General features: G+C 39.7%; 15 protein-coding genes, 1 long non-coding RNA gene and 1 pseudogene across 19 annotated transcripts; 9 read left to right on the forward strand and 8 right to left on the reverse strand.

Annotated features, from left to right (window-relative positions):
* Nucleotides 1-4,808: 4,808 nt before the first annotated feature.
* LOC129775040 (protein kinase C and casein kinase substrate in neurons protein 3) lies at nucleotides 4,809-120,924 on the reverse strand. Of its 2 annotated transcripts, XM_055779214.1 has the most exons (11): nucleotides 119,897-120,923; nucleotides 44,250-44,345; nucleotides 36,207-36,516; nucleotides 33,441-33,550; nucleotides 26,626-26,774; nucleotides 26,380-26,568; nucleotides 25,967-26,314; nucleotides 22,454-22,564; nucleotides 21,703-21,932; nucleotides 21,442-21,623; nucleotides 4,809-6,451 (listed from the first exon to the last, which is right to left on the reverse strand). In XM_055779214.1, the coding sequence occupies exons 3-11, from the start codon at nucleotides 36,308-36,310 to the stop codon at nucleotides 6,339-6,341; spliced, it is 1,536 nt and encodes a 511-aa protein (XP_055635189.1). In that variant the 5' UTR covers nucleotides 36,311-36,516; nucleotides 44,250-44,345; nucleotides 119,897-120,923; the 3' UTR covers nucleotides 4,809-6,338. The 2 variants fall into 2 exon arrangements, with proteins under 2 accessions (XP_055635189.1, XP_055635190.1); XM_055779215.1 differs by lacking the exon at nucleotides 22,454-22,564 and having other exon boundaries at nucleotides 119,897-120,924.
* LOC129775042 (filamin A-interacting protein 1-like) lies at nucleotides 70,263-72,548 on the forward strand. Its single transcript, XM_055779216.1, has 6 exons — nucleotides 70,263-70,496; nucleotides 70,565-70,823; nucleotides 70,895-71,250; nucleotides 71,719-71,885; nucleotides 71,949-72,085; nucleotides 72,150-72,548. Exons 1-6 carry the CDS (start codon nucleotides 70,394-70,396, stop codon nucleotides 72,490-72,492), a joined length of 1,365 nt encoding a protein of 454 aa, XP_055635191.1. The 5' UTR covers nucleotides 70,263-70,393; the 3' UTR covers nucleotides 72,493-72,548.
* Nucleotides 120,925-128,011: 7,087 nt separating the features above from the next.
* Nucleotides 128,012-128,728, reverse strand: LOC129779775 (uncharacterized). The gene has a single exon (XM_055787469.1). It carries the CDS (start codon nucleotides 128,689-128,691, stop codon nucleotides 128,101-128,103), a length of 591 nt encoding a protein of 196 aa, XP_055643444.1. The 5' UTR covers nucleotides 128,692-128,728; the 3' UTR covers nucleotides 128,012-128,100.
* Nucleotides 128,729-131,222: 2,494 nt separating this feature from the next.
* LOC129773185 (uncharacterized) lies at nucleotides 131,223-136,580 on the forward strand. The gene has a single exon (XM_055776762.1). The coding sequence runs from the start codon at nucleotides 131,223-131,225 to the stop codon at nucleotides 136,578-136,580; it is 5,358 nt and encodes a 1,785-aa protein (XP_055632737.1).
* Nucleotides 136,581-154,688: 18,108 nt separating this feature from the next.
* On the forward strand, nucleotides 154,689-157,545 carry LOC129775664 (apoptosis-inducing factor 1, mitochondrial). 2 transcript variants are annotated; one of them, XM_055780655.1, is made up of 4 exons: nucleotides 154,689-154,961; nucleotides 155,035-155,081; nucleotides 155,560-156,838; nucleotides 156,899-157,545. In XM_055780655.1, the coding sequence occupies exons 1-4, from the start codon at nucleotides 154,874-154,876 to the stop codon at nucleotides 157,369-157,371; spliced, it is 1,887 nt and encodes a 628-aa protein (XP_055636630.1). In that variant the 5' UTR covers nucleotides 154,689-154,873; the 3' UTR covers nucleotides 157,372-157,545. The 2 variants fall into 2 exon arrangements, with proteins under 2 accessions (XP_055636630.1, XP_055636629.1); XM_055780654.1 differs by lacking the exons at nucleotides 154,689-154,961; nucleotides 155,035-155,081 and adding exons at nucleotides 155,088-155,336; nucleotides 155,400-155,477.
* A 1,452-nt stretch (nucleotides 157,546-158,997) lies between these two features.
* On the reverse strand, nucleotides 158,998-160,459 carry LOC129775971 (pyridine nucleotide-disulfide oxidoreductase domain-containing protein 1). Its single transcript, XM_055781273.1, has one exon. It carries the CDS (start codon nucleotides 160,457-160,459, stop codon nucleotides 159,065-159,067), a length of 1,395 nt encoding a protein of 464 aa, XP_055637248.1. The 3' UTR covers nucleotides 158,998-159,064.
* Nucleotides 160,460-160,537: 78 nt separating this feature from the next.
* LOC129775972 (28S ribosomal protein S18b, mitochondrial) lies at nucleotides 160,538-161,420 on the reverse strand. The gene is made up of 2 exons (XM_055781274.1): nucleotides 161,320-161,420; nucleotides 160,538-161,204 (listed from the first exon to the last, which is right to left on the reverse strand). The coding sequence occupies exon 2, from the start codon at nucleotides 161,147-161,149 to the stop codon at nucleotides 160,538-160,540; it is 612 nt and encodes a 203-aa protein (XP_055637249.1). The 5' UTR covers nucleotides 161,150-161,204; nucleotides 161,320-161,420.
* A 4,417-nt stretch (nucleotides 161,421-165,837) lies between these two features.
* On the reverse strand, nucleotides 165,838-170,407 carry LOC129773186 (uncharacterized). Its single transcript, XM_055776763.1, has 3 exons — nucleotides 169,768-170,407; nucleotides 168,970-169,666; nucleotides 165,838-168,901 (listed from the first exon to the last, which is right to left on the reverse strand). The coding sequence occupies exons 1-3, from the start codon at nucleotides 170,405-170,407 to the stop codon at nucleotides 165,838-165,840; spliced, it is 4,401 nt and encodes a 1,466-aa protein (XP_055632738.1).
* A 948-nt stretch (nucleotides 170,408-171,355) lies between these two features.
* On the forward strand, nucleotides 171,356-173,266 carry LOC129779871 (replication factor C subunit 3-like; annotated as a pseudogene).
* A 1,273-nt stretch (nucleotides 173,267-174,539) lies between these two features.
* On the forward strand, nucleotides 174,540-184,219 carry LOC129779870 (uncharacterized). The gene is made up of 5 exons (XM_055787613.1): nucleotides 174,540-174,892; nucleotides 174,957-175,707; nucleotides 175,772-177,564; nucleotides 183,470-183,672; nucleotides 183,731-184,219. Exons 1-5 carry the CDS (start codon nucleotides 174,756-174,758, stop codon nucleotides 183,844-183,846), a joined length of 3,000 nt encoding a protein of 999 aa, XP_055643588.1. The 5' UTR covers nucleotides 174,540-174,755; the 3' UTR covers nucleotides 183,847-184,219.
* Nucleotides 184,220-215,961: 31,742 nt separating this feature from the next.
* On the forward strand, nucleotides 215,962-235,846 carry LOC129774633 (uncharacterized). The gene is made up of 3 exons (XM_055778420.1): nucleotides 215,962-216,280; nucleotides 223,602-235,377; nucleotides 235,715-235,846. Exon 2 carries the CDS (start codon nucleotides 226,547-226,549, stop codon nucleotides 231,827-231,829), a length of 5,283 nt encoding a protein of 1,760 aa, XP_055634395.1. The 5' UTR covers nucleotides 215,962-216,280; nucleotides 223,602-226,546; the 3' UTR covers nucleotides 231,830-235,377; nucleotides 235,715-235,846.
* Nucleotides 235,847-265,999: 30,153 nt separating this feature from the next.
* On the forward strand, nucleotides 266,000-272,637 carry LOC129774638 (protein nessun dorma). Of its 2 annotated transcripts, XM_055778454.1 has the most exons (4): nucleotides 266,005-267,675; nucleotides 267,737-268,796; nucleotides 268,853-269,262; nucleotides 269,811-272,637. In XM_055778454.1, the coding sequence occupies exons 1-4, from the start codon at nucleotides 267,406-267,408 to the stop codon at nucleotides 269,823-269,825; spliced, it is 1,755 nt and encodes a 584-aa protein (XP_055634429.1). In that variant the 5' UTR covers nucleotides 266,005-267,405; the 3' UTR covers nucleotides 269,826-272,637. The 2 variants fall into 2 exon arrangements, with proteins under 2 accessions (XP_055634428.1, XP_055634429.1); XM_055778453.1 differs by lacking the exon at nucleotides 269,811-272,637 and having other exon boundaries at nucleotides 266,000-267,675; nucleotides 268,853-269,727.
* A 2,069-nt stretch (nucleotides 272,638-274,706) lies between these two features.
* On the reverse strand, nucleotides 274,707-275,470 carry LOC129774650 (uncharacterized). Its single transcript, XR_008742744.1, has 3 exons — nucleotides 275,214-275,470; nucleotides 274,880-275,148; nucleotides 274,707-274,815 (listed from the first exon to the last, which is right to left on the reverse strand). It is a non-coding gene; the product is annotated as an uncharacterized LOC129774650 (long non-coding RNA).
* Nucleotides 275,471-276,089: 619 nt separating this feature from the next.
* LOC129774648 (transcription initiation factor TFIID subunit 13) lies at nucleotides 276,090-276,808 on the forward strand. Its single transcript, XM_055778468.1, has 3 exons — nucleotides 276,090-276,289; nucleotides 276,345-276,523; nucleotides 276,583-276,808. The coding sequence occupies exons 1-3, from the start codon at nucleotides 276,248-276,250 to the stop codon at nucleotides 276,761-276,763; spliced, it is 402 nt and encodes a 133-aa protein (XP_055634443.1). The 5' UTR covers nucleotides 276,090-276,247; the 3' UTR covers nucleotides 276,764-276,808.
* LOC129774639 (protein O-glucosyltransferase 2-like) lies at nucleotides 276,751-278,640 on the reverse strand. The gene is made up of 3 exons (XM_055778455.1): nucleotides 278,321-278,640; nucleotides 277,054-278,260; nucleotides 276,751-276,995 (listed from the first exon to the last, which is right to left on the reverse strand). Exons 1-3 carry the CDS (start codon nucleotides 278,497-278,499, stop codon nucleotides 276,876-276,878), a joined length of 1,506 nt encoding a protein of 501 aa, XP_055634430.1. The 5' UTR covers nucleotides 278,500-278,640; the 3' UTR covers nucleotides 276,751-276,875.
* Nucleotides 278,641-279,447: 807 nt separating this feature from the next.
* LOC129774643 (cAMP-dependent protein kinase catalytic subunit beta-like) lies at nucleotides 279,448-281,211 on the forward strand. Its single transcript, XM_055778460.1, has 3 exons — nucleotides 279,448-279,688; nucleotides 279,746-280,141; nucleotides 280,197-281,211. The coding sequence occupies exons 1-3, from the start codon at nucleotides 279,461-279,463 to the stop codon at nucleotides 280,686-280,688; spliced, it is 1,116 nt and encodes a 371-aa protein (XP_055634435.1). The 5' UTR covers nucleotides 279,448-279,460; the 3' UTR covers nucleotides 280,689-281,211.
* Nucleotides 280,663-282,029, reverse strand: LOC129774646 (uncharacterized). The gene is made up of 4 exons (XM_055778466.1): nucleotides 281,966-282,029; nucleotides 281,551-281,791; nucleotides 281,327-281,497; nucleotides 280,663-281,265 (listed from the first exon to the last, which is right to left on the reverse strand). Exons 2-4 carry the CDS (start codon nucleotides 281,776-281,778, stop codon nucleotides 280,831-280,833), a joined length of 834 nt encoding a protein of 277 aa, XP_055634441.1. The 5' UTR covers nucleotides 281,779-281,791; nucleotides 281,966-282,029; the 3' UTR covers nucleotides 280,663-280,830.
* Nucleotides 282,030-288,358: the final 6,329 nt, after the last annotated feature.

Genomic DNA, 288,358 nt, shown 5'->3' on the forward strand with positions numbered 1-288,358 from the left:
TGGCTTCTATTGATTTGTTTCAAAAGAACCTTCCTCGAGGTGCACGAACTTTCTCAACACTTGAGATGCCTTATGCTAGACATAAGATAGGCATGTGGATGGGTCGTATTCGACTGTAACACGGTGCGTGAGCGATGATAGGTATGGGTGGACATATCATTCGCGTGTAGGATAGTAGATGCTGAGCAAATCATAAACTTTTGAAACAGCCCAATATGTATCGTGTATATTTGAAATCGCATAAAATGTTAAAACTCGATTTTATATACCATTATCAAATTAAGTCGCAATTCGGTATAATAAACATCAATTTTATGATGTACATTGTCGTAAAATATATTTAATCCGCATCATATGCGTATATTACGCTGATGCAGTGTGTGTGTCGTATAAGCGTATAATTTAAATCGATTCAGTACTGTAGTAAATCGTGTTGTATGCTGAAGAAAATCATGAAACAGTAAATCATATTAGATCCTAATAAAGAACATATTACATCATATTGAAATGTCAATGAAATGCTGATGCACTCGGAAGTTTTAACCGCTGTTGAATTAAATTTCAGATAGCCGCGCGAGATAGCTGGTGGATGATGATCCAGACGACCGGAGTTCGAACCCACATCGGAGCAGTTTTCACCAAACATCAATCTGTGCAATTTTAAACATTTATATTCCACTCCAAACACAAGTCAATCAAACAATTATTATTTCTACAAACATAAATACTCATATATAAAAACAGCGATTCGTGAGGCTATAATAAACATTTCACGAAAATATTTTGCGCCATTTGTTTTTTTTCTATGTATGTAATAAATCATATACGAGTAGGTCAAAAGTCGTATTTGGTGCTTTCACAATTCATGAATATATTCATATTAGATCGTAATTCAATTTCAACATAATCGCTATCATAACCGGTCAAAGTTGCATATTCATCCAAACAAATTCGGTATCGGTAAGCATTTGCCATGTATGTATATGGCCTCCACTTTTGCATGCATATGCCAGTTAGGCGCATTATATGCCAACCAAATTTTAGGGCATATGATGTTATATATACGCTTGTTATGCGATTTAATGTTTGCTGGGAATCGACCGATTGCTGTCAAATTTTGACACGTATCCATTGAAAGATGGAGCTTTGTGATAATTTAGTAGATTTTTGCAAGAGACCTTAACCTTATGAACTTTTCAGCCGAACTGTTAGCTCCGGACTGACCGTGAACGGATCGGATCTGGCATCGGCCTACTATCGGATCTGGCATCGGCCTACTATTCTATGTATGTAATAAATCATATACGAGTAGGTCAAAAGTCGTATTTGGTGCTTTCACAATTCATGAATATATTCATATTAGATCGTAATTCAATTTCAACATAATCGCTATCATAACCGGTCAAAGTTGCATATTCATCCAAACAAATTCGGTATCGGTAAGCATTTGCCATGTATGTATATGGCCTCCACTTTTGCATGCATATGCCAGTTAGGCGCATTATATGCCAACCAAATTTTAGGGCATATGATGTTATATATACGCTTGTTATGCGATTTAATGTTTGCTGGGAATCGACCGATTGCTGTCAAATTTTTACACGTATCCATTGAAAGATGGACCTTTGTGATAATTTAGTAGATTTTTGCAAGAGACCTTAACCTTATGAACTTTTCAGCCGAACTGTTAGCTCCGGACTGACCGTGAACGGATCGGATCTGGCATCGGCCTACTACTCGAAGCGATCGTTAGGAGATGAAGCGGCTGAATATCGATGTGGTACCCAAATCGGCGAACCCGCCCAACGCCCCCCACCTGCGTTCCATCAAGAATTTCTGGACAAACCTGAACTGTATGATCCACTCCTACAATTTTGTCGTGAAAACTGAGAAGGAGAATATATTTCTGCGATTGGACTCATGAACTTGCGCTTAGGAAGAAAACGTGAACGTTTGAAGGTATTGATAACAAAAAACTAATTTTGGGCGGGACGAAATTTGCCGGGTCGGCTAGTTCATAAATAAAATGAAGAAAGAACTCAAAAACATGTCTACACGCATGTCACGCATGTTTTCATCCGCCATGGCGAATGTTCCGGTTAACTGCCGGAAGGCCGCTCGCATGAGCGTAGATTTTTTTTTTGCAAGTAAGCTAATATATTTAGCTTCCATGGCGAATTTATCAAACTCAATTATCTGTCTTAGTTTTTGTTTTCATCGCCATCCGAAAAAAAGTCAATTTTGTAATGCAAACGTTATGCATGTATTTCCATTAACAATTTTACAATAAAGTAGTCTAGTTTTTTTTCACATTCATAGCAATAAACTTCCAACCATTTAGATACGACGGATGAAACGGATTGATGTAGAATGTAAATCAGTAGAAAAAAACATAGGCTTATCAAAATTGAGTTTTGAATTATTCATTTTCGTTCAATATGATCTGGAGAGACTTTTCGTGCCGTGTTAATCAAAACAGTCATATGGCATCCCTGGATATGAGTTCAATGAGTTACATTCGATTGTGTCGTTTGGAAAAGGCCTATTTGAAAATCTGTAAAATTTTACAATTACTGAGTTGCAGTTGTAAACATACATTACTTATGCAACGCTAGTTTAGTCGTGAAACAATTTTTGAAGATAAAGGCGGAACAGAAGAATATCGAAAACTCGACTGACTTCTCGGTGAGCGCGGCCAAACGGTCGTCGATCCAGACGAGCTACTAATCTGTTTTCAGTCGAGCTCGGCTTCTGGAATATGAAAACCAAGGCGCCTAGAAGCATATCCTAAGGTGAGGCCGTTTCGTCACTAAGTTGGTTAGGGGAGCGGTATATGAAAACAGTACGGAAGAAAGTAGAAGGGGAATTACTTGCTTGAAGTGTGAAAGAGACAGACTGATCACGAGCGAGCTTGGGCACAAGCGTATTGTGTTTTGTTTACAAACAAAACACAGTAGACTTCCAATATGGCTGAAGAGTGGTGTTAGCAAGTTGGCCCACCTTAGGATATACTTCTAGGCGCCTTGATAAAAACAAACGAGACGAACGCTCGTCTGCTCGTCTCGTTTTCTGGAATAGGGCTCTATATGTTTTGGGTGTAATAAGGCGTCGTGCACAAATTACGTAACGCTAAAAATTCGTATTTTGGACCCCTTTCCCCCCTACGTAACGCAATTTCTTATCTCTAATACACATACACTCCCTCCCCTCTCTTCTCGCGTTACGTAATTTGTGCACGACACCTAACCGAATCTGATACCTACAAATAGAAGGGCCAGGTCAAAATTTTGAGAAAAACAGTTTTTTTTGTCATTTTCTCGCAAGTGCGTCAAATGGACTCATGGAACGATTCAAATGTACAAACTACTAATTTGTAAATCATCCTTTTTCCCGATCCAAGATACCCAAGATTGCACAAAAAATGAATCGAGGAAGAAAAATTGCACCTCGTTCGATTATCCATCGCCCAGCGGATAAAATATCGCAATTACTGATTAGTAACCAGAAGACTCCTGATCCATATATATCCGCCTATCATACCTCGTTTCTACCAGCTGACACAGAAACATACCGTTCGGGCGGTGCACGGCCCACCACCGGTAGATATTATACCCAAGTAAAAGGTGTTATAGAGCAGGAAAACATCCCAAAACCTTCCCGGGTGAGCGGATCAATCAATAACGTTGGAACGAGTAGCCATCGTGTGAGAAAAACTGAAGATATCGGCCAGCAACGAGATCTAGGAACAGTTCAAAGTGTTCACAAAACAAAAAGGTTAACGCACGGGATCGTAACGTCGTCTGTGTTGGATATGCAAAAATTACTGTTCCCAGGCTATAAGGATGAGCCTAAGGAAAGGAGGAACGAGGAAATCGAAAATTTGAAACGAAAAACACATGGTTCTAGATCAAATAGTGATCCTTCGGGAGGTAACACTCAGAAGGCTCTTAGATATCAGTCATGCAGTGGAGATGGATACTTTGAGAATAATGTTTTGGTAACTAAAAACCTTTCCACCCTTTCGTTGTGTTCAAAAGAACCTGGTAAACCTGCGCTCAAAACATCGGATCTTATAACCAATCAGGATATAAACGAGCAATATCCAAATGTACACGATGCGATAAAGTATCTTTACCATCTGCGCACCGCTCTGACCGGGTCCGCGGTGGAGCTTTGTAGAAAGGGTCATACTGAATACAAAAATCTTGAAGAAGCTGTCAATTTCTTGAGTACCACCTCTAACATACCAATTCAGTTCTCCAAACTGCAAGAGTTATTTCAAATCCTTACAATTGAAACGTATGATAAGGAAGCTATGTTCCGTTTTTGGGATCTATTTGATAAAAATGTGCCATTATCGGAATTCAAATTTGGGCGATACATCAAGCAATATGATGTAGACTCAATAGTTGATGGGTCTGACCTATTGGAAGCAAAGCAAGATGACGATAAACAAGGCCAGTTGGAAGCCCGTTGGAAGGAAATAAAGTTCCGAAAGTTCGACACGGCTGCTGATCTCATCTCACCGAAGCCTGGAACCGTCTATGGACTTGGACACGTCGATTATTTTGTGCCCCGGAATAAAGAAGAGATTAAAACCATTTTCCGCAACTTTGACCAATCCGAGAAGGACTTTGAAGACTGCTGGAAAAAAGCGAGAAAGCTGGAGAGCTGCGAAATGAACAAGGTATCAGCGGAGAACTTCAAGAAAATCCTGAACGAAAAAGATATCAAACTGCATGCTGTATAGAATCAATCGAAAATAACCATTCTGTGGAATTTCTCTAGCAATAAAGAGTTTCTATCCGTTCAACTTTACTAATTATAAATAACTTGAATCTTTTATCATCTACTTATACCTAACATTTTGCGTTTCGTCATATAATATTTCATCAAACGTAATATGTTACACAACATACTCGATTCAACTGACAATTCTCTGCATTGTATTGTAACGGTTAACCATATCGCTAAATCGTTCACATTCGGATTTCACTCATTTTGCTAAAAACTGTGGATGTTCCTCGGATTCCGGGTGTGCCAAAAATAAGTTTGTTTTTCCTATTTCGAGTGCTGTCTAACAGTTTTAGGAAACAATATTAATTTAGGTCAAGCCTATGGTTTAGGTCATCGCGAATAGCTCATATCAATTTAAAATTATCCACGGACAAATATTCAAACCGCCGTTTTCTTCTTATGTTTGCTTATGCTTCGATGATATGGGTAGAATTGTAAAAATGTTTTTTCCCTACAGCTGTACCTGCTATCATTTTGTTTTTTGATATACGACATCGATTCGATGGTGGTTCAGTTACTTGTGTTTGTAAAGATTAGTTATTTATCATAACATATGTTTAGTCCCATAACGTTTTTGGCAAATTTTCTAATGAGTGACCTTGTTTCCAATTTTATGATTTACAAATTGATTGTTGGCGCTAGTGTTATCTTTTATCAACATGGTTTTACATCTTTGCGATAGCTACTGTCTGGACAAAGATTTTGCTATGTATGGATGTGAGTGAGTGTTCTAGAGGCTTTTATATATTTCACCCTATTCTTGTATGGATCTTTGTTATGAGTAAATGCAGCGTGATAACAAACGTTTTGTTTTGACTTTATCTTTTTTTTTACTGCAAATGTATAAATCTACTACTCAATGAACGTAACTACACAAAATTTGTCCATACCTTGGCGCATGTCAATTTTCAAAATCTATCCGCATACATGCAAAGGTTCAGTCATTACCCAACGCTTTTATAAAAATACATATGACAAGATGAGCAAAATATTACCCGAAATCAGCCAGTTTCACGTTTCAATCGGACACATACAACTATTCCAACAGACACGGGATAAAAAATTATAATGTGGAAATTACAAGCACTTACTTGGTATCCTAACAAACGTGTATGACTCCAAGCTACGACAAAAAAGGTTCCAACTGACTTGCATAGTTTTTATTTTTAGTTTTATTTTAGGTATAAAATATTCCAACAAAAGCTTACCTAACCTACCACAAAATCTTCCTCATTTTAGCTTAGACATCAAATCGAAATAATAACTTCCAGTGATCCGAAAATAGCTGCGAAGTAAAAATATATCTCGCTTCTCGTATTTTATTTCTACTCAACAAAAACGAATAACATGACTGAACGATACGCTGTGGCTCAAACGAAGAGGGGTGTGTTCCGATACAAAAATATGGTAAAGTTTAATTTAAAACAACGTGTACGCAGCAGGTTCGTGCGCACTTCTGCTATCGCCGATCGCAGCAATATCTTACAACATTCTCACTTCCTTCAATATTTCTTCCGAATAATGCAGCTGGGTGCCGTTTTTTACGTTGCTATCACCTCGACATAATTGGCAGGGTACAAGCCAACGCGTCCGTCCTTTCGGCCCTTACACCATCCCTGTTCGTCTTCGTCCTCCAGCTTCTCGAAAACGTCACCTGTGAAGAGAAAAATTGTGTGAATGTAAGGTATTCACTACATCAATAGAAATGGCAATTCTATAATAGGTTCGCCAAATCAATAATACGACCTTGTACATCCGACAGGCAGTAATCGGATTTTCAAAACTGTATCAGTTTAGGCAATCATTAATCATTGTAATATTAATAATCAGAGACAAAATGGAAAACCCAAAAATATCTGTTAAAGGTCGTACTGGATCATCCAACGGAACAAATCAATGATTGGGCTGAATGAGATCGTCTCTGAAGTTATAAAAGCCTTGAGAAACAAAAAAAAACTATCTTTTATCTCCCCGATATATTTTTCCTTTACACATTATGAAATAAGAAAAAAGAAATAAAAAAACAGGAAGTGGGTTATATCTATGGTATAACTGCAATGGTGACGTAGGACTATCGTTGATTCAGTGATCATTTGTTTGAAGTTGAATCTGAATCCATTCTGAATGAATGACCAAATGAATATTTGAGGCACTTCGAAAACGAGAGCTCTTTCGCTTGCATGTTATTTTCAATGCCAAGAGGAACTGTCAGATTATTTTGCAGCAACGATATCTTTCCGGATTCTTCTCGAAGTCCACCACCAGTGGTTAATGCTAACCCGATAACCATCTGTTAATTGCACATGATTGAAAAACCACAAAATCAATTGTATTTGGTCGCAGTATTATATGGAGAGAAAACGTTAAAATAAACTCTTTCGCTTGAATGTAATTTTCAATTCCCAAGGGATCTGGCAGATTATTTTTCAGCAACGATAATATCTTTCCGGAATCTTCTCGATGCTGGATGGCAACCAAACAAAAATAGTTCCGCGCGTGTATGTGTGTGTGGTGGCTGCTCCGATGTCTCAATCGGAACCGTTTTTCGGTGCTGATACTCTCTTGGTCACCTTCTCTTCTTCTCCTGCCTCCTGCCTCCTGGCTTTTCTGCCCTCCCTCACAGTTCCAAACGAACTGCATGTCTTTCAGGTCAGGTCAGGCTAGGTAATGAATCCCTCGATCCCTTGATTCCTCGCCGAAAAAGAATAATTTTCAGAAGCTTTCCTGTTAATTGCGATCAATTGAAAAATCACAAAACCAAATGTATTTGGTTGCATTGTTATATGGATAGAAAACATTAGAATAAACTCTTTCTCATCAATGTATTTTTAAATTCCCAGGGGAACTGACAGAGTATTTTTCAGCAACGATTAGTTCTTTCCTGATTTTCCTCGATACTCGAAGCCCACCAGTGGTTAATGCTAACTCAATAACCACCTGTTAATAGCACTTAATTGAAAAATATTTGGTCGCAGTGTTACATGGATAGAAAACATTAAAATGAACTCTTTCGCATGAATGTATTTTTCAGTTCTCAGGGGAACTGGCAGATTATTTTTCAACAACGATTGCATCTTTCCTGAAATTTCTCGATGCTGAATGGCATCCAAACGAAAATAGTTCCGCGCGTGTATGTGTGTGTGTTGGCTGCTCCGATGTTTCAAGCGGAACCGTTTGTGGCATCACTCTCCACCTGATGGATTCCCTTTCGGCCTAAGGTGCACAAACAGGCTCTTGGTGACACCGTTCATCCGCGCTTTCATGATAAACGAAGAGCTTCACCACAACAGCGACAACATGCTCCAATCGCTGTTCAATTAGAACTGAGTGGATTTCCGAGCGGCGCTCGCTTTTATACCGATTGGTGATTTCAATAGCCTGTTTTGAAAGCAATTTTAGGACTATTGAAACAAGTTTTTGTATCAAAAAGTAACAAGTATATAACGCGTAGACATTTTATCTTTCGAATGAAGTGTTAATCATACCATTTCGTTCAGCTGTTTAGGAGCTATTAACGCTCAAAATCTCGGTCTCCGGCGTAACGCTTTCGTTTTCGAAACTTTGATTTTACACCCCGGTATAGAAATGAAAGACGTAGTCCTACGTCAAAAAGGAACAAGAAAAAAAGAAAACAAGTCAACCCAACTTTGATATAATACAAATGCTGTCCATCTATCGATTTTTTCCGAACATTGTCGATACTCGGTTGGATCACTGATGCCGATGACAGTTCGGTGTCTGTCCAGCTTGACGCGGTCAACAGCTTCGTCATGATGTCGGCCTAAATGCGCTCGGTTGTTATGCCAGGTTAACGAATTCAACTTAACTTTCACGCAGCTCTCGGAAGAGTTTTTAGTCAGCAATGATATGTCGCGATGCATTCAATTGGAAATTAGCATTTAAAGCTTGACAGTTATTCTCTAGACAAAAATCGTCTTATACAAAGTTGTTACTCATGATAAAACGCTCGTTTTTATGTTGTCAAAAATAGGGTGACCAAAATTGTCGATGAAATAAAAAATCTAACCTTCTTATCTTTATAGATAGAGGTAAATATAGTTCGACAATGTTGTAGTTCCAATTATTTGAGACATCTTTGTAGAACAAAGTTTTTCTCTATCTCTTGAAATAACCGATAAAGCGCCTTTTTTTCTAAGTCACGTTAGGGTCACCATGAAAAAAACAGTTTTTTGCTCTAACTTTTATATTTCAAATTTTACATGCAAACTGTCTTCGAAAGACTTTTAGAGCTTACTAATACAAACATTTTTCGATGCAGAACTTGTCAATATCTCAACTTCACTCAAAGTTATTGATATTTCTTCCCAAAAAACACGCTCTTTTCAATTGTTTGTCATTCTTTCTGGGGCAAACATAAAAAATGTTTGTTGACAGAATTTGAAAGAACAGATTTCACTCTATATAATATGTGATTTTCAAAACTATGTTATTTTTGAGTGCATCGCAAAATGTTGGTATCGATAAGCTCTAAAAGTCGTACGAAGACAGTTTTGATGTAGAATTTAAAATATAAAAGTTAAAGCAGAAAATAACACGTTTTTTCATGGTCACCCTGATGCAACTTATAAAAAAGCATTGAATCGATTATTTGAAAAGATAGAAAAACGCATTGTTCTGCAAAGTAGTTTAAAATAACTGGGGCTACAACATTATTGAACTATGTTTATGTTTATCTATAAAGATAAGAAAGTTAGATTTTTCATTTCATCGACAATTTTGGTCGCCCTATTTTTGATAATATAAAAATGAGCGCTCTATCATATGTGACAACTTTGTCTAAGACAGTTTTAAAAATTCTACATCAAAATGGCCTTCGCACGACTTTTAGAGCTTATCAACACCAACATTTTGCGATACAGAACATGTCAATATCTTAATCCTGCTCAAAGTTATTGATGGGTTTTCATCCAAAAACTCATGATTTCAATTTTAATTTACTCAAACACAAAAAATAACATAGTTTTGAAAATCACACACCATGTAGAGTGAAACATGCTTTTTCAAATGCCGCCAATAAACTTTGTTTACGTTTGCCCCAGAATGAATGACAAACAAATGAAAAGAGCATGTTTTTTGGGAAGAAATATCAATAACTTTGAGTAAAGTTGAGATATTGACAAGTTCTGCATCAGAAAATGTTTGTATTAGTAAACTCTAAAAGTCTTTCGAAGACAGTTTGCATGTAAAATTTGAAACATAAAAAGAGCAAAAAAAAAACAGTTTTTTTCATGGTGACCCTAACGTAACTTAGAAAAAAGGCGCTATATCGGTTATTTCAAGAGAAAAACTTTGTTCTACAAAGATGTCTCAAATAATTGGAGCTACAACATTGTCGAACTATGTTTACCTCTAACCATAAAGATAAGAAAGTTAGATTTTTTATTTCATTGACAATTTTGGTCACCCTATTTTTGATAACATAAAAGCGAGCGCTCTATCATGAGTCACAACTTTGTCTAAGACAGTTTTTGTCTAGAGAATAACTGTCGAGCTCTAAATGCTAATTTCCACTTAAATGCATCTCCTGGACCATTGTGCAATGGTATATGTCGCGTTGCACTGGAATTCACAATCAATGGTTTAGTGCTACTCCTCCTGCAGCTGAGAAGAAGGGCACTGATTTCTCCGTGTTGGAAGGTTTCTCAGCTGGTTTGGATCCCTTCTTCGAGTCACGAGCCTCCTTCCGGCATTCGCTGTGCCTGCTTCTTGCAGTAGTGATACACGATTGGTTGCTACTTTTGATCGTCGTAGCTGACTTGAACCGCTGAACTGGAACCCTGCGGTTTCGACGCTTCGTTAAGGAACTTTCGCTTGCTCAACTGCAACATGAGTTCGTCGGCGGAAGGACTGTGTTTAAAATGTCGAACTCCCTCCTTAGGATCGTTGCAATCGTAAGGTTTTCCGTCAGTTCCTGGCCAACGTTGGCCAGACGGGAGAATAACTTCTTCATTCCGCCTCATCCTCGCTGTCGAAGAAACATCTGTCGCAAATACGTTTTAAGAGACACACCTTCGACGTACAATCGGTTTTCTGGTGTTGGTTTTGGAGCGCCATCCAAGCGGCTTTGGTCGTCACCTAGTCTTCGACCAGCAGTCTGATGGTGGCCTTAGCCTTGGCGTTTGTACTACCGTTTCCGGTTCCACTCCCAGCTCCACGTAGCACCAAATTTCCTCTCGTACGGGCAGCAACTCGACCGTGAAGTGCTAGGTCGAATAAAGGTTGTAATCGAAAAAAATACAACATTTTCTTTGGTGTATAACTTTTCATTGTATGGATATAAATTGATGAAATGTTGGGTAAAACTAGTTTAGAGTTTAATATTTACATGTGCAAAATTTCGTCACGTTATGTCAGGTGTTTATCGAAATTTCTACCAAACAAGAAATGCTTCGACAAAAAAATATGGGCGCAGGCGTGTAAAATCCAGGCCTGTCAAACAGATTATTCGCGCCCCAACATGTCCAGACATGTTTGCTTTCCGAGCTAAGCGGAAAGTTTTGTGAATATGACGCGAGCAAAGCAGAAACGCATGCCCCGCCCGCTCGACATCACCACCAGCCAATGCAACGGGAGAGAAAGAGAAGAAAACTCCTTGTATATAGAGAATGTGTGTACATATTATCCTTTAATTTAATTTAATTCTCACTCCATTTCCAACCATCATTGAATAAAGACCATCCGTGTATTTTAACCATGTGAATAAAACTGTAAAAAGCCAAAACAATTAGCTAGTTTTTAATCAGCAGAACATCATCCTGATTCCACCGTAGATCCAGCAACCATCCAGAAGGAAGTGCCAGTGATACAGTCCACTTGTGATCGAGGTGGTTCTGTTAACGTGCTTGTGGAACCAATCCGTCCTTTCAAAGGACATGAAAGTGTGCTAGTGTCCTTCCACAAGTGCTTAAGCGGAACGCTCGCTCGCCCACCATCATCTGGCACGGCCTTCACACAGATGGATTGCGAAACAGTTGGGAATCGACCATTCTACCGTGTCCCGTGCGGTTAAATCGTCTAAGTAGTCCCAAACAACCCAGCGGCGAGCTGGCAGCGAAAGAAAAGCGAGAACGACCAACCACTTGAAGGCAAGGAATATGAGGGATTACTTCAAGCGCAATCCGAACCTTCCGATGCTGGACGTGGCCAAGAAGATCATCCTTCCATCTGGTTCGGCCAGGAGATAATGAAGCGGGCCGGACTTCATGTTTTCAAGGTAAGGAATGCGTTTAGAAGAACCGATAAACATAATACGGAGGGCAAATTCCGCGCCAAGCAGCTGTGCTGCGAGAGGTAGGTGCAACCGGATTGCGTCGTAACAGACGACGAGACGTGCATTGAAGCAAATGTCAAGCAGATATCCGGCCTGAAGTTTTTCGTCGGAGAATCTCGCCTGGATATTCTAAAACAAGAAGGTCTACAAATGTTCCAAGAAGTACTTGGTGTGGCAGGCGATCTGGGGGTGCGGTAAATTCAGCAAGCCGGACATAACGACCGGCACTATCAAATATATGCAGAAGAGTGGCTCCAGAACTCAGACACTCTGTTTTGGCGGGACTCGCCATCGTGCCATTACGCGAAACCGGTTATGGAGTAGTGTGAAGCCAGTGATTAAGTTCAAGGTACGGACATTTAGCCTGGAAGAGGAGGTTGAGTAAATCAACTTTGCAAAAATATAGGTAATATGTGTTTATTTATTCCCTGAGAGTTTCAAAAATATCCGAGTAAAAATGAATTTTTGGTGATCTTTATTTTGTCTGTTGCATTCTTTTTCGAGTACGGTCTTCAGTTTCTATTATTCAGTTTTTGCAACGAAAATTGGTTCTCTTCCATCACTTCTCACGATAATCGTTCGAGAAACGCGTGTTTACTACGGTTTCCACGAGGATTTTTCACGGGGACAAAAATAATTGTTGTTTGGTAAAATGGCGTAACTTTTACTCCGCTGCTAGACGTGGTTCATGGTTCTTCTCTTAGTAACAATTGTATAATAATAATAACAGCTTCATTTACTGATCGTATCGATGGCAATGGGCATGTGTGTATATGTGTGTGTGGGTGTTTCCTACAAATACGAATGAGAGAAATGTAATGCACTGGGGTAAATCGTTAGGGTCAAAGGGCCTGGCTGGGTGAGGAAGTAAAAAGTGTCCCCAAACCAAATCACCCGTTCTATAGAAAATATTGTAAAGGGAGCCAAATAATCTATGGTAAAAATCGTTCTTTACAATTTTCTGCACGCTATTGTCGAGGCAAAAATTTTAAAAAAATACTGAAAGTGCGTCTTACTATGGGGTATCAAGAAATCTTATCAAAAAAATTTTCATCAAAAATTATAGTACTAAAAATCATGAAATATTGAATATTTTTATTGGAGGACTTAGAGATTCAGTACTCCTCTAAGTCGTATTTGACACTTAGCGAACGAATACCGCCATACTCGCGACTAGACTTTCCGAGATCTCGCACAGCACGCAAAAGAAACAGTGTGCTTTGCGTTATTCAGTCTCGCATATCACAAAGTCACTGGGAGCTGTCTTCAACAAATGAGCGTGGTAGAAAGCTGCCGAGCGAGCAGACTTCCTGTGCGCGTTAAAATTCTACGTGTCATATTACGAAGATTAAAATTTTAAGCACCAGAAGCACAACTTCCCCCGACTGCACCAAATGTCACTTTGAGGCAGGCACACGAGAAAGTCTAGCGAGCACCAACACATGTGCATCACTCATGTTGAGGTGCAACGAAGTATTCACATCTCAATATTTTACGAAAGAGAAAAGAAGGAGACGAACCCAGGCTCGTGTGCTAAAGCCCGGTTGCTCATGAAGGGGTTGTGAGGAGGAGAAAATCAATACTCGTCTCTCGGAATTTAGCCGCGCGCGCACAGGAAGTCTAAAAACCTCTCAATATTTTACGAAAGAAAAGAGAAAGAGCCAATCCAAAGCTCGCGTGTTAAAGCCCGATCTCATCGCTTGCACATGGGAGGGTTGTGAGGAAGAGAAAATCGATATTCGTCTCTCGAAAATAAAGCGCGCGCGCACAGGAAGTCTGCTCGCGACATTGCAAATATTAAAAAATTATAGGAGGTTGTGTCCAAGATACGACCGCATTGTTGACGTAGAACTAAGCTGTTTTTTTCATATAAGTCGCTCGTTTATACCTTCGGATGTTATTCAATAATGCTGTGAAATTTTAGAAACAACTGCATAGTAGAATAATCTCTGAATGGTTTTTCCGTTGTAGAATCAGTTGACGATAATTGATTGATGATTCATTCTTGCCCTCACAGGACAATACACTAGCTGATCGTATGTCGCAATTTGTTTCATGTCAATGCATTAAAAATTTACCTCGAACGCTATTCCGGTGGCCTTTTTCGCAATTGACATAGACTCGGCTACAGTCGATTATATACATGTTGCACCAGCACCGTCTCATAACTACATCAATATATCTTTGACACCACATGGAAACAACAACAATGACAACACTTGCAAGTATCAAATATCATGCTACATGTTATTTGAGGGGCTTATAATGAAAGGGGTGTGAGTGATTTCATCGATTTCTCTACAGCGACTCTCTCTTTTGGTCATAACTTAGCTGCAAATACATTCCCAGCTGTATTTGAAAATGCGGAAGACAGGTCAGAGCCTCATCTATCGTATTCTATAGCAAACTCAAATTGGAACGTTTTTGCAATAGAATTATTAACTGAATAAAAAGTTGATGAAGAGAAATCGATCAAGTCACTCACACCCCTTGCATTCTAAGCTCCTCATTTAGTATTGCCTCAGTGGAATCGCACCTCTAGGCATCGTTCGTATATCGTAAACTTGAAACTAGTAGGAATATAAACACTTCTCATCATTTTGCGCTATTCTCAAAAGAAACGCTTCTGTTAATATTACTGGCCACTACCACTGGTGGGGTCCAATCTTAGATCGAAACGCAGCGAAAGCAAAGTGATCTGGATTGCTCAACAGTCCGATGCCGAATGAAAGTTTGCCTCAGCAAGATCCACTGTTTATACTCTAGGCAAGTATTCCCCTTCATTCTTCTTCTTTTCCTTTGTTCACAGAGACTACGATTTCCCCTTCGTTGCTTGTTATTGACAGCTCTGTTCGGGAAAGCACACAAATGGACAGAACAAATGTATGGGAAAATGGAAACGCTTAAAGTTTTCATTATTATTATTATTCACTTTTATTCATCGGACTGTTGTCTACATGAAATGACCTAATACTATAAATTTCTAATGTTTCTAATTCGTGCGAGGAATTTAGCAGAAGATTCTTCAAATTGAAACAAATCTTCGACAGTCGTAAACATACGGATCATAGCTGTGAGTGGTTCATTATACCCGAAGGTCGTTCGATGATATCTTGGTTGAAGCAGCGTTCTAGCTCGTAATGCCCTCGGTGGCACTCGGATATCCAACAACGAGAGTAGCCTTGGGCAATCGACCTCAGCATTCAGAAGCTTTGCAACAAAAACCGCTTGCTGATTTTTTCGTCGACGTTCTAAGGTTTCCAACCTCAGCAAATTGCAGCGATCAGAATATGGTGGGAGATTTTGCGGATCGCGCCATGGTAGATTTCGCAACGCAATCCTGATGAACTTGCGCTGAACACGTTCGATCCTCAAACTCCATGTTAGCTGATGAGGAAACCAAACCGTCGAAGCATTTTCCAGGATTGGGCGTACCAGAGAGCAATAGAGGGCTTTCAGGCAATGAGGATCAGAGAAATCTTTTGAGATTTTTGACACAAATCCAAGCTGACGATTTGCCTTAGTGATCAGAGCAGAGCGATGGAGGTTGAATGTTAGCTTCTGGTCCATATGAACACCTAGATCACTGAATTCATCGATTCTATGAAGTATTTCTCCGTTTATGGTATAGTCGTAAGTGATTGGTTGCTCGACGCGATAATATGACATTGCCAAGCATTTGGGAATACTGACCGTAAGCTTATTTCGACGGCACCAGTCAGTAAATATATTCAATAACGACTGAAAACGCATACAATCCTCAACAGTCCGCACGATGAAATACAACTTCAGATCATCCGCATATGCTAGCTTACATCCATCTCCAAGTGCAAGCAATACATCGTTGAAGTACAAATTGAACAGCAAGGGGCCAAGATTGCTACCCTGCGGCACACCTGACATATTTGTAAAACTCGAAGAAGTAGTAGAATCCAATTTTACACGCAAACACCTATCAGTCAAATATGAGCGAAGCCACGACGTTAACCTTTCAGACACGCCAAGTTTTGAAAGTTTTCCCAACAGGATATCATGGTTGATGGTATCGAAGGCTGCTTTGAGGTCGGTGTAGATGACATCTACTTGGGCTCCATTTTCCAATTGCTCGAAACAGATCGTTGTAAAACTAAGCAAATTAGTGGTAACCGAACGTCCAGGCATGAAGCCATGTTGATCACTGGAGATGTAGCATTTGGTGCTCTCGAGAATGATGCTGCTCACAACTATTTCAAACAGTTTCGAGGCAGATGAAAGATTAGTTATCCCTCTATAGTTTTTAACATCTCGTTTGTCACCTTTCTTGTGAACCGGTACCATAAAAGACTGCTTCCAGATTGTTGGAAATTTCGACTCAACGAGAGATTTGTTAAATATTTTACACAGCGGCTCAACGAGAACTCCATTCGTACGGCAATACACAGCAGATGGAATGCCATCTGGTCCAGGTGCGAAGGTACATTTGATTCTCTTGACTGCATTATTTACCATATTGGGCGTGATTTCAAAGGCATCAATGTTGACTAGATCCACCGGAACATCCGCAACAGCTGAGATAAGGTCCTCCGAATTAACTGATTCCGAGGTAAACACTGAAGAAAAATGAGTGGCAAAAAGTTCACATTTCTGCTCGCCGAACGATGATTCAACATCATTTAAAAATATGCTGGGAGGTATAGTCGAGTTCTTCCGTTTAGAGTTTACATAGCTCCAAAAGCTCTTTGGGTTTCGCCTGAGATTAGTTTGGACTCGCAATACGTACGATTTGTAGAGCGATGAGTTTAGATTACGGTACTCGTTGCACGCCAAGTGGAAAATACGTTTATTTGCCAAGCAACGGTTACGTCGAAGTCTGCGTTGCGAGGCATTACGTTTCCGTTTCAATTTTCGTAACAGCAAGGTGCTCCAGGCAGGAGAAACAGCAGGTCGACGAGTTGGGACATTCGAATTCATCCAATTATTTAGCACGGAACACAACGTTTCAGCCATTTCATCAACATTCAGTCCATCAAGAAGATCACTAACGCCAGTCAGGAAGTCATCTAGAGCAAGGAAATCAATCTTCCTGTAATCTAACGCAAGCTCAACATTCTCATTCATATTATGCGACTGCGCACAATCATCGACCAAAGGTGGAGAGGAGATGACAAGAGGCGGATGGTGAAGGTCAGCTGGTAGAAGTGGTGAAACCGATCTCGAGATTTCCACAAGCAAATCAGAGGAACAGAAAAACAAGTCGAGAATTCGCCCTAAGTGGTTGTACTCAAGATTCCTTTGGAGCAGATTAAGGAAATCCATGCTATCAATCAATAGGGAGCTAGCCATTGATAAAGGAACATAATTCACGGGTTGGATGAGACCATCAAAACAACTCCAGGAAATTCCAGGTTGATTATAGTCACCGCATACTAGCAAGCGATCGTCATCGGAGCCAATGTTCCCTAGTTCGTGGATGGACGCAATATGCCCATTTAGTACGTTGAGGTCTTTGCTCTTGTCTGGCGGAATGTAAATTGCACACAGCAGTAGTCGCTTGGAGCCAATCGTAATAGATGCACACACCTGCTCTAAAGTTTCGCCGCTGGATACAATTATCTTGTTACTGACGAATCGATGGTGTACGGCAATTAGAACTCCTCCAAAACTCGATTTGTTGCTATTTTTACAGCTTCGGTCGCATCGGTGCACAGTATAGTTGCTACCAAAAAGCTGCGTCGAATTGATGGCGTCGTTGAGCCCCGTCTCGGTTAAAATGATGACATCAAAATTACAATCCAGGGTGTTGCAGTAGAAATCGTCGATCTTGGTCCGCAGTCCTCGAACGTTTTGGTAGTAAATCCATAAACGACTAGCTTCGCTGGTTGAGTTCTGCAACAAGCAATCATCAGGCGCGGGAACAGTTGGTGAATGGTACAGATACCCATCTCTGGTGGAAACCCTAGGCTTCTCACCATTCACAGAATGTCGTCGCGATAGATGATTATTGGTAATGGTGTCAACCCTAGGATTTCCACCGTCCAGAAGACAGAACCTTAAGTAGTTGCTTGAGCATTGCCGTTGGATGCACGCTGGTTTTTTGGATAGCCGATGAATTCGCGGAATAGTAATCCATCGGGCCAAGTGGATGCGTCGAGAGCGAGGCCTTTCAATGATAGATCCAATCCGATTTTGAATGAAACGAAAGTCAGCTTCGTAGTATCTGCCTCCTTAGGAACAAGACGTACCACGTCAGCAGGACTGGTCAAATTCAGACAACGAGAAGTAATTTTTTGAACATCGTCAACAGTTACTAACGGGTGCAATCCGGATAGGTATAGCCAGAACTTAGGAGCGGGGATAGATGGTGTCAGGCATGGCAGAGACAAGTCACTGAGATCAATTTTGTTGGTTCCGCGGACAGAAGAAGTACCAATCGGTTCGCCTTCATTACCGCGACGACGTTTAACACCAAGTCGGGGCCAGGTATTTTCCATCCTTGGTCGAGTCGGTGGACGCCCGGCAGAGTTGTCGATAGAGATGCATTTGTCCACTTTATCACTCATCGATTTCACCAATTTGGTTAACTGTTGGACCTGAGCGGGTAACCCATCAGTTGACGAAGCAGTGCCATTCGTGATCTCGTCGTGTAGATAGGTTTTCACACTTCTACCTCCCAATTTATCTCGGCAAGTCGCACATACGAATACTGCCTTTCCTTGGGAGAACAGATCTTTGCTTGCACGACTGAGGTTGAAACCACAACATTGCGTGCTGATGTGGAAGTAAACCTCACAAAAGCCACAACGCAGTGGCTCGATTTCATTTATCTCCAGCTGGCATTCTCCGCATTGTTTTCTCTCCATCTCCCAACAAACAAAACAGACGGTGAAATGACGGAGATACGGTTTCGAGTTATATCCTTCGGGTCGTTAAAACAGTAAAACACAAATGAACTTCACAATACTGCGATGTAGACAGGTCCAATTAAACAGTCAACGATGAAAACAGATTAAAATATTACAGTCAAACTAGTAAAAAAACAAACTTCCAGCAGGCGAAATACTAAGATGCTATTTACGACGAATTGACATGACATTCGATTCATGAATTTTAACCATTTACAAACCAGGGGATTCGAATGTATAGCACATTGAACAAATCTTAGGGAATTTCCGATTCGTTTAGTATGTAAATCGCCAAAATCCGTTCGCGGCAAAAATAGTTATTAACGTTAACTTTATTTCATAAAAACGTGACCTGTTTTCTGATTTGACACCCTTAATGAAAGACGTAGTTCTACGTCAAAAAAAAAAAACGAATGCCGCCATACCTGCGGAATTTGGAGTCTCCGTAGCCACACTGGTTGCGCGTTCGCTTAGTAAGCGATCGATCATGAGTTCAAAAAAACTCAGGGCCCTAATTGACCATCTTTGTGTTGTTACAGAATAACTACGTCCACGCAACAATCATCAGCGATGGAGATCGATCCACGGTCGAAATAAGATCGATTCATCCATACAACTGCTCTGCGTTGCAAGACACATCGGGCTGCTGTTCTATAAATAACTCAACAATGATCAATCAACTGTCTCCGCTGCCCGGTCTAACTGGATAATGGAAGAACAGAAGGAAAAAACTCTTACGCCTAAATGGCTACTGTGTAAATGTGTACCATATGCAATGGTATAGAAGGGAATACTCTAACGCCGAAAAATGGCAACTGTGTAATGTGCTAATTATAGATATGATAAGCATGTGACATGTACACGATTAAAAATTCGGCTCTGTTACAGCTAAAATGCTAATGAGCCTAAAATAAACAAAAAAGGGATTTAAAAAATACCTGCAGAGTTCCGTTTTATTTCAGGAATTCTGTTTGGTTATGCCTATTTTTGTGCATGCAACGTTATCTGGAGCACCCTTCCTTGCTCTGGAAATAAAGCACTCAATTTCTTAAATATCTGGCGACCAACTGATCATCGTTCTAGAAAAATGCACTCGTTCGTTAAAGGTTAAATGCGTTTCTACGCTTTGTCTAGATGTGTGATTTTTTCAGAATATTAACAGTGTTACGAGATACAAAAAAATATCTATTTACTAGCTGACCCGGCAAACGTTGTTTTGCCATATAAATTATTTCTGGTGAATATTTTGGTTGTGTGTCGCAGTTATTTTAGGAATTTTCCGGATCCGAATTCGAATACAACTGTACCGTGTCGGTAACATCAAGTACAAAAACAGTGGACACAACTAATACACCATTGAGGATAGGTTCCAGGTGGATATCGAGCAAATGCGTAGAAGTTTAACCGTATATGGCGTTGTATCGTGGTATCTCTTAAAAGTTAAAATCTTAAAAATCTAACGTAAAAAAAACTAATATATTGTTGCCACAAAGTAGTCTCAAACATGCTCCAAAGTATTCTATCGTTCTAATATTGGTGAAGACAAACTCACAAAAAAATAGAAGATGATTAATAAAATCGTGGATTTAAATTCATAAGACTAAACATATCAACATCTGATCTATTTAAAGAAATATCCAATATTGTATGAAAAAATTTCGAAATTCAAAAAAAAAATATTTAAATTTTCGATGATAATTTTATCATAGTAGGATGCACTATGAGTGTTTTCTCCGTATTTTCTTTTCCAAGCTATTAAGAATGTCGTGAAAAAGAAAAAAACAATTTTTTTACGAATTAAATTTTAAACGAATTAAAATTAAAAATTATATTTTTTTATATTTTTAAAAAAATATATTTTTTGTACCGCGCAACACTTCGCTTGGATGGAGCCACCAATTTGGGCTGGTTAAATTTTTCAACCGTTGAAAACAATAACATAACGACAGAAATCAACTGCTTCTTCAATTCATTTTATTCCTATACAAGAAAATTCTGTTAAAAATAAGCGATTTTCCAGTTTAGAAATGTATTTACTTAATAAAAGACAGTACTTCTTTATTTTTGTTTTTAATAAGCTTTTAAATTCTCAGTTTATTCGACTCTAAGCTAGCCCTTTCTTATTGGTTTCAGGGCAAATCGGGGTTTGACAGACAAACGATGACGAAACGATTTGCACGCTCAAACCACAATTGTTGGAAAATCTAGTTCCCAGGTTACATTAAGTTATATATATTGAGCAAAGCACATAATTATCACGAGTAACTAAAGATATTTTTATTCTAAGTAATCCCCGTTCGAACTATTAGTCCACTTATTTTTCCACATCTTTATATCCGGCGAAGTGCTCTGGGGTTAGATCTGGAGAATACGGCGAGTGCGATAACGTTTCGTGCTACAATTTCGTCGAGGTAATCTGTTACAGCGTAGACACTGTTGATCTGTTGAAAAAAAACAATTGCGGCAACTTACCCATCTTGAACGTGAGCTCATCACTTTCCGCTCCCTCGTAATCGTACAGTGCCTTCACTGGCACTCCAGGTTCACCGTTATCCACCAGGATATTATCGTTGCCGTCGCCCTCATCCCATTCTTCCTCCTCGTCGAATGGATTCTGGGAATCGTTTGCCTTTCCGTTACTACCAGTCCCATTGCTGAAAAAGGAGAACGGGGTCACACGTTTGAGCTACCATAATTGTTGCTACTCCACATGCTACTGTGAGCTATTCTTACGTAACAACCGGAGCGGCAGCGCTGGCACGAACAGGTGAACTTCTCGGTGGTGTCGTCACGGAGTCATTGTTCTTCATCGACGCGCTCTCCGATCTGGGCGATTCCTGGCTCGGTGTTGTTGCCCGTTGTGAACTGTTGTTCGCATTGCTAGTCGAATTGCTAATACTGAGCGATGCCGAAGTGCGGTTTAGGCTGTTTTTACTGTTGTTGCTTGCCGGTGGTGGATATTCCTATGTTTCATCAGTGAGAACGGAAATAAAAGAATACGGATTAATTTCGGTGAATGATTGACGACACAATCGAGAGTGCGAGCTGGCAGTTGGCTATCTCTACTGGAATGCGACAAACTAAATCAACGCAACACTAAGAAAGGCATTACTACACTACACTCGAGGATTCAAGAAAGGTTAGAACCACGTTGTTAAACTTTGCTGCATCGATGTTTTTTCTTGAACCAATCTTCCGCTGAAATCTCTTTTAAAAAACAGAAAAAACGCATGCAAATAACAGACTATTTTGAATTGCTAATCTACTGATTGAAAAATGAAGAAGATTTCAAAAAGAGGAAATACTGTCATCAAACTACGACACTAATAATAATTCTGAATACACTATCATACAGAAAACTGCGAAACCGGTATGGATACTCTACGAAAATTGGAACTGATCTTTTTCTTCTATCAAAAAAACATATTCTATTTCTGTGTATGTGCAGATATATGAGAAAATAAAAGGGAAAAACTCAAATTACATGCAAATCTTCGGCAACAGGTCGCTGATGTATGAGCGTGATCGGCGCAGCGGGTAAAGCTTCTTTCGATTTGATTCCTTTTGCAATGTCGCGGAATTCTTCGGTGTACTCCTGCAAGAATAGATTCGTGTTTTGTTTGTTTTGATCGTCTTTTGTTTTTGTATTTGGGCTGAAGCACTTTTTTGTTGGTTTTGCAATACGTATGTTTTACCTTTGTCTTGGAATTTTGTGTGTTTCATACGTATGTTTTAACTTTGTCTTGGAATTTTGTGTGTTTCATACGAAAGTTCTGATTACAGGAGAAAATTTAGGCCTGATTAGGTGGCATATAGGGGAAGGTTGTCCTAATCCGACCGGTGGCCCTGAACCGACCGCCCCTTGCATCTCAGGAATGGCGCTATCTATCGAATTTTTAGTAGTGTCAAATGAAAGGCGTCTTAATGCTTAGAATTTGGTTATATGGTTTTTTCCTGCTCCTTTCATTCTAGCGTTTTACCGCCATTTTGTCTTATCAGTGCTTCAAAGAAGGAAAAAATAGATTTTTGACTGGTATGGAAAATGAGTTACACGTTCTTTTAGATGGCGAAAAATTACAAAACCAGGCAATCCCGATAGCTTATGGTCTGAAAAACAAAATAAGCTATATACATTGAATCTACCGCTTGCCTTCAGTACACGACATTCGATTATTTGAAAAATGTCGGGTTGGTCCTGAACCGACTCCCAAAAGGTGTTCCTAAACCGACCCCTAAATAGTGTTCCTTAACCGACTCCCTGTTTTACTGGCTTATACCAACGATATACAAACTAAGGCGATACACTCCCGATAGCTAGCAACAAGTTTCACCAGCTTGATAATGATGACGTCACTATAACCTAGCTCCATTAATTCAAACATAACAGAGGAAAAACATTATTTCCAGAATAACATGAGTGCGTAGAATGAATCAGAAAATGTCGAATTAGGCCATTTACTATGATCATATAAAGCTCTATTTAACGGCGTAAACTTATCGTTTACGTGATCGTGACGAGATCGATAACAATAACATCATATCCGGAGTGTATCACCTCACGTTTGCGTGTACCGTGATTATAAAGAATTGCCAAACAGTAAAAGAGTTTTGCAACATCATAAGTAAACATCCTGTGATTCAGCTTTTTGACAGAGAAAAAGTAATTTAAAGTGAGTAAACATCATTTTCTAACGACGATTGACCGTATATTTTTTAGATATGGGACGAACATTCAAGTCAAAAATCCCAAAACGAAATCCGGCGGTACTTCGTTCGGCGGTTAAAGCAATGAAATCCGGATGGTCACTTCGCGCAGCCGGACGTGAGTTTGGAATTCCTCGACCAACTTTATTATTACATCGAAAAAATAATGAACATGGAACGCCGAACGAGGAGGAAAGAGCCGTGGGACAGTCGAACGATCAGGTGGACAATATTAAAATTGTGGAGAGGCCACAGAATGGTAAATACTATCATACTAGAAATCTAGAAATTTATTTCGGATTGAAATCGGTTCATGTGCGAGCCTTGGCCTATGAATTTGCCAGACAACTGGATGTTGACTATCCGCCCTCTTAGAATCGGGATGAATTGGCCGGTTCAGAGAGGTTTCGCTTTTTCATGTCCCGATATCCAAAATTGTCGCTGAGAAAACCTGAAGCTTATCTCCCGAATGTAAACCCGCCATAATTGCTGATCCAACAACTGTTGATGAAGATAAAAATGAAAATGAAGAGAAAAGATATGAACCATCACACCAAGCAGAAGAAAAAGAAACCGTCGGCCGATCGCTACTTCTTAGTTCGAAAATTGAATCGCTTTCGCCATTCCCGGAAGCTTCATCATGCATCCAGGACGGATGATGATTTTGACAGATGTTAAAGAAATTGAAAAACTCGAAGAAGAAAGACAACGTTTTATCAGTGAGATATCCAAGCAGGATAAACTCCAACAGCAAAAATAGAAACGTTCATTTAGAAAATGTAAAAATGGAAAATAAAAAGCAACAAGAAGAAAACAAGAATTGAAAAAGAAGCATAAAGAAGAAATAAATAAACTACAAGAAATAAAGAAGAAGCAACGAGAAGAAATGATGCTAGTAAAACAAGAGAAGAACACAAAACAGTGAGATTACTGTAATGAGTAATAAAAAAAGTAATGTTAAATAAACCACAGAGGAAAACGTCAACTAATTTTCTTACTGATTGATATTTCGAATAAAGGGAACCCTGAAATCGTTCAAGAAAATAGGGAATAGGATTGATTGTAGGCGGTTCTCTCATTGTTTATATCGTTTGAACTATCTTGGGATACCATATCCGTTTATCTCTATTATTATCTCAATTTCACTCCAACATTACAATCTCTATTTCACTCTAACACCATCTGCTCTTTTTTCATTCTTCTTTACGTACTCAAGAGCTATCATTCTCGATCATATTGTGTACATTCATTTCATTTCTGGTCTTTTAAGGGCGTTTTCAATGAACCGAAAGTTACCATCATCGATTCCAAAATGACATCAGTAGAGGATATTCGCTTTCCGTTGTTAAAGTTATCGTTAAATATATCGCATGGGTGTTTCATAATTGGTGGTAATTTAGAGTAATTATTAGCAAATCGGAAGTCAAAGCAAGATTATATTCGACTTCCTTTCGTCATTTTCCCCGATTACCTATATAATTGGGGGTGTATGTCATTTCCGGCTAATTGGCAGTAGATTCGCTGCAAAAATAGGGAGTCGGTTCAGGACCATGAGGGGGTCGGTTTAGGACCCATTACCTATATAATTGGGGGTGTATGTCATTTCCGGCTAATTGGCAGTAGATTCGCTGCAAAAATAGGGAGTCGGGTCAGGACCATGAGGGGGTCGGTTTAGGACCATTATTTTCGAACATGTCGAAAAAAGGCACTTCCGATTTGGACTCTGTTTTCCCCTTTTTCACACTCAAGAACCATTTCGACTGGTAGAAAACATAGTTAAAGAGTTATACTATACATTTCAATGTCGACGTCGCCAAAAAATAATATTTTTTTATGATGAATTGCCATTGCAATTTAGGGGGTCGGATCAGGGCCACCTTCCCCTATGTACAAAGAGGAAAATTTATAAACTTTACAGTGAGTATAATTCGGGAATGTTCCGGGTCGGACTCGTATATCAAGGCATTTCGTTTTGTAGTGGATCATTTGTGTACAACTGTGGTCAACACCACAGCAGTATGAGTGATGATGATTGGTGATATGAAATTCATGCAGTACTGTGAAATAAAAACAACAGTAAGGATAAAATTCAAAATCACCACCAATGCGACGATGAATCGTGCAATTTTTTTTCATCACCTAGCATGCATGCTAGAGTAGAAACTTAAACTTCAAAACGGAAACGCCTCATCAAAAACGTATATATTAAAGGGATGTTAGAAGGCATAGTAAACGTTAGATTCAGCATGCGAAAGCACAGACCGTTTCCTTTTTTTGGAATACTGGGACTCACCACAAACGTAGGCCAACTCATACCCATATTGACGCCGTGGTTATTAGACCACCACTTAAGGTCCTTCTGATGGTCAGCGTTGTTGATAGTGTGGTGGAATTCCTTGTAAATCTGCGGCAGGCTGGTGTCCTCGGAAATGTTCAAGCATGTGTGTATCGAGAAAAGAACATTTTTGAAGAAGCGCAATCGGGTCTCCTCCATTTCTTGGCACTTGATGAATACCGAGGTCATGTCCTCGATATAGATGGGATTGTATTTGTTGATATCCTGCAGCGCCTGATCGTACCGATCTCGGCACTTGGACACCTCCTCCTTAGTACGCATCGTTCGATCTTGCATTTTCTTCATCTACAAGGAGTAGGAGTACTCACAGTTAATTTCCAGACCTGTTGCTAAACAACCAGTAACCTAACCTGATCGTTGGATAACGACGAATCACTGCTTGCGTTTCGTTCCTGATTGGCGGCGGATCGTTCCGTCTTGCAGGCGGCGTGGTAATCGGCTTTGCACTTTTCCACCTTCGCCAGGTGTTTCGCCCATGGTTTCTGAGCCTTCTTGAACTGGTCCTCCATCTCTTTGCGTTCCTTGATTTGCATCATAGTCTAACAAGAAAGAACACTCATTGAGATTGTTACAAATAAGGTCACGCGGATTGTTACCTTGTGATAGTTATCTTTCTGCCATCCTTTGATCTGGTGCATCACGTCGGTGCAGAGGTTTTCCTTGATTTTGAGATGCACATCCGATAGTCGATCGGCTTCAGTCAGAATTCCCTTCCAAGCCGCCTCGGTGGTGCCATACTCGGGCCCTGTAGGAACGAAGCCAGTTGAATTGATGGTGTGAGTTTGCATTCATTTAAGTTTGAGAGGGGGTAATATAGTAATATAGTTTAAGTAAGCTACTTTAACGAATCGAATAAAATTGAGTTGAATTGTTTTGTGATTAAATTTTTACAAAAAAAATTACGGTACTACGGTTTTCGGTAATTAAGATGTCCACCGAGTGGTGAGACGGTAATCAACTTTGCAAATAAACAATTCGAAGATGGTTTTTTTGATGAAAACTCTTCAGGCACAACATAGGAATGGATGCATCATGGAAGGGAACATTGTTTAAAAAAAAGTCTAAAATGCATTGTGTGAAACAGCCCATTATTTTGCGATCACTACAAACTAGAGATGGGCGAGCGCTCACGAGCCGCTCATTTGAGCCGGTTTACCGGAACGAGCGTACGATCCACGGTTCTTTACAAATGAACCGCGGTTCAAAAAAGAGCCGCTTTTCGAAAGAGTTTCGGCTGAAAAGAACCACGGTTCAAAGAGTCTCGGCTCAAAAAAGCCGCGGTTCGAAAAGAGCCGCTTTTTGAAAGAGTCTCGGCTTAAAAAAGTGTCGCGGTTCAAAAGAGTCTCGGCTCAAAAGAGCCGGTTCGTTCCAATAAACGAGCGGCTCTGAGCCGCTCACTGAAATAAACCGTTTTGCCCGCCTCTACTACAAACGACCTATCCACAAAGACTGTTATATGCCAGTTTTACGCTGCAGTTCTAATTTTTTTCCACTTGTTATGATCGAGGACATACATGGATTTGTTCGGAATAATTCGCCTCCCAATTGCCCTCCCATTTCCAATACGCTGACAGCTGTATATTGATTTTCGAGGATTATATTGTGAAGACTTCGTTCTTAGTACAAACAATAAAAAAATTAAGACCGATTTTAGAGCTTTGTGGAATGGATCTCATATTTTCATAAACCGATGAGCTAGCAAATCAATTTTTTTTCGAAAGGTGTGTCTAGGTTTATCCTATTCATATCCACGAAAACCCATGTCTGAAAATATCTCAATGTGCCGAAATTCAAACTTATCCGGTAAGTTGGTGGTTCAAATCTTATTTGCCGAACGTAGAAGAACAAAAGAATGCTCTTCTGGTTGAGTGCTCTAGAGATCTATGGACTCTATTCTTTATAATGAGATAAATAATTCGTCGCGACTCCAGTCAAATTCGAGTCGAGCAAAATATTATAATCCAGAAATCGACGAGCGTCATTCAAATGTTCCACCATCCACCATCGATCTGTAGACCGTAGACCGGGAGACTTCTGTTAATTTCATGAACTGGGATGTCAGTTGTGAAGACAAGTTTTTATGTTGAGAAAAAAGTGTCAAAATCTCGAAAACGTAGCAAAAAGGAATGTGTATATACATATATTTTTTGTGTTAAGGATATTCTCCCCAGAAGATGCGTGCATCACTCAGACTAGGATTGGGCGATCTATAGAAAAAGATCGATCTTGACGTATCGATTTTCTAAACGGCGTAGAGATCGATTTACTGATTAAATCAGTACCAAAGTATCGATCTCTGCTGAATCGATCTTTGAAAAATCGAATGCTTTTGACGTAGGACTACGTCTAACCGGAAGATATAGGGGGTGAAATGGAAATCTAGGCACTGAACAAGTAGGAAAAAATGCAAGATTTGGAACGCTTATAACTCGAGCATTTCTCAATAGATCGCAAAGGTTTTTGCATCAATTGATAGGAAATATATCTACGCATCTATCATTACTAATAACATTTCATTTTTCTTGAGATAAATAATTGAATAATTGTGAAATATCAAGCATTGTCAAAATGCACTATGTGCCCATTTTTGATTGGTCCATTTTGTGCTCCTCAAATCGTACCGACCAAAACGGGCAACCAGAGCAGTAGCGAAATAAAATGAAGCACGATTGGAAAAAGAAAAAATGAACGAAACATTGGTCGCAGTCTCACACATGCGTAATTCTCGAGCCAGCCAGTCAGCTTAAAAATCCCCGCTCCGCTGCCGTAACGATAATTATTTGTGTGGACACCGACTGGACAACATCGTTGCTGGACGAGCTGGACGGCGAGGGATCGAGTGCCTTTCTCAAGGCAAGAGGGCGGAGGTGGTAGCGCTGGAGTAGAGTAGAGTAGAGTTTTCAAAGGACCTTTCTCAAGGCTAGAGACGAATGAACTGCAAAAGTTTAAAGTCTCTATAATACAATACCTTCCTTCCTTCCGTAACGATCATTCTCATTCAAACCGTACACCACATCGGTTCGCATCACAACACATCAACAAACCAACCCAAGCAGCCATGTCTGGACATGGTAAAGGAGGAAAAGTGAAGGGAAAGGCAAAATCCCGCTCGAACCGTGTTGATCTGGAGTTCCCCGCAAGGGTAGCTAGGCCGAGCGCGTTAGTACCAGTGCACCAGTGCACCAGTCCACCTAGCCGGCGTTATATAGTTTCGGCCGCTGAAGTCATCGAGTTAGCTGGCAAAGCTGCTCGCGACGATAAGAAAACCCGCATTCGGAACAGAACACATTCGGTTCGGTGGACATCAAGACAACAGGCAGTTGCAGCGAGTGGCGAGTGGCAAACGCAATCGCAAAACGGCATCAGGTAGCAGAAGAAAAAAGTTTGTTCTTTATACAAACTGCTTTGGTGGCAAATCCAGAACAAGGCGGCATCGAGGGCGTTCGAAATGGTTTTTTTCAAAACCACGAGTACTAAGTTTTCTAAATTGGAACCATTCCATAAAACAAGGCGCTTCCAAAAAAGAGTTTAGGAAATACAGTTCAATGCTTTCTAAAACATTATCCAAAATAATAATAAAACACAAATTGATTTTTTCATAATTTGTTTGCCAGGATATGATGAGTATGTGAATTTGGCAGTTGTTCTGAGCTTATTGATTTTCACCAATTCTTAAATTGCGCTAGAGTATAAAACACGCGGACCCCAAAAAAATATCTTATTTTCTTTCAAACCGTAAACCCGTGTGGTTGTACGGCATCGGCATCGTGGACGTAACAAAGGAGGACAAGTTAAGGGAAAGGCAAAGTCTCACTCGAACCGTGCAGATCTCCAGTTCCCTGTTGGCCGCATTCACTGATTGCTCCGCAAGGGTAACTAGGCCGAACGGATTGGTGCCGGAGCACCAGTATACCTAACAGCGATTATAGAGTTTCGGCCGTCGGAGTGCTCGAGTTGGCTTGCAAAGCTGCTCATGACAATCAGAAAACACGCATCAAGAACAGAGCAGCTTCGGTTCGGCAAGGCAACAATTAGTTTCAGTGAGTGGCAAAGTCGCATTAAATGTAATTTACTGAACAATATGTCACAAGCTGGATGGGAAGAAATGTTCGAACTGTGAAAGCTGTGGCGAGTGGCAAACGCAATAGCTAAACAGGAAGGTTTAACCGAACAAGATGGGAATATCGAGTGATAACAAAAACACAACACCAAAGGTTCTTTTCAGAACCATCAACATATTCATGAAGAGTAGACAGTAAACTAATCCATTTTTCAGGTAGATAGGTAGGTATTCACGTAGGAGAAGAAAATAAAACAATATATTTAAAATATATATTTAACAAAAGCTGTCCCCTTTGTATAGTCCTACGTCACTCCGGTTATGTCCCCGACATTACCCACCCGTCTTTTTTTCCAATTTACTTGCTTGTTCCATACAAGTGTTGTATTTTCTTTCAACATGGTATTAACATCCACATTTGTATTCAAACGTAAAAAGCATTTTATTTTGATTCTCAGCATGAAAGCTACAATAAAAAAAACTCAAAAGTAAACTCAAATTGTATTTTTCAGGCATGGTGCTCCCGTGGCCGAGTGGTTAGCGTCATAACTAACATGCCGGGTGTTCGGGTTCGATTCCCGTTCTGGTCGGGGGAATTTTTCGTCAAAGAAATTTCCTCCGACTTGCACTGTGATCACGCGTATTCTAGAGCTTGCCACTCAGAATGCATTGCAAGGCGTGTTATTTGGCATAGAAATCTCAACTAAGTACTAATAAAAATGACGCAAGTAATACTACGTCGAGACGGCGAAGTTCCTCTAGGAACGTTAGTGCCATTGAAGAAGAACAAGAAGGGCATTCATCTTGTACCGTCATGGAATTATTTTATCAAATAAATTAAAGATCGAAAAGAAAAGATCGATTTTCGTGATTTTTCGGAATATAAAAAATCGATGAAAATGGTAATGTTATGAAAAATCTCTATCGTCATGGCTTGTACGCAACACGAGGATGACTGTTGGTAATTGCGTCGCTTGCATGAAAGACGTTATTGTAACATTACCATTACAATAACATAATATGGTTACAATTCAACAATATAAAAATGGTCATAAAGTTGCTTTGAAGCCAAAATCGAATACGAATACGAACAGGTTCTGATTTTATTTAGATTTATATTTCTTCAACACCGACGTAGGTTCGTGTGGTTTCTTCAGATGCTGTTAGAATCTCCAAAATCTTTCGGTCGTAGTTAAGCTTCTCTAGGTTGCGTTTAATGACAGATTTCAGTAAGAGCCATCTAGAGTATCATTTTTGTGATTGTGATAATCATTCGTTAAAACGTTAAAACGTATCGACGATTCTTTTAGTTATTCTCAATCCTTGAAACAAGAACAGAATGCAGAATGGATATCACGAAAGTACGAGCGCACTTTCGAAATCCATATTTACTGTGCATTACCATGAAAAAAATAAACAGGGTTATTTACTTATTGTAAAGCTAGTCGATGACACAAACTAAAAACTGTTAGTTTGAAATATAACGGTTAATTTTATCCACGCGTATTCTAAAATGAAGGAGTTCTCTTGGGTGTTTTCCCAGGTTATTTACTCAGATGAGTTCTCCGTCTTAGTTTATGAATTCTTCAATATTAAGTGTTGATCCGAAGTTTAAGTGTTGATCCGAAGTTTGAAATATATGATTTGATACGTCTGTTAACCGAAATAATCGATTTAATTAGATTTTTACTAATGCTACACATCAAGCCAGTTAATCCTCATCTCGAAGATATATTATCTATCTTGAAGCTTTTTGCAGGGATGAGATATAATCATGTATAATCACTATTTTTTTCATATAATCACTATACGAAGGTCGTTCAAAAAATAAGTTTCAGTGCCTCAGAAATCGCGCAAATAAAGTTAGGACAAACAACAAGGTGATAACATTCAAGAAATTCATGACGCAGTTACATCGTACTTCAAAAAGTTGGACACTATGCACTTTGCGCTCGGAATAGAAAAACTCGTGCCGCGCTATGAAAAATACCTCGAACGTAACGGCGATTATGTAGAAAAATAGAAAATAAAACGTAGATTACGAAAATCACCTTGTTTTTGTCCTAACTTTATTTTTCCGCGATTTCTGAGGCACTGAAACTTATTTTTTGAACGACCCTCGTATTTTAATTCTGCAAATTTAATTTTTTAAATGTTAATTCCAGTGAATCGAATGATGTTCTTCCGATGAATCTAGGAGACACATTCAAAAGCATTCAATGGTGACTAAAATGGATAACCAATGACACTGGGAAACAGTTGATCGTGCGTCATTTGCAAAACCTAATATCCCTTCCCTCACTGTTCAATGATCTCGAGTGTGCCAGAGGCTCACCATTGCGGCGGACAATGACACACGCCCGCACTTGTTTTGCTACCGTGAAGCGCACTTTCGTATCAAATGTCTGCAAAGGAAATGATAAATTATAATTGTTCTGGTGAACGAATGAAGCGCGCTGAGTTTAGGTATATCTGTTTACGTCCGTCGTGCGCAATGGTATCAAACTGTGAGCTGTTTATATAATGATACATTCGGTCAAACATTCAACATCTTAATGCCCCTGCCTGGGGCACAATCGGATTCTAGAGGACATACTATTTACTTTCCACGGTAGGCGATTTCATCATTTTGCTTCAACTTCATTTGATTCGGTTGTTCTGAACGCAGTTGAAAAACGTAACTCTAATGGGATGTTCCTATAAAGAGAGTAGCACTTCTTAGATGCAATCCCATTAGGTGCAAACTAATTAGCATGAGCATTATTATTGTGGTTAGCACTGGTATCTGATATATCGTTTTTAACGCTTGTTATCAAACAAATGATGTCATCCATAGCACAAACATTCCGCCGTGATTCGTATGTCTTCTTTTCTCATTAGAAAAAACAGACGAACAATATCATGAGGTAGAAGGGAGGTTCAAACCTTTCATACTAATGAAAAGTGTTTGAAACAATACAGGGGAACACAAACACGATAGTTACAGTTACACTCTAGCAGTAGTACCAACATATTGATAAATATTGAAAGTATATAGGAGCCGTTGGTCGGTGCTTTGATACGCTTCTGACAGTTTCCATATTCCCTCCGGGCAAATGCGAATGACCGTGACATTGATTAGGTCATATTCGTTACGAGAGGTCGGTCGGTGACGGTATTTGTTGCAACCGAGCTCAACGCTTATATGGTTTGACAAGTATTTTGTCAAGCTCGCTATCGCTGCTAAGAGCCACAAATATTTCCAATCGATATCGTTGACATAAACCACAGCTTACAGTGAAATTGTTTATCTTTTGCGCGCCTGTAATCTTTTTTTTCGTAAGAATTCATTGAACATCAAAAAGTACTCACCTTTTTCGATCAGTTCGCCCCATTTCTTCGACCAGGTTTTTAAGCTCTTTGCGTATCCTTTCTCGATTTCCGCTCGTTCCTGAATTAGAGTTTGCAGGTCTGTGCACAATCTGGGAGATAGAAGTGGAAAAAACACCGATTAAACATAACACATAACGTGTCCCATCGGCCGATCATCAATCATTCACGTGTTACACATCGCTATCTGATGGTGGGACATTGATAAGTTGCGGTTTGTCTTACGATTGTAGGTTTTCAAAAAAAAAATCAAAATTTAGCTTCATCTATTAGAGGTGAACGCGATGTGGTAGAAGGTAAATTTGGACAATCGCATCGTATAAATATTGCACGATAAGATAACGGTTATTGTCTCAATGAGCAGTGAGTATGAAAAGCACATAGCATCTAAATTGTGTTTTCAAAGGTTATACTTTTGTAACCAGATAGTAGTATCTGGATACAGCACTCATGCACAATGTAGACCATTTCATAATATAGCTGAAGAATGCGGTGAATCGTTTTTTTCAAGGAGCTTTGAATGATCTGAATCATTTACTGTTCTTTTATTCTATGTTACAGATTTCGGATTTTTTATCTACGCAATTGATAAATTCCGGAATTGAACTGCATCAATAGAGCAGTTCCAAGTGAAATCGTCCTAAATCGTCGTTTGGGTTGGAGGAAATATGAGTTTTCCACAGTGGTTGGGAATTTTTTGACTCGAGTGTAACTTTTGAAAAGGGCATATCGATTTTAGTAAGAGAAATTATTGATAATTTATGTCTCAAAAACTATGAGTCGTACCGAAATAGTGTCTATTGATGTACATTGATGTAGTACTGATGATGAAACGTGAAAAAATATACACTGAGAAAAAAATGATAGAGGAACTGGTACAAATTCGGTACCCCATTTTGTTTTTTTGGACTTAGCTCTTGGCCAATGCTCGGAATTTCTTCATATTACGACAGCTTATGAAAGGATCTATTGCGGACATTTCCCCGCAAACCGATTTTAAAAATCTTGATTTGGCTCGGAGCTTTGAACATAGAAGTGAAACAACTCAAATTCGAGTACCCAAGATGCCTGGGTATAAATTTGGCACCCCATTTTTTTATTTTTTCAAATTAAATGAATCGTCCTGAAATCACTGAAAAATGTATTTTTTGACATTTTCATACAAAATAGAAGTGAAGTACACTGTCTTACGTAAATTAACTCAACTTTGACAAAAAAGCATGCAATTTTACAAAACAAAGAGGAACAAAAAAAGCATGCTGCATGGCATACAATACTTAGCATAGTGTACCATCAACACTATGTTTACATTGGGGTGCCAAATTACCCGCATACTGAATTTTCACTTTGGAATTTTTGAAATTTGTGATTGAAATCTCGATACACTTACTCGAATTCGTTGAAGAACATCATTTTCTTGATCCAAATCAGCTTTAATATTTAAAATCGGCTCACTATTCGATTTTCAATGATTTTTTAAAAAAACGCACATGAAAAATTTTCGAGATTTCAAAAACAACAAAACTTGATTTTTTTTTTAAAAAAACATAGATATTTTGGGTTTTTGACATCTTACTTTTTTTACTACATTTCTAGAACACTTTTTTTATTCACCACCAGAGTGCGATCATTACCGCTGGATATCCGGGTGGGTACCAAATTACCCACGGGGTACCGAATTTGTACCAGTTCCGTTTTTATTTACAAAAATAAACCTTAATTTTCAATATCTAAATGTATTTTTTAATTTTTTTTTATTTTATATATAAAATAGAAGTTATGTAAAAAAAATTAAAAAATGAGTCCAAGATGATAAAACTTTTTTTGAAGAACTTTGTGGAACATCGAGTTCTTATGAATTTCCGAAACTTCGAATTTTTGTATGTTAACAATAACTTTTAGCAACAAATTATGAATCCTGATGTGATTTAAAACAAAAAAGCTCTTTATCAATCTCCTTCTAAATGCAGCCATTCTCGAGATATTTTTAAAAAACGTAACTCCTAAGCATATATTTTTACCATAATGATGTATTTGGAAAAGTTGTTGGAAATTAGAAGCAAATTCATAAAATTTCATGAACATGATGGCATAACACGACAAACGTATTAAAAGAGCATATTTACAATAAAAAAGACAATAAACTATAAAAAAAAAAATTTTGAAATATCTCGAGAATGGCTGTATTTAAAAGGAGATTAATAAAGAACTTTTTTATTTGAAATCACATCAGGATTCATAATTTGTAGCTAAAAATGATTGTTAACATACAAAAACTCGAAGTTTCGAAAATTCATAAAAATTCGTTGTTCCACAGAGTTTGTCAGAAATAGTTGCACAATCATGCACTCATTTTTTAAATTTTCTACATGGCTTCTATTTTATATGAAAAATTTTTGATGAAATAAAAAAATATATATTTTAGGTATTGCAAATTAAAGTTTTTGACATGTGCATTTTCGCTGCCACCCTAGTGTACAATGTACCGTTGATGGGGGTGAGAGTGGATCATGGGGTGAGATTGACAAATACACCCAGGATTTTACGCGGTTTTTACGAGGTTTTTTTACGCGGATTTTCCAGTTAACGCGATTTTTTACGCGGTTTTTCTTACGAGGTACGTATCCCCCGCGTGAAAAAAACCTGGGTGTATTGCGAACATTTTCACAACATGCAACGTATAACAATTAACTGTGATTATCCTGATTGGAAACGCCCTCTTGCGAGTTCATAACGTATCCCACTCACTTGTATCCATCTTCTATCCGTTTGGTGGTCCGTTTGTAGTTGCCCGGTTCCCAGAAAGAATCACTACCAGCCTGCAGCAGCTGATCGTCGCTATGATGTGACATTTTCTGTGGTGTTTGGATGTTTGTGTGTGTGTATGTCTGGATTCTGTAGGTCAGCTGCGTACAGGACTCCTCCGATTATGGCTTTTCAATTCGCCAGCCGTTGGGCGAATACTAACTTCTTGGAGGGGATGATTTTGTGCATCCAAAGGCGGATGCTTCTAGCCAGAGACTTCTCTGACCGTGACGACGGATTTGTTCGGCCTCTGCTGGAATGAAATCAAGAATGAGAGCATAATGTAAGAAAACATTTACAAAAGCACTAATATTGAATGTTTATCGCGAATTGTACTGTATTGCTTCATTACACCGTTGATAATTTGAAATTTTTACTACTCCAATGGATTGCTTGGATTGATGCATAACGGAACATATCACCGGGACGATTGTTTCTAGAGTTCCCTCAGATATCTTCTTAAATTTCTTCTGTCGCGATTGAAGTTCGATACAGAGTACGTGCCATGAATAACGGAACATATTGCCGAGATGATTGATTTCAGAGGAATCTCTCGATTACTTTCTCTGGTTTCCAAAGATAACTCTCTACCATCGCGATTGGAGTTCTAAAAAGCGTACGCTAGATGAATAACCGAATATGACGCCGAGTTGATGGATTTTAGAGGAGTTCTCTCGTTTACCTATTCAGGTTTCCCAAAAATAAGCGTTTACATAATCACATCACTTATCTCAATGAATCCAGATTCTTAACCCTCCCAACTAACAACTATTCTTTCCATGATTATCGGAATAGAGACCCTTCTAACCTTCGGGCGGCGAATATCATACTAACATTCCTTCCCTTCCTCTGCTGACTAGGACGTGGCCGGCATCGTTATTGACTATTTCAAATTCCAATTGCCGAAACTTGCGCTATGGTTTGATTAAAAATGTTGATTCCCTATGCAAAATATCAGCTCAATCGGACTTCATTTACTAGTGTCGCACAGCGGTTAAAATTCGAGTTTTTTGAAAACCGAAAAATCACCCAAGGGGGGAGTATAGCTAATCGGGGTTTTCGAAATTTTTATTTTGGAGCCAAATGTCTTCAAATTGTATGAAACGTCGAGATCTAGTGTCATCTAGAAAAAAAATTTTGGACTTGGACACTAAGTGGATGAACACATTAGCGACTGAACTGCAAAAAATAATGTTTTTGACGGAAGCCATTGGTGTAATTCTTATTATTGGCGTTCAAGCGGTCGAGAGTCTTCCATTTCTCGGGTAAGTTTACATTATAAGGTTTTGGTTATGCTATGGACACACCTTCCGCTTTGAGTCGAATGTATTGCCAATAAAGATATACAAAATTCAATAAAATTTATGGTAAATTGTAACCATATTGTTGCTTTCCAAAGAGATGAAAAATTATAAAAGTTGTTCGATTTTTCGGTAATTTCGATAATGGAATAGGGCGAAGCGTTATATGGAAAAAGGATGGGATAAAGCGGAAGGGCGATTGTTTATCTGTAGCAACACAGGGAGAGAAAAAACAGAGAAGGAAAGAGATAAAAAAAGAAAGAGGGAGGGAAAGAAAGAGAAAGAGAAAGAAAGAGAGAGAGAGAAAAAAAAGAGAAAAAAAGAGAGAAAGAGAGAGAGAGGTAAAAAGAGAAAAAGAAGTAGAGAGTGAAAAGTATAAAGAGAGAGAGAAGTAGAATGTGAGAGATATAAAGAGAGAAAAGTAGAGAGTGAGAGGTATGAAAATAAAGAGAAAGTAGATAGTGAGAGGTAAAGAGAGAAGCAGAGTGTGAGAGAGAAAGAGAGTAGTAGAGAGAGGTAAAAAGAGCAAGAGAGTGAAAGAGAAGTAAAAAGAGAGAGAAAGAGATGTAAAGATAGAGAGATAGCTATAGAAAAAGTGTAATATAAATAGATAGAGTGTGATAGAGAGAGATAATGAGAAAGAGAAAAAGAAATAAAAAGCGAGAGATAAAAAAATAGAGAAAGAGAGACAGATGTAAAGGAGAGAGGAGAGAGAAAAGATAGAGAAAGAGATAGGTAAATAAAAAAGGAGAGAGAAAGAGAAAGAGAAAGAGTAGGAAAGAGAGAGAGGGAGGTAAAGAAAGAGAGAGGGAGGTAAAGAAAGAGAGAGGGAGGTAAAGAGAGAGAGAGAGAGAGAGAGAGAGAGAGAGAGAGAGAGAGAGAGTTTAATCGGATAGCATACCCTCAACAGTTTGGTAATAATTATTTTATTCTATTGTTGGAGGCGATCTGGCGTGGTGGTAACATCCATACCTCTCACGCAGAGATCACGAATTCAATTCTCACTTCCGACATTCTTCCAAAAATGGAAGTAAAAAGTGACGAACTAGCCGAAATGTGTTGAGGATCTCTATAATAGAGAAAAAAATCTATTGTAGTTTAAAGTAGATTTCCAAGATGACAACACAATGGTTTTGGCGTATTGACTTTCTTAATAATACACTTCTAAACGCTTTGCTTACTGTCCAGTTTTCAAGTTGTATGCAATTTACGTTTGATAGCGCATAAAACAACAACAGTGTATGTTAGTGGTTGAACAAATACCTACCAAATATTAGGCTGTCAAAAAAGTCCTGCGGTATTCCCGCGAGGTGTCGTTGTAAGCGCGTAGTTCTAGTTGTATTCATTGTATCGAGTCATACTATAGCTTGTTGGAAAGGTATTTTTGTGCGCTATAATAGTCCTTAACAGTGTTTTGTTTGGTTAAGTCGTTCGTGAGTTATAGTGTCGCAAATATGGAGCAAAATAAAGAGAAAATCCGACAAATTTTACAGTACTACTATGACAAAGGCAAAAATGCATCTCAAGCTGCCAATAAAATTTGTGCAGTTTATGGACCCGATACATTTTCCATTTCCACCGCACAACGATGGTTTCAACGTTTTCGTTCTGGTGTAGAGGTCGTCGAAGATGCGTCACGCTCCGGAAGGCCTGTCGTCGAAAATTGCGACAAAATCGCTGAATTAGCCGAGAATGACCGGCATAGTAGCAGCCGTAGCATCGGGCAAGAGCTGGGGATAAGTCATCAAACCGTTATTAACCATTTGAAGAAGCTTGATTTCACAAAGAAGCTCGATGTATGGGTGCCACACACGTTGACGCAAAAAAACATCTTTGACCGTATCGACGCATGTGAATCGCTGCTGAATCGCAACAAAATCGACCCGTTTCTGAAGCGGATGGTGACTGGCGATGAAAAGTGGGTCACTTACGACAACGTGAAGCGCAAACGGTAGTGGTCGAAGCCCGCTGAAGCGGCTCAGACGGTGGCCAAGCCCTCATTAACGGCCAGGAAGGTTCTGCTGTGTGTTTGGTGGGATTGTCAAGGAATAATCTATTATGAGCTGCTTCCCTATGGCCAAACGCTCAATTCGGACCTGTACTGCCAACAACTGGACCGCTTGAAGGTAGCACTCATGAAGAAGAGGCCTTCTTTGATAAACAGAGGCCGCATTGTCTTCCATCAGGACAACGCCAGGCCACACACTTCTTTGGTGACGCGCCAGAAGCTTCGGGAGCTCGGATGGGAGGTTCTTTTGCATCCGCCGTATAGTCCGGACCTTGCACCAAGTGACTACCACCTGTTTTTGTCCATGGCGAACGAGCTAGGTAGTCAGAAGTTAGCCACAAAAGAGGCCTGTGAAAATTGGCTATCCGAGTTTTTTGCCAATAAGGAAGCGAGCTTCTATAACAGGGGTATTATGAAGTTGGCCTCTCGCTGGGAACAAGTCATCGAACAAAACGGCGCATATTTGACTTAAAACAGATGATTGTAACTAATTTTATGAACAAATGAAAATTAAAAAAAAATACCGCAGGACTTTTTTGACAGCCTGATATTAAAGAATTATTTTTTAAATTACGATGTACAGGCAAACCTGTTTTTGTGTGGTCCCTTTTCGCGTTCTTCAAAAATCGTTCTTTAAAAATTGAACAAAAAACGCGAAGTCTTTTGGCCCAGTGTAACTATGGGAAGACATTATTGTGTGTCATATGTAGCAACATGCGTTCTGTAAAATCCGAAACTCAACAAATAACATAATAGGAGTACTGGTAAGTTTCTTCGTTTTCATTCAAAAATTAAAGCTTTATTCTGCAAAAATTGTTACAAATTTGATATTCAAAGTACAGTCAACTCTCCCTAACTCGATATCCAAAGGGACCATCGAGTTAGGGAGGTATCGAGATACAGAACATTTTTTCCTAATTTTTTTTATGTCTTAAATTGTCATATACTAGGGTAAGTGTCCCAATTATGGTATTAATTTGAATTTTTGATTCATTCCCTTAAAGTGAAAAAACACCTTTCTCATATAAAAAAAATATTTTTTCCAGAATCTTTCAGGAGGTGATAGACGGTTATATTTCACGAAAAAAATCTTTCTACGCATATGTTAGAATTTCAACGATAACAGACTTATAGAACTTTTTCTTTGTTTCAGATTCTGTTGGCTCAAACTGACTCTACATCGAAAAGTATGCTACGTAATCCGATTTTGTTGCTTTCATTTGAAAGATGAGAAAATTTAGTACAGGATATAGTAGTTCTTCTTCTTCAATGGCACTAACGTTCCTAGAGGAACTTCGCCGTCTCAACGTAGTATTACTTGCGTCATTTTTATTAGTACTTAGTTGAGATTTCTATGCCAAATAACACGCCTTGAATGCATTCTGAGTGGCAAGCTCTAGAATACGCGTGATCACAGTGCCAGTCGGAGGAAATTTCTTTGACGAAAAATTCCCCCGACCAGAACGGGAATCATGTTAGTTATGACGCTAACCACTCGGCCAAGGGAGCACAGGATATAGTAGTGGAACATCTAAATTAGTGGATTAAAATAACATTTTTGAAGTGGAAAATTTAAAAGTTTTTTTTTTATTTGTAATTATTAATTTTATCCTAAAAATTCATACTAAACTTGATTGTTTCTATCAATTAAATTAAAGCTCTCTAACCTCTTCACAATTTTTTCTTTGACGAACAAACTTCTATCTCTCTTAATTTCGCTGCAATATCGATATAAACAATTCCTGATGAAGAAATTGAATTCTGATTAATCCACTGTACTTATAAAAGCAACTTAAATTTCACCTTAATGCTGAAAGGTTAATTTTTTTTCTTGAAATTATTCATATTTGAATTATAAAAAAAACTTTTTTTTTCAAACTGTATACAATTGAGTCCTAAATTTTACATAATCGAATCATATATAATCGAATCATATATAATCGAGTTTGTATATAATCGAGTCCGACTTGCACGAGGCACTAGGTTAACAAAGAAAATATTGATTAAGTATGTTACTCAAACTGAATTGTAACGATCACGCAGGAACTGTTCAATCACAAAGAAATGTTCGAATAGTTTCACAGGAACATTTTCAGTTGATTTCAATATTCCGGACATATTCTTCAGGTTTGATTTAACGTTCGAATTAACATCTCAATAGAACTACTATCTTCAGCGTTTTTCTCAGGTTTTTCAACACTTTCTAGTATATCGGTATCTGGCATCAGATCACAGCAAATCACGTTTTGGTCCTTTTTGCACTAATTATTAAAAGACATTGAGCAATCGAACGGTATTATACCGTCGACATCGCTCACGACACATTAATTATGCCAGCGGAATATCACTCCCGTCCATGTTGGTTGTGCTTTAAAGTTAGGATTTCCCAGTTTCTGGACAAATTCTCAAGCCATATCCCGAAGAATAGAAGAGGGGTAAATTATTTTGTCTAGCTTGACAAGACAAAAATTCATTGCCCGCTCCAGCTTCTCGATTCTGACCAACCTTATATGCTTTTGGTTTAGATACAATTTTCCATTCCGATTCCATTTTTACTTTAGTTTGAGTAGTGTTGATACCGCACTTTGTGCAATACTGAAATTATTTGCAGCTTCAGACCCCTTCCGTCCATATTTTTCGACCTGCTCGATGATGCTCAAACCTTGCGCAATGATTAGCGTTTTGATTGTTCGCTTGAAAGGTTTCTCGTGGTTTTCTATACTTGAAAAGAAATTGTTTGATGACACGAACACTCCGTCTTCACTTTCAAGGGCAATTGAAATCTGAGGTAATAACGCACAAAAACATGTACGCGAAAATCAATCGAGTTAGGGAGGTGAAAATCCATGGAAAAATGAAGCAAAACACATCGAGTAAGAGAGGCATCGAGTTAGGGAGGTATCGTGTTATGGAGAGAAGAATGCTTGTAAAATCGAAGGTGCCATGAAATCCATCGAATTAGGGAAAATATCTAGATACAGAACATCGAGTTAGGGAGAGTTGACTGTATTGCCCATCGTTAGTCACAACTTGTTCCCATCTTTCTAGCAATTCACGGATCCCTATGCGGAAATAATCGGCAGGTTTATCGGCTAACCACGAATTGATCCATTTTTCACTTCATCGAAATTGGAGAAGTGCTGGTCAACCAGGCCATGTTGCATCGATCGAAAAAGGTGGTAATCGGACGGACCAATGTCTGGAGAATATGGCGGGTGGGATAGGAACTACTATTTCAACGTTTCCAAGTATGTTTTAACCGGTTTCGCGACATGCGGCCGAGCATGTGTTGCAAAATAACTCGTATTGTGGCCGCATCAATTGTCGACGGTAGAGGTCTCCCGTTCTTTTATGCCGTTGGAGCAGTTGTTCGCACGTGAAAAAACTACGTTGGACGTCTCGTGGCTTCAATTTATACGGCAGCCAAAGTCCTATCTTTCGGATCATTCCCATTGCTTTAACCGATCGGATATGGTTTGCTGAGCTACTCCAAGTGTATCTGCATGTTCTTGTTGCGTTTGTGACGGATCTTGATCGAGTAAAGCCTCCATTAGCTTTCCAAAGAATGTCTGGAAATTTGATTCACTGGAATAATAATCAAGTTACGCCATCTGTTGTAAAACCGAAGAAACGGTACACCTAATATAATTATCATGTAATAACGAATGCATTTTCAGTCACCTTCAATGCAAAAAAACTTGGCTCTACCCAAAGATCGTAATGCAGGCATTCCGGAAACGTTTAGTGTCTATGCAGAGCCATCAAGTAATGATACCGACAACAGCAACCACAGCCTTTTTTCGGAACGACGATGTAAAAAGAGAGACAAGAATGTTGTTCCTGTGTTATCCCATCTAAAGTTCCAATCCCCGATGTGAAATCTGACATGGATTGTCCCAGTCCCAGCCACGTGGGGGCGCCCTTCTCTCGCAGCGAAGGGGGGCGATGCGAGAACCACTTTCCGGAAACATCAGCTTCGGTGACATTGACAAGGATCCGGCATAGTTGTGACACTTGAAAGCGCAGCATCATCATCAATGGGATAACAACCCAGCGAAACGGGCAGATGTTTGCTTACAAGGACATTTGCAGTTAGTACTACTAGTGAGTGATGCGCTCGATTGTCCCACTTATTGAATAGAGGCTATATCGCTATATTATTACGTGTCATAGCACTGTTGGAGGAATTGAATCTCGTCTCATTTTGTCGTTCCTCGAAAGATGTACACTCACTCTGTGGGCCACTTATCCTTCGAAGTTGGTTCGTCGTTGTATCGACAAGGGATACGAATTCGAGAACAAGAGCAAACTAAAAAAGCTACGGTCTTAAAAATGATATTTATAAAAATTGGTTGGAATGAAAATTTTATGTTCCAATTGCCACGGGGAAGAACATTTAGCAAAAAAGCGTTTACGTTCTTAGAATACTTCTAGAAATTTTCGAAAAACTGTTTTCGTTCATACCACAATCACTTGATTTAATTCAACGACACTTTTTGTATGACTGTTTAAGTGGATGCGCCTTATTACAAGATTTTGTATTCTGCAGATTTTGTCATTGACATGTGGACATGAGTTCATGATATTTGAATTTATTATATGAACAGGTGTAGAAGACGAACCCTTTGTTTTTATTGCATGGTTGGAATCTGAAATTTCTTAAAACTACTTTCTCACCTTCAGTCACAGGCAATCATCATGACCTACATAACAAGGCTCCCCCTGTGTGTATGTACAGTGTATCGTTATGGCTGCTTCTAGATGCTAATTTATCTGGAATGAAGATACAAAATGTAAACAATTAGATCTGTGAGCCTCGGCATACCATAAACAAACAGTTGAAAGCTTAGATTGTATCAGGTGAATGGCCCCAATTACCCATATGTGTGAAATGTTCAACACGTCAAACGGAAACAAAACGCGACCTGCAGCGGGGAAAGGGGAACACCATTTACAAACAAAAGCAAACGTTTTCATGAAGAGAGAGAGATTCATCGTCGTAAAAATAGAATTGGCACTTATCGGTGAGCATACACCGAGGATTTAAATTAGCATGGGTATGAACGTTACATGGGTTTTACGTTCGTAAATTGATGAAGAAAGCAAATCTCATTCTAATGAATCATATATTGACTCGGCTGGAAGAAAACAATAATTTGAGCAAAGGTCAACGTGGTTTAATTAGTCGATGATAGCAATGCAGCGCCACGAGAGAAGATGAACCTTGTGTTGCTAATGAAAAAGTATTCATTGACATAGTAAAGAATTGCATACTTGTACTATGTTCACAATTATCCCATGAAAATGTCAATTCACTGCTGGTAACATTGACTGTGAAAATTCAGACATCTAGAGACAAGTGGTAAAAGAGATGCGCTGAACGTGATCAGCGATCAGCTCTTCCCCAAGGGCATTTTCCAACCACAATCGGTCGTTAATTTCCCCACCAACGAGAATCTGTAAAGCTATCTAGGAAGATCGTGATTGAACCATTCATTGCTTCTTATCGCCATCGCGCGTGTTATAGATGGCGCTGCACTTCGCGGCGTGCCTTGCGGCATCATCATCATCTTGATGGTGGTTTCTATGCACCAACATAACACCAACACGCAGAACTGAAGAAACCATGCTGTCTGCCGTAACAAAATGCGGTTGTGCGGATTTTCACACCTTTCCTACATCCGTACTGGCGGCAAGTACGGCTAAACGAAGCGATTCCGCGGTGTGTCACTGCAGACTTTTATGACTGGCGCTGCGGAGTGCGAAAAAAAGTATGACATTTCAGCCGATGGTAGTTGAAGAAGTTCATACGAACCCGCTATCGGTGTTTCATGACTATTTTTCTGGAGGAAAATTTATTTCAAAGTTATCCGTATCGGGTTTATGGTTGGCAGAAGAATTACAGCAACGGAACCGATACCTAAAATTTGCATTCGCTTATTTTGAAGATGAAAAATATAAGTGTGTTGTGGAAGGGTTATTCTCCAAGGTAAATCACCTGAAGGAAATAGAATAAATCGGAAACGATGAACAACTGATATGAAACACAATTACGCTGAGAGAGTAGCGCACTTGGACGAGAAGATGATTGACTCCAACAAATTCAAGGGGAAATCATTATCATATGACCTTAGCTCTAATCGTCCGTGTAACGCGCAAACCGTTGGTCAATGGACCATTCATCTTCATTTAATACATGGGAACAGAGAGAAGCGCCATGCTGATTATTCCGAAGCGTAGCGTTTGGACGAGCTAAAGGGTGTGTCACATCAAATTGCATCACGGAAAAAACGCTGTAGAAATTCGCCCAGTAGACCGATCCTTTTGAAAATTTTAGACAGTAAAATAAAAACTATTAAACAACTTTTGGCATTTTCTTTTTATTCATACTTCGAGCCCAAGCCCGTATGCTCGCACCTTCCTCTTTACCCCGTCCATAAGGTTCTGTACAACGTCAGGTTGTAGTTTTTTTTGAACAGAAATCCATTTTCTCTTGAAGTCCGCCTCCGATTTGACAACTTTTGGGTTCTTCCGGAGGGCCTGCTTCATAATCGCCCAATATTTCTCTATTGGGCGAAGCTCCGGCGCGTTGGGCGGGTTCATTTCCTTTGGCACGAAGGTGACCCCGTTGGCTTCTTACCACTCCAACACGTCCTTTGAATAGTGACACGAAGCGAGATCCGGCCAGAAGATGGTCGGGCCCTCGTGCTGCTTCAATAGTGGTAGTAAGCGCTTCTGTAGGCACTCCTTAAGGTAAACCTGCCCGTTTACCGTGCCGGTCATCACGAAAGGGGCGCTCCGCTTTGCGCAAGAGCAGATCGCTTGCCACACCATGACTTTTTGGCAAACTTGGATAGTTTCTGCTTGCGAATCTTCTCCGGAACGCTGAATTTGTCCTCTGCGGAGAAGAACAACAGGCCCGGCAGCTGACGAAAGTCCGCTTTGACGTAGGTTTCGTCGTCCATTACCAGGCAATGCGGCTTCGTCAGCATTTCGGTGTACAGCTTCCGGGCTCGCGTCTTCCCCACCATGTTTTGCCTTTTGTCGCGGTTAGGAGCCTTCTGAACCTTGTATGTACGCAGGCCCTCCCGCTGCTTGGTCCGCTGGACGAATGAACTTGACAAATTCAGCTTATTGGCGATATCCCGGACCGAACTTCTCGGATCACGTCTAAACTGCTTAACTACGCGCTTGTGATCTTTTTGACTGACGGAGCATCCATTTTTGCCGTTCTTCACCTTCCGGTCGATGGTTAGGTTCTCGAAGTATCGTTTTAGTACTCTGCTGACCGTGGATTGGACGATTCCCAGTATCTTACCGATGTCCCGATGTGACAACTCCGGATTCTCGAAATGAGTGCACAGGATTAATTCACGACGCTCTTTTTCGTTCGACGACATTTTTCCAAATTTACTAAAAATTGACAGTGAAGCATGGCCAACGTGATCTATACACTCTTATCTGATTACAAGCGGAAGCTGAAGATATAATTCCTAAAAATTAAATTTCTACAGCGTTTTTTCCGTGATGCAATTTGATGTGACACACCCTTTATCAGTTGAAATAATCACCTGTTTTTGTTCAAACAACAAATATTGCAGGATCAAGGTTCAGACTCGAAACAGGAATGCGATTCCCGCTACCCAAGCTGGTAAAAACCGGCAGAAGAAAGTGGTTTTCGACTGATTCACCTCTACCACCACGAGATCAGCACAACCAAATATGCGTAAATTATGCTGCCCGACTCAGCACGTGATACTTTGTGACACTTTCACAAACGCGGGAAGAGCTGCGATCATCCGTTGTATATAAGCGTGAGGGAAGTGGACGTTTGGCAGCATAATTTGTGTTGTTTTTACTTTCGCTAACGAACCCGGCGACAAACGCGACAACATGCCAATCTTGCGAGGGGTTTGATGGGGTTAGGTAAAGTAACGGGGATGCTTCTTGGAGGTCCAGCTAGCTGGGATAGATGACTGACGAAGTCAAAACGGTGCGTCGTGTGAATGCGGAAACGTTTTCTGTCCGCGACTAGATATCGACTAATCGGATACAATCAATCTGCAACAACGATAACGATGTGAACGACGGAGACAAATCTTAATCGACCCTAATTGTAATCGTCGTTGGTGCAACTCGAACGAGGAACATAGGCCGGCTGCAGTGGACATGATTTTCCTTGGCGAATTTTTGTATACACGGTGAACTGAAGACTATTCTTATTTGATTAGCGAGGGAACCCCAGATTCTAATGACAGATCTTCGACGTTATCATACTGATTAATCATCCACCAGTGTTACGAAACATAACGGGTGTGCGCGTCTATAAATAGGAAAGCTTGCCTTCAACACAGAAAAATATTAGATTCTTTTTTTCAATTTGAACTAGTAACATGTCAGGTGTGTAAACAGAAGCTTACCAGTAGTGTTTTAAGACAACAATATCGTATCAAAAATGTCACAATGTGAGGATGGATACTTGTATACAAATCACCATCATCACGAGTGAGAGCTTTTATCGGTGTCAGCCGTTATTGTGCCAGAAAATGGAGACATTCGAGCGACAATTTACTGTTTTAATTCGAAGCGTTTTTAATTCGAAGAAATCTGCAACTGAATCGCATCGAATGATATTCGATACCTATTGTGATATCGCTCCTAGTGAAAATGGTTTCAATGCATCAGTTAACATTTTAGTAGCGAAGACAAGGAGCACCTCGGAAAAGGACTAGCAGAATCATTGGGCGTAACCCGCCAAGCCGTTCCGATCTTTAGGATGATCCAAAACCACAGGAACTGGGTTCCATACAAATTGAAGTTTTTATATCGTATTTTCTCTGGGGATGAAATGTGGACCTATTACAACAATCCTAAGCGTGTAAATCCACATCCATGATTCGAAGATTGGTGGGATCAACTCGGCGTTGTATGTTATCAACGGATGAAACAGAAAATTGGAAGTGTTCTCATTTTTACATGCATTTGTCCTGTGCATTCCTGTGCCTAGCTATTCGTGCCACCGATAACAAGCAACTATGTTATTGCTACTTCGGCATTCATCGTCAACATCATTCGTTCATCAGTCATCCTCATTCTTAACGCTCGTCAATTCATTTCCAGTCAACTCAATTCTAGCAAATGGTTATTCTAATTGACGTGACGAATGAATACGAATCTGCATCTTCATTCAACCTGACTTCAGTCCACCACTACTACTCCACCCTGAAATGTGTCTTTTTGTCCGCGTACGCAATGTCATTTTAAAGTGAAACGAAAACTTGATTTCTGATGCATTGTTACCTACCGTGAACATCGATACATGCACAACATAAATAGAACACCAGGTATATTACTTTCCGCTTTTTTCATGTAGTGGCAGGCAAAGAAAAAAATAAAAAAATTATTTCAACATGGCAGTTTTACAGTGTTTTTGAAATAAGCTTCTTTGTATTGGAGAGTGTTTGTATCACATAGGGTTGTATTATATCTGATATTCAATTTAAACTGATACATGCATAAATGATACATTAAAGAGAGCAAACGAATTCGGTCTGGGGAAGCCACATCAATATGCCGTGAAGTCCATTTGACGGTGAAGAATGAAATAACGGAGCGTCGTCAGAACAGTTATCGACGATATGGCCTGAATGATTGATTCATATTGACAGAGAAACTTTTTTTTTCTTTATTAAAGAGATCTTCAGCCGAAAGCCGGTTCAACTTTGAGGTAGAGAAACTGCTGAAGGAACAAAAACTGTGTTCCAAATGAATGTGAAGGCCGATGGCTTCATAATTCCCTGACTATCCTCAGTAGAACCAACCAACTTTCATCGTTGCATGAATCAGGTATGTCAGCTTTCGAGGAAAGCCGTGCTTGTCTATGACTCTCTGTGGTCGGTCGATCGTATCATATGCGTGGCTTTGGGACTTAGAGACTAGGGACATATGGTTAGAGAAGACGAAACACCAAATAAAGGAGTGCGCTCGGTGGATTTTTAAGTGTATCGTATGATGATACGACGTGATCAGGACAACGTCATTCTACGATGCTTAGAGCTGTGCCAACAATTCATGGTCGACATGTACGCGAAGGTAGAAAGCGAACGTCTGCCGTTGAACGTTCTAAGACACCATCAACAGAAGCGGCATGAGGAAAAAAAACTTGCGAGACGCTATCATAAGCAACGCAGACACAAACTCTGCTATTACGAGAACCTGTGATCAAATAAAAAATTGCCTCATACACCCATTTTGAGTTTGGTTAGTCGACAAAATACACCATGATAAAATTGATAGTGTAATTTCCTAGGAAATTTCGCATCAGTCTACTGATCAACTACTGGTATTCTGAAATCTGATCGAGTCAAAATTACCCGTACCGATCACAATTTTGCATTCTGTGATCCTTTCATCTCGAGCCCAACCGAGTTGTGCAAATGTTACACCCTTGCCACGCAGTTTGACATGGACAACATTGAGATTCATGTCCTATTTATGTGAACCGAAAATGGTAATGGATATTCGCTTTTAAAACAAAAATTAAATCTACTTTATCAAATATGTCTTCTATGTGACTATGTAAAAATTTTGAGCGAAAAGTGTGTCTGATGATTTTATTCTATGGCTAATTTTTTTGGTGGAAATGCAAAAAGTTTCATAAAAAAAACCGGGAAAAATTTATATGTAAGAACAACGTTTAACGGGTCAGCTAGTGTTTCTATAAATTATCTAGAATATTCGTTAAAACTTAATCACTGCAATATAAAATCGTTATCTGACACATTTTATTCAGTATTTTTCTTGCAGAAAATGTGTAGAGTATATTACATGGAATATATATTCTATATTTAAAAGTTGATTTTCATCCTCATTTTTTTTTATCTGGAAATGAGCTCTTTCCGCCTGAAAATTCATTATTATTTTCGCTTTATAATAACAGAACACGACGCTCAATGCCGTCAACGCGAATTCCAATTGGCCAAACTTCTCATTGCAGAACATATGGGTAGGTTTGCTTAAATTACTAATAAGAAAGTGTGCAGAATTATGTTGCTTTGTTAAGAATGTGTAACAATTTTCTGAATTTTGTTTATTCAAACACGTTTTTCTGTCTGTGTTTTCTTGCAAAATTGAAGTCGGGGAAGAATGGAGTTGAAAAGATGATACAAATTATACAAAAAATAGTACACCGGTAGTAAATGTCTAGCCATTTTGCACATATGTCGATAATTCGATTTTCTTTCTATATTTTCCAATTCAATCTATCATTCTAACTTGAGATTAAGCGGAGACAAACACAATAAAATAAAGACAGCTCAAATCTGATCATCTGTTCTCTTGCGATGATGAGTTGCTCTTATATTGTTATTGATTTCTTTTATTGCTCTTATATTATGTATAAATGAATTGTGCATTACAGGTTACCCTGTCCATAGAAAAAATTTATATAAAAGATAAAAATAGCAAAATAAAATGCTGCACATTCATCTAAACTTGCTGCTCATTACAAGACAAACAAGACAGGGCTTCGAGATTTCACACCGATAAAGGCACGCAAAACCACGTGCACGCAAACGGATGCTACTATCAGTAAATGTTTAATACCCCATCTTCAGCACAGATATGTCATTGAGATAACTGTAGGAACTGTTCCGTATATAACGAAGCCCCTCAGCTCACGCGAAAGTTTGTACACCAACTGAGGAAAAACTAGCGAAGACTCAAATCAATGCCATTTTCCAGTTCACATGCTCACACCGAACTAAATTACCATACCTACCTATACATACTTTATCGGTTCGTCGCCACCGTCGTTGGCATGGGGCATTAATTTTTCCCACATTAATCGCTCATGCTGGCAAGTTTTGCCTAATCTGGAACGCAGTTCACCCATTTTACTCTTCTATCGCTTGTATGCCAAAGTGAATCGTTCCGTTGAACACATGTTAATAGTACATGCAGTGTTAAGTAAACCTCTAATAGTGGGCTACACCAGCAAAACAGCGACGATGTGTGGTAGATATCGTGGCAAACACGTGTTAATGAATGCAATGCAGTTAGTTAGAGCTGTTGAATGTATATTTTGTTGTGAATACTTGTGTTATCGAAAACTAACCGAAGATTTATGCAACATTGTTCTTCAAAGTGTTTGCGTGGGTAGTTGTGTAATGAACATTCCGTGCTGTATCTCTAAAATTTTCTTTTGGTCCTTTATCGGGGTCTTTCAAAGTCTCCACTCGAGTCGGACTGTTACTCAACAACAACAAGAACCTATCATCGATTATGAAACACATCTTTACATATGTTGTTATTGCTCAATTTTAATACCCGTCTAGTGGTACTGGCAAGACCTGCGCACCCGTGAGGTCGATGCTTTATTTATATCACATTCTCACGTGTACCTAATTGACTATGTAATAACCATCTAAGCTCTAAAACCGTGTTCTGTGTAGTGTCGGCGGGGATCGCGCTTAGTGTAACGAAAAGCATAAAGGATAGGGGCAAAATTGCATACAACTTCTGGGCTCCACAGTGATCGACCCCTTGCTGAGTGTTTAGAAGAGCAATAAATCCCCCCACTAAGACTTGTTTTTATGTATTGTACCGCAACCTGTGTGCTCAATGCGATTAAGTGCGTTGTAATAAATCAAAAAGGAGCAGGGCGTGATGTGGAGAGGCAGTAAAATGAATCTAATTCAAACTGAGCATGTAATTACGGGGTGGACTGCCTCCGCTGCATCCGAGCCGCACTACTGGTAAGTGACTTATAGACGCAATGAGTGTGCTGTGTTAATCAATGTGCATTTCTTATCAGCAAAACACCTTTTAATCATTGCATCCAGTGTGAAGCGGCGTCGGCTAGGAAAATGCGTTTATTGAATGGGCCAAGTGAGTGATGATCGGTGTGCGTGAGGCCAGACCGTAGGGATAAATAATTAATAGATTAGCTAAGTTTTGTAAAGTCTGCTTACGTCTTGTTACTCATGTTGATTTTAACCTAATGCGTGTGTTTTTTTTGCGCTAAACGCAATGAATGGTATTAGCAGCGCTACTGCATTGCAGAAACGTGCTAGCGAGCAAACATTTGTTTAAATTATATAGTTTGATTACAATTCACCTGACATCAAGTGTATTGTAGTTACTGAAGGCGAGCAGTCTGCATTTGACCCAATTTTGCTAGATTGTTTCACTGATAAACCAATCTGTTGATGATTTTGCAACATATTGGAAACATCAAGTTGGATCTATTGCATAATTCGCGGTTGCCACACAAATCAATTCAAATAGGTGTATTGAGTACATCATTATTCAACAAAACTATAATTGTCCAAAGAATAGCAAATGATCCAGTTCTCAAAATATGTGTCTCACCATGTATGTCTTCGAAAATCCGTTTCCGACTACACACAAGCATTTCTATTCAGACATTCTCGGTCAAATAAAAATAAAATACATTTCAGGTGAACTCGATGGTTTTTAGATGATAGTTAATAATTTTCAATGATTTATTAATTTAGTAATTGATTAATTGACGGTTTCAGTTAGCATAATTATTCGATAATTATAAATCAATTGTAGCACGCGATGTGTTGCATGTTGCTCCGTCTTATTGAAACCAGAGCATATCCAAAAACTCTCTATTGTGATACAAAAATTAGTAGGGTGGTGCCCAAGACACAACCGAATTTCTAACGTAGGACTAGAAAATTATTGCCGATGAGAACAAAAATTAGAGAAATTTAAGGATGGATTCTTTAGTACAAATATTTAGTAGCCCTGACAAAGATCGATGAATGAATGTTTTTTTCAAAGTTTTGAGCAAATTGACAAATTATAAAATATATGTACCGGTGATTGCCCGCTGTCTAGAGCGAAACTGAAACGCTGAACATTTTGAATGTAGTAGTATTATATAATAATACTACATTTTTCACTTGCTTGAAATGCGCTGCACTTCGACGCCACTTTTTTTCAATGCTCAAATTCACGAAAATCAACTGATCGATTGGAAAAAAAATCACCAATAATGTTGCTACTCGTTTTTTTATGTCAATATACGCATTGCACTGAGCATCATCGCGAACGCTTTAACGCACACCCGATCACAGGCGCTTATATTTTGTTCCACAATCCACATTCCACATTTATGAGTCACTTTAGATATGAAAACAATGTGTGCGTATGATGCAAAAATACTGAAGCACTTTCCACCAACCATACGACATGAAAATCGACGCGGTGCTTCCATCGAACAATATTGCATCGCTGTTTGCGATATCCATCCTCATCCATTCTTCCTTTGTATGAGAATCGAACAAAACCTCTGTGTGTGATATCAGCTTGAGGAAAGAATGTTATCTGCTCGCTAGCTGGTACGAGACGAATTTAGTGCGAGACAGATTGAAAATTGCAAGCAAATGTATGGAACAATGGGAGTGCTTTCAATTTTTGTTTCAATTACAATTCAAACCGTTCAAAGATTAGTGAATCGTAGAAGATGGCATATCAAATAAAGCTTAGAGAACTTCCGATTCAATTGGTATGCAAATCATCAAAATTCAATAGTAGCGAAACTGGTTACTAACGTGAACATTATTTCATAAAAAAGCGACATGTTTTTTTGGTCTGAAACTCTTACAAAAAAAACGTAGTCCTACGTTGAAATCCCAAGAATTTCATTCCTGGATAGCTCCAGGCTAATAATCTGGAGCATTCGTCATTTTCATTCTGTATTCTTCATTTCAACCGTTTACAAGATGTTATATAGAGGAGTAGAGCTTTAGAATTGAATAAAACACAGATAAATGGTGTTAATTGCCACAAATTTCAAAGTTTTCAAAGTTAACTGATGGTCCGAAAAATCATTTTTCCCCCTTTTTTTTTTCAAAAATTCATAACTTTTTAAATACTGGGCCGACATATCAATATGAAGCCAATGAGCTAATTCTTTTTTTTAAAAATTTTACACTGGCGAAAAAATAGGTTCCTAGTTGCATAAATCTAGTCTATTCGCATAGGAATATGGAACGAAAAAAAACGAAAAACGAAATAATTTTGAAAAATCATAATTCAACAACAAAAAGGAAACACATCTCTGTAAAAATTCCTCAGCTTTAAAAAAAAATATGAAAATAAATATAACCATGTAAACTATAAAAAAACAAATACAAACCCATTTTTTAGCAAATGTGGCATTGTTTCGAAGAAGACTAACTCGTTGGCTTCAATTAGAAAATTTGAGAATCACTATTGTTCAGGAATGTAGATAATTTTCCTAGCCTAGTCCTAGAAACACGGAGAAAGCTCGCTAACTTTCGAGCTCTCGCTCAATTTGTCTAAATGGTCAGCTTGACCTATCGTAAAGCTTTTTCTCGCGCTTTTAATCTGACCAAGACTATAAATATTAAAGCGCAACGCAGAATCACTCTCTTCATCAGTCGGAAATACATACTGAAGTACTCAACGTCTATCGTGTTATCGCTGGAATATCAGACAGAGTTAAATTTCAATAAAAATCTACAAAACTGACCGCGTGTTTTAACACCATCGATTTTCGATTTCTTAACAACTATATCGATTTGGCATGGAATGACTGTATGTATAGGTGTTTTTTGGTACTTCGATTACCTTGAAGAATGTTATCTACCAAGGCGTCAATCCGTCTTCACATAGGCCCACAAAAATAGTCCTAATGTGTTAATCAGATTCAGCACGAGTTGTGTTGCATGATACCCCGTTTAGTTGAAACCACACCTTCTCCACATTAAGGGCATCCAATCGTGATATAAAAAAATCGCTGATCATGGCTCTGTAACGGTTATTTTTACCTGTTATGTTCTGGACGGCATCACTTTTGAAGTGAGAGCGAACCAATGATTACACCGGCCCGTAAAGCGCACCGAACAGTGACATCCTCAGGACGCAATGGTGTTTCAACAATGTCAGGATAATTCCCTCCATCCTAAATGCGACAGTTTCCACTTTTTTTTATCACATTTGTTTATTTCTGGCTCACTAGCATACTAGCTGTAACAGAGCTGAATTTTAATCGTGTACATGTCACATGTTTATCATATCTATAAATAGAACACAGTTGCCATTTTTCGGCGTAGGAGAATTCCTTCTATACCATATGGTACATTACACAGTAGCCATTTAGGCGTAAGAGTTTTCTTTCTGTCCTTCCATTATCCAGTTAGACCACCAGACAGCGGAGACAGCTGATATGATCATTATTGTTTTACTCACAGCACAACAGCCCGATGTTTTTCTTGTTGCAAGCAGAGCTTGCATATGGATAGAGAGAGGGCAGGATTCCGACACTGAATCGATCTCCATCGCTGATAATTGTTGCGCAGACGTAGTTATTCTGTAACAACACAAAGATGGTCAATGAGGGCCCTGAGTTTTGAACTCACGATCATCGATCGCTTACTAAGCGAACGCGCAACGAATGTGGCTACGAAGACCCCCCAGTTTCCACTTATTGGCGTTTCTATGAGGAACGATTATGTCACGCGTAAAATGGTTTAACGAACTGATCTATGGTTTTGGAAAAAAATCTGCTTTCTTCGTGTGTCAGTCTACTCATGATGAAATGGTCAATCAAACTAAACACAAAACAAGTCACTGCAGACGAAATTCATACCAATTCAGCATCTTTTCAGATTGCAGTGAAAACCACCAATTAGTTCGAATTAGACCTTTTTGAGAAGACATAAAGGTTATTGTATGACCAACAAGTAATCCATGCATCGGTAGATGGGCACTTCTACAATTAGAAAAAGTAAGTTTTTGTGAAAAATCTCGATATTTTAGATTTGTTCGATATTTATACAAAACCTATCGGAATAAACAATTTACTACATTTCATTTTTTGATCGATTATTTAAAAAATGGTATTAAAATTTTTAGTGATTTTGATTGTTTTAACTTATTTAGAATCAAATAATGAAATGTAGAAAATTATTTTAATTTTCAAATAAATTAAACAAAAATTCTCTGAAAAACCTATTTTCTAATTAAAATTCATTTCTCTCATAATTCTCAGTTTTCTCATTTTTTACAAAAATTCAGAAAGAAACATATGAATAGATCAATAACTCCTAAAAATACACAATAGCAATATTACAGAGACACGCATAGTCTGTGACGCCGTGCGCTAGTGATTTTGCGCGCGAGTACAGGAGAGTTAAAAAATATTTCTCAAATTAAAAAATTGCAATGACGTATTTTTTTAATCAAATTAAAAATTCATTTTTCTAAAAACGTATTTTTACAACAACCAACAAGTAATCCTTGCATCGGAAGAAGGGCACTTCTACAGAAAATGAGTTTTCTAACAAAAACTTTTTTTTTCTTTGAAACATTACTACTAATGTGTAACTCATAACATTTTTGTGTGTAATTTCTGTTCTGTGTGTGAAGAGGCTGGAGTGCTATTTTCTTTCTAAAACAGTAATTGTTGGTTCCGGTTTCGCATTGAGCCTAAAGCTTTCTTGATAAACTAGATGAGCAGATTCTTTCTAGCAATAAGCCATTACTTCCCACCACTCAACCATAATCAGAATTTTGAATCTGTTTGTGTCGACATTAGTTTTTAACCGAACGCAATTATGTAGGTACCTTCAAGTGGAAAGCAGCAGATTTCGCGTGCTTCGAGATGCTTCCATTTTCGTCTACCATTTTTCTTGGACCATCAAGTGCTTATTCATCCATTTAAGAGCGGCGGATACATTACTAAATTGATTAGGAAATTATTTCACCTGTAAAAAAGTGCCACACTAGCCGAGTACAGTGCACTGGAGAATAGTGCGCGCACCGATGGAAAAGAGTGCAATTTTGGTTTGAATTTCTCTTTCCGCAAATTGATGCATTGGATGGGGTAAAATAGGAAATAAAATTGGAAATACGAACTGACGGTCCCATCGGGGGGTAGATGGAGTAAATGGGAGCGAATGACCGGGTAGTGGGTAGTAAGCAGTAAAAGTTGAAAGCCTAATCGCGAGGAAAATGAACACTCATAGTTTAGTTCGGCCTTCTGGCAGATAGCAACCGAATTCCGGAGACTTATGGCGTTGGCGCAAACCAAGATGCAAACGAATCGTGCCGAGGAAAGGAATTTAACTCCCGAGCAAATCGAGAACAATATTATTCGCGAATTGATAGGCATTCGATAAAAGAAAAAAAAATCTATACACTCGTTCAATAACCTCGAACGAAACATGTCAAATTGTTAGTTGGCGCTTATTCGCAGATGATGAGTTCAGCTCTATGGAATGTACCTGACCAAACTGTTTATGACGTTGAATACTCACACACAAAGATACACCTGATAGGGGCTTTTTAGCAGATTACCATCAGACGTCAAAATTTACCGAAGATGCGGACTAATCCATCACGTTTTGTGGGTTTTCTATTCCTCTCATGATCAAACATTTCACTTTCGCCTTGATGATAAACTCTCGCGTGCGGTCGGTCTATAGCTCGGGTGCCGAAAGGTGGCCGCAGTGTCGAAAATATAATGCTAATAGCATTTATAACTTCAGGTCCGTCGTTTTTATTTTTTGTTTTTTTTTTGCAAAGCAGACTCGTGCTGCTCTTGATTCACTGCTAGTGGGAAGTCAATTCACGGTATTCGCACACCGAAACAACATTCCACGCTTCAAAACTCGCTGAGAGTAGCTGCTAAATTACCTTACTGATTGCGCTCTTTTCGTGCATTTAGCGATGTTATCATAATTTTTAAAACTGTTTCAGTGTAGCCATTCAATATCTTAAAAATTCACTCAAAAACACATCACATTTCGGAGCGTCAAAAAAGTAATTAAGATTTACAGACCGTGCGTGTTCAACCTAACAAAAAAAACTTGCGATAAAGCTTTGAAGGTCATATGTGATACGCTAATCTGGAAATGGTTGCCCTTTTTGTGTTTTGATGAAGCCGTCGTCGTATTTGGAATGATCGCATCACGTTTCAGCTATGCGCGATGATCTCATGAAAGCGAGGACCGGTTGCACCGTATCTAATCAAGAACCATCATCATCCACGAGGAAAATAATGTACGATAACTATCGATGATGAATTTATATTAATACTAGCTGACCCGGCAAGCTTCGTCCCCCCCAAAAATTGTTTATGTTATCAATACATTCAAACATTCACGTTATCTTACTATGAGCAAGTTCATCAGTCCATTCGCAGAACTGTTCATTGATTGATTTTCTAATCGACCCCGTTGAATTTACCTTAAAGAGGGGGGTGGAGAGTCCAACCACCATAGAATCATTTACTGCACCCTAAAACCTCCATATGCCAAATTTCGTTTCATTTGCTTGATTAATTCCCGAGCAATGTCGAAATTCGTGTTTAATTTGTATGACAGCCCCCCCTTAGAGGGGGGAGGGGTCTCAAACTATCACGAAAACCTTCCCCGGCCCCAAAAACCTCTATATACAAATTTTCATGTTGATCGGTTAAGTTGTTTCCGAGTCCATAAGAATCAGACAGACAGACAGACAGAAATCCATTTATATATATTTATATATATATATATATATATATATATATATATATATATATATATTTATATATATATTTATATATATATTTATATATATATATATATATATATATATATATATATATATATATATATATATATATATATATATATTTATATATATATATATATATATATATATATATATATATATATATATATATATATATATATATATATATATATATATATTTCTTTTTTCTTGTGCCTACCTTGATTGTTTTATCATTCAATTGTACTGGAAATCTTTTTCTGCTCCTTCTTTGGCAATTGGAAACTAATTATTATAGAGCATTCCAAAAAATGTTTTACTATCTAAATCTAAATTATCTAAATTACTCGAAGTTTCTCCTCAGTCTTCAGTCAAGTCGGCCAAAGTAGGAGTTAAGACAATCCTAAAAATGTAAAAAAAGGCAATGACTTCTCTGTTGTTCGTGAATGTTTTCCTGTCGATTTGTTTAATAAAATTTATTAACAATTTAATATAGTGTACCCAAAATAATTTTTAGCACATGCTTTGGCAACCCGATTTATTACATTAAATGAGCTTTAAAATAACAGAAACTATGCTACTCGCCCATACTGGTGTAGCATTTTGTGTAATGTATATGCTATAACAATATAAGAGCAATATGAGTAAGTAAAACAAATGACACATTGCAAATAAGCACGCATTAAAGCTTTTCGCATATTTTGCCACATACACGAGCCAGATCGCAAAGGGTATAGATTCACGTTTATGGTCTCCTCTGCTTACTCTTAGAAAACACTTTCCAACTTCATTTTGTTATGAAGTGTAATATTATCACGCATTTATGCAATAGCACCAGTGACGATGTAGATAGCGTGATCGTGTAAAACAGCCTTGCATTTCAGCCGGCCTTGGTTCGATCCCCGTTGACATCTTTTGGCCTTTTTTGGGTATAATCATGAGATGACGTTCAGTATGAGAGAAAAGATTTCTGCTCCCATACATACAAACATTTTAAAGCTTTTGAATAACTTTAACTCACTGCGAAACTTACATATGCGTACCTCTAATTTTCGAATTTTCCCTTTGTATTTTAAATATCATTGTTTTATGTAAAAAGATATGCAGAGTAAATTTTTTCGAATTTTTCTAATCATCTCAAATATTTTTCAAAGTATTCTATCATTCTAATTTGGATGAAGACAAGCTCAACGATATATAAAAGACGCAAAACTGATCAGCCGTTCTCCCGTGATGATATTTTACACGTACGTGAAGAAATCCCTCTTTTACATATAAAGATAGCACCCTCTAGTCCAAAGTCATGAAAACAATAAAAATCAAACACAATCAATAATTACGAAAACTAAATCCAAATTTCTGACAAGTGTAATATTTTTCCAAAATGTAACAACTAATTGTTTTTAACCTTCCTATACTCGCGTATAGGTCTGACAGATCGAGCATCAATGAGGTGGCTGAATTAAATGACTATTAAAACTGAATGAAATTAAATAAAAAATATTTTCTTGTGTTTTAAATACTAATAAGGCTTAAAAAACACAATAGCAATATCGCAGGGACGCGCACAGTCCAGAGTACACAAATTACGATTTACACGCAAGTATAGGAGTGTTAAATTGATATATCGATCATCTGAATCGGTTCAGTAGTTCAAAAGTTATGAATTTTTGAAAAAAATCATTTTTGGAAAAAAAAAAAAGTGGAAAACATTGATTCTTGTGATTTTTTTCTCGTTTTTATGTTATGAATTTTCAATATAAACCGATGTTTCAAAGAATAAAACTTTTTCTGCCTTTAGTCCAAAGTTATGGAAATAACAAAAAAGAAACACAATCAATATTTACGAAAACAAAATCAAAACATTTGGCAAGTGTAATATTTTTTTTGAAAAGTACTAATTGTCTTTAAATTGATATGTCGATCATCTCAATCGTTTCAGTAGTTCAAAAGTAATGAATTTTTGAAAAAGGCTCATTTTTGGAAAAAAATTATTTTTCGGACCACCCTAAAATGGAAATGCTCATCCTAACGAAAAAATGAAAAAAAACGGGTCCAATATTTTGTGCAAAAGAACAGAACTACAACTGTTCACGAAAATCTTACAACCACTGTATCGATTTGGCATGGAATGGCTGATGTAGGAGTGGTGTCTCAAATACGATCGAATTGTTGACGTAGGACTGCAAATTTAAATAGTTTATGGCTTCGAAAATTACTGAGAAGAGCGATTTCAGGAAGTTTGTTTTCCATATTAAAATAAAACAGACTAGAGCCAAAAATCTGGTGTCTGCCTGTTACTTCGAAGATAATTCTTAGCAAATGCTCGTTCTTTTGGTTCAATTTTGCAACGCTTTCCAAACATTTCGGTAACCAATGTAATAATATCTTCCAAAACCTCAATCTTGCCGGTATATTTCCTATAGACGAGAGTCTTAACGAAATACCACAAAAATTAGTCTAGAACTTTGTAATCTCGCTATCTATGCACCAAATCTATCTCATCTATCACCGTAGATTGAATAAATAACTCATTATGTTAGTTATGACGAAACAAAAAAAGAATCTACGTTAGAAAAAATGCATTTTTCAGAGAACAATGTTCGTTCCACCACCACCATTATCTCATATTTCTAAAAAACGAAAAACAACATTATATTAACCATTTCAATCTATTTCTGAAAATTATTAGATTCAGCGAGCGAGACAAGAATACAAATCGCAAATGACATTTTTATACTCTCGTCGGGTGCAATTTTCGTGCAAGGGCGGAGCTTGAGCTGCAAATGTTTCTTTAGACGTAGAACTACGTCTTTCAGGAAGGTGCCAAATCAGAAAACAGGTCACGTTTTTGTGAAATAAAGTCAACGTTGATAACTATTTTCAGAGCGAACAAATTCTGATACCTAGCACACCAATGGAATCGGAAACTCTCTAAGATTCGTTTGATATACTATACAGTACAATCCACTAATGCTCAAACAGTTTAAATTAATGAAAACTGGAAGCATTCTCATTTTCCGATACATTTGTTCTGCCGATTTGGGTGCATTCCCGAACAGAGCTGTCAATAACGAGCAAATGATACATTCGTTTCTGCCCGTTTTCAACATATTTGATTTAAATAAGCTATCCGCGATTTGAAGCCACAACACTTCTCGTTTGGTGGTCATCGAAGCAACATGGTTGTCGCAGAGCGTCGAGCGGGAGAGGATTGTTTTCTTGTCGGATGAAGGGGGAGTATGGAATAGAGTTTCTTTCCACAAGGGCCCTTCTCAGGGCTAGAGGCGGAAACCAAAAACAGAATAGAATGAAAACACAGATGCGAGTGAGCTAGCATACACAACGAGCGGATATCATTCATGCCTAATGGTGATTTCACACACATACACACACAGCTCGATACAAGGAGAGGAAGCCATCTGTATCGAGATGTGCTACGACAAAGAACAGCAGCATACGAGATTTTTTTGTGCTAGTGCAGATATGGAAGATTATCCAGAATTTTGGAATATAGATATACACTGCATTTATTTAGATAAACGTATATTTCATGAAAGTATGCTTTCAAATTCCAGCAGGGTAACCTTACTGTTGCATGTTGTGGGGTTCGAATACATCTCAAGCGGAATATAGGAGCAAAAGGGTTCATAGTTTGTGATCGATATCTGAGTGGGAAGGAGAAAGTCTGACGCGAGTTGAACCAAATAAACGAGAATTGCTGATAGCTTTCGACTCTACTCTACTTTTCGAGTCTACTGAAGTAATAAAACATTAAAAAAAATCGATGCATTCTAAGATAATGTACAGGGTTTTCCAACTTTAAATTCCGAAAGTAATTTGAAATAAAACACACTTAGAATTCGAATTTCGATGAAACTTTTATTTCAAATTAAAGTTTGGTTTATGCCATTATGTGTGAAATACAACATCATTCAAATGTCCACCTAGGGCTTCCTCGCACACCTTGATCAGGAACAGGTAATTTTCGATGACTTTTCGGCACATATGGGGCGGTATCTCGGTCATAACTTCACGAATGTTGTCTTTCATATGTTCAAGAGTTTGCGGAGAGTTGGCATAGACACGGTCTTTCGCATAACCCCACAAAAAAAAAGTCTAGCGGGTTCAAATCGCATGATCTGGACGGCCAATTGGCATCACCAAAACGCGAAATTATGCGTCCCTCAAATTTCGTTCGCAATATGATCATGTTCGGTCGTGTTGTGTGGCACGTGGCGCCGTCCTGCTGAAACCACATGTCATCCGTATCCATATCTTCAATTTGTGGCAAAAAAAAATCGGTTAACATGCGGCCATAGCGCTCACCATTCACAGTTACCGTCTCGCCGTCCTCATTTTCAAAGAAATACGGCCCTATGACTCCACCAGGGGGAAGGGGTTTCAAACTATCACGAAAACCTTCCCCGGCCTCAAAAACCCCTACATACCAATTTTCATGTCGATCGGTTCAGTAGTTTTCGAGTCCATAAGAATCAGACAGACAGACAGACAGAAATCCATTTTTTTATATATATAGATTTTGGTCCACAACTTCGTGTTTCCTTCTTTTTGGTTTTCTGGTATGGGACATTTCATATGGTACATGTACACTGACAGATTTTAGATAATTTTATTTCTTGATTCATTCTCGAGTTATGCAGAAATTTGTGTTTCATTTGTATGGCATAACCACATGCCAAATTTGGTTTCGTTTGCTTAACTATCGAGTAATGAAGAAATTTGTGTTTCTGACGAATAATTTTAATGTATTTTTCCCTTGAAGTTCATTAAAAGCCTACAAAATGACATCCTTCCCTTTTTTGTACGTTATTTCTTTTTATTATTTTCATATTCCACAATTTCATACAATTTTATATTTACAACTTACGAGAAGTAGTTCACTTCATCCTCTTGTGCGCTAGGGTATCCTTTTTCCTGTTTCCGCGAATCCTCAATTATCTTTGATTTTCTCGATCTACACAATTTCAATAATAATTTCTCTTTTTTTCTCTATTTTCAGTTTGGAACGTTGAACGGACTTGTCGTCGCCGGTGGACTTTCTGTCTGTCTTTTGAATTATCCGATGAAACTATTCTTTAATTATATTTTCCTAATCACTTTTTCGTTGATTCGAACTGTTTTGATTTGTATTTGTTCTTGTTTTTCTTCGCTCTCTTCGTACTGACATGGAGCAAGGATGCTATGATCGAAGGCACGATCATTACAACTATGTCGTTGTATTGGGTTTGCTACCCAGTGGTGTTAACAGACCTACTTTAGGAGGTTCCAAAACAGAGTTTCTTGTCGACTTTTGGGAAGGGAAACATTAGGTGAGCTTTGCTATATCAACAATAAAATTCCCGATTATTCGCGAAATTGGGTGGCAAAATCGCCGTGGATAACGGCCCAAACACAAAAAAGGTATTTATTGTACATTTATTTACAAACGGATCGGAACAACACTTCAAGAACATTGATGCCTTGGTCGAGGGATTTGGAGAACCAATTCGACATAGCTGAAAGAAATGGAAAATTTAACCCTACTTGCAGTAGAACTTCTAATCTAATCAAAAAAGAGTATGAATGGCAATATTGGAACACCACTTTTGCAGATTATTTACAATTATTTAGACTATTTTCAATAAAAAACACAATTTGAGTGTCAAAATGCACAAATATGCACAAATATGAATAAAGCATCACTGTTTTTTTTCTGTTCGTTGGGTAATTCTTGTCATATGCCATATGTCAAGTGTACTAATGCGTATCACTTACGATTCAGCTTCGTCAGACAATTTTTTTCCTATTTTGCGTATATGACTCCTTGTGAAGTCAGGCCTATCTTCCCTCACTTAGTTATCGATTCCAGCAAAGACAAATCAATACAAATTAAAATCACAGCTCCCGCCAACATGCATAATTCATTCCGAACACGTCCCTTAAAGTATTCCGACGAAATTATTCACCGCTGTTACGCCACCCCGTTTGCATGACGGATTATTCGGAGTGGCTTTGTCGTTGTATGTCATCCACATTCCTGCGACGGGCGATACAAATTTGCATTGCATTTGCAATTCTCAGCGTCATGCGTCCTTCTCCGGCGATCGATTACTCCACTAAATCGCCGCAATATCAATGCAGAATAATTGGTTTACCACTCTCTAGAGCGGAACCAAGGTGCGCCGCACAAATGCGCGGAAATTGAATGAACGCCGCCTCAACCCCATGAGACATGAATACCGACAATATTTCCGTCTCGCGTTGCATAATTAAAGTCCTTGCGTAAATTTGCTCTGAAAAATCGAAACATTCACATTGAACACGCGGTAACACTCCTGTTGCTCTGCTGCGGCTCGGTGGCGGCTGCAGAAAATCGAAAGTCAATCAAATCTCTGCGTGGCATCTGTTGAAAGCTGACCAACCTGAGCAGCACGAGCGTGAGTAGCATCAAGTGGATCAACGAAGTTTGCCTCTTCTTTTTTTTTTATTTCGCTATCAACTAATATACGTGGAACGTTAAGAAGAGGCATCCATCGGAAGTAATTGCAGCATTTCGCAGCTGAAGCTGAAAAATTTCACTTTCATTTGCGCAAACACACACGTTTGCGTTTGTTTGTTAGGCAATCACACGAAAACCAAAACAAAGCCCCGATGAAGTCAGGGTTTATTGACGATGCAAATGTATTCTAGAGACACACTGACGACGTGATTCGATGGCTCGCGAAATAGGTATGGGTATACCCGAAAAAATATTCGCCATATTGAGCAATTGTCTGATAGCTCATTACATTGTTTTCTTACTATCTTGTAACTGCTTTCCGAAACGATGCATTTTGATGTGAACAAATTATTGATCCTAAAAATTGTGCTCCCGTGGCCGAGTGGTTAGGATCAAACTCTATCGTGTCGGGGTTCGAATTCAATTCTCGTTCTGGTCGGAGAATTTTTCGTCAAAGGACTTTCTTCCGACTTGCACACGTACTCTACAGCTTACCACTTAGAATACATTCAAGACGTGTGATTTGACAAAAGAAATCTGAACTAAGTACTAAAAAAATGACGCAAGAAACATGGAGACAGCGAAAGCTCCTCTGGGAACGTTAGTGTAATTCAAGCAGAATTTTCCTCGAAATGTCTCGTTTTCTTATTTTGTAAATGATACTTGGTTGGTAGCTTCAGAAGAACTCATGATTCCCACCGTTTGGTAATTACCTGAAACAGAAGAAGTAAATAAAAAATAGATTAGCACCTTAGTCTCTATCTAGTATCCTTATAAGTCTTTTAGGTCTAATAAATTATTTAGCTTATTAAGCTTATATATTTATATATTTAGATATATTTAGCTTGAACTTGCGTAGACTGCACAATTCTTAGTTACATTTCGTGTTTTCAATTCAACAAGGTAAAATTTCAATCATTGTACTCTTTGAGTTACTTACTGAACTAAACTTTCATCACAAGATGTACAGAGTTATTGGGCCGGTGGCTCCACTCAATTATCCCTAAGGTTAGCCTCAAACCGTGGTTCAAAAGTCTGGACTTGAATCGGGACTTCATTCGCACCTTCTCCCGACGCATGTCCAATCACTGTTCGTTAGACGCGCTACTTTTTCGTTTTATTCATGCCGACAGCAATCTCTGCGTTTGTGGCCATGGTTACCAGGACATCGCACACGTTGTTTGGTCGTGCGAGTGGTATCTTGTCGCCAGATCAAATTTAGTAAACTCCCTTTGGGCCCGAGGAAGGCAGCCCAATGTGCCAGTGAGAGATGTGTTGGCTCGGTTAGACCTTGATTACATGTCCCAAACGTATGTTTTACTTAAAGCTATCGATCTTCGAGTGTGATTGTTCTTACATCCTTTTCGTCCTTCGCGAGCTTACATCTCGTCCTTACATCCCATCCTTTTCCTAATGAAAATGTGTCACCCTTTTAAACTCGAATCGACCGCGAGTAATCGGTTTCCTATTTTATTAACCATAGAATTAAGGCAACATGTTAATATATTTTAGTAAAAATGTAGTTAAGAGTCTGGCTCCTTTAAAAAAAATGTACATACTAGATATCCATAATCACGATCCGTTTTTGTGTCATTATTTTGTGAAAAAAAAGTTGTTTCCTAGAAGGATTTACGCTTTACGATATTTTTTATTTCAGCTTGGCCGCTACTTCGGGAACAAGAACACCTGAAACATGCTTGTATGGGTAACAGTAGTAGTAGCGTTGTATTATAGAGGCTTCAAAATTCTCCAGTTCATTCGCCTCTAGTCATGAAAAGACCAACTAGGAAAAATCATCAAAATCAATCATCATTCGGGCTTGGAAAAGGTCATCTGAGGAGCCTCAATGAACGCTATCGTCTGGTCGCTAGCCCGGTTACTTGTAAATCGTCAATGATACCGGTAATTTGTTTGATTTATTTATAGATGCCTCAAACTGCAATGTTAATACGCCCCTAGTCTCGAAAAAAGCCAATTAGAATATCAATCAATGGAGAATCCTGGGATTAAACCCGTAGTCGTTCAAGCGGTTCAAAAGGTCATAAGCGGAACAATGTTATGGCTACGGAGAAACATTTTTGGTACGCAGATCTCCTATCGGTAATGACAATTTCGTCACGCTGCTTAATTTGTAGCCTTGTCAACAGTCTGCATAAATGTGTGCGAAATCATATTCTCTCGCTAGGGTACAAGAGCCTTGTATCGTTAGTGTAGTAGTAGAAGTGTTAAATCATAGAGATTTTAAACTTTTGCGGCTTACTCCCTTATAGCATTGAAAAAAGCAAATTAGGCACACTGAAACTAATTATCGGCCTTTGTGTTCGGTTCCAAATTCAATGCTATTTTAACAAACCTGTAAAAACAATAATTTCTATACCACAATCTCAAATTGTTAGAATCTGTCTAAATCGACTGGTGCAAGGAAATCCATTAAGTTCCAAGAATATAACGTCAATTAATTCTAAATACTAGTTTTAAAACATGGAAAATTGTGTTTCGCATTTTTCTCAAAAATGCCTTCCACCCAAGCGTATTAAAACTTGAACAAGATGTATGCCGGTTGCATGTGTTCACAAGATTTCAAAAATACAACAATTTTTCAGTCGCTTCATTTGGCTGCCCAGGAAAACTCTCCACCCCCGTGTGTTGAAATACATAGAGATAGTTTCACGCGCGACAATCTATGGACTATGTTCCCGGCGTTTTCATGTACGCACTGATATCACTGTTATCACGATATCAAAAATACATTGGATTTTAAGGCTTACGCTTTCCGCAATTGTTGATATTTAATTTCACATCTCTATGAAATGGTTTTATCACTATTAATTCGTTGTATTGAATTTCATTTTCATTTTGCATCGTCCTAGAGCCTTATACCTAAACGAAAAAAAAACAAGAAGCAAGGGCAGTAAACTATGCCTTTGCTTAGGCAAACCAAGTAGCAACTTATACTCTGGTTTCGTGCGAATCGAATGCGCAAAATCGTTTGCTGCTTACTGTATTCTTACGATATGCACAATATTCGTATATTCAATGCAGAGCTTGTACTGACACGAAGAAGCGTAGTAGAAGAAATAGATTTTAAATGTGTTCGCACGGTACGAAAATATGTTGTCCCATGTCTTCATCCATGAATGGCAAAGAAGGCAGACGGCAAACGAAAATCAAAACCAATCACAAACAAAACGACGTTGTGCAGGAAAAACTGCCAACGATGTTGTTACTGATGTCGATGTTGTTTCTGTTTATGTTGCTGCTACCGCTTTTGTTATTTTCGTCCCAAAAATATTTTTTTTATATGACTTCTTTCAAACATTCACGTTTTCTTACTAAGCGAACGTTCGTGGATTCAATCGCAGAACTCGCCATTGATTGATCTTTTGATTGACCTTTTACATTATATTTTTCCTATTACTTCTACCAAAACTCGTCATTATAATATAAATTCATTTTCAAACACAACTTTCGCTCAACATTTTCGATTCACTTGCAAATAACATGTTTCTCCGTTACATGGAAAACTTGTTTTATACCGAAAAGCAATTTTTCATTCATAATTTTTATTTTCAAAGCGCTTTATTCCACCTGAGAATTTATTGCCATTTTCGCTTCACACCAACGGCATACGAAGCTTAATACCGCAAACGCGAAATCCAACTGGGTTAACAACGATGTAGAACATATGGGAATTATTTTTTTTCGAAGATTTTCAAAGATTTCAAAATTTTAACCATAACATAACATTGATCTACGAGCAGAGACGAATACAACAAAATAAAGACGGCAAATCAGACCATCACTTCCTCGGGTTTTGCGCTTACCAAAACAATTAGCCTTCCACTTTTTATTTATCATGATGTAATTGTAGAAAATATGGAAATTGAATTTTCCGACCTTCCTTCAGAGTTTTCCGAAAATTTTGCCATTTTTCTCTCCGCTATATTGATCTATGGGCAGAGACGAACACAACAAAATATAGTCGGCTCAAATCGGACCATCCCTTCCTTAGGTTTTCCACATCTTCCTGTTAAACATTGTATTACGTCAAAATACGTGGGCATTTTTCTCAGAAAAGTTGAAATAAATTTAGAGGTTTCAGAAAAATCTTTTTTTTTACGGTAGAACCTTATTTCATTGAATTTATACAAAAGTATTCAGTATTACAACGACGTGCTTTTTACAATTTGTTGTCGTATTTATTTTTGGTATGGATGGTCGGATATATTCTCTCTTGAACTATCCTCTTGTCTTACCACACTAATAATCTTTTATTTATACTAAGTACCGTTATATATTATTCATAGGACTATTAATTCGTGAATAGGTGGACTTGACTTCAAGGTCCGTTAAGAAAAATTGTAAATAGATACATTGTTGAATAAAGTATATGACTTGTATGATTCCTTCCTGTGGTGGCTGGGAGCAGATATACGACTCTAAAAGGTTGAGAGTTAAAAAAAGAAAGAAGAAACATCTTTTAACCAAAGTAATACTCGTTGTCAAAAGTTGATCATAACAATGACAAAACTGCACAAAATCCACTCAGAATTAATTTTTCATCCACAGTATTCACCGGATCTGGTTCCCAATGGTTCCATAAAAAAAGAGATTTGCCTGGAATGAAGAAGGGAAAACTGCAGGAACATGTGTATACATTTTTTTAATTTAATTTTACATCATAGCAATCGAGCCAGTCATTTTTAAGCGTCATTCGAAATTGTGAGTCTAAACTTCAGGGAACCAAATTCAAGTTAACATCAAAATGGCCGGTAGAAATTCAAACACCGAACCAATGACCTCAATCATCGACACATTAGATACCCTCGAGAATACCCTCAGTAATTTGGAGCTAGATATTCGTAATGGTATGTTGTTTCCCATTGGTTTTCTCAACGGAACGAACACTTATCGAAGAAACTCCAAATTATTCCAGAACTCAACGCCCAGCGATTACTGCAACAGTGTCAACTTAACCTCGCCTCGAAATGTCAAGACAGCCCTCGGATCTCATACCTAGTGGCTGATGGATCAAGCAAGAGATCATCCACTAGCTCGATGCAAGGGAGCGGGTGTAATTGTCGATGCAATCAAGCACTCGTGATTTATTTGGACCAGTTACGACAAGCGAAGAATGAACAGGAAGAACTTCTGCAGAAGCTTAGGATCAGGGAAGAGCAGACACAGTTGTATCGGTAGGCTTCCACCATCTCATGCCTGGTGGATTCATTCAATCCACTGTTTTATTTTTCTATCCAAAACCCAGCTGCAAATTGATGGAATCCAACGCCATCGTGGAGCATCAAAAGCAGGAGATACGAGACTTCAAAGAGAACGAAAAACTTGTGACCCAACAAATCAAAGTCGCGCTTGAGGAAGAAAATCGAACGCTCATGGACGAAATTAACCGGCTCAAGGGGCTGCCAGATGAACTGCGAAAGCAGCAGTATGCCCTCAAGCAAGCCAACAGGGAACTGCAGGACACTAAGTGCACCCTCAAAGCACTCATGGAGGACATCGAGTCCGGGCTGGAGACGTGCGAAAATATTTCCGGTGAGCTGCAGCAGGAACGAAAGCGTGCCTTCCGCACACTGAATGAGATTGACGATGAAAAGCGAAAAGGTGAGTGAAAATGTGGGACACAGAAAGCCCTCCCCGTTGCTTACATTTGCCGTTGTTGTTGTTGTTGTTGTTGTTGTTCGACGGGGCTGACAACGGAATCTCATCCATTTGCATAATAAAACAACAAACGGCGAAATTGTTGCACTGCTGCTCGTTTGTCACCACCGTTGGTCGACCGAAAGAACTAACAAAAGATTTGAAAAACTGATAATAATAATAATAATAATAATGCGGTGAAAGAGGAAAGAGGGGCAGGGGTTTGATTGTCGGATTAGTACCACGGGCAAAAATGGTTATTATCTCCATTCCCATTCCACGGCGCGATTCGCTCGGTTCAGGGGACCGCGTTCTGATTCGGGTATTGTTATGATAATGTTTTAGGACACCGGTTTTACCCGATAGAGATAGTAACGAAAGCGTTGTTCTCTATTTTCCCTTTTCATGTTGAATATTTGATCCGCTGTGCAGTCATGACCTGGGTTGCGAAATATGGTGAGCTAAAGCAGCAATACGATTCTGCGCTCGCGCAGAAGCAATCTGTGGACGAGCTGAGCACGGCGCTGGAAGAGAAGACTTTCATCCTGGAAAATCTAACGAAGGAATATGACGCACTCAAAGAAGAAAGTGTTGCACTCGTAAGTGTTTCTGGGTGCTGAAGGTTAGAATATATATAAATAATATTCCTTTATTTCCCCAAGATGACGACAGTCGAAGCTCGGAACGAAAAACAGCGAACGGAATTGCAGGAGCGTGTGCTAGAGCTAGAATGCGAGAATCTTCGCCTCAAGATCGCCCTGGAAGATCAGAGTTACAAGACGTCGGACGCATCCCATAAGTACTGTCATAAAATCCATTTTCGTCTTAAAATAATGTATAATCTTGTTCCGTATTCTTCGAAGCATGCATCGAGAGCTGTTGCAGTTGGAGCAGAAATTTACCGAAGCACAGGACGAAATCGCCGCTATGAAACGATTCAACGAGGCGGCGGCTGCCGCTGCTGAGTACGGAAAACGCCTGAAGAGCATTCCAGAAGATGCGTCACAAACAAACGTGGAAAGATTGAGCGCTCCGTTCTGCAGCCATTGCGTTGTCGATAATACTTCTGCGAGCTTGCTACCACCAACAGTGGAAGAGGTTAGTTCGCTAAAAATATTCGACAATGATCACATGGAACATGGAAACGACGAAGATAACGAGGGCGGGGAAGTAGCAGTTGAGTCGATCACTGGTTCGAAATCATGAAACACGTAAAGATAATTTCTACTTTTTTGATTGAATAAAAAAAGAAGAATCCCTCACAGGAGAATTTGGTTCAGTTTCAATGTTGGTACGAACGAGATCTACAGGTGTCGACTACCAGAAAGATTTCTGAGCAGAGTTCCAATGTTATGTAGACTTGCCAGACGATGTTGTGGAAGAGATTGCTCGAATATAGTCAAAGTAGTTTTGACCTATACAGATCGACGATTTATTGATGTAGGACTACGTCTTTCATTTCTATAGTGGGATGCAAGTTCAAAGTTCCGAAAACGAGAGCGTTACGCCGGAGCAACAAGCCTTATTCCCGTATCCACTTACACTTACATTCTCACTAAGTTACATCTCACTTCACTTTTTTGCACCTATTCCGGTTTCCACCGATCGTGAAGTGTAAAAATGAATTCGGTGTAGAAAGTGGAGTGGAACCCAGAATGACCCTCGGAGTTTTTCTGGTTTCCACCACACTCTCTTGTCAGGGTAAACAGAGAGATTTCTTGTATTTTGTTTTCACGTTTATTTGAGAGAAGACGTAATTGAAAATGAACACAGGGTCATTCTAGTTTCCACTCCACTTTTGTGTTCAATACACGGAGTTTATGTTTACACTTCACGATCTGAGGGTGCAAAAAAGTGAAGTGAAGATGCATACGTAGTGAAAACGTAAGTGTAAGTGGATGCGGGAATAAGGGCGCCTATGTTCATTTCCAATGTCGTTTCTAGGGGAAATATCAGTTGTATTTTGTTTTGGTTATCTACGAGTAGTGGACGAGTTGTGTCAAAAAAGAATATGATCAGCCACTACGATGAGTACGAGGAATCGAGAGCGTGTAAACCAGAATAACATCGATGGATGAACTCGGTGTGTTCATAATGAATTCTACCAAATGTTTACAGTTGCGTGTAAACCGGAATAAGGTTGTACTCCTTTCACATTGTTTTCACGTGTAGTGTATTCGGGAATAAGGCCCTATGAGCCTTAGTACATCCTAAACAACTGAACGAAATGGTATGATGAGTACTTCATTCGAAAGATAAAATGTCTACGCGTTATATAGTTGTTACTTATTGATCCGAAAACATGTTTCAATAGCTTTAAAATTGCTGTTTTGAAAAACATGCTATTGATATCACACGTATATGTATATAAGCGGGTGCCCACTCGAAAATCCACTTGGTTATTATTACGCAGCGGTTGATGTACTTTCGCTGGAATTTGTTTGTTTTCCTAACACAAGATGCGGATACTTTTGCACTCGCATGCATTTCTGCAGATCGAAATGAGTTTCATCAACAAAGATTTCAAAAAGAAAAGGAGTCTTGGAAAATCGGCATTGCAAATGTATGCAAGGTGTAGGTTTTTTTTGTACCCGCATGCATTTTTGCACTCCGGAATGTGTGCGAACTTCGAAAGCGGTATCAACACAACACTTTGGCTCGGTTATTCAAGACTGCCTTGGAAGATATTCCTTAATGTCTTCAGCTCACTGAACTTCTACTGTTCTACCGTTCCGTTTGGCTAAATGTTGTTAACAATTGGTGGCGATCACGTCGATAACGTCGATTGAGCAATATACGTTCAACTTACATGTCGAAATCAAAACTGAGTGCCTGGAGTTCATCAAATCAGTCCACGAGAAGCACGTTCACTTGGGAAATGCAATAACTTCAAAAGGAAATGTAAAATACATTGAACCGTTGACATATTTTGGTAGTCCACGATAAATGAACGAATTGTTTTATTGAATCACTGGTTTAATCAATAAATTAATCAAAACATTGAAACGGCAACGGTGGTCCTACGTCATCATTGCGGTTATATCTCAGGTATATCCCAACCATAGTTTTTGTGGCTGATTACTCTATACGTTATTGGCCTATTTTTCATGGACGTTTCAATAGAATTTGTAGAGTCTATAATCACAATTTTTCTGGGCGGGTTTCTCTCGAAACTTCGCTAGAACAATTAAATTTCTGCCATTGCTTATTATGGTAATACGGTTCCTGTTGAATTACTCTAAATACTATTGTCAGTTTGATGTTATTTTTTTGTGGTATCGGCTGAGTTGATTTTCTATCGCATTTTGCTAATTAAATAAAAGGAATTGCTTTCATGTTGTTGTCTACAAGTAACAATGAATATCTTGTAAAACCTGTCCACGTTAAATTTCTGACACTTTTCTTTCAGTGGACTTAACTGTGGATCGGAAGGTTGGAAGCGGAACTAATCGAAAAGTATGCTCCCGGCAGATGGACCGAAAGGAGGTTGCCATCATTGCTAAGGTGCTCTACACCCAGTTTTTGCAAAACTGTTCATGCACCCTAATGGACGATGAAACTTATGTTCTCGAAGACTTCGAACAACTTCCGGGTCTTGCTTTTTATACTGCAATGCGAAGGAATGCCGTAGCCGAATGTTTCCGGACCAAGAAGCAGTCTGAATTCCCCAAAAAGTACTTGGCAGGCCATAAGCAGTTGTGGCCGAAAATCCAAATCTTTCGTCTCTATCCGCACTATCAACAAAGATTTCTACGAGAAGGAATGTCTCCAGAAGCGGTTGCTACCATTCATAAGAAGCCACGACTCTCCGGCGTTGTTTTGGCCAGATTTGGCCTCTTGTCACTATGCAAAATCCATCCTGGAATGGTATAATGCACATGAGGTCAAATATGTGCCAAAAACAAAAAATCCACCGAACTGTCCAGAACTTCGCCCAGTGGTATAGTATTGAGCTCTGATTAAGCGAAAACTATTCGAAACTAAGAAGAAAGCGAATGGCATTAATGATTCCAAGAGGAGATGGAAAAGCGCCACCGCCAGATACTGTACGGAACCTAATGGCAGATGTTCCAAGCCAGGAAAGTTCGTGAATTTTACAGACAACGTAATTAACATCGCTTTCCTTGTTTTAGAAAACTTTCCTTGTTTTAGAAAACTTTCCTTGTTTTAGATATAAGTCCATTTTACTGAAATATACAATCGGTTTTGTTGTATTACGTAAATTTTTGTTTTACTGGCATCATCTTGGTGTCCGAAATTTAACGTGGACACTCTTTATCTGTTCTGTGCATGACATTGACCCAGTATCAACAAATTCCAAAATGAGCCAGAATGAGAAATTTAATTTAATCGAAATATTCCCCCTGGACTGGCGCCATGTTACAAATGGTTCCAAGTTCGTTAACGTTAGATATAGGAATTTCATTACTGGTAAAACCGGTAAATTACCGATAAAAAATACTTTGAAATAAACCATTTTCTTGAAGAAACAGCTTTTATTGATAATGATTAGTGGACAAGAAAACATTTTGCTAGTTTTTGCTATTTAGTTTATTGGTTAAAGTGATGCTTAGGGACAAAAGGAATGTTAATTTTGTAATCTTCTAATCTAGATCGAAACTCTTTAACGAAAATTCCAGAAGAGGAAAACGTACATTCAGCGTCCAATTATGTTGGGCGTACAGTACGAAGAGCATTGAATACCACTGCCATGTATTTACCTCTGATGGCCTCTGTACAAAAATTCTTGTCTGAAGGTTTTCATCAATCCGTTTATAGACGTTGAGCTTGGACTTGCTTGATGCTATACTGTTCTGCAGATTCTGCATCGTCCAGATGATTTTCCCTCCTGTTGTCCAACTACTGAATCATAAACGTCAAATTTTATCAAGTCACGAACAATTTCAAATGCCTGCTTGATTAATAAAGTCCCTGACGTTTGATAGAAGACGCCGAAGTCTTCATATATTCATATACGCGAACAAATGTGCACATACGAAACGTTCTTCTGCAATCCTTTCGATCAGGGCTTCGAGCAGCTGCTCCGATAACTGTTCTAGCATAAATTGCGTTTCGACGTCAACTTCATAAAGGGTGCAGTTCATCCGGCATAGCAGTTCAACAGCGGCCAGGACTGGTACCAGGAGATCTACCTATTCCTTTATCGTTGTCAGTTCTTCATCGCTGAAGCTTATCATGTGTCTCGTTTTCGGATCGAGCAGCGATTTTTGAACTGAAGATCGGAGATTGTAGAATCGGCGCAACACTGCCAGTTGGTTTTTTGGATCTTATTTTGATTCTCGAGTAATATTACAAAACGGCATAAAGGCGAATTTTATTTATGGTGTAAAAATGAAAATTACCGAAATTACCGGTTAATGATTTGTAAAATTACAGGTACTTCGGTAATGAAAAATGACCCGGTATTACTGGTAAAACCGGTTAACAATCCCTAGTTAGATAGAACTATGAAATACAGACAGTACAAATTTGAAACTTAGGGACAATATTTATCTATTTATCGCCAGCATACCTAACCAAAGCACCCTCACAGCTAACACCCGCTGGAATTCGAGTTCAATGCTTGCCATCAATCGATGACACTAATCACATAGACACAACAGTTCGGCGCACGAACATGATTCATTGTTATGACGAACCTATCCGGCAAGCAAAACATTCACGTCAGCACGGTTCCACTACTATATATACAAGATGTCAAAGACAAGTTAGACCTCGCTAATTAGCTTTGGAGGCGCATTGGGTCCTCACGCAGCTCTTCTCGGTAATTGAAGTGGAAGAAAATGAAAATCTATCGGTCTGAACAGTTCCCCCACACATCGCGAAACGTGTGAACTGTGTGTAGACGACTGCTAGAACACATTGATTCTTGAAAAACAATAGGGAGAGATACGCGCCTCCTCGGCATGAGATCAATTAACACACCAGCCAGCCAGCCAGAAAGCCAGCCAGGGTGAAGATCATCTCCGGCGATAATTCATTCACGTTTCTGCCTTGCTCGGTCACCACAGTGTAACCACCACTCATTAAAAAAAATCGTAACGCAAAAACAAACAGCTTCATTTATCGACTAGACAACATATAAAACACACGCACTAATTGTTTTCAGGCACTCAAGCCTGCCCCAGCCCCGGTGTCTTATGTAATTACAATTAAACGGAGAATGGAGCGTAAAATGTGTACAACCATTTCACACTTGTCCCGCTGGTGAATTATACTATCCAGCTTCATGTGACTGCCAAATGCTCTCAGCAGTATTCAAAGCATTCTCGGTCATTCGAGTTCAACCGATGTTCCACATACGTTTCAATTGATGGTGAACCATCCGCACGGGGTTAATGCATCGAGGAATTTGCACGCGGGTGTTCTCTCCGCCGGATGAGTCTACCAGTGTTCACATATATTTCTACCTCTGTTGTTGAAGCACACTTCAGCACGATACCCACTGAAACATGGTTCAGTAGTTCACCCGAGAGAAATCGATAGCGAATCCGATGATTGTTTCATATAGGTCAGCCTCCGAGGGACGCACACTCCCTCGAGGCATTGACCAAAATGATACGATTGGAAAAACAGAGTTGTTTGAAGGATGTGGTCCTATACGATTTGTCCCAAGCTCATTAATAACAAAGCAGCGTAAATTAACAGATATATTATTCGTCCATTCATTTGGGATGTGCTTCAGTATTGGAGAAATGGGTGCGCATTAGGGTGTCAATGAATGTATGGGAAAAAATCGACCCTAAAAATTCAAAAAGTTACCCTTCACAAAATGCTCATCACCTCTAAAAAACATCATATGCCAAATTTCAGCTCAATCGGACTTAAGAGAGAGTGGGGCAAAGCTGTCAAAATTTGAGTTTTTTGAAAATCGAAAAATTACCCAAGGGGGGGTGTAAAGGAAATCGGGGTTTCCGAAAAAAAAAATGTTCAATGCCAAATGGCATAAAACGTAGAAATCTAGTGTCATCACGTAAAAAAATTGTCAAAAATCGGCACTCTGGGACATACGAGTACGAAACGAAAACTATGGTTTTGGGTGCCAATAAAAATAGTTATCTCGATTTTTCATCCGGAACTTGCCACGAAATGTTGATTTGCACGATAATATACCCTATGCAAAATATAGGGTTGGGGAAAAAGAAATGTCGTATTTCTGATCGAAATTTGACGCTTTATTTAACATACTTAAAATTATCCAATTCAAGTCAAATATGCACCGTTTTGTTCGCAAACTTGTTTCCATTTAGAAGGCAACTTCATTATCCTCCCCTTATAAAAGCCCCCTTCTTATTTGCAAAAAACTCAGACATCCAGTTTTCGCAAGCCTCTTTTGAGGCCATCTTAGTATCACCAAGAGCATTTTGCATGGACCGGAAGAGATGATAATCACTTGGAGCCAGGTCCGGACTATACGGTGGGTGCAATAGGACATCCCATCCGAGCTCCCGTAGCTTCTGGCGGGTCATCAAAGATGTGGGAGGCCGAGCGTTGTCCTGATGGAAAACAACACCATTCCTATTGATCATTTCTGGCTGCTTCTGATCAATCGCCTGCTTCAAACGGTCCAGCTGCTCACAGTAGAGAACCGAGTTGAGGGTCTGGCCATAGTTGAGCAGCTCATAGTGGATGATTCCCTTCCAATCCCACCAAACACACAGCAAAACTTTCCTGGTCGTCAATCCGGGCTTGGCGATGGTTTTTGCCGGCTCACCGCGCTTCGACCACGACTTTTTTTCGCTTTAGGTTGTCGTACGTGATTCACTTTTCACCACCAGTCACCATCTTCTTCAAAAATTGGTCGAGTTCGTTCCATTTCAGCAGTGCATCGCAGGCGTTGATTCGGTCTAAAAGATTTGTTTTGCGTTAACTCGTGTGGCACCCATACATCCGGCTTTTTTTGGAATCCAATCTTCTGCAAATGGTTCCAAACGGTTTTATGGTCTATACCCAGTTCCTGGCCAATCGAGCGAGTGCTCACATGCCGGTCTATTTGGATGATTTCAACGATTTTATCGGCTTCCACGACGATTGGCCTACCAGTACGGGGTGTATCTTCGACAGCCACTACGAACGAAATCGATCAAACCAACGCTGTGCTGTGCGAATCGTTACAGTATCGGGTCCATAAACTACACGAATTGTTTCGGCCGCCTTCGTTTCAGTTTTACCTCGCAGGTAGTGAAAACATAAAATATGGCGAATTTCTTGCTTGGTGGACTCCATCTTTGACGCGCTATAACTTGAGACTGAAAATGACAATCACAACACTGTCAAAACGACACTTGTAGCACAGATTGTAGTGTCTTTAAATAACCGTATAGTATGACCCAATGCGATAAGTACAATACAAGATATGTTTAAGTGTTGCCATATATTGACAATATACGACATTTCTTTTTCCCCAACCCAATATTAGCTCATTTGGACTTTATTTACTCGTGTCGCTAAAATTTGAGTTTTTTGAAAACCGAAAAATCACCAGAAATCGGGGTTTTTAAAAAAGTTGTTGGTGCCAATTGTCTTAAAATAAAATTGCGTGACACGTCGAGATTTGCAGTAATCTCAATTTTTTTTTTTATCAAAAATCGATTTTCCAGGCGGAAAACCACTAAGTGCCACATTTTTTTCGGACAAAAAAAATCGAGATAACTGTAAATTTCGACGAGTAATGCAATTTTAAGGCATTTGGCACCTTTTTTTTTTTTTTGCAAACCATGATTTTCGGTGATTTTTCGTTTAAAAAAAAACTCAAATTTTAACGTTTGTGACACCATTAAATGAAGTCCGAATGAGCTAATATTTTACACAGGGTATATTAACTTGCAAATCAACATTTCATAGCAAGTTCCGAATGAAAAATCGAAATAACTATTTTCATTGGCACCCAAAACCATACTTTTCGCTTCGTATTCCGAAAAAAACTAAAAAAACAAAATACCGATTTATGACAAAAAAGTTGTTTTCGAGATGACACTAGATCACGACGTTTCATGCCAATTTAAGACATTCGGCACCAAATTTTTTTTTTCGAAAACCACGATTTCCACGATTTTTGTGAAATGTTTTTTAAGAATGAAAAGGAGAGCATGAACGTGAACCTATATCCTAAAATCGTAGTAAACATGATTGTTTCTATCAATCAAATAAAAGCTGTACATTTTATTTCTAATTATATATTATTTTTTCTGCCTTCTCTCGTTGCTGCTCTAATTTAGATCGTCGTTTGACATTTAAAGGACCTGCATCGAAACTGAAATCGGTTTTAACTCTGAAGATGAGATCTTAAGTTAGGATCAGGGTTTGAAATTCAGAACCAACAAGAGAACGAAGTCTGATCAATATAAGATTTATTTGGTATCAATAATATTGACGTAGGATCATGTTTTTGGAGAACATATGGGAGGTACCAAATTGAAAAAGTTTCCATCGGTCGGATCACGAAACAATATTCGATTTCGAGCGCTTATTGCTTGTTGGATTGTTGTTGCACTATTCTATTTCTAACAGTCCCTATCAATGTATATGTAAAGTATGAATTACTGTTACCGAATCAGAAAACAGGTCGCAGTTTTATGAAATAATGTTAATGTTAATAACTATTTTTGCTGCGAACAGATTTTAATAATTTGCTTAACAATCGAATCGGGAAATTCCCTAAAATATATTTGATATACTTTTCATTATAATTTTCTAATCTTTAATTGATTTGAAATGATGAAAATAGAAAGCATTCTCATTCCCCATATACAGTAGAACCCCGATTATCCGCGAGCGGATGATCCGCGATGCGGTTTATTCGCGAAAGCGAGTTCCATAGTAATTCTATAGAGTTTCCCGAAATTTGTCAGTGAGAGGACGGAGCTTGCTCTCTTATTTTTTGTCATGACTTGCACATTATCTGACCACTGGTGTACAACCCCTTACAATTAGATAGTTTAATGATTTCTATATTAATAAAACATAGTTTTCGCGTAGAAATAACTTTTTTTCGTGTTTGCACTCCATTTTTAGTCCTTTATCGAATTATCCGCGATTTTCGTTATGCGCGGTGGCCTAGCCAGACTATTTCGCGGATAATCGGGGTTCTACTGTATTTGTTTTAGCTTTTCTGTGCTCACCTACGCGCGCCGTCTATAACGGGCAACAAATCTAGCTGCGTGGCGCAGTTTCTATATACCATATACCATTATCAAGCCTGTTGTGCAAATCAGTCGCGCATAAATCGCACGCGCGAAATGCAAACGCAGTACAAGAGAAGAGAAGTAGTAAAATATGGCAACGTAAGCGATGCCTTTTTACCGGATGGAATATAAAAGGAAATGTCATTTGTGATTTCAATCTGTTCTCGCTTCAACGAGTGAACAGCAAACAGTCACACAGTTTTTGTTCGACTCAAAGTCTGAGAGAGTCGATAGTGTGTGAATGAAACATATCACTTTGCAGTGAAAATTTCATAGTTTTTTAATTTTTGTTCTCGAACCCGATGAAATGATGCATGATGCATGAGATGTATGATTGTGTACGACTGAATCACACATACGCATTGTGTGATTTTATGCGCTGCCAACGATAGATATTGCTGGTGTTGTTGTAACAAATATATAACCTGTGGTTTAGTGACCAGTTTGTGTATTGTTCTCGCGAGGGCAAGAATATATCACGAATCAGCCATATTTAGTTGCTTCTACAAAACTACGCAAATCATGGATTCGCCAAGAATTATTTGTAAAAAGTTAATTAATGGTAGGATCTTCCTCAACCGCCAACCGCCTCAGGCGGTGCTCCCTCAGATTACTATTTGTCCCGATCCTTGGCGTTGACTCTTTCTAAGGAAGAAAACTAAAATTAGTTTGATTCAAAACATCCAGACCTCTACCACCGTGGAAACCATGATTTGTATAAAAGATGTGCCAAAATTTGAATTTACCTTTTACTATATTTATTTATTTATTTATTTATTCTTCCGAACCGTTTACGAAGTCGATCAGGCTCCGACTCCGCAGGAATACATCGATAACTTGCCGAGTTTGGATATTCGTCTACAGCAAATCACCTTCAGCCACGACGATATTTTCAAAGCCCTCTCTTCTGTTGACGCCTCGAAAGGTCCTGGTCCGGATCGAATTCCACCTTCCTTCATTAGGAATTGTGCTGCATCATTGACCATCCCTGTGAAGTTTATTTTCAATCGATCACTTCTTGACGGCGTCTTTCCTGAGTCATGGAAGCTAGCATCCATAACCCCGATCTTCAAATCTGGAAACATTCACAGCGTGGAAAACTACCGTCCAATCTCGATACTGGACTGTTTGGCGAAAGTCCTGGAAAGACTGCTACACGATAAGCTGTACACGGCAGTCCGATCGTTAATCTCGGAATTTCAGCACGGGTTTATGAAGAAACGCTCCACCATTACCAATCTGATGACCTTCACTAACACTCTGGTTGATGCCATCGAGAAGCGTCGTCAAGTTGATGCCGTGTATATCGATTTCTCCAAGGCGTTCGACAAAGTTCCTCATGGTCTCGCTATCACAAAACTGAGCCACCTCGGTCTTCCTTCGTGGATTGTTCGCTGGATAGAATCGTACCTTTCGTCCAGGAAAGCTTTCGTGAAGGTTCACGATGCCACATCGAATGCCTCCCCCCCCCCCTTTACAGAGTAGGGTGGAGAGTCTATCCACCATAGAAACATTTATTGCACCCTAAAACCTCAATATGCCAAATTTGGTTTCAATTGCTTGTTTAATTCTCGAGTAATGCAGAAATTTTTGTTTCATTTGTATGGCAACATCATAGAAACATTCATTGCACCCTAAAATCTTCATATGCAAAATTTGGTTTCATTTGCTGGATTAATTTTCGAGTAATGCAGAAATTTGTGTTTCATTTGTATGGCAGCCCCCCCCTTAGAGTGGGGGGTGGAGAGTATAACCATCATAGAAACATTCATTGAACCCTAAAACCTCAATATTTGGTTTCATTTGCATGATTAATTCCCGAGTAATGTAGAAATTTGTGTTTAATTTGTATGGGAGCCCCTCTTAGAGAGGGGGGTGGAGAGTCTAACCACCATAGAATCATTTATTGCACCCTAAAACCTCAATATGCCAAATTTGGTTTCATTTGCTTGTTTAATTCTCGAGTAATGCAGAAATTTTTGTTTCATATGTATGGCAGCTCTCCCTTAGAGAGGAGGGTGGAGAGTCTAACCATCATGGAAGCATTCATTGCACCCTAAAACCTCAACATACTAAATTTGCCATGAACACACTTCCCCGCATAAAGATCTGTGTTGTATAGAACTGAAGAATTGAAAGCAACGAGTTATTTTTTTTTCTAATACAGAACAACAACATGCCCCAGAATAACACCACCACACCAACATTCGCCGCTTACCCTTGAAACTCATTAATCATCTCAAATTTAGAAGTGATGGGAAATAGGTCATATACCTTTTTTATTAGTTGAAATTTTTAGCTACCCCATCACTTACTTGTAGTAGGTATGTGTATTATGCGACACTCGTTGGAATTTGTGTCATCCTCTGGTTGGCGAAAATTGAGATGAATGCGGTAGAAGTTCATACACTTGTGTAGTGGAGAGAGAAGAGAATCGCAGATGATTGGATATTCGGTGTGGCTTTCTGTCGTCCACTTATAAATTTCACGGCGAGACTTTTTTTGTGTGTAGGATGCTTGAGCCCGTTTGTGAATTTCGAGAAGAGAATAAATGAAATAAATGACACGATGATTTTGTTTGGTGTGTTTTTTATACATGTGCGAAACCCACGAGAATAAAGTTGAAAACTAATTGAGCGAATGGGGCAGAACTCGATCCACTGTTTGTAGCTGGGTATATTACCGGGTGATTTGATAAGGATATTGTGTCATGCAAATTCTATTTAAAGATATCTCTCAACAATGCGGGTCAAAATCAATCCATCAACGAAAATAAATTATGTGGTGCAATCTGATTCACAACGATTATATCAATACAATAGCAAAATCAGCAAAAAATGAATCGATCCTACATAATGCCCCACTGTTTATTGAACCCAAGCTCATAGCAAAGGTATTGTAAGCATGAATATTCGCCGGTAGACAGAAGCATAACATCGCACTAGTTTCGCAGATTGGTTTCACGACAGCCAGCGGGAGATTCCCCCCCGTTTAACTTATTATTCTATCATCGACCATCCGGCTCCATCGGCGATGTTGCTCTCGTCGAGCGACGAGTACGCATCAAGTACTGCCACTTATTTGCTCAAGATGTTCGCTTTTATATATACACTCATAACGAACGCCATGAATTATTCAAATAGACCAAATCAGCCAAGAGAAAAGTTCCTTTACGTTGTCAGATGTTCACATGTGACCGCTCTGTTTAAGGCAGACATCGCTGAAAATCAAGTCTCATCCATTATTATCATCACGCTCTTATGCAATCGCTGGCTGCTCCGGCTGGATGCTGATGCCCGGCTAGAACTGGTTGTGCAAATATCATTCTCCCTCTGCATGTATGTTCTGTGCCCAAGTGTGTGTGTGTGTCCAACGATTCCCGGAACGAAACTATCGTAGCAACTCGAAACTCGAAAATCGAGGCCAAGACTCTCTGAAATCGGGATTTGCTTCTTCTAAATGGCAGAGAAGTATGAATTTGCGGTTCTTTTCGTCGAGTTGTGTGAACACAGTTGGCGTCCCTGGTTCGTATACATTCAGGGTAAACAAACCGAGGTTGGGGATTATATCTTATCGAATCGATTATTTATCTGAAATGCTAACGAACGAAACCTCTCCATCAGCAGCGATATAAGAGGAACGCAATATCAGGCCAATTTTATTCGTTGGATGCTGTATGTAATTAGAAACTCAAATACATATTGTGGTTGGGGCCGTAATGGTTAAAATAGGATCAAGAAAACTTGATCAATTTTGTCAATCCAACTGTTTAAAACTCTTTAGAATGAATGATATTAGGCTGTCAAAAAAGTCCTGCGGTATTTCCGCGAGGTATCGTTGTAAGCGCGTAGTTCTAGTTGTATTCATTGTATCGAGTCATACTATAGCTTGTTGGAAAGGTATTTTTGCGCGCTATAATATAGTCCTTGACAGTGTTTTGTTTGGTTAAGTCATTCTTGAGTTATAGTGTCGCAAATATGGAGCAAAATAAAGAGAAAATCCGACATATTTTACAGTACTACTATGACAAAGGCAAAAATGCATCTCAAGCTGCCAATAAAATTTGTGCAGTTTATGGACCCGATACAGTTTCCATTTCCACCGCACAATGATGGTTTCAACGTTTTCGTTCTGGTGTAGAGGTCGTCGAAGATGCGCCACGCTCCGGAAGGCCTGTCGTCGAAAATTGCGACAAAATCGCTGAATTAGCCGAGAAAGACCGGCATAGTAGCAGCCGTAGCATCGGCCAAGAGCTGGGGATAAGTCATCAAACCGTTATTAACCATTTGAAGAAGCTTGGATTCACAAAGAAGCTCGATGTATGGGTGCCACACACGTTGACGCAAAAAACATCTTTGACCGTATCGACGCATATGAATCGCTGCTGAATCGCAACAAAATCGACCCGTTTCTGAAGCGGATGGTGACTGGCGATGAAAAGTGGATCACTTACGACAACGTGAAGCGCAAACGGTCAGGGTCGAAGCCCGCTGAAGCGGCTCAGACGGTGGCCAAGCCCTCATTAACGACCAGGAAGGTTCTGCTGTGTGTTTGGTGGGATTGTCAAGGAATAATCTATTATGAGCTGCTTCCCTATGGCCAAACGCTCAATTCAGACCTGTACTGCCAACAACTGGACCGCTTGAAGGTAGCACTCATGAAGAAGAGGCCATCTTTGATAAACAGAGGCCGCATTGTCTTCCATCAGGACAACGCCAGGTCACACACTTCTTTGGTGACGCGCCAGAAGCTCCGGAAGCTCGGATGGGAGGTTCTTTTGCATCCGCCGTATAGTCCGGACCTTGCACCAAGTGACTACCACCTGTTTTTGTCCATGGCGAACGAGCTAGGTAGTCAGAAGTTAGCCACAAAAGAGGCCTGTGAAAATTGACTATCCGAGTTTTTTGCCAATAAGGAAGCGAGCTTCTATAACAGGGGTATTATGAAGTTGGCATCTCGTTGGAAACAAGTCATCGAACAAAACGGCGCATATTTGACTTAAAACAGATTTTTTTTTTTTTTTTTTCCAAAATATATTTTTTATTAAGGCACATGTGGCGTTAGCCTGACGGGGCCGGGAGTCCAATATTTTGACATATTTTGTCTTACAACTATGTTAGTAATATGTAACCGATTACTCGCGGTTGGCTCGAGGTTAGTATTACAAGTGTTCTCATAATTGGTATGTTGCAGTCTTCGATGCTCTATACGTGTGCCCGACACGGGCTACTTCCTATTGGGATGCAGCTGACCATTAATCAGCAACGCTCCCTAGTCTGTACCCCATATCTAGCGTGGTGCGTCTTTCTCGACTCGAGGAATCCAGGATAGAATGGTCACTAGCCGGCGCAATCATCAGTTCGTGTAGAGTTGTCATGAGCGGTACAACCTTTGGCTCTTGTTGAATGATCAGTGGACTGCACAACCTTTGGCCCGTGCATCTGTAAAGAGTGTGTGTATGTATTGCTGCGACTAAGTAAAAGTTTATCGATCGCTAGGAGGGATATGAAACGGGGACACAACGAAGGAAACATCATTAAACGTTGACATCGGCGTTTCTGAGGAACAGGTATAGATGAAGCAGAAGATCAGGATCCCGGCTACCTAAGATATCCCGGACGGGGATATCCGATTGTCTGCCTTTTGCTCTCAGTGCTCTAGAGAGCTGAGAGCGAGCAGCATGGAACCGGATACACGACCAGACAACATGCTCGATGTCGTGGTAGCCATCGCCACAATCACAAAGATTGTTTGCTGCGAGCCCAATGCGATAGAGATGCGCGTTTAGGTTGTAGTGATTGGACATAAGCCGAGATATCACGCGAATGAAATCACGACCTACATTCAATCCCTTAAACCATGCACTCGTCGAGACCTTAGGGATAATCGTGTGTAACCAACGACCGAACTCATCTTCACTCCACATGCGCTGCCAACTAACGAGTGTGTCCTGACGAGGAATGTGAAAAAATTCATTATAGGCAATTTGCCTTTCAAAAAGTGTGCCTTCTGAAGCGCCCACCTTAGCTAGCGAGTCCGCTTTCTCATTCCCCGGAATCGAGCAATGAGAGGGAACCCATGCTAAGGTAATCTTGAATTAAAACAGATGATTGTAACTAATTTTATGAACAAATGAAAATTCAAAAAAAATACCGCAGGGCTTTTTTGACAGCCTAATATAACAAAAAACGAATCATTCAATCGTCTGTGTTTCTAACTTGCTTATTTGCTGACTTGTTAACCAGATGTATTAAATTTTTGGATGCCGGTTTCAAATCTAATGGGCAACCCGGCAAACTTCGTCCCGCCCAAAATTAATTTTTTGTTATCTTTACGACTATTACCTTTTCCCGGTGATGAAACAGGTGTTCGAAACTAAAGAAATTCGTGTCGCAATTACATCGTACTTCAAAAAGTTGGACGCTACGCGCTTCGCGCTCGGAATAGAAAACGTGCCACGCTATGAAAAATGCCTCGAACGTTACGGCGATTATGTAGAAAAATAGAAAATAAAATGTAGATTACGAAAATCTCCTTGTTTTTTGTCCTAACATTATTTATCCGCGACTAGCGGCCCGTCCCATGTTTTCCCAAGTTTCCCGCATACTCATTGAAACAAATGAGCCCTGGTGTTTGGTTTGTTCAAATTGATTATTCAATCTTTCCACTTAAACGCGCTGGAAAAGGGAGTTGTATGTATGTAGTGTGTATGCATGTCTTCTATCTCTCTGTCTCTCTGTCTCTCTTTTTTCTCTCAGAAAATTCTCAGAGGAAGCCTGTTGACTGACTGGCTAGAGCGAGAATAGAATTTAAATTTTCTTCTTACTATTATAGAGGTTTGAAACACCAAAGTTCTTTTTCCTCTTACCTTGAAAAGTCCAATGAGGATAGCAAAACTAACTCTCTCGTAACCTTTGAAAGAACGATTTTTAAAGTTATTTAATGGCATATTCATTCTACAGTTTTGCATTTTTATTATTATTTGTAGGACAACCTATTTAAGTAGCATTGTGAGAAACATATCAGCCATTTCTCCATCAAGAGGGGACCCCGATCTGGAAAATCGAAAAAATCGAATTTTTGTTTTTTGCATTTTTGAGTACTTATGCCCTAGGAAATGTTATCCCAAAAGTATTTTTCGTAAAAATGGATTATCTGAAGCGTTACATAACCGTTTTTCATATTCCTTTATTCCATTTTTTTGAGCTTCTAAACAACGATTATTCATGTAAAATAACTTATTTTTAAAAAAGACCGCCATTTTGGCATTTTTTTCGAATTTTCAAAAACTATGCAACGCCTCAGGTACTGCCTTAAAGCTTCAAAATATTCATTGGAATTTGTTCTACGACACCCCGTTGCTTCTGTACTACGGATCCAGCTGTCAACAGTGTTATAATTATTATTCGTGCATTAAAAAAATGGAAAATACAACTTCCTATAAACCTTAAACAATAACCAAAATACCCGAACACAGAAGTGTATATGATATTGCCATGCCTGGAAAGCATTTGTTAATTTGTGTTGTGTTATTTGTAGTACCGTAAACCGGGGGCAAATTGATCACGATTTTCAGAAAAATGTAAATATTTCCGAATCTTTTTGTTAGATTTAAACCTAATTATTTTTGAAATCAGTACTGGTGCTAAGGCCACAAAACGTTATGGAATTTGTTGAAAAAAATCCTTGAGCGTTAATTTGGAAAATTTTTAGCAGAAAATTTCAAAATTTTACTTCGGGGTGAAATTGATAAATCTATGTTTTTCAGGATTTTCTAGTGTCATACGCACAAAAATGTATACAAAATCTATTATTTCTTCACCTACGGTCATTTGAATGAGATTTGAACACTGATCTGTAGGTCATCCGGAGACCATTCCGGTTATCCTAATGTGAAATCCTTGAAATTGTCACCAATAAGCTAGTTTTGCCAAACCAAGATGTTCGATATGTCGCATGATGGGATTCGGTTCTGGTCATGCGTCGTGCTGTTTTTGTAAAATAGTATGTTTTTTACTTGTTTGAATAGTAATTACAAGTATTTGAATGCTTATTCAACTCATCAAGTATCGGCTAGAAGTGGATTAATATGTTTAGCGTCTATAAATATTGTTTTGATTTGTTGAAAATATGTTTCTTTACCATAGTTGAAAATGAAAACGAAAATGCTATTTAGAAAAATATTGTTTTTTATGCAATTTAATAAGGGATTCGTTGAGAGCCATTGGCAAAAAGAACCTTCAGATGATGCTTGAACATGTCAGATCAAAAAATTTTAAAATTAAATTAAACTAAATTGATCTGAAAATTTATGTTTGTTTTCATCAATACGTTTGATCAATTCCCCGGATGACGGTACCGTGTTCTTTGTAGCACCGGGGTGAGATTGGATCAAATCGAAAGAAATTGCAGTTAGTGATATCTAGACAAGTATTGCAAATATTTTTGAAAGCTGTGAACCGTTTAGGAGGAGATATATTTTCACTACTTCCAGTGCATAATACTTTACTGTAATACAAATAGTTATTGTTTAGTAATTCATCAAAATTTGATGTATTTACACATCAAGCTTAGACCCATTCTCATCCCCATCGACGGTACTTTAGCGAATTAATCTAATCCGGCGAACAAAACAGTAGAAAATTAGTAACTTCGATATACCAGGTGAGAGACGAACCAACCTACGGCTTAATGTCTCTATAATAAAGAGCAAAAAAATGTACCAGGTGTTATTTGTATACTTCTATGCGAGCCCTAGTTAATGAATTAAAATTTCACATACTATAGTGGAACCAATGTGATAGAAGACACGATAAGTCACCAAATAAAACTTAATTATTGTATACTGATCAGTGTCAAATTCACGCCCAAATCCTTCAACGTTGGGACACCATTTTTGACATCATCGGTCACATAATCGCGCTCGACGGGTTTGGTGTGCAAGTCTCCCAACGGGAACGAGATGCAAACGAATTCTGTAAATCTCACCTTCATCATGAAAGTAGGATCGTCCCGTAAACGCCAATAGCTCTACCAGCTTTAATTCTTGCACATCACCTGGTGGAACCAATCGATCATTTCCGACAACTTGTACCGGCGTAGACCAACAGTCTGATAGATTTGGTCTGACTGTCCGGGCAACATTCGAACAGTATTGCTGTTTGTCGGTGCGCTTGGACCACAATGGCATGTCGCGGAGCGATCTTCCTGGTACATACCTAATGGGCGGAATATGACCGCCTCGAGGAACTCACAAACCGCAAGTTCACATATTTACTCTTGTGAGTACCTCCGAGGAGAAAATTTTTGTCGATTAGATTTGTGACATAAGTTGAATTTTGTCACTGTTCACTTTAATCGATTTACGTGTTGGCTACTCATGCATTTGCAGATTTTCAGCTGATTTTCTTCAACATTTCATTGACGTGCAACAAAGCAAGCTGTTCACTGCTAATTCTCTTTCTCTTTGTGTGTTAACAAAACATGCTCTCTGTTTATTTACACCGCGCTTTTGGACACGAATTTTTTAAGCGCTTTTATTTATAGTGAGAAAACGAACACATGCACAAACTGTTGTGTGCTGTATGCTGGGGGGACTTGGACGCTTTCTGGGACTTGGTGTTATTGCCGACGGGGCAGTGTTATACACACTGCGTACTGCGGGTGCTGGCTCGTTCTCACACAAAAAACACATTGCAGCTGCTCACTCTCTCACTCTGTTTGTGTTTACGTCAAGAATACGACCATTTACGACCGTTTACGACTGTTCACGACGACCGCGCTTTATTTTTTAGCGAATTTATTTATAGTAAGATTTCTGAGGCACTGAAATTTATTTTTTGAACGACCTCGTAACATGTTTCTCCGTTACGTGAAATAAATGTTTGATACAGAAAATATGATAGATCAAAGACATCCCTAAATCGGACAATTCCTTCCACGAGTTTTGCTTTTATCAACACATTCGGCGATCAATTTTTATTTATATAGATAGAAGAAGATGTAGAAGTGCGTTTTATCACATTAAAATCCATTTCCACTTTCGTACAACGATCAATTTCGTTAACGCAAACATTAAATGGACTAACAACGCTTGTCACTATGTAATTGTAGAACATATGGGAATTGAATTTTCCGAATTTTCCCATTTTCCCTAAGAGTTTTCCGAAAATTTTCAATTGTCATGTTTGGTTGTAATAAAAAATGTTTGTTTGAAATATGTATAATATTTTTATGGGACACCCACCCTCTCATCATACTATCATAGAAACATTTCTCGTACCCAAAAAAAGTTGATGGGTCTGAGCCTAGGGGCACGGACGGGATCTTAACATATTGCATTTTCATTGATCAAAATCTGTATTTTATTCTTTTTTGGTACATCAAATGGCAATGCATTAAAAATCTGTTTCTTGTATGAACTTCTATCCATTACTATCCTTTTTTTTATTCAATCATGCAGAAGAAGACAAGGAGTCATCATTTATCATTTTTAAACACAAGTCTAAATAGTTATGATCTACATAAATATAAGCTTAAGTCAAATCAATCTATAACTACAGAAATATATCTATACTAGCTGACCCGGCAAACATTGTCCCGCCCAAAAATTGTTTTTGTTATCAATACATTCAAACATTCGCGTTATCTTACTATGAGCAAGTTCATCAGTCCAATCGCAGAACTGTTCATTGATTGATCTTCTAATCGACCCCGTGGAATTTACCTTTTACTAAAAAAATCCTAGTACTTGTATCAAAACTCTTCATTATAATATAAGATTATTTTCAGACACAATTCTCGTTTAAGATTTTTCAACCACTTGTAAATAACATGTTTCTCCGTTACATGGAATAAATGTTTTATACAGAAAATATGATAGAATAAAGACAGTCCTAAATCGGACAATTCCTTCCTCGAGTTCTGCTATTATCAACACATCTGGCAACCACCGTAAAAACATTTATTGCACCCTAAAACCTCCACATGCCAAATTTGGTTTCGTTTGCTTGATTAATTCTCAAGTAATGCAGAAATTTGTGTTTCATTTGTATGGCAGCCCCCCTTAGAGAAGATGGAGGAGTATCTAACCGTAAAAACATTTATTGCACCCTAAAACCTCCACATGCCAAATTTGGTTTCGTTTGCTTGATTAATTCTCGAGTAATGCAGAAATTTGTGTTTCATTTGTATGGCAGTCTTTCTTAGAGAGGGGGTGGAGAGTCTAACCATCATAAAAACATTTATTGCACCCTAAAACCTCCACATGCCAAATTTGGTTTCGTTTGCTTGATTAATTCTCGAGTAATGCAGAAATTTGTGTTTCATTTGTATAGCAGTCTCCCTTAGAGAGGGGGTGGTGAGTTTAACCATCATAGATATATTTATTGCACCCTAAAACCTCCACATGCCAAATTTGGTTTCATTTGCTTGATTAATTCGAGAGTAATGCAGAAATTTGTGTTTCATTTGCATGGCAGCCCCCCTTAGAAAAGATGGAGGAGTATCTAACCGTAAAAAACATTTATTGCACCCTAAAACCTCCACATGCCAAATTTGGATTCGTTTGCTTGATTAATTCTCGAGTAATGCAGAAATTTGTGTTTCATTTGTATGACAGTCTCCCTTAAAGAGGGGGTGGAGAGTCTAACCATCATAGATATATTTATTGCACCCTAAAACCTCCACATGCCAAATTTGGTTTCATTTGCTTGATTAATTCGCGAGTAATGCAGAAATTTGTGTTTCATGTGTATGGCAGAAAGCCAAGCCCCTTAGAGAGGGTGGAGGGGTCTCAAACTATCACGAAAACCTTCCCCGGGCCCAAAAACCCCTACATACCAATTTTCATGTTGGTCGGTTCAGTAGTTTCCGAGTCCATAAGAATCAGACAGAAATCCATTTTTATATAGATATATAGATATATATAACAATGTTCTGTTCGTTTGTGTACGCTCGGAAAGTACGGAACCAATTGAGCTCAAACTAGGATACCTTACACAAAACAACCAAACATATCTAGGAAACATAAAAAATTGAAAAATTTAACTCAAACATGCAACCACAATGTGCCACAGCAAAGCGTGGCAGGGTACAGCTAGTTATAGATAAAAAGAGCATCTCTCCTTCGTTGCCACGTTTTCCGGAACATCGTTTATGAGGGGTTTTAATAACTTTATAGCCAGGTGATGTATATTAAGTATCCTATGGCCATTAGTGTTCTCTTGGAAAGTTCGTGTACCTGTTGATCTCATTGGGTGCTATGTTCTGCTTATGTATAGGAAAGGAAAAGGAGAATGGGCAAGTGCACTCGAGGAAGTGAAGCGGGCTTCTAAGGAAGACATATATCAGGAGCATAATATTGAGATCGCGACTACTCAAGCTATCATAATCTGATATGCGTGAAAATACCCTTTCGAACTTCTAAATCAACAGTCAGTTAAATTCATTAATTGCATTTATTTACATAACCAAACAATATGCTCGATATTATGACATCCTGGGCTCTTAATGAATCGTTTCATTTTTCGTAGTGTGACCCCCCTATATAGAAATCAAAGACATAGTGCATAGGGCGCCAATGAAAATGGTCATCTCTAATTTCAAAAAGTTACCTCATAAAAAATCGAAAAAACACCCTATGCCAAATATTAGCTCAATTGGACTTAATGGAGAGTGGCGCTAAGCGGTCTGAGTTTGAGTTTTTTGAAAGTCGAAAAATCACCCAAGGGGGGAGTAAAGGAAATTGGGGTTTTCGAAAAAAAAATTTTGATGCCAAATGTCTTAAAATTGCATGAAACGTCGAGATCTAGTGTTATCTCGAAAAAATTTTTTTGTCAAAAATCGACACTCTGGGACTTTTTTTTTCGGAGTACGAGACGAAACGTGTGGTTTTAAGTGCCAATAAAAATAATTATCTCGATTTTTCATACGGAACTTGTTGCGAAATGTTGATTTGCACGATTTGAGTTTGAGTTTAAGTTATTTGAAAACCGAAAAATCACCGGAAATCGGGGTTTTCAATTTTTTTTTTCGATGCCAAATGTCTTAAAAACTATTTTCATTGGTACCCAGAACTATACGTTTCGTTTCGTATTCCGAAAAAAAACTAAGTCCCAGACTGTCGTATTTTGACCAAAAAAATCGAGAAGACACTAGATCTCGACGTTTCATGCGATTTTAAGACGTTTGGCATAAAAAAACCACGATTTCCTTTACTCTCCCCTTGGGTGATTTTTCGATTTTTAAAAAACTCAAACTTTTACCACTTTGCGCCACTCTCGCTTAAGTCCGATTGAGCTAATATTTGGCATAGAGTGTTTTTTCGAAGTAGTGGACATTTTTTATGACGTAACTTTTTGAAATTAGAGATGACCATTTTCATTGGCCCCCTATTGTACACATAATGCTAATAATCCCGACTATGAACAGGTAGTTTGTGGCGTCATTGTAATTTATGCCGTAATGCTTTAATCTGTAATGTATCATTTTAATTTTTTATTCCTTAATTAATTTGTCGTTTCATTCTTTAATTAACTAATTCGTTGTATCTTTCGTTGAGTTTAGATGAGCTCTTTCGGTTACTTTCTCAGGTTACCCAAAGATAAATCTCGATCACGATTGTGTTTCACGCAATGCATAACGGCATATAACGCCAGGACGATTGTTTCTAGAGAAGCATTTGTTGGTCACCTTTTCAGGTTCCAAAAAAACAGTTCCGCCATCGCGATTGAGGTTCGATACAGAGTATCGAGTATCAAAACGATTGATTTAGAGAAGTTCTCACGGTCAACCTCTCAGGTTTCCTACAGTTGAATCTCCCCCGTCGCGATTTAATTTTTATAAAGAGTACGTGCGGTAAATAATAAAACATATAGCCGGTCCAATTGATTTTATAGGTTTTCCTGCTCAGGATACCTAAAAATAATCTCTGCCACGTGTTGTAACACATGAGATTTTTGGATTTTTGTTTCGTCGAGCCGTCGATAGTTTGCGTTTACATAATCATATCACTTACCTCAGTGAATCCTGATTCTTACGTTTCCCCACTAAAAACAATCCCTTTCATGATAATCGCTACAGTGGCGAGCCTTCTGGTCTTCAGGCGGCGAATATGATACTAACATTCCTTCCCTTCCTCTGGTGACTGTAAGGGCGTGATCGGCGTCGTTATTGACTATCCAAAGTTCGAATCACCAAAATTTGCACAATGAGAATGGTTTGCTACACCCAAGTGTCATTCAGTGTGTTCTTTGTGCGATTTGGCTGGTTCACGGTTAATCATGGAGAGCAACTACGAAGTGTACAGTCTACCCAAGCTCATTTTAACAGTTGTCACTTTTTTTTGTTTAGATTTTTTTGCCATTTCATCATGAATAGACTAGATTTTTTTAACCATGGTTCAGCTCGATAATCGGTGCTCTTTTTTTTCATAAATGGCTCTAACGTTCTTAGAGGAACATCGCCGTCTCAACGTAGTACTACTTGCATCATTTTGATTAGTACTTAGTTGAGATTTCTATGCCAAATAACATCCCTTGAATGCACTCTGAACGGCAAGCTCTAGAATACGCGTGACCACAGTGCAAGTCGGAGAAAATTTCTTTGACGAAAAATTCCCCCGACAATAACGAGAATCGAACCCGAACCCTCGACATGATAATGTGTGACGCTAACCACTCGGCCACGAGAGCACAAATCGTTACTCTACTGTTCTCCAATAATAGCAATCCACTAAGGTGAAGATTTGAAAACAAACCTATTCTTCATGGGACATATTTTAGTTTCAGCAGCTCACATGATTGTTTTTTGCATCAATTTCACTCTAATCCTATGTTTCCGTCATTTCACCGTGCATCACCGGTATTATTGGTAGTGTTGTCGTACGTATGTTTGAGTTAAATAAACTGCAATCACAAAGTCGAACAACAAACTGCGATCCGGTTCCACATTGGTGGGCAGAGGAATGGCAGTTTCCACCATTGCACACGCGGTCTATCCAAACTTGTAGAGCATAACAACTAGCCGAGAACAAATAAAGAACGGAATTCCATTGGCATGGCACATTCTGCATGGTCCGAAGCCGGTATGTTAGTATTGCTGTCTCTATAAGTCTGCCATCCTCTTCCCGCAACCCGTCACCCCGGGAAGACCATTTTCTGGCACAGTTATGTGGTTTTGCAAGTGCTAATCGCAAGAGTGGCGCGTTGGGGATCAGATATCAACTCGTGCACATCCCGAAGTAGCCAAGCGAATAGTCATTCCTCCGGATAGTGGGCCCCGAGACAGTCTCGTTTTATTGATTACATCGGCAAGGCGATTACGATACGAAAGTGGCCAACCGAATGATGAACTAAGGCCATTACGCCACATCAGGAGCTTATCTTTCTTGCACGTGTCCTACTTTACCTTCGAGGTATGTCGTCCTAATCGGGTTATCGCAGTAAATGTTGTGTAGTTGTGTGTGTTCAGATAGCACCTTACAGTCAACGACAACAGCGACAACGTTGTTCGACAAGAACACCACCCCGAAGTCACGTGTTTACACGGCGCTCACCACGTGGGGTCCCCCCACATTCACTGTCGGCTCGCTTGACAAAATTAGCGAGTTTATTTAGCGCGAAAAGGCAGCCCCAGTGGCGGGGAAAATTCTGAAAATTGGATTGAAACAACAAGCTTTAAGCGTATGATAACAAAGCAACAATTATCGTGTGGCAAAGTAAGTCGTCCTTGGGAAACGGCTTTCAACCCTCGTATGTGAGGAGGGTAGCACCTTCAGTGCGTAACACAATTCAGGCGAACGACGTAATCTATGAGCCGCATTCACAGTACGCGAAAAGAAAACGTGAATTACATTCATTTTTTTTTTTCGTTTATGTAGAAGCAAGTGTTTTTGTTAGTTTTCAGAATGAAACTTCTCCGCATCGTGTCTAGCGTCCGAATTGGCATATTTGAGCGCTCTAAGATAAACCGGTGTCGGTAGGTGTGCACATCGCGTATCAGCTCAGTGATGCAATGTAAACGGCGGCGCTGCTGCGGTTGCATAATTTGATTGATATTGCGAGTAAAGAGCTTTTGATTGTATTTGATAAGCCCTCGAAGTTTGTGTGCAAGTAAATATACAGTGAGCTCTCAAAGCATTCGCAATTCATCAAATTAACCATACCATTCATTGGAGTTTTGGTTACTCTAAGAACTTTCTTCTTTATCTAATACTTTCTCAGCTTTTGGAGATAAAAAGCATTAGTTTTTGAGAACTCAATTTGATGTTTAGTTCAATATATGTTATCTAAATATTAATCTATATTATTCGTATCTCATCTAAACATTATATTTTATTTTCGCTGAGATTCTTTCGCAAATACACTAACGTTCCTTGGGAATCTTGGTGTCTGAATGATTGCACGTTCAATAGTAAGTGCAAAAGTAAGTATTAAGTGATCAATCGTTAGTTTTATCTCAGGATCTACCTTTTTAAAGGTACTGGGCAATGAACTTTGTAGTTCAAAGCCTCTAGAAGCGAGTTTCATTAGCATCAGTTCAAAGGTTAAGAGAGAGCACTACTAGAACTGCTTGTTTTCGATTCATAACTCCAACTCATAGTCAGAGCTTCGTTTTGTGCAAAATAATACGCATTCAAGAGGATCTTCGTGCGTTGTGCGTTGTGCGTTCGCTTACTAAGCGATCGATCGAGAATTCAAAACTCAGGGTCCTCAATTGACCATCTTTGTGTTATTATAGAATACGTCCACGCAACTACCATCATGCCAGCTCTACTATTGGGAAAGCTCTGCTTGCAACAAGGAAAAAAAAACATCGGGCTGTTGTGCTATTAATAACACAATAATGATCATATCAACTGTCTTCGCTGTCCAGTCTTCTGAATATTTTTTTTACAATTACAATTTTGTGTAATTTACAATTTATAGAAACCATAAACATGTACCATGTACACGATTAAAACCCGGCTCTGTTACAGCTAAACGCTTATGAGTCTGAATAAATAAAAATATGGGATAAAAAAAACGCATTTATCCTCTTTGAAATGGTAAGTTGAAACATATGCATGCACCAGTGCAGGTCAGCTAACTCTTCCTTGACAATGAAAATTCCGGCCAGAACAGTTAACAAAAACCTATGCTGGGGATCTCCACATACCACCTGGATAAAAAAAACACGGTTTGGGACAGTTATTTCAACGAAGAATAGCTTCGCTGCTAGGAACTCTTCTCTTCTCTTCGCACACCCAGGTTTTTTTTTACGCGGGGGATACGTACCTCGTAAAAAAACGCGTAAAAAAAACCGCGGTCATTGGAAAATCCGTGTAAAAAAAACCGCGTTAATTGGAAAATCCGCGTAAAAAACCCTCGTAAAAAAACCACGCAAAAAAAACCGCGTAAAAAAACCTGGGTGTATTTTCAAACGGGACTTGAATAAAAATGTTGATTCCCACGAAAAACTACCCTATGAAAAAAAACAAATCGAACGCACTTCATTTACTAGTGTCGCATAGCTGTCGAAACAAAGTAAAAAAGTAAAGTAAAGGAAAACGGAGTTTTCATAAAAAAAATTGATCCCAAATGTCTTAAAATTGCATGAAACGACGAAATCTACTATCATCTCTAAAAAAAAAATTGTCAAAAATCGACACTCTGGGATTTGGGTCGTTTTTTAGAGTACCAGGCAAAACGTACGGTTTAGGGTGCCAATGAAAATAATCTCAATTTTTCATATGGGACTTACTACAAAATGTCGGTTTCCACGATAAAATCCCTTTTGCAAAATATTAGCTAAATTGGACTTCATTTACTAGTGTCGGAAACGTCAAAATTTGAGTTTTTTGAAAACCGTTTAAGGCAGTATTCTAGTCTAGAAATTAGAAAAAAATCCAAAAAATTTCCTTCATATTTCTGTAGAGTATTTCTGCATTCGAGAATATACCCTAGAAAAGACTTTTCGAAAATCCTCTTGTTTACTGAGTTAGAGCCTTTTTAGTGATGCGGTATCTAGCTTGGTACGGTCATAACAAAGAACTTCAAACGCGTTTTTCTCGAAACAAGTTTTTTTTCAATCTGGCGTACACTCAAGTTCTACTGAACCGATTCATGTCGAATTAATTTGAACACAATCTGTATGAACCTCTAAAAATTAAATTTTTTAAATTTCATTATTCAAAAAAAATCGAGAAACGTAAGAAAAAACGTTTTAAACCGCATTTTGATATCCGAACGGTCGCCATTTTGTTAAAAAAAATGTTTTAGACTTGTCCGAGGTTCATGTGATACTGAATCAAAATCTGTTCGATTTTTTGTTTCGGATAACCAGAAGGGCTGGAATCGTGTACGCCATGGCAAAATTTTTTTAAACTCCCTAACTTCATCAGCTTGTAACCATTCTAGTTAGGAATATTTTTTCTCCGTTTATTTTTTTTGTTTTATCGTTAAAAGATAGATGAACAAATGATGATATAATCGATCGTAAAAATACTCTTTGTTTTATTTTTACGGAGCTCGAAAAAACGTACGAAATTCGTGTTTCTACACTAGAATACCCCCTTAAACACCCAAGGAGGGAGTACTTGAATTCGGGGTTTTCAAGAGATACCACGTTTATAAATTTTTAAGTCATTTGGCATCGAAAAAAAATTTCCGATTTTCCTAATTTTATGTATCCTCCCTCCCTTTGGGAGATGTTCAAGAGTCGAAAAATCAAAACATTGAGCGCTTTGAGGCACTCCTAAATCATGTCCGATTGAGCTGAAATTTTTTTTGGGGCCAATAAACAAAATGTACATGGTCGATTTTTTAAATTTGGTGTGACCATTTTCACGGTCACCCTAATAGTCACCTAATTTTTGAAGAATTTCATTACTTTTGAGTAACCCTGTACTTCAGTAGAGCTGTAAATAGAAAAACAGAAATCGCTCTCTCAGCCGTAGTTTTGTGCGCTTCGTATTTATTTTAGTTATGAATTTTTTTCTCCGTTCAATTTTTGTCTTATTGTTGAAAGATAGATGAACAAATAATGATATAATGGATAGTAAATATATTCTTCGTTTTATTTTTAACGGAACTCGAAAAAACGTCAGAAATACGTGCCTTTACACTAGAATACCCCCTTAAGCCTCAAAACTATGTACAGCGTCTTTCAGGTTAAACGCTCGCGCAACAAATTTTAATAACTACAAAAATGAACTGATTTTTGTTTTTAAAATCGAAAACAAAGCTTATTTTAGGACATTTTCGATGTGACCACCACTTTTTTCGATAACGCGTTTTAAACGGTGAACAAAATTCTTCATGCACAACTCGAACATTACGACTTCGAAGCTGTTGAAAATCCGAGTTATTTCTTCTTTAAGTTTCTTCAAATTTTGTGGCTTATTAACATTAACAGCGTTCCTACACGTACCCCAAGAGGATACTTCGACGACGAGAAATGTTGAAATTATTTTCTCTTATGGTATTAAGGCTTCGGTTACTCGAGTAATACGATTTCACTAAAAATACACGTTCTTGTAAGTTGTTCATCTCGACACTAAAAACCATCCGATCAGACTGAACGAGTAGCCGAATATTATCGTCCAGGAGTGGGGAATGCAGTGTTACCATCGAAGGAGCGAAAAAAAATTATTCTATTCGAGCTATTCGATTTTTTTTTTGCGTGAGCGTTTAATCCGAAAGACCCTGTACATCAAACGTTACGCTCTCGTTTTAGAAACTTTGAACATATGCCCCAATAGACGATCTTAATCCCAACTCGTTTTAGGAGTTGGCAGCACCTTCTCAGATAGCAGTAAAATGTTGTGAATGTAAAGACATCGGTCATTTTAGCAACTTTACATACTTGAAATATTCAAAAAAATAGACTACTTTTTGAAAAGGGCGAAAAAATTTTTCATAATTTTTGCAAAAAATGATAACTTGTAAATTATGATTTTCATTGAAAAATATTAAACAAATTTTTGAAAAAAAACTTTTATTGAAAAAGAAAAGAATGTTTTGAAAATAAAATTTATTTTTCTCGAAAACATGTGTTTTTGAAACTCTGAAAAAAAAGATAAAATAACCCTCACTATTAGAGGCGAATGAACTGCAAAGTTTAAAGCCTCCTGAAAACAAAGAATCAATCAATCAATAACCCGCACAATTTCAAGTCATTCATACATAGGAAGATGAGTACCTTTACAGGAAAAAAACGTTTCAAACAACAACTTTTTCACGGTTTTCTTTGAAAAATACTATTATTGTTTAATTTGTAACATTTTTTGCGTGAATTATCGTGATTTACATGCTCTGCTAACTTTTTCCAATTAAGAAACATGTCAAGAACATTTCAAACGCGAGAATTTACACACAAAAACGTAACGAGTAAAACATTATTTTTTCAGGAGTCTCCATACAAAAATACCTTATGTTTCAGAAACTATGAAATATAGAAAGTTGACGTCTTCGACGAAAGTTCATATTTTAATAATATCTAAAACTTTATTGAATACACTGTAACGTTATTTTGACTTTAAACAAAATTAGGATTAGTTATAATTATAAAAAATAACGTGGAAAGTTGTTATTAGGAAAAACTTTCTTCCTTTAGAATTGCCCATCTTCCGATGTATAGATAACTTGTTGGAAATTGTAGGGAGAGAAAAACGAATTTAATTTTTTTTAAATAATTTTTTTCAGCGCGATTTAAAATAAATTAATATTTTTTATGAAAATTTAAACAATTTGCTACATTTCATCATCTGATCAAAATTTTGTAGGGATCATAGTTTTTGAGCTCTAATTTTCTGTAAAAAACCAAGAAAATTTGTTTGGCCCTTTTCAAAAAGTAGACTGATTGTTTTTTTAATGTTTCAAGTTGCTTAAAAGATCCAAGTGTTTACACCTACAACGCTTCACTGGTATTTGAGATGGTTTACTCGACCTAATACCTTTGACAAATCAACAGTTTGGACATCTGTTCACATATTCTAGTAGAGGTGACTAGATATTTTGATTTTGGAATGATTGACATGATTTTCTTGTTTGGGGCAAGTGGTAAATAGAGACTGACAATGTTCTGTTTACTAAATTTGATATAACTTAACACCTTCTGCGTTGGGTTGCAACCTCAACCAAAACCAAGCCTTATTATGCGAAACGTTGTGTGTTTTCTACTACGTTTTTGTATATATGAGAAAATAATCATGACGACTCTAGATGAATAAGCCAAGCTTATTCCATACATGCACCTACTATTTTAATAATGAGATTTTTTTGGACAAGAAACAACGCATAAATCTATCCCTTTTAGCATGATAAATGCGAGTGACTACTTCACCCCCATCAGGTGACAACTTTACCCCCACATTAAAAAAAAGTTAAAATTTTCAACTTTTTTTTTAATGATAAAAAATGTACGTTCAATTTTTATAAAAAAAACCTGGATTATAGCGGTATGTGGACGCTGGAAATGGGAAATATATTCCTTAAGAAGACCTTCTTCTTCTTCAATGGCACTAACGTTCCTAGAGGAACTTCGCCGTCTCAACGTAGTATTACTTGCGTCATTTTTATTAGTACTTAGTTGAGATTTCTATGCCAAATAACACGCCTTGAATGCATTCTGAGTGGCAAGCTCTAGAATACGCGTGATCACAGTGCATGTCGGAGGAAATTTCTTTGACGAAAAATTCCCCCGACCAGAACGGGAATCGAACCCGAACATCCGGCATGTTAGTTATGACGCTAACCACTCGGCCACGGGAGCACACCTTAAGAAGACCACTTTGCCCTAATTTCCTTTTTTCTCATTTATCGCTTCAGCAACTGAAATATACATTCTACCAAATATATAACGGAAATTTGGAATTTTAAATCTTCCCGCTAAACTTTTTTTTTAAAGTTGTTACTACTGTCAGTGGTCTTGATATTAATTGTGAGCGCGATCTGTCATTTAGTTTTTTTCTTGTTGCAAACAAAATTGCTTGTGCCAAAACGACAACTATGTCGAAAACACGGGTGTATGTATGAATGGTATGAGGCATTCAAAAACGGCCCAGAAGAGATGAACAATTTGTTGCGTAAAGGACGACCATCAATCTATTCAACTGATGAAAACATCGACTAAATGAAAGGAATGGTGCTCGGAAATCTTTATCCAAGTTTGAGAGAGCTACCCAGTGAATTAAATATCTCTCACGAGACAGTTCCTTATATTTTGGTTGATGGTTTGAGCATGGGAAAAGTCGCAGCACGACTAGTACAAAAAGTGGGATCCTTCGTGGGATCCGTTTTAACAGCATTGAATTCAAAAATTTCAACACAATCAAGTGGCTGGAAACATGCTTGAACAATCAAGTTCTGATCCCACGTTCATCCAACGTATAGTTACTGGCTCCGTGTAACTTTTCCGAAACTCAAATTACCGCTTCGTGGGATAAAACGTGTTTCGATGACTGCATTTATCGTTGGAAAAAATGTATTCCTTCAGAAGGATTTTGAAGGCGATCATATAAATTTGGATGATAAATAAAACACTTTTATTGAAAACATAAATTCCCGGTATGTATTTGACAGAAATGAAGACGTAAAGACGGCGAAGTTTGTCTAGAAAAGTTAATAATCTTAGTGGTTTGAGGCGTTAGAGGTTTTACTTCAAATCCGCTACTTACTAAAATGTTCTTTACCGATATAGCAACATGAGGCCAAGCGTTGTCATTCTCGAGTGTAATGTCCTCGTGTATGATCGTTCCCGCTCTAAAATAAACATTTTTTGTCTATCACAGACCCTTCCGTGATAGTTTTATCCACCAAATACAGAGCATATCCTCGATGCCATGGATATTCCTATATTTTGACGTTTCTGGCAGTTCTGGCTGACCACTTCAAGCAAGGATCCTAAGGCTACTGAACAGGCCTTTCAGTAACAGTTGGAGATCGTGTGATTGAGCGCGTAACTTCCGACAAAATGGGTCTCTAACATAAGGTGCTTAACGAATGTCACCTTTAGATTTCCAAAAACAACTGTTTGGTCGTGATTCCTTAAGAGCAGAAGTAGTAAAAATACCCCGAAGAATTCCGAAATCTGTAGTTCTAGAACGGAACATTTCACCTCTGTGTCAATGTCCTTGATGAACCAAACGTGAGGCTTGACAACAAACCGGGTTTTAAAACACAATTCCAAACCGTTGTGTTACGTTGAGATATTTCGTACACCAATACGGTTAAGGCAAAACAGAAATTCTATTCACTATTGTGACAATTTTCAATATCATGCCATTCACAGTGTTATGACCAATAACTGAGCAAACTTGATTCTTGTATAGAGGGACAGACATTTTTAGGATTTTGAAGCACTCACTGAACAGAGTTTTGATTTTTTAAAGGTATAAACATCAATGTCCAAAATGTGTCCAAAACAATTACTTTATAAGTTCATCCTCTTGAAATTATCTATTCATCTATTTAACTATCTATTCTTATCTACTTTTACTAATAACTATAACTATATTTTCTTGTAGCGACAATTCTCTTTAACGGCACTTTACGATGTAGCTTCGACTGTAGTTCTTAATCAGTACAGAAACATGAGGCTGAGCGTTCTCATGGTATAATATTACGACTTCGTGACAGCAAGTGACATCCACCAAGTGCGGAATGTTTTTAATTTACCAAGTTTTACTTCAAAATGACGTTATTAACCCTAGTTACGTTGACTGTCGACATGAGCAGTTACAATCCGATGCAACAAATATTTTTATGACGTATTTCAACAGACATATAAAATCTCATATTGGGTCTTATGCCGGTATACACTGCACGGTGAAAACGAAATGAACAGCACGTCATTGAACTTCGTTTTACGAGTTACGAGAAATTAATATTAAATGAAAATAGAAATCAATAGAAATTATAAATAAAAATTAACTTCACCGCTTCAAATCTTTTACAAAAATGTTATCTGAAGATAACTTTATATCATGATGATAAGCTTTAGTGGAAAACTAATTTGGTATCCAGATGTCGACACCGTACCGTTGTCATCACGGATATACACTCTGTTCAACTTCTATAAGACCAGGTGATGATCTTGCTACTTTGTGTCATTGTAAACAAACAACGCTTCAATTTATATTCTAGTGTACTAGTATTGGTAGCCATCATACACTGGATGATTGCTGCACTGCACCATATGTGTGTGCAAGCGTTGAGCGTAAACAAATGTTTTTGTATTTTTGTAGCGTCAATAATCGGGAAATTTCCCGAAATAATCGGGAAATAGTTAGAAAAGTTTCGATTACTTCAAAATCGCTCATGCAAATACAAGGGTTGTCAAAAAATAAGTTTCAGTGCCTCGGAAATCGCGGAAAAATAAAGTTAGGACAAAAAACAAGGTGATTTTCGTAATCTACGTTTTATTTTGTATTTTTCTACATAATCGCCGTAACGTTCGAGGCATTTTTCATAACGTGGCACGAGTTTTTCTATTCCGAGCGCAAAGTGCGTAGCGTCCAACTTTTTGAAGTACGATGTTACTGCGTTACGAATTCAGTGTTATTGAATCGTTGACCGCCGAACGCCTGTTCATTCCCGGGAATAAATGATAGTCGCTAGGGGCGAGGTCTGGGGAGTAAGTAGGATGCTCGAACACAGTCCATTTGATTTTTTTCAATCGTTCTTGAGTTACGCGAGCAGAATGGGGCCGCGCATTATCGTGGATGAGGAAAACTCCTTTCGTCAATAAACATAGCCTTTTGTTCTTAATCGGTCCAAAACTTCACAATAGTATTTTAAAACTCAAAAAAACACGAACGACGCGTCCGTGCCGACCAAGGTTTCTTGCAAACTGCTTAGAAATGTTGTGAAATAATATGGTAAAATTTTGTAATTCCAATTTTCCATGTGAGATGGCGCTGGGGCACTGAAACTTATTTTTTGAACGACCCTCGTGAAGCAATCTTTGAATCTAAATGATTCACGGGAGACAATTCGTCAAATTTTGGAAAAAGTCTTTGCATTAAAAGGACTAAAAAGGTTAAAGCTCTCAATCTTACACCATCTCACATCAAAAGACGTCTGCGTTTTGCCAAAGCTCACATGAATGAACAATGAGACATGGTATGTCATGACAAAGAACGTTTTCGAACGAATACATTTTGCTACATACCATAACCAACAGTTAATTTTTTTTTACTATTTACTTTGCTATGTTATCTTCAGCGACGAAAAAAAGTTCAATATATACATATACTTTATTCTAAGCATTCTACAATGTATGAATGTATCTTGTTGAAATTCTAACTGTTTGTGTTGCAACGAAATATAATCAGGGTGGTCTTATAGAAGTTGGACAGAGTGTACTTCATTTCGTTCTCATCATTAAGTGTATACGAGAAAAAGGCTCATAATATCAAACACTTTTATATTTAAACTATTGAATGGTGTTTTTTCAAGAGTATGTGAATAAGCGCGCAACTTTCAACGGACTGGTTCTCTAGTGCAATGCCCATGAATTGTTTATGGGGAATCTTCAGTGGCGTCGAGTGAAGTTTTCGCACTCGGACAAATCAAATCCCAATAAATAATCATATTATTCTTAAAGATATGGTGTTTTAAAACAAAAAAGATCCACAGTCTATAGCCGATCCACAATGTCCCGATAATTGAAGCGACTTTAACACCCCGCAAACCCAGAAACGGGCGATAAAAATAACAATCAAGTCACGATATCTCGCTCGGTACGACTGTAACAATTCCCAAACCCGGCGCCATTTCATTGTGGATCAATCAACGATGCCGATCCGAGATAAGTGGAAAAAATGACTCATCACCCCATTGGAATCAGTGGCGGTTGATAGTATACTATATTTCACAAACAGTTCGGTATTCTGTCGTTATCGAACTCATCGATAAAAGTGATTCTGTGGGCAGTCATCGTTCCAAGCAAATGAAACTCACACACCACAGCGGATGACAACCAGGCATTGGGGTCGACATTCCATGTATGGTGTGGACTATACCTTTCCGATGGTAAGAATGTGTTGTTGTGATATGCTCTCGCGGTGGCCACGTAGCGCGAAATAAACTTATCAGTTTCCTTTTCTCGCTTTGGTAGCCAAAAACTTTACCGTCGAGCGCTGAGCTGTATTTGCGCCACCGTCACCGCCACCGCTTGGGAGATGCTGATTCGGAATGGCGGTTCCGTTAGATTTTTCACTCTCATTCTGGTAGGTTTACATCCCAAACCGGCTCGTCTTGTAGCTCACAACAGCTGTAGTGAAGAGTGGAGAGGGAAGAGATGGAGTAACCCGGAAGGGCGCAACAAAATGCGACGCACGCTACACACTTGATTTGGACGGGCGGATTTTTTTACGAATACCTGTATACCCCGCCTCTCCTTGCCCCATGATCAACTTCTCTTCTCCATGCGCGGTTCTTGTTCGTTTGTCTTATATTGGCACCGCATCCGACCTATTGCCGGGATTTCACCACCTATGTTGATCGGAAGATAATTCTGAATAGATCTGATACTTCGCTAATAAGTATGTGATGGCTATTGACACCTTTGATTACAATCCGCCACCACTCTAAACGCCCCAAATGATTCCACGCCATTCAATGAAACTGTCACCGAAGGAAGCACAAAAGCACCACATCACAAGATTCATTTATTTTTCGTTTTATTTTTTCCTGTCGAAAACTATTTCCGCCTTCTGCTGCCCACCGGTTGACCCCAAATTCCACCCAATTCTGGTTTGGTCGTGAATTTCTCCGAGCCTATATTAGGAATGCTCATAAAATAAATTGCCTCGGGATATACACATTTATGGGAGATGGCTCGCCCCGCGCATCGTTAGATATATTGGTTGTGGTTATTTGATCGTGAAAAAAGCACTCTATCATTGGTGGGCCCAAACAGAGAAACTTTGTCTTTCATCAATTGTCGTTGAATGAACAATAATAGTAAACAGTTAATTTATCTACAAGGTGCTAGGGGAAACTGAATTGATTACCATTAAATATGCACCAAAATCGGAAGAATGTGCCGAGATAATTGCTCGAATTCTGTGCAGACGTCACGAATGGGCAATTGGTTATGCTATGCCCAGAACAGAAGAAAAAAACATACATAGATTGTAGCTGACCAAAAATAAGTTTGTGAATATAAACGCTATACTGGTCGGACTCGATTATATACAAACTCGATTATACACAATTTTGGAAAAACATATTTTTTTTATATTTCAAATATGGCTTATTTCAAGAAGAAATGTAACCTTTCAACGTTAAGGTGAAGTTTAAGTGGCTATTACATGTACAGTGGGGTGAAAATCGTGATTTTTGAAGATTTGCCTTGAATTTTCACCAGGAATTGTTTATATCGATATTGCAGCCAAATCAAGAAAGATAGAAATTCGCCGCCAAAGAACAAATTGTAGAGCGGTTAAAGAACTTCAATTTAATTGAAAGAAACAATCTAATTTAAAATAAATTTTTAGGATAAAATTAATAATAACACATTTTTAAATTATTAACTTTTAAGTTTTTCACTTCCAAAATGTTATTAAAATCTACTAATTTAGTTATTCCACTACTACATCCTGTACTAAATTTTCTCATCTTTCAAATAAAGGGCTTTAGAATCGTCTTTCGTAGCGTACTTTTTCATGTAGAACCAATTTGATTTTTTCATGTGAGAAAGGTGTTTTCTGACTTTAAGGGGATGAATCAAAAATCAAATTCCTCTTTTATATTCAAAAAAACAAAAAATACATGCAAAAAAAATTTTAAAAAAATTTTTTTGACTCGATTATATACAGTGAAAAGAAATCAAAAACTGTGTATAATCAAGTCCGAGCTGTATAAGATAGTCATGAAAACATCTCGCTGTCGATTTAGATCAATAATAGTCGCAGTTAGCGTACCGAATGAAATGCATTTTAAAAATGATATCTTACATTCCTGATTTTTGACATCCTTATCGATTGAAAATATGTAATTTTTTATTCATCAATTTTGATTTCTAACAAAGGGAAGTTCCAACCAAACAAAGAAAAACCTTACGATTTTTTTCTGAATTATTCAAGAACACTTGTTAAATGCAGTGTATAGGGGAAGTGGGGGCATAGTGGTCACCCTAAGAAATATGCCCATTTCCAGCGTCCACATACCGCTTCAATTCCCGTTTCTCGAAGAATATTACAGTTCAACCCATTGTTGTTCAAGATAGCAAAAAGCTTCCACAAAAAATCGAACATTTTTAAACGGTTTTATTTAGCTTGCCCTGTAATCTGTTTGTATGTTTGTATTATTATATGTTTGTAACATGTTTGCCTGTAGCGCTGACCCACATTAATAGAAATTTGACCCATTTCCTGTTGACCGATTGATCTGAAATTTGGAACATACCTTTATCTCTGTAGTTATTATAAAACTGCGTATTTCATGATGATGGTTGATCACATATTTTCTAAAAACCTCATCAATATGGGTTTTCCAAAACCCCATCAATATGGGTATCAAATGAAAGGGCTTGACTAGTAGAATACGGTTATTTATGCTAAATGTAAATCCAAGATGGATGCCACTACAAAATGGCGGACTACATATTTTCTCAAAACCTCATTAATATGGGTATCAAATGAAAGGGCTTGACTAATAGAACACGGTTATTTATGAAAAATGCAAATACATCAAAATCCTACCAAATGGAGGACTACATATATTATGTCAAAACCCCATTTATATAGGTATCAAATGAAAGGGCTTGACAAGTAGAACACAGTTATTTAAGAAAAATGCAAATCTATGATGACTGCCACTATCAAATTTGAATTTCTGAAAATCCGATTAATATGGGTATCAAATGAAAGGGCTCGAATAGTAGATCACAGTAGATCATGAAAAATCCAAATCCAAGATGGCCGCAATCAAAACATAGCAAATTACATTATTAAACGGTTTTATTTAGCTTGATCTGTTCGTATGTATGTTTGTATGTATGTAGGGTTGTCGCACATTAATAGAAAATTGACCAATAGGAACTGACCGAATTTATAAAATACCTTTATCTCTGCTGTCATTTGAAAACTGCTTATCTTGAAAAATCCACCGCTACAAAATAGCTGATTCCATATCATCTCAAAAAAAAAAGGCTGATTGTTATATGTGTATCAAACGAACGAACTTGACTTGGAGAACACACTATGTATTTTCTGCAATCCACTCAATATCGGTATCAAATGAAATTTTTTGACTGATAGAATAAAGTACAATGGTTTTATTGTAGAGAAATGTTCTAATAAAACAGATAATGTACTAAAAACTATTGAAGAAAATAAGTTAAAAAAAAACTAAAAACGTACGTTTAACGTACTAAAAGCTAGAAAATAATTAGGCAAGTAGCAGTTAGTAGTTATCACACCTCTCCTCCATTAGTCGAGGGCATTGATAAGACTAAAACAGAATCGTGGGGCACGTTGGATTTCCATAATCCACAATTAGCGACTTCATCGTATGTCCCACGATTTTATTTTAATCTTATCAATGCCCTAAACTAATGAAGAAGAGATGTGATAACTGCTAACTGCTACTTGCCTAATTATTTTCTAGCTTTTAGTACATTATTATGTTTAATCACAATTTAACCGTTTAACTTAAAAAGCTTTTTTTACTTATTTTATTTTTTTCTTGGAGATAAAGTGGTCACCTAGTGGGGGCAAAGTGGTCACCCGCACATATCAAGCTAAATGGGATAGATTTATGCGTTTTTTTCGACCAAATTTGTTCAAATTATATTTGATATAACAGGTACATGTATGAAATAAGCTTGGCCTATTCACCTAGAGTCTCAATTTGAATTTTCTCATGCAAACAAAACGTAGTAAGAAACACATAACGTTCCGCATAATGAGGCTTGATTTAGTTGGAATGGCATATTTATCCAGGGTCAAAGCCACAAAAGGATCCTCTTCAAGAGCAGAATGTGATGCGGTATATCAGCTTTAGTAAACAGAACATTGTAGGTTGTTATTCGCCTATGACCACTTTGCCCCCAAACATCAAACTAATTTCTACGCTAATTAATCGCTGAGATTAAACTAAATATCTGTTAACCTCCCCTAGAATATGTGAACAGTTGTCCAAACTGATGATTTGTCCAACATATTAGATTGAATAAAATAAATTTCACGAGAAATTCCTTAGATACCATGCGCACAGAACTACAGCCTAATGGCTACCGGGAGAGCAATTTCTGTATTTATTTATATTTTGACATGCGACAGCTCTACTGAAGTACAGGGTGACTCAAAAGTCATTAAATTCTTCAAACTTAAGGTGACTACCAATACGGCATGACCCATGACCAATTTGCCCTCACTACCCCTATGTATGAACTTTTCTCCCCATCCTTCTTCTTCTTCTTCAATGGCACTAACGTTCCTAGAGGAACTTCGCCGTCTCAGCGTAGTATTACTTGCGTCATTTTTTATTAGTACTTAGTTGAGATTTCTATGCCAAATAACATGCCTTGAATGCATTCTGAATGGCAAGCTATAGAATACGCGTGATCACAGTGCAAGTCGGAGGAAATTTCTTTGACGAAAAATTCCCCCGACCAGAACGGGAATCGAACCCGAACACCCGGCATGTTAGTTATGACGCTAACCACTCGGCCACGGGAGCACATATTCTCCCCATCCTATTAACTACCAAAACCAGTGCGCGAAGGGCAATACACCAAATAGCAGCACACAAAATTGGAGGTTGTTATGCCAACGTTGGTAGCATTTTTTTCTTCTAATTTCACGCGTCGATAATCATCTGTTTGTCTAAACTTGACTGCCAACTTGTCTACAACAGTGGCGCATCCAAAACCAACATTCAGCCATCGGGTCATCTCTAATTTATGCCGCCGCTCTCAACCGAAGAAGATCGCCGAGTTCCCAATACTTCAGCAAACCAGTTTCTTTCACTTCAAATCAACAGCGTTCCGAAAGATAAGCACGCGGTGATAATTCCACAGCAAAAGTGGATAGTCTATTCGAAAATCTAGCAATAGTAAAGCCCACATTCGCATCTTTTCTTTAGGTGGAAGCAGTTCCAGGGTTTCTACAAGATGCTTTCTCGAGGAAATTAGTTTTTTTTATAAAAGAATTCCATTAAATGTTAGATGCAACATATATGAATGGCTGCATCATTCAATGGTGTCCAGTCATGGTTCATTATTGATAACATAAACGAATTAAATGGTGTAGCAGGCGAAAGAAATTGTAAGGTAAAGTAATGCATTTTAGCATTTCAATAGTTATACTTTTTTTTTCGGAACCTTATAGAGTTGCGACCGTTAATTTGACCTATTGTAGTGCACTCCAGTTTACTATAGATGTAAGAGTGCCAATGAAAATGGTCATCTCGAATTTTCAAATGGAACTTGATTAAAAATGTTGATTCCCACGAAAAACTACCCAATATTTTCAATCAAGTTCCCTTTGAAGATTCGAAGGTCACTTTTTTCCCATACATCCATTGGCACTCTAATAGATGTACTGTCACCTCTTTCCATCACTAAGGGTGATAGTCGCACTAGGACTTTTCGTGCGTAGTGACGTCTTTTGACGCTGAGAAAGCTTCCGAAAAAAAGGTGGAAAGCAAATCTCAACACAGGTCCGAAATTTGATTGTGCGTGACTCCCAGCGAAGTTTCAACTAAACATTGTTGGGAAGTATGGAGTAATCCGTGGTGCGATCTAGCTGGTCATTCGGAAGCATCAAATGCCCGGCAGCGTGGTCGATCGACCGGGAGAGGACCGAAACGTAAGACTGATGCAAGAACGGACACGCTAATCACTCGGGAAGTAAAGAAAAACCCACGAACGACCATTCGGGCGATTGGAGAAAGGTTGGATCTGGACCATTCAGATCGCCCCATTCAACGACGCTTGGTGGAGCGGGACCTGAAGAGCTGCTTCAAAAAAGAGCGACCGATGATCAACAACACCAACAAATGAAAACGATTTCAGTTGGCGAGGGACCATGTCAACAATCCGCTGTAGTTCTAGAAACGCATTATTTGGTCAGACAGGTCCAAGTTTGAGCTATTTAACAAGAAAATGTGACGCTAAGTGTAGCAGAAGAGTTACGAGGGCCTTCAGGCATATACAACCAACTATAACTAACTATGACCTACTGGACCCTCAACATCTTTGGAACCTCGTGGAGAGTATGCCAAAACATTGTCAGTTGGTTATGGAGATTTTTTGTTGTTCTGAAAAATAAATCAACAATTCTGAAATGACAAAATAGTCTACTAATTATCTACTTTTACATTGTATTGACTGGAATACTGAAAAGTTTGAAAAAACTTTTAAAAACTTTGATTTTGAATGGGGGTAGATATGTTTGTGCCCATCACTGTATATGTGTAAATGCGTATGCATACGTGTTTGTGTCATCACTCCTTGCGATTCTCGAACCTACAAACGCATCAAAACAAAAGTTACGAATCGTTTATTCTGAGAGTACGTACAGCATTTTGGTCTTCTGGTACAATATGAAACGTTCCCGGAGACGAAGATACACTAGACTAAAATTTTTCCTGCAAACATTGCAACTTAGTACAGCATTTGCAAAATTACATATGATTTTCTAGAACCTTGTTTTCGGCACTTTTTTAAAATTGATGCAAAAAATGATATAAATTAGTTTTTAATAAATAAAGTAGGTCTTCGTAGCCACATCGGTTGAGCGTTCGCTTAGTAAGCGATCGATCGTGTGCTCAAAACTCAGGACCCTCATTGACCATCTTTGTGTTGTTACAGAATAACTACGTCCACGAAACAATCATCAGCGATGGAGATCGATCCACGGTCGAAATAAGATCGATTCATCCATACAACTACTTTGCTCTGCAAGAAACATCGGGCTCCTGTTCTATTAATAACACAACAATGATCTTATCAACTGTCTCCACTGTCCAGTGGTCTAACTGGATAATGGAAAAAAAGAAGGAAAACTCTTAAGCCTAAAAATGGCAACTGTGTAATGTGCGAACACTTCATTTTTAATGCAAATTTGTTTATAGATGATTGAATTATAAAAACCCTGACATTCTTTGTGAAATAGGCTTCATTTAAACATCATTTACATGTATCGATACTGCCTATAACTTATAATACTAAACATTTTCGAAAAAATTACTGTCAAAACCAGCGATAAAATGTTTGCGTTAGCAAATTCGGAATTTGAATCATGTTTCGAAGCACGAATTTTCCAAAAAAGAATAGCTAATTGACTTTAATTTGATATATCGATCATCTAAATCGGTCTAGTATCTCAAATTTAAAAAAAAATCGGAATTTGAGATAAAACGGTAGACTTCTTCCGGTGAAGGAAGTTTCACTGCTTTTTGTACTGCGATTCAAAAATTGTTCTAGACGAGAGAAGAAAATTATTCTTACCCACATACATTGTAAATTCAACGTGGTAGTGTGGTCAAACGTAACGCAGTTGAATATCGCAAAAACCAAAGTGTGTGATGTGCTCAGACATTTCCGTGGGCAGAACAGCGTAGCCTGAACGTCGCAGTGGATCTTACAAGTATCAGCCGAAATGAACAACGTTAAAAAGCAAACACTGGACTATCAGATTATGAAATCGCAATGAAATACGGTACCGGTCAAAGCACCGTTTGAAGAAGTTGTCTACGAGTAGTATTTTGTTTTTACAGAGCAAGCCAAAAACGAAACAAGACAATGACCAAAACTCGCGAGGTTGTATGATCAGTTTCTTTTGAGGTACGAAGGATGCTTGCTAATTGACGACTTACTTCACTTCAAAACATACTTAAAGATGGGTTTCAGATAGTTTCCTGGTCAAAAATCTTACCTAGGAGTTGTCCCTGGCAGACAGTCGTAAGTGCGTGATTTGGCAAGGTTGCCCTGATGGAGCGAAAGTCAAGATATTTGTGACAGTCTTGTTTGTTTGATGGACTCTACGTTGTACAAAGAATAATGCCTCAAGGAACACGCCTTCACAATAGCGCATTGCGCAGGTATATTAGAAATTAAGAGAAATGCGTAACGCGTACTTTTGCGTTTTTAACTCATTTGATCTCCAAGATATTAGTGATTTTATTTGAGTTACTCTCAAGGTATACATTATAATGATTTATAATGATTTATTTGGTAAATCAACAGACACTTCACTGTCCTAATGATATTAATGAAACTATCTTATCATAACAATGAAATTTCGCTGGACCGCACTTCGTGAAATATGGTAGTCAAAACCCGAAGCTACTTTGTTGAACAACCGCTGCAGCCCTTGAACGGCTGAGTCGCATCCATAGCTAGTACGACGGAAAGGTACTCGAAGGAAGACGTAGTTTCGTAGAGTTCGAGATTGAACGTTGATGTTTTCGAGGATCACTGGGCATCAGGGTTGCCACATATACAGAATATTCTGTATTTTACAGATTTTTCGTCAAATTTAAGATACAGAATCTGTATATACAGAATTACAGATTTCAGCAAAAATACAGAATTTACAGATTTTTAAATAAATCTATTTAAAATATTAGATTTATTACAGTGCATGCATAGATAACTTGACTTATAAAAATGTTGAACGCAACGCAACGAGATGGTTTTTGTTGGGGGCAATAGTTAAGCGAAATCTTAAGCGTTTTGAAGAGCTACAATAATTCTTTTCGTTCCATGTTTTTTTATTTATAATGATACTACATGTTGGTTCAACATGTTCCATGTTACATATGACCATAATCAATCTGCCAATCGTACAATGATTAGCAAAAATTATCACAAAAACTTTATTGGATACACTAAAATTGGCGATTCTCGGCAAACATTTCCAAATCTGAAATGTAACGTTCAATTGAACAACTTCGCAATGTTTGAAAGACTTTCGTCGGTGAATGATGATGGAACAGACGACGAAACATTACAGAAGACCATATAAAAGGAAATTGTACTGCATTTTCAAGACTTTTACAACAAGTTAAACCTGAAATATATTTTCCTTACATCAAAGAACAAATTTGGACATGGTTTGAAACGCTTTCCGTCTCGCAGTGACGAAAGTTTCGGATCAATTTTAGAACAAACTCATCGATCTACAAATGATTGAGTTTTATCCTTATATGCGGAATAAGCGTTACGAGTGTTGTTGTCTTGCGTAGAATTTATGTGAATCTGGATTTCCTACAATGCTGCTTTTGGGAACAAAGCACCGTAACAGAGTGGGTATCGAAGACATGAGGTGTGCTTTTCGACAACGTTCTCAAGAATTACGATTTTGGGGGAAATCGTTCATGCGCAGTTGCCATACTGACTTGCCAAGCTTTATATACCTTTTTTGTAATCAGATACAAGTATAACATCAAATGTGTTGCGAATATAACTATAATATAAACCCGTTTGTATTTTTACATGCCTTTACTGATATAATACAAACTTTCTTACAAAATACAAAATGCTGATATAGAGGGGGAATTGAGCAAAAAAGGTTGAAAACCACTGGGTTAAACGATCCTATGACTAACTAAAAAGAAAGTTCTCAACGGCGCTGAAACTATTCACAGAGACTTCCAGGGTCAAACATAGTGGAAAGTGATGAGGTACTAATTTCACAAGAGGCGCTGATGCTACCGATAGTGTCGGAGCTTCGCAAAGCAAAGATCGAGCATGCGGCCGTTCTCATTACTAACGGAATTGATTTGCTGAAGCAAGTTGGAGCTGTAGCCGTCTAATAAGACGTTCGTACCCGCATAAATGTCGATTTGGCCGGATCAGCGAACAGAAATCTTCAGTCACCAAAGATGATAATTTCATCTGCTGGAAGCGCACGTGCAGCTATTGTTGACAGCGATTGTACATGAACGTTCATCAATGCGGTATCTCGAATGCGATCGGGATGAAAATACACAACGCAAATATGCAGAACTCTCGCTGCTAGTTTTATCGAAACCCAAACTTGTTCGACACACGACCTGCGTTTTCAGCAATTAGCTGGGCTTTCAAACGCCGATGGACAGCTATCAGAACACCACCTCCAGATGACTTAGTACTGTTGAACTGATTTCGGTCCGTTCGGAAGACTTCGTAGTTTTGTCCACAAACTTGATTGGATAGAGTACGGTCATCAAGCCAAGTTTCCGTCAAAGCGATGATGTCGTAGTAATCATCAGAACAAGCGAGCAAATAATCGCTGATGCAGGTGTTAATACCACCAACATTCTGGTAATAAACACACATTTCTTTCACCGACGTATGCTAGAGGGCGACGATTAATCAGCAGGATCGAGATCGGTATCTTTTTGGTACCTGCCTTGAGCAGGTGGGTGGGAAACCCCTGGCCGCACATCGACAGCAGGACCGGAACGACTCCGACGACAGGATAGACTGTGTCGAGTGGACTAGGGGTTCCCATGGAGCTTTCTTCAGTGCATTCCGGTTCACTTAACAATCCAGCTGAATTAGCACATTGGAAGACCCCCTCACCAACTCCGAACACAGGAACGGAACGGTTGCGGTAAAAAAGTTGGGATGCTCGACTGTATTAGGTGGCTTGGGGGCTTCCATAAAGACGTTAGATGTGCGTTCCGTTACTAGATGAAATTGTGGACAGGACGAACGGCTCGAAGCATGACCCATTGCGATGGAGCTGTTACTGGGGTTCCTTCGCCAATCCGCGGATGTTTCGCTGGTACCCAAAAATCCTTGTTGGTTTCCTGCGACTCGAATTCCCTGAAGTATATTCCTTCAGACCAGATTTATGGATCCAAAGCCGTTTCCTTCAGCTGTAAATCTACTCTGATTTTGAATGAAATAAATACGATTTGATTTATTGATTTATTTGATTTATTGATTTATTGATTTAGATCAGCATCTTTTCGCACAAGTTTTCGAACATCGACGGATTGCTCGGTTTGTAGACGAGATTTCACTAGCTCAGAGACATCATCCTCGGTGACACGGCGGGCAAGTGAGGATATGGAAGACTATCCAGAATTTTGAAATATGGTCATACACTGCATTTATTTAGATATAACATTACTATGATATAAGCTGGGATTCGTTCCGACCTCAGGCGTATTATAGAAGCCAAAGTGTTTATAGTTTGAGTGAAGAGAGAGGAAATATTGCGATTCAAGCTGCAATTCTGCCATTGTTCGATTGTTCGCAGAGATATATACATGAATCGCAAGGAAATATTACTAAGTATCTATAACAATACAACACATTTTTCGTATAATACATTTTCACAATTTGCTAAAAAATGTGTTACTATTTTACAGAAAATACATATGCGATGCAGAAAAATAATTTTTTATTAATAATTTTTATTTTAATAGTGTATTCATTCCACCTGAAAATCCATTATTGTTTTGTTGCTTCTCAAACTCGGAAAACGAAGTTCAATGTCGGAAATGTGGATGGTGGTGATGGAACGAACATATAATTGCCTGTGAGCGTGTGTACGTCAACTGGAAAAAGATCACCACAATAACTGTTAAAGTTATAACATTAAAAATAAAAATAACGCTTGCGATGCTTACTTATCTTCTCGTGCTAATCGTATTGTACTCGCAAAGGAAAGAATGAAATATAACTCACCCATTTTCAACTGATTCTATAAAACTACGACACTTTCCACACCACTAAAATATTCTTCTGAAAAGTTGTTTCAAAAATTACGATGCATTTTAAAATGATATTCGTATTGATAAACAAGTGGATTGAATAATATTATTCCGTAGTTCTACGTCGAAAATGCGGTCGTGTCCTAGGCACAATTCATTTTATGTATCTTTTTTTACTTGAAATAAATCATATTTGAAATATATAAAAAAAAATCAAACTGTATATAATCGAGTCTGTGATTGTCTATCTTTCAATGTGATTCAATATTTCATCTGTTGGAGATGGCTAAACTCCAATCATTTCTGTATTTGTTGTACATTCTAAGCAGTAATAAAACATTGTATTTGTATATTATTCAGCGCAATATGGATTTTTGATGCTTTGTTCTTCGGGCCACTAAAGCCAACCCACTAGGAGAAGTGTGAAGTACAAATCGGCTATTGCGAGCAGAGGGAAAAAATTATAAATAGAACTCATCGTTTCTACTCAACGCCCACGCTCCACAGAAGGAGAAAAGAACATGGTTCTCAACAGCAGCGCTTCCCGGTGATGTGCATTTCCAATCATTTTCCTTTTTCCTCGATGTTGTGGCAGACCTTATCATAGAGGGATCATCTTCATTCTTCTCCCCCTCGCTCTCTATTACTCCGCTACACATCATAGCGGTATATGTAAATACAACGGTAAAAGCATAGTCATACGCAAGTTCAAGGTTACAATGAGACGAGAGTAGAATAACTGATCACTTTGAATCTTACCTTTGGTCGAAGAGTCATGCGTAATAATCAATTGGATTGACTACTCTTGTTGATAAATGCGATGCGATTCAAAATAAAAACACTGTCATATGTCAACGATTTGGGGTTTCTGCGTTTTGTTTGTTGTGAATTTTCACAACACTCCAGGAAAACACTTCACAACCGAATAGAATTTTGAAGATATCTTCTGCCTTCGTTTCACTATTTTGATTTTTCACAAATTTTCAAGCTTCACGATGGTCAAAATATTTTTCAATACCAACACTCCCCTAGAAATTAAAGAAAAAAAATAACCATTTCAAACGGAACGGGTTATTTTCGCGAATCGAAACGTCAAAATGGATGACGTTTCTATGATTACACCTTTCTCATATTCCCCTTCGATAGCGAGTTTAACTTGTGGACTTTGCTGCTGACGATGACCCAACAGCAATCTCTCGCACACACTTTCAGCGGAAATTCTGCGACCACGACGACAAAATTGGACTCAAATTTTCCTCCGATGAATGGGTGTTTTTTTTTTGCTGCCGGAAAATGCACTTCCAATCCTCAAAAGTGCGTTGAAGTTGTTTTATGTAATCGTGCGCGAAATTCCTCTGCACTCGTCTACGGGACACTACTGTTGCACTAAAGAATGATGTGTATATTTTTGTTTTCTTGTTTTTGGAAGGCTTCTTACGGACGATTCGCCAGCGGCACCCACTAATTCAATTTGCGCAATTTTTTTCCAACAGGAACATATCGCATAAATCTAAAGCACACAAGAACGCGAACGATATTATGCCGTTCTCTTGATCACTTCACGCCACAATCCACCTGTGCTGTAAAACTATTATCGCTCTTTCGAAATCTCCCGAAAGCCAGGTTCATCGATTCGAGGCAGAACTGTCGTAATCCAAACCAACTTTGAACACCGTTGGAATTCCTGCAAGCACTTGCACTATGGAAAATAAAGTAAACCGGAATGAATACCACCGAACACCAAATCGCGTAGTCAAGAGTCAGCTAATCACTGAAGGGGAATAGTCCGCAAAGTACGGATCCACTGCAAGTTGCGACTTGAACTGACCACCAGAGTGTACTAACACCAACACACAAACACTGTTCATGACAGATCGGAGCTGTTGCGCAACTGCACTGAACTGAAACACATGGCAAGACGAGGGACCCCAAAATACGGTTTATTTTGTTTAATTGTGCACGAAAAAATGCTATAAGGATGGTACTACGTTTGAACATCAAAATGTGAAAACTTCATCGTTTATGAAAACTTATATTATGCAGATTCGAAACTAAAAAATAAAGGTTTACGTAATACAAGCTGAAACACTAATCAAAATCAAATATCAGTCGCGTCTCGAAAATTGTTCAATTTCGAGCAATCTTAGCTCAGTCAAATCTTAATCAGATTTTTGCACAAAAAATACTCCATAACAATTTTTTGCAATATTGATAATTATAAATCAATCTCATCCCATATGGGGTACCGCAGGGAAATGTTCTTGGGTCGCCTATCTTTGTTTTGTTTATAGACGACCTGGGCCTTCGACTTTTTTTTTAACATCGCTTATTTTTTGTCGTCATATTCCCGCATTTCAGTGGCATTTAGGCCGATTACACATTATCCGGTTTCTGCCGGACCGGTTTCAAAAAGCGCCGCTGGGTTTGGACGGATAACCGGATAACAATGTGAAAGACACTTCTCACTACACAAAACCGTACATCTCTCACAAACACATACATGCTTTTATTTATATAGTGGATTGACAGGTAAACATTGCTGCAAATATTCCGGTTACATACAGCTGACTGCAGACGGAAAATCTTAAAATCAGCGTTCTCATATGTATGTCCCTTGGTGAGCACATAGGGACGAATGTTGAAGTGGCACACCAGGAGCATGGTCAAAGTGAGACCAGGCCTCACGGACATTACGCATATCCTGCATCATATCGGCGTTCATATCGTACCTATCGTAAATACTTCCGCCCCACTTCAGAATAATTTTACAAAAACTAACTTTAACCTAGTTGTGGTTTACTCATTCATACGTATAATTATTTTGTTTCCAAGCTTCCACAAATAACATGATTCATTTCATACGTTGCCACATATTTTTTCAACAGTCTCAGAAACACGGTTAGATAAAAGTGCAATTTGATGAACCAATAATAATAACATTCCGTAACAAGCCAGCGGCACTATTTATTTATATACATAATGTGTTCACTTTCTGTAATTATCTTCGAATTTGCCTACAAGAGCATGTATGTACATCCATTCACCGAGAGTGGTTTTTATTTCACTATTACAGTTAAAAAAAATTATAGGAGGTTGTGTCCAAGATACGACCGCATTGTGACGTAGAACTTGTAAGGTGCATGCTGGGCTTAACAATAATAGATTCGTTTCTCTCACATTTGAACTACTGGTAACACTGTCATGCAATGGTGGTACGACAGACGTCAAGTTTGACAGTACGGCACAGCGGATGTGGGTACGTCAGCGCTGGCGGTCATCTTTCTCCGCAGACTCTTGACGAGGTAAGAAGTGTTTCGTAAGCTAGTCGATATCCGTGTCGATTGATTCTCAAGCAATGGCGTGAGCTGGCTTCGTACCGTTTGGCCCTGCGGACCGTAGATATTTACAGAACTACGCTGTTATTTTTCATAAGTCGCTTGCTTTTACCTTCGGATATTATTCTATAATGCTGTGAAATTTTAGAAACAACTGCTTAGTAGAATAATCTCTGGAACGGTTTTTTCATTGTAGAATCAGTTGACGATAATTGATTGATGATTCATTCTTGCCCTCGCAAAACAATACACTAGCTGATCGTATTTATTTCATGGCAATGCATTGGAAATTTACCTCGAACGCTATTCCGGTGGGCTTTTTCGCAATTTACATAGACTCGGCTACAGTTGATTATATACATGTTGTACCAGCACCATTATTCTGCATAAATATATCTTTGGCACCGCATGGAAACAACAACAACTTTTCAACAATGATAACCGTTGCAAGTATCAAATATCATGCTACATGTTATTTAGTATTGCCTCAAAGAAATCGCACCTCTAGGCATCGTTCGTGAAACGTAAACCAAGCGCCAAACAAGCGTTCGCCATAGCATGCATACAGAGCCATACATTGGTGGCTTGAAACTACCAGAAATATAAACACTTCTCATCATTTTGCGCTATTCTCAAAAGAAACGCATCTGTTAATATTACTGGCCTTGAGAAAAGTTGCATTACTTTTTCATGATTGAGAGAAGCGCAGCTGTCACCCTTAGTGGAGGAAGTTTTGTTACTGGCAAGCGAAACCTAATCACATACAAAATTCCAGAACGACATTTACTTTCTTGGTGACTAAACAAGGGAAATAAACTCTTTTCGTTAATAACAACTTCGAAAATAGTAGCAATGCTTCATTATGATCAATATTAACGCGTAATCCACGTAAAACACACGATACGAAAAACGCGAAAAACGAACAGAAAAAATCACACGACGATATCCAAGTTGGATTACCACTGGTGGGGTCCAATCTAAGATCGAAGCGCAGCGAAAGCAAAGTGAACTGGATTGCTCAAAAGTCCGATGCCAAATGGAAGTTAGCCTCAGCGAGATCCACTATTTATACTGTAGGCAAGTATTCCCCTTCATTATTCTACTTTTCCTTTGTTCACGGAGACTTTAAATCCTACGATTTCCCCTCCGTTGGTCGTCGATAAGTTGCTCGTTATTGACAGCTCTGTTCGGGAAAGTACACAAATGGACAGAACAAATGTAGGGGAAAATAGAAACGCTTAAAGTTTACATGAATTTTAACTATTTACAAACCAGGAGATTCTAATATATAACATATCAAACAAATCTTACGGTATTTCCTATTCGTTTAGTATGTAAATCGTCAAAATCCATTCACGGCAAAAATAGTTATTAACGTTAACTTTATTTCATAAAAACGTGACCTGTTTTCTGATTTGGCACCCTTAATGAAAGACGTAGTTCTACGTCAAAAGACGATTAAAATAACATTATAATTCGTTCAAACACTATTCCATTGCTGCTTCCGCAGATCCTCGTCCAAGAACGCGCTCAACATATGCCGCAATTCCTCGCGCTCAACATATGCCTCCTGGGGCAGGGGCAGCTTCTCGAGCCCATTTCGCATCACAACTATCAATACGCGGATCCGGGGCAAAGAATGACCGAATCAGATAAGCTGGAATTTCGTTCTGACAGAACCAATGCTTTGGCATCGGGCATGGGAACATTTTGAGGCACTGGTCTCGTCGTTGATCGCGTCCCGGGTCAGGTCAAACTGGAATACACAGAAATTCAGGAATAATTTCAAATAAGGGATGTTGCCTGTGAACAAAAAAATAGAGGTTAATTAAATAACTCGATCTGCTTGTCGAAAGACACAACTCACCGTTAATAACACAGTCCGTGGCAATATGCTCAATGATGACATCGTGCACCTGTGACCATTGCTTCTCTTTGAACAGAAACTTGTATCACAGAATTTGTTCCACAGCACTGGTAGTTGCTGAAGAAGTGAAATAAAAATTTCAGCATCCATATCACTTGCAAATTATCAACTGGTTTCAAAATCAATAAACAATCGTCAATAGCGCACACATACTATCACATGGGACGAAAAATTGCCTGAATTGTACTAATACTAACAGACATGGCAAACAACTGTCAATTCGTGTTGATGGCATGGAGCTTCGTGCTCCGCTTTTGGGAAATGATAGTGATAATGGATTTCAGGTGCAGTAAACTCATATACAAAATAAGAATTATGAATGAAAATAAACTTTTTCTTAACAAATATGTTATTTATGTGATGAAGTAAACGTTCTTTTGCAAGTAGGGAAAAACTCCTGAACAAGAATTGTGTTTAACCCTCCTGTACTCGCGTGAAAAATCATAACACGTATACTCGCGCACGGTGTCACAGACCGGAAATTGAACTTCTCTGTAATGTTGCCATTGTTTATTTTTCAGGCTTTATTGGCATTTTTTTTGAAGAAGAGGGTATGATTGAATGAAAAAACTCCAAAAAATATGTTTTCTTCGTGTTCATTATGTTTTAATAGTCATTAATTCAGCCTTCTCAAAATAGAGTAATGTTTGATACTCCAACACAAATAACGAAATTCGAATTTTTCACTGTTATTAATTAAAAGTAAGCGACTGAATATAATTCATGGAAGTATGAAGAGCTATAAAATAACATAAAAACGTATTAATTGATTGTGGTTCCATTGGAGTAAGAATCAGAACATAGCATAACTGCATGCTCGAAACAAACATATTTTTTACATTTCATGCAGTTGTTGCGTGTTTTTCGAGTCTTTTATCGAAGAGAAGAATGTATAATGACCTTCTACATAATTACCAGATGATAAAGGTTCTGGAATATAAAGTTTACATATTTCTAATATTCTTTGTCTCTGTTTTTTTGGTAAACTGAGAATTAATGCCTTTTTTTAGATGGGAAATAAAAAGATGATATAAAAGGATTTCTAGAAACTTCCTTTTCTTTTTCTTATTTTCTTGTCGATATTGTCCATTATAAAAAAAATCCCCGAAACTGTAACTGTTAAAAACTACATTAAGCTACCGATTAGTTTATAGTTTACTGTTTAATATTCTTCCACAAGTGAAATTCTTTCACAAGTGTGTATATGTATGACCATATCTCTTCTTCTTCTTCAATGGCACTAACGTTCCTAGAGGAACTTCGCCGTCTCAACGTAGTATTACTTGCGTCATTTTTATTTGTACTTAGTTGAGATTTCTATGCCAAATAACACGCCTTGAAAGCATTCTGAGTGGCAAGCTCTAGAATACGCGTGATCACAGTGCAAGTCGGATAATGTGAGACACTAACCACTCGGCCACGGGTACACATAACTTGTATGCAGGCTTCGAAAATGGTGTGCGATGTTTGGTACAGCTCGGATATTCAATCAACAGTCTTCGTTTCTCTCTTTGTTCAATCATTCAGTGTAACACAAGTGATTACTGTCATTCATACAAGTATCAGAATGATCCACTCATGTTTGGTTATATGTTCGTGAGAGGTTACACACATGACACATTGTGTATCATTCGATATTGATCGATACTCAAACACTGCTTAGGCTGCATACACATTTCTAAACGGTTGATTGTAGCCTGTAAAGTTTAATACTTTCGTTTGTTTTGGTCATAGTTTCTGCTACTCTCTGCGCTATCAGGGTTCCTGTGTGTGGGTGTGGATTTGGTTCCTGCTCTGGCGTTTACCATGGCTTCCGTAATGGATATGTACGCTAGATAGATGAAACACAAGATCCATGTAATAAATATATTTTAGAGAAAATAAATTTATTTCATGTAATGGAAATATGGAAATATAAGTGCTTATTCGTCCAATCGAGGGATAATAGATTCACTACCTCTTTCACAAGAAATTCAAATTGCTTGCAATTCGTCACTCACACTGTGAAAATTAAAGATAAATTGTTTTATTGACACATATAATACCATTAATATCGGTTCTTCAAGACCAAAAACGACGCTTACTATTGCTCTTCCATTTTTCATTTGCTTTTATGCGCTGTCGACACCTCAAAGCAGAGAGGGGGAAACGATTGAATTAACCGCCATTCAGCCGCTTCTATAAAACCATGCATGCATGTATTTCTGTGTTTTTCTGTTAAGTATCCGAAAATTAAGTACGGTTGCGCGCGAACAAATTTTTTCCATCGTTTTTTTTCATTTTAATACAGCTTTAGTAAATGAATAATAACCATCAAGTATTTCATATACATTCCAGACCTTTGGCTCAAGTTACAAATTAAAACAAAAAAATGGATGGGTTATATCTATGATATAAACGCAAGGTTGACGTGGGGCTACCGTTGATTACTAAATTTGTTTGTATTAATTAAACTATTGATTGAATGAAACCATTTTAAAAATCAATAGAATTCAACAGATTTGCTAAAGAATTTTAACAAACGCTATGTAATGTAAAACACCTTGGTTTTGATGGCTGTGCTAGGGAACACATTTCGGTGGGAACAAAAGTTCCTCCAACTTGCACGTATTTGAAAAGCCAATTTCCCCAGACACCTTGGTTTTGATGCCTGTGTTGGGGAAACCGTAAATCGGGCAAAAAAAAACGGGGCAGTTAGGGTGCTTAGATAGCGCTTGACATTTCACAGTCATTCAATTGGTTATCTCAGGAGAAAAAAGTATTTTATTAATTGTAATAGATGCGTAGAAATATTTCCTATCAATTGATGCAAGCATCTTTTCGATCTATTTAGAAATGTTCGAGTTATAAACATTCAAAATCTTTCATTTTTTCCTGCATATTCTGTTTTTAGGTTTTCACTTTATCCCCCATATATTCCAATTAGACGTAGTCCCACGTCAAAATATATTAGTGCTTCGAAGCTTTTGCTACCGATGGGACCGACGTGAACCAGACGGAAAATTCAGTATCAGTCCTAGGGATACAGTGACCGACGAGGACCACGTGGAAGGCTCAGTGTTGATCCCCAAAGGCCAAAGCGGGACTCAACGTGTTAAGCGCGCCTTCTAATCACCAATTTGAAAGTTCTAAAATATACACCTATAGGAATAGACGACATTTGCTCTCACTCATCACGTACTCACTTTTCAGCATCAATTATGTATTTCATTTCATGACGTTGGGATTATATAAATGAAACATCAGTCGATACGCTCATGCAGGGTGAGCCAAAGTAACATTTTTGTCGAATCGCATTTTTAAATAGAGAATAAAATTGGCGTCGCTCTGTCTTCGTAAGCCACCGGTGTTCGTGGTTTGATCCGTGAATGCAATGAATTTTATACATTGAGTGTAAGATCGATATCTCTTGTTGTAATATTTTAATATCAAAATAAAGTCAACAAATGCAATGGAAAAAAAACTCTAAAGCAAAACTATGAAATAATTCAACACTCAGAACCAGGAACGAGATCAGAGCCCCATTTCCGAAGCATAGCAAACGAGACATAATTTGAGACATTATCTTTATTTAACGTCTTTTAAATGGAATAAAAATATAAGTTTGTTGATTCATTATTTATATTAAAACACCATACACAATAATAGTATATCTTGATCATCTTCTATGTTCTATTGTTTGCGATTTCCTTCATCACTGATCACTGTTGATATTCTATTTTTTCCTTGTTGTCTCCATCGGTGCGATAAATATAGGCCTTGTTGGAAAGAACAGGATCGCTACTTTCAATTGGTACATATTGAACGATTTCTTCTTTATTGTCCGTCAACAACTGTTTCAACTGTTGAACTTCCTTGTCACGCGCCAATGCACTAAGTTTACCCATCAGTTCCGGATCCTCTTCCAATGCTTTGTCCAACACGTCCCAGGAAATGAATTTTAGATCCGATCCACAGAACAGATCGTCGGAGAGAATGTCGATAATTCTGTGCAGATCAAGGGGCCGTACTTTACTGTAGACTTTAATACTGCCCAGTGGTTCATCGTTACTGGATTGTGGACGCTTTGCTAATCGTTCTAACCAGTTATCGCCTTGTGAAGGGTAATGTTCTGCTATGAAACTAGCGCGTCTGCCGATTCTTGGCACGCTTTTTGACTGCTTCAAGAAGAAATTTTCCAAACTTCCTCGACGTCCAATGCGAGGAACGCTTTTTGAAAGTTTTATGAAAAATCCTGGGCTTTCGCCAGCCACCACAGCACAAACGATCACGAGCAAAAGAAAGAATTTCATGGTAAAATTTTGATAAACTCCTAGTTGATGTAGTCCTCTACCAACAGTTGTACTGTACTGATAGGTAGAGGAACGACTTGGTACATTTATAGGGAAAATCGAAACGTTATCGTTTTCCACCCGCATCAGATTTTGAATATGATAAACGTTTTGAATTAGTATGCATGTGATACTTTCTTTTTGAATGGATCAAGAGGTAAGGACTTTTCACGACTCGTTGTTTCATGGGGGTATTTGCGTAATAGCAATTTGTATTTAATTGAAAAAACCTGCATTTTTGGAAGCATAAATGTTTGATGAGTCATGTGTCATTGTCATTATTTTTTGAAAGAGTCTATAGGTGTAGTCTCTTTTTGTGAATTCTGGAATAAACACTAAGCCAGGTGATTTCTTCGGCTTTTTATTTCATTGGAAAAACATTACACAGCGAAAAAAAGGAAGTCAAAAACTAATAACAGATTTTTGATTGTAAGGTACATTACATTCCAAAATTACTTATCTAGATTTTGTCAAACAAAATCCCGGTTCAATTTCAATCTATCGAACCTTGAATTCATTTAAATCTAGAGCATAATTTTATTTGGTCAACTACATGTTTGAATGAACAAGTAATATACAAATAATTCGTAATATGTATATTCTCTTCAAAAATCTATAAAGACCAACACATCAGTAGAATTTTCATGAGTCAGTGCGATCCCCGAAAAAGATCCTTGCTGTTGTGAATAAATATGACTACAATGAAAATTCTATAGGAATAAAGCCAATTTATGGAGCTTTTGTCCACATCGTATGCTCATCATAGTATATGGTGAGCCTGTTCTAAATCATAAATAAGTGGGGAGGAATTTTAACGTTTCAATGATGAATATTTCCGATTTCACTTCTTTTGACGGCTGATCATCTTTTCGAGATGGAATCCTGATATTCCTCGAGTGATTTATTGATTCAATGAAGTCCTGGGATCAATCTCACGATTGTTTGCTTAATAAGCGCATTCAAAATTATAATGTTGGATTCTATGAACAGAAACGGCGTATGATATTGTGATATGGGATGGGCTCAGATCTTCCCCAGGACACAATTTCATCAGTAAACCTGGTTCATGACTGTATTATCTAATTTCGTCCTTTACCAATGCTCATACAGTTCTGCTGCAACTGGTTGGTTCACCACATTCGACTTGCCCTCATTTAACCCTCATATGCTCGCGCATGCAGTCTCGCAGACCTTCACAATAATCTCGTTTTAAGGAGGAAATTGAACAAAGCTGGAGAAATAATATTTGTCGCGTACAACGCGAATGAAGTTAGAGTAGCCCGAGATAACACTCAACACACGAGATAACACAAACGCTGTTCTTGTGCACAATAGACATCACACACGAAACATCTCAGTAGCAGTATAAATACCGGTCACCGACTCAGCATCCCATCTCAATTCTTTGTAAACCATCACCAATAAACAATCGAAAGGAAGCAGCGAGTTTTCTATCCACCGAAACCAATAGTCTTTTTTAAGACTCAAAAAGAGTTAACAGAGTTTTCCGATCAGTCCGCTCCGCCTGTTCAGGCGTGGGAGCTTTTCGAGGAGGAGTCCCGGCGCGGACATCTTTGTGGTCCTTCGAACCGGATTTTAAATCCGTACTCCGTACTGCATTGTCGCAGAATCACCGCCATTGCCGTCGCTTTGTCGCGACTTCACCGCTACTGTTGTAGTAGCATCAACGCGATTGTCCATTGTGGGACAAGAGGTTTTCAACAGATCCATTGTGGGATCAACGTGAAGTTTAATCTTCTGCATTGCCGCCGAATCACCGCCATTGACATCGCTTTGTCGCGATATCACCGCCACTTTTGTTGTGGCATCAACGCTATCGTCCACTGTGGGACATTAGGTTTCCTCAGATCCATTGTGGGGTCAACGCGAATAGAACCTGCTGCATCGACGCTGAATCACCGCCAGTGTGGTCGCTTTTCCGCGACATCGCCGCTACTTGTATTGTAGTATCAACGTTATTGTCCATTGTGGGACAATAGGCTTCATCAGATCTCTTATAGGATCAACGCACCATCTTGTGATTTGGTTTAGAAGAGATCACAGCTTCCTTCTATTGTTCGGTTGTGCGATTTTTAAATCGAAAAATAATAAGTGTTAACTGATCTCAAAAAGAAAGTGAAATTGGATTCCACCTGAGCGCAGTGGACACTATTAATTGTATAGCGCTAGTGTGTGACAATGGTTTTCGGGTGTGAACGATAAACCCGCATCTTTACTTCCGCCGTTTCCCAGGTTTCGCGTGAAAACCTGTCGAAGATCCTGTCGGTTCCAGATTCAAGTATCGGAACCTATCATCGAGAGTGAGTTTGGTTGCATTGGGTTGGTATTCGACTGGTGAGTACACAACTAGAGTAGTCAAAGTTTTTGGAATTTTGTGTAGGGGAGTGGACCGGCATCGTATTTTGAGTATTTTATGTGGACTGTGGTGGTTTTCGGTGGTTTTAATTTACGTGACGTTCCCAGCTGATACCATGACTTCGCTGCGGGAACGATCTAAGATGTTGAGTGTGACGGTGGAGGCAATTAGAACCATCGAGAGCTTTGTGGAGGACTACGATGCCGAGATTGATCAAGACAAAATCGAATCTAGATTAAAGAGACTGGATATACTATATGATCGCTTTGTTGATACATCCATCGCCGTGGAATTGTTAATGGAGGATAAATCCGAAACTAAAGCTATTCTAGTGAAAGATCGTAACGAAATGGAAAAACGATATTATACATTACATGATTTCCTAACAACTAACAAACCGAATCATCATGCTTCCGCTAATTCCCCTCAGATTTCCACATCTGTTGTACGTTTACCGAAAATTGATTTGCCGAGTTTTGATGGTGAGATTGACAATTGGATTCCTTTTTATGACGCATATCGTAGTTTAATTCACAACAACAAAAATTTAGCTGCTGTGGATAAGTTCCATTACCTGATGGCCGCACTCAAATATCCTGTTAAAAAGCTACTCGATACAACTAACATAACGGGCGATAATTATAAAATCGCTTGGGATCTGCTTGTAAGTCGGTATGATAATAAACGTTTGCTTATTAAAAATCACATTGCGTCACTGTTCGCCATTGATCCTGTGAGGAAGGAATCTTCAAATGCGATATTAGCCCTGGTTGACCAATTTGAACGTCACGTAAGAATTCTATCGACGTTGGGGGAGCAAACTGAACGATGGAGCTCTCTGCTGGTACACATGGTGTGTAGTCGATTGAATCATAACACTTTGAGGGAATGGGAGCGGTCAACAGCCTGCGATAAGGAGAAGATTCCTACCTACAATGAATTGATTACATTTTTGAAAGATCAAGCTGGGATCTTAATATCCTTGAATAGTGGTAGTCCAGCAATATTATCACCAAAAGAAAAATCTCGTTTGTCTGTCGCCCATGCTGCAGCTGTTTCCAAATCGTTTTCACCTAAGTCTTGTATCGTATGCAACCAATCACATCGCATTTATGATTGCGAAGTCTTTAAACGAATGCCACTTGAGCAGAAGCAAGATGTCGTCCGCAAGAAAAAGCTTTGTTGGAATTGTGTATCTATGAAACACCTTAGTCGTGATTTCTCATCTCAATCCTGTAGAAAATGCAACGAAAAACATCATTCTCTATTACATCCACTCTCCCCCAACGATCGATCCACCTACACCAATATGAATTCATCACCTGTGAACATACGAACCACCAACGCCACCGCCGGTAGTGAACCTGTTACTTCGGCACAGTTATCCACTCCCACACTATCCACATCAACCACCACGTCCGCCACCCGACAGCCACTCACCAATGCTTTAGCTGCAGCGCAGTCATCGAATACCACCTACTCAACTGTTTTGTTATCCACCGCCGTGGTGAGGGTCCACGGTCCATCTGGGAAATCCACCTTCGTCCGAACTTTACTGGACTCATGCTCCGAGTCAAATTTTATCACCGAAAGAATCGTTCAACTTTTGAGCTTGAACCGTCAAAAGCAAACAACGGTCATCGCAGGCATGGGTGGCGCTACAGTCAACAGCACACATTGCACCGTCGCCACTTTCAGTTCCATCGACACCACGTATTCACACACACTGACTTTCAGTATCCTCCCAAGGATCACTAACGATTTACCAGCTCGACCGATTGACATTTCACACTGGAAACTTCCTTCCGAGGTGACCTTAGCTGATCCTGATTTTGCAAAACCGCAGAAGATAGACATGGTAATTGTTGCTCAACTTTTCTTCAGCCTTCTGGTGGAAGGTCAAATTCAAGTGGACCCCATGTCTCCTGAAAGCCAGCCTGTTCTCCAACGTACCTTACTTGGATGGATAGTTAGTGGTCCTGTGTCCACCGGTACAGCCTTTCGAGACTCTGGAAGAGTCGCTATGCTTTGTACTACCGATGATTTAGATCAACAACTGACTCGATTTTGGGAAGTCGAGAATTGTCCGCGGAACCGTGGGCTTTCGAAAAAAGAATTATGTTGTGAAGATCATTTTTCTAAAACAACCATCAGAGATAAATCAGGCAGATTTGTTGTGCGCCTCCTCAAGAAGGAAAACATGTTGAGTCAAGTTGGCGATTCCCAGATCAGTGCTTTTCGTCGATTTCAGTGGATGCAACGTCGATTTATCAAGAGCCGAGAATTAAAGGAGCAATATTCTGATTTTATGACAGAATACATTGCTCTCGGCCATATGGCTCCAGTGATTCCATCCGAAGATACCAAAAATTCCAACACGTATTATCTCCCTCATCACGCCGTGCTCAAGCCAAGCAGCACCACCACAAAATGTAGAGTGGTTTTCGATGGATCTAGCAAATCCTCAACGGGAATTTCGCTCAACGAGTGCCTCATGGTGGAGCCGACCGTTCAGGATTCATTATATGCCATCGTCATACGGTTTCGTATGTACGAGATTGCACTCGTTGCAGATATAACAAAAATGTATCGCCAAATATGGGTACATCCCGATGACAGAAGTCTTCAGCGTGTTTATTGGCAAAGCAAAACTGATCCAGACGTCCGTACATATGAGTTGACTACGGTGACATACGGCACTGCATGTGCTCCGAATTTAGCTATCCGATGTCTCCAGCAACTTTCTCACGATCATCGGAGGAACGAAGATGATGCTGCTGAAAGAATTGGAAAAGACTTCTACGTGGACGATTTTCTCAGCGGTGCTGACAATGAAGACGAAGCAGTACAATTGTACTCTGATGTTAAAAGCATCCTCGCGTCGGCAGGATTCGAGCTCAGAAAGTGGAATTCGAATTCATCAGAAGTATTGTCAAACATCCCAGAAAATTTGAAAGATGATAGATCGATTGTAACAGTTGACCATGTTCAAGGATCCATTAGCACGCTAGGTCTGCTTTGGCATCCGGAATCAGATACGTTCAAATTCAAAGTTCCAGAATGCTTCATTAATGCTCCAATCACGAAACGAATCGTGGTCTCCGAGATGTCCAAACTTTTTGATCCTCTGGGAATCCTGGGACCAATTGTCATCACAGCCAAAGTATTTGTCCAGTTACTTTGGAAATCGAAACTGGGCTGGGATGAAGTGCTCCCCAGCTCGCTTTGCAAAGTGTGGGAAAATTATAGACCAGGTTTGAATACGCTCGAATCATTCTCTATTCCACGCTTAGTGAAAGCTCCAGGTTCTGGAAAAACTATTCAGCTTCATGGGTTCTGCGATGCATCCAAAAATGCATATGGTGCATGCATTTATGTCAGAAGTGTAGGCACGAATGGTATCACCACAACTCGCCTATTAACAGCGAAGTCAAGAGTAGCTCCTATCCAGACCCTATCAATCCCTAGGTTAGAGCTCTGCTCTGCTGTTCTCCTTAGTCATTTACACGAAAACGTTATGCTAAATCTCAATATGAATATTAATTCCTTCTTCTGGTCTGACTCGTCGATCACCCTGCATTGGCTGCAAAATCCACCATCGCACTACAACACCTTCGTGGCAAACCGTGTCGCGGAGGTACAGCGACTAACAGAAGGAGGTATTTGGAGCCACGTCGCCGGGTTGGAGAATCCGGCTGATCTCATCTCCAGGGGCTGCGATCCCTGCGAACTTATCAACAATGCCCTGTGGTGGAAAGGTCCACCATGGCTATCGTCTGACCGTTCAGAATGGCCAAGCATGTTTCCTGTTCCGGATGTAAAGGAATTTCCACCAGAAGTCGTTGAAGCGACGCTCTGTTCGCTTGCAGCGGTTACCAGATCATCAGGCGTCACTGATTGCACGCTGTTCACACGCTATTCGTCACTGTCTAGACTCACCCGCATCGTCGCATACTGTCGCCGGTTCGTGCATCACTGTCGGATCAAGTCTGCTGGATCCGATTTGCAACTCATTCCGCATTTAATCTCAGATGAACTCCGCCAAGCGTTAATAAGCCTCGTGAAAGTGGTACAAGAAGAACACTTCAGCAACGAAATCACCAATCTCCAAGCCAAAGATGATGCACAACTCAGCAAGTCACCATTACGTACATTGAATCCGTTCATCCACGATGGTCTACTCCTGGTCGGTGGCCGGCTCAATCATTCTTCCTATGCATTCACCCGCAAACATCCGATGATCCTACCTGCAGGCCACCCATTCACCTCTCTACTCATCGATTCAGTGCACGTGCAACTCCTCCACGCTGGCCCTCGTGCAATGATTGCACACATCCGTGAAAGATTTTGGCCATTGAACCTCCGTAACCTGGCACGGAGGCACGTAAGATCCTGTGTACGCTGCTATCGCACTCGTCCTCGAGCAGAACACCAGCTGATGGGTCAGCTACCGAAGGTGCGCATCACTCCTGCTCGTGCGAGAATTGACTTTTCTGGACCCGTCTGGCTGAAGATCCCGTTACGTCGAATGAAATCTGCTCCACCAATCCGAGCGTACGTTGCAGTATTTGTCTGCATGGCCACGAAGGCCGCACACCTTGAATTAGTAGGCGATCTTAGCGCCGAAACGTTTATTGCAGCATTGAAACGCTTCGTTTCCCGCAGGGGTAAACCAATCGCCCTGTTTTGTGACAACGCAACCAACTTTAAGGGCGCAGACAAGGAGCTACGGAATCTCTGCAAACAACTTAACGATCAGCAACTGCAAATGAAAGTAGCGTCCTTCTGTGCTGACTCATCGATACAATTCAGCTTCATTCCCGCTAGAGCACCCACGTTTGGCGCCCTATGGGAGGCCGCTGTCAAGGCATTCAAACACCATTTCCGGAGAGTTATTGGCCTTGATTCGTTATCAGCAGAAGTTATGCAAACCATTCTGTGTCAGATTGAGAGCTGTCTTAACTCACGCCCACTGACTGCGCTTTCTGAGGACCCAAGCGACATGGAAATCCTCACACCGGGACATTTTCTGGTCGGATCAGCCCTCCAATCAATCCCGGAGCCCGACCTAGCCCAAATTCCCGAGAACCGGCTTTCGCTGTGGCAGGAGATGCAACGACGAACTCTATCCTTCTGGAAATTGTGGTCAACGGACTACATTACCCAGCTACAGCAACGGACGAAGCACTACTATCGACAGCCGAATGTTCTGGTCGGCAAACTGGTACTCCTGAAGGACGACAACTTACCCCCACTCAGATGGAGTGTGGGCCGAATCACAACAGTCCATCCCGGCGCGGATAGCCTCGTCCGTGTGGTTACCATCAAACTGGCATCCGGCGCAGTCTTCGATCGGCCGATCGTGAAGATCTGCCTTCTACCAATAGATGACGAGATGAAGTCTACTCCCACTTCTGGTGAAGTGACTGGACCTCCTGATGAAGACGCAGCACCCGCTGCTAACCCAAAATAAGCATTGTGAATAGTGAATTGAATTAAAATATTATTGTAAAATTGAATTTGAATGAAACAGATATTTCATTGGTGGCCGGTATGTCGCGTACAACGCGAATGAAGTTAGAGTAGCCCGAGATAACACTCAACAGACGAGATAACACAAACGCTGTTCTTGTGCACAATAGACATCACACACGAAACATCTCAGTAGCAGTATAAATACCGGTCACCGACACAGCATCTCATCTCAATTCTTTGTAAACCGTCACCAATAAACAATCGAAAGGAAGCAGCGAGTTTTCTATCCACCGAAACCAATAGTCTTTTTTTAGACTCAAAAAGAGTTAACAGAGTTTTCCGATCAGTCCGCTCCGCCTGTTCAGGCGTGGGAGCTTTTCGAGGAGGAGTCCCGGCGCGGACAATATTTTCTGGAGTTTTTTCATTCAATTATATCTTTTTCCTTGAATAAATACCAAAAACGCCTAGAACTTCGCAATAGCAATATTGCAGAGACCAAACAGTCTGTGATGCCGTGCGCAAGTATACGAGTTATTATTTTGCGCGCGAGTACAGAAGCGTTAATACACAGTTTTTTTGATTCTAACACTGAAACTTACCTATACAATATAAAATCATCGTTAGACACAACATTCGTACGAGATTTTTCTGCCACCTGCAATTTTCATTTACATAGAATATTAATTCGATTTATTCATTTATTTACAATGATTTTACATCCCATTGAGAGATTAGATCTTCTTCACAACTTTTCGCCAATAAACCCGATCCATGGCTGCAGTTCTCCAACTCCCGGCTGCACCGATTCTTGCCAAGTCCTGCTCCACTTGGTCCAATCACCTCGCTCGCTCGTCATCTTAGCAAGGTTACTGTCCGGAAATCTTGCAACACGCCCTGCCCATCGCACTCGTCCAGCCTTGGCGACTTTCTGGATTCTGGGTTCGTCGTAGCGTTGCGCTAGTTCGTGGTTCATTCTTCTTCTTCATATTTCGTTTTCTTGTACACCACCGTATGTTGCTCTGAGCACTCGGCTTTCAAAAACACCAAGTGTTTGTGAGTCCTCTTCAAGCACCGTCTCTGCTTCGTGTCCATAGACAACAACCGGTCGAATTAGGGATTTGTATATGGTACACTTCGTACAGGGTCGGAGTTTGTTGGAAGAATTTGCGGAGCCCATAGTAGGCACGACTTCGTTAGAGATAATCGAGAGTATCTATTGATCAGGAAATACAATGACCTGATTAAAATGTTGCATCTTGTGTCTGTTTTGTCAATGTGTGCTCTGAAGGTAAGCTTTCGATCGAAAGTTAGACCCAGATACACTACTTCTGAAGACCATTCAATACTATTGCCATTAAGACTGACTGTCATATTTTGTGGAGGAACAAGCTTCGGAGTGTTCTTGTGGGGAAACAATATGACTTGTGTCTTTGCTGCATTTATGCATATTTTCCAATTATTGAAATATCCTGACAAAGCGTCTAATCCTCTTTGAAGTTTAGATCTTGGTTCTGTGATACTTCTGCCCTTGTAAATGATGGCAGTGTTATCTGCAAATAATGACAGTTTCCCATCAGATGGGAGTGCGGGAATATCTGAAGTGTAGATATTGAAAAGAATTGGTCCCAAGATGGATCCTTGAGGAACACCTGCATTCACGATGAATTTCTCTGATGAAATATTGTTTATAGAAGCATTAAACGCTCTTTCAGAAAGATAATTTTTGATAATTTTTATCAAGTATGTAGGAAAACCAAAGTTCTGAAGCTTGTAAATGAGACCATTATGCCAAACATTATCGAATGCTTTTTCAACATCAAGAAGTGCCATGGCAGATGATTTTGACTTGTTTCGTCTAATTATATTGTATACTCTACGAAGCTGGTGAATAGTAGAGTGTCCCTTTCGGAACCCAAGCTGCTCATCCAAAAATATATTGTGCTCATCTGCAAAAGCAAGAATGCGCTTTAATATAATTTTTTCGAATACTTTCGAAAATGCTGGGAGGAGGCTAATTGGTCGATAGCTCTTTGAAGAAGAAGGATCTTTTCCGGGTTTTAGTATCGGGATCACTTTTGCCAACTTCCAACTCGAAGGGAAGTAGCCAAGTAATAGACATCTGTTAAAGATAGAAGTCATAATTTCATATAAGTTGTTACTAAGATGTTTCAACTCAATGTTAAATATACTATCGAAGCCGGGGCCCTTCATATTCTTCAACGAGCGTATAACCAAGATAACCTCTTCTGTCGGGATAATTTCATTCTCTTGAGGTGCAGAATAGATATTGCCAATAGCCCTTACAGTATCATTCACCGAAGCTTCAAATGGATGTTCTGGCCAAGATTGCGTGAACTAGCGAAATGGTTGCCAATTACATTAGCCTTTTCGACAGGTGTTATCAATCGTTCTGAATTATCAGGTTGAAGGAGAGGAGGAATAGGATTAGACTTGGTCTTGAGAATTTTAGCGAGCCTCCAAAATGGCTTGGAGTTGTTCGGAAGTTTACTAATATCTTTTGCGAATTTTTTGTTACGGAGATCAATCATTCTGGCCTGGATAACCTCGGTTAACTGATTATACTGTCGTTTCCTCTCTCGAATACCAGTACGTTGGTACTGCCTTCGATAGAGGTTCCGAAGTCTAATCAAATGTTTAGTAATTGGATCAATTTGAACAGAGTCACTCACCTGAATCGTTTCTGGGATGTGGTTTTGGCGAGCCTCAATAACTGCAGTTTGAATATAGCTGACTGTTGTTTCGATATCTTCGGGAGATTCAAGAGGCTGATCGAGATCAATATTGTTGTCGATAAGCTACTGGAATTCCACCCAATTCGCACGATGATAGTCTCGTCTACATTGTGGCCTCCTGACTACGACATTCACTCCCAATTCAACCATCACTAGGAAGTGATCCGAACTCAGCTCGTTAAGGGCAATAGGATCACCGATGTGGCGATCCGTGTTGGTAATGAAGAAATCAATTATGGAATGTACTTCAGAACGAGAAATGCGAGTGGGGGTTGCTGGGCTAAGAATCCTGTAGTGCCCACACTGTAGATCATCATTTAGAGTCACTCCATTTTGATTCCTCCTTTGGTTTCCCCAGGACTGATGTCGAGCATTAATGTCCCGCCGATGACGTATTTCGACTGCCTTCGTGTTAGCTTGATGATATCGTTTTTAAGAAGCAACGCCGAGCCATCTCTGATTGACGTCTGTTTGGGATAGTAGACCGCAATCACGATAATAGGCCCAATCGATGTTGTGATTTTCGCCCCATCGAAGCTATGATGATGTTAAGTTTGAGGCACGGAAAAAGTCGATATCTGATGTTATTTCTAATGGCTAGGGCAACACCTCCTCCACCAGAACCAGTACGATCCATTCTCAACAGACGATAATTCGGAACACGAAGGTTAATATTCGGTTCAAGATGCGTCTTGGTAACGATAGCTACGTCGATGTTGTTTGTCACTAAGAAGTCAGTGAAATGCCGTGCCTCGACAAACGTGCATTATGCCGTCAAGCACAGCGTGCTTTAGTGATGGCTGGCTCATAGTTGCAATGTGGGAGGGGTACTCGTGGTGTGTGGTGTGGTGTGCAAATTCTGCATGCTGCTAGGTGCTGTCACTTCAGTTCGGTTGGTGTGGAACTGAACAGATGTGTTAGCTGCCTTCGCTTCAGTCTGTATCGTTCCACGTTTTGTCGAGTCGCTCGTTACAGCATGGCTGCGCGTGCTGCATCCTTCTCGTTCAGGAGCGCTTGGCACTCGTCGTCAAACCATTCATTCCGTTGTCCTCGTTGTTCATACCCGATGACGGTCTCTGCCGTGCTGTTAATTGCAGCTTCCAATGTGTTCCAGCATTCATCGAGTGGGGCAGCAGTTTTCAAGACGCTGCGAGCATGTTGCAGCAACGTCCGGCTCCTGCAGTCGTCGTAGGCGGTACCGCGGCGAGCGCTTTTGTCTCAAGTTATTGACACCTGACAGTTTAGAACGCAGTTTGATCATCACCAGGTAGTGGTCTGAATCGATTTTAGTTCCACCATATTCGGTTCGTTATGTAATGTGGACGCCACATCGGGTGCACGAAGCAGAAGCCCCATCGGATATACGAAGCCGTCACGGACACACGAAGCACCATGTCGTCAACGCTAATTTACTTCGTTTTGTTTTGGTTCGACTTTCTCGAACCGGACCCACTTGTTTCGGGTTGGGTTCGGATTGTTTCGAATCGGTTTTCGGCACGTCGGCAAGCCCGGGCGGTACGTCCACATTTAGTCGGCTTTACCGGGCGGCCAAGGCCGCTCGGTGTAATGTGGACGCGTCTTAACGTCGATGATATCCGAGATGTGCCGACCGTCGATCAACACGTGGTCAATTTGTGTTTCTTTTTGCGGTGGTGATCTCCAGGTATAATGGTATTGGAGGCTGTGCTGAAAAAAGATGTTATGTATTGCTATGTTCTTGGAGGCAGCGAAGTCGATAAGTCTTCGCCGTTTTCGTTGGTTCACTGATGGGTGCCGAACCTACCAATTACCAGTCTGAACTCCTCCTCTTGACCGACCTGAGCATTCGAATCACCGATGACGATTTTGATGTCGTGTTTTGGGCAGCGATCGTATTCACGCTCTAGCTACGCTAGCTAGATGGGGGCTGTGAATGTGATGAAAGCGATACGGGATTTAACAGAAAACCGATGCTTAAAACCAGTCTTCAGAATGCAACTCGATGCTGATGTGCAACAGGTTTTTTGTACAGAGTTGAGCTCCCTCTCCTTGTGCACACACGCGCTCTGGCGAATGAGCACGCTCCGAAACACAAATGAAATGTTTGGTTGTCAGCGCCAAGGGCGCAAGCCCAGTTCTAAGCTGAGTTTTACGCTGAAATTCGAACCGTGCTGCGCGCTTGAATCTGGATTGCTCTCTCTGTTGAGACATTCTTCTTCACACAAACATATACGGTTTAAATGGGGGCGCGCTGTTGTTTTTATGCTTTGTGTAGAACGAACGAAGACAAAGCGGGCGCTAGAATTTGATGTGTATGTGTGTGTGTGTGTGTGTGTGTGTGTGTGTGTGTGTGTGTGTATAGTATGAGACGCGCATCACACAGGTGAGAAGAAATGTATAGTATCTGAGTTCTGTGCCGGGTACATTTTGCACTGTCGTGCTTATGAATTTTACGAGTTATGAGAATACTCCAAGATTTGCATCAAACTATGATTAAAAGTATGTACTTCAGTCGGCACTTCATTCGCAACTTCTCCCAACTCATATCCAATCACTGTTCGTTAGACGCGCTGTTTTTTCGAATCAATCTTACCAGGAACAATCGCTGCTTTTGTGGTGAAGTTTACCACGACATTGAGCATGTTGTTTCAAAACATCAAAATTGTGCAAATCTCCTTATGTTCCTTCCTCTCTATAATAAAAATATGTCACCCTACTAACTTCGAGTCATCTGTGTTGAACGATTTCCTATCCTATTAATCATAGAATAAGCAAATTGGAAATATACTTCAAAATTAAAAATAGATTTAGAATTTGGCTGCATCAAATTTATATAAGTGAGCCTGTAAGAATAAACGATTCATAAAAAATAGAACTCTTCAACATTAAGGGAAAGGAGTATTTCTGACCAGTGAGGAGCAAAGTTGTCTTGAAAGTTTAGTTCATTAAGATGAAACACAGTAAATAATATCTATTTTGAAAAAAATACGATACTGAGTTGGAGTATATTGAAAAATTATAAGGTAAAAAGTGAAGTTAACACACAACAGTATAACTGGATTTGATTAAAGTCCATTCCTAACTGACCATTCAAAGTAGCATTAAGGTGGTGGTGGAACTAATAATACTTGTCAGTTACAAGCTTACTTATGATATTTTTTGTGTGTCTAGTGGTACCGTACCAGTTGGAATGATTTTTCCATGATGAACAATATGTGGACAACGGGAAGGTCACGACTCAATATTGAAATCATACATAATTGTCAAATAGAACTTTTGTCTGGTTTGTGACAGAATTGAAAACAAATTCCAAAAATCATAATTATCTAAATATTATTTACTGGTAGAGAACAAAACTGGTACTTATACAGCCATTCTAAGCCAAAGCGATAAAGCGGTTCTCAGATTTTAGTTAAAATTGGTAGTTTCGTTCCTTATCGCAAAGTATTAGACCCGTATTTTTTTCCTTTTTTTTTCAGGGTGGTCCGAAAAATCAATTTTTTCCCATTCTATCCGAAAAATAGGGTCTAATATTTTGCAATAAGGAACAAAAATACTAATTTAAATTAAATCTGAGAATCATTATATCGGTTTTGCATGGAATGGCTGTATAAGAATGTTTAATTGTTTGGTTTTATTATTAGTTTCATTCATTTTTCCATTAAAAAACAGGAAGTGGGTTATATCTATGGTATAACCGCAAGGGTGACGTAGGACTATCGTTGATTTAGAGATCATTTGTTTGAAGTTGAATCTAAATTCATTCTGAATGAATGAATATTTGGGGGACTTCGAAAACGAGAGCGTTACGTTGGAGGCACAAGGTTTTATGCATCCAATATTGGATACGGAAATATCCTACTGATGGGGAACAATAATCTTCAGAAGCTATCCTGTTAATTGCGATTGATTGAAAATCACAAAACCAAATGTATTTGGTCACAGTGTTACATGGATAGAAAACATTCAAATAATCTTTTTCACATGAATGTAATTTTAAATTCCCAGAGGAACTGGCAGATTATTTTCAGTAACGATTAGATATTACCACATTTTCCTCGATACTGGAAGCCCACCAGTGGTTAATGCTAACTTGATAACCATCAGTTAATAGCACTTGATTGAGACATATTTGGTCACAATGTTACATGGATAGAAAACATTCAATTAAACTCTTTCACATGAATGTATTTTTAAATTCCCAGAGGAACTGGCAGATTATTTTCCGGATCTTTCTCAATGCTGAATGGCATCCAAACGGAAAGAATTCTGTGCGTGTATGTGTGTATGTAGCGGCTACTTCGATGGTCACCTTCTCTTCTCCTGAAGGATCGGCTTCTCTGTGCTCCCTCACAGTTCCAAACAAACTGCTTGCGTTTCAGGGCAGATCTCGATCCTTCGCCGTCGAGCACCCTCAGCAACGATGTTGTCTTGTCGATGTCCTCACGAAAAATGAATGCATCTCACCACCAGAATATCGCTTAAGTATGCTTTTTGTGCGTGATTGAATCGAGAGAAGGCGTGGTTTACGATGGCAATTTGGAAGGCAAACTAGAGGGGAATGAACTCTCTGAGCTCGGAACTTTCGGCGACTGAGCAATAATCGATTGCGGGCGCATACAATATTGGATACGGAAATATCCTACTGATGGGGAAGAACAATCTTCTGAAGCTATCCTGTTAATTGCGATTGATTGAAAAACCACAAAACCAAATGTATTTGATCACAGTGTTACATGGAAAGAAAACATTCAAATAAACTCTTTAACATGAATATATTTTGAAAATTCCCAAAGGAACTGGCAGATTATTTTCAGTAACGATTAGATATTTCCACATTTTCCTCGATACTGGAAGCCCACCAGTGGTTAATGCCAACTCGATAACCACCTGTTAATAGCACTTGATTGAAACATATTTGGTCACAGTGTTACATGGATAGAAAACATTCAATTAAACTCTTTCACATGAATATATTTTGAAAATTCCCAGAGAAACTGGCAGATTATTTTCAGTAACGATTAGTTATTTCCACATTTTCCTCGATACTGGAAGCCCACCAGTGGTTAATACCAACTCGATAACCACCTGTTAATAGCACTTGATTGAAACATATTTGGTCACAGTGTTACATGGATAGAAAACATTCAATTAAACTCTTTCACATGAATATATTTTGAAAATTCCCAAAGGAACTGGCAGATTATTTTCCAGCAATGATTAGATCTTTCCGGAACTTTCTCGATGCTGAATGGCATCCTAACGGAAAGAGTTCTGCGCGTGTATGTGTCGATCCTTTGGCCGTCCACCTCCTCCAGCACGTTAGGCAACGATGTTGTCTTGTCGATGTCCTCACGAAAAATGAATGTGTCTCACTTTCTTTCTTTCTTTGTTTTTAAGAGGCTTTAAACTTTGCAGTTCATTCGCCTCTTGCCCAGTGAAGAGCCACAATAAAACCAGCCCAGAGGGGACTGGCGAAAGGGAAACCAAAAAAATCACTCATCAGATCTGTCCGCTCGACCCTCGGTTAAAGAAGAAGGTAGGAAGAGATCCCATGCTTCATAAGATATTTAATATATGCTGTAAAGAAAAGTAAATATTTACTGATCCGAGGACCAAAGCAGTAACGAAGCACAAGTGACCCAGCGAAAGGCGTGTTCCAAAAACAAAAAAACAAAAAGGCCCTTCTCAGGAGGATAGGAAGGAAAGGAGTGGAAAGGATTTGGGTGGGATTAGTGGAGTGGAAGGGGGTGGGAGTGGTATGGGAAGGAAAGAGGGGTGGGGTGAAATGAAATGAAATACAGTTTGAATAGATAATAAAATATAGTGGTTTTGAATTTAATGGTATATAGTAGAGCTGAAAAATGGAGAGGTTTATTTAATGAATTTATCCTCCTTGGTGAGTGTGGCTGTAGGAATAGGAAGTTGATTAAAGTATAATGTAATGGATAGAAGATAGATATGGGTATGAAAGTATATATTATATTATTTGTTATTTATTATTATTGAACGCGTGTATATACATGTATGAATTCCTTCCTTCCGACCCGTACATACATGTGTATACACACATAAACACGCATACATGACTATGAAGTGGCGAACTTTAATAAGCAATTTCCAAGGTATTTAGTATTTCGATTTAGATTTTACCAAAGAAGTCGGTTTCTTTCAGAAACGCAATTAAATTGGTTTCTTGGGTCTCGTCTCTACTGAGGATATCTCGGAGACTCTGACCTATGTTGTGTCGGACTCGAGCATCTTTGGTATGTTGACATTCAAGTAAAAGATGGCTAACGGAAACCGGAGCTTCGTTGCAAGCACATTGGGGTTTTTCGGCTCTGCAGAACAAGTGTGAGTGGGCGAAGTTAGTGTGCCCAATTCGAAGACGGGTAAGGACTTGCCTTTCCCTACTATTGAGACGGTCCTCCCAAGGGAGAGTGGAATTTTTAATTATATGAAGATGAGTGGGACGGCTGTTTATCCAACCTATGTCCCAACTTTCACGGACTTGCTGTTTTACCCAGCGGACAATGTCAGATGGAGGACAGGGCATGTCTGGGGGTTCTATTTTGCTGCCCTTGCCGGCCAGTATGTCGGCGGCTGTATTTCCGCGGATTCCTGAGTGACCAGGAACCCAGCAGAAGGAGATGTTTTTATTTGAAGCAGACTCTTCTGTTTGCTTAATCCATGGGTGTTTGCTGTTTCCACTTAGAAGATCGTGGAGACAGCTAGCTGAGTCTGAGAATATTGTGGTAGGAAGAAAATCATGGGTGCATTCTTGGGTAGCTATTAAAAGGGCGAAAGCTTCCGCACTGAAGATGGAGCATTGCGGTGGAAGAGAAAAGCTACCAGTGTATCTACTCTCAAAGATTCCACATCCAACTCCATCGGCACTGACTGAACCATCTGTGTATACCTGGTGGTTGATTTGAAAATTGGATGTAACGAGGTTATTGAAGCAGGCTTTGACTTTTGGAGAAGGGTCTCCCGCCCGAACTGCCTTGAGAAGTTCAAGGTTAATGTTCGGCGGTTTGACGTTCCAATTTCTTCCCGTCGCAGATGAACGTTCACATATATCGGGAAGATCTTTGTTCGTGAGATTTTTGAACCATGTTTTAGCCCTATGTATTAATGGGACATTGTGGTCGCTTTCGGGGAGTGACAAGTGACGGATGGCTTATGAGTGATGGCTTTTGTTACCAGGTGGGTGAAGGGAAGCGCCAATTGCGAGCCGAATTGCTTTATTGTAAATTGGTTGGATGGTGTTTAACACCCTGTCCCCTCCACGGCTGAAGGTGCCTATTCCGTAAAGGATTTGTGGGACCAACCAAACATTTACAACATTTAGCAGCGTCTTTCTATGGCCAGAGGCTAGGTTGCCTGCGATAGCCTTGATGATGTTTGTGTCTCATCACCAGAATATCGCTTAAGTATCCTTTTTGTGTGTGACTGAATCGAGAGAAGGTGTGGTTTACGATGGCAATTTGGAAGGCAAACTAGAGGGGAATGAACTCTCTGAGCTCGAATCTTTCGGCGACTGAGCAATAATCGATTGCGGGCGCATACAATATTGGATACGGAAATATCCTACTGATGGGGAAGAATAATCTTCTGAAGCTATCCTGTTAATTGCGATTGATTGAAAAACCACAAAACCAAATGTATTTGATCACAGTGTTACATGGAAAGAAAACATTCAAATAAACTCATGAATATATTTTGAAAATTCCCAAAGGAACTGGCAGATTATTTTCAGTAACGATTAGATATTTCCACATTTTCCTCGATACTGGAAGCCCACCAGTGGTTAATGCCAACTCGATAACCACCTGTTAATAGCACTTGATTGAAACATATTTGGTCACAGTGTTACATGGATAGAAAACATTCAATTAAATTCTTTCACATGAATATATTTTGAAAATTCCCAAAGGAACTGGCAGATTATTTTCAGTAAGGATTAGATATTTCCACATTTTCCTCGATACTGGAAGCCCACCAGTGGTTAATGCCAACCCGATAACCACCTGTTAATAGCACTTGATTGAAATATATTTGGTCACAGTGTTACATGGATAGAAAACATTCAATTAAACTCTTTCACATGAATATATTTTGAAAATTCCCAAAGGAACTGGCAGATTATTTTCCAGCAATGATTAGATCTTTCCGGAACTTTCTCGATGCTGAATGGCATCCTAACGGAAAGAGTTCTGCGCGTGTATGTGTCGATCCTTTGGCCGTCCACCTCCTCCAGCACGTTAGGCAACGATGTTGTCTTGTCGATGTCCTCACGAAAAATGAATGTGTCTCACCACCAGAATATCGCTTAAGTATGCTTTTTGTGTGTGATTGAATCGAGAGAAGGTGTGGTTTACGATGGCAATTTGGAAGGCAAACTAGAGGGGAATGAACTCTCTGAGCTCGGAACTTTCGGCGACTGAGCAATAATCGATTGCGGGCGCATACAATATTGGATACGGAAATATCCTACTGATGGGGAAGAATAATCTTCTGAAGCTATCCTGTTAATTGCGATTGATTGAAAAACCACAAAACCAAATGTATTTGGTCACAGTGTTACATGGATAGAAAACATTCAATTAAACTCTTTCACATGAATATATTTTGAAAATTCCCAAAGGAGCTGGCAGATTATTTTCAGTAACGATTAGATATTTCCACATTTTCCTCGATACTGGAAGCCCACCAGTGGTTAATGCCAACTCGATAACCATCTGTTAATAGCACTTGATTGAAATATATTTGGTCACAGTGTTACATGGATAGAAAACATTCAATTAAACTCTTTCACATGAATATATTTTGAAAATTCCCAAAGGAACTGGCAGATTATTTTCCAGCAATGATTAGATCTTTCCGGAACTTTCTCGATGCTGAATGGCATCCTAACGGAAAGAGTTCTGCGCGTGTATGTGTCGATCCTTTGGCCGTCCACCTCCTCCAGCACGTTAGGCAACGATGTTGTCTTGTCGATGTCCTCACGAAAAATGAATGTGTCTCACCACCAGAATATCGCTTAAGTATGCTTTTTGTGTGTGATTGAATCGAGAGAAGGTGAGGTTTACGATGGCAATTTGGAAGGCAAACTAGAGGGGAATGAACTCTCTGAGCTCGGAACTTTCGGCGACTGAGCAATAATCGATTGCGGGCGCATACAATATTGGATACGGAAATATCCTACTAATGGGGAAGAATAATCTTCTGAAGCTATCCTGTTAATTGCGATTGATTGAAAAACCACAAAACCAAATGTATTTGATCACAGTGTTACATGAAAAGAAAACATTCAAATAAACTATTTAACATGAATATATTTTGAAAATTCCCAAAGGAACTGGCAGATTATTTTCAGTAACGATTAGATATTTCCACATTTTCCTCGATACTGGAAGCCCACCAGTGGTTAATGCCAACTCGATAACCACCTGTTAATAGCACTTGATTGAAACATATTTGGTCACAGTGTAACATGGATAGAAAACATTCAATTAAACTCTTTCACATGAATGTATTTTTAAATTCCCAGAGGAACTGGCAGATTATTTTCCGGATCTTTCTCGTTGCTGAATGGCATCCAAACGGAAAGAATTCCGCGCGTGTATGTGTGTGTGTGTTTGTGTAGCGGCTGCTTCGAGATCTTCCCGGGGAACCGTTTGTGGCATCACTCTCCTCCTGATGGATTCATGTCTAGCCTAAGGTGCACAAACAGGCTCTTGGTGACACCGTTCATCAGCGCTTTCATGATAAACGAAGAGCTTCACCACAACAGCGACAACATGCTCCAATTGCTGTTCAATTAGAACTGAGTAGATTTCCGAGCGGCGCTCGCTTATATACCGATTGGTGATTTCAATAGCCTGTTTTGAAAGCAATTTTAAGACTATTGAAACAAGTTTTTGGATCAAAAAGTAACAAGTATAGAACGCGTAAACATTTTATCTTTCGAATGAAGTGTTTATCATACCATTTCGTTCAGTTGTTAAGGAGCTATTAACGCTCAAAATCTCGGTCTCTGGCGTAACGCTTTCGTTTTCGAAACTTTGATTTTACACCCCGGTATAGAAATGAAAGACGTAGTCCTACGTCAAAAACAAAAAGGCCCTTCTCAGGAGGATAGGAAGGAAAGGAGTGGTAAGGATTTGGGTGGGATTAGTGGAGTGGAAGGGGGTGGAAGTGGTATGGGAAGGAAAGAGGGGTGGAGTGGGTGTGGGGTGGGGTGAAATGAAATGAAATACAGTTTGAATAGATAATAAAATATAGTGGTTTTGAATTTAATGGTATATAGTAGAGCTGAAAAATGGAGAGGTTTATTTAATGAATTTATCCTCCTTGGTGAGTGTGGCTGTAGGAATAGGAAGTTGATTAAAGTATAATGTAATGGATAGAAGATAGATATGGGTATGAAAGTATATATTATATTATTTGTTATTTATTATTATTGAATGCGTGTATATACATGTATGAATTCCTTCCTTCCGACCCGTACATACATGTGTATACACACATAAACACGCATACATGACTGTGAAGTGGCGAACTTTAATAAGCAATTTCCAAGGTATTTAGTATTTCGATTTAGATTTTACCAAAGAAGTCGGTTTCTTTCAGAAACGCAATTAAATTGGTTTCTTGGGTCTCGTCTCTACTGAGGATATCTCGGAGACTCTGACCTATGTTGTGTCGGACTCGAGCATCTTTGGTATGTTGACATTCAAGTAAAAGATGGCTAACGGAAACCGGAGCTTCGTTGCAAGCACATTGGGGTTTTTCGGCTCTGCAGAACAAGTGTGAGTGGGCGAAGTTAGTGTGCCCAATTCGAAGACGGGTAAGGACTTGCCTTTCCCTACTATTGAGACGGTCCTCCCAAGGGAGAGTGGAATTTTTAATTATATGAAGATGAGTGGGACGGCTGTTTATCCAACCTATGTCCCAACTTTCACGGACTTGCTGTTTTACCCAGCGGACAATGTCAGATGGAGGACAGGGCATGTCTGGGGGTTCTATTTTGCTGCCCTTGCCGGCCAGTATGTCGGCGGCTGTATTTCCGCGGATTCCTGAGTGACCAGGAACCCAGCAGAAGGAGATGTTTTTATTTGAAGCAGACTCTTCTGTTTGCTTAATCCATGGGTGTTTGCTGTTTCCACTTAGAAGATCGTGGAGACAGCTAGCTGAGTCTGAGAATATTGTGGTAGGAAGAAAATCATGGGTGCATTCTTGGGTAGCTATTAAAAGGGCGAAAGCTTCCGCACTGAAGATGGAGCATTGCGGTGGAAGAGAAAAGCTACCAGTGTATCTACTCTCAAAGATTCCACATCCAACTCCATCGGCACTGACTGAACCATCTGTGTATACCTGGTGGTTGATTTGAAAATTGGATGTAACGAGGTTATTGAAGCAGGCTTTGACTTTTGGAGAAGAGTCTCCCGCCCGAACTGCCTTGAGAAGTTCAAGGTTAATGTTCGGCGGTTTGACGTTCCAATTTCTTCCCGTCGCAGATGAACGTTCACATATATCGGGAAGATCTTTGTTCGTGAGATTTTTGAACCATGTTTTAGCCCTATGTATTAATGGGACATTGTGGTCGCTTTCGGGGAGTGACAAGTGACGGATGGCTTATGAGTGATGGCTTTTGTTACCAGGTGGGTGAAGGGAAGCGCCAATTGCGAGCCGAATTGCTTTATTGTAAATTGGTTGGATGGTGTTTAACACCCTGTCCCCTCCACGGCTGAAGGTGCCTATTCCGTAAAGGATTTGTGGGACCAACCAAACATTTACAACATTTAGCAGCGTCTTTCTATGGCCAGAGGCTAGGTTGCCTGCGATAGCCTTGATGATGTTTGTGTCTCATCACCAGAATATCGCTTAAGTATGCTTTTTGTGTGTGACTGAATCGAGAGAAGGTGTGGTTTACGATGGCAATTTGGAAGGCAAACTAGAGGGGAATGAACTCTCTGAGCTCGAATCTTTCGGCGACTGAGCAATAATCGATTGCGGGCGCATACAATATTGGATACGGAAATATCCTACTGATGGGGAAGAATAATCTTCTGAAGCTATCCTGTTAATTGCGATTGATTGAAAAACCACAAAACCAAATGTATTTGATCACAGTGTTACATGGAAAGAAAACATTCAAATAAACTCTTTAACATGAATATATTTTGAAAATTCCCAAAGGAACTGGCAGATTATTTTCAGTAAGGATTAGATATTTCCACATTTTCCTCGATACTGGAAGCCCACCAGTGGTTAATGCCAACCCGATAACCACCTGTTAATAGCACTTGATTGAAACATATTTGGTCACAGTGTTACATGGATAGAAAACATTCAATTAAACTCTTTCACATGAATATATTTTGAAAATTCCCAGAGGAACTGGCAGATTATTTTCAGTAACGATTAGTTATTTCCACATTTTCCTCGATACTGGAAGCCCACCAGTGGTTAATACCAACTCGATAACCACCTGTTAATAGCACTTGATTGAAACATATTTGGTCACAGTGTTACATGGATAGAAAACATTCATTTAAACTCTTTCACATGAATATATTTTGAAAATTCCCAAAGGAACTGGCAGATTATTTTCAGTAACGATTAGATATTTTCACATTTTCCTCGATACTGGAAGCCCACCAGTGGTTAAGGCCAACTCGATAACCATCTGTTAATAGCACTTGATTGAAATATATTTGGTCACAGTGTTACATGGATAGAAAACATTCAATTAAACTCTTTCACATGAATATATTTTGAAAATTCCCAAAGGAACTGGCAGATTATTTTCCAGCAATGATTAGATCTTTCCGGATCTTTCTCGATGCTGAATGGCATCCTAACGGAAAGAGTTCTGCGCGTGTATGTGTCGATCCTTTGCCGTCCACCTCCTCCAGCACGTTAGGCAACGATGTTGTCTTGTCGATGTCCTCACGAAAAATGAATGTGTCTCACCACCAGAATATCGCTTAAGTATGCTTTTTGTGTGTGATTGAATCGAGAGAAGGTGTGGTTTACGATGGCAATTTGGAAGGCAAACTAGAGGGGAATGAACTCTCTGAGCTCGGAACTTTCGGCGACTGAGCAATAATCGATTGCGGGCGCATACAATATTGGATACGGAAATATCCTACTGATGGGGAAGAATAATCTTCTGAAGCTATCCTGTTAATTGCGATTGATTGAAAAACCACAAAACCAAATGTATTTGGTCACAGTGTTACATGGATAGAAAACATTCAATTAAACTCTTTCACATGAATATATTTTGAAAATTCCCAAAGGAACTGGCAGATTATTTTCAGTAACGATTAGATATTTCCACATTTTCCTCGATACTGGAAGCCCACCAGTGGTTAATGCCAACTCGATAACCATCTGTTAATAGCACTTGATTGAAATATATTTGGTCACAGTGTTACATGGATAGAAAACATTCAATTAAACTCTTTCACATGAATATATTTTGAAAATTCCCAAAGGAACTGGCAGATTATTTTCCAGCAATGATTAGATCTTTCCGGAACTTTCTCGATGCTGAATGGCATCCTAACGGAAAGAGTTCTGCGCGTGTATGTGTCGATCCTTTGGCCGTCCACCTCCTCCAGCACGTTAGGCAACGATGTTGTCTTGTCGATGTCCTCACGAAAAATGAATGTGTCTCACCACCAGAATATCGCTTAAGTATGCTTTTTGTGTGTGATTGAATCGAGAGAAGGTGTGGTTTACGATGGCAATTTGGAAGGCAAACTAGAGGGGAATGAACTCTCTGAGCTCGGAACTTTCGGCGACTGAGCAATAATCGATTGCGGGCGCATACAATATTGGATACGGAAATATCCTACTAATGGGGAAGAATAATCTTCTGAAGCTATCCTGTTAATTGCGATTGATTGAAAAACCACAAAACCAAATGTATTTGATCACAGTGTTACATGGAAAGAAAACATTCAAATAAACTCTTTAACATGAATATATTTTGAAAATTCCCAAAGGAACTGGCAGATTATTTTCAGTAACGATTAGATATTTCCACATTTTCCTCGATACTGGAAGCCCACCAGTGGTTAATGCCAACTCGATAACCACCTGTTAATAGCACTTGATTGAAACATATTTGGTCACAGTGTAACATGGATAGAAAACATTCAATTAAACTCTTTCACATGAATATATTTTGAAAATTCCCAGAGGAACTGGCAGATTATTTTCAGTAACGATTAGTTATTTCCACATTTTCCTCGATACTGGAAGCCCACCAGTGGTTAATGCCAACTCGATAACCACCTGTTAATAGCACTTGATTGAAACATATTTGGCCACAGTGTAACATGGATAGAAAACATTCAATTAAACTCTTTCACATGAATGTATTTTTAAATTCCCAGAGGAACTGGCAGATTATTTTCCGGATCTTTCTCGATGCTGAATGGCATCCAAACGGAAAGAATTCCGCGCGTGTATGTGTGTGTGTGTTTGTGTAGCGGCTGCTTCGAGATCTTCCCGGGGAACCGTTTGTGGCATCACTCTCCTCCTGATGGATTCATGTCTAGCCTAAGGTGCACAAACAGGCTCTTGGTGACACCGTTCATCAGCGCTTTCATGATAAACGAAGAGGTTCACCACAACAGCGACAACATGCTCCAATCGCTGTTCAATTAGAACTGAGTAGATTTCCGAGCGGCGCTCGCTTATATACCGATTGGTGATTTCAATAGCCTGTTTTGAAAGCAATTTTAAGACTATTGAAACAAGTTTTTGGATCAAAAAGTAACAAGTATAGAACGCGTAGACAGTTTATCTTTCGAATGAAGTGTTTATCATACCATTTCGTTCAGTTGTTAAGGAGCTATTAACGCTCAAAATCTCGGTCTCTGGCGTAACGCTTTCGTTTTCGAAACTTTGATTTTACACCCCGGTATAGAAATGAAAGACGTAGTCCTACGTCAAAAATGGGTTTTGGTTTTTACCTGTCCCGTTTTTTGTCCGGAGTTATTTGGTCAGCCTACCTTTACCAAATATCTTAATGCGGAGAATTTAATTTTCATTCATATTTCTTAACTTAAAAGCGTGATCTATCCGCCTAAAAATCCGTTATCGTCTTTGACGCTTCACAAACCTGTGAAACGTAGCCCGATGGTGTCAACGCTAATTGCGAGCTGGATGGCGATTTGAGCTGCTTTGCAGTTAGTAGCTCTGGGGGAATTTTTACCATCCAATTTTGAAAGAATGTAAAATAATTTACATTATTCAACTGTAATATGAAAAATAATTAAAAGTGAAATTATTTTCAGTGCATTACAATCTAGTACGCAACTTTGCTTTGACATTTCCATCGAATTGATTTTTTTGGTCAAGATTTCAGTGTGAGTGCAAATTTATGTGCGATTGATTTGCCGAAACCAGCCCAAAACAAAACGCTCTCAATGAAAGACGATCTTTGAATAACTGGTCAGTTAGAAGTATTAACATCGATTTTTCAGAAAACTGTTCTAAAGTTGCAGTGTTTAAGTAACAGAAACGAAGAAAAAGTATGTTGGGGGCATCTCGTTGGACGATGAGCAATCTTCGAATTGCACAACAAAGGGTGGCTGCGATTCAAATCCAGAAACATTTCACAGGTGATTTCTGCTCTAGGTTAACCAGAACTGATGTACAACATGATGTAATGTTATTGATTTTTATTCGATGCAGGTGGATACAAGCCATCATTTTCCTGCCGCCGATGGTTCTCCAAAAAGGTAAATGACATGATTACGAGAGAGATATCCGAAAGGCGTAGGAGATTACTCGAGGCGACCGGTGATACGCCCTTTGGCCCTCCATATCCTGGTTGTGGCACGGATAGGCAACCTGCGCGTCCCGGTAGCATTGATCCCGGTCGAACACCCATGATTGGTCAAGGCATTCAGTTTCCCCATAAACCCCAATCGGATACAGATACGGTGGTACTGCCCCCGAAATCAAGGCCGAAACGAAACGCTCCTGTGCGGGAGGTTTCTATCTCTGTGCTCTTACTATGTTTCAAATATCTAGTAAAGAGAGTTTAACTTCCTTAGCCCAAGAAGAGTTCCCCTGGTCCGGCTTGGGGCGGTACTGAAGCTCCCACCCAGCCCAAATGTCAATCCAATCAAGAGGTTCCAATGTTCACATATTACTTCAATTTCTGACAATTCCCGTACTGTCAAGTTGTTTTATGTATTTCTTCTGCTTTTTTAGGAAAACAACTTTGCAAAGGGTGCTCCACCGGCTTGTCCACCTCCACCAACAACACCACCGCAAAAATCGAACCAGCCCTACATCATTGGGGCGTTAACTTTAACCGCTGGCGGTTTAGCTCTCGCTTACAAGCTGGGTTTATTTGACGATGAACCTGTGGTCGAAAAACAGAGCACTACATCCACTCAGCATAACAAGAAAAGTAAGCTTCCATATCCACTATCTTCGGCGGAGCTTCCAAAGGAGGTTCCTTACCTACTGATTGGTGGCGGAACCGCAAGTTTTGCAGCATTTCGCGCAATCAAAGGACACGATGCGAAAGCTAAAGTGCTCGTCATCAGCAACGAGCCGGAAATGCCCTACATGAGACCTCCTCTTTCGAAAGAACTTTGGTTCAGTCCCGAGGAAAGAGCACAGCAAGAACCGTTAAAATTCAAACAATGGAACGGAGTGGAACGAAGCATTTACTATGAACCAGAGGATTTCTATATTGACCCCGCAAAACTGTTGGAGGCACCCAATGGTGGTGTGGCAATTGCTAGGGGCTACGAGGTGCAAAAAATTGACGTCGTTAATAAGAAAGCTATTTTAACGGATGGGACGGAAATCAAGTATGAAAAATGTTTACTAGCAACAGGGGCGAGACCAAAAAATTTATCCGTGCTCGAGGCTGCCCCACTGGCGGTGAAAGATCATCTAACACTTTTCAAGAGTGTTCATGACTTCGAAGAACTCAGCGACAAGCTAGAGGCAGGCGGTAAAATAGCCATCATTGGAGGTGGATTTCTAGGAAGCGAACTTTCGTGTGCTCTGGCAAAATTCAGCGAGATTCGTGATAAGAAGCTTGAGGTGTATCAATTGTTCCACGAGGATGGCAATATGGGTAAAATACTGCCCGAATACCTCAGTCAGTGGACCACGGATCGTGTTCGTGAGGAGGGTGTGAAGGTGTGGCCGAAAACGCAAATCAAGGCCGCCGAGGTACAGGACAAGAAACTCAAGCTGACTCTCACCGACGATAGCACATTGGTAGTGGATCACGCGGTTGTCGCCGTTGGTTCGGAACCGAATACTGATCTGGCGAAAACGTCCGACTTGGAAGTGGACCCAACTCTCGGAGGATTCGTTGTGGATGCCGAGCTGCGGGCACGATCACATCTTTACGTGGCTGGTGACGCCGCATGCTTCTACGACCCGAAGCTGGGCCGACGGCGTGTGGAACACCATGACCATGCTGTGGTCTCCGGACGTCTAGCTGGGGAAAATATGGCAGGGCTGAGTATGAAACATTGAACTTTCCTTTAACTATTATGTTGTTAATCATCCATTCCTATTTTAGACAAGCCATACACCCATCAGAGCATGTTTTGGTCAGATTTGGGTTCCAAAATTGGATATGAAGCGATCGGCATAATCGACTCTGCTCTGCCAACAGTGGCGGTATTCGCGAAAAACATTACCCCTCAAACCATTCCGGACACCAGTGAAAAACTCCAGGCCGCAAATGCCACGCTGATTCCTGCTACGAAAACGACGGCTTCCGTTTTGAACCATACCACCGTGGTGAAAGCCGAGGAAAAACCAACGGTGAAGGAGCTGGAAGAGCAGGATGACTTCAACAAGGGCGTTATTTTCTACCTGAGGGATGAGAAGGTTGTTGGGGTTTTGCTGTGGAATATTTTCAACCGAATTGGTACGGCGAGGAAGATCGTTTCGCAGCACACGAAGTATGACGATTTGAATGAAGTCGCAAAATTGTTCAATCTGCACGACCGGCCAGAAGCAGAGGAAGCGGATGCACAGAAAGATTAATATCATTTGTTGAACGCATTCATGAATCCCGCGTAATCCCCAAATTTACTGTTACTTTTATTTGTACTAGTATTCTCGTATCGAGTTATTTTGTGGCATTTTACATTTTTGTTTCTATATAAGCGATGATAAGCGCACTTCAGGGATTGTAATAAACATTGGGTGCGAATCTAACTTCTGAGTTTCAATGTAGGCGGACTGATGAGGTAAGGTTATACTCTGTTACTTATGACTTGCGATTCCGTTATCTTTGAGTCCAGACAAAACTAAATTGCTTCATATTATATAATAAGTTTTAGTATAAGCAAATGAGTTATGTCCGACATATTCGTCAATCGTGCTCACAAACTTACTATGTTTTCATAATTATTCCGATGAAGTCTGTAAATCATGCATAAAATATCCGTAACAATAAAAGGAAAAAAAACCACACAATCTTATTGGTCTTTTGTGAATTTTACTGGTCAATTTCAATTGGAGTTCTCGGTCTTAAAAGAAGACACGGATACTTTGAACAGGTATCGAGTGCATCGCATCAAAGTACTTGATTAATGGTGTCTATCAACGAGAACCAATGCTCTGCGGATCCTTGGCGCAGGGTCGACAGGTACGATACCTCTTTGTGGTCCCGGTGAGTCGTACCAATACTTCTCTCAGCCAGAATTTCACCATCGGGATGCTTTCCATAGCCCTATGTTAATTAAAGAATGCTGAAGGGGCTATCCCTGCTCGGAGAGTCCGTCCTTCTCAGCATCGTTTCAGCGATTTTGTCGCAATTTTCGACGACAGGCCTTCCGGAGCGTGGCGCATCTTCGACGACCTCTACACCAGAACGAAAACGTTGAAACCATCGTTGTGCGGTGGAAATGGAAACTGTATCGGGTCCATAAACTGCACAAATTTTATTGGCAGCTTGAGATGCATTTTTGCCTTTGTCATAGTAGTACTGTAAAATATGTCGGATTTTCTCTTTATTTTGCTCCATATTTGCGACACTATAACTCACGAACGACTTAACCAAACAAAAAACTGTCAAGGACTATATTATAGCGCGCAAAATACCGCAAATACCTTTCCAACAAGCTATAGAATGACTCGATACAATGAATACAACTAGAACTACGCGCTTACAACGACACCTCGCGGAAATACCGCAGGACTTTTTTGACAGCGTAATATATATATATATATATATATATATATATATATATATATATATATATATATATATATATATATATATATATATATATATATATATATATAAATATATATATATATATATATATATATATATATATATATATATATATATATATATATATATATATATATATATATATATATATATATATATATATATATATTTTATTATTTATATATAGATTTTTTTATTTATATTTAAATATCATATTATTAATTTAATTCATATATTTTTTTTGAGAATTAAAAAAAATTGAGAAAAATGATCTTCAATTTTTTAAATTATTTTTTTTCAGCGATTTGTTTTTTACAGTTTTGTAGGTATTGTAGGTATTGTTGTGCTCCCTTGGCCGAGTGGTTAGTCAAAGACTTTAAGCTAAAATAAATGAAAAAATTAACATAGTATCTAAGATTCAAAACACATTTGTGTAATACACATATATTTTTTATTCCATCAATAGAAAAAAATGAACAAAACCAATCAGCGTCTTCAATCAAAATAATCTTCGATATCAATGTTTGGATCCAGCAGATCATCTCCGTACGGAGTCAGATCCAATTGATTTAGGATCAAATTTTCGCTAGTCTCCTCCAATCCCGTTTCTCCGATAAGCATAGCGCCCTGAAGCCGACCATCGACAAGCACGAATTTGATATATTCCAGTCCCGGTGTCATCCGCAGTAACACCTCATATTTGTCGTTCAAACCTTGCCCGTTGTAACGACCCAGCAGAACAACTTGGTATCCGAAAAGTTGCGTCACATGGTTGAACATTTCGAAGCAGAAATCCTGATATATCGTTTCGCCAGCTCGTCTGGCTGCCATCGCCCGTGCAGCCATTGCACCCATTTGCCGGGCTTGCGTCCACAGTCGCATCTGAAACCAGTGCCGAGCATGCTCCCAACCAGCGTAACAAATATCTCCAGCGGCAAACACGTTCTTCAGTGAAGTTTCCATTTCCCAGTTCACAAACAATCCCCCATCTGGTCCCAGCTTGAATTCGTGGTCCGAAGTGAAGTTAGCTGCCGGAGTTACTCCCGTCGCGGACACTATCAAGTCGCACTCAACTTCGTCCCCATTAGACAAGCGTAGCTTCAAGGGAAATCCTTTGCTCTGTGGCATAATTTCCTCAATCTCAGCGGAATAATGAATCTTCACAGAGCTTGGGACATTCTCTAGCTTCCCAACGATGTTTACAGTGCGATGCCAATCTGGTCCCAGTGCGGCACCATGCTTCGCAACGCTGAGTTCGGCCTTTTGTTCGGAATATCTCATTCGTTTCACGATGGACTTTTCCTCTCCTTTGCAGGTTAATCGCTCTTGAAAAAATCGAGCTGCAGCAGAGTCCACAAATGTAGAACTGATGTAATCATCTTTAACAACCCAATGAATCTCGACACCACTTATCTCGTATACTATTTCCGAAGCAATACCTCCATTTCCGACAACAACCAGTCGAGTTGCGCATTTGATCCGCTCCCGGAATTCCTGCACCGATTCCGTATCTCGAATCCCTATAACGTTGGGATTCCCGCCAGCCTGTTCGATTAATTTCGGCCGGGCTCCGGTACACACGCACAGATATCTGTAGTTTATTCTATTGCCATTGGACGTTTTTACATATTTGGCATCACTCTCGATTCTTTGCAATTGATCTTCCAAAGCTTGTATGCTGTGACCTAATGTATCAGCCCTCTTTTCTTGTACTTCAAACTGCGTTAGTACTTTTCCCAGTGGCACTGGGTTGACAGTAGCTTTAACCATCGCTGATTCTGTGATCAGAATAATGCTATCGCTGGGATCCGCCAGAAAAGCCAACGCCTCGGCACAAGAAACGCCTGCAATTCCTCCTCCAACAATCAGGTAAGTGCAGTTCAATTCCATTATTTTCCTTGATGTGAACAATCCTACATATAACTACAGCAACTAAACTTACAGTAAAACTTTTAAAGTCACAACTTATTATTGCTGGGCTGTGTAGTATTCCGAATAATCATAATTCCGGAACGGCACCTCGAAAGTGATGAGACCATAATCCATAGCCCTCTCGACGGCAACCAACAGTTGAAGATGCTTCTTCTGGCACAATCCGGTGATCTGGTAACTCAGCACCTCTCCACTGTGGGGGGAAATAAACTGCTTGATCAAATCGATGTTCCTATGGTCCAGCACCAAATACTCGTCTCTACAGATTGGGCATGGATTCCCCGTGGAAAGCTTGCCCCCACGGATACAGGTTTTGCGAGTTTTCTTCGGTGGATAGAGCCCCTTATGGTTTCGTCTGTACTGCTTCCACACCGGATCCCCTTGGTACGTCTGCTGGAACGCTTCACTGGCCAGATACCGAATGCTTGTTTCCACCGGAATAACTCGTGTGCGATCTTTGGGGTCGTCACGGTCTTCGCCGGATGAAGGTTTATTCTCGTTTTCCTCGTCCTCTTCTATCGTACTAGAGGTTTCTTTGCCCGCCGTTAATCTCACCGATGACAAAGTTATGCAACGGGTTCCAATTGATGCAATTCCTCGACGATATACGTAGAATAATTCTTTGCCCACCACACGAAATAATGACATTTCTCGAGCGGAATAAGCTTTACGAGATGACGTAAGTGTTGTTATTCGTTGTGAACTGTAGGACGAAAGTAAAGAAACACAGCATTATTTAATTTGTTTAGAATGCCAAACATAGGGGAATTCTCAATAGAACTTTCCAAATAAATTGTTATTTCATTAAAGAAACATACCCAGAAGAATTCGCTTCCTACGACCTCCGAAGACCGGTTATGTACCGCAGAAAAATGTGTGTTTATTGTGCTCAGTTACGCCAGAACGAATGTTTCTGAAGGGAACACAAACACGAACACTTGATTTTGTTCAAAACTTAACCCATTAACGACCAAGTTGTAAAAATTATTTTTTTTAACGAAAGCCATTGGTATAATTTTGATTATTATAAAATCCTAAAATCAAAACATTTTTGTTCCAGTAGGATTTTCAATTCAATATTTTTCTCCTACACCACAATTTGTGTTCATTCATCAAAGTAATCACCTCTATTCCGGATCCAGATCGGATTTGAAATTCGCAAAATAATCACCCTTATTCCGGATCCCGTTCGGGTTTGAAATTAGCAAAAAGATGCATTTTGTAATCCGTTCGACTTCGATTAAGCACATTTATCAATCCGTCCGACTTCGAATTATTTCGAAATTTTTTCATCATTGCAAGGATGCCAAATATGCAGACATGTTCGCAATTTTTCTGATATTTTTTTTTTGGCAAACTATCCTGTTGCACCCTTATATTTCAGTTACAGACTGCAGGGATGTGATATTACTTTTCTTTACGGCTTGGTTCAGTTTCCTCTGCTTACAACCTCTTTTTTTCAGACACTACTTTGCGATTTTCGCGGATACAAAGGTAGCTGGTAGATATTTATGCACATCAACATTTCAAATTTTCGTCGAAAACTTTCAGAAAAATCATCTGGCATCTCTGGAGGTGATCACATTTACTCTTGTAAGTTTTTGAAGGGCACTGTTTATATTTTTAACGAAATCGTTTTCAAAACTAAGGGTGAGTTTAGACCAGTGATATATTCATGTGAAGAAATATGATGAGATTTATAGAAAACGCATCAACCGTTTACACTAGCGTGAACTTCTATAATGAATATATACATATTTTCGGTGAATTTATTCACCTAAAGTAGAACTGCATCCAACTTTAATGATTTCTCACCAGTGAGAAATTCACAAGCGTTTACATATGCTGAATTTATTCAAGTTATATATACCTCGAATAAGTGTATCATATTTATTCTCACCCGTTTACACCTATTTTCACGTGAATAAATCCATCTATAGCTATAGATCTCCCTAAGGTAAACCCACCATAAGTCAGTGCCAAACTGACTCTGTAATAGCGAATTCGTTTTTGTTCAGTTTCAACCCCAGTGCCGCACTAACTGCTGTCAAAACGTTTTTTTATTCACTCAGTTTCGCACTCAGTGTCGCACTGGTTCGCCCCGAAAGCTGTTAGTTTCGCACTGAGATGTTTCACGGGTTGGCACTCGGGTTCACCAATACAACTATACTGAACTGTCAAGTTCCGAGTATTGTTATGGAAAATCTAAAAATAAAAACTATGAAAATGGAAAACCTGCTGCTTTTGCTTTTGTATTATTGGAATCGTAATCCAATTCGGATTCTGATTTTGAAGAGTATATTCGAGTAGACGGCATTAAGCTACGTGTGCTTTCATTGGGAGGCAAAAATAATGATGGATATTCAGGTGGAATAAACCTGCTTTCAAAATCAAAATTATGAATGAAAATTTACTTTAACGTATCGAATATTTATTTTATGTGATGAAATAAGACGTTTTTTTTCGATATCACGGAAATATATTGAACGAAAACTGTGTCTAATGATGATTTTATATTAGGGTGGGTTTAGACTAGTGATATATTCATGTGAAGAAATATGATGAGATTTATAGAAATCGCATCAACCGTTTACACTAGCGTGAACTTCTATAATGAATATAATCATATTTTCGGTGAATTTATTCACCTAAAGTAGAACTGCATCCAACTTTAGTGATTTCTCACCAGTGAGAAATTCACAAGCGTTTACATATGCTAAATTTATTCAAGTTATATATACCTCGAATAAGTGTATCATATTTATTCTCACCCGTTTACACCTATTTTCACGTGAATAAATCCATCTATAGCTATAGATCTCCCTAATGTAAACCCGCCATTATAATAGTAATTATTTGTGGAACAAACAGGAAATGCATCGACAAATTATTAAGTGAGTGTCAGAACTACATTAATCAAACAATATGATGTAAAAATTTTCATTCAAACTTTTATATTTTTACACTGCACTTGGCCCTGCTGATCTGATAGGGAATAATTTACCTCCCAAGCACTAATATCGCCACCAGACGTCGACACCGTACATTTGTCGTCGCAAATATAAACAAATCAGACTAACGCACACCAACAAACCACCGCATTCGTGAAACTGAAAACGTTTTTTTATTACAAAGTCAGTTTGGCACTGACTCAGTTTTAAAAACGAATTCGCTATAATAAAAAAAAGTTTTCAGTTTCACGAATGCGGTGGTTTGTTGGTGTGCGTTATATAGTCTGATTTGTTTATATTTGCGACGACAAATGTACAGTGTCGATGTCTGGTCGTGATACTAGTGCTTGGGAGGTAAATTATTCTCCATCAGATCAGAAGGGCAAAGTGCAGTGTAAAAATATAAAAGTTTTAATGAAAATTTTTACTTCATATTGTTTGATTACCTAACACATGTAGTTCTGACACTCACTTAACCATTTGTCGATGCATTTCCTGTTTGTTCCACAAATAATTACTATTATAATATAAAATCATCATTAGACACAGTTTTCGTTCAATATTGTTCGGGGTCGTCACAACAAACTAATTTTCAAAGCAGCAATTTTCTTGTTTCGCAGCTTGAAACTGAAATTTTATGTATTTAATTAATCTCATTTCTTTTCTTTTCAGGTTCTACTCACATTTTACAGTTTCTTTATTAATTTTACAATATTTTTCTTTTTTCAGGTCTCTCAGGATCCAGCAGTTATTTGGCTATCAGCGGCTATCAAAACATCGATTGGTCAACATTATTCTTTAATTATACAATTTTTAAAATATTACCAATAAATTCCTTTTAGAAATTCTAACGATTTCTCTGTAAATTTCAATACACTTTCAAAAACTATCCAACTCAATTCATCCGTTTGCCTTTTGTTTATCTATTTTCTCCTTTCTATACTGTTTTTATTCACTCTGGTGCCTTTTTGACATTTCGTCGCAAGATGGTTAACTCATGCAGGTAGGCCTTAGTCGACTGTGCGTAGCGGTGTGTACATAGCCCCTCCCCGTAACTCTGGTGCGAAAGCGTCAACCGCAGTAGATTTACGACCCTGGACTTCAAGCACCGCAAGCTTCACCACCGGCCGCCTGAACTCACCCTTTGCTGTTTTCACCAAAGCCTGTCTGATCCTACCATCAGCACCACTGAATACCTCGGTTACAACCCCTCTAACCCAATGCTTTCGGATATTCTCGTCCGCAATATACACAAGATCACCTTTTGCAATAGGAGGCATTTCAGAGTGCCATTTGCTGCGATGATTGATCGTCGGGAGATACTCAGAAGTCCATCGTTTCCACAAACAATCAGCCAAAAACTGTGACCGCTTGAAGCTGTCCCGCAGTGCCTCTGCTTCATTGGTAGGTCTGATAAACGACTCAGAACTCATTAGTCCTACGCCGCGAACAAAATGGTTTGGTGTTAGCGCTTCCTTTGCATCAGGTTCCAGGCCAGCGTATGTCAGTGGCCGAGAATTGATTAAATCCACCGCTTCTGCCAACACGGTCAGGAGTACTTCGTCCGTCATTCGGCGGCCATCATCCAACGCTTTCAACGCCGTCTTAACGGAGCGCACCATTCGCTCCCACACCCCACCCATATGAGGTGCGGAAGGCGGATTGAAATTCCATCTGGTTCTCGAATCGGTGAACACATCTTCACAATTAATCTCCATCTGCTTAACAATTTCTTTGCTGGCGCCATGGAAATTCGTCCCATTATCTGAGAAGAATTCAAGAGGACCTCCTCTGTAGCTCACGAATCGCCGTATGGCCATCAGGCACGATTGAGTCGTCAGACTATGAGCAACCTCAATGTGAATAGCTCTCGTCGTCAAACACGTGAACAAACAAATCCACCTTTTCTCTGATCTGCGCCCGACGGAGACAGTCAATGGACCACAATAATCCACCCCTGTGTAGCTGAACGGCTGCAACCCAGGCGAGATCCGCGAAATCGGAAGAGGAGCCATTCTCGGATGACCTGGCTCACATTTCCTCACCTTGCATCGCATGCAAGCTCTTGAAATACGTTTGAGTTCCGCTCGGAGATTGGGAATCCAAAACCTTTGTCGTATTTCATTTACCGCCGTTTCTTGATTGCCGTGTGCCACTCTCTGATGATAATGTTCCAGAAGTTTAACGGTAACTGGATGTCCTTTAGGGAGTATAATTGGGAAACGTAGTTCGAACGGTAAGAACGTACCTTGTGCGGTTCTCCCTTCCATCCGAAGAACGTTCTGTGCATCCAAAAATGGGCTCAGACTGTATAGACTGCTCGATTTTTCCAGCTGTCGTTGTTTCTCGTTCCCCACTTTAAGATTTTTCTGGAGAGTTTTCACCTCATCCCCGTATGCTTCCGCTTGTGCGAATCGCCACAAATATGCTTCTGATTTTTGGAACTACCGTAGATGCAATTTTTGCCTTTACTTTTCTCTTGAGAGCATCGGTCGTTGGTACACCTTCGATGGCCAATCCTTCCTTTTTTCGCTTGCAGTTCGAAACAAACCGGTAGACGCAGGCTATCGTTCGAACTAAGACCTTCCATCTTGAAAAACGCAACGGATCGATTACAGGTTCTGACAGTGAAATGTCGTGGAACAGTATGTGGGCACGTATCTCTTCAGGCACATTCGGTGTTACGCGCTTCTGTTCTGGCCAGGAATCTTCCTGATGGAACAGGAAATGTGGACCCCGAAACCAAGGACCGTTCGAATTTAGATTGTGTCCTCGATCCCATTTGGTTAGGTCGTCAGCGATGTTGTTTCTAGTGGAAACCCACCGCCATTCATCGAGCTTCGTGAGACTAAGGATTTCACCAATTCGGAAAGCAACGAATTGCTTGTAGCGTCGCTGATCCGAGTGGATCCAAGAAAGTACTGTCCTCGAATCTGTCCAAATAAACCGCTGTTTCACCTCTACGGAATGGTTATCGATGATGGAATTTAGCAATCTAGAACCTAGTACCGCGGCCTGTAGTTCCAGGCGCGGAATTGACAGCTGCTTCAAAGGTGCAACCTTGGAACGTGCCATCACAAGCGAACAAATAGGACCAGAAGCAGTCATGACACGGAAATATGCAACAGCACCATATGCATTCTCACTAGCATCGACAAGAACGTGTAGTTGCAACGTACTGTAGTCCACAGATAATCCTCCCGTGAAGTGATAACGAGGGATCCGCACTCTTTCGATTTCTGGAAGCCGACCGACCCAACGATTCCATTTCTCGCTACACTCGTCGTTGATCTGCTGGTCCCAGGCACATCCACTGCGCCAAAGATCTTGAATAAGCATTTTTCCATAAATAGTGAAGGAAGCCAAAAACCCAATGGGATCGAACAAGCTCATGATGCAGCTCATGACCCCCCTTTTCGTGGGCCGCCTCTCTCCTATCAGGTACGGCAGCAAATCTTCACGTAACCTTGCTGAGAACGTAAACTCGTCGCTTACTGAATTCCACACTATTCCCAAGACCCTTTCTTGCCCTGTTTCCTTGTCTTGATTAAAATGAACACATTGATTTTCTTTTGTCTCCCCCATTTCTCGCAGGAACACCTCTGAACTAGAGACCCAATTTCGAAGCTCGAAGCCGCCCTTTGAATGAACAAACGTTACCTCCTTCGCCAGCTTCACTGCTTCCTCGACTGTCTCCGTGCTATCGAAATAATCATCGACGTAATGGTTCTCTAGAATCGCTCTCGCTGCCTCTGGAAACCGCCCTGCGAACTCCTTTGCATTCATGTTCTTCACAAACTGGGCGGAGCAAGGTGAACTGGTCGCCCCAAAGGTAGCAACGTCCATAATAAATACCTCCGGAGCGCTGGCTGGATTCTCTCGGAACAGGAACCTCTGCGCTTGCTTATCTTCTTTTCGAATTTTCAACTGATGATACATCTCTTTGATGTCTGCACCAAAACCCACTTTTTTTTCTCGAAACTTGCAAATAACTGCTGGGAGAGCAGTCAGCATATCGGGACCCTTCAAGAGTTTTGAATTCAGGGACACCCCAGCTACAGCCGCAGCTGCGTCCCAAACAAGGCGGACTTTACCCGGTTTCTTCGGATTAATAACCACGTTCAATGGCAAATACCACACCTTACTCTGGTTGGTGTCTGCTAGCTCCAACTCTGAAGCTTTGTGCGCATAGCCCTTGGTTAGGTACTCCGAGACCATGCACCGTACTTTATCGTACAGTTCATTGTCCTTCAATAAACGTCTCTCTAAACTCTTGAGCCTTTTCACAGCCATAGGATAGCTGTCGGGGAAGCACGGACTATCATATCTCCATAATAACCCCGTCTCAAAACGATCACCTACTCTTACCGTCGTTTGCGTCAGGATATCTTTCGCTCTCCTATCCTCTTCGCTTTCCGGTAGCAGCGCAACCGAAATGCCAGACTCTTCTAGCGTGTAGTGGCTCTTCAACAGATCGTGGAGGTCCTCGTTCGAAACACTGCTGCACGCATGATGACCAACGATGCTCGACTCAACACCACCGCTTGCAGGTCCGAATATGGTCCAACCAAGCTTGGACCGCACAGCGATTGGCTCTTCCGCTTTCCCGATTCGTGATTCTAACGGTGCACACAAGTGAACGTCTTTCAGTCCGATCAGAATTTGCGGAACAGTATGTTGGAAATCCACCACGGATAGATCTTGAAGATGGGGATACTGCTTGACTACTTCCGTCAGGGCTAGCGTCGACTGGGGAAGCCTCAAGTTATCCACGGTATGAGCTGCTTTTATGTGGAATCGGCGACTTGAACCTCGAGCCGAAATATACAGTTCTACTTTCTGCGAGTCCCTTTCCAATCGGGACATTCCAGCCGTCCACGTCACACGAAGTGGTTGCGTTACACCATTCGTCCTAAGAGCGCTAGCCACCGACTTCTCCACCAATGTGTAGGACGACCCCTCGTCCAGGAAAGCCACTGTGTTCACTGTATGATTTCCCCAGTGCAATGTGACCGGAATCATTCGAAAAATCACCGATTGCTTGCGTTGAAACGAATGAAAGTTGCAGTTCGATCCCGATTCCGGGCCTGCCGCGTGGAGTAAAGGATGGTGAGGCTCTCTACAGGTCCCGACATTACAGCGGAAATTCAGCTTACAGCGGGCATTTCCATGCTCATTGAGACACATCGAGCACAACTTCCATTTACGCACCGCTTCCAAACGATGTGGTACGGAGAGGTTCCGGAAGGCTACACAATTTCTTACCCGGTGATCAGTACGGTTGCAAATCATACATGGCTTTCTCACCCTCGGCGCCTGAGTTTTGTTGGCGTTTTCTTGTCCACAGTGGGCATGGAGGAAACCTTCGTGCTCTTTATCCTTTCCTCTGGACTTTCGATTGGCGTGGTCTACAACTACAGGTGCTTCACAGTATGACGTCACCTCGCGTCTTTCACGATTGCGGACAGAAAGTTGGCTAAAGTTCGAATCGTGACTACACGGTCTCTCCTTCTATACCGCACCCACTCAAGTTGTGTACTTGCGGGCAACTTTTCGGTAATCTCCTGAATCAGCATGGGATTCAGAAGATGAGAAGTAAGCTTCGTTGCTTCCAGGTGATCTGCAAGCTGCTGGACAATCATCCCGAAATTGATGAACGTTATCAAACGATCTGCTCTCGGTGGGAGAGCCTTTCTCACCTTCACCAATAGCATATTTAGAAGGTGCTCCGGGCGACCGTACAACATCCGGAGAGTCTCAATGATCTGTGGAACTGCGTCTGGAAGTAGGAGCCTACTACGAACTGCTTCCAATGCTTGGCCCTTCAAGCACTCTTGTAGTCGAGCCAGGTTCTCGACATTCGAAAACCCACAAGCCTCGCTAGATGTTTCGTAGCTGCAGATGAACATCGGCCAGTCCTCTAACTTTCCGGAAAATACCGGCAACTTCTTCGACAGGAACTGCCTGGCGGACAGCTGAGCTTTGGTAGGTCCTCGACGACATCTTTGTTGCTTGTTTTGACCAGCTTGTACTGTCACCGATTCGTGATCCTCATTTGATTCGCTGGATTCACTATCGTCCTCATTTGCTTCTCGCACGTCATTTGAAACCGCGTCGTTCTTCTTACTTTCGATCTTTTCCTGTGTATCACCTTTTACGGATTCCGCGTCGACAGGCGGAATTTCCTCCAATGATGGCGATGTGACCAACGGAACTAAACATGTTTTTGGAGTGGAGTATTTTTGATATGCTCCTCGAAAATCTCCGTTGCCAGTCTCGACCAGATCCATTTTCCCAGGTTTGCCTTTTTCCGACCTTTTTTTTCGGTTTCTGCTTTTCCTGGCTTTGTTTTCTCCAGTCCCGACTGCTTCGGCTTTTCTTTGTCACTCGAGCAATCATCTTCACAACCTTCAGCTTCTTCCGTTTTTTCTTTCACACCACTATCGAAATCCTTGCTCCGTTGCTGTCTAAGCTTATTCAATTTACCGTGCATCTCCTTTCTCATCTGCTCACTTTTCTTCTGGAACGATTCTTCCTCAGCGATTTCCTTCTCCAACTGCTCTTTTTCGAAGGCTAACTCCATTTCGCGTTTCTCCTGTTCCAGTTTTTTTCGCATCAGAAACATTTCCTGCTGCAGCTCCAGGCGCCGTTTATGCAGGACTCTTTCCTTCTCCATAGCTAGCTGTTGGACTCTTTTTTCTTCCTCGAGCCTTTTCAATTCTTGCTCCAACTCTGACGTCACGGAACTACCAGCGGCATTTTTCATGCACTTGCCGCATATCCACGATGAATCGTCCTTTACCGCATTCGTTACACCGGCACATCCAAAATGATACCAGTTTTGACATTGGTCACAAAACACCATATCCTTCTCTGCGTGATCCGGTCGCTCACAAGCGGCACAATTGTAACCCGTCTTTTCGGCAGCTTCGGGTGAAAGGGTCAATTCTGCCATTGTAAAATTTTCAAGTTTGTTCGGGGTCGTCACAACAAACTAATTTTCAAAGCAGCAATTTTCTTGTTTCGCAGCTTGAAACTGAAATTTTATGTATTTAATTAATCTCATTTCTTTTCTTTTCAGGTTCTACTCACATTTTACAGTTTCTTTATTAATTTTACAATATTTTTCTTTTTTTTGAGGTCTCTCAGGATCCAGCAGTTATTTGGCTATCAGCGGCTATCAAAACATCGATTGGTCAACATTATTCTTTAATTATACAATTTTTAAAATATTACCAATAAATTCCTTTTAGAAATTCTAACGATTTCTCTGTAAATTTCAATACACTTTCAAAAACTATCCAACTCAATTCATCCGTTTGCCTTTTGTTTATCTATTTTCTCCTTTCTATACTGTTTTTATTCACTCTGGTGCCTTTTTGACATTTCGTCGCAAGATGGTTAACTCATGCAGGTAGGCCTTAGTCGACTGTGCGTAGCGGTGTGTACAATATGTTTCTGCAATATCGGAAAAAACCTCTTATTTCATCACATAAAATAAATATTCGATACGTTAAAGTAAATTTTCATTCATAATTTTGATTTTGAAAGCAGGTTTATTCCACCTGAATATCCATCATTATTTCCGCCTCCCAATGAAAGCACACGTAGCTTAATGCCTTCTACTCGAATATACTCTTCAAAATCAGAATCCGAATTGGATTACGATTCCAATAATACAAAAGCAAAAGCAGCAGGTTTTCCATTTTCATAGTCTTTATTTTTAGATTTTCCAAAACAATACTCGGAACTTGACAGTTCAGTATAGTTGTATTGTATTGTTGCCAACCTGTGAAACATCTCAGTGCGAATCTGACAGTTTTCGGGGCGAACTAGTGCGACACTGAGTGCGAAACTGAGTGAATAAAAAAACGTTATGACAGCAGTTAGTGTGGCACTGGGGTTGAAACTGAACAAAAACGAATTCGCTAATGGTGTGCTGTGTTTCATCTGTGTATAAAAATATCAAATTGAAAACAATTCTCGTGAACAGGAATATTTCTGTGTACTTTATACAGTACAATGACTCTCAGGGTAGACAGCTAACGACTGCGTGAGCTGTTCAAACTGAACAACCACAATACGCAAGCTGCGAATCTAATTAATCTCTGCTCCCAGGGTGACTTCCCGCAACTCATGTATTCCGGTCTTTCCGGGGCCGGTAAGAAAACTCGCATCATGTGTCTGCTGTGGGAACTTTATGGACCTGGCGTGGAACGGCAACGCATTGAAATAGTGAATTCCACAACGGCCTCGAACCAGAAGATGGAAATCATGGCCGTCAGCAGTAATTACCACATAGAGGTGAATCCATCGGATGCCGGGATATATGACGGTTGACGTGACGAATTTGATCAAATAAATTGCTCAGGCGCAGCAGATTGATTCCCAGCGGACAGAGGAAATTTAAGACAATCGTCTTGTCCGAGGTGGAAGAGCTGACAAAGATTCCCAGCATGCACTAAGAAGAACCATGGAAAAGCATGTGTTTATGTGCAGATTGATTCTTTGCGTCAATTCTTCTTCGCGGGTAATAACCGCGGTTAGAACTCATTGCTTGGGAATCAGAGTGCCGGTACCATCTAAGGAGGAAAATCTTAAAATTTTAAATGTAAGATTGTCATTTGTTTGTTTCTTGAGTGTAACAGTGTATATGAATTTCAGCACATCCTGAAGAAAGAAAGTTTACAAATTCATTCGAACCTTCTTCTTCTTCTTATATGGCACTAACGTTCCTAGAGGAACTCCGCCGTCTCAACGTAGTATTACTTGCGTCATTTTCATTAGTACTTAGTTGAGATTTCTATGCCAAATAACACGCCTTGAATGTATTCTGAATGGCAAGCTCTAGAATACGCGTGACATCAGTGTAAGTCAGAGGAAATTTCTTTGAAGAAAAATTTCCCCGACCAGAACGGGAATCGAACCCGAACCCCCGGCATGTTAGGTTTGACGCTAACCACTCGGCCACGGGAGCACATATTCATTCGAACCTAGCGAAAATAATTACTGCCAAGTCCGAGCACAATTTGCAACGTGCTTTCCCCATGCCTATAGCTTGCAAGGTACAACAGTATCCGTTCACGGTGAACCAACAGGTGCCGGAAATCGACTGGCAACTATTCCTCCGAAAAACCGCCAATCAGATTGTCCTCGAGCAAAGTGAATAGAAGCTGAGGGCTGTGAGAGAACGGCTATACGAGCTGCTATACCAAGGAGTTCTATCGGATGTTATCTAGTTATCTATCGGATGTTACATCTAGCTAATTGGACAGACTTGTAATGCGACACGTTTAATTGGACATTTTTACCTCTAAAGTGCGCTACACATACAGCGTCACCGTCACCATCCCGTCAACTATTCTCTAGGACTTATTTTACCGACTTCAAAGTTGCCGGTATGTTGTATGTAAATACTACCATACGATTTCCACGGAAGAATATTTGACGTTTCATTCCTTTACGTTTACTTCACGATGACGGGACGGTGTATGTGTAGCGTACTTAATTGGACATTTTTGTAAACATCGAGTTCGGGGTCCAAATTATGACCCAACATTGAAAGTCGCCACTGTACCACTGTCATCGCGAATGTCAAAATCAAAATCGCTTCCAATGCGACACTGTTGAATTAAATGTAATGCCGATTTCCCCAAGGCGCCTTTTTTTTAATCTCTGTTAAACAACACAACAAAAGCTCTCCCTACTTTCATATATTTGAAATGCTGATCTCGCCCAGACACCTTGGTTTGGAAATCTCTGGTCAGAATATATGAAAGCTTTAACCAAAACAAAAGAGCAAGCGCCTACGTCTCACTGACGAATTTTGGGAAGCTCTATAGAATTATTATGGAACTCGCTTTCGTGGATCATCCGCTCGTGGATAATCAGAGTTCCACTGTATTTGCAATGTCGATTTCTTCAGGCACCTTGTAGTTTTATAAAATACTAGCTTACCCGGCAAACTTCGCCCCGCCCAAAATTTGTTTTTTGTTATCAATACCTTCAAACGTTCACGTTTTCTTACTATGAGCAAGTTCATGGGTCCAATCGCAGAACTGTTCATTGATTGATCTTCTAAACGACCCCATTGAATTTACCTTTTACTATAAAATTCCTAGTATTTGGTTCCATTTGCTTGAATCAATATTCTCGCGTAAGGCAGAAATTTGTGTTCCATTTGTATGGCAGCCCCCCCCTTAGAGAGGGGGAGGGGTCTCAAACTATCACGAAAACCTTCCCCGGCCCCAAAAACCCCTACATACCAATTTTCATGTTGATCGGTTAAGTAGTTTCCGAGTCCATAAGAATCAGACAGACAGACAGACAGAAATCCATTTATATATAAGTTATCACCATCCCCTTTCCCAAAGGATGACTCATCGACCACATTCACTTTCCCGATCCTGAAAACATAAATAAAACTTCGTATCAACGAATTTCCGAAAACGCTGATCAACTGTTCATATTTCCAAACATCAACATTTTCATCATTCAACTAATGCAACCAATGTAATGCTGACGAATCAATAGAATCACACCTCCAACGATTACCGTTCTACTTTCCAAACATCAACATCTTGTATCATTCAACAAACGCACCGACGAATACTTACGAATCATCGCCATCCAGCATTATCTGGTGTTTACAAACCATCCGAATGGAATCTTTATCTAGTCCGATATTTAGCCAGCGTTTATTCATCATCGTAGCGAGAGGATAACAGCGAATCATCATCTAGCATCATAAGAACCAATGCCACGATCAACTCAACCAATGTTTACTAATATTACACCGAGAAATCTAATTGTCAACATTTTATCAGCGCAGAATGAGAAGACATCAACAAGGTTTGCTTTCATATATAGTGGATAGGTATTTAAGGAAAGATTCGACCAGAATAAAGTTAGTCATAATTCAGAATTGAAACAAGCGTCTATGATTTAGTTTTAAAAAATCCCTTTGGTTCGGTAAAGTGGTTAACAAAAATTCCATCCGTCCATCATGAAATGATTTAGCAATAAGCGTTTAAAATTTGACATTTTTTCATGATGCGATCTGTTTTCGTTTTTCAATTTGTACCCCCAATATGTTCCCGAAAGACGTAATCCTACGTCAAAACCACAAACATTTTCCGTATTGAAAAATTTGGCAGCACTCCCACAGATTACAAAAATATCTTCCGGCATCCCTGGTAAACCTTTTCATTTCTTGCAAAAATCCGCGTGCTGAGTTCTGTTAAAATTTTCATAAGGCAAGGATACTGATAGTAAACTGAAAAAGAAATCTTTGAAAAGCAGAAATGAATATTTTAAAAAAGTGTTGCCTCTGCCAACAGCCGGCTGACCTAATGTGCAGTCGCTGCCTGGAGGTGTACTGTTCTGTTGAGTGCCAAATCCGGGATTGGTCCGAGCACAAGAAAATCTGCATCGTTGTTCCGTGAGTATACAACTTTCTCGGTGCTAAAATGGCCGATACAAGAAGGTTTTTTTTTCTTTTCTAGAAAATTGTACCCGAATGATAGCTATTTGAACATTTTGGCAGGAGGTGTTACCCTGCCTCTGAAAAGTTCTTCCCTCATTGAGCAAGCTTCAACACGGATGTTGCAAAACAATAGTCGCTCATTGAAACCATTACGCAAGCCTAACATCCCCGTGAGAACGGTCGAAATGTCGGTTAATCGCGAAAATACAGCTAAACTTCCCCATGGCAATGGGGATAATAATGATCCCAAAGACGGCCATAACTCGGTTAAAGAATTGAGAATAACGGCAGCAGAGGATTGCGATAAGCCCTTCACGCGACCCACGATTGAAGAAATTTCTCCATCGGAACAATCCTCGCATTTTGATAAACCGAAATCTCATTTTTTAGCAACACGAAAGCTCGAAATAGTCCAACGCAAACAAACGGCAACAAAATCTGATAACAGTATGAAAGAGTCGGAGCCAAATGCGTGTGCCCCGGCGACGACCGCAAATAGTCAGACTAAACCATGGATGCTACACTTCCCAATCACGGTTAAAGATGGAGAATTCTTCGAAGTCATAGTCGAATATGTAGTGCCAGATCAACCGAAGCGAGCGTGGGTTATTTTGGCTTCCCATGAAGTGGAATGTGACAAACTGTTGCGTGATATCCATGGACAGTTGAACCCGAATGGGGATCTGATTGCTTACGATGCCATCCAGCTGGATGATATTTACGCGGCACCTTTTGAAGACATTTATTATAGAGCGGTAGTTTTAGCGAAGGTTTGACGAATTGTTTCTGAGTTTCAATGAATTTGATTTCTAACGTTTTTTTTTCTAATTCCAGATCGAACCAGCCAATGTTAGGATTCGCTTGATCGACTATGGAAACGATTTGATAATACCGGCCTCGGCTCTCCGTGCCCCGCTGCTGTTGATGAAGAACCTTCGTCGGTTCGCCTTCGAGATAGAAATTCAAAATCTTACTCAACCTCTTGAGGTGTACGAACATCTTCGTATTAACGTTGTTGGTTCAGAGGGAGACTGCAAAGTTGTTGAGATGGAAAAAGATGTTTCGATTGATTATTTGATAGATTCACTGGGAAGCGGCGAAGAGACCATTGGCAGCGGAGGAATAATCGCTATTTTTACTCCCACAAAATCACTGGTCATGTTATCCAACGCTGCGATAAGACCGCTTATGAAGGTTCTCTATTCGGAGCTACTAGAGGTGGCTCCGAAATTTTCATCTGCGAAGAATCCGAAAGAAGGTGATTTGATTTGCATTGATTGCTTCGGGGTAGGCTGGTCCCGAGGACTGATAATTGCACAGCACGACACAAATCAAATCATTTACACTGTCGATAACGGATCGTTTGAAGTTGTATCGAATGAGGAAAATATTCGGGCGCTTCCAACCCAGTATATGTCGAAACCTCACCTCGTCTTGCAGATGAGCATTTGCAAAATAGTAATGAATGAGCAGGAGTTTAGACGCTTGTGCTATTCGAGTGGCTTCGCGTTTAACTTCGAGCGACTGGGTTACGATAAGCAGCGTCGGGTACTGAAAGGTATGCTCAAAGATGCAGAGGGAAAACGATCGCTTGCCGAGGTCGAATTCAGCGAATTCGTGTGCGATGTCAAGCAAGTTGGCATTCGCTACTGGTCAGCGATACCAGAGGATAAATGTGCTGTCCGAATAACATCGGTTTTGAGCGCAAATAAAGTGATCATTTGTCAGCAAGACAAAATTAATGTCTACACCGAAATGATGCAAACAATTCTGCCAACACTGAAACCGCTCGAGGCACTTCCTTCGGCGGATGATGTTGTCGTAGGCGTTGATGATATAATGATGCCATACAGAGCGCTCGTTATGCGGACTGGGTCAAGCAACAATGAGATAGAACTACTCGATCTCGATAACGGATGTATAAAAAATGTGATGTTTGGAAAATTGTATCACGCTAACAACTTCATCAGCAATTTACCGGTACACACATTGAACGTTGAAATAAGTGACCTCAACCTCTCCATCGTGAAGGACTGCGAGATTGTACGGCTACAACTAGACAGCTACAAGACGGACAAAAGAGCTTTCCGGTTGTTGACGGAGACTGGCTCGAGCACCCACGCGGTAAAGTTAATTGACACTACAACAAACCGCTCGTTGGCTACGATTTTGATGGAACATCATAACATGAGATTACGCGAGGCAGATGAAGCAGCTAGAAAACAGCGCGAAGCTGACGAGGCAACTAGAGAAAAGCGCGAACAGGAAGAAGCTGCTGCGCAAAGAGCTATTGCAGCAGCAGAAGCTCAGGCGAAGGCCGCACAGGATCGGCTGGAGCGGGAGAAAGCCGAGGCACATGCGCTAGAACTACAAGAGCGAATGGCAAAAGTGGAAATAGATCCAAAACCTACAGCGACGGAAAAGTTCTATATCAATAATTTGATGATGATTGAATTACCTGCTGGAAAAAGTGGCGTTAAACTAACAATTTTAGATGATGGCGACGTAACACGAGGAGTGCTGACAGTTTGTGAAGCAAACGATGAGAATGTCGAGCGATATAACAAATTAACAGACCAAGTGAACAAACACGTCGCTTGCATCGATGGAGACGGTTATTGCCCAGAGTAAGTAATCGGTATACTAAAAAAATTTCAATAGGAGGCTGTCCACAATCTGCATGGATAACTTTAGGAGGGGTAGAGGAAAAGAAACCAGCATGTAAAATAATGAATGGCTCCAATATTATCGAAGACGACATATGAAAATCGAATGTTTCAGTCGCTTCGCTTAGAGTCTTTTGGCATTCTCCGTCAACATGACAACAATATCAGTCATCATCGTTCTTCATTTCATTTCTGGTCAATTGAATTCTAGAAAATGGTTATTCTAATTGACGTGACGAATCCAAAACCGAACATCCGGTATGATAATGTGTGACGCTAACCACACGACCACGGGAACACTATCCATTCATACTTCTCTAATATTTTCTTCATTGAAATCTATATTTTGGAAGTAACGCACATAAAACCTGTGAGTGATCGATTTATTCTCATTGTTAGTAGAGGATCATTCATTCTGCCAGTATGAAGACACCATCACAGACTGTTAGTATTGTAACATTAAAAATGCATTTCTTAACTGTGAGCTTCGTTCTAGCTTCCGATCATGATGTTTCTTCTTCGTTTTTATCCTTCGAAAACTTCTAAGGTTTTTTCGAAAATTATTGTAAAGGCGCATGGGCCATATCTCCAAATCAAATCCTCCTTTCTAACAGCGATGCTCTTCTCAAATTGTAGGAATTTTTGGAATTAGCTTTGGTGGGGTCCGGAAAGTTTGTGATGACAATCAATTATTTGACCGCCACATTATTTGATCGAAATAAACTCAATGGATTGCATCTTCATTTGCAGCTCGCTAGTTTTTTCGCAAATTGTGACGAGTTATGCAAAGTCAAATAATATACAACAACTTTGAATGAAAAAATCTTGGGACAATCAATATAAACCATAAACCCAGTGGCATAGCGTTACCGGGTGACACCGGGGTGGACTTCTAGGCTTCCCTCTAATAATACCTTGTTTTTCACTCCTTGATTTCGTTTTTTAATGAAAAATCAAATTTACAAGAAATCACGAAACCTTCAAGCGATGGTCACTGGAACCGACAAAGTAAGGTAATAAGGTTTATTTTTGAATGTTAAAATGAGACTTTTTAGTCGAATTTCTATCGTCTATCGTTCTATTATCAGATAAATATTTTTGGGAGCTGCGACCGACAGTGCGCTTTTGCTCTCTTAATGTGGGCTCAATGGAAAGCGCAGCATTAATAGGATGGACCTCAACGTGTTAAGCATGCCTACCCCATCATAGTTTGCAAATTTCTAATTAATTTCAATTTTGATAAGCCTATCCACAAGATGCCACGGAAACTTGAATCTTGGTATTTGTAACAAAAGCTCGCTTTCCGAAACTCGGTAATATAAATTTGCCAGTTTGTCAAATTGACGTTTTCCGGTTCGCTGGCATATGCCCATAACATGTGCTTTAAAAATTGCAATTTCCGATAAGAGTGACTAATGCACTCCAACATTCCCTCCTGTTAACCCGGATCCAGACGGCCTCTTGCCTGGTTTGCTTATCTTATGAAGAATTTTCCTTTCAGTAGCTAATTTTTAATCGTTGGATTTTAATAAAGCCTTCTAAGAGGCCTTTTCGATTAGACTGTTCCTTTCAACAGCAAAAAAGATTATAAGTACATTGAGTCTGGTCACAACGCTACCCAGTGATCGTCCTTTGGTATGCGTATAGTCTACGCTAGATCTGCTTCATGTAGTACAACGCACCAGAAGTACAGATAACATAGAAGTAATAAATCATAAACTGCTGCTAGAAGGGACCGTGCATTTGATCTAGTATTTCAGTCGCACAAAATTCCAGTGGCTGTGCCTATGAATTACTTTCACAGCATTATAATGAGCGCTCTATCGAATTTGCGCCAATCCTATAAACATCAAACCTTTGTGGCTCAGAAATATATTTGAACGATTAGTTGAAGCTGCGAAAAACGGGCAAACAGATTAAACAGTTTAAAAAAATGTCACACATTGTGGATTCTCATCAAAATCATAGTGTTCTCTCTATGCGAAAAGTTGTCTACAAACCCTATGGATACGGCTTTTTGGTTTTGCAAAGGAAGCAGCTTTTCCCACCCAAAACAAAAAAAAAGTGGGAGTGGGTTATATCTTAACTAAGTTAACTAGGGAAGACCAAGTTAATCTGGAGCACCTTCAGCAGTACTCGCATATTATCTGGAGAAATCCATACGATTTCTGCATCCCTAATCCAGAATATTTTCTGTCACACTGGATAATTCTTTGCAATTCTCGCTATAATGATCATCACCACCCAAAAATATTTAAACTAACAATATAACCGACTCTCAGTCATCATTTTTCCATTTCATATTTGCCCTTTTCTTTTTGAACTTCTATATCCTCGTCGCCAGATTGTGGTAATGCGTCCGTTCTGAATCGTGTCTTTCCTAAACTGTCTTCCTTTCTTGACATACATTATGTCTTCCTTTCTGCCCAGGGTCGTACAAAGGTTCAAAGGTTAGTCAATAGAGGAGGTGGGACATATTTGAATAATCGTCATTAATTGTAGCCTAATATACTACACAGGGGTTAATAAGTAAAAAACAAAGTCACTCGTAGAACTTTGATCTTTCATGCCACTTAGTTTATCCAGCAGAGACATATTAACCTTATACACTGGATTCTTTTTTAACGCGATTTTTCCGTATTTTTTACGCGATTTTCTCGAAATTATGCGAGCTGCTTATGGTCGCCCAGTTGGGAAGAGAAATTCGGCGAGTGCGCGCAAGTGTGTGACGAGCGCGTTGAAAGGGGCAATCATTTCTTACGCGATTCTCTCGAAATTACACAATAAGTCACCAAAGAGTTATTGACGCTCAAAACCTTGCACCTCCGACGTAACCTCTTGTTTTCGGAACTTTGACCTTACACCCCTAAACAGATAAAAAGACGTAATCCTACGTCGAAACTCTTGCGAAAGTGAAATCTAAGGTAACTTCACATTTTTGCTTTTATGCAAGCTCATTACTGTACATAATGATAATACAGTTGTCTACTAATTCAATTCAAGAGATTACAAAGTGATTACATCTATATATATAAAAATGTATTTCTGTCTGTCTGTCTGATTCTTATGGACTCGGAAACTACTTAACCGATCAACTTGAAAATTGGTATGTAGGGGTTTTTGGGGCGTGATAGGTTTTCGTGATAGTTTGAGAACCCTCCCCCCTATCTAAGGTGGGCTGCCAGACAAAAGAAACACAAATTTCTGCATTACTCGAGAATAATTCAAGCAAATGAAACCAAATTTTGCATGTCGAGGTTTTAGGGTGTAATAAATGATTCTATGGCGGTTAGATACTCCTCCCCCTCTCTTATGTGGGGCTGCCATAAAAATGAAACAAATTTCTGCATAACTCGAGAATTAATGAAGCAAATGAAACCAAATTTGACATGTAGAGGTTTTAGTGTGCAAAAAATGTTTTTACGGTGGTTAGACACTCCACCCTCCTCTCTAAGGGGGAGCTGCCATACAAATGAAAGTCAAATTTCTGCATAAGTCGAAAATTAATCAAGCAAATGGAACCAAATTTATCATGCGAATGTTTTAGGGGACACCAATCGTTTCCATGGTGAATAGACACTCCTCCCCTCTCACAAATTCCAGGGGGCACACAAACATTAACATCTGCATAACTCGAAAACTCATCAAGCATAATTTGGGATGTGAGGGTTTTTGGGTATGAGAAATGTTTCTATGATGGTATGACTGACACCCCTCCCTCCTCTGGAATGGAGAGGGGGTCCAATAAAATATTACACATATTTCAACCGAAAATATTCCAACCAAACATTTGAAATTGAAAGTTTTCGAAAAACTCTGAAGGAAAAAAGGAAAATTCGGAAAATAAAATTCCCATATGTACTACGCACGATGAAACGCACTCCTATATCTTCTTCTATCTTTACCAATAAAAAAGTATCGCCGAATGTGTTGATAAGAGCAGAGCTCGAGGAAGGAATTGTCCGATTTAGGGCTGTCTTAATTCTATCATATTTTATGTATTAAACATTTATTCCAAATGGAGAAACATGTTATTTGCAAGTGGTTGAAAAATCTTGAACGAGAATTGTGTCTGAAAATAATCTGGTATTATAATGATGAGTTTTGTCAGAAATACTAGGAATTATATAGTAAAAGGTAAATTCAATGGAGTCGTTTAGAAGATCAATCAATGAACAGTTCTGCGATTGACCCATAAACTTGCTCATAGTAAGAAAACGTGAATGTTTGAAGGTATTGATAACAAAAACCAAATTTTGGGCGGGAAGAAGTTTGCCGGGTCAGCTAGTAGATAAATAAAGTGAATTGAAGTAAAGTGATTGAAAACGAATTTACAAAATATTTAGTTACCTACGCGCGTAGCGTAACCATACATTTGTGCTATTTATGAAATAGTAACAGCGTAGATACCAGAACATGTTTTAATATTTTGCTGTTTTTTTTAATTACTCCACGAAACTTTCGACCCAAAAGTTGTTAATGTTCGATTTTCTTTGTTATTTTTGAACTGGACTTAGATAGATTGGTAGAAAATCATCAGGTTCATCCATTACATTGATTTTTCATGTTTTTTATCTTTACTTTGCAATTTTTTTCAAACTTAATAACCTACTTGAAGTATTTGTATGCAATTTGTATTTGTAAGTAATTTGTATCAATAATTGTTAACCCATATTAGGCCAAGCGTTCGAAAAATCGAACAGCATCTCCGATATTTTTTCATGGCTTTGGGAATCTTAGTTTTTACATCAATGGCTTTCGTTAATTTTACATCAATGGCTTTCGTAAAAAAATATTTTTTACAGTTTGGTCGTTAATTGGTTAATTACACTTAATATTTACCGAATTTGGTGTCCATTCATGATATCAAGTTATTAATAATCTCGTATGATTGAAGAAGTTTGGCTATAAGTGTCTGAGTAGGTACCACTTAATTCTGAAAAAAGGGTCTCCAACCCAAAATAGTTTGAGAATCTCGGCCCTAGAATATCACAAATAACACAACCTCGAATCGTAGCTACTTATTTTTTTTAAATCATTATCTCTTGTTCGAAGATATACAAAAACAACATGAAACAAATCTCGTAACATATTCCTGCGTCAACTATGCGGTCATGGTCCGGATAGAAGTACAGGTAAACTTCGATATAACGTACATTTCACTTTCAAAATTGTACGTTGTATCGAATTGTACGTTATATCGAAGCATAATGAAGTACTCACAAACGTAGTCTATAATACATTATTGTGTTGCTGTTTTAGTCAAGTTAATGAATAAATTCAATCAGAAGACGAAGCCAGCCTTTCTCATGATGTTTCCCTTCGTACTGTTGATTGAAGTTGATTCATGTAGAATCTGGAATCACAAAACCAGCTGTATTTCGAGATTGACTGAAGGTACAAAACTTGTATTATCATTACAATACAGATAATTCATTGTTCTATCAGAAAAAAAATATTGAAAAAAAATTCCTTTACACTTTGAAAAGGTGTACGTTATATCGAGGTAAAATGTACGTTATATCGAGTGACGTTATATCGAGGGTACGTTATAACGAGGGTACGTTATATCGAAGTTTCCCTGTATTCAATTTTTTTTGATTAAAAAAAACATAAAACCGAAAATAGGAACAAACTTTAAATAAAACTCGCACACAATTAAATTTTTTTAAATATTTTTCCAAGAAATTAGGAATGTACACGTGGTCAAAAGGAGGGAGGGGGGAGGTATATAAGAAATGTCCACGGAGGGGGGAGGTATATAAGAAATGTCCACGCTTGTCCACGGAGGGGGGAGGGTGTGTGAATCGTGCTTTTCCTGTCCACGTGGTATGTGGCTAATATGTATATGTAATATGTATTGCAGACTAGACGAGTTGTGTGTGGCTATATTCGATGCGGATAACCTTTGGTATCGGGCGGTTTGTGTTAAACCACAGCCGGAGCAGAATACATTCCTGGTACAGTTTATCGATTATGGTAATGTGGCCAGTGTTAAGAGAGAATTCATTCGTAAGCTGACACAACAACTGAATTTCCCATGTGCTGCGCATACGTGTGCTATCAATGGTAACTCCGTTTCTGGCTGCTCTATCCACGAATTCAAAATGTGTTTTATTTTTTTCAGAAATGGACAAACAGCAAACAACAATCGGCAAACTAGCTGAACAGCAATCGCAGCTGGGTTATGTGATTGCAAAAGAAATTCGCTCAGAAGGGGAAATTTATTCATTGACTTTCTAGATATCTTTTTATAGAATAATATTATCAAAGTTGTTTAACCATACCATGTAAACCATGTTAAGCCGTTGTGTTGAACACTGTGGAAGTTCTTTTTTTTGTATTTTTTTCAGCAATTTCTAAATTTTGAATAATTGATTCTTTTTGTTGTATCTTTCGTTTAAGATATGTAATAAATATGATACTTAGAACACTTTGAATGACAAATGAATCAAGTTGAATTGACAGAAACAATACATAATCTCAACTCGTGTAACATATTCAGCTCTCCGGGTAGCATTCAACTCGTCTTTAATCTCAGTTTCTTGAAATATCAGGTACAGTAGAACCTCGATTATCCGCAGTTTAGTCTGGCCACGTCACCTCGGGTAACGAAATTAGAGGATAACACAACAAAGGACTAACAATAAAAAATAAGATAATCAAAGAGATGGATTACCCAATATATGCGAGAGCTACGTGTTAAAAATATTTCATTCACTAATTATTTTATTTTGTTGTCGGCTGTATTCATATCCGAATGTTATGCTTCCACCCAGTCTTCAGAGGTGGTGATGCGCAACAAGATTTTTGTACCCAGTTGAGCTCCCACTCCTTGTGTACACTTGCGCTCTGGCGAATGAGCACGCTCCGAAACACAGATGAAATGTTTGGTTGTCAGCGCCGTTCTCGCGCTGAATTTTGCGCCGTATTTCTATACTGCGTGCTTGAATTTGGATTGCCCTCTCAGTTGAGATATTTTTCTTCACGTATACGATTCATAGACGCAGACGCAGGCTGTTGTTTTTATGCTTTGCTTAGTACGAGCGAAGACAAAGCGAGCGCTAGAATTTGATGTGTATGTGTGTGTATAGAATGAGGCGTATGTTTTCTTAAGACTGCTTCCACCAATCGATTAGTGATAAAGATGATTTCCCCCATCATCACAGTGCGGTTTTCCACTGTGATAGCACCCAACAGCATCAACAATTTCCGCAGCAGTATCCTCCAAGCCCTGGTGACCGTGCCGGTCCACAGTAACAACAACAACAGCAACAGGGCCTTACCATCGATGGTATTTCAAACAACTTTCCCCATCGGACGTCCCGTGCTTCGCGCAAATTCAAGAATTCTCAGCAACATGTGTGTATCAAGAAGAAAACTATCAACGGAAAAGAGGTATTTATCAACGTTCTCTGCTGAACTTCAATCGCCAATCCGGACAAACCGGATGTACCATTCCATTATATTTATTTTTTTTACTAAAATGACTGAAACTAATCATGTATTTTCCTTTCCATGTTTCATTTCATTTGAATAACAAACAAATTTGAAATACAAACAAGAGGCGAGCAGCGCTGCAAACAGGTCGGTGCCTTGCACATGTTGGCAAGAAAGTGGCGTCAAATTGTTCGACGAATGCATTTAAGAGGTTAATAAATCGATTGCACGGTGGTAGTATTTGAGGTCGATCGTTGACATAATGGGTCCTATTCTATATGACGAGACGAACAATTCGTCTCATCTCGGCTCGGCTTCAGTCACTGTCGAGACGAGTAAAATGTTCTATTTCAGTACACGAGTTTCATTGAAATGTTTCATTTGGTAGACTGGAAAGACTTCTGTCACTTTTTCTCAGTATGATCAGTGATGTACTCTAGTTTTTTCACATTCATAGCAACTTCGAAACAATAGGTACGACGAATGCACATTACTAGGCTGACCAAATAGTTCAGGAATAAAAACGGGACACGTAAGTCAGCAAAAAAAACTTGAATTTTTCGAAAAATTTTATTAAATGAATAAAACTGAGTATAAAACGAAAGAATCAAAAAATCTCAAGAATTCAACGAAGGAATATTTAGATGATGAAGTGACGTTATGAAGGATATTGTGATTTTTGGAAGTTTTATCATCAAATTCTAGATCAAAGATCTGTTAGACAATTATCATAACTTTCATGGTTTCAACATTGAGTCGTAACTTTTCCGTTGTCCACATATTGTTCATGGCAGAAAAAAAATCCTTTTAACAATCCTTCGTGACCTTTTTTTTAACAAAATCCGTGTTAAACTAAAGGGATGCAGAAGAAGAGGCTCAAACTACGGTAGGCAACGTAATTAACTTCCTGAAGTTAGAAGAAATTCTCGAAACTTCAAACAGAACAAGAAAATGTGGCTTCAAAGTCAAACCGCAGCGTAGTTCAAGCCGGATGTAATAAGGGTATTTTCCTGGGGTGAAGACTGTGTTCTTCGGCGAAAACTGAAGATGAAAGTTTGTTCCGCAACGCTTGTCCTCGACGGCAAACATTTTGAAGTCTTACGTTTACAATCCGATCGAGTCTTGGACACCATCCTTCTAATTTAAAAAAAATGGTATTGCAACTGTTTGAAGTCGTAATTTTTATTTTTAAATGACCATTTTTACAAATGATTTTAATAGGAGCGTATCCAATATAATTGACCTTTTTTCGAAATAATCATTACTCTAAATGATTGGGAAATCAATTAACTATTTAGGAACAAAACAATTTGAATGCAACGTTGAAAATCTTACTCAAAAATTGAGTTCAGTATTAAAAATTTCCTAGACATGCCCTGATAAAAAATCAATCGTAAATAAAATTAGTCATCTGATAATGAAAATAATGATTTTGGTAACTGCCACTAGACGTACAAACTTAAAAAAAATGGAGACTATCAGGGCAACTGCCGGCTGATTTGGCGTGGAATTGCTCTACAATCCGTTAGTTTCACGAATTATTACACTCTAAAAAATCGTTTTCTATCTCTGTAAACATCTGCATCTTCCGATTTGCAACTGGCGCGAATTCTTTGTTACACATTTTTATCCACTTATCAAATAAAATATATTCATCTATTTGAACTCGATTTTTTTACCTAATGCTACTTTGAACATCTGACCATTTAGGAATGAACTTTAATACAATCCATACAATCTATTGTGTTTCTCCTAGACTAGCCTTCCAATTTTCAATGTATTCCAACGCAGTATCGAAAAAAAAACAGATTGATTAAATTTAGCATAGTATGTATCACCTGAATTAACTAGAGTTTTAAAAACAATCTGAAAAACAGAATGATCAAAAATAAAAACAACATCAGCAACATTGTTTCTATCATCAAATCGTGAAACAATTTCTGAAGATATGAACGGAACAAAGGAAAACTGGTGCTTTGAATCCACAAGGTGGACAAACACAATAGACAACGACTCGACTGATTCACCAGCGAACGCGGCCGGACGTTCGAGTCAGACAAGCTACTTGTCTGTTTTTAGTCTAGCTCGGCTTCTGGAATATGCAAACAAACGAGACAAGCGCTCGTCTTCTCGTCTTGTCTTCTGGAATAGGGCCCTATATTCGACCCAATCTTGGCTGCCAAAACGGAACGGTGATTATTTCCAACCAGGGCCCTGCTACCTAAATATAAAAAATAAAGATTTTAAAAACCACTTGATGAAAACAATGAAAAATTCTTTATTTGAGAGGTTTTCAGCCCCCTGGACTGGTTCGCCTCTTCATCGACGGCATCACATAAATATCGGACGTAAAAATTAAACACATATAAATCCTTTTGCGGAACATAACTTAACGAGGAACTTGCTGTTTGCTTCCTGGACCAGATGGCAAGGATGTTCTCGACCCATGGCTCCAGGCCAGTGGAGAGGAAGCCGTGCCGTTGAAGATGCCGAAGTGTTCTTATTCCCCTTCATCGTGGAGGGGAAGGAACAAGGATCTTCTTGTCTAATCCATTGTTCAGACGCTAGATCTTAAAAAATAGTTCGGCATCTTTTAGGTAGCAGACAAGCGCTGCTACTCTTGCTGGATCGTCCCTCAAGATGTCTCTTACACTCCCGCTGATTCCATGAAGGTTTCGCAGATCATCAAATTTCGGGCAACCACACAAGAAGTGCTCGACGGAGTTGTGGATTTGGCAGAGATCGCAGAGTAGATGGAAAGGTCCTCTATTGAATCCGTGTGAGACCGAGCAGTGACCGGTCCTCAGTCTGGATAGGATTCGTTGTTCTCTCATTCCTTTAACATCGTCAAACCTGACAATCGTACCCTTGACTTTTCTGAGGAACTGCCCCCTCTCTGCGAACCTTTCGGTCCAAAAGGTGCGGAAAGAGTTGGTGATCCACAACTTCACATCGTCAAGCGGCACATCCCGAGTGAAGAACGGTCTGGTGTGACCGATTCCGGTTGGCCGCTTCATTCCCTGCGATGCCGTTGTGTCCGGGGACCCACATGAGCACAGTGTCGGGCAATATGTACTTCCTGATGGCCTGTACCCATGGATGTTTGGACCTGGTCGCACCGATGGCATCAATGGCGCTTGCCGAATCGGAGACGACCAGCAACGGCTTGGAAGATGGAATTGTAGTTGCCTCGAAGATGCCGGCCACTTCTGCGGAGAAGACCTGGCAGATGTCCGCAAGTTTCTTGCTGGAAATCAGACTATTATTATTATCGCTTATCCTAAATCCAACTCCCGATGGTCCTTTTGAACCGTCCGAGTATCTGATCTCATGGAGACGGTATTTTTCTGCTATGATGGCTTTGAAATATTCTAGCAGACCGATCGAGCTCGCCCCGGCTCGAAAGTTGTCCCTAATACCGTTCTCGACGAGAACAGTTGGGAACCTCCAGTCGTTCACACCAAACTAGGATTGTTTTGCCACCGGGGAGGAGGTTGGAATGCGCCACCCACTGCAGGATCGTGTTGCTAAGGGCGGTCAGGTGGGTCTCCCCTCTACCGCTGGTTTTCGACAAGAAACTGGCAGTCCTGACTACGATCACCGAGTCTGTGATTAGATCGAAGGGAGGTTCTCCAATTTCAGAGCAGACGGAGGCAGCTGGTGTTAATGGCAGGAGACCGGAGACAGTCCGTATCCTGTATCCTGGTGCGTGGAATCCTATGGGTGTCACCCACTGCCATCAGAAGAATGTCGTCCGCGTAGACAAACACGAAGACTCCCCCAGGCAGGACCTGGAACAGGCTATTCATGGCGACGAGAAAGAGGGTGACGGCAAGAACAGAACCTTGAGGTACTTCTGTTTCCTCGTGGAAAGCTCGGGAACTGATGTTACCAATTTTGACTTCAAAGGTTCGGCGTGTAGCGAAGTTCTTGATGAAGTGCAGTAATTTCACGTCAACGCCCCAATATGCCAGAGTTTTCAGCACCAACGGGATCCATGGTCTGCTACATGCCTTTTCCAGGTCCAGTGCTACCATCTCCATGTGCTGACGGTTCCTGTTGGCTTCGGCTATCACGTCTCCGAGGGTTGCGAAGTAGTTGTTGGTGCCCATACCTGGTCGGAAGGCGAACTATCGATAGTCCAATTTTCTATTTTCGGTTAGAAAGGTGACCAGGCGTCTATTCGCCTTTCTTTCCAGGATCTTGGATGAACAGGAGGTTAAGGAAATTGCACGGTAGCCATTCACGTTGTTGCTGCTTTGACCAACCTTCGGTATAGGTTTTACTAGGCTGTGTCTCCAACCCTCGGGAAATTCGTTTGTATTCCACAGTCCGTTAAAGATGCTGAGAAGGGTGGACTGTCCGAGCTGGGACAACTGTTTCAGCATCTTATAGCCGGTACCGTCAGGGCCAGTGGACTCACCTTTTGCGGAACGTAGGGCAACAGAAAGTTCCTCGATGGTGAAGTTCCGGTTGAGAGGATTATTAGGACGACTCACAGGGACCACAAAGTTGCTGACCGAAGTGATACCCGCTCCCTGTCGACGGATGAAATCAGGCTTATATTTGGAGATCGAGGACAATCCTGCGAAATATTCACCGAGCGTGTTTGAAGTATCAACCGGATCGCTGAAGGTTATACCATCCACTTGAAGAATGGGGTTGTGTGGCCTTCTCTTCACATTTAGTGCATTTACTCTGCGCCAAAGATCCGCAGAGGACTGGTTTTCGTTCATAGACTCTAGAAAATCAGTCCAACTGTGGAGTCCCGAGCGGCCAGTCTTCGGGTGTAGACGTATTTTAGTTCGCTCCGCGTTTGTTTTTTTCGTCGCGCTAAATCATGTCAACACGTGTTTCGGTTTTATCCGCCGTGCGGGAAAATTACAATATGTCGGTTGAGTTTCTGTGTTAGTTACGTTAAAAATCGATGTTCAATTGTAGTCGGATGATTTTTTTTTAGAAAATTCAAGATATAATGGTGTTAATTTTATGTTACTTGAATTCATCGAATAGGCTCAGAATTGTTGCGTTTTTTTTTTCCTCATGTTTAGTTCAGGTTGTGTGTGTGTGCATATATCGCAGTGAATATATCACCGAGGCAGAATTTGCAGGCGTTATACGATGGTCACATCGAGAGCTAAGTCCTTCATTTCTTTTCAATCCTCTTTAACATTTTTATATAACACCCGGGCATGCCCCGTTCCTGTGACGTTCTTCTCTTAGATGCGTGTGTATGTGTGAAGAAACTGTTCATTTTGGAGAGAGCTGTGAGATACTTCGAGTGTTATTTGGAAATAACGAGAGCGGAGCGGTAGTACTGCCGTACAGGGAATTGCTTGCAAGGCTGAGCCGATCGGGCGGCGGCGTCGTCAGTTAAGTTTATTAATTTTCCCCTCATTCTCACATACCGTCGATGGGGGTGGGATTTGGCCGGAACGAATGAGGTTGCTGTTGGTATTGTCTTGGCGGGTATTGCGGGTATTTTTGAGGGCTGTGAGCCGTTTGGTGGGAGACATGTTTTCACTACTTTCGATGCATAGAGCTTAGCTGTGGTGCGGGTGCTTGTTGTTTGGTGATTCATCAGGGTTTGATGTGTAAATACATCAAACTTTGGTGAGTTATTGAACGGTAACTATTTGTACTGCAGTTGAGTGCTGTGCGTTGGGAGTGTTGAGGATATGTCTCCTACTAGGCGGTTCGCAGCTTTCGGAAGTATTCGCGGTATTTGTAGGGATATTGTTAGCCTGGTCTCGCCCCCATCGACGGTACATCAAACGGATGGTAGCATTATTTTTAGGAATGCAAAATAGGTCTGTGTGTTTTGTTTATAGTTTGTTTCTCCTCCATAGATGTTTATGTGTACGTGGGTTTGATATTCTTTGGTATTCATGGATGCCAGGCGATTTTTTACTTCTACTTGTTTTCCACACAGTTTTAGGTGGTCTATAATTTTTTTCACATATTTCGGAATGCCTTCACAAAGGTGCGTGTTTTCACAATATGTCTCTATAACGAAGTGCTATAACAGTACACCCGACGATTACCGGAATTCTTTCGGTTACCTTCTCAGATTTCCCAAAGTTAACTCTCCACTATCGCGATTGGACTTCGATAAAAATGCGTGCGGTGAATAATAGAATATATAGCCGGTCCACTTAATACCACAGGTTTTCTTTCTCAAGATACTTAAAGATAATATCTCCCGCGTGTTATGTTTTATAGGATTTTCTGATTTTCGTTTCGTCAAGCGGTCAGTAGTTTAGGTATACATAATCACATCACTTACCATAGTGAATCCTGATTCATACCTCTTCCCACTAACAATTATCCCTCCCATGATATTCGCTAGGGAACCACGCTATAGAGGCGACCCTTCTGGCCTTCGGGCGGCGAATATCATACTAACATTTCTTCCCTTCCCCTGGTGACTGTAAGGACGTGGCCGGCGTCGTTATTGACCATTTAAAGCTCGAATCACCGTAAATTGCACAACGAGAATGATTTGCTAGTCCCAAGCGTCATTCTGTGTGTTCTTTGTGCTATTTGGTAGGTTCAGGTCAATCACGGAGAGCAATTACGAATTGTACAGTCTACCCAAGCTCAAGCTCAAGCTCTAGAAAACCAGTCCAACTGTCTAACTTCGGATTCCGGATTAACCGCCGTACTCTGATGTGTTGCGCTCGATACCTGTTCATGGCAGCTTCCTTCATTGGGTCTCCTACTGGTAGTCGTTTGGCCGTACGCAGAAACTTTCTCCGCTTCTTGACCTCCCCTTTGATGTCCTCGGACCACCAATGCAGCGCTTTTTTCCCCGGAGTGGTTTTCGTTCTTGGGATGGAGACTTCGGCCGCCTCCATAATGGTTTTGTTGAAAGTGGCAATGGTGGTTGGGTTGTCTCTAGATATCAAGAAGTCGGAAGATGTTTGAAAAGCTGTCCTGTCAGCTCTTTCGAAGATCCATTTTGGTCTGCGAGTTGTGAGCGGCGGCGGGTCGTTGAAGCTGATGGTTATCGGGTGATGGGCGCTGCCATGAAGGTCGTCTGCTATGTTCCACCCTAATCTATCCACCAAGTTGAAACTAGCAGTGATATACTGGGTGTGTTGCTCGTACCTCTACGGAAAGTGTCAGTGCCGTCATCTAAGACCGAGAGCTCCATCGCCTACAAGAGGTCGGCGATGATATTCCCTCTGACGTCTGGTGTTTGCATTCCCCAGTTGCGGTGATGAGCATTGAAGTCCCCCAAGATGATTTTTGGGTCCTCCAAGCCTTCTATAAAAAAAATTATAAATATACCTTCCGAATACACCAAAACAATCGTATATAAAGCTAAAAACAGCTAAAGATAGTTGCAACAGCACACCTTTTAACTCTCATATGACATTATGACTTTTTCTAAATAGAATGTTCCGAAAGTTTGTTTTCAACTTTCAAAAGAAGGGCATGGTGGCATGGTGGAGTACGACTACGAGTTTGAGTCACTGTATCTGTTAGAACGGTTCAAAACCGCATACGTCTCAGCTGTTTGTTCTCGAGATGTTGGCATCGAATACCCGGCTGCATAGGACGGGGTTTGCCGCCCTTCAGAATTGACGGAATTGACCAATCTGCAGCTAGTCCGAGTTTGACAGTTATCTGGTCCGGAATCGACTCCTCTGTGTCTGGTCTTGTCTCAAGATAGATAGCACATAAACAAGTTTGTTTATTTACTTCAGGAATATAGACTGTTCGAATCAATAAAACTGGAGAAGTGAAATGGCGTTTGTTCGCATCAACCTGTAAGTATATTTGTAAAATATGCGGTGAACTGCAAGTCGAAACCATCTCCTACGGATACGACTCGTTTGTGCTCTATTTCTGTTGATATACATTGGAATGCTATAATTCATTGAGTTCATTAAGAAACAAATCGGTTTAACAAGGCATGCTTTGGCAAATCTTAATTAACAATTTGTTATTAACCCATTCACCTACAACATCGATGCTCACTCGATGTGAAATGACTATGCCAAAACCTACAATATCGAATCTCACTCGTGGTGCACTTGCATATCATAGGGCGCTAGGACGCTCAGCAGAGTAGTGAAATCGAAGTCCGTCGAAGTGTTCACATTTCATCTGCTCTTTTGGAAATGAAATCGTAGGCTAAGGGGTTAATTGAACAAATATTTACAATCCGTATGTATTGGATATATCTTAAATGACACTGATGTCCAACCATAATTCGTATCAACAGTGACCGATGCAGCTTTTGCTCCAATATATGCAATGAGAAATTCCATCATTTGCTGATTCCCTCTAGTCAAGAGCAGAAGCTAGAGAGTATCCTGCAGAAGTTATGCTATTTAACTTCCCATTTGAGCAGTTATCCTACGTGCGACAAATGTCGTCAAGAAATCATAACCGTCCACAACATTCCCCAGAGTTGTTTCCAAATGTTGCCAATCGCCGATCCGATTGACATCAAGATGGATCCAGAGTTAATGATTGACGACAACGAACTGTCGGATAGTGAAAACATTTTTGAGACAGACTTAATAGTAGATTCTGAGCCGATCGAACAGGATGCCGAAATGCAAATCAGAAGAGAAAACGGAGAAGTATTCATCGTAAGCGAAAGGGATAAAAAGGACAACATGTCATCAATTCCAGATGCTGGAACAAATACTCAAAGAACAGTTGGATTGGGTGCTTCGCTGAAAAGCGGCTCCAAGGAAGAAGGTTTGTTGAAAGACCATATACGATTACACACGATCAAAGCATGTACTGATGTAAATCTATTCCAGGACAGAAACGGTTTAAATGTGAAAAGTGTGGAAAAACATTTGGTTCAAAAAACAGGCTAAAAGTACACGTTCGAATTCATACGGGTTTGTTTTAAAATATTCAATTAAATAAACCATTCAGCAGTCATTTTTTTGTAGGTGAACGTCCTTATCTTTGTCCTCATTGTCAAAAATCATTCAGGGACCCTGCAACGCTTCGAGCACACCTTAGTACTCATACAGGTTGGTAGGATACGTTTTACTATAGTGAACCAATTTCAGCAGAGTCATTATTTTGCAGACGAACGTCCCTATGCTTGTCCACATTGTCCAGAAGCGTATAAACATATTTCGTCGCTCCGATTCCACGTTCGAACTCATACGGGTTGGCTAAACAGTTTTATTCAATAAATAATTCAGCAGAATCATTCCTTTCCAGATGAACGTTCAAGCGGACGTCCCTATTCTTGTCCACATTGTCCGAAGGCGTTTACAAAACCTTCAGTGCTCCGAGGTCACATTCGAACCCATACGGGTTGGTAAAAAATGTTTCACTACAATAAATCATTCAGCAGAGTCTTTCCTTTGCAGATGAACGTCCCTATTCTTGTCCACATTGTTCGAACACATTTAGGGATCTTTCAACGCTCCAAATGCACATTCGATCTCATTCGGGTTGGTAGAACATGTTCTATTATTGTGAACCATTCAGCAAAGTCATTTCTTCATTCGTTTTATTTGTATTTGTTATTTTCTCTTAATGTCGACTAAAATCTATTTAAACGATATATTTTAGGAGAAAAACCATTTGAATGTGAAAAGTGTGAAAAAACATTTAGCAGAAAATACGCACTCAAAGTGCACCTTCGAACTCATACGGGTTTGTTAAAGATAGTTCTATTCCACCAACCATACAACAGAGTCATTTCTTTGCAGGTGAACGACCCTACTCGTGTCCACATTGTCAGAGCGTATTCAGGCATGTTTCACATCTACGAAAGCACATTCGATCTCATTCGGGTTGGTAGAACATGTTTCATTACTATAAACCATTCAGCAGTGTCATTCTTTCCAGACGAACGTCCTCATTCTTGTCCACATTGTCCCAAAGCGTTTAAGCAACTTTCAACACTCCGAGGTCACATTCGTATTCATACAGGTTGGTTAAAAATGTTTTGCTATAATGATGATTCTATAGGAATCCTTTTCTTTGCAGGTGAACGTCCCTATTCTTGTATGCATTGTCCGGAGACGTTTATACATTCTAGAGTGCTCAAACTGCATATTGAAACACATTTTGGTTGGTAAATACTGTTTTACTGCAATGATCCACTCAGTTGAACCATTCTTTTACAGATGAAAAGGAACCACTTAAATGTGAAAAGTGTGAAAAAACATTTTTCTCAGAATACAGACTGAAAGTGCACGTTCGGGCTCATAAGGGTTTGTTTTAAAAAAAAAAGTTCTATCCAATAAACTATTTATCTCTTTGCAGGTGAACGTTCCTATCCTTGTTCACGTTGTCCGAAAGCATACAAGAAACGTACAGAGCTCCAATCACACTTTCGATGTCATACAGGTTAGTAAGAAATATTCTACGACAATGAAGCATACAACAGAGTTTTTCATTTGCAGATGAACGACCTTATTCTTGTCAACAGTGTCCGAAAGTGTTTAAGCGATCTTCAGCTCTCCAAGTACACGTTAGAACTCATACGGGTCGGTAAAGATTGTTTTACTACAATAAATCATTCCACATGACCATTCCTTTGCAGATAAACGTTCCTATTCTTGTTCACATTGTCCGGAAACGTTCAAGCAACATACAGCACTCCAACAGCACATTCAAACTCACACTGGTTGGTAAAGAATGTTCCGCTATAAATAATGATTCAACAAAACCATTCCTTTCCAGATAAACGTTCCTATTCTTGTCCACATTGTCCGAAAGTGTGTAAGCAATCTTCAGCGCTTCAAGTGCACATTAGAACTCATACGGGTCGGTAAATATTGTACTATCATAATGAACCATTCTACAGCACTCTTCCTTTGTAGGTGAACGTCCCTATTCTTGTCCACAATGTCCGAAAACGTTTAAACAAAATACAGCACTTCAACAGCACATACGAACTCATACGGGTGGGAAAAAATGTTTTGCTATAATGAATCATTCAACAGGACCATTGCTTTGCAGGTGACCGTCCCTATTCTTGTTTACATTGTGCAAAGACGTTTAGGCAACAGGCAACACTCCAAAAACACATTCGAACTCATACAGGTTTGTAAAAAATGTTCTACTATAATGAATCGTTCAGCAGGTTCATTTCTTTGCAGAAGAACGTCTCTAATTCTATCCACATCGTGCCAAAATATTTACGAAATCTGCAACGTTACATATAGGGTAGATAGGGGCTATATGACCAGGCGGGGCGAAATGGGTCACCCTTCGTTTTGGGCTTGTTATTGAACTAGTAACACTAATTTCATAACAATTGTGTTAAAAATACTCTTATTAAGTATATCCGCGAAACCCGTATTCAAATTCAATTGTTTTATAAAGACATTGAAGGAAATCTTACACTGATTGGTTATCACGAAAAACAAAAAGAAAATGAGTCAACAAAATAGGCTCTATGCGCTTTATACTGAGGTTTATAACTCTGTTCTTTATATCTATTCGTATTGGTATTATTTCCCGTGGTTTATTGCGGTGCTTTGCTGTTTCATGTAAAATATCAGTTCATTTTTATTGAGCGTAAATGTACGGGCGGAATGGGCATACATGCTTGAGGCAGTATGACCATGTATTTTTCAACATAGCCTGTAAATACAGCTGTCAAAATTTGTAAACATAGTTGGAAATAGCTAGATGTGGTGCGGAATTACACCAGAACATCCGATCGTAAAAAGTGGTCACAGACCAGTTTGAACGCGGGCTTCGAAGCAGTGAAGAGTCAGTGCGACATGCAGCCTTAGTGCATTGTGTCCCGCGAGAAACACTTAAACGTTATTTACGTTGTGCAGATCCTTTGCAGCTCCAGCTGCTCGGATCATTTTGCAATGTTCTTACGACGGAGCGAGAGAACGAGCTTGTAGATTATATTCTCTCTACGGAACAACGATGTTGCGACGAAAGAAATCCGAAAGCTAACGTGTGATTTGGTCGGATGAAATGATATTTCTCACCCTTCCAATAGTCAAAAGCAATTAGCCGGAATGGATTAGTTGAATGATAGAACCTCCATAACGATTCAATCGCGCTGCAGTCGGGAAATTCTAAGATTTACTGGAGCACGTATAGCAGAAATACAACATTCCACCGGTAATACAATTCAACGTCGATGAAACATCAGTGATTCCAACTTCTTTTTATCAATAGGAGAAGCGAGTAAACTAAAAATTGTTGTCTTCATTCAACAGGTGCAGACCAAACAATTCCAAAATCCTAGGAATGCGGGAAAAGACAGAAAAGCGAAGTTATAGCTGAGCACGGAATAACGATTACAGAATCTTCCACAGGACACCCTATGTTGCTACTGTGAGCCACTTGACTTCACGCCACCATTACTATTCCTCCCTGACATGTACCTCGTTCGCGTGCACAACCATATTTTAACGACCATATAAAGGGAAACAAAAACTCATCCACAATTTGCAAATGAGGAAGAGAGAAACGAATTCAGTCGCAGATAAGGCTCATTTCAATATACTGTGAAATTCATTTGACGGTGAAAAATGAAATGAACACAGACTATCATAGAGCAGATAGGAACGGAAGCGCCTGAATGATTTTTTTCTATTAACATTGACAGAGAAACTGCTGGAAGAAGCAAAAACACATTTCCAATTGAATGCGAAGACCGAAGGCTCCACAGGTCCTCAGTTTAATAAGACATTGCTGAGCCTTGTCGTGGAGGGTGGTACCTCATCGTTGTCCTCTTCAACGCTATCATGGTCTCTTATCTATGTGCTGTTCAGGTGTTTATCATAGTGCTGCCTTCACCTTCCGATGATTTCGCGTTGACGAACGTATGGCTCCTTTTTGGTTTCTGCACAATTTTGCCCGCGGCACACAGCCCTTTGCGGTGCGTTTAGTTTCTTGGAGACATTCCGCGATTTTTTTGCCACTTTTGCATATAACAAATGGTGGTTTGAATCTCGGACGGCGTAGTAACAACATCGGGAGGAAATAATAAATCGATTTCTTTTTCAAAGATTTTGTGGACTAACAACATTTTTTGCTAATATAATAACCAATTAACTTTATCAATCAGCTTTCATTTGGTTCTTTGTAGCTTCCTGTAGAACCTTTCCATATTCCGGTTTGAATGAAAAATTAACCAAAGAGGCAAATTTGAAATCTCCAAAAAAATTCTGTACAAAGTTAACTCATTGCTTTGAAGAAAAAAAAACTTTTCGCGTCGGTTTCAAAAAAAGGGTGTTTTGTAGTGTTTTAGCAAATCATCTGTAATTTTGCAAATATTTCAGTAAGTTCAAATGTTTGCTGGCAAATTTTAAGCCTGGTATATCCCCAAGACACTTGTGAACGTTTCATATTGATACGTTCAGCCGTTTAATTTAGCCGATTTTATAAATTTTGGAGTAAATTAGAGGAGCACTTAATCACATATCGTACCAGAAGTACAAAATGCTACCACTAACTTGTAAGTTTATCACTTCCAAAATGTTATTTAACCCATTAACGACCAAGCTGTAAAAATATTTTTTTAACAAAAGCCATCCTACTAGAAGAATTATTTTTTTCAGTCCTTCTGTTTTCCGGAAAATGTTAAAAAATTTAAAAAATCGCCAAACAAAAACATAGGCAATGCCTACATTTTTCATTCTGTAGGAGGGTCAATCCAATGGTTTTTTTCCTACATCACAATGTGTGAAGTTTTATCAAAGCAATACTGTAAAAAGATTACATATTTTTGAATTTTATAATCACCTCTATTCCGGTACACGATTGGGCTTGAAATTAGCAAAAAGGTGCATTTTGTAACCCGTTCGATTTCGAATAAGCACATTTATCAATCCGTTCTACTTCAAATTATTTCGAAATTTGTTTTTCATCAATGCAAGCATGCCAAATTCGCAGACATGTTCGCAATTTTACTGATATTTAATTTTCGTCGTAAACTCTATTTTGTTGCAGACTTATATTTTCAGTTGCACACTGCAGAGATATGGTATTTCTCTTCTTTATGGTTTTGTTCAGTTTTCTGCGCTAACAACCTCTTTTTGACGTAGGACTACGTCTAACCGGAAGATATAGGGGGTGAAATGGAAATCTAGGCACTGAACAAGTAGGAAAAAATGCAAGATTTGGAACGCTTATAACTCGAGCATTCCTCAATAGATCTCAAAGGTTTTTGCATCAATTGATAGGAAATATATCTACGCATCTATCATAACGAATAACATTTCATTTTTCTTGAGATAAAAAATTGAATAATTGTGAAATATCAAGCATTGTCAAAATGCACTATGTGCCCATTTTTGATTGGTCCATTTTGTGCTCCTCAAATCGTACCGACCAAAACGGGCAACCAGAGCAGCAGCGAAATAGAATGAAGCACGATTGGAAAGGAAAAAGAAAAAAATGTACGAAACATTGGTCGCAGTCTCACACATGCGTAATTCTCGAGCCAGCCAGTCAGCTTAAAAATCCCCGCTCCGCTGCCGTAACGATCATTCTCATCGAAACCGTACACCACATCGGTTCGCATCACAACACATCAACAAACCAACCCAAGCAGCCATGTCTGAACATGGTAAAGGAGGAAAAGTGAAGGGAAAGGCAAAATCCCGCTCGAACCGTGTTGATCTGGAGTTCCCCGCAAGGGTAGCTAGTCCGAGCGCGTTAGTACTAGAGATGGGCAAAACAGTTCACTTTGATGAACGGTTCACTCACTAACCGTTCATCTAAGTGAATCAGTTCTTTTGAACCGTTCTTTCGCTCTTTCGTTCAGCGATATTAAGAACAACATAGAATGTTGGCTGGAACCCAACATCAATAGACAGCAGCATCAATATTGATATCGTTGGATTGGATAGTGTATGTATGGGATTTATATTTTTGAAATTTAGTGGGGAAAGATAAGCTGCTTCATTAAAAGTCGCAAACTGTATGTGAAAATATTTTTATCGGTCGACAAAAGTTTATGTAATAATTTGATGCTCACAAAATATGTGCAATTTTTCATATTCTCTTTTTGGACAACACACAGGTTCACGCAATTGGCCAAACAATGAATTGAAAGCAACGAAAAAACTTTTTTCTCAACATACCCTCACTATAAAATTTTATGTTTACTTAATCCATGAATCGCCCCAGCTTCCCCCAGATTTTTTCTGATAAATAGAAAGTATATGATATGTATATGAAGTTTTGCTTTTAAAACTACGAGAATCTAATTTAATTTTTAACCCAAAATTGAGAATACTTTAACAAAATAAACCCTGCGTTACACGCATTTTGCTCATAAATGACAAATCGTTTTATTTTCCTTACAAGCGTTCTCGTTATATTTATCCATTCCGCCCAGCGCAAATCAGTTCAGCTGCACTCGTTCGTTCGCAAACAATTTGTCCGCAAACACTTCGTTCTCAAACAGTTCGTTCCCAAACAGTTCACTCTCAATCAGTTCTTTCCCATACAGTTCACTCGCAAACAGTCCGTTCACAAACAGTTCACTCTCCAACAGTTCACTCGCAAACCGTTCTTACGGAATCAGTTCGTTCACAAACCGTTCGCTCGCAATCAGTTCGTGGGGAGAACTATCGTTCTTTGAAAAAGAACGACCGCTCGTTCACTCTTTTCGGCTACTAGTTCTTTCGTACCGTTCGTGAACGGTTTGCCCATCTCTAGTTAGTACCAGTGCACCAGTCCACCTAGCCGGCGTTATATAGTTTCGGCCGCCGAAGTGATCGAGTTAGCTGGCAAAGCTGCTCGCGACGATAAGAAAACCCGCATTCGGAACAGAACACATTCGGTTCGGTGGACATCAAGACAACAGGCAGTTGCAGCGAGTGGCGAGTGGCAAACGCAATCGCAAAACGGCATCAGGTAGCAGAAGAAAAAAGTTTGTTCTTTATACAAACTGCTTTGGTGGCAAATCCAGAACAAGGCGGCATCGAGGGCGTTCGAAATGTTTTTTTCAAAACCACGAGTACTAAGTTTTCTAAATTGGAACCATTCCATAAAACAAGGCGCTTTTCAGGGCCATTAAACCTTCCAAAAAAGAGTTTAGGAAATACAGTTCAATGCTTTCTAAAACAATATCCAAAATAATAATGAAACACAAATTGATTTTTTCATAATTTGTTTGCCAGGATATGATGAGTATGAGAATTCGGCAGTTGTGCTGAGCTTATTGATGGTTGGGGACTTCCCCGATTATTCAATTTTCACCAATTCTTAAATTGCTTCTAGATTGAAAGTACAGTAATTTATATTTAGCTCGACTTTTAGCTAATTGGATGGATCTGTAATGCGACATTTTTGTAAACATAGAGTTCGGGGTCCAAATTATGACCCCACATTGAAAGTCGACACTGTACCACTGTCATCGGAAATGTTCAATTACAGGTTAAAATCGCCTTCAATGCGACACTGAGTGTTTCTCCGGCACGTCGCATTAAATGTAATTTACTAAACAACATGTCACAAGCTGGATGGGAAGAAATTTTCCTACTGTGAAAGCTGTGGCGAGTGGCAAACGCAATAGCTAAACAGGAAGGTTTAACCGAACAAGATGGGGATATCGAGTGATAACAAAAACACAACACCAAAGATTCTTTTCAGAACCATCAACATGTTCATAAAGAGTAAACAGTAAACTAATCCATTTTTCAGGTAGATAGGTAGGTATTCACGTAGGAGAAGAAAATAAAACAATGTATTTAAAATATATATTTAACAAAAGCTGTCCCCTTTGTATAGTCCTACGTCACTCCGGTTATGTCCCCGACATTACCCACCCGTCTTTTTTTCAAACATCACTTCGCGATTCTAACGGTCAAAAAAGTAGCCGGCGGATATCTATACCAGGCCCGGCCAAGAGGATAGATCCGCGAGCTAAGATGTGTTTTTTAGCGAATTTAGCTGTAATTGCCAAACTATCAAACAACTCGGTGAACTCAAGCAGAGACGTCTCGTCCATCTGTTCAAACTGTTTATAGGACAGGTAGACAATCTCAAAATAAAATGTATATTATTTCACATTTGTAATATGGATGAGGAATTATCGAAGGTATTTTTTTTGTGATTTCCATGTTATCCCGAATATCCTTATTATATTTTCTATTTTGGTGGAACTCAAACCCACCGTGAAGAATATAATCTGATAATTACATTTGAATACACACGAATCCGCGCGCAACACAGCCTTAACATTTTACATAAAATGCCTTAACATAACGCTAAGAAATAAGCAGTAATGACTACCGGGTTCAAACCATTCATCTGAACCCGCCATCATCCAAAATCCAACTACGTATGAAATAACCACTACTACTAATGCGCCGCCTTGCATAAAAATGACGTTTTCGGTTCAATATTTCTGCTGAACCAAACCGATGCAAACGATGGAAAATACACACCACCATTCTTCAATGTTTGTTCGTGGCTGTCGTCGTTTCTCTTTCTATTCCTGACGTCATTAAAATTTGAGAGAGGGCACGAGACTGCGAGAGTACGCAGCACCAAATACCTCGAGCGAGCATGATGCAAAATAAAAAAAGTTATAGGAGGTTGTGTCCAAGATACAACCGCATTGTTGACGTAGAACTACGCTGTTATTTTATATAAGTCGCTTGTTTATACTCTCGGATATTATTCTATAGTGCTGTGAAATTTTAGAAACAACTGCTTAGTAGAATAATCTCTGAAATATTTTTTCATTGTAGAATCAGTTGACTATAATTAATTGATGATTCATTCTTGCCCTCGCAGAACAATACACTAGCTGATCATATGTCGCAATTAATATTATGTCAATGTATTGAAAATTTACGTCGAACGCTATTCCGGTGGTCTTTTTCGCAATTGACATAGACTCGGCTACAGTCGATTATATACATGTTACACCAGCACCATTATTCCACATCTCATAACTACATCAATATGTCTTTGGCACTGCGAGGAAACAACAACAATGACAACACATGCAAGTATCAAATATCATGCTACATGTTATTTAGTATTGCCTCAGTGGAATTACACCTCTACGCATCGTTCGTACAACATAAACCAAGCGCCAAACAAGCGTTCGCCATAGCACGCATACAGAGCCATATATCAGTGGCTTGAAACTACTGAGAATATTGACACTTCTCAACATTTTGCGTTATTCTCAAAAGAAATGATTCTGTTTATATTACTCGCCTCGAAAAAAAAAGTTGCATTACTTTCTCATGCTCGAGATAAGTGCAGCTGCCACCCTTAGTGGAGGAAGTTTTGCTACTAGCAAGCGAAATCAAATCACATACAACATTCCAGAACGACATTTACTTTCTTGGTGTCTAAACATGCTAAATAAACTCTTTTTGTTACTATCAACAACCTCGAAAACAGTAGCATTGCTTTATTATGATCAAAATTAGCGCAATCCTAGTTGAAGGCAGTTTTGCGACTGGCTCACGAACCCAAATAACTTATAACATTCCAGTACGACATTCAAGATGCTTGGTATTCCCCAAATGATTTATTGGCGCACAAACTTGATGCCTGCTTCGCCATAAAGTCAGTTTAATGCATACATGCAATGTCAAAGGCACCAACGAAGCCCTTATGATGACGAAAAACAAACAATGTTAACTGCTTGGAAAAATACTGAATTATGCTACACGGCTTGTACTTTGCTGTAACACCCAACGATCCGAATTCGCTGATGAGATTGATTTTGGTTGCTGCCTGGGTAAAGGCGTTTACATTTTTTTTGGATTACCACTGGCGGGGTCCAATCTCAGATCGAAGCGCAACGAAAGCAAAGTGAACTGGATTGCTCAACAGTCCGATGCCGTATGAAAGTTTGCCTCAGCGAGAACCACTGTTTATACTCTAGGCAAGTATTCCCCTTCATTGTTCTTCTTTTTCTTTGTTCACGGAGACTTTATATCCTACGATTTCTCCTTCGCTGCTCGTCGATTAGTTGCTCGTTATTGACAGCTCTGTTCGGGAAAGCACACAAATGGACAGAACAAATGTATGGGAAAATGGAAACGCTTAAAGTTTTCATGTATTTTAACCATTTACGAACCAGGAGATTCTAATGTTAATGTTAGCATTTTAAACAAATCTTAGGGAATTTCCGATTCGTTTACTATGTAGATCGCCAAAATCCGTTCGCGGCAAAAATAGTTATTAACGTTAACTTTATTTCATAAAAACGTGTGACCTGTTTCCTGATTTGGCACCCTTAATGAAAGACGTAGTTCTACGTCAAAAACCAACATTCATTCAGTATTCCTGTGGATGTAGTAGTATTCTTCGTTGATGTGTGGGTTTAATTTGAGCGTTTTCATCGATTTCGTTCATTCAACAACTTGAACCCGGTACATATAGTACACGTATGGCTGCTTACGTTTCAAAACCTCCACTACATGGGCCGGACATGTAGATGAAATAGCTGCATACTTTGGTCTTGATGCTGACAAAATTGTGACCCAGAGTTATGATGGCGCTACTGTAATGTCTGGAGATAAATCTGGTGTGCAAACATTGGTGAAACAACGGTTATTCACTGAATATATCCACTGTCGTATTGAACTTGGTTTTGCTTCATTCGTGCACAAACAACAAGAAAACGTCAATGTTTTTCAATACGATCTCATCTCTTGCGGTATTTTTCTCGCAGTCGTGAGAACGCAACGAGACATTGAAGCAATTTATAGAGACCAAAATACCAAATGTTTGCAAAAGTAGTTGATTTGAGTTATGCACCTATCAATTAATGTTTGGTTGAGATTTACCTTGGCGACAGTGTCTTTGATGCTGAAACTTTTACTGCATCCAGAGGTCCTCACGCATTCATGCTTGAGTTCAACACTGTATTCTTGCTAAAAATTTTTGCGAATATTTTTGCACATACGGATGTTCTTTATCAAATTTTGCAAAACAAAGAAATTAGACGTAGTAGATCGTACGCTCAAATATGCAATTGATGTATCTGGCGAAACTATGAATGACAGTAACGTCATCAATTGTCATCGTTTATATGAATCAATTATAGACAAAATTATTGACGAAATGACGAAACAGTTTAAGGAACTAGTTCAATACAAATTCGTCGCTTTGTTGAATCACGAAAAATTTGCCGACTTCGATGTCGCATTACCTACTGGGAATTTGAAAATGCTTATTTCATACCACTCGAAATTCGATGAAGCGAAGCTTTGTAAGCTGACGATTCTTTTTAAATTATAGTCATTATTCCGATTATCGTTGGACAAAACCTGCATCAAACCTTCTCCGAAACGGCTGGCCAGAATGATACTGACATTCCCTAATACAAAGGCATCCTTTGAAAGAACTTTTTATGTTGTTCGACGGATCAAGAATTATTTGCGTTCGAGATCTGACCACAAACGGTTATTCGGAATTATGATGATGACAGTGGAAAAAGATAACCTTTATGATATAAGGCAGATGTCTTTATTTTATGAGGAAATCATTGATAAGTTTTCGCCCATAGTTGACCGTAGGATTCTTTTGTGATACAGGAAAACCTGTTTTTGTGCGGGACCGCACAAAAAAAAATTACTCTAGAAAATAACCCAAATCCTAATGATTCCATTCGTGATCAACATTCGATTTCCTTTTTCCACTTTCATAAGCGGCCTACTCACTTGCGCAAATCATAAAATCAACTCTTTGCTCCTATCAATAAGCTCCTACTGACATCTTCAAACAAACAAAACAAAACATGAGAATGGGAATTAACTGACCCAGTCCAAATCAAATATCAAAGATAGGAAAAAAAATGATCGATGACTTCATTTTCTTTCAAATACCACACAAAAAAATCGCATAAAAAACCGCACAAAACTGGTTTTACTGTATAGATAAATGTTGAGAAATAAAAATGTTAAAATCTGTCATCGCAATACTGTTATTTTAATGTTGCAAATGAAATTGAACAGGTAGCTCAATTGGTCACGCGTCCCCTCTGAGCTCAAGGAAGATCTATGGAACAAGGTGCGCCCATTCGCTAATCATATTTAACTCGAAATAATCGTCAAACTCGCGAAAATTTAAAGAAGGCAGTTTAGTGATCTTAAAATTTGAATGGAGATTCTTAAGTTATTCGATTACTTAAAACACGACGCTTACTTAACCATTTGGCTATATATATAACATTGCATTTGCGACCTGGACACGGCCTCAGGGCTTCCATATACTAATACACAGCATTTGACAGCGTCAAACACTGTCACTCGCGAGAACTGCCAAACTCTCAAGCTGGTGTAAATCAAGGCGCTTAACATACTGCCAGGTGGGTCAAAATGTGAAAACCACTCTACAGCCATTAATTTACAGGATGACATTAACACACTTCTAAAATAAAAAATAATGAATCGAAATTTACTTTTCTATTTCGAATATGTATTCTATGCAATACAGTAATGCGTAATATTGAGCTGGAATTGTGTGTGATGATGATTTTATATTATAATGACGAGTTTCTGTAAATGTTGTGTGTTGTGAAGTATATAGCCAAACGGTTAAGAAAGCGTCGTGTTTCAACTAATCAAATAACTTAAGAATCTCCATTCAAATTTTAAGATTGCAAAACTGCCTTCTTTAAATTTTCCCAAATTTGACGATTGTTTAGAGTTAAATAGGATTAGCGAATGGGCGCACCTTGTTACGTAGATCTGCCTTGAGCTCACCGAGAAGTTTGATAGTTTGGCAATGACAGCTAAATTTGCGACACATCTTGACTCGCGGGTCATATCCTCTTGGCCGGGGCCTGCCTGGACATGTTTGACGCTGTCAAATGCTTTGTATTAGTATATGGATGCCCTAAGCAGAGAAGAGAAGGGGAACATAAGAGAAAAAAGTGGCAGCGATTTGTGACAAGAAAATGTAAACAGTGAAAAAATTGACAGATGGTTTACGCTCTAAAAATTGAACATAATGTTAAGATGTCTCTAAAACGGTGGAAGACGTCATATATAAGGTGGGAGGTTCATATATAATGTTATTAATGCATCATCACCATGATAAACGCGGCGAATGTGATAGAAATTACGAACTGTAAATTGAATGAAATATATATATATATATATATATATATATATATATATATATATATATATATAATTAATAATAGCGTAAAAGATAATAATTGATTCTCAGGCAAAACGAACACTGTTTTCATTCCAGATGGCTTTCTAGTAAATGAGAAATGTTACTCTAACTAATTATTTCTCTCAGTGTGACGATTAATCGATTATTTGGGGCGATTAATCGTATCGAATATCGAACTGCTGAAAAGTATTCGATTAGCTTATGAACGATAAATTTCTAGTGATCCCCGATTTTTTAAATTAATCGTTCATCAGCTCATCGAATAGTTTTCAGCAGTTTGTTATTCGATACGATTAATCGCCCTAAATAATCGATTAATCGATTATTCGCAACACTGAGAGAAATAAGTTAGACTAACATTTCTATGTTAGCCATATGGAATCAAAAAAGTGTTCATTCCGCCTGAAAATCAATTATTATCTTTTACGCTCCCTCTAAAGTCGTAAACGAAGCTTAATTCGCGTTGACGCCATTGAGCATCGATATGAATTTAGGGGAGCATCAAATATAATGATTTTCAGGATAAAACTGCAGCGGCCGTACGTTTTTTGCTCTCTGGGTTTGAATCTATTAATCGACGTAAATTATTCGTTCGCTTCGATTATTGGTTGTGTAGTATTCGTTCGATTAATAATCGATTTTTGTAGGAAGTATTCGCTTAATCGAACGATTATCGGAGATCACTACCCGCATCTTTTGCGGCGATAGGTACGATCCACGCAAAGCTTGGCTCTTCTCATACTTTGCTTCTCATAGCACAATCCGCAGATAATACAATTTCCACACCCAAGGAAAATCTGATTCAACTTCGGATGCCAATGAGTTCGAATTACATGTGAATCAGTAAATGAAATAATCGTTCCGAAGGTGGCTTGCAAAGATGGCCGCCTTTCTGTAGCCAGCATAGAAATCATAACCTGAAATTAAAAACGAAGTGCTCCGCGCGATCTTGTAGCAGTGATTTTAATTGCGAATTACCAAGAAAGCTTCCGGATGGGTATCAAAAAAATAGCTTGCCAAAGGAAACTATCCAACGTAATCAAATATTAACATATATGACTCCAAACAGTAAACAATACGTGAGCCCCCTTAGCGCGAGCCCTGCTTTATGCTGCCTACGCCCAATTTGCATTGGTTGGGATAGGGTTGCCAGAGCCCCGGGGTGAATGTTTTGTTTTTTGTTAGGTTATGTGAGTTTATTTACTTTTCGCACATAGCTGCTTTAAACCGAACACTTGGCCTAAAATAGGTTAAATTCATTTATTTAGATGTTCCACAACTACATCCAGCACTAAATTTTCTCATCTTTCAAACGGAAGCAAAAGAATCGTCTCACGTGGCGTACTTTTTAATGTACAGTCAGTTTAAGCAAGCAAAACCCGAAACAAAAAAAGTTCTATAATTCTGTTATTGTTGAAATCTGACCATATGCGTAAAAGGATTTGTTTCATCAAATATGATTATCTATCACCTTCTGAGATTTTATAAAAAATAATGATAAATTTATATTTTGACGTAGGACTACGTCTAACCTTTCAATATAGGGGTCCATTTCAATATTTCGGTGTGAAAAAGTGTTCAGTTTTTGAACGCTAATACCTCCTCAATTAATGAATGGATTTTGGTTCCAAATACACACATTGATAGGAAATATCCTCAGCAATTGTTTATATGCTACACGTTACGGTTTTTCAACTCATATAGAGTTCAAATTGATGAAGAATTGGAAGAAAGAATTCCCTAATTTCCCACACATTTTGTCTGCGCTCCCGCAGAAAACAACTATTCATTACAAGCAACCACGGGTACGGGCGAAACGTATGGACAAGGTGAAGGAGGGAGACAAAAAAGAGATTATAAATAAATACTAGCTGACCCGGCAAACGTTGTTTTGCCATAAAAATTATTTCTAGTGATTATGTTGGTTGTTAAATAAAAAATAACTAATGTATTGTAAGTGTGTTCAAACGTTTAAACGATCTACATATACGTGAATCGTTCGTTACTCTTGTGTTTGACTTATCGAGGAATAGAGCGCCATGTCGATGACGATTGAAATAAAAACACAAACCATTCTTTGTATTCCATTCCCGATGTATTTCATTAACGAATCTGAAGTGAAAAAAAGGGATATATTTTTGTCGTAAAGTAGACAAATTAAATGAAGAATATCAATATAAGTTTCGTTTTTGCAAATGTATTTGTGGCTCTTCATCGAGCCACAGAACTCAACATTAATATAAGCATTGAATGTTTTGCTCAGTTGAGGCGAGTATGGCACTGCCGAACGATTTTCCATGTCAATGTCTGCGTTGTTAATTTTTATGAATGATTGTCTGTCTCTATCAGTTTTCAATCGTTGATATATTGGACATCCACCTAAGGTTACGGTCGTGTCGTTGGTGAAATCTCTAAGAAAATGCATTGTACGTTTTCCATCTGCCTTGCAAGGCTATAACAGTTTTAGATTACCGCACGGTCATGTTTGTGGTAACAATATTGAACAATTACCTGACCTGACCTGGAAGCCTGGAAGCTGTTGAAATTTGAATGAAAATTTTTATTCGATGTTGTTTCAATACTTAGTAGACATAGTTCTGACCCTAATTTAACTATTTATCTATTGATCTTCTTGCATTTCAACCAAAATGTTATTCAGAATACAAAATGATTATCAGAGACTATTCTCGTTCAAGATACCTGCAGAGAATGTATTATTTCAATCGAAAATTCATAACAATTTACGCTTCACAGAAGTGGAACACGAAGCTCAATGACTGGAATTTTTGAATAAATTACACTATCGATTTCCTCAGGGCATATTTTGTCAATTATACAAATTAAAAATCTGCATATGAGGTAATCCTAATTTTTTGTAATTTTGCCATCCAGCCGAATAAATTCAGCAAGGTGTGGAACCGAATACATGTAACGTTGTAATGAATCTCATTCTACATTTCATTAATTTTTTCTTGTTTGAACACACGTTTTGTAATATCATGACAATGCATGTGTTTAGACCTGGCAATATCAAAGGCTGCGTCGGCGTTGCTCATGATAGCGTCTGGCAAGTGAGTGTATTTTTCCTCACACCGCTTCTGATTGTTTAGAATCGCACTCGTTCGCTCTCTACCTCTATATCGTTCGCAATTCATTCTACGTTGAGATGGTGAACGTTAGAAACATTAGAAACATTAGTACCATTGAAGAAGAAGATGGACAGTGTCGTTTGAACGGTGAGTGTCAACGATGAACTCCAGATTGTTGTTTCTTCTGCGAATCACAATTTCTCGCGTCTCTGTGCAGTCACCCACCATGACTCCAGCAATTTATTCAGCGACATACGCATTGAATTTATACATGTGTTCTCCAGTCGGTGTTATATTAGAATTGATGAAAATAACGTGATCGTCACCTTGCAAACCGAGCATGTATGATGTGAAGAATTTAAATAATCCCTTATGTTTATTCAAAAAGTCTTCCAGCTTGCTGGCAATACGCATGACTTTAACCGAATTAAGGTTATTGGTGCATGTGTGGATGAATGTGTTCAATGAAGGGAACTTAGCGCCATCTGTCATTTAACAACGTGAATAAATTCGCCCTTTCTGAAAAACAAACTACGGGTCGATTATCAAAATATTATTTATACCAAAATACTAAAATCGCGATTATAAATAGGAGATGGGGATGAACCTTTGAGGTTACATGTAGCTCTATGCCAAATTTGAGGAAAAATAGAAATCAAAATTATTTAGATTGTTTTGCATAGGGCCCCCTAATCGGTATTGAACATATGCGGTATCATATATAGTTTACGTCCTATTCTCATGCCTACCAAGTTTTTTGTGCATAATTTCTTGAGAATCTTGTTTCGTAGGAGTTCGACCACGAACATCGTGACACGAGATTTTTATATATAAGATGTGCATAGTCAATTTTTTCGAATTTTTCTTTCATCTCAAATATTTTCCAAAGTAATCTATCATTGTAATTTGGTTGAAGATAAACTCGCAAAATATATGGATGGCATAGATCTGATCAGCCGTTCTCCCGTGATGATATTTTACACGTACGTGGGAAAATCCTTCTTTTATATATAAAGATATGCATAGTCGATTTTTTCGAATTTTTTTAATCATCTCAATTATTTTCCAAAGTAATCTATCATTGTAATTTGGGTGAAGATAAACTCGAAAAATATATGGATGGCTTAGATCTGATCAGCCGTTCTCCCGTGATGATATTTTACACGTATGTGGGAAAATCCTTCTTTAATATATAAAGATAGGCGGTCGCTACAACGTTAACTATATGGCTATAAAGGGTAAGCGATGATGGTGCTTGGCCACATTCTATCATCGGACGCCAAGCAGGAAAGCAACTTGAGATTGCATTTTCGGGGATGTATGCGGTGCGATACCGCATGAGTGAGATACAGGAGTTTCAATGAGATGTGGATCAGGAGAGCCAATCGAAGTGTTTTAAAAGCGGTGGAAGCGTCGCGCCGGGTGAATGAATGGCTAATAGCGCTCGATTTGATAGAATGCTGGAGTTTTTAAACGATTTTATTTAGCTGTGACATATTTGTATGTTTGTATGTAACATGTTTGTCTATGGCTATGTACCACATTAATTGAAATTTGACCCCTTTCCTGTTGACCGGTTGATCTGAAATTTGGAACACACCTTTATCTCTGCAGTCATTATAAAACTGCGGATTTCATGATCTTTAAAATCCAAGATGGCGATCGCTTAAAAATGACGGATTACATATTTTCTCAAAGCTCCATCAATATGGGTATCAAATGAAAAGGATTGACTAGTAGAACACAGTTATTTATAAAAAATGCAAATCCAAAATGGCCGCCACCACAAAATGGCGGATTACATATTTTATCTAAACCCCATCAATATGGGTATCAAATGAAGGACTTGACTAGTAGAACACAGTTATTCATGAGGTAAATTCCTATTATGATATGCTTGCCATCAAGTATGTGTTCGTTGCCGGCTGAACAATAACCCCTGCAACATTTGCACGACAAATTTGGATTTTGGGGGTCTCCGTAGCCACATTGGTTGCGCGTTCGCTTAGTAAGCGATCGATCGTGAGTTCAAAACTCAGGGCCCTCATTGACCATCTTTGTGTTGTTACAGAATAACTACGTCCACGCAACAATCATCAGCGATGGAGATCGATCCACGGTCGAAATAAGATCGATTCATCCATACAACTGCTCTGCTCTGCAAGAAACATCGGGCTGCTGTTCTATAAATAACTCAACAATGATCAATCAACTGTCTCCGCTGTCCGGTCTAACTGGATAATGGAAGAACAGAACGAAAACTCTTACGCCTATATGGCAACTGTGTAAATATGTACCATATGCAATGGTATAGAAGGGAATACTCTAACGCCGAAAACATGGCAACTGTGTAATGTGCTAATTATAAATATGATAAACATGTGACATGTACACGATTGAAATTCGAAAATAAACAAAAGGGATAAAAAAAAAATTTGGATTTTTTCGTATTTGTATCTAAACGTTTGAGTGTTTGCTGATTGCTGAGGTTTTATTTTATCCTTTTATTTTTTGACGTAGAACTACGTCTTTCATTAAGGGTGCCAAATCAGAAAACAGGTCACGTTTTTATGAAATAAAGTTAACGTTAATAACTATTTTTGTCGCGAAAGGATTTTGGCGATTTGCATACTCAACGAATCGGAAATTCCGTAAGATTTGTTTAATAGGCTATACATTAGAATTCCCTGGTTTGTAAATGGTTAAAAATCATGAAAACTTTTAGCGTTTTCATTTTCCCATACATTTGCTTGTACATTTGTGTGCTTTCCCGAACAGAGCAGTCAGTAACGAGCAACTTATAGACGACCAACGGAGGGGAAGTCGTAGGATTTCAAGTCTCCGTGAACAAAACAAAAGTAGAAGAATAAAGGGGAATTTTTGCTTAGAGTATAAACAGTGGATCTCGCTGAGGCAAACTTTCATCCGGCATCGGACTGTTGAGCAATCCAGTTCACTTTGCATTCGCTGCGCTTCGATCTAAGATTGGACCGCACCAGTGGTAATCCAACTTGGATATCGTCGTGTGGTTTTTTCAGTTCGTTTTTGGCGTTATTCGTATCGTGTGTTTCCGCGTCATAAATTGGACACTTCGCGTAGTCTGATGAGCAAGAAGAAGAGGAAGGCAGCCTCGAGCCATGCAAAAAAACGAACGCATTGCCAGGGGCAATAAAATTTCGAGGTAAGCGTCATCTAATGATGCACGCGATGTTGGTGCAGTGAAAAGTGCTCGCACTGAACGAGCCTTCGCGAGTGTGACACCGCATCGAACAACAGCGAAGTAGGCGATTTCGGCGCGTCGGTCGAACATGTAAACGACGTTACCCAGGCAGCAACCAATTAAAGCTCTCCCCGCTGATGGTGAAGGCGGTCGCTCTTGACAAACTCATCAGCGACTTCGCATCGAAGGGTGTTACAGCAGGGTACAAGCTGTGTGGCATAATTCAGTCTTTTTCCAAGCAGTTAACATTGTTTGTTTTCCGTCATCATAAGGACTTCGTTGGTGCCTTTGAGGATGCATCAATGCATTAAACTGACGTTATGGCGAAGCAAACGTTAAGATTGTGCGCCAAAGTGTTATAGAATAATATCCGAAGATATAAACAAGCGACTTATATAAAATAACAGCGTAGTTCTACGTCAACAATCGTATCTTGGTCGTATCTTGGACACAACCTCCTGTAATTTTTTCTGTAATTTTGCACATGAAAAGTTGGTCATTCTGGGATCTGTGCTCCATGATATTCGAATAATAGACACCCCTTGGTGTAGTCCTACGTCTTTCCGGTTATGTCCCCGACATTACCCAGTCGTCTTTTTTCATGTGAAAAAGGTGTTTCCTGACTTTAAGAGTTTCAAAAATTAAATTTTTCTTTTATATTCAAGAAACGAAAAATATATGTATAAAATTTTTGTTTACTCGTTTATATATAGGATTCGATTGTATACAGTGAAAATAAATCGGAAACTGTATATAATCCGCCATGTAATTCAAAAATTGCCTTTTGCCATGTTTCAATGGGCCTGCGGGGGCTACATTTTAGTTCTTAATTACTCCTCATATCGCAGTAACCGGGTCCAAATAAACAAATTTACGTCCGTCAGGATTTCGTCTAAAAATGCTACTAAGGGTGCTCATACACTGTTTGACCGAAGCCAAATATTTGACTCTTTTTGACAGGTAAAATTTGGTCAACGTGTACTGATCAAATATATTCTACACAAAACACGACAAGCAAATATTCAATTATTGGATGCCTAAAATATTTGTTCAGTCTGTTCTTCGAACCTGTCGGTACATGGTTAGGTTACCTTGAATCTTTCAGTTGATTTTTTCCATGTTCGGTGTTTGATATTGTTTACTACTGTTGAAAATTGAAGAGTGGCAAACAAAATAGTGTTTGTACAAATATCAAATCAAACCTTATCTGTCAAAAAATATCAAATATTTGACCTCCGGGCAAACAGTGTACGGCCACCTTAAGCGGGTAAATTTCTGTTTGTTTATCTTTTCTTTCCTAAACAAGACAAAGCAAGATTCAAAATGTTATCAAAAAGGCTAAATAAATACGAAATTAAATTTTCTCCATTCCGCGTGATTAGCTTTCACCATCTAAAAACAAGTGAAAAAATAGCCGACAAGCGTTGTTTTTCTCCGTGATATGCTGTCATATCACGGAGAAAAACAACGCTTGACAGCATGAAACCGATTTCATTCTAGTTGTCAGAACGGATGAACCCTGCCGCATTCTACACACACTGTGGCAGCCGTAATAAGCGTAATAAGATTTTATACAATTCACTTCGTTTTCACCGTGAAGTGACGTTCGTGATCAGGCCCAATGTTGCAACGGGGCGTAGAACTGGCCTCACTGAATGCCGCCTGGGTTTCGTCAGCTTCGTGGTATTTCTGGAATGTGTTCGGCTGAGAAGTGTGTAAATGGTCCTGGGAGAGAGAATACACTGGAGAAATAGTTTAGTAAAAGCAGCTACCAAATCTTTAGTAGCCAAAACATTGGTAAAATATACAAATGTTTTGTAAATATTACCAAAATTGCGTAAAAGCGATGTCAGACGCAATGAACGTTCCTACCAGAGATTCGTAGATTTTACTTCATACCATTAGTAACTTTGTTTTTTTTTGTCATACCTAACATCTGTGATGTGCGCACTTTGCAAATCGCCATTTCTATTTTGGAGATGAAGCGATTCGGAGGTAAGCATTTTGTTGATGTTACGTTTCATTACATATATACATATTTAATATTATTAACATATGTATTTCTTTTCTTCATAGAGACACGAGAGAACAAAATGCGGATGAAACGTGCTGGTGCTACCGACACTCCCTAAATAATGCTAACTAGAGCGATGCAGCAGGAAGAGGAACGGGAGCTTTCCTCGTGTACGCTGCTCATAGAATAAGTTATATATTATTATTATAATGTATTCTAAGTATGTGGAGTTAAATGTAATCAAATAGAATTTTTTAAATTAAAAATAATTATGAAAAAACATTTTTATTATCCCCGATGATTATCTCTCACAAAGGAGAAGCAAAATTTTCACTGATATTGCACCAATGTTGGACCAACAAATCGTAGTTTGTTTGACGTTTGTGCCTACCATTTTTCTTTCGTAATATGTACCAATGATTAGTAGGATAGAAAATGACTAGAGAATTGGTAACATGTACCAAAAAATTCGTCGTATTTACTAACTATTCCTCTCAGTGTAAGGGTGAGAATTGTGTACTCCATCGTATCTGTTTGTAGTAATCATTGTGTATTTTTTCTAATTTGTAGCCGCGGATCAGACTCAATCGATGCAGGATTCAGATGTCGAGCACCAAGTATGGAAAAGTTCATTCGCTCATTTCTCCACACCTGATTATAAATAATAATCATGGCGAAAAGAATGCAGCAAACAATCGTGAGATTGCACGATGAATCATTTTACACTCCCCGACCATCTTCATTTGGGACTGATAGAAAACATAACAAAACAAAGACAACAACATTCAATGAATGAATATTCCTTTGGAAGGATCGCACGAAACAAAATAACAAGTGAGTTAAAATAGATTGAATCTGCGTGTATGTATGATTTTATTTTCCCTTGTACTCTTTTCCTTGTCAGCATTCAAGTGCACATGAAATCCACCTTCCCGCTCATCAATTATTTGTGTTAATGTGGCCTTTTGCGTTGGCTTAGATCGTTTCATACTAGAAACAAAAAAATGTAATTGCAATAGTGCACAGGAAACAACTCGATTTCAACTATCTACCTATATTTTACTGCCGCGATCGAGGCTCAATGATTGCTATTTGAGTGAAAAACGAATGATTTTACAGAGACACTCGCTGGCTCAAGCAAATGAGCGAATAAAATTTCTAAAAAAAATGGGTGGGTTATATCTATGATATAACTGCAAGGTTGACGTGGGACTACCTTAACTCAGCAATCATTTCTTTGTATTGATTAAATTTTTGTTTGAATGAAACAATTTCCGAATTCAATTGAATTCAATATATTTGCTTTGTGAGTAAAAAGATTGTACAATTCAGTCGGAACAAAAATGCCCCCGATTTGCATGTATTTGCAATACCAATATCCCCAGACACCTTGGTTTTTTTTTTTTTTTTTTTTTTTTAAAGAGGTGAGGAACGCTCTACCAGCCTTACCTGGGAAGGGTTAACCCAGACGTCGAGTGGGGATCGCACCCACAAAAACCAAGCCCTCTACTTTCCCCCTGGGACCACATCTAGGCGACTACTTCAGGGGGCGGCTGTGCTCATGCACTTCTCGAGTTTTCAACGCTAACTAGCGTTGTCCTTCCCTTTTTCTCAATATTTTTTTCTTTCCATTCGTTATTAATTCCACTGCGCTGATGTCCTCTTCGCAGGCATTTTGAATTTACCCGTCGAGACGTGAACCGATTAGGAATTGCCCTCCAACTTGACGCGCAACCCGTCACAGCCACCCTCGCGGGGTTTCTCACCTGTCGAGACGTGAACCGATTAGGAAGCGCCCTCCAACTTGACGCGCGCCCCGTCACAGTCACCCTCGCAGGATTTCTCTTCCCAACGGAGCGCCGATTAGGCAGTGCCCTCCAACCTGACGCGCACTCCGTCACAGCTACTCTCGTGGGGTATTCACCATTTTGATCGTGGCTTCATCCTTGATGCTCGTTCCTTCGAAATGTTCGCGGTGTTCCTCCATCCAGGCCACGATCAGGCGTTGTCAGGCAGGCCTTTTGCTGTTATCCGCGGCAGTATCCGTTTACCTGTCGAGACGTGCACCGATTAGGAAGCGCCCTCCAACTTGACGCGCGCCCCGTCACAGTCACCTTCGCAGGATTTCTCTTCCCATCGGAGCGCCGATTAGGTAGTGCCCTCCAACATGACGCGCACTCCATCACAGCAGCTCTCGTGGGGTATACACCAGTTTGAAGACGCCCTCCTTGACACTCACTCCGTCGTAGTTATTAAATCGACATCCGTTTACCTGTCAAGACGTGCACCGATTAGGAAGCGCCCTCCAACTTGACGCGCGCCCCGTCACAGTCACCCTCGCAGGATTTCTCTTCCCAGCGGAGAGCCGATTAGGTGGTGCCCTCCAACACAACGCGCACCCCGTCACAGCTACTCTCGTGAGGTACCATCTCTTGCAACAGCCGTCGCCGTTGTTCACCTTTCACCGTCGGACGTTGTCAGCACTTTGGTCAGCCCTCCACCTTCGCTGCAGCTCCGACATGATTTGTGTGATTGCACTGCTCACGGCATTCCAGATCATCTCGTCGCGACACATCTCCTCCACAATATTCCCGACATGAAGTGCAGGCAGCCCCTCGCGCCTTTCGGTGAACCTGGGACAGACAAAAACGACGTGCTCCGGTGTTTCCTCCATATCTCCACACTCCGGACAGAGGGGTGAAACTGCGTGCCCGAACCGGTGTAGATATTGCCTGAAACAGCCATGCCCCGACAGAAACTGCGTCAAGTAAAAGTTAACTTCACCGTGTTTCCTGTTCAACCAGGTCGAAAGTACCGGTATCAGCCTGTACGTCCATCTACCATTTTCTGCCGTACCCCATTCATACTGCCATTTGTCCAACGACTCCGCTCTCATCAATTTCCGGATACCTCTGCTTTCCCGTGATGCAGATGGGAATCATTCCGGCGATTACACACACAGCTTCTGTCGAAATGGTCCTATAAGCACTTACGACTCGCATGGCCATGAGTCGGAATGTGCTGTTCAGCTTCCTCCGATTTCGGTGGGTTTCCAGAGCCGCCAACCAGGCAGGGCCACCATACCTCTGTATCGACGAAGATACACTTGCCAAGAGACGCCTCTTGCTGCTGCTTGGGCCAAAGCTATTTGGCATGATCCTCGCCACCACGTTGATGGCCTTTGACGCCTTCCCACATGCATAGTCGACGTGCTGGTTGAAGATCAGCCGGTCGTCGATCATGACTCCGAGGTACTTCACCGCCCGCTTCGAAACGATGGTATGTCCTCCGACCGATACCTCTGCCCGCAGCACTGCCTTACGATTGCTCACTAACAGCACCTCGGTTTTGTGATGTGCCATCTGGAGCTTTACGCTGTCCATCCAACTACCGATCATGTCTACAGCCTCAGTCGCCAACATTTCCACCTCCTGAAGCGTCTCGCCGATTACCGTTGTTACGATGTCGTCCGCGAAGCCCACGATCTCCACACCTCTGGGTAGCTTCAGCCTTAGAACACCGTCGTACATCGTGTTCCAAAGCGTAGGACCTAGGATGGAACCTTGTGGAACTCCCGCCGAGATATTCTTCACTATCTGTCCCCTGTCTGTGTTGTATACCAGGATCCGATTCTGGAAATAACTCCTCAGTATCCTGTACAGGTAGCTAGGGACCTTCAATCTGTGTAGCGCCTCGGCGATGGCCTCCCAGCTGGCACTATTGAAGGCGTTCTTCACGTCAATCAAAATCACCGCGCAGTAACGGTCGCCTCTTCGTTTTTGTTTAAGCGAGACCTGAGCTTTCTCGATAACTGTCCGAATAGCGTCCACTGTCGACTTTCCTTTCCGGAACCCGAACTGCATTTTCGACAATCCGTGGTCATCCTCCGTGCATTTCACCAGTCTGTTGAGAATAACCCTTTCCAAGAGCTTTCCCAAAGTATCCAACAAACAAATAGGCCTATACGACGCTGGATCTCCAGGTGGCTTTCCTGGTTTCGGGAGCAGCACCAACTTTTGTATCTTCCATTCCGCAGGGAAGAGACCGTCATCCAGGCATTTCTGCAGCACCACCCTGAACATGTCGGGGAAAGCAAGGATCGCCGATTTCAGGGCCACATTGGGGATTCCGTCGGGGCCGGGTGCTTTTTTCAACTTTAGACCTTTTGCCACCGCGATGAGTTCTTCGTTGGTGACTTGTGCGTTCTCTGCTTCGTCCTCACCGTACAGTGTGGGTGGCCACGTCGGTGGGTCGTGCTGCGGAAAGAGTCCATTCACAATGACCTCGAGTTTTTCCGGACATAATTCCATGGGAGTCGTTGAACTACGGAATTTCGCCATCACGATTCGATATGCTTCACCCCAAGGATTTTCGTCGACGTCTCGACACAGCTCCCTATAGCAGTTCGATTTGCTCCTACGTATCTCTCGTTTCAAGGCGGCTCTGGTCGCTCGGAAAGACGCGCGGTGCTCCTCTCTCTCTAAATCGGTTCGTGCCCTCTGGACTCTTCTTCTGGCTCGTAGACAGTTAGCGCGGAGGATGCTGAGTGTCTCGTTCCACCAGTAGGCTGGACGTCGTTCATTCGTCGGGTTCAGTCTTCTCGGCATCGCTGTATCGCATGCCCTCTCCAATGTTCCTGTCAGCCCGTCGGCGCTCAGATTAAGAGTTCTGCTGTCTATGCGTAGTGCTTCGACGAAAAGCTCCTTGTCAAAAACCTTTGTCCTCCACTTCCGCTCAAAGGTTTTTGTATTCCGTACCGCTGCGGGATTTCGTTGGCCGACACTATACAGGATTGCCTGGTGGTCGCTGTGTGTGTATCCCTCCGACACTCTCCACTTCGTATTAGCCGCCAGTGATGGACTGCAGAAAGTTACATCGATGATGGATTCGCGGCCGTCCCTTCGAAAGGTGCTGCTAGTGCCTTCGTTCAGAAGTGTGACGTCTAGTTTTGCGAAGGCTTCTAGTAGGCTGTACCCCCTGGCGTTGGTGCATCTGCTTCCCCACTCCTCAGCCCAGGCGTTGAAGTCTCCTCCGATGATGACTGGTTTGCGGCCGCTGACCTTATCCGTGAGTACGTCCAACATCTCGTGAAACTGCTCCGCTGACCATCTTGGGGGTGCATAGCAACTACACATGAAGATTCCGTTGATTTTGACGATCACGAAACCTTCCTGTGAGCTTTCCACCACTTCTTGGATGGGGTACCTTCCCATCACTAGTATTGCAGCCATCCCTGCTTTATCCACCACCCATTTTCCGTTATCGCGAGGAACTCGGTACGGTTCTGCGATCATTGCAACGTCGCATTTAGTTTCAGTTGTTGACTGCCACAACAATTGCTGTGCTATGTCGCAATGATTGAGGTTGAGCTTGGTAACCTCCATTACTGCGAACCCGCAATCGCCTTTTTGTACGCCGGACATTTGAAGCTACCTGTGACGTGGTCGTTTCCGTCCTCCTCCTTGCACAACATGCACCTCGGTTGCTTTGTGCAGTCTCTAGCAACGTGACCTTCCGTCCCGCACTTACTGCACAATTTCGATCTGTCAGACACCTTGGTTTGGAAGTCTGTATTAGGTAAACACATTTCAGTCGGAACAAAAATACCCCCGACTTGCATGAATTTGCAATACCATTTTCCTCAGACACCTTGGCCCCGAAGTATGTGTTGGGGAAACACATTTCAGCTGGAACAAAAATGCCTCCGACTTGCATGAATTTGCAATGCCAATTATCAGTCGGAACAAAAATACCCCCGCCCTTCATGTATTTGCAATGCCGTTTTCTTGAACGCTGCTTGGTTTTGAAGTCTGTGTTAGGGAACACATTTCGGTGGGAACAAAAGTCCCCATACTTTCATGTATTTACAATGCCGATTTCCCCAATGCTGCTTGGTTTTGATGGCTGTGTTGGGGAAACCGTAAATCGGGCCAATCAAAGCAAGATAGCTAGGGCGTTTAGATAACGCTTAACATTTTACAATTATTCAATTGTTTATCTAATGAAAAATAACATTTTATTAATTGCGATAGAAGCGTAGAAATATTCCGTATCAATTGATGCAAATATCTTTCCGATCCAGTAAGAAATGTTCAAGTTTGAAGCATTCTTAATCTTTCATTTTTTCCTGCATGTTCTGAGTTTCGATTTTCATTTTACCCCCCATATACTCCGGTTAGACGTAGTCCCACGTCAAAATTTCTGAGAATAAAATTTTTTTCTGAGGAATCAAGGCAATATTTTTCCGTTCTAATCGAGAATGAACTCTCTATTTCTCTTCATCTGTAACTCTCGTTTGCTCAGATCTTTCGTGACAGTAGAGGTCCGATGGAGGAATAGGCAGTGTAATTTAGAATTCTCGCGTAACTTTTGAAAAGGTCCAATGTAACATTTTCGCCAACTCGAGAAAAACGTAGTTGAAGACCCGAACATTATTTCGCGAATTGTCTTAAAATCTATCAATCTTTACCACTGTTTTCACCACTAGCTGTCAAGAATAACTCCGTAAAACCAATCGTAACTATTGTTTCGTGATTTGAGATTAAGGTTGAAGCCTCGGAGCGAAAAATGTTACATTGGACGTTTTGACTGCCCGCGTTTGCACATTGGACATATTACGTTGCACTATAAAAAATTGAAACTAACTAATAAACAACAATCCAAATATCAGCATTTCGTTCTAAAGACTGATTATTATTGTTATCACTCGTTGAATTGCACTGAAATCAATAACAACACCTGTAAAAAACAAATTCCAAAACGACCGAAGTACGACTGCGAGTTGTATTGACTGCTTTGTTACTTCGGACGTTTCGGCCGTCGGAGGAAAGTGGCGTCCGAAGTAACAGCCGGGTGCTTAAAATTCGAATCTGTACATTGGATATTTTTTGTATCGGCGACAAAAAGATGAAGAAGATAGATACGTGAACGATTGTTTTTGTAATACATTCAATGATTGAAATCTAATAGCGTGCTTCCATTAACTCGATTTGTTTACATTTGTTACATAGGACCTTTTCAAAAGTTACGCGAGAATTGTTAGATATGATTTGGCAACAACAAGTGTGTTCTCGCAAAAAAGCTATTTTTCGTTTCCAACATAGCTTTTGATAGCGGACTTCATATGCTTTTAAGAAAAAATGCTTTGCTAGACCGTTGGACATTTGATACTCAAATAATAAAGCTGCGAAAGGAAAATTTTGAATATATTTTTAATTTCGTATGTTCGTTTACACTTGCATCTGTGTATGCAGCTATGAATAATTGAGACAGGAGATATTGCGCGTGTTTTTCCATACACTCTCCCAAAAGTCTAGCAGTTTTCTCTCGTAAGAAATGCCGCGCAATGATGGTGGTGTGCATAATTTAATGTGCAATGTGTCAAGGAACGACGGAAGTTAAGCCGGGTTCAGACGGTGCGAGTAAGCATGAGAGTCGGTCTAGTCAGTTACTGCAGTGCAGCTACTCACACCGTGTGAACACATCATGCCAGCTAGTGTCATGTGTGATCCGGCGTGCGAGCTACTTCAAAGTTTTTTGAATTTACTCGCACTCGCGTCCCTATAAACGTCAAAAACAGAATTTAGCGCTCGAATCAGGGTTGCCAAATGTAAATAAATGTCTCTATTTTTAGGATATTTAAAAATATGCGAAGATAGACTTGAAATTTATTGGAAAAACAAATAAAACCCTCATAGTTTCTAAACAAAATCGTTGTTATTTTGTTTTGCACGCTGGCGGGGCACGTTTTCTTTTTGAGATAGTTTTCTTGAGAATCTCTAATATAGAATCATTATCAGGCACAATTTCCATTCAAAATTCACTCACAACTTGCAAAAAAAAAAGTATTGTTCTAAGAAATAGAATACATATTCGATTTAAAGAAGCATTTCATTCATTAATTTAGTTTTTGACGTGTATTTATTCCTCCTGCAAATCTACTATCATTTTCATTCCACAAATTGGTACACGAAGCTGCTGACAAGGCGAAGAAAAATAAAAAAAAATATTTTAGACTGTCATTTATAGCATCACATACTTCCGGAATTATCTTAGCTATGGATGCTTTCGAGATTCTGAAAAATATCGACTACAATATAAACGATATTCCAAAAGTAAGGCACATCAATGTCGTTTTTTAATTTTATTCTTCCAGGTATAGCATCCCTCATGAGTGTATCTTGGCGTTGTATTTTTGGACCAATGAAATTCAACAGTGTTTCCACTTATTCAGGGGTTTTTCTCAACACTGCTCTGTACTCTAGAGCAAGGGTTTTCAAATGGTGCTCCGCGGGAAATTTGTGCTCCGCAAAGTTATAGAAAATGCTCCCACTTGAAAACCCACTTTGAAAAAAAATCTTTAATTTAATTTCACTGGGCATCTGGTGATCTATCTTGTATATCCCAGGTCAGATATCGTGTAAATGCGACGTGCAACCGAAACAGAATTGTTTTCAGCTGGATAATGTCAATGCAAATAAGATTTGTTTTATCGATTAAAAATTGCAGGTACTTCATCAAATATTTTTGCTATAAAAAGTGATCTGCTATAAAAAAAACTGAAAACCCTTGCTATAGAGCAGGGGTTTTCAAATGGTGCTCCGCGGGAAATTTGTGCTCCGCGAAGTTATAGCAAATGCTCCCGCCTGAAAACCCACCTTGAAAAAAACAATTCTTTAATTTCATTTTACTGGGCATATAGAGATTTATATTGTTACTCCGGGTCAGATGTCGTGTAACAGCGACTCGGAACCGAAATAGAGTTGTTTCCAGTTGGGTAATGTCAATGCAAATAAGATTTGTTTTATTGATTGAAAAATGCAGGTGCTCCGTCAAATTATTTTGCTATAAAAAGTGCTCTGCCATAAAAAAAATGTGAAAACCCCTGCTATAGAGGGTCATCATCATAGAGTTCCTTCAATATTGTATTTGTTGCTCCTTTTCCTTGCATCCAATTCCTGGCCCAAATCCTTTTGCCTTTCTTCTTTTTCGGATAGTACCTTCAGTTCGAAGAAATTCAGCACAAAATATATTCATACACGGTTAGAGTGTACTTCGCGATAAAATTGTCTAATGATAAATGCAACTGAGAACCTGAAACGAAAACTGCCAATAGAGAAGTCGATTTCGGAACAATCATCTGTTAAATTCGGACCTGATTGCTGTTTCTGACTATTTTATGGACATTTGCAAAATCATCTGGCATCCCTGGTAAGCCAATGCTGTAGTATCTAGTTCCTCGTCAGCAGCTCACACTGTGTGAACGGACAAGGCGAGTCAACCAATTGTCAAGCGAGTTCACCGGCCCAGTAGCTACTCACTGTCAAGTCAGCTACTAGCAACGTATAAATGGGCTTTTATTCAGGAAGAATGGATATAAGCAAGGCGCCTAGAAGTATATCCTAAGGTGGGCCAACTTGCTAAAACCACTCTTCAGCCATCTTGGAAGTCTACTGTGTTTTGTTTGTAAACAAAACACAATACGCTAGTGCCGAAGCTCGCTCGTGATCAGTCTGTCTCTTTCACGCTACAAGCAAATAATTCCCCTTCTGCTTTCTTCCGTACTGTTTTCATATACCGCTCCCCTTACCAACTTAGTGACGAAACGGCCTCACCTAGTACCATAGACCCGTCTTGGATATAAGCATGAAACAGTTTTGGGGAGCAGATGTGTTTACACAAGATATAAGCGGAGAAGATTCAGAATAAGATAGGTGCAATAATAGTATTGATACGTGGGATATTAATAGGAAGATAGCTAGGTTATTCAAGTTGGGTTAGACCTCGGCTATCATAGCGACGGCGATAGCTGAATATCCCCGCCTGTGTATACCGTACCTGAACGTAAACGGAATGAGCGTAAATGAAAAATTGTAAAGCGCTATTTGAATCTCTCTCTTTACGCGCTCATTGATAAATAGCGCACGTGAGCGATGTTAGAGTTAGTAGTGCTAGAATTTCAGCCATTGGGAGCACTGGTCGGTCACCGAAAATCGGCCAACTTTAAATGTAATTTTTGTATAGTTTTAAGAATAGTAGAATAGAAGAAAGCATTGTTTAAGTAAAATAAACCTTTTGTGTGTCTGATAAAATTGTGTTGTGGTATTGCCACTTTACGTGAACCGATAAAATAGGGCCTCAACTGACCCCTATTCAAATTGAAAAGAAAGTGCAGTTACTGCAGTTTGTGGAAAAGGGTACTGTCACAGATTCGGTAACCCTTCATCGGAAAACCTTTTGGAAAGGCGTGAATAGTGGTTACAATTCGCAACATTGGTGCCGTGACCAGGATATTTATCCTCAAAGGGACAATTGGGCTATTCACGCCATTATTGGATCATTGAATAGAGGATACGCCATCATAGGAAATTTGAATAGCGATTTTGTATCCTGCCATTACAATTGCTGTATTCTGTATTCAATACTTCGCGCCATAGTTTAATCACTTTCGCTGATTCGGATTCTGGATTGGAATTATTTTTCATACAAGGCCTAGTTGACAGGCTCATACGGTGAGTACCTGTCCAACGTTTCTAAAAACGCTTTCTGTTCTACCGGGTCATCTATCTCTACTTTTCGGTGTTCTACGTTATTGGATGTGCTGATTATCTCGGTGGCCGATCACATTCGGCAAGTTTTTCTGGACGACAAGGTGGAATTGAATTTGAAGCAAATTAGGACCATAGGACATTCAATTCAAAAATTACATACGCAATACGGAGCTTCAATTGCAATTAAATTTATTCAAGGCCTGATTGACAGGCTCACAAGAAAAATAAATTCACAATTTTAACGCTGATATACATCGTATGGATTTCGACTGCTACGTTCCTCGGCTTCTCTCGCTGCTGAACAAATTCGGCTTCTGGATTCTGGTGGACAACTGCTGCTGACTGCAACTGCTGCAACTGCTGAAAGTAAAGAAAAAGAGGAACAAATTACATTCGGAAGAATAATTTTATTCAAGGCCTGTTTGACAGGCTCACCAGGTGAGAATCTGTCCAAACATTTAAATTTTCTTCCGAAAGGTGCTTTTCTTGTGCGTTGTTTCTGTTGCAGAAAATTTTCCCACTTTCAACACACTCTCCAGCATCAGTCGTCATGGGAAAGAAACTAAAGCCCAAAATTTTCGTGAGGGACAGCATCGTGGATTTTCTTCTACGTACGGAGAAATACGCTGCTGACAACGCACAAGCCGATGAAAACGTCGTGAAGGGCCGCTTGGAGAAATTGGAAACCAAATGGGACGAATTCGAGGAGATTGAAAATGAAATCGAGGAGGCAGAGGAAGACGAAGAAAACATCGAGGCGCACCGGAGAGTTAGGGCTGACTTCGAAGAAAAATATTTCGAGGTAAGGGCAAGGTTGATGGCAAAATTACCACGGGTTTTAACACAAAACGAGCAACAAAACTACGCTTTACCACCTACTAACACACTACACGCCTCTGTACGACTGCCACAAATAAATCTCCCAGAATTCGACGGAAAATATGAGCACTGGCTTCCATTTCACGATACATTCAGGGCCCTAATTGATTCCTCTGCTGAGTTAACCAATATCCAGAAGTTCCATTATCTGCGAGCTTCTTTGAAAGGTGATGCGTTGAAACTGGTTGATTCCTTTCCGATGAGCGATGCGAATTATAGGGTTGCATGGGATGGTTTGGTAGCTCGGTTCTCCAACGGTTATCTACTCAAGAAACGTCATCTGAACGCGCTGCTAGAATATCCGAAGATGAAGAAGGAGTCGGCTTCAGGTATCCACGACATCATCGATTGCTTCGAGAGAAACACCAAAATATTGGATCAACTGGGTGAAAAAACAGCCGGATGGGGTGCAATGCTGACTCACATCAGGATCTCAAAGCTGGATGATTCGACGCAGAAGCATTGGGAGGAACAAGCAACACATCACGAAGATCCTGGTTTCCCTTTGCTTGTGGAGTTCCTGAAAAAACAAACACGGGTACTTGATGCAGTGTCGGTAGATCAACACATTTCTGGTTCAGTTAGTCCACCTAGCGCTATTAAAGCACGTTCAATGAAGGTTTCAGTCAACTCGGCGACTGAATATACGGGTCCAAGCTGTGCATCGTGCGGTCAACAACATGCCATCGTACGGTGTCCGACATTTGGAAAATTTACTCTAGACAAACGGTTGAAGTTTACCAATTCGAAGCGTCTCTGTAGCAACTGTCTGGGACGCAATCATATGGCAAGAGACTGTCCTTCAAAGTTCCGTTGTAAAACGTGTGATAAGAAACATCACACCCTTCTACACCCTGGTTTCCCTGGTTCTGGTTCGACGGCCACTAGCGCAGCGGTTGTCGATAAAACTCCTACTCCGTCTACATCTGGTGATTCATCGAGTTCTGGTGGTTTGGTTTCTAGCTCGGTGGTATCAATTTCTTCTAATCTGGCAAAGGAGTCCATGGAGTCTCACGTCTTTCTACTGACGGCTTTGGTAAAGGTGAATGACAGTTTTGGAAGGTCGCATCTAGCACGGGCGTTGCTGGATTCCGGATCGCAGGCCAATCTGATGTCCAAACGATTGTGCCTCTTATTAAATCTCTCTCTTCGTAACAAAACTTTGGAAATATGCGGTATTGGACAGACACGGCAGCAAACAGCATATGAAGTTTCCGCTGAAATAACATCGAGAGTCAATGAATATTGTGCACTATTGGAATTCGTGGTCTTAGACCAAATAACTGAAACTCATCTAAATACTTCACATGATGCTTCACGTTGGAAACCTCCACAATGGATGAAGCTAGCTGACCCTGATTTCCACAGATCTGGTCCGATCGATATAGTCCTTGGCTCGCAGCATTTCTATGATTTTCATCTGCTTAATGGTGGCCGGATGCAGTTCCGAAAATTTGGTCCAAACCTTCCAATCTTCGTCAACACTGTTTTTGGATGGGTGGCTGCAGGTGAAGCTCTGGGAAGAAATTCCATTGCAAAAATTAGCTGCAATGTGATGACAGCTGAAAAACTGGAAAAATCAATCGAAAAATTTTGGATTATAGAAGAAATACCTAAAAGCACTCCTCGTTCGCAAGAAGAGGAAGATTGCGAGCTTCATTTTCGGAATACTGTAACCCGAGATGAAACTGGTCGTTACATTGTACGCTATCCGAAGAGAATCAACTATAACGAGCTGATAGGAGAGTCCAAAACCGCAGCACTGCGAAGGTTCGAGCAGCTTGAAAGGCGTTTGGTACATGATTCTAGCCTACGGAAACATTATGATGATTTTATGCAAGAATACCTTGACCTTGGACACATGCGATCGATCCACAACGTTCAAGAAATGCCGAAATTGGAGCAACATGTTTGCTATCTTCCACATCATCCTGTGTTCAAAGAAGCAAGTACAACAACCAAGGTACGAGTCGTTTTCGATGGTTCTGCAAAGACATCAACCAGTCATTCGTTGAACGAAGCTTTGTTGACTGGACCAGTCATTCAAGACGAGCTGTTGGATTTGATGCTCCGGTTTCGAAAACATCCGGTAGCATTGGTAGCAGATGTAGAGAAGATGTACCGGCAAATAAAAGTCCACTCTGGCGACACATCTTTACAACGGATCATATGGCGTTTCAATCCACACGAACCGATCAAGGTATATGAGCTGCAAACGGTTACATATGGGCTTTCTCCTTCTTCCTTTCTTGCAACGCGTGTACTCCAACAATTGGCTGATGATTGCGGGCACAACTATCCTCTCGCCGTCACTGCACTGAAGGAGGATTTTTATATGGACGACTTCTTGTCAGGTGCGCAATCTACGGAAGAGGCAAAAGAGTTACGAAATCAAATACAATCCCTCCTACGGGAAGGTGGATTCCAACTGAGAAAATGGAACTCGAACAAACCAGAGGTACTAGCCGACCTACCACCAGCTAGCATAGAAAGTTCTCCAACGCTGCAATTCGAACCGGAACACAGGGTTAAAACCTTGGGTGTTGTTTGGGAAACAAAGCTGGATCAACTATGCATCGAAGTACGGGAAGCATCTAACCATAGTGTTTGGACTAAACGGAAGGTGTTCTCGGTCATCGCTCAACTGTATGATCCTCTTGGACTAGTATCACCGGTAATTTCTTGGGCAAAAATTCAAATGCAGCATCTCTGGTTGGCCTCTGTTGGCTGGGACGAGCCAATTCCTGACGAGCTTGATAGTCGATGGAGGGAATTCTGTGCGCAATTGCCACTTCTTCAACGCTTTTCGGTGTCCCGATACATTCTTGTGTCATCCTGGGTGAATGTCGAATTTCACGTTTTCTGCGACGCTTCTGAAGCTGGCTACGGTGCATGTATTTACACTAGATCAACCGGCAGGGATAGGACAAATACAACGAAGCTCACAGCCGCAAAATCACGAGTAGCGCCTCTGAAGCGGCTTAGCCTACCACGGCTGGAACTATGTGCTGCACTCTTGGGGGCCAAACTGTATGCAAGAGTATCGGCAGCGCTGAGGATGGAGGGAATTCCCTGCTGGTTTTGGACCGATTCCATGGTCACACTGCACTGGATACGTGCACCGCCAAACACATGGCAAACGTTCGTTGGCAATCGTACCGCTGAGATTCAACAACTATCGCATGGACATAAATGGAACCATGTCAAGGGCGTCGACAATCCAGCTGATCATGTCTCACGCGGTTTACTCCCAGCACAGTTATTGGAAGACTCCATATGGCTGTCCGGTCCGGCATGGCTATCAAAACCACAAGATGAATGGCCTCAGGTCGCCAATTTAATCCTACCATCTGAAGACACATTAGAACGGCGAAAGGTGGTCAACATTGTTCAGCAAGCTCCTGATCCGTGTTTTCTTTTTACGTTGTATTCCTCATTCTGGCGGCTGGTCCGGATCACAGCGTACATCGTTCGATTCGCATCTAATTGTCGACAAAGGTCCCAACGGAATCAGCATCAATTGCTGACGGTGTCTGAGCTGAAAAAGGCGAAGGAGATTTTAGTAAAATGCGCGCAAACAGAACGATTTGGTGAGGAATTGAAGGCGCTGAAAAACAATAAACCAGTCCCATCGAACTCGTCTCTAAAACTTTTGCATCCATTCATTGACCAGGAAGGTATTCTTCGTGTTGGTGGCCGGCTCAGACAATCTCCCGAACGCTATCAAACCAAACACCCAATCATCCTCCCTAACAAGCACCCATTAACACTTCTCATCGCAACGCATTATCATAACAAAATACTACACTCTGGTCCTCGCATGACACTAGCCTCGATACGTCAAGAATTTTGGCCCATAGGTGGTAAAGCGCTCGTGAATTTTGTGTATCGCAACTGCATACAATGTTTCCGTCACAAACCTGTCCCTTCTAATCAACCTGTCGGCCAATTGCCCGAAGCTCGTGTTCGTCCAAGTCGACCTTTCACAATAACAGGCGTCGATTACTGCGGCCCCGTTTACATGAAACCAATTCATCGCCGGGCAGCTTCTCAAAAAGCATACATAGCGGTCTTCATTTGCTTCGCAACCAAAGCAATTCACCTAGAGTTGGTCTGCAATTTATCAACGGAAGCATTCATCGCTGCTTTGCGTCGTTTCGTAGCCCGTCGTGGACTACCAGCAGAAATCCATTCCGACAACGGAACAAACTTTCAAGGAGCAAGAAACACACTCACTGAACTGTACACTTTGTTAAAAAATGAGAAGCACAAGCAAGTAGTCGTCAATGAATGTAGCAATCAGGGCATAACATGGAAATTCATCCCACCCAGAGCGCCTAATTTTGGTGGCCTCTGGGAAGCAGCGGTCAAATCAACAAAAACGACACTCGTAAAAACAATCGGCAACGCAAAGCTATCCTATGAGGATTATGCCACACTGCTCACACAAGTTGAAGCCAACCTCAACACTCGTCCACTCACACCGCTCTCTGAGGATCCTAACGAGCTGGAAGCGCTAACACCGGGACACTTTCTAATTGGCCAGTCGTTGAGCACCATCCCTGATCCAGATTACACAAACACAAAAATGCATCGCTTGAAGCACTATCAGCAGCTGCAAAAGTTAATCCAAGACCACTGGATGCGATGGAAAAAGGAGTATCTCACCGAATTGAATCATCTCCGGAGGAAGCACCTGGACAAAATAAATGTGGCTCCAGGCCAAATGGTACTACTTCAGGAGGATAACAAACCATCAATCTCCTGGCCATTAGCAAGAATTCATCAAGTGCATCCAGGAGAAGATGGCGTCGTACGAGTTGTAACAGTTCTAACAGAATCTGGAATCTACAAAAGACCAATTTCTAAAGTATTTATACTTCCCTTCGACCGTAACTTGGCAGAGCATCAGCTGAATGGAGATTCCACATCTCAGAGCACCCACAACAAGTGAAAGACGTATGCATTAGGCTAAATTCATCACTTGTATATCACAATTCACTTCACATGTTTGTTTTTGTTTATAAATTTATCAGAACAAATTTAGGTGGCCGGCTATGTTTACACAAGATATAAGCGGAGAAGATTCAGAATAAGATAGGTGCAATAATAGTATTGATACGTGGGATATTAATAGGAAGATAGCTAGGTTATTCAAGTTGGGTTAGACCTCGGCTATCATAGCGACGGCGATAGCTGAATATCCCCGCCTGTGTATACCGTACCTGAACGTAAACGGAATGAGCGTAAATGAAAAATTGTAAAGCGCTATTTGAATCTCTCTCTTTACGCGCTCATTGATAAATAGCGCACGTGAGCGATGTTAGAGTTAGTAGTGCTAGAATTTCAGCCATTGGGAGCACTGGTCGGTCACCGAAAATCGGCCAACTTTAAATGTAATTTTTGTATAGTTTTAAGAATAGTAGAATAGAAGAAAGCATTGTTTAAGTAAAATAAACCTTTTGTGTGTCTGATAAAATTGTGTTGTGGTATTGTCACTTTACGTGAACCGATAAAATAGGGCCTCAACTGACCCCTATTCAAATTGAAAAGAAAGTGCAGTTACTGCAGTTTGTGGAAAAGGGTACTGTCACAGATTCGGTAACCCTTCATCGGAAAACCTTTTGGAAAGGCGTGAATAGTGGTTACAATTCGCAACAAGATGAAAAGAGAGTAGCTAGTGATTCCCGATTTTTTTTAAATTAATCGTTCAACAGTTAATCGCGTTGACGGCATTGAGTTTCGTTTGCGAGTTTATAGGAGCGTCGGAGATGGTGATTGAATTTCAGGATAAAACTGCAGCGGCCGTACGTTTTTTTTTCTCTAGGTTTGAATCGGTTATTCGAAATTATTCGTTCGCTTCGATTATTGGTTGCACAGTGTTCGTTCGATTAATAATCGATTTCTGTGGGAATTATTCTATTAATCGATTAATCGAACGATTATCGGGGATCATTAGGAGTAGCGTTCCGGATTGAAGTGCGATACAGAGGGCCTCATTACGAGCGTCGGTGGGGGCGAGATGGTTTGTATGCAAGGTTATATACACTTCATCTCGTTTTCACCGTGAGGTGATGTTCGTGATCAAGCTCAGAGTATGTGTGATGAATAATGTGATGAATGATGAATATAATGACTAAAAATCAGATGCAAGCACAAAAAGAAGATATTTCAGCATGAAAACTATGTTTTATAAATACAGGAATTATGAAACTATCCATCTTTAAGGTCGTGTACACCAGTTGTCAAATAATGTGAAAGTCATGATCAAAACAAAAGAACAAAAATCTACCACTCATTGACAAATTTAGAGAAGATTCATAGAATTACTGTGGAGCATCCGCTCGCGGATAATAGGGGTTCTACTGTACCTCAAAAATTACTAAATAAATTTTTACATGCATAAAGGTTGGGTTAACATAGCATGTTTAGGGTTAGGTATACCATCTGGTCAGATTTGAAAATCACGACACCTGCCACAGTTCCGATTATGACCAAACCATTGTGATTCTTTGAGACATACATAAGTAGAAACATGTGAAATTTATGTATTTAACATGTTCCTTGGGCGACCCATGCGGTGAAAATACTCCGGAGATGATGGCTTCTGACTTTTTACGAGCACAAAAGATTTTTTGGCGGTTTCAGAGTCATCAAACATCAAGTGCAATAGTACCAAAGTACAAGCCACGGGAATGAAATGCAAAAGTTTCTTCTGCAACCCAAATTTTCTGAGCGGCAGAATTTCTGCACCTCATAGCTTAGCATGGATTTGGAAGTAATTGAATATTCTGGCAATGTATTGGTGTTTGGATATGCTTTTCCAGATCAGATCTACCTGTAATGTTTCATTGTTGATTTCAAACTTCTGTTTCAATGGCTAAATCTGAATACCGCTATGAGCCACCGGTACTTATGATTCACATATGCAGCGTTGGCCTCATAACCCTTAAGTTCTTTTGTGAAAAGGGTAAAATGACACTTTAGATTCGACATTTGAAAAAAAAATATACTTGGAATATCGAGACAAAACACAAAAACATCACCGTGGCCAGTGAAACAAAATAGTTTGGCTAGGTAACTGCGAATAACGAAAATCGCGGATAACGCGATATATGACTAAAATGAGGATTTCACCATGAACACAATGTTTTATCAATACAGAAAACATTAAACTTTCCATCTGCAAGGTCGTGTGCACCAGTGGTCAGATAATATGAAAGCTATGACCAAAACAAAAGAGCAAGTGCCTGAGCCTCACTAACAAATTTGGATAAGCTCTATAGAATTACTATGGAACTCGCTTTCGCGGATAATCCGCTCGCGGATAATCGGGGTCCCCTTGTACATTGAACATAACCCTGATTCTGCAACAAAATTGAATATCCCATGAAAATCAAAATAAAGGCTAAATTGTGAAAAATAAATCAGGACTCCCCAAATAGATCTCAAAACCAGTACATGTCCTGCTAAATCAGGACAGATGGAAACTGGGATATACTGGCCGGTTTGACATTTTTTTACCATTGTTATCGCGTAATTTACGTAATTTGTACGAACAATTCGTATTGCAAAAATTTACTAATTATTGGTAATATTGGTTAGTCATATAAACCAATTTTTCGGGAGAGTTTGAGTGATTATTTGCACCCCTTTAGAATTGAACAATCAGCAGCTAGTCCGAGTTTGACAGTTATCTGGTCGGAAATCGATCCCTCTGTTGTCTGATCTAGTGATTCCCGATTTTTGAAATTAATCGTTCATCAGCTAATCGAATACTTTCCAGCAGTTTGTTATTCGATACGATTAAGTGCGATACACATACAACTTCCCGTCACCGTGAAGTCAACGTAAAGGAATGAAATGTCAAATATTCTACCATGCAAATCGTATGCTAGCATTCAGATACACAATCACCGGTAACTTTGACGTCGACAAAATAAGTCCAAAAGATTAGTTGACGGGACGGTGACGGTCACGCAGTATGTGTAGCGTACTTTAATCGCCCCAAATAATCGATTAATCGTCACACTGAGAGAAATAATTAGTGACACTGATATTTCTCATTTGCTAGAGAGCCATCTGGAATCAGTAAAGTGTTCATTCCACCTGAAAATCTATTATCTTTCAAGCTCCCCTAAACTTGTAAACGAAGCTCAATTCGCGTTAACGGCATTAAGCTTCGTTTACGAATTCAGGGGAGCGTCAAAGATAATGATTGGTTTTCAGGACAAAACTTTTCTCTGGATTTAAATCGATTATTCGTAAATGATTCGTTCGCTTCGATTATTGGTTGTGCAGTATTCGTTCGATTAATAATCGATTTCTGTAGGAAGTATTCGATCAATCGAACGATTATCGGGGATCACTAGTCTGATCTCGTTACAGCTGAAGAGATACAAATAGCACATAAATTTGTTCGTTTTTTATTTGCTCCAGAAATACAGACCGTTCAAATAAATAGAACTGGAGAAGTGGGATGGCGTCTGTTAGCGTCAGCCTGTAAGTATATTTTAAAAATGTTTGGGAAACCGCACCATTGCAAACCGAAACCGTCTTCTATGATCACGGCAATTTGGCTTACTTGTGTGCTCGTTGAAGAAATATAATTGGTTATTCGTTATTAATCCTTTCCTATACAACACCGAGTCTCACTCGTGGGTACTTGAATAACATAGGGCGCTAGAACGCTCAGCAGACTAATGAAAACACTTGTGTGACGTATTAAATAATACGGGAAGGGGTTAACCCTTCTCCCTACCACGTCGAGTCTCACTAAATATTTGCAATCCCCTTGCATATTGGTATTGTTATGTATTGATTATAACTTAAATGACAGTAATGTTCGACCGTAATTCATATCAACAGTGACCAATGCAGCTTTTGCTCCAATATATGCAATGAGGAATTCCATCACGTACTGGTCCCCTCTCGTCAAGATGAGAAGCTAAAAACTATCCTGCAGAAGTTGAGCAGTTCCACTTCACAATTGAGCAGTTATCCTACATGCGACAAATGTCGTCAAGAATTCATAACCGTCTACACCATTCCCGAGAGCTGCTTCCAAATTTTGCCCATCGTCCAACAGAGTGACATCAAGATGGATCCAGAGTTAATGATTGACGACAACGACCTGTCGGATAATGAAAACATTTTTCAGACAGACTCAATAGTGGATTTTGGGCCGATCGAAAAGGATGACGAAATGCATTTCAGAAGAGAAAACGGAGAAGTCCTCATCAGCCAAATGGATGAAGATAACAATATGTCATCAATTCCAGATGCTGGAACAAATACACAAAGAACAGTTCAATTGGATGCTCTAAAATGTAAGAAGAGCTCCATGGAAGAAGGTTTGCTATTCACGGCTACTCACGGTTAAAGTATGCCCTGATCAGAATCTATTTCAGGACGGATATCGTTCAAATGTGAAAAGTGTGAAAAAACATTTGCCTCAAAAATCAGACTGAAAGTGCACGTCCGAATTCATACGGGTTTGTTAAAAATATTCAATTTAATAAACTATTCAGGAGTCTTTTTTCGTAGGTGAACGCCCCTATCGTTGTCCACATTGTCAGAACGCATTTAGGGACCATAACGCGCTCCGAGGCCACATTCGAACTCATACGGGTTGGTAGAATACGTTTTACTATAGTAAACCGTTCAGCAGAGCCATTCTTTTGCAGACGAACGTCTTCATTCTTGTCCACATTGTCCTGAAGCGTTTAGACATATTTTATCGCTTCTACGCCACGTTTGATCTCATGCGAGTTAGTTAAAACAGTTCTATTCAATAAACAATTCAGCAGAATCATTTCTTTGTATGCGGACCTCGCTATTCTTGTCCACATTGTCCAAAGGCGTTTAAATATTTTTCAGCGCTCCAATACCACGTTCGAACTCATACGGGTTGGTAAAAACGTTGTAATACAATGAATCATTCAGCAGATTCTTTCCTTTTCAGATGAACGTCCCTATTCTTGTCCACAATGTCCAAAAGCATTTAAGAGTTCTTCAACGCTTCTACAGCACATTCGATCCCATTCGGGTTGGTAGAATGTGTTTTATTACTGTGAACTATTCAGCAGAGTCAGCCTGTTAATTCGATAGTTCGAGAGCGGAGGCTCTGGTCGGAAGGTGCACCGTTTTACTGTGGGAAACGAGCCTCTGGACGCTTTAACATGCATGTTCTCAGCGGAAACACTCTCTGGATTCAAGCATAAACACATTCAATGTTCTTTATTTATTCTATTTTCGGATTCAAACTTCAATGCTCAATATGGTAGCGAAAAAACACGTTCAAACAGGTTCACTTTCTGCTTCACTGTCGTTGTCGAATTATTCTCTTTGCTGTTTGCTTCGCGGTTGGAAAAATACTCCCTGCTCTTCGCTGCTGAGCCGCTATGCTCGCTGACATGAGAATCACAAAAGGTCGAGGGGGTGAATTTGCGATGCAATATTTCTCTCCTCTTCAGGGACTGAACATACTCCCCGGCCGGAAGATGCTATGTTGATGGCGTTTACATTTCTGGTTCACCAAATCCGGAGGATTCCTGGATTCCTTAAGTGCTTGTCGGTATTCGAGGGAACTTTGTTTATGGTATACCTTCAGGTTGATGATACAGATTCGATTCTAACGTAAAAAATATTTGAGGAGGTGTAAAGCGTGAGGTATTCAGCTTGGTCACTTCACTTTCAAATTTCGATGGAAATCGGATTCCAGATCGTATACTGGCTTTGCGGCGACGAATGTTCGAAGGTTGTTTCTGGCCTCTACTATTCTTGGTGGACAGAATGCATTCCTCGAATTTCTTGACGCTTGCTCCATTGTGATCGAGGATTACATTATGTGCTTTCAACATTTCAGCGGAGCATGGATATTGAATGAATTTTCCTCCTACTAGCCATCCTAGATGAGAATCACGAAGGCTCGGTAGATCATCGGATAGCTTCAAAATTCCCGGCTTCATCAGTTCGTAGAAATATTCCATGCCGATTAACATATCATTTTTTCCGGGTTTATAGAGTGATGGGTCAGCTAAAGTAAATTCGGGCGGAATTTCCCATGACTTAGTGGAAATTGCTGTACTTGGTATATTGCCCGTTATTGCCGGCGAGATGAGGCAGTCGAGGGTAAATGCATAATCGTTGCACCTCGAACGAACTTCAACTACACTCTTGTGCTTTATGGTGGATCTGATGCTACCAATGCCAGTAACAGGAATGCTTACTTCCTCCATGTCCAACTTCAAGGCACTTACCATGGAATGGGAGATGAAATTTGCCTGTGAACCACAGTCGAGCAACACTCTACAGGGATGTGGCCTCTGGTGCTGGTCTAACACATCAACAATGGCGGTCAATAGGAAAACCTGGGTGGATGAAGCAGGCATCATTTCGCAGGGTCTCTTTATTTGGTTGAATTGCTCAGCATTCCGGTCGTAGTGTAGCAAGCTGTGATGTCTTCTTTGGCACTGGGTACATGTTTTGGAGTTAACCACAGAACGTTCACGTCTTGAAGCACACTCTCTTTTGTCTCACCATTGCACATCGCTCATTCACTGTCAGTTGGTTGAACTCAGGACATTTTAAATTAGGTTGGCTGCCTTCACAAAACACACAATCTAAAGTGATGAATGTCGTGACTGTGTTCACTCTTTGGATATTTCGTTTTACAGCGGGAAATGGTCTCATGGTCGATCGTTTTTGTTCGTTCTCTACACAGTTGGCTGCTATCTGGCATCTCTCCAAGACTGAGACACGCTCTTTCAAGAAGCTGATGGTTTCGCGATAAGTTGGAAGTTCTCCTCGTTTAACGGTGGCCTCCCAATGCTTCCTAGGCTCCTCGTCAAGAGCTTGTGTCAGAAGATGTATTACCATATGTTCCGATACGCCTGCTAAATCTTGTCCCAAGAACTTCAGATTTTCGACGTGACCGGATACACTTTCTACTAAAGTTCTCAACTCGCTATGGCATTCTTTGGACAATTGCTGCACACCTAATAAGCCGTCGACGTGGAGGATAATCATTCTGCGCTTGTCTTCGAATTGCTCCTCCAGGATTCTCCAGGCCTGGTCATAGTTGCCATCGCTGATAGTTCTGGCATCTATTAGTCCGGCAGCATCTCCTATCAGTGCCTTCTCCAAGTGATACAATTTTATTCGCGGTGGTCCGTTGGATCGGTCCACAACATCACGAAACATCACCTTGAATTTTTCTCACTGAGTGTAACTACCATAAAACGTCGGTATGGCACGTGGAAGCGGCTGGTGGATGACGAGCGGTTGCTGATTAAAAGTTGCTGGTGTTGGTGCTGTAGCAGATAAATCTTCTAGACACTCCTCAAGAAACATGAACATCTCATCATACAATGTCTCGAACTCGAAATATTTGGCTTCCTGTTGTTCACGTTTCTCTGAGTCAAAACGATTCATAATTTGGTGATGGACATCATTATACTCAACGTGGGTTGTCTCCAATTTTCTCCGATGTACTTTCACTTGCGCTAATGTCAACAAAACCCCATTCTCTTCGGCTTGTTGTATGGAATTTCGCATTCGTATCAGCTTTGCTCTTGATACACCCCTCCGATGAATTAATACGCTCATCTCATCAGATTCAGTACGATTTACAACATACGTGCTGGCTTCTTTTGTGGGTGTACGTTCTAGTGACATTTTCGCTTCACTTTCCTTCGCCAATATATTGTTTTGAAGCTCACAAATTTGACTCGATGTCGATAATCACTTCAATAAGTTCTTTTTGAGTTCTCATTCACAATGCACTTTGCTTCGCTACCCGATCGTTTCACTTTCTCGTTTAGACACTTCCCCCACAAGCGCATATGCAGCGGATCCGGTTCGAAGGACCAATGTTAATTCGATAGTTCGAGAGCGGAGGCTCTGGTCGGATGGTACACCGGTTCACTGGGGGAAACGAGCCTCTGGACGCTTTAAATTGCAAGTTCTCAGCAGAAACACTCTCTGGAATCGGAGCAAACGGCAGAAAAACACAATGCGACAGGATTCAAGCATAAACACATTCAATGTTCTTTATTTAATCTATTTTCGGATTCAAACTTCACTGCTTGCTGTTTGTTGCTTCACGGTTGGAAAAATACTCCCTGCTCTTCGCTCCTGAGCCGCTATGCTCGCTGACATGAGAATCACAAAAGGTGGAGGGGGTGAATTTGCGATGCAATATTTCAGCCCTTTTAGTCGTTATTTTTATTTTCGTGTGTTATTTTCTATAAATATTGATATATAAATATTGCAATCTATTTCAGGAGAAAAACCGTTTAAATGTGAAAAATGTGAGAGCACATTTAGCAGTAAATACGCACTCAAATTGCACGTTCGAACTCATACGGGTTTGTTAAAGATAGTTCTATTCCACCAACCATACAACAGAGTCATTTCTTCACAGGTGAACGACCCTATTCGTGTCCACAATGTCAGAACGTATTCGCGCAAGTTTCATATCTCCGAAAACATATTCTATCTCATTCAGGTTGGCAGAACATGTTTCATTGCAATAAACCATCCAGCAGTGTTATTCCTTTGCAGATGAACGTCCCCATTCTTGTCCACATTGTCCTAAAGCGTTCAAGCAACTTTCACATCTCCGAGGTCACATTCGTACCCATACAGGTCGGTAAAAAATGTTTTACTACAAAAAAATATTCAGCAGAGTCTTTCTTTTGCAGATGAACGTCCCTATTCTTGTCCACATTGCTCGAACACATTTAAGTATCTTTCAACGCTCCAAATGCACATTCGATCTCATTCGGGTTGGTAGAACATGTTCTATTACTGTGAACCATTCAGCAAAATCCTTTCTTCTTTCTTTTTTTTTGTATTTGTTATTTTCTGTTAATGTCGACTAAAATTATTTAAATAATATATTTCAGGAGAAAAACCATTTGAATGTGATAAATGTGGAAAAACATTTAACAGAAAAGACTCGTTCAAATTGCACCTTCGTACTCACACGGGTTTGTGAAAGATAGATCTACTCCACCAACCATTCAACAGAGTCATTTCTTTGCAGTTGAACGCGAACGTCCCTATTCTTGTCTGCATTGTCCGGAGACGTTTCTACATTCTATATCGTTTAAACAGCATATGAAAACTCATACTGCTCGGTAAATACTGTTTTACTATAATGATCCATTCAGCAGAGCCATTGTTTTGCAGATGAAAAGAAACCACTTAAATGTGAAAAATGTGAAAAAATATTTTTCTCAAAATACAGACTGAAAGTGCACGTTCGGACTCATAAGGGTTTGTTTGAAAAAAAAAAGTTCTATTCTATAAACTATTTAGCAGGATCATTTCTTTGCAGGTGAACGTCTCTATACCTGCTCACGTTGTCCGAAAGCATTTGTGACACGTACAACGCTCCGATACCACTTTCGATCTCATACGGGTTGGTAAGAAATGTTCTACTACAATGAAGAATACAGCAGAGTCCTTCATTTGCAGATGAACGTCCTTATTGTTGTCCACAGTGTCCGAAAGCATTTAGGCAATCTTCAGCGCTCCAAGAGCACATTAGAACTCATTCGGGTGGGTAAATGATATTTCACTATAATGAATCATTCAACAGGACCATTCTTCTGCAGATGCACGTTCCTATTCATGTCCACAGTGTCCGAAAGCGTTTAAATATCATACATCACTCCAACAGCACATTCGAATTCATACGGGTTGGTAAAGATAGATCCGCTATAATGAATCATTCAACGGGGCCATTCCTTTTCAGATGAGCGTCGCTGTTCCTGTCCACATTGCTCGAAAGCATTTAGGCAAACTACAGCGCTCAAAGTGCACATTAGAACTCATACGGGTTGGTAAATATTGTTTTACTATAATGAATATGTCATCAAGATCATTGCTTTGCAGGTGATCGTCCCTATTCTTGTTTACATTGTGCAAAGACGTTTATACAACCTTCATCACTCCAAAGACACATTCGAACTCATACAGGTTTGTAAAGAACGAATATAAAAGAATATTTTACTATTAACGAATTGTTCAGCAGGTTTATTTCTTTGCAGAAAAACGTCCCTAATGCTTCCTTTACAATGCAGGCTTTTAATCGCATGCAATATACTCACTCGCGATATTTTTCAGTGCAGCTCTTTACAATGGTGCGCGATATCGCGCGATAATCTGTCATAATCTGTGTGTCGAACCTGCATCCCTCTAATCATTCTGCCATTATTTGTTACGACAAACAAAATGGAACAAAATCATATCGCACGAAGTGTGAATGCAAGTATAAAATTCCAGATAATAATTGAAAAACTAACAAATTTTATTGAATATTAACAAAAATGTGTAAAAATAATTATGCTTATGTAGCAATATGCTTGCAATAGATGATCGACTCAGCTCTCACTTGATGAAACGTTTCATATGTACAGAGCTGAATATTTATTTCGATATATCGTTCCATCCATCTAGCATATTTTGTTCCACCCGTCTGATGTATGTAGTGTCTCCTGTCAAAGCAACGCGATTTTCGCAGCCAAAGCTTGGAGTGTTCTATCTTTTTTCGCACTGTCATGGGTGATTTCGCGTTTTGCTCTGATTGGTTGACGAATAAAAATCGTTATTGAAGTAAAAAAATCGCGCTCAATGTGAATGATTGTAAATCCGGCATAATCCTTTCCACATTTTTACAAATCGTTTACGAAATCTTCAACGTTACTTACACACTGCCCACGATTTAGTAGAAGACGTAATCACCAACACCATCAGTGTTGGGAGAACGCATTTTTGTTGTTTTTTCGCCTAAGAACGTAACTATGCAAATTTCCAAGGAAATAATCTGTTCAGTTGAAGGATATTATCGGCAAAAAGAGGGCCTAGGAGATTTTGCGGATTAAAACATTTTTTTCCATTTGGAAAACACTTGCGTCTATTTATGCAGACAATCAATCGTTTCAATGAATATTTGTTCGCATAGCTGGACGTAATCGTGGTGCTCTGTCTGTAGCGTTAGTATTTACATTTCCGATAATAGTCAAAACTTCTCCGTCGGTAGTTTCAGTTGTTTTCGGATAAAATCGAATAAGTTTGGAATAAATTTAGTGAAATGTCTGAAAAAGGTGCTCTGGATTTGTTGCGAGACTATGATAGTACATTTTTCCTGAATACTCTGGGATATGGTAAGAACAGCAGGTTCGTGTTTTTCAATTAATTGAATTTGTGAAGGCAATCTGCAATGTTGGTAGTTTTAGCAACATGATTTATCGATATCACGATCAATCGCATAAAGATGGTGAAGTGATGGAGAAACGTGTAAGATATGTACGACAAAGAACACTACGGGATTCCGTCAAAATATTATGTTTGTCTCACCGATGAACTCGCATTATCGCCGAGAGGACACTCTGCATGCGTTTTATTTATCGTTAGTATAATAATTAATATAATTTTATAATCAAAAAAGTTTTGCCCCTGATGCCGATAGAATAAACATGACTATTGGATTAATTTGCCATAGAGTCAAATAGATTAAAATTTTAAGATTAGTTGTATTAGATTAGCAAATAAAGAATTGAATATGAAATAATTTTAAAACGAATTATCGATGTGTTTTATTAAACTTGGGTTAAATATTCAAAATAGATGTTCGCAAAATAAATGAAACAGCTGAATTTGCAGTAAAATTTCTATACATTTAGACTGTAGAAATATTGTTAATGTTGATAACGCCCTATAAAAAGGGCTGTTCACCCGGAGGCGATCTGGCGTAGTGGTAACATCCATGCCTCTCACGCTGAAGGTCACGAGTTCAATTCTCACTCCCGACATTCTTTCAAAAATGGAAGTAAAAGTGACGAACCAGCCAAATGAGTTGAAAATCACTATAATACAGATAAAAAAAAAGGGCTGTTCACTTGTATAATTGATTATTATAAAAATAAGAAAATTAAACTGATTGTTTATTTAAAGTCTGATTTTTTTTACCAACGGTATGAGTACATCAGTGTTTGGATTTCGATCAAAATCGAATGATACACAATGTGTCATGCAAGTAAACTCTCACGAACATATAACCAAATATGAGAGGATCATTCAGATACTTGTATGAATGTCAGTAATCACTTGTGTAATATTTAGTGATTAAACTGAGAGAGGAACGAAGACTGTTGATTGCATATCCGATCTGTATCAAACATCGCATACCATTTTCGAAGCCTGCATACAAGTTTGAACCGCATATATCGTCCCATTTTACTATAGTGAAACCCACTGCACAGACAAGTGCAAAGCAATAAATGATACAAGAAAAATTACGTCATCATTACGTCACCATTTGCGGAGAGCAGCGAATGGGAAGAGATAAAACGCGAGAGTTTTTGCTTCTCACTGGAGCGGTGTTGCTAGTAAAACTATGCGGTCTATATGAATATACACATTTCAAGGGATAGAGGCGTTAAAAATGGAAAATATAATCTGACTACCCTTCCCTTAGCCTCTATCGAGCTAAATAATCATATAGTTTGCACTCTCTGAGACTTAAAAATCAGGATCTGCTACATTATACCAGGGACAGACATACAGCTGTACTTGCGTTGTACGTGTACAGCGTTGTACAGGTACCATCGTACCATGACAGACATACTTTGGTTGTACATTGTACCGTATGTCAAACTGGCAATCAGATATTTTTCCAATTTCCACCACATATTTCAATCTAGGTAGTGCGGACTGAATCAAAACGGCTGTCAAAAAAGATCCAATTGAAATCTCAAAAGAGATCCAACGATCAGGAGTGTTATTTTTCTTATGATAATCAACACTATAAAAGAGGTATTGTTGTCAAGGGCAAAAATAAGTAAAATTAAAAAATGAACGAACTACATTTTTCCGTCAATTGTTTAATTAACCATTGCATCTCTAAAAGAGCATCTCAGCCTTTCACTGAGCAACGCATTTTTAATGTCCCCTCTCTTTGTCATAACGTTTTTGCGAACGTAACAAAAACAAACAAAGTCAGAGTCACGTAAATGTTTACTCCTGCGATTTGGAAATATTCGATAAAAAGTGGAAGGAAGAGCTGCCAGATGATTTTTAAAAAAAGTCTGTAAAAACATGTGAATGTCTGTTAAAAATGTGGAAAAGTCTGTAAAAGTGTGCAGATCTATAGAAATGTCTTTTAACGTTAATTTTCACTTATTCATTAATACTTTGTACATCACGATGCACGTAAGATTGTATTCTGTATATATATATAGCCATTCCATGCCAAACTAATATAGTGGTTCTCAGATCTTCGTAAAAAGTGGTAATTTTGTTCTTTATCGCAAAACATTAAACTCGTATTTTTTTAATTTGTCATTAGGGTGCCCATTTCCATTTTAGGGTGATACCAAAAATAATTTTTTTCCACTTTTTCCCAAAATGACTTTTTTCAAAAATTTATAACTTTCGAACCACTCAACCGATTTAGATGATCGACATATCAAATTTAAGCCAATGAGCTTTAATTGAGAAATATTTAACTTGCATATCTATAAAAAAAATCTCGATATCAGAGATGCTATTTTTTTCGTTTTTGAAATATGATTTTGCAAAACTAATCGATGGTTCGAAAAACATTTTTTCCCCATTTTTCCCACTACAAAAAGTCATAACTTTCGAACTATTGGACCGATTCATATCATCGACATATCAATTTGAAGCTTACGAGTTATTTTTCTTTGAAAAAATATTACTTTTGCGAAAAAATAGAATTTTGTTTTTGTAATTATGGATTCAGTTAGTTTTTCATAGTTTTCTCGGTTAAAGATAGGAGCGCTATATTTTTTTATATTTTTTATGGAAAGCTGAGGATTATTTACCTAACATATCTCGATATCAGAGATGCTAAAATTATCGTTTTTAAGTTAGAATTTTGTAAATTTAACATGTTTTAAGTCTTCGATCAATATTCATATGTGACTAAACTAGACCTATGCTACTAGAATCCTATCTTCCCGCAAGTGTGAATTTTGCTTATTGGCTTCAATTTAATATATCGATCATCTAAATCGGTTCAGTAGTTCAAATGTTATGATTTTTTGCAGAAAGTTATTTTTGGACAAATGGGGAAAAATGATTTGTTTTTAAAAATCATATCTAAAAAACGAAAAAATAGCAACCCTGATATCGAGATATGTTGTGTAAAAAATCCTCAGCTTTCAAGAAAAAATATAAAAAAATATAGCGCCCTCTAGTCTAAAGTCATAAAAAATAAAAAACGACTACAATCAATAATTACAAAAATATAATTATGTTTTTCGCAAGTTAAATATTTTTTTATAAAAGGCTAGGTCAATTTTATATGTCGATCATCTAAATCGATTCAGTGATTCAAAAGTTATTAATTTTCATTTGTCATTTTTGGGAAAAAGTGGAAAAAAATTATTTTTCGGACCACTTAATAACTTATGTGCTGTAAGTGTGTTTAAATGTTTCAACGATCTACACATACATACACAAACATACGCGTTGTTAATTTTTATGAAAAACAGTATTTCTCCGTTGATATATTGGACATCCACCAAGGCTTGCGGTCTTTTTTTTTTATCTTCGCTTATTTTTCGTCGGCCTATTTCCGCCACTTTAGTGCCAATCACCGACATCAGGGAGGCGACTCCACCTGTTCCTACCTATCAGACTCAACAACTCATGAGCCGGGTCAACTTCTTTTACTTCCCTTCCGAAGGAAGACGTAACCAGAGATTTTTCACCTCAGAAAATCCCAACGACGCCAGCTGGGATTGAACCCAGGCTGATCGGATTGTGAAGCTGTTACGTTAACCACACAACCACTGGCGCCGTCTTAGGCTTGCGGTCTTGTCGTTGATGAAATTTATAAAAAAATGCAGTGTATATTTTCCATCCGCCATGCAAGGCTATACAAGTTTTAGATCACCACACGGCCATGAACCATGTCTGTCGTAACAATATCGAACAGTAACCCATATTTCGTCATAAGCAGACCCGAAAGCAAATGTAAGTTGTTGAAAATAGAATGAAAATTTTTATTCGATGTTGTTTAAATACTTAGAAGACATAGTCCTGACCCTACTATTTTTCAATAAATCTCCTTGCATTTCAGCAAAACAATCTTATCTAGAACAGAAAATAATTATCAGAGACAATTTTCGTTCAAGATTTTTCCTTACCTGCAGAGAATGCAATTGTTCATTAATTGTGAATAACCGTATCCTCTTTTTCGTCTGCAATGATGTCAAGGCAAAAGTACTTATGTGTATGAGTTCCAAACATCATACAAACCAGATGGGCCAACAAGAAGGACTGCCGGGCCGCAGGTTGAGTATCGCTGGTCTAACGTCATGTGTATTGATATATACTAAATATTATAACTTTTCTGTATTAAAACTATGGAAAAATGTCATATGGTGAGTCAAATATTTTTGATGTGATGAATAGATGTGATGAATGTTTTACAGATATGTCTGTAAATTTACAAACATATTTGTAAATCTGGCATCTCTGGTGGTCTGAGAATTTATTGCAAGAAATCGCTTGAAAACATGCATGAATTTGCTTGAGAATGAAGTGGATTGAGTCCGCACCACTTAGATTTCAATGAAAAAGGTTTTTATTTAGTGTCTAAACTATCAAACACAACAAACAAGTCTCCAATCTGAGTTATTAACTTAAGAGAAAGTCAATGAAAAGAACGTTTATCAGGTGATTTGATTCTGCTTGTTCATGCTACCCACCACTAACCGTCTATGGCGCTGCGCACAGTACAACTGTAGCCATGTACAGCGGTAAAACAGGTCGGTACAGGTACAGCGATTGTACCGAGTTGCTTGCATGGTTCTAGCGCTGTACATGGTGACAGACATACAATTTTCGAAGTACAACGCAAGTACAGCTGTATGTCTGTCATAAGTATTAGCTGAATATGAATCTTTCGCTTTGCGTTGTCCGTACGATTCTGCTGTTTCATGATGCATGGAGAGGTCGGTATGCATATGTTAGAGGCAATGAAGAAAATAAGCTTTCTGCACCGAAAGCGTATATGATAGCTTTGCTTGCATGCTGGTGTGCAATGAAGTGCGAGCCGATGCAGAGTTGTCTCGTTCTCTTTTGTGTCGTGATTTGCAGCACATAACAACAATAGAATACCACTGGGGGAAATGTTTCCTGAAAGATCATATTTGAACGAACGAAAGCGATTTTTTCAATGAGTGGATCATTTGGCAAACACTGGAGTACATGCTTAGTATGTGGAATAATTCGATGTCGAATTCGAGGAGTTATAATCCTAAGAACCAATATTATTTTAATTTTACTACTGATCTTATTGTTTCATTATCTACTTGAAGGTTCGAATGCAGACTTTTAGATAATTATGACATTAAAAAACACAATTGCTTTTCTTCGTTCATCGCAGTGCAGTGTACAGAAAAAAGTAATTATATGAGCAGCGTTTCAATGGTTTCTTATATTCATCTATTAGAAAACACTAAGTAATAAGGCACTATCATGAAAGGCATGTTTGGACTCTACAATGTGATTTAAATTTAGATTTAGCTTATTGTGCAACTTACCTCGAGAGGCTTCAGAGAAAGACTGCCGAACGATGCGTGAGGAAGGGATGTTCGACTCGTATGTGCGCTTCAGATCGTTGCTCGTAACGGCTTTGTACTGTTGCGCTTACTGTAGTATATAGTTTATAAACATAAAAACTTTGAGTTTAGGGCCACCATGTTTATAACAAACCTTGCGCTGAAACGGGAACTGTCAGTGAGGGAGAGTAGCAACGGGATTCATGTCATGTTAAAGATATTGTAGCTTTGGATTTCTTCAGTACCTTACCAGAAGGTAGTGGTAGACTATTATAGCCGGATTCTAGATTTGTGAAATGAATACCATTACCGCACGCGACGTCATCAGAGAACTGTCCATTATGTTCAGTCGATACGGAATACCAATTTTTTTGAAAGTAGACAATGTAACGCAATTAAGTAGTGAGTGTGCAAATGGCGTCAGACTTTTGAACACTATCCCCTATTGGCCACAATCAAACGGAGAGATTGAGTTCCATCATTAAACGTCTTCGCATAGCTCAACAAATTGGGGATGATTGCCACCAAGAATTCTATCTATACCTTCTGACCTATCATTCTTTCAAACACCCAACAACTGGAAGATCCCTTGGAGAAATTATGTTCGGTCGCCGAATTAAAAGCAAATTACCGATCATTTCGTCTTTCAAGACGATGCAGAAATTAGAGAGAGAGAGAGAGAGAGAGAGAAGCTGTAGATAAAGAAAAAGAAAAAAGTACGCACACCAAAGGCGTGAGCAAAAGATTGCGTTCTAAAAGAGGGTAACCGTAGTGACCGTAGGGAGCATAGATCTAACAAACATGATGCAGATTTCAGAATGAAGAATTGGTTGTTTGTCGGATGAAAGGAATGGATACTGTAATACGATCAAAGAATACTGGCAAGTAATATAGACGGAGCTCAGCTGATCTCAAAAAGATAAGAGATCAAAAAGGGCCTTGACGATGGCATTGTATCAGACTGTTCTTTAAATCAGTCGAAAGAGACAAACTCGGATCTCCTCGAAGAACCTAAAACCGATCAGCTACTATCTGACTTGTCATCTGGTCTTGCCAAGCGAGTTCGACTACAATCATCAAAGTATCTTGACTGTGTACCACACTAGAAAGACAACACCTCATCTCAGAATGCTATCGACATTATAATAGTAAAAGTACTATATAACAAGCTGAAGTTTCATTTGTTTATCCTAAGAGGGGGTTGTAGTATATAGCAACTTTATGTTTATAAACTTTGAGTTTAGGGCCACCATGTTTTTAACAAACCTTGCGCTGAAACGGGAACTGTCAGTGAGGGAGAGTAGCAACGGGATTCATGTGACGGAGCTAGTCTCCGTCTATCACATTTACTACGGTGGATGATGGTACTAACCTTATTAAGCTCTATTCGCGTTAGAGCTTCATATGCCACACACTTATAGCATATAATACTGGTAATTGTTGATTTTCGAACAATGTACAGGTTTTTCTATTTCGGGCTTCCGAAAGTATACAGCCCTGCGCTGACAACCGTTTGACATAGCTGTCAACCAAAGCGTCATATCGTTAGTTGAATGTCTGCCATTTTACAATATGGATCGTTTTAGCATCGCACAACGTGTTAATTTTGTTAAATTATACTATAAAAATGATGAAAACCGGCAAATGTTTTTCGAGCATTACGGACGAATTTTGGTCGTCATGACGGCCTACAGAGCACACAATCGCTAATGTAGTGCGTAAATTCGAACAAACTGGATCCGTAGCGGATATTGTGAAACCTGTGCATCATCGTAATGTGCGTTCGGCCGAAAATTTTTGCTGCTGTTGCTGCCAGTGTGGAGGATGACCCGAATGTTTCGATTCCACGGCGTGCTCAGCAATTGGGCTTGTCAAACACATCATTGTGGCAAATTTTGCATTTGGACTTGCACCTACATCCATATAAAGTTCAACTGGTACAAAAATTAGAGCGTGGTGACCATGGAATGCGTTGGGCATACGTCGATTGGGTAAACGAACAACAGCAGCAAAATGCTGAATTTTCGCAGCAAATTTTCTCCAGCGATGAGGCACATTTCGAGCTCGGTGGCAATGTGAACACCTAAAATTTCCGTATATGAGGCTCAGAAAATCCACACGTGATTGTTGAGAGGCCATTGCATCTGCCAAAAGTCACTGTTTGGTGCGCATTATGGTCTGGTGGAGTCATCGGGCCGTATTTCTTTGAAAATGAGGACGGCGAGACGGTAACTGTGAATGGTGAGCGCTATGGCCGCAAGTTAACCGTTTTTTTTTTTGCCACAAATTGAAGATATGGATACGGATGACATGTGGTTTCAGCAGGACGGCGCCACGTGCCACACAACACGACCGAACATGGCCATATTGCGAACAAAATTTGAGGGACGCATAATTTCGCGTTTTGGTGATGCCAATTGGCCGTCCAGATCATGCGATTTGAACCCGCTAGATTTTTTTTTGTGGGGTTATGCGAAAGACCGTGTTTATGCCAACTGGCGATCGTGGCGATTAGACTGTGCCAGAACGTTCAACATAGAACCTCACTCGTCGTCTATCGATGTGAAATGGATACATGCTTCAGGCGTGTGATGATGCGGGACTGCTACGATAGTAAGTAAGATACACACACTCAGCATAGTATCAAAACGACTCACTGTGCTCCTGTTTGGGCCCTGTTGTTGGAAATTAAATCGTACGGCAAGGGGTTAAAAAGAAAATTGAAATCTGTTCAAAAATGTTAACAGATCACAAAAATCAATCCCCTAGTGTTAGGTGTAGCCTCTCTTTAGAGTCCGCACTGCCTGCAAGCGCCGAGACGAGATTTCTGTTAACTGTAGACGGAAGTGCCTCCCATATCTGCTCAATCGTCGTTTTGAGTTTGGGCTTTGTTCCCTGGATTTCTATTCTTAATACGGTTCTTGGTTTCCCACCATAGATACTCAATAGCTTTCAAGTACGGTGATTGCGGAAGTGTTTTTAGTTGATTGGGACATTATAGAGCAGACACTCCCACACGATGAGATCAGTTTGCTTTGGGTCACTATTCTGTTGTAAGTAGTAATCACGAGGGAGACCCAATTTCTGCACGGGAGACTGCAGGTTACGTTTCAGGTTGATCGATTGAGCCATCTTGTCCATCGCCGAATCGATAAACTCCATGGTTCCAGTTCCAGAAGCCGCCGTTGTATCACTCATCAACTGACTGCTGCCGCCGTGTTTTACTGTGGGAATCGAATGCTGAACCTGAAACGCCGATCCTGGTTACCTCAACACAATCTGTCTTCCATCCGATTCAAAGAGATTGGTTTTCATCCCATCCGTATAAAGAATCTTGTTCCAGAACTCCTTAGAGATTCCCTTTCAGATTGTTCTTGTATGCTGCTATCCGGACAGTGTCTGCACTGATAGGTCTTCCAATGAAGCCGGCTATTTATGTAGTCAATTTAGGAATGTTTCGCAATGTTCGCATAATTGGAATCTCGCGCGAGCAGTCGTCGGGTGTAGATGCCGTGTTCAATCTCTCCGTGATTTGTTTAAGGTAAAGGAGGAAGCTAGCCACAATGGTGCTCATTTCTTTAATCTCTCTTCCTTACCCCTCGTCAGAAAATCAATAATTTTGCGAAACAGTGTTAAGAAAATGATCGTTTGCACACACTTCCCATGAAGTAATATTAACCAAAATCTAATCGATTACTCACCAAATATTAAATTTTCATTTGCCGTCGCAATGTATAGTAGAAAACGTCGTAAAACTCGAGCTAGTACTCTGAAAGTTAACTTTTCATTTTTCAATTTTCCGCAATGGTTTTGTTTGTATTGGTGAAAGCATCATCATTTTTTCGACCCTGATGCCAGACAACATCATCACAGCCACTCAATAAAATGTTATTCCTGAGTTAGTTTTTCATGTCATGAAAATCAATAAAATAAAATTGTGTGGATATCAATACAATTATTATTTTTACGTTTAATGGGTCTATAATGTAAGTTTTAGTAACTTGAACATTGGTTAAGAAAATTGTATTGCAGAGCTCGGAACACTACCACGGCAACCTATGCTTTCAAAAATAGTAAACGGAAAAGTATTACATTCAATCAAAATGCCTCTGCCAACGAAGAGAAGGGTTCCCAGCAAACATTAAGTCGTATGAATAGCTATAATTGGAGGCGATATACATACAACCAAGACACATTTGTATGATATATGATGCAGATAACTAGCATATACACACAAAAGTGGAGGCGATATACGTATATGTCATATTTTGTACGCATATAAAGCCGTATATAACGATATGCGATGCTTTTTGGACTGATATGCGATTTGATACGACAACGTTACCACTCAATCCATCGATGACATGGAAAATCGTGTTTTTGTATTTTATGCGATTTTAGATATATGATCGATATTTTGATTGATATTTTATGCGATTGTGATTTGATACGAAATTATATGTGACTTATCATGTGCAAAGTTATGCGATTTAATGTTTGCTGGGTTGAGGCTCTCCAACGTGAGTATGTGAAAACAATACGATCAACGAAGGAAAATTTTGAGGAATTATCAATATTGAGTTACTGTGTCAAAGTCATTGACCTATCTTTAGCACAAAGAATCTGCAAAGAGCACGACAACAAACAAGAAATCACAGTCGAGGCGAAAAATTATCCGTTGAGGATCACACTTGAAGAGCGAGCAGTGGAGGTGAAGCTCTACGATTTGTTCGAGGATATGTCAGATGAAAATATTGCCGATGTACTCTCTAGATGTGGCAGCTCAATGGAGCCGACGTTGTCTTCTCCGGCACCCCGACCGGTATAAAAATCGTAAAAATGATTGTTAAGCAAAACATCGAGTCGTGGATCACCATTGATGGAGAGATGACACATGGGTCTTGATTTGGACAACGGCAAACTTGCCGACATTGCCGCGAGTATATTCACACCGGAGCTACTTGTGTGCAAAACAAAAAGTTACTCGTGCAAAAGTCGTAGGCCGATGCTGCAAAGCAGATGGGTACCGCACCGATGCTGCCGAAGAAATCGAACCAAACCAACAAAAACACTATCCAAGTTGCTCCCAGAACAGAAAAAAAACAAATACAAACTCGGTCAAGTCCGCATGCATGCCGCCGGGTCTTGACAACAAAACAGGTTAATTACTCCCTGTAAACAGTGGATTGGCTCGCAAAGCTGTTAGCAGTAAGTCCGATGGGAACGATACCAATTCTTCAGTTGGTTCATCTCGCTCTACGAGATATCTCCGCGTTCGCCCACCAGGCAAGTAGCCCCGCGTGGAGGATGAAGACGACAAGCGAGAGGGAGGTAATATTCTGTCCTAATGGCTGAATTCTCCAGCTATAAGATTGGCACGATCAACATAAATACGATAACAAACGCTACGAAGATTGACGCACTTCTGAATTTTGTCCGAACGATGGATCTAGACATCGTATTTCTACAAGAAGTAGAAAACGAGCAGTTGCCTCTCCCTTTAACGTCGTCTGTAACTGGATCATGCACGAAGGAAAACGGCAATAGCTCTAAGGAAAATATCCAATTCTCACACATCGAAAAGAGTCTGGATGGCCGTCTCATCGCATTTCGAATACAAAACGACACTCTCTGCAACGTCTACGCACCTTCAAATACAGCTCTACGCTCGGAGAGAGAAGGATTTTTCAACGGTACCATCGCATACTATCTTCGCCACAATACACAACACGTCATTCTTGCTGGAGACTTCAATTGCGTGCCACGCTCAAGCAACTCTACGAGTGCGAACTCAAGTCCGCTGCTGCAAGCGACAGACCACAAAGCGCTAACAGCCCGTATTCGTCTTCCCCATCTCGGCCGCAAACAAGGACACGGTTTTTGGTGTCTCCGCCCGCATCTTCTAACGGTAGAAAACATACAAGAATTTCAAATTCGATGGCAGTTCTGGGCTCTACAGCGGAGAAATTTTCCCAGCTGGATGACTTGGTGGTTATCGTTCGCGAAACCAAAAATAATTTTTTTTTAGATGGAAGTCTAGAGAAAAAATCAACGTCTTCAACGCTGAACATCTACGACTTTATGCACAACTATGAGTCGCGTATGACGGGTATTACAGAAATCCCGGCATGCTGTTGACAATTAACCGTATCAAAGTGCAAATGCTTTCATTGCAGCGGAAGTTTGCGAAAATTTTCATTCGTATCAACGAGATACTCGTAGCGGGGGAGAGTTTATCTACCTTCCAATTAGGTGATAGAAGACGGAAAAGAACAAATGTAACAGAACTGCAAAACGAGCAAGGAAAACAAATCTTGGACTCTAACGAAATTGGGCAACACATGTTTCGCTACTTCGTTAACTTGTATGCGTCGGAGGAGCAATCCACGAGAACGACGACGTAAACACAACACTAATGGAAGAGATCACCATCAATGAGATAGAACTCGCCATCCGAACATCGCAAAAACGAAAATCATCGGGTGCTGATGAGCTACCGGTAGAGTTTTACCAGCAAACTTTCGACGTCATATACAAAGAACTTTACTTCGTAATTAATGAAACGAGAAGCAGTGAGCTCCCCTTAGGGTTCACCGATGGCACTATAGTGCTGGTGAAAAAGAAAGGTGGCGATAAAACAGCACGATCGTATCGCCCGATCAGCCTGCTCAACGTAGATTACAAGATTTTGAGCAGAGTGATGAAAGCCTGTCTAGAGCTTTTACTCCGGACTCATCGTGTGCGGAGCGAAGCGCAGAAATGTTCAAACTCCGATCGGACCATCTATCAAGCATCACTCATGTTGAAGGATCGTGTAGCCCGAATCAAGATGCTGAACTATAGGTGTTTCGTTCTTGACACTTTCAGGACATGACGTGAGACGAGTAGCGAGACGTAACTTTCAGAATTATTTACTTTTTGTTTGGGTGTGTGGTTATGATTTCAATGTCAACTCGCTAAGGAAAATAATTGAAGGAAAAAATAAACAAATATATATTAGTGGAATATAGTGCACAACCTCCTTTTGCCCTAGCCAATTACTTGTAACGGCCCTTCCGGATCTCCTTCCCGGTATATGCACAGCATTCTCCTCCCTGAACGAAATCAGTGGAGCCACAATCAGCGTTATTTTTTGTCACCAACGCCGTAAGCTGATAGTACTCTTTTCCCCGCCGATGGGAGCCAAACAGAAGTACATTTTGCTTAGAAAGAAAAGCGAAAAGATATACTAAAACATCCTTCTGCACTGTTATGATTCGACAATAAAGCGCGAGCAGCTATTTTGCCAACGAATGCATTTGTCACCAAAAGATACGACTTGTTTTGTAAACAAATTTGTTTTTTCACGAGCAATGGCCGAACAGCAATTTTGACATTGCGGTCCACCTATAGTACAACGCCTTGGCCCGAATGATAGCAAGAACACAAAAATGAATCTCTTTCAACTTGGAGCACGCGTTTAATCGGGTCTCCCATGAGTTCCTGCATCGGACCCTACTATCTCTGGGGATTAATCCCAGCTTCGTTAGCTGGATCTCAAGAGTTTAAGATGCCTCTTCGTCACGCCTGTCATGAATGGACGCCTGTCAGAACCAATCCGCATGGAACGGTCTATACGTCAGGGAGATCCGTTATATATGCTGCTCGGCCTCAGGGCATCCATATACTAATACACAGCATTTGACAGCGTCAAACATGTCCGGGTCGACCACTGTCAAGGCTGATTTAGACGATGCCAGTCAGTGCTCCAGTTGAAGTATCCAGTGAATAGAGAACAGACACTCTGTTCAAGTTAGAGGCCAATTACTTGTTCGATACTGGTACAAGTAATTTGGACAGAGTGTCTGTTCTCTGTTCACTGGATACCTCAACTAGAGCGCTGACTGGCATCGTCTAAATCAGCCTTCACTCGCGAGAACTGCCACTCTCAAGCTGGTGTAAATCAAGGCGCTTAACATACTGCCAGGTGGGTCAAAATGTGAAAACCACTCTACAGCCATTATTTTACAGGATGACATTAACACACTTCTAAAGGTGGCCGTACACTGTTTGCCCGGAGGTCAAATATTTTTTTATTTTTTGACACATAAGGTTTGATTTGATATTTGTACAAACACTATTTTGTTTGCCACTCTTCAATTTTCAACAGTAGTAAACAATATCAAACACCGAACATGGAAAAAATCAACTGAAATATTCAAGGTAACATAACCATGTACCGACAGGTTCGAAGAACAGACTGAAAAAATATTTTAAGCATCCAATAATTGAATATTTGCTTGTCGTGTTTGTCGTAACCACTCTGCGTCGTTTAAAATCAACTGCTCGCTACAAGAATAATCCAGAGACTGACCTTTAAACTCAATATCCAACTCATTCTCGAGAGATCGTTAAGTCCTTGTGTACCTCTTTAATATTTTCGGTATCTTCAATTATGTCATACAGAAGAGAGGAGAGTGCTTTCGGTTGACACTCCCGATTCGCAATCTCATTCCCGTCTTCGCCTTCATTTAGCAGCATTGTTCAATACATATTCCTTATAACAGGGCTTACGATTGCTCTAATCTCTCAGAGCATATTCACAAATGATTCAAAGCTCCTGACCAGATGAAGCACTTGTTATTTATTATTATAAATTTGTTGCCACATCGAATGAATTTTATAACATCTGCGTGCCGTTTTTATAACACCAATCCTATCTCCCACAGTGTTTTGTGTAGAATATATTTGATCAGTACACGTTGACCAAATTTTATCTGTCAAAAAGAGTCAAATATTTGGCTTCGGTCAAACAGTGTATGAGCACCCTAAAATAAAAAATTCGAATATGTATTCCAAGATGGGTCTATGGTACTAGGTGAGGCTGTTTCGTCACTAAGTTGGTTAGGGGAGCGGTATATGAAAACAGTACGGAAGAAAGCAGAAGGGGAATTATTTCCTTGAAGCGTGAAAGAGACAGACTGATCACGAGCGAGCTTGGGTACAAGCGTATTGTGTTTTTTTTACAAACAAAACACAGTAGACTTCCAAGATGGCTGAAGAGTGGTTTTAGCAAGTTGGCCCACCTTAGGATATACTTCTACGCGTCTTGATGTATTCTATGCAATACAGTATTGCGTAATATTGAACTGGAATTGTGTGTGATGATGATTTTATATTATAATGACGAGTTTTTGTAAATGTTAATGTTTTCTTAAATGGTTAAGAGAGCGTCGTGTTTCAAGTAATCGAATAACTTAAGAATCTCCATTCAAATTTTAAAATTGCAGAACTGCCTTCTTTAAATTTTCTCGAATTTGACGATTGTTTCGAGTTAGATATGATTAGCGAATGGGCGCACCTTGTTACGTAGATCTGCCTTGAGCTCACCGAGAAGTTTGATAATTTGGCAATGACAGCTAAATTTGCGACACATCTTGACTCGCGGATCATATCCTCTTGGCGCTCTTCGTGGTCTTTCTGCATCCATTACTCACACGGTTGGAGAGCATATGTGGTAGTGATGTTTGCGTTGCATAAGCTGACGATATCACGGCGATTGTTAGGACGAAGGCGCCTGGAAGTATATCCAAAGGTGGGCCAACTTGCTAAAACCATTCTTCAGCCATATTGGAAGTCTACTGTGTTTTGTTTGTAAACAAAACACAATACGCTAGTGCCGAAGCTCGCTCGTCATCAGCCTGTCTCTTTCACGCTACAAGCAAATAATTCCCCTTCTTGTTGCTTCCGTACTGTTTTCATATACCGCTCCCCTAACCAACTTAGTGACGAAACGGCCTCACCATACCATAGTACCGTCTTGGTTAGGACAATACCAACGATAGAACGTATATTTAAACTGTTTGGCGATTTCGAAATTATAGCGGGGGCAAAACTAAATCGAAATAAGACAGTGGCAATAGATGTTGGTTTCATCGATGGGGAGCCACTGACCATATCAGGACTACAGATAGCAGAGGAGGTTAAGGTGCATGGCATTATTTTTGCTTACAACAGAATCCTACCAGCGATGAAATACAAAGAGTATATTTGGATCAAATTGCCAAGAGTGCCAAAGTGGAACGGAACCACCCGGGTCTAAACTGGAAGCAAATTTGGTTACACATTTCAACGAGAAAACTGTCATCGAACCAGCGCGGTCATCTCTATTATTTTGTGAATGAGAAGATTGCGCATCGAAAGTTATTGAACACCATCGGGCGTGCAAGTGATCAAAATTGTGAGCGCTGCATCGCGTTGAAGCACAAGTTCAGCGAGTGCCCTCGAGTAGCTGCGGCATGGATGCACATGCAACGAAGATGTACTACGACACTCGGCGTATGGCAAAGACTTTGCCGATCTTTTGCGACCGGTATTGATCAACATTGCATCATCAATGAAAACTGAATTATTGAAATTATTCATACAGTATACGAACTACATGAATAATAATAATGATAGTGTAATCGATGTGAGTGAGCTTGAATTCATTTTTAATTGTAATGAATTTTGACCTGCGATGTAAATATTATAAATAAACAATATTTTATTAATTAAAAAAAACAGGGAGTGGGTTATATCTATGGTACAACCGCAAGGGTGACGTAGGACTATCATTGATTTGGTGATCATTTGTTTGATGCTGAATCTGAACCCACAAAACCAAATATATTTGGTCGCAGTATTATATGGATGAAAAACATGAAAATAAACTCTTTCGCTTGAATGTAATTTTCAATTCCAAGGGAAGCTGGCAGATTATTTTGCAGCAACTATCACATCTTTCTGGATTCTACTCGATAACCAGCAAACGAAAAGAGTTGCGCGCTTGTATGCGGTGTGTGAATGCGTTTCACCACCAGAATATCGCTTAAATATGCTTTATGTCCGTGAGAGAAGGTATGGTTTACGATGGCAATTTGGAAGGCAAACTAGAGGCCAATGAACTCTCTGAGTTTGAAACTTTCAGCGACTGAGCAATAACCGATTAAAAATTATATGATTTTCGCGATGCTAAACATTTTCCGTTGCGCGCGCATCCTATATTGGATACGGAAATATTCTACTGATGGGGAAGAATAATCTTCAAAAGCTTTCCTGCTAACTGCACTTGATTGAATAATCACAAAACCAAATGTATTTGGTCGCAGTATTATATGGATAGAAAACATTATAAAAAACTCTTTCGCTTGAATGTAATTTTCAATTCCAAGATGTATTCTGCATATGGAATAGAGTACTAGAAGATATTAGCAACTTTTAGACACGGACACTGGTGATGGACAGCGATTCAAGTTTAAACATATTTAGTTTTCAGGTTTTGAGTCTTGAGCTCGGGTCATCCATCGAGTGACAAAATAAAGGATCGATTAGTGAAAATTGTACACGCGATAAGTCACAAACATCGCTGGTTTTTTTTCTATACGTTCTCGTTCTCCAGAACCGAAAATAGAGAATCTCTCTCATCTGCCTTGGAATACGTTTGATTAACAACGCAATGTTTCGTCGGTTCGAGAGATTCTAAAGAGTTTTCTCGGTGACCTTTTCAGGTCAGAAAATGTTGAGGGAGTTTTCTCGGTTGCAGAGAGTGACCTCGGCCCAAAGATAACCTCTGCCGGTGCAGTTGGTAAAATATTAACAATACGCGGTATGAATAGCAAAATCGTCGGTTCGACCGATTTTGGAAGAGTTTTACCGGAAACCTTCTCAGGTTGGAAAGTTCTATTGGAGACCTCAGGTTGAAAAATATGTCGTCGGCTCGAGAAATGTTTATGAAGTTTTCTCAGCGACCTTCTCATGATGTCTAAAGATAATCTAACTCGCAGCGATTCTTCTCAGACCTTCTCCGGATACCCGAGAACATCCTCTGTCGTCGTGACAAGATTGGAAGAATACCGAAGTACTATGCATGGTGAATATAGAAATGTATGGACATTATTTTACATTTCGAAATTCACCACGTCAGAATCAGTCAGAATGCACGCGCTTTTCAAAATCACGTTTCGTCGAATGGTTGAGAGTTCGCGTTTTCAGAATCACATCACTCACCACAGTGAATCTCGATTCTTCTTAACCCTTCCCACTAACAACTATCCTTCCCATGATAATCACTAGGGAACCACGCTATAGAGGCGACCCTTCTTGTCTTCGGGCGGCGATTATCATACTAACATTCCTTCCCTTCCCCTGGTGACTGTAAGGACGAGAGCGGCGTCGTTAATGACTATTTTAAGTTTGAATCATCGAAACATGCACAATGAGAATGGTTTACTAGTCCCAAACACCATCCAGTGTGTTCTTTTTATAATTTCGCTAATTCAGGTCAATCACGGAGAGCAACTACGAAATGCTCAAGCTCATTCGCAATGTTCGTACAATTACTCGTTCATCATCAGGAGATAGGATTCGTTTGCGTCCTCTACCCGAGAGATTTTTCATGGTTCCTTCGTATTTCCACTTGGTTATGATTTTCTTTACTGTAGAGATGGGCAAACCGTTCACGAACGGTACGAACGAACTAGTTCGCCGAAAAGAGTGAACGAACGGTCGTTCTTTTTCAAAGAACGGTAATTCTCCCCACGAACTGATTGCGAGCGAACGGTTTGTGAACGAACTGATTCCGAAAGAACGATTTGCGAGTGAACTGTTTGAGAGTGAACTGATGGAGAGTGAACTGCTTGTGAACGAACTGATTCAGAACGAACTGTTTGCGAGTGAACTGTATGGGAAAGAACTGATTGAGAGTGAACTGTTTGGGAACGAACTGTTTGAGAACGAAGTGTTTGCGGGCGAACGAGTACAGCTGAACTGATTTGCGCTGGACGGAATGGACAAATATAACGAGAACGTTTGTTAGGAAAATAAAACGATATTGTCATGATGAGCAAAATGCATCCAACGCAGGGTTTGTTTCGTTAATGTATACTCAATTTTGTGTTAAAAATTAAATTAGATTTTCGTAGTTTTAAAAGCAAAACTATATATTTCCAATTACATGTATTCTTTCAATTCCGCGTAACATTCATATATTTCCTGATTATCAGAAAAAAAATCTAGGGGAAGCTGGGGCGATTCATGAATTAGGTAAACATAAAATCTTATAGTGAGGGCAAAGTTTTTTCGTTGCTTTCAATTCATTGTTTGGCCTATTGCGTATACGTGTTATCGTGATTGTTTGTATGATTTATTGTTAGTGAAAATCGCTGCTGATTTTTCCCCTAAATGAACATTATGAAATATGATCTTACATGGAACCTGTGTGTTGTCCAAAAAGAGAATATGAAAAATTGCACATATTTTGTGCACATCAAATTATTACATAAACTTTTGTCGACCGACAAACATATTTTCACATACAGTTTGCGACTTTTAAAGAAGAAGCAGCTTATCTTTCTCCACAAAATTTCAAAAATAGAAATCCCATACGTACACTATCCAATCCAACGATATCAATTAATAGCTGTCTATTGATGTTGGGTTCCAGCTAACATTCTATGTTGTTCTTAATACCGCTGAACGAAAGAGCGAAAGAACGGTTCAAAAGAACTGATTCACTTAGATGAACGGTTAATGGGTGAACCGTTCATCAAAGTGAACTGTTTTGCCCATCTCTACTTTACTGTAGAGAGGGTTCCTCCGACAGTAGCTGCTGTTTCCTGCAATATATTTCCTCGACAAGTCTCACTTATTATCATTATACGTGTAACATTATCTTTTTCTTTCCTCTTACTTGCCATTCTGATGAAAACTTTTTCAAACTTCTACAAAAAACAAAAACCAACACTACCCAAGCAGTGGTTTGGTGTTGACGTCACAAACTGACGAAAAATAGTACACTAATTCGCAAAGATTTTTGTAAAAAGGTTAATTTGTTTGGAAAAATTTAAGGTGCACCCCAGGGTACGTTTATGAAAAGGTAGTCTGGACTGACTAGCGCATCAATAGTAGCCAAGGCGCGTAGAAGTATATCCTAAGGTGGGCCAACTTGCTAAAACCACTCTTCAGCCATCTTGGAAATCTACTGTGTTTTGTTTGTAAACAAAACACAATACGCTTGTGCCGGAGCTCGCTCGTGATCAGTCTGTCTCTTTCACGCTTCAAGGAAATAATTCCCCTTCTGCTTTCTTCCGTACTGTTTTCATATACCGCTCCCCTAACCAACTTAGTGACGAAACGGCCTCACCTAGTACCATAGACCCGTCTTGATAGTAGCGAGGCTGTAACGTGTTATGGCGGGTTTACATTAGGGAGATCTATAGCTATAGATGGATTTATTTTACGTGAATATAGGTGTAAACGGGTGAGAATAAATATGATACACTTATTCGAGGTATATATAACTTGAATAAATTCAGCATATGTAAACGCTTGTGAATTTCTCACTGGTGAGAAATCACTAAAGTTGGATGCAGTTCTACTTCAGGTGAATAAATTCACCGAAAATATGAATATATTCATTATAGAAGTTCATGCTAGTGTAAACAGTTGATGCGATTTCTAAAAATCTCATCATATTTCTTCACATGAATATATCACTAGTCTAAACCCACCCTTAGCTTTGCAAGTATCATGGGATGGTATAATAAATTTGTCTAAATGAGTTTATTTCTATTTTATTTTAGCTTAATGTACATATTCATTCATTGTAGCGTAAAGATAATCCAAATAGGTTTTTTTTTTCTAATCAAAAACTAGGTGAAATTGTGGTTCGGCAATTTGAATTTTAGCTTCCTGAAGCTTTCTGTAGTTCTTCGATATTTCTTGTCGCAGTGCTTGAATTTAACTATCATAACCGCCCGAATTGCTAGGTTTCTCATTAGAGATGTTGATGGTGCTGCTCCTGGTTTTCTTTGACGGAATATCCTTCTTGGGATAGTCATGTTTCCTCCCATTAGAAAACCGGGCCGATTCTGCGGATGTTACGGATGTTTTTAATGGATTCAACTTTTGCTTGATGTCAATCAAGACCTTTCGACGAGCCTTCCGGTTTTGATTTCCCGAGGTATGAGAATCGTTGGCCTTGCTGACAGTAGGAACAGCTAAAAATAAACAGTTGTGTGTAATAATTGTAACTATAATATGGATTTGTTCAAATTTACCTATTTGTATTAGTTTTCGACGATATTGTACTTCCAAGCCATCGATATGAATGAAACAATCTGGACTGAAGTAAAGCGAGCAAATGTACATGTTTTTAGTATTGCTGTTTTGGTCCTGTCCAAAGAATCGAAGCCATTTCTTACGAATAGTCACATCCCTTGGGGATCGATGGAATGATAATTTGTGGGATATGTTTTCATAATTCGAGTTGGACTCGAGCCCGGGTATCAATGACCGAACGCTCACGCATCCGGGTGCCACACATCGAGACATAGAGTTATCTGAAAATAGAAATATGTTATACAGGTAAACTTCGATATAACGTACATTTCACTTTCAAAATTGTACGTTGTATCGAATTGTACGTTATATCGAAGCATAATAAAGTACTCACAAACGTAGTCTATAATACTTTATTGTGTTGCTTTTTTAGTAAAGTTAATGAATAACTTCAATCAGAAGACGAAACCAGCCTTTTTCATGATGTTTCCCTTCGTACTGTTGATTAAAACTTGATTCATTTAGAATCTGGAATCACAAAACCAGCTGTATTTCGGGATTGATTGAAGGTACAAAACTTGTTAAAACAAGTTCAAGATGGCACCCGGAAAAATCGCATCACAATACAGATAATTAATTGTTCTATCAGAAAAAAAATTTTTCCTTTACACTTTAGAAATGTGTACGTTATATCGAGTGACGTTATATCGAGGGTACGTTATCACGAGGGTACGTTATATCGAAGTTACCCTGTATATATTCCTCCGCAATCGAGCCGCCATAAAAATACCACTTTAAAAAACAACACAGAAACAACCATCCTGGGTACTAGTTCCATTATTTTAACTTTAATGGCTCACTAACTCATATATTTCACGTATTATTGACGTATTTTCAAATAAAAAGTAGCAAAACACGTAATATTCGCAACAAAAAAAAACACTTGTTATGAATTGCTTTGCGATCGCTGCTTTCCGCCAAAGCTAAGATGTCATAGTTGAGAGTGTATAAGTGAATCGTGTCGGACACACTTCGAGTCCAGGATACCTTCTCATAAACGTACCCTGGTTGTACACTCAATTTTGCGATGCTGTTAGCAAAACTGTTAGCGGCAAGTCCGATGGGAACGATACCGATTCATTAGTTGGTTCAACTCGCTTCACAAGAAGTCTCCGCGTTCGCCTACCAGGCAAGACGCACCCAGTGGAGGATAATGACGACCAGCGAGATGGGAGTTGAGGGAGTTACTTATAGCGAATTCGTTTTTGTTCAGTTTCAACCCCAGTTCCAACCTAACTGCTGTCAAAACGTTTTTATTCACTCAGTTTCGCACTAGGTTCAACTCGAAAGCTTTTTGGTTCGCACTGGGATGTTTCACGGGTTTGCACTCGGGTTCACCAATACAACTATACTGAACTGTCATGTTCCGAGTATTGTTTCAGAAAATCTAAAAATAAAGACTATGGGAATGGAAAACCTGTTGCTTTTGCTTTTGTATTAATTAAACCGTAAACCAATTCGGATTCTGATTTTGAAGAGTATAGTCGCGTTGACGGTATTAGGCTTCGTGTACTTTTATTGTGAGGCGAAAATAATTATGGGTGTTCATGTGAAATAATCATGCTTTTAAAATAAAAATTATGAATGAAAATTTACTTTTACGTATCGAATATGTATTTTATGTCATGAAATAAGAGGTTTTTTTTCGAAATTGCAAAAACATATTCAACGAAAACTGTCTGATGACGATCTTATATTATAATGGTAATTATTTATGAAACAGGCAGAAAATGCATCGACAAATGGTTAAGTGAGTGTCAGGACTACATGTGTTAGGTAATCAAACAACATGAAGTAAAAATTTTCATTCTAATTTTTATAATTTCACACTGCACTTGGTCCTTCTGATCTGATAGAGAATAATTTATCTCCCAGCACAAATATCGCCACCAGACATCTGCACTATCCTTTTGTCATCGCAAATATAAACAAATCGGACTATATTCTTTCGCTCGTTGTCAGTTACTCGGTTGCGAGTAAACGTCAAAGGATCCGAAGAATTACGAACGCACCCATACCACTAAATTTGGCATTTGATTTGCATGTATAGGGCGCTTGCAGCGTGCATATGTATTAGTGATTTGTTGGGCAGGCAAAAGAGATCGCTGCATAGGATTAATATGGATCGACACGATTGAGCTTTGTTTAAATAATTATTTTAGCGAAATAGTTATAGAAATTACGCGCTACACTATATTAATAACATGCGAATATATGTTTCTTTACATAAAAATATTTACTTTTAGCGCCAAAGCCATATAGGTTGCGTTGTTTTCTGTGTATTAGAGATAGGAAATTGCGTTAAGTAGGGGGGGAGGGGGTCCAAAATCCGGATTTTTAGCGTTACGTAATTTGTGCACGACGTCTAAGTCATTTTTTCTATATGCATGAGGACTTTTTGCATGAATGAGTTTGAAAAAAGCGAACGAATGACATCTTGAGACAAAAGCACTACTTTTTTGAACGATATTTTCGGCCAATAGTTAGAATTTCATGGAAATAAAATCTCCCAAAACATCACATACGCTATCATACTGAACGGTTCAGTCACTAACCGTTCATCTAAGTGAATCAGTTCTTTTAAACCATTCTTTCGCTCTTTCGTTCAGCGGTATCAAGAACAATAAAGAATGTTAGCTAGAACCCAAAAATTAATAGACAGCTTTTCATTGATATCGTTGGATTGGATAAGAGATTTTTTGTTTCGTGCGGGATTTATTTTTTTTTGTAATTTGGTGGGGAAAGATAAGGTGCTTCTTCTTTAAAAGTCGCAAACTGTATATGAAAACATTTTTATCAGCCGACAATAGTATATGTAATAATTTGATGCGCACAAAATATGTGCAATTTTTCATATTTCCTGTTAGGACAAAACACAGGTTCCTTGTAAGATTCTGTTTCATAACGGTTCATTCAGAGAACAAATCCAGCAGCGTTTTTTTTTCAATTCCCACTAACAATCAATCATACAAACAATCATGATAACACGTACACGCAATAGGCCAAACAATGGATTGGAAGCGGCGAAAAAATAATTTCTCAACTTGCCTTCACTAGATGATTTTATGTTTACCTAATACATGAATCGGCACAGGTTCCCCCTGATTTTTTTTTCTGATAATCAGGAAGTATATGAGTGTTACATGAAATTAAAAAAAAAACATAAAATTGGAAATAAAAAAAAATTTTGCCTTTAAAACTACGAAAATGTAATTTAATTTTTGACCCAAATTTGAGTATACATTAACTAAATAAACCCTGCGTTACATGCGTTTTGCTCGTAAATGACAGTATCGTTGTATTCTTCTTATAAACGTTCTTGTTATATTTATCCCTTCCGTCCAGCGCAAATCAGTTCAGCTGTACTCGTTCGTTCGCAAACAGTTCGCCCGCAAACACTTCGTTCTCAAATAGTTCACTCGCAAACAGTTCGTTCTGAATCATTTCGTTCTCAAAAAGTTATTTCATAAACAGTTCGTTCATAAACCGTTCCCTCGCAATCAGTTCGCGGCGCAAACAACCGTTCTTTAAAAAAGAACGACCGTTCGTTCACTCTTTTTTGCGAACTAGTTCTTTCGTACCGTTCGAGAACGGTTTGCCCATCTCTAGTTTGGACCTAACCCATTTCAAAAACGAATTCGTTATTTGTATGAAACTACCGAAGGGCGAAATTGTCAAAATTCAAAAGTCTTCTACTGGAGATTTCGCATCCGTTGAAATTGATACATCGCGCACCATTCGCTCTATAACCATTTTCCCGACCACTTTGTTTTGGGTTTTGTGAAGTATGTATAGTAAAACGCAGTCGCTTTATAGCCCACAAATGGAAGTCTTTGAATTTGACAAAACTAAATGTGAACGGCTTTTGGAGATTTCTAGCGTTCTTCGTTCCGACGAGCTGCAGATACCGACCTCGTCCGTACGCAACGAGTGGGCCAACTTCATCGAAGAGACAATCGAGCCCACGGGTTGGCAAGCAGTGTGGCGAATTTCTAGAGCCGTATGTGAAGATTTGTCAGTCCAATTTCCTACCGCTCCGCACGGAACAGTCGAGCAGGTACTGTGTCGATCGCAAATTTGAAAAGGTTTATCTCTATGTCGATTTGTTATTGTTAAAGGTGTTATTCGACGAATTGAAGGCTATTTTTGTGATAGATTTTACCCAGGATGAGGAATTGCAATTATCGGAGAAACAAATAGTTTCGCTGGAAGAACTGTGGCCTACGAGAGAACAAGAAAATGACGCACTTAACGTTGACCAAACGGCGAATTGTATCGATCAGCTGAGGTTCTTTTATCAGCATGTTTGGATGCCTTGGGATAACGATGTTGATGATACGGACATCCTTTCGCTGCAGAAACACATTGATGCTAGAGTTCAACTTCATTTTGATATTGAAAGTGGAACCATTTCAAACAGACTATCATCGCATGTATTGTCATTAATGGCCGAAGCGAACTACATTCACAAGAAGAAAGAGCTGCTCGAACTAGGCATTGAAGCGCATGAAGATGAGGAGATATTTGCTGCAGAAGATGCTGAAATAGTGAATAAATTGATGCAACTTCATCTACGAATGAACACAATTAAGAATGAAATAGAAGTATTGGAAAACCCGGCGATGCACAAGTTATACGAAAAGGTTCACTTTACGTCTGAAGAAAAAGGAAACGTTGATAGCGTCTATAGCGATCGATCGGTTGCAGAAGCGTTTATTGTGACCCACATCGGAACGCTGGAACAGCAGCTCCGGTATTTGAGCGAGGCAAAAGCAATGATTGGTCGGGACAAGATCGTTCACATCTGTGACTCCCTCCAAGGAGTTCTGAACCGATGCAAACATTCAGTTCAACTTTACCTGCCTCCCGGCAAGCACACGATCAAGTTTTTGGAGTATCTCAACAGTGGAGGTGCAATGGTGGGTGTTAGTTCAGGTCGGTTCGTACAGGCCCCTGAGAAACAAATGTTTGTGATGGAGGAAAAAGTTATAGTTGGTTCAAAGGACGACGATAGCATCCTGCTAACCGTGGATGGAGATTATTGTTTCGAAAATATTACGCTGGAATGCGCTAACGTCCGGACTGGGGTATTGATCAAAGGTGGTAATGTCACATTCCGGAATTGTTTTCTCAATGGGGACCCAAAATCTTCTACAAAACAAGGCGTTGTTGTGTTCGGTGAGTATTTCAATGCACACACAACTGAAACTGGAACTGAAAATTCTTACTTGCAGGTAATTCAACAATTTGTTTTGAGAATTGCGTTATAAAAGGCTTCTCAACTGGGATTTATACCAATCAACATAGTGAGATTCATCTCTTACACAGTACCATAGAAGACTGTATCAACGGCGTCAATGTGCTGCAAGGATGTCAGATCAACTTTGATTCATCAAAAATAGTAAACTGTAAGAGCTATGGGGCAATCCTAGAAGTCGACGAACCTGTGGATGGGTTCCGCCTACTCTGCAACGATTTCAATAAAATCAATAGGCAAGAGTTCAAGTTCCGCGGAAATTGCGAGTTCAACAACAACAGGAAAGCGGATTTCATCATATCTAATGGAAACAATGCTGATTTCAATAGCTCTTGCTACGTTGATCAAACAGTCCCAGAAGGCTCGTGCCAGTTTGGCTCAAACAGTGTAAGTGTATCTCATTCTAATAAAGCCGACATTTCGGATGAAGACACTACACTTTCTAAGACACGGGCTGTACCGAACCCAGCGACTTATCACGACATTGACAGTGTTGAATTGGATATTAATTTTGACGAACATCTGAGTTTGAAGGAGGATGAAAGCGATGGTTTTGTCGACGAGGGTATTATCGAGGAACAAGATTTGTCTAGCTTGAATTCTGATGAATCACGAGAGATCTATTACATAGCCAGCGCTGAGGATAATACCCTTTCGTCAGTTTATTCATCGGAAGATTCGGTCATTGTTATAGAGATTGATGATTCGGTGATAGAGATAGACTGATAAGAGAAATTGTTGTTTGGTAGCGTTTATATTATGGTTTACAAATGTTTATCAACGTATTCATGGCGTATGGATTTTATTTTTCCGTGTTTTATGACCAATAAATTAACAAAGTTCAATAATCGCCGACTGAATTTTGAAATCCGCAGTGGGATGCTTTTCCAACTGTTCTAAATGTGATAATCAAATGTTTACTCTTCTCTTTTCAGTGGATAAAAGCATAGATCGAAATACATTGGACTATCCCTTTGCATTACCAGACATCACATTCGGAAGTATCAGTTTCCTGGAAATTTTATCGCAGTGTAAATTGTATACACTATCTGATACTGTGCCTTACAATCGGAAGCATGTAATTGTTGGATTGGAAATAGGTAAGTAATTCAGATCGTATACCAGTTCAATGCTTAAATGCAAATGTAAATAAATATATTTTATGAGCCGCGTTGCAATCGCAATGTCGGGATAGCAGTAAAAGCCAACACCTATAGTGATGTTACGTGTAATGAAAAAAAAAACTACTTGAAATGGTGAATTTGAAACGAAAATATATGATAATATAGTACAAAACGTCAACACGTCAAAACGATCAACTACTTTTACGAGATCTTACGTATTGTGTGCTATAGTGTGAGAGCAACCCCGAAATCCCTTTGGAAGTTTATAAACGACCGGAAAATTCTAAAAAACAGGAAGTGAGTTATATCTGTGGAATAACCGCAAGGTTGACGTAGGACTATCGTTGATTTAGTGATCATTTGTTTGAAGTTGAATCTGAATCCATTTTGAATGAATGAATAAATGAATACTTGTGGGACTTCGAAAACATGAGCGTTATATTGGAGGCACAAGGTTTTATGCATCCAATATTGGATACGAAAATATTCTACTGATGGGGAAGAATAATCTTCAGAATCATTCCTGCTAATTGCACTTGATTAAAAAATCACAAAACAAAATGTATTTAGTCGCATTATTATATTTTAATGTTTTTAAAAAAATAATGACATTAAAATTGACGTAGTCCTACGTCAAAAATACCACTAAATAGACGTTACCAAGAAGTGAGCGCCAGTACGTCACGTGTTTTCGTTGTTCTTTCAAAATGTGTCAAGTAATAACTCATTATATTTGTCTGAAACCTACCCGAACAGCATACCGCATTATTATCTGTACGTGTCCCGAATTAATTTCTTGCTCCATGAGGCTACAATTCATCGATGAATCAAAAGACCCCGGTCCTGTTCTACTGCCTCCGCACTTTTCCACGCTCTGCAAATGTGCCTCAATCACCCCAACTAATTAGGCTGACCAAACATACCGTTTTTAACGGGACAGTACCCGTTTTTGATCTATTTTGATTGTCCCGTCTTTTTATCAATATGTACCGTATTTTGAGTATGAAGTATAGAATAAAAAAATATTTATTCCAATGTCATTATTTTCAACACATTTATTGGAATGAATATCAGATTGGAATTTAGATTTAAAATTATACTCAGTGATTTGATATTTGTGTAGAACAATTGAAAAGTTTTTGTGATTTCACCGGTGAATATTATACAAAATTGCCTGAGCATAGTATCACACGATTCTTTTCGAGAGGCTTAGTGTTTTTGACGGATTTCAATCCTTTTTTTTCACAAGATAAATGTATTGTTGTACTATATGATCTATTTGGAAACCCGTGGCTTTTTTTAGCAAGAAACCGGATAGTTATCTTTCGAATATTTATTGATGTTGTTGAGGGAGAATGTTGCAGGAGTTGCTGTTAATTTTTCATTAATTTATTAGAATTCTAAACATAGAGAGGATGAAGTTTTTTTTATCAGTGAGTTGCAAACTATTTTAAAATACTAGTTATAGCAAATGAATATAGGAGACTAAATTTCTTGAAACTGAAGACTTTTACGATACTGCTATTCAAGCTATTTTAAGAAAAACACAGTAGAATTAATGGATTTTTTTCAAGTCCATTCCGGAATGGTCTGAGTTTCCAAGTAGCATTAGTGAAAAACTTCCTATTCGTATAGTTGAAAACATTTCGTTTAATGAGTGGAAACTGATTGAAGGAATTAAAATTGATTAGATAAACAGGTGGAGCAAAGATGCCGTACCAATTATGCGTCATCAGGCGCAAATATTTTCAGAAATGAAAAACAAGTTTCTAGAGTAAAAGGAATTCGTGAAGCTGACTGATTATTTTTTGTGTCTACCTGGTGATACCGCACCAGTCAAAAGAATTTTTTCTACGAGGAACAATATGTGGACAACGAAAAAGTTACGATTCAAAATAGAAACCGTTAAAGCTATGATAATTGTCAAACAAAAAATGTATCTGAAATGTGACAAATTTTATGATAAGATTTCCAAAAATCATAATCTCCCTTGTAAAGTCGCTTCGTAATCGAAGGAATCTTTGTTATAGAGAACAAAACTAGTACATCTAAGAATGTTTAATTGCTTGGTTTTATTCTTGGTATCATTCACTCAAGAAAATTCTTCAGAAAATATTTTAATCAATATACATAAAAATGAATCCCCGAATGTGTTGCTTATCGCTTAAAACTTGAGAGCAGAGATGTAATGTGATGTCAATGGTTTTTCCTGGAATAACGTACTTCTATACATAACTATATAAATGAAAATGAATCACCAAATAAGTTCAGAACTCGCGAACGGTTTATTCGATTTAAGTTGTTTTATTTTGTTGTGTTCGTCTCCACCCGTATATGCTAAGGCGAAAAGATGTGTTGAAGGAGAATGGAACAATTCTGAAAAAAATAATTCTCGTATATTCTACAGTGATGTTTTAGTTCAATTGAAATTCATTTTTTCTGGCTTACGTGTTCCGTTTTCAATCATGAACTATTTGGTCACCCTACAATCAATAAATCTGGCTCCCTAAATGATGTAGAGAGATATCGAGGGATCTCAATTCACTACTACTTGCCGAAAATATTCGAGTGCATGGTGCATGATGTAACTTATCAGTCTACCAAATGCACCATCATAGATATCTATTCTTCTGGATAAAATGAAGAAGCTACAGCAATTCGACGCTGTCTATGTTGTCTTTACCAAAGCTTTCCACAAGGTACTGCACGTCTTGGCAGTTGAGAGAAGAAATTTGATTTTGGGCACCCATATTAAAAATCGTGCGTGGCTAGGTAACGTCTTCATTAAAAAAATGGACTTCAGATGGTGAAACGAAGACAGATAATTATATATTGTTTGATAAATTTCCCATGGAAGCTTATTATATTAGCTTACTTGCAACAAAATCTACGCCGTTACAAGCGGCCTTCCGGCAGTTAACCGGAACATTCGCCATGGCGCACGAAAACATGCATGTAGTTCTTTCTGTTGGCAGTGTAAAGAAGGGGTGACATTTTATGTACGCCGCTACTGTTTCTGAAGAGCTGCCAACTTGACAGGAGAAAAATAAAATGAGTGATACGTTTTCTTTCATTCCATTGTATACCATCGCGAAACATAGGGCCCTATTATAGAAATCGAATCGAGGATTCGATACAATCACTATCAATATCACACCGAGTGAAATTTGGAATTATAAAAATCGAGGAAAATAGCTCGATTCGTTACTCTGCTCGAATGTCAGTGGCGAAAAAAAAAATATTCTGAAATATTCTGAAGCGAGTTTGAAATGTTTCGCAAAGCACTATAGAAAGGATGCCAAATCTTTTTTTGAGACATCTGCTATGAAAATTATAAATATCTGTATTTCCAAAGGACATTAATATGGTTATGTTTTGGAGAAAACTGATATTCGCTCAACGAATGAAGCTTAATAGGCGTAAGGGATGCATTATCTATTTCATTTGTGATAAAATTGACAGAATGGAAGAATTTGCTTTACAAAAAATATAATTGGCGGAAAATGAACTTTTCATAACTGCAATCTATGAAATTCCGTGAGTAGTCACGTGTAAATTTAACTTTTTTTAGAAAAACGTTTTTTTTAAATTTAATTCTTTTAATTAATTCAAGCATGAGATGATTGGTTTGAGCTTAGAACTAGCATATGTGAAGAACAAGATTCAATCAGATTTTCATTCCCTGCTTTATGATATATTACGTCAATGCGCGTGATTGTAGTAACATTCTTTTCTTTCAAAGGGGATTGGTGGTAGAGTGTTTGAAGTATAAAGGACATTCCATATAAAGATTCAGAGTTGAGAACATCTGTTTCGTTTGTTAAACGGTGACAATAATAGTAATATTACATTAGCCTGATATATATATTGAAAACATAGAGAAGACACTTACTTTTTTGCCATTCTGAGCCAAGGCGCATGGTTGGTCCCAGTCCATTAAGTTTCTAACTGAATTTCTCTCACTTTTCATTAACCGTGATTCCAATTGAACTGCCTCCACAAAAGCCTCGAGTAATGTCTACATTCGCTTTCATAAGTCCAACGAGCCGTTCAAACTAGTAATGATTCGTTTTTTCTTCTGTCCACTCATTTTCAGCCACTGAAATATGCGCTGGAAGTAAATTCTGCATTGTAAATTTTAACATGATGAATATAAATGACACTTACCTTGTAGACTGTTCTGGCAGCACCGGAAAACAAATACTGATCAAAACAAACGAACGAGTCAACACATACAACAAAAACGACAATCAAACCAAAACAAACTGCTCGAAAAATTATGACAGTTATACCGATAGCTATCACTCGCTCAATGCTATCGAATTGCTCGGTTTCTATAATAGTAAAATAGAGCTAACGAGCAAAATTCCCACTCTACATTGTTGTGTCGAATTGGTCCCAACAAACGGTGTCGACAACGATACCGATATCGTGCCATTTTGCAACGATTTTGTCGACCTACCCTTCGTATTCGACAACCAATTTCGAGCCAAACCTGTGCCAATCTGGCACCGCGTCGACCGATTGCAGTACTGCTCAACCGTTTTTATGGCTGTGTGTTTTCAAAAAGTTTAATGTTAAGCAAAAAAAAAACAAAAAATTGCGTTGTTTACAAATATATAAATTCATACAATTGTGCACTGTTGATGTATACTATTCGCAGCGATTATACCGTCATCAGTAAACTCCCGTCAGCTACAAATTTCTTCATCGGAATCGCAGTCGGCTCAATTATTTTTGTCCCTTTCGTTCCTTCTAGCAGACACACCTAACTTCGTGGGGAATCATGACTGTTGAGATGGATGAGTTTTTTATTCTGAAATGAAATTAAGAGATCAAAATTCATATCATAAGTTAAAATTAAAACCAGTCATACTTACGGGTATTCAAATTGGTTACGTTCGTGTTGAAGTTGTTGTTGGTGATTATGGTGAGATGAGCGCTTTGGTCTGATCCCAAAAACAATACTTTACTGAAGCTGCAAACTCCGTTTTCATTCCATTCAGATCACCGCTATTCTTTCATTTTCATTTATACATTTCTGCTGTTGCTGCTGCTTTCCTTCCTTTGACGCGATATATCAACAAAGACTAGCTGCGTTCACCACAAATTTCGCCTGTATTTTGTCTCCGTGTTGTTGAATTTGTTACTGAAGTTAATCAAGGAAACATAATTTATATTTTATAATTAAATATCAAAATTATCCTTACTTACAAAATTTAGTTCTCGATTCTCTGTTATATTTTGAATGACAATTTAGAGAGAAAGAGAAAAAGCAATCTCTACAGTGATGCCGTTTCGCTCAGTACCAAAAAATTGCATACAATTATAGTTCAACTATAGATAGTGCAGCCTGCGGGGGGTAAGGCGGAGGTAGATTCCAGCACTTTTGTAGCATGTTACTTCGTTTCGGTCGACATCGGGCCAATGACTGCTCGATTATGTTTGGAACTGGGTTCTTATCGCCTCGATTTCTATAATAGGGCCCTATATTTATTGGAAGAAATCTGCACAATTAATTCAAATTACATATCATAGTTTTAATATTCAAAAAAAACAATACTTCATTAAAACTGGTATTCGCAGTCTTCAAAGGCGAAGTTTTCCCCAAAAATTTAGTTCATATTAATTATAAGGTTTTGAAAATAATAAAAACATAAAAACAATGAATAGAAACCAATTTGTGTTTGTTTCCGGATGTTTCCAGCATTGTGTTAATATTAAATAACTAACAATCTGAATAAAAATGTTCAAACGGAATCTTTAACGAAGAAGTATCTACTCTCTCAACTAATATGTTTTATTGAGGTTAGCATAAACACCATGTGTCAACCAACCAACCGATGAAAGTGTCAGTCATCGGTGACTGACGTGGCCGTCAACGTGTTAATCCATTGCGCCATCCTAGACCAGCTGGCGGGCGCCTTGGAATACCTACGCTGGCGACCGGTAGACCGCGGACTACCGTTTGGTCATTCCTGGTATACGGGAATAAATCCAAATTATCATTTTCCTGAGTGTACATCAATAATTTTCAGATTTATCCGTGCAATTTATTCAATTGCTAGGAATTCCATTTCAGTGTGCATATTCTCCGATTTGACATTCAATCACCTCTTTTGTTTGTGTTGTGTACAAAAACAGGAAAGTGAAAAGCTGGAGATGAATTTGTCGTGTTGTGGTTTTTCATTTTTGTAACAATATAAAAAGCAATATTCTGTTGTTCTATTCATTGAATTTAAATAAAAATGGCCGCTAATCCTCCGGAAGAAACTTTCGATCAAGGAGAGGTAATTTTCAAGTTAAAAAAATTATGCAAATGAATAATGTCGCTCATTTACGCAGTTCGATGAGGATGACTTGGGTGAGGTCCAGATTGAGGCCACTGCCGGTCGGAAACGACTCTTCAGCAAAGAACTACGATGCATGATGTACGGTTTCGGAGATGATCAAAATCCGTACACAGAAAGTGTCGATCTGCTGGAGGATTTGGTTATTGAATTCATCACCGAAATGACACACCGGTTGTAACCACATTAGCTGCACTCAATTCCCTCTCTAATGGGTAATATTACAATTACAGAGCTATGGAAATTGGTCGAACTGGACGCGTTCAGGTGGAAGATATTATCTTCCTGGTTCGAAAAGATGCCAGGAAATATTCCCGTGTAAAAGACCTGCTAACGATGAATGAGGAATTGAAACGTGCAAGAAAGGCCTTCGATGAAATCAAATATGTTGGGGCAGAAGCTAAGCTTAAGTAAACTTTATTCCTTTCTAAAATAAATTATATATATAGTGCATCTAAACATTAAAATGTTTCTTGTTGAGCGAGGTACTCGTAACGGGAATTTCTATATCCATCAAGGAACTAGACTAGAGTTCATCGTGACTGGTACTGTCCTTCAATTCACACCCACATTGCGTCTCTGTTTGATCTGCCAACTCCATATTTGGCAGGACCTCTATCGAACTAACAATATAGTTTGCATATTGCTGAGAAAAAGGATAAATGTGAGTATAGAGCATGACGAAAAAATAGAAATAAAATCACCCTAAACAGATTCCCATAGTAACACAAAATTGATTTGGGAAGTAAGTTTTCCTCAGCAAATATTTTAGCATTGTTTCGAATCTCCAACATGTTTTCCTCCATGCTCTTGGCTTGTTCAATGCTTTGAATGAGATCAGACAAATCCTTCTTAATCGGAATATATTGCACTCCGCTCTGTAATTTACTGTAGAAATGTTCATAGTATTTTGAATCTTGTTTGAAAACAACGGAGGATCCGCCAAGCAGATAGGGAAATCGGTAGGATGCCACAGTTCCATCCACGTTAATCTGGTATTTGTAGTCGAAGAACTCGAAAAAGGAGATGTGGGCCACCTTCGGACCGTATATCTTTTCCTCGTCCGGGAAGAAGAAGAAATTGGTTAGAGATGCATTTACCACGTCCGGGTTGCTTCGAGAGATACCGACCAGATCGAGTCTCTCCCTTCGAGAGTCACGCCCACGCCAAAATCCTTTGGCAATTTTTTGATCCCATGGAACACCCTTTCGCTGTATCGAAAGCATATCGAGCGATACGCGATTCATAGCTTCCAGTGAGGACTCGACGATGTCGTAGGTGGGCATTACAATGTCAAACGAATCACTACTTCCACACCATGAAAAAATCGGATAAGGCCCGGTAGTTCTACGCTGACCACCTTTGGTGACCAGTGGCCAGTCGCCTAAATTAACGAATAATTCCATATCGGGCAGAAATGTCTTTCTGGTTAATGAAAGTAATACGGCATCCATGTACATCTTGAAGCCAGTGTAACGACCGTAACAAGTCCGATAGACATTGTTATTTTTCACAACATAATTGCACAGTGACACACTTCCCGGTTTGTCATATTGATGAATTATTCTTGGCCTCAAGCTGGAGAAATTTACGGATTTAAACGGTATCAAGTCGCTATCGATTTGCGAGTCACTCGCTGGGCAGCCTATCTGGTCAACCCAATCATCCAACAACGATTGAGGACAGTAGCAATTCTCGGGGTACAACTTGCCGGCAAATTGATAGGGAGAATTCCCGAGATGTTGTTCTCCATGAATCACTTGAATGCTGAGATCCCAGCATGTCTCCATCAGTTTGTATCGGATCAAAGCCGACCCATCGAATCGGTCGATTTGCTCGAGCTTGACGCGGCATTCGCCGATTCGTGATTTTCCCGTAAATATAATGCGATACTTGACATGCTCTGTGATACTGAAAAATGGTTAAGGATGTGGAATCGTTAGAGTGACTAGACAAAATATAAACTCTCACATCTCATTGTTTGCATATCTGGGTTCGATGAAGAAATATCTAGCATGTAACGGGATTCTGTCGGCATGCTCAATACCTGGACCCCACACCCGAGTCCGAGTGGCATCGAGTACTTTTTCGCCCTGGATGAAGTACGGGTGCTGTATTAGCACAAATAACAAGGTGAAGACTATCTTCATCGTAGCAATTAGTAAGCCGACTTCGCACTAAAACACAAACTTTACCCTACAACAATGAAAAACTGTAAATCTGAGATTGACGCATGTATTTGTGCATCGAAAGGGGTAAACTCTCAATTTCAAGCTCATTCAACCATGGCGGTGTTTACAAACAAACTGTTTAAAGAGAAGAAATAAACGAGTGTATACAGCGTCGGTAATGCAGATTGAGCAGATAATAAGGGTCCACCAAATTATCACGTGGAATCTAAATTAACATGCCCATAGGGCCGATCTCGAAAATGTGAACAAAGTATTGCATTTTTTTGTTTGAGAACAGGTCTTTCAATTTAATGCATCCGTTTCCAAATCCGAAGCATCCGAAGTTCCAAAATATATACACTAGGGTGCCAATGAAAAGGTTCATCTCGAATTTAAAAAAGTTACATAAAAAAAAATCAGTTCAATCGGCCTTAAGGGAGAGTGGTGCAAAGCGGTCAAAGTAAACCGGGGGGTTCCGATTTTTTTTATGCCAAATGTCATATAATTGCATGAAGCACGACGGTATTCGATGTTCAAATTATACATCACTGGCCAGTGAAAACACTCGTCATCTGAGCTATTCTGGAATCTTTATTAATTAAAAAAGCTTCAACAAAAAATGCTGGAGAGTTGAACGTGTGCTATTGACTTATATGATCGGTAGTCAGAGAGAAGCTACGTTTGGTATGTCTTGGTCGCTTTCGCAACATGTGGTCCATCGTTGTCACATGCCAATATTGATTGCGGCCGTTTGCCTTTTAAGGAATCGCATCATTTGCATTCGATAGCTTCTTCCAAAATGCAAATCATCCTGACTATTCACGATCTCTAAACATTAAACGAAGAACGTTAGCCAATTCCAGCAAATTAAGCAAGCCATGCGCGCAATTATCAATACTGTCTTACATTTTCTGATTTCTATCGAACGGTTACTCACGAGATGTCCACTACATTAGCTTCCACAAGAACGCTTTCGGTCGTCAAAGCATCAACTTCGACACGAAATGTGGGAAAAAAGTTCTCCAGTAACAGCGATTTCAAGCAAATACTGAATCGTCTGAAGGTTGAATTCGACAAAAAGTACAACAACCCAAAGGCGTCCACCAACGTGGGACTCAATGAGTACGACGTGCTGAAAACCCTCGGAACCGGAGCATTCGGGGTTGTGGTTTGTATTTAGTTATGCGTTTTGTGGTAACATTTTGCAATCAAAGACGACTTTCAGAAACTGATCCGCCAAAAGGACCCCGAGCAATACTTTGCACTGAAAATACTTTCGAAGGAAAAAATTATCCGACACAAGCAGTTACAGCACACTCTCAACGAGAAACGAATACTGCAGAGTGTGGCATTTCCATTTCTGGTAAACCTAGAGAGTTGCTATAAGGACAATTCCTTCATATACCTGGTGATGCCGTTTATCTGCGGCGGAGAGATGTTTTCACTGCTAAGAAAGAATAAACGTTTTGGAGAGGAGCAATCGAAATTCTACGGAGCTCAGGTTCTTCTGGCCATCGAATATCTACACCACATGAATTTGATATACAGAGATTTGAAACCGGAAAATATTCTTATCGATTCAAAGGGGTATGTGAAAATAACAGATTTCGGATTCTGCAAGGTAAGACAGATTGTTTTTTTTCTCCTCAAATTGCACAACTGAACGGTTGGTTCAGTTGATTAGGGATCGAACCTGGACACTTTGTGGCACCCCAGAATACCTAGCACCGGAGATCATCCAAGCGAAGGGCTATGGGAAAAGCGTGGACTGGTGGTCATTCGGTATTCTATTGTTCGAAATGATGGCCGGATATACACCATTCTACACTCATTCCAACGATCAGATGGTTATGTTCGAGAAGATTTGCAAGGGAAAATTCAAATTTCCTTCCAGCGTTGGTGGAGACTTGCGTAACTTGGTACAGAATATAGTGCAGGTTGATCTGACGCGAAGATTCGGGAACTTGAAGAACGGACCCAATGACATCAAGCAACACGCATGGTTCCGTGGCACTAACTGGATTGGATTAATGAACGCAGAAGTTACTGCTCCGTTCATCCCGAAGGTTGGCGGTCCAGCCGATACTTCCCACTTTGATATATACGATGAGCTTGATATGAAAGTGGCATCGAAATGTATGTTCATAAAAGAATTTGTTGATTTTTGATCTGCTCTGATAGTGCGAGTAAGTTTATTGAAGAAATAATAATTTATATAACGTTAAATAAAAGAGAAATTCATTTATAAGGTCTTTTCAAAAGAACAATTCATACCGTGTCATATGCTGTTATGTTTGAATCGTAATATTTTCAATACTGCGGAATCTTCAAGCTTATGGCTCTACCAAACCTTGAGGTAATTTTTCTCATTGCATTTTCCGGCTTACCAGTATCGGTTCTACACTTAGGCAACTTTTTCTTAAGCTGACGTTTTAAACCGAATTGTTTCTTGCTTGGACGCCCTCGTGTCGGCACTGATCGAGGATCATCATTGATAACCAAGCGCCGCATATTATCAATAACGCCGGTCCCGGTATCATTTTGTTTGGCTACATTATTAACATCCGTTGTATATTTTGTGATGGGATTGACCAAAACATCGATCATTTTGTGCTCGTCATCGGAAGTTGGGTTTGGTGTGTTAGGAGGAGCAGCAGTTTGCACATTGTAGTAGCTTCTATTTGGAACCACGGAAAGACAATCGCTATTAATTACCTCAGGGTGCTCGGAGCCGATGTGACGATCCTGTGAACAAGTTTCTTTACTGTTCTATTGCTAATAGTCTAGTACATTCGTTATATAATACCACATCATTCCGCGATTCAAAAACGGCAAAGCAAACCTCACAGAATGGTTTCAAGTGAAACTTCATGTGAGTGATCATACTTAGCCGCGTATGCATAGCGTATCTGCACTTGTTGCAGAGAAATTTTGGGCCCCTTTTATCGTTGAGATTCATTTTATTCTGTATAATATTCTGCAAGAGAGAGCCAAATTATAAACAGTATCAATCGTTTGTGTTTTACGTACATAGAATGAATCCTTCGGGTTCGATTCACAACCTTCAATCTCTCTGGGTTTATCAATTTCATCATTTCCAGCGATGCTTTCATTTGTCTGCAGATACGAATAATTTATGTTCGTATCGTAGACAAATCGGAAATTGTCCTCCAATCTTTTGCAAGCCTTGGAAGCAAGATGGTGATTCCAAATCATTCCAGTTTTGTTGGCTCTTCTTCCACTTGCACTTCCGGGCATTTTTACAATTTTGCTGTTGAGATACAGAAACAGAAAATTATCGAAAGTACCGGAATGGCAGTGGTTGCTTTAATTTCATGAATATCGTTCATTTGTTGCACAATTCAACAAAAGCGAATTTATTGTTGATATCAATCAATGAATTTGTAGTAGGCATGTTAATAAAACAAAACTAACAGAATTATACCGTTTGTTAACACAGAGATTATACACTTGAAACTTGAAAAGTACGCTTGCTTTGGTTGCAAAGAACCGTTATCTTGGAGAAGTCATTGACAATGACGCAACTAGTCTTGTACTACAACTTCTAGTACTTCAATAATACTGAAAGCAAAGATGTTGGATATACAGTAGAACCCCGATTTTCCGCGGAATAGTCTGGCTAGGCCAACGCGCATAACGAAAATCGCGGATAACGCGATAAAGGACTAAAAATGAAGTGCAAACCCAGAATAAAGATATTTCAACGCGAAAACTATGTTTTATTAATGTAGAAATCATTAAGGTGAAGGTGGAAGGAAGCCACAAATGGTTGCCCCAATGGTGCTCATTTCATCCATCTGCCTTCCTCATCCCTTGCCCGAAAATCAATAATTTTGCGAAACAGTGTGAAGAAAATTATCATTTAAATACCAATAATAAGGGTAAATAATGGACTCTATTCCAGAATACGGCCGCGGTCACTGATGAATCAGTCGAGTCGTCGTCTAGTTTGTATGGATGTGTTAATTGAAAACATCGGTATCTCTTTGTTCCGCTTCCGCTTTAACGGAAATAGTCATTTGTTTCAACAAAGCATTCTTACATATATCTGTAATGCAGCAAAATAAAATTCAAGCCCGAGCTGTTCGGTCGCTGAAGCCCAAGTTTCTAGAATGTCGAATCTGTCGTTGACTCCTGTACAGCGCTATCTTTCGCGTTCCTCCATCTTCCTTGAAATCAACAATGTGTCTTGCGGGATTTGTTGTTTAAAAGCATTTTCGTTTTCAATTGATCGAAGCTCTGGGCAATGTGCGGATTGGCTGTTTTGGTAATTGGACTTCCACCTTCAGCTAGAAATACCCTGCAAATAAAATATTTTCTTTATGATTTAGGGTATCCTGGAGCATTAATCATTCAAATCAACCCAGCGGTTCAGCGTACAAAGTCACGCAGTAGCATCCAAATCAACAACAATCATTGGTGAATGACACATTTTTTGTGTAACCAATTGATCGTGAAAACGAAAAAAAACATAAATTGATAGCCCACAATGAATTATTTGTTCACAGAAATGAAGCAGTCCAGGATCCTGATTTTTTATTCAATTAAGCGAGAAAAAAATAGGTCACATATTTCGTAGACAGTTTCTTAAGATTTATTTGTTTAAGACAAACGAAAACAGACATTTTCCCAATAATAAGCAGTAGAAGTGAAACTCTCTAAGGGGCTGTCCACATACCACGTGGACAATTTTAGGGGGGGTAGGGGTTACGAAAATGTCCACGCATGTCCACGGTGAGGGGGGAGGGGGTTTATATAATGTCCACGCTCTTGATGACAAAACGTATTCGTATTTATTTTCCGAGAACTCCCAGCTTCTTGCATGATTGCACGGGTCGTTTCTGTGGAGATCTGTTTCTTGCAATGATGTTTTTCTTATGGCAGACTTATCTCACTTCTTAACTAGGCGAACCTAGCCAGAATTTTCACCTGCCCCCGGGCTTCTGAATGCCAAAGGGGGACTAGGCTCTGCGGAATGCACGTATCTGCATGCTCGTGCTGTTTCAGTCCTGACCGAGAAATTGTCGGACAATCGCGCAGGTGCTAAGGATGACCGACTTTTGGATGCCGGCCAATTCCTTCTCCATGTTCAACACCTTTAGCGCTTCCAGAAGTGTCTTCGGGACAATTCCAGTTCCAGAGAGAACGACTGGAACAATTCTTGGGACCTCCCTTAGCCCCCACAGTTCCTTGAGCTCCACGGCCAATGGTCGGTACTTGCAGATTTTGCGACCGTGGGTCTCCTCCAGATTCTGGTTCAGTGGAATAGCGACATCGATGATGGTGACTTTGCGGTCGCTCTTGTCGTAAACCATTATATCTGGACGGTTGTGGTGGATCGAGAGGTCGGTCAGAACAGTGCGATCCCAGTACAGCTTGAAACGGTCATTTTCCAGGACAGGTGCAGGCAGGTACCGGTAGTTTGGTACGTTGTCTTCCAGTAGAGCACATTGGAGCGCCAGTTGTCGATGAACAATACGGGCCACGTTGTTGTGGCGCTCGGTGTAGGCTGCGTTGGCCAAAACGGGACAGCCTCCCATAATGTGCTCTATGTTTTCACCTGGTTGATGGCACATCCGGCAAATGTCATCAACGTCTTGATGCCAGACGTACCGCCTGCAGTTTCTCGTCGGCATTATCCTGTCCTGGATGGCTATCATGTCGGCTTCTACTACTGAAGAGAGTTCACCACGCGTTAGCCACAGATTAGATGCGGCCTTGTCGACGTGTGGCCGATCCAGTTGATGGGGGTGGGCACCATGCACTGCCTTCTGCTTCCAAGCTGCAATCTTCTCCTCCACTGTCTGCAGATTGCAGTTGAGTTGGTACTCCGCTTGCGCCAAGTGCAGAGCGCTGTATCCTCTGTCGGCGGCGCAGACAGCCCGGTATAGCGCGTTTTGGTTGGCGCGTTCTGCGAAGTACTCGCGCAGTTGTCGTACCTGGGCAACACACAGTGCAGATATGTCGACTATTCCAAGTCCCCCTTCTTTGCGTGGCAGTGAAACTCTCTCCAGTGCCGATTGAGGATGGTGCATTCCGGCCTCTTTAAATGCTTTCCTCATCCTCCTCTCAAGGTCCTCTAGGCCAGTTTTGCTCCATTTGACTACACCAAAACTGAAGGTCAGCAGGGGAACCGCGAATGTGTTGATCGCGCGTACCTTGTTCCCCGCGTTGAGGAAAGTCCTCAGGACACAGTTCACTCGACTCAAGAACTTGTCTCGCAGCTCCGTCTTGATGTCGGAGTGGCGAATCCCGGTGAGCTGTCGGAATCCAAGATATTTATAGGATTCGCCACGAACCATGTCTCTTATGAACTCGCCGTCATAGACCTCGTAACCTCCGGATTCGGTAAGCTGCCCTTTCAGCAGATGGACACAGCGGCACTTGTCAAGGCCGAACTCCATGCAGATGTCCCTGCTTATGTCTTCGACAACCCGGATAGCTACACCTAGACGCTGACGTGAATCAGCGTAGACCTTGAGATCATCCATGTAGAAGGTATGGGTCACTTCTTCGTGAGCGCCGTCGCCATACCTTATTTTATAGCCATGACCGTTTCTATTGAGCGTCCTACTGAGGGGGTTCAGTGCCAGACAAAACCAAAGCGGGCTGAAAGAGTCGCCTTGGAATATCCCCCTCTTTATCTGCAGCGTTCTAGACTGCAACACATTTTCCCCATCACTGAGGTGCAGAGACGTACTCCACTGCCTCATCGCATGCTGCAGGAACCTAACGACGACGGGATCAATTTTGTAGAGCTCCAATACCCGGACGAGAAACGAGTGAGGTATGGAGTCATAAGCCTTCCTGTAATCGATGTAGGCCATACTTAGGTTCCGCTGGTTATATACCGCCTGGCCGACTATGGCTGCGTCGATGATGGCCTGGTCTTTGCAGCCATGCGTATTTTTCCTGCATCCTTTCTGCTCTTCTGCGATGATGTGATGCTGTTCGCAGTGAGCAGAAACTTTGGCGGTAATTATGCTGCTCAGTATTTTGTACAGACTCGATAGGCACGTTATCGGTCTGTACTTTGATGGGTTCAATGTGTTGCTGTCTTTCGGGAGGAGGAAGGTGACGCCACGGGTGGCGAATTCAGGAAGGTTGTGTGGGTCACGTAGCACCTTGTTGAAGCACTCAGCTATCTTTGGATGTGCGACGGTCAGCTTCTTGTGCCAAAAGTTCTGGACACCATCGGGGCCCGGTGCTGCCCAGTTCCTCAGGTACCGCGAGGCTTCGCGGACATCGTTCTCTCCGACGATGATAGCTGGCATCTCTCCAATTTCACCACAACTCTCCTCCTCCCGTCTTAACCACATTTGCCCGTCGCGATGTTCTACTGGGGTCTCCCAAATACCAGCCCAGAAGTTCGTCACATCGCTAATATCTGGCAAACCTTCGCGGTAGTCGGGCTTCTCGTCGCTAATGTGGTCGTAGAACGCTTTTTCGTTATCTCTGAACATCCGATTTTGTTCCTGGCGCTTTGCAGAGTCAGAGTAACGTTTCAGCCGTTTAGTTAGGACGCTCAATTGCTGTACCAGTGTGTCGAGTTTTTCCGTCAGCTGGTGAGCTCCCAGCTGGCGAAGTTCAGTAGGCCGCACGATCACAGCAACTTGGCGACATAATTTCGCCGATCTGCTGCCTCTTTTGTACGCCATCAGTCTTCCAATTGCGGCGCGCTTGTTTAGGATCCGTTGCTCCAATCTCCTTCGCCATGGAGGCTCACGCCTTTCACGGAGATGTTGGAGCAGTCCGCCTCTTGGCCTAATACGGTATCCTAAACTTTTGGCGGTCGCCACAGCAGCACAGTAAACTTTCAGTTGCAGCTCCTCCATGTTCTCAGCATCAACCAAGTGCAGCGGAAGAACGTGCTCGTTCATGAGCTTTACTGCACTTGTCAGCCTGCGGGAATGCTGCAACTTCGGGATCCTGGGGCGCGACAATGGGTCTGTGTCGCGGAACTGTGAGATCGCCTCGTCGTAGTGGAAGACCAGATCGCGTAGTAGTTGTTGATCTGGCTGTGGGTCTTCCGGCTCAGGGGGTTGTTGTACTGTGGCCTCCACTGGTGCTGATTCGCGTGCCCCACTCGCGAATGAATTGCTCAGCCGTACTGAACTTCGTCTCGACACATCGCTTGCTCTGTTGTTCCTGGAGCTTATTTCTCTCTGCACCTGTTGCTTGATCTCGTCGATTTGCGTTTGGGAGAGCATGTTGTTGCGTACTATCGCTCTACGCCTCGCGTTCATCGCGTTCTGATCAAGCCTCCCGACGAACTCTGGATACGCTTCCTCGAACATTGTTAGTATTCGAGGGCGACCGCTCATGTCCGTCTCCAAAGCAGTGCAGATGTAATAGGCGCGGATCACGAATTCATTCATTTCGTGTGTCCACATGATCCGGCGCCTAGTGGTACCCACAAGTGTGGACGACTGTCGTCTGGCAGTCGTAACACGTCTCGTAGGCGCAGCGTTTCTTGGGTGATGTCGATGGCTGCTGTTTCCGTGTGGCGGTAGCTCTTCGGGTTGAACCCGGCTGGTGGCCCGCTCTTGCACCTCGCCCTCCAGCCGCTGGCCGCTCGCTCTTACGCCCGTTCCAGGACCAGCTCCAGTTCGGGGACCCTCCTCGGGTGATCGCATTCTAATTATTCTTCGTGATCGTAGCTCCATTTTATTGGGTGTATCTCCTTTGCCCGGGAGACAGCGGGTTGGCAAGGCCTCCATGACCCGGGAGGCCTTCCCCGGGAGAGATATAGCGCTCTGACTCGCTCGCACCCCCTCACTTAGCCACTTTCGACACCCGTTCTCGGAGCCAAGACCAGGTGTGTGTTTCCAGTTCACGCCCGATCTAAAAATGTCGTCATATGATCTTCGTGGAGGCGTGAGATAGGAACATTTGAGACCAACAGGTAGGCTCCTACCCTAGTGTTGATCCCCATTTGAGAACCAAATTTATTTTTTTTTTTTTTTTATCTTCGCTTATTTTTCGTCGGCCTATTCCGCCACTATAGTGCCAATCACCGACATCAGGGAGGCGACTCCACCTGTTCCTACCTATCATACTCAACAACTCATGAGCCGGGCCAACTTCTTTTACTTCCCTTCCGAAGGAAGACGTAACCAGAGATTTTTCGCCTCAGAAAATCCCAACGACGCCAGCTGGGATTGAACCCAGGCCGATCGGATTGTGAGGCTGTTACGCTAACCATACAACCACTGGCGTCGTCGTTTTTCTTTATTGATATCTGGTAATTTTTGTAATACGCTTCTAGTGACTTGCAAGGTTGCAACATTTGCACAACCCGATTGGATTTGACTCTATCAGTTGAATGTACGCAATATTGTGATAACTTCACATCCGACCGGATTCCGGAATAAGGGTTTATTTTATCGAAAAAACATTTGGAAGAACGCATTTCAATCCACGATTCGTTTCATAAACGCAACGAAAATGCATGACTTGACTTGGATAGCACTAACGTTCCCAGTGGAATTTTAGGCTTCTCAACGTAGGTATTACTTGCGTCATTTTTATTAGTAGTACTTATTTGAGATTTCTATGCCGAAGAACACGCCTTGAATGTATTCAGGAGTATAAAGCTCTAGAATACGTGTGACCTCAGTGCAAGTCGAACTCGAACCCCCAGCATGATAATCACCCCAATTCTGCATTTCACCGGATTTGCATTTTGTTCGAAACCATTATTTCGTTCGAGTTATAATTTCGTTTTCTCTATTTCGAATGTTTTGACCATTTATTTTTCGAAGAGAAGCAGATCGAACGAAATGCAAAAACAACTCGAAGGGAATACAGCATGAAA

This window comes from Toxorhynchites rutilus, chromosome 3, assembly GCF_029784135.1.
Source record: "Toxorhynchites rutilus septentrionalis strain SRP chromosome 3, ASM2978413v1, whole genome shotgun sequence".
Taxonomy (NCBI): domain Eukaryota; kingdom Metazoa; phylum Arthropoda; class Insecta; order Diptera; family Culicidae; genus Toxorhynchites; species Toxorhynchites rutilus.

What these genes read in the sequence shown, in the direction of transcription:
- LOC129775040 (XM_055779214.1), bottom strand. Translation starts at nt 36,310, where the DNA reads ATGTCACATCATAGCGACGATCAGCTGCTGCAGGCTGGTAGTGATTCT. An exon ending in GCTGCCGCTCCGGTTGTTAC is followed by an intron (nt 21,624 to 21,702) that starts GTAAGAATAGCT and finishes CTCCTTTTTCAG; the next exon opens with CAATGGGACTGGTAGTAACG. An exon ending in TGAGCTCACGTTCAAGATGG is followed by an intron (nt 6,452 to 21,441) that starts GTAAGTTGCCGC and finishes TTCTCTTCACAG; the next exon opens with GTGACGTTTTCGAGAAGCTG.
- LOC129775042 (XM_055779216.1), top strand. Translation starts at nt 70,394, where the DNA reads ATGGCCGGTAGAAATTCAAACACCGAACCAATGACCTCAATCATCGAC. An exon ending in AAGAAGAAAGTGTTGCACTC is followed by an intron (nt 71,886 to 71,948) that starts GTAAGTGTTTCT and finishes TATTTCCCCAAG; the next exon opens with ATGACGACAGTCGAAGCTCG. An exon ending in ACGTCGGACGCATCCCATAA is followed by an intron (nt 72,086 to 72,149) that starts GTACTGTCATAA and finishes TATTCTTCGAAG; the next exon opens with CATGCATCGAGAGCTGTTGC.
- LOC129779775 (XM_055787469.1), bottom strand. Translation starts at nt 128,691, where the DNA reads ATGAAATTCTTTCTTTTGCTCGTGATCGTTTGTGCTGTGGTGGCTGGC.
- LOC129773185 (XM_055776762.1), top strand. Translation starts at nt 131,223, where the DNA reads ATGACTTCGCTGCGGGAACGATCTAAGATGTTGAGTGTGACGGTGGAG.
- LOC129775664 (XM_055780654.1), top strand. Translation starts at nt 155,091, where the DNA reads ATGATTACGAGAGAGATATCCGAAAGGCGTAGGAGATTACTCGAGGCG. An exon ending in GAAACGCTCCTGTGCGGGAG is followed by an intron (nt 155,337 to 155,399) that starts GTTTCTATCTCT and finishes TAACTTCCTTAG; the next exon opens with CCCAAGAAGAGTTCCCCTGG. An exon ending in AATGTCAATCCAATCAAGAG is followed by an intron (nt 155,478 to 155,559) that starts GTTCCAATGTTC and finishes CTGCTTTTTTAG; the next exon opens with GAAAACAACTTTGCAAAGGG.
- LOC129775971 (XM_055781273.1), bottom strand. Translation starts at nt 160,459, where the DNA reads ATGGAATTGAACTGCACTTACCTGATTGTTGGAGGAGGAATTGCAGGC.
- LOC129775972 (XM_055781274.1), bottom strand. Translation starts at nt 161,149, where the DNA reads ATGTCATTATTTCGTGTGGTGGGCAAAGAATTATTCTACGTATATCGT.
- LOC129773186 (XM_055776763.1), bottom strand. Translation starts at nt 170,407, where the DNA reads ATGGCAGAATTGACCCTTTCACCCGAAGCTGCCGAAAAGACGGGTTAC. An exon ending in AGCAGAAACCGAAAAAAAAG is followed by an intron (nt 169,667 to 169,767) that starts GTCGGAAAAAGG and finishes AAACATGTTTAG; the next exon opens with TTCCGTTGGTCACATCGCCA. An exon ending in ACACAACTTGAGTGGGTGCG is followed by an intron (nt 168,902 to 168,969) that starts GTATAGAAGGAG and finishes CAATCGTGAAAG; the next exon opens with ACGCGAGGTGACGTCATACT.
- LOC129779870 (XM_055787613.1), top strand. Translation starts at nt 174,756, where the DNA reads ATGAATATTTTAAAAAAGTGTTGCCTCTGCCAACAGCCGGCTGACCTA. An exon ending in AAAATCTGCATCGTTGTTCC is followed by an intron (nt 174,893 to 174,956) that starts GTGAGTATACAA and finishes TTTCTTTTCTAG; the next exon opens with AAAATTGTACCCGAATGATA. An exon ending in GGAGACGGTTATTGCCCAGA is followed by an intron (nt 177,565 to 183,469) that starts GTAAGTAATCGG and finishes TATGTATTGCAG; the next exon opens with ACTAGACGAGTTGTGTGTGG.
- LOC129774633 (XM_055778420.1), top strand. Translation starts at nt 226,547, where the DNA reads ATGGGAAAGAAACTAAAGCCCAAAATTTTCGTGAGGGACAGCATCGTG.
- LOC129774638 (XM_055778453.1), top strand. Translation starts at nt 267,406, where the DNA reads ATGTATAGTAAAACGCAGTCGCTTTATAGCCCACAAATGGAAGTCTTT. An exon ending in CGCACGGAACAGTCGAGCAG is followed by an intron (nt 267,676 to 267,736) that starts GTACTGTGTCGA and finishes TTATTGTTAAAG; the next exon opens with GTGTTATTCGACGAATTGAA. An exon ending in ACAAGGCGTTGTTGTGTTCG is followed by an intron (nt 268,797 to 268,852) that starts GTGAGTATTTCA and finishes TCTTACTTGCAG; the next exon opens with GTAATTCAACAATTTGTTTT.
- LOC129774648 (XM_055778468.1), top strand. Translation starts at nt 276,248, where the DNA reads ATGGCCGCTAATCCTCCGGAAGAAACTTTCGATCAAGGAGAG. An exon ending in AAACTTTCGATCAAGGAGAG is followed by an intron (nt 276,290 to 276,344) that starts GTAATTTTCAAG and finishes TCATTTACGCAG; the next exon opens with TTCGATGAGGATGACTTGGG. An exon ending in ATCACCGAAATGACACACCG is followed by an intron (nt 276,524 to 276,582) that starts GTTGTAACCACA and finishes TTACAATTACAG; the next exon opens with AGCTATGGAAATTGGTCGAA.
- LOC129774639 (XM_055778455.1), bottom strand. Translation starts at nt 278,499, where the DNA reads ATGAAGATAGTCTTCACCTTGTTATTTGTGCTAATACAGCACCCGTAC. An exon ending in AGATATGCAAACAATGAGAT is followed by an intron (nt 278,261 to 278,320) that starts GTGAGAGTTTAT and finishes ACCATTTTTCAG; the next exon opens with TATCACAGAGCATGTCAAGT. An exon ending in ACTATGGGAATCTGTTTAGG is followed by an intron (nt 276,996 to 277,053) that starts GTGATTTTATTT and finishes CCTTTTTCTCAG; the next exon opens with CAATATGCAAACTATATTGT.
- LOC129774643 (XM_055778460.1), top strand. Translation starts at nt 279,461, where the DNA reads ATGTCCACTACATTAGCTTCCACAAGAACGCTTTCGGTCGTCAAAGCA. An exon ending in CCGGAGCATTCGGGGTTGTG is followed by an intron (nt 279,689 to 279,745) that starts GTTTGTATTTAG and finishes GACGACTTTCAG; the next exon opens with AAACTGATCCGCCAAAAGGA. An exon ending in CAGATTTCGGATTCTGCAAG is followed by an intron (nt 280,142 to 280,196) that starts GTAAGACAGATT and finishes CGGTTGGTTCAG; the next exon opens with TTGATTAGGGATCGAACCTG.
- LOC129774646 (XM_055778466.1), bottom strand. Translation starts at nt 281,778, where the DNA reads ATGCCCGGAAGTGCAAGTGGAAGAAGAGCCAACAAAACTGGAATGATT. An exon ending in ACCCGAAGGATTCATTCTAT is followed by an intron (nt 281,498 to 281,550) that starts GTACGTAAAACA and finishes TCTCTCTTGCAG; the next exon opens with AATATTATACAGAATAAAAT. An exon ending in TTGAATCGCGGAATGATGTG is followed by an intron (nt 281,266 to 281,326) that starts GTATTATATAAC and finishes ACTTGTTCACAG; the next exon opens with GATCGTCACATCGGCTCCGA.